The sequence below is a fragment of the Antedon mediterranea genome, chromosome 8 (genome assembly GCF_964355755.1).
Source record: "Antedon mediterranea chromosome 8, ecAntMedi1.1, whole genome shotgun sequence".
Taxonomy (NCBI): domain Eukaryota; kingdom Metazoa; phylum Echinodermata; class Crinoidea; order Comatulida; family Antedonidae; genus Antedon; species Antedon mediterranea.
The window spans coordinates 635,482-923,839 of NC_092677.1; the positions used below are offsets into that span (position 1 = coordinate 635,482).

At 31.9% G+C, this 288,358-nt stretch overlaps 6 protein-coding genes, 7 long non-coding RNA genes and 1 other non-coding gene across 17 annotated transcripts; 10 read left to right on the forward strand and 4 right to left on the reverse strand.

Moving 5' to 3' along the window:
• Window positions 1-16,554: 16,554 nt before the first annotated feature.
• Window positions 16,555-21,399, forward strand: LOC140056974 (cell adhesion molecule CEACAM6-like). The gene is made up of 8 exons (XM_072102504.1): window positions 16,555-16,793; window positions 17,376-17,452; window positions 17,832-18,176; window positions 18,470-18,724; window positions 19,101-19,367; window positions 20,383-20,504; window positions 20,704-20,748; window positions 20,941-21,399. The coding sequence occupies exons 2-8, from the start codon at window positions 17,407-17,409 to the stop codon at window positions 21,064-21,066; spliced, it is 1,206 nt and encodes a 401-aa protein (XP_071958605.1). The 5' UTR covers window positions 16,555-16,793; window positions 17,376-17,406; the 3' UTR covers window positions 21,067-21,399.
• A 262-nt stretch (window positions 21,400-21,661) lies between these two features.
• On the forward strand, window positions 21,662-44,498 carry LOC140056522 (uncharacterized). Its single transcript, XM_072101922.1, has 8 exons — window positions 21,662-21,812; window positions 22,399-22,475; window positions 22,856-23,200; window positions 40,740-41,009; window positions 41,882-42,139; window positions 42,654-42,763; window positions 43,110-43,154; window positions 43,878-44,498. The coding sequence occupies exons 2-8, from the start codon at window positions 22,430-22,432 to the stop codon at window positions 44,004-44,006; spliced, it is 1,203 nt and encodes a 400-aa protein (XP_071958023.1). The 5' UTR covers window positions 21,662-21,812; window positions 22,399-22,429; the 3' UTR covers window positions 44,007-44,498.
• On the forward strand, window positions 26,243-36,298 carry LOC140056523 (uncharacterized). 2 transcript variants are annotated; one of them, XR_011846768.1, is made up of 3 exons: window positions 26,243-26,303; window positions 35,554-35,658; window positions 35,781-36,298. It is a non-coding gene; the product is annotated as an uncharacterized lncRNA (long non-coding RNA). The 2 variants fall into 2 exon arrangements; XR_011846769.1 differs by lacking the exon at window positions 26,243-26,303 and adding an exon at window positions 35,174-35,235.
• A 2,257-nt stretch (window positions 44,499-46,755) lies between the features above and the next one.
• LOC140056660 (myelin-associated glycoprotein-like) lies at window positions 46,756-57,114 on the reverse strand. The gene is made up of 7 exons (XM_072102111.1): window positions 57,041-57,114; window positions 56,546-56,611; window positions 56,042-56,392; window positions 55,481-55,732; window positions 55,005-55,253; window positions 49,974-50,045; window positions 46,756-48,961 (listed from the first exon to the last, which is right to left on the reverse strand). The coding sequence occupies exons 2-7, from the start codon at window positions 56,586-56,588 to the stop codon at window positions 48,813-48,815; spliced, it is 1,116 nt and encodes a 371-aa protein (XP_071958212.1). The 5' UTR covers window positions 56,589-56,611; window positions 57,041-57,114; the 3' UTR covers window positions 46,756-48,812.
• A 2,028-nt stretch (window positions 57,115-59,142) lies between these two features.
• On the forward strand, window positions 59,143-69,125 carry LOC140056579 (roundabout homolog 2-like). 2 transcript variants are annotated; one of them, XM_072102003.1, is made up of 9 exons: window positions 59,143-59,319; window positions 59,889-59,961; window positions 60,616-60,960; window positions 65,047-65,301; window positions 65,508-65,771; window positions 66,581-66,634; window positions 67,124-67,230; window positions 67,550-67,594; window positions 67,996-69,125. In XM_072102003.1, exons 2-9 carry the CDS (start codon window positions 59,913-59,915, stop codon window positions 68,128-68,130), a joined length of 1,254 nt encoding a protein of 417 aa, XP_071958104.1. In that variant the 5' UTR covers window positions 59,143-59,319; window positions 59,889-59,912; the 3' UTR covers window positions 68,131-69,125. The 2 variants fall into 2 exon arrangements, with proteins under 2 accessions (XP_071958104.1, XP_071958105.1); XM_072102004.1 differs by having other exon boundaries at window positions 67,550-67,579; window positions 68,145-69,125.
• Window positions 61,271-64,235, forward strand: LOC140056580 (uncharacterized). Its single transcript, XR_011846779.1, has 4 exons — window positions 61,271-61,430; window positions 62,165-62,273; window positions 63,450-63,545; window positions 64,103-64,235. It is a non-coding gene; the product is annotated as an uncharacterized lncRNA (long non-coding RNA).
• A 3,226-nt stretch (window positions 69,126-72,351) lies between the features above and the next one.
• LOC140057261 (cell adhesion molecule CEACAM1-like) lies at window positions 72,352-77,360 on the forward strand. Its single transcript, XM_072102845.1, has 6 exons — window positions 72,352-72,526; window positions 72,947-73,228; window positions 73,581-73,799; window positions 76,387-76,521; window positions 76,821-76,901; window positions 77,085-77,360. The coding sequence occupies exons 1-5, from the start codon at window positions 72,379-72,381 to the stop codon at window positions 76,871-76,873; spliced, it is 837 nt and encodes a 278-aa protein (XP_071958946.1). The 5' UTR covers window positions 72,352-72,378; the 3' UTR covers window positions 76,874-76,901; window positions 77,085-77,360.
• Window positions 77,361-82,970: 5,610 nt separating this feature from the next.
• LOC140057407 (uncharacterized) lies at window positions 82,971-125,227 on the reverse strand. The gene is made up of 12 exons (XM_072103057.1): window positions 125,162-125,227; window positions 123,436-123,705; window positions 121,908-122,156; window positions 121,531-121,782; window positions 98,505-98,597; window positions 96,218-96,242; window positions 95,037-95,122; window positions 94,280-94,304; window positions 93,671-93,966; window positions 91,653-91,677; window positions 88,562-88,760; window positions 82,971-85,830 (listed from the first exon to the last, which is right to left on the reverse strand). Exons 3-12 carry the CDS (start codon window positions 121,996-121,998, stop codon window positions 85,687-85,689), a joined length of 1,236 nt encoding a protein of 411 aa, XP_071959158.1. The 5' UTR covers window positions 121,999-122,156; window positions 123,436-123,705; window positions 125,162-125,227; the 3' UTR covers window positions 82,971-85,686.
• Trnat-agu (transfer RNA threonine (anticodon AGU)) lies at window positions 94,675-94,749 on the reverse strand. Its single transcript has one exon. It is a non-coding gene; the product is annotated as a tRNA-Thr (tRNA).
• Window positions 125,228-125,254: 27 nt separating the features above from the next.
• Window positions 125,255-129,861, reverse strand: LOC140057412 (uncharacterized). Of its 2 annotated transcripts, none has more exons than XR_011846940.1 (3): window positions 129,741-129,861; window positions 125,786-125,860; window positions 125,255-125,512 (listed from the first exon to the last, which is right to left on the reverse strand). It is a non-coding gene; the product is annotated as an uncharacterized lncRNA (long non-coding RNA). The 2 variants fall into 2 exon arrangements; XR_011846939.1 differs by lacking the exon at window positions 129,741-129,861 and adding an exon at window positions 129,474-129,656.
• Window positions 129,862-192,227: 62,366 nt separating this feature from the next.
• LOC140056746 (uncharacterized) lies at window positions 192,228-195,137 on the forward strand. The gene is made up of 3 exons (XR_011846814.1): window positions 192,228-192,514; window positions 194,150-194,287; window positions 194,930-195,137. It is a non-coding gene; the product is annotated as an uncharacterized lncRNA (long non-coding RNA).
• A 5,886-nt stretch (window positions 195,138-201,023) lies between these two features.
• Window positions 201,024-204,286, forward strand: LOC140056744 (uncharacterized). Its single transcript, XR_011846812.1, has 11 exons — window positions 201,024-201,058; window positions 201,269-201,300; window positions 201,612-201,643; window positions 201,953-201,984; window positions 202,296-202,327; window positions 202,538-202,569; window positions 202,881-202,912; window positions 203,224-203,255; window positions 203,567-203,598; window positions 203,912-203,943; window positions 204,255-204,286. It is a non-coding gene; the product is annotated as an uncharacterized lncRNA (long non-coding RNA).
• Window positions 204,287-204,943: 657 nt separating this feature from the next.
• On the forward strand, window positions 204,944-207,309 carry LOC140056745 (uncharacterized). The gene is made up of 3 exons (XR_011846813.1): window positions 204,944-204,975; window positions 205,125-205,164; window positions 205,799-207,309. It is a non-coding gene; the product is annotated as an uncharacterized lncRNA (long non-coding RNA).
• Window positions 207,310-225,286: 17,977 nt separating this feature from the next.
• Window positions 225,287-230,077, forward strand: LOC140057336 (uncharacterized). The gene is made up of 8 exons (XR_011846916.1): window positions 225,287-225,427; window positions 226,796-226,845; window positions 227,163-227,194; window positions 227,508-227,539; window positions 227,854-227,886; window positions 228,190-228,221; window positions 228,531-228,570; window positions 229,378-230,077. It is a non-coding gene; the product is annotated as an uncharacterized lncRNA (long non-coding RNA).
• The last annotated feature ends 58,281 nt before the right edge of the window (window positions 230,078-288,358 follow it).

The following is a 288,358-nucleotide window of genomic DNA, read 5'->3' on the forward strand; positions in this document are numbered from 1 at the left end:
TTAAAAGAAAGTACGTTTTCCAATCAGAAATTTAACTTTTGGTACTCAAATTGTGATGGTTTTCTAAATAAGAAGTCAGAGTTACTTTCCCGTTTGGTTTCAGAAAAAGTTGATTTTATTGCATTGACAGAGATTTTACCAAAGCATTGTTTGTACCCGCCACTGATAAATGAATTTCGTGTCCAAGGTTACCAAGCATTTTTTTCGAATGAGGATTTTACTTCTGGTCGTGGTGTTTTAATTTATGTCAGAAATGGAATTTCAGTTTCTCAAATTTTCTTTAAGAAGAATAAGTTTGTAGAGTCAGTTTGGGTTAGAGTAAAAGAAGTAAAAACGGATCTTTTATTAGGTTGTGTTTACCGTAGCCCGACTTGTAGTATGGATAATAATATCAAGCTGAACTCATTGTTCCGTGAAGTATATAAATCATCTTTTTCTGATTTAATCGTTGTCGGCGATTTTAACTATAAAAGTATTAACTGGGAATTAAATTGTGTGTCTTCGGAAGATGGAGATTCCAGCAGAAGTTTCTTTGACACCATCAACGATCTATTTTTAATTCAACACGTTATGGAACCTACTAGATACAGAGAAGGCGAAACACCCAATGTTTTGGATCTGGTTTTTACAGACAAAGAGAATACTATAAATGGCATTATGCAGTCTCCACCACTGGGTAAAAGCGACCATATGATGTTACAATTTTCTTGTAAAGGATGACAGAATTGAACCAAATATTCGAAGTTACAGGCATGGTAACTATGATTTGCTGCGCGAGAAAATTGGTTTGGTAGATTGGGATGTGGTTTTCAATGACAAATCAGGTATTCAATCGTGGGACGAATTCGAGCATATTCTTGCGAAGAATATTGATGAGTGTATCCCGATGAGGAAGGTTTGCCACGGAAGAAAACCTCTTTGGATGAACAAAAAAATTGAAAAGCAGATTGCCAAAAAAAATAAATGTTGGAAACAGTATGTAAAGGCCAAGAGAAAACAAAAAGTATGTGTGTCAGCAAAATGGTCGAAGTTTGTCCAAGTAAGAAATCAAACAGTAGATCTGATTCGATGTAGTAAATCTGACTTCGAAAATAAAATAGCAATTGAGATCAAATCTAATGAAAAGTCTTTTTGGAGGTATCTCAGTTCTCAGATCAATATAAAGTCTGGTATACCCAACTTAACTGATAGTAATGGAGGCATGTGTCTGATGACAAGGATAAGGCTGAGTTGCTAAACACGTTTTTTAGTAGTGTATTTGTCGATGAAAATTTTTCGAATGTACCGGCTGTTGATGACATTTCAGAGGATTTTTTTATCTCAAGTTGACTTTCCTTGTGACGAAATCTTAAATATTTTATCAACGTTGAATATTACTAAAACAGCTGGACCTGATGGTATTCACCCACGCATCTTAGTCGAACTAAAGGATATCATTTGCTACCCCCTCCATATTATTTTTACGAAATTGTTTCAAGAAGGAGCCGTCCCTAATAGTTGGAAACGGGCTACAGTGGTACCGATTTTTAAAAAAGGAGTGAAGTCTGACCCAAGCAACTATAGACCTGTGAGTTTAACTTCGGTAGTTGGTAAAATTATGGAGAGAATTATCAGGAAGGAATTATTGGACTTTCTTGAACATCACTCACTTATTTGTTATGAGCAATTTGGTTTCCGGCAAGGTCGTTCCTGTGCTTTACAATTACTTGATGTTCTTGAAAACTGGTTTTCTTATTTTGATAATCAGGATTGTTTTGATTGTATCTACCTTGACTACAAGAAGGCTTTCGATAGTGTGCCTCATCATAGACTCCTTCTGAAAATGAGTGCATTGGGTATTAGAGGTAAACTTCTAAACTGGTTTCAAGAATTTCTTAACGATAGACAACAACGGGTTAGTGTCAATGGATGTGTTTCAGATTGGGCTGATGTTCGTAGTGGTATCCCGCAAGGAAGCGACGTTGGACCTGTTCTTTTCATTATGTTTATAAATGATTTACCTTCTGTTATTTCTTCCTCTGTACGCATGTTTGCAGATGATACTAAATTGTATAGAGTAGTTAACACTGTGAATGATGCTCAAGTCCTACAAGAAGATTTAGAGAAAGCATGTGACTGGTCTGACAAATGGCAATTACCTTTTAACGAGGGTAAGTGCAAAGTAATGCACTTTGGGATGAAAAACAACAAACATCTGTATGCCATGCGTGGTTTCTTATTGAATGAAGTTGATCATGAAAAAGACCTCGGTGTTACTATTGACTCTAAACTTGTTTTTAATGTACATGTGGCAGATGTAGCAATGAGAGCAAATCGGAAGTTGGGCATGGTATATCGAGCTTTCAAGTTTTTAAATATGGATGGGTTTCTTCGTTTATATAAAGCTATTATTCGTCCGACCTTGGAATACTGCAACGTTGTTTTTAACTCGCTACATTGTAAGGAGGAAGACCTATTGGAAAAAGTCCAAGAACGTGCCACCAAGCTTATTTTTTCCATTCGTCATTTACCTTATTCAGAAAGGCTGAAAATTCTCAACCTACCTACTCTCGCATACAGAAGGCAAAAAGCTCATTTGATACAGATTTTTAAAATTTTACATGGAGTGGATAGTATTTCTGCTGATTCTTTTTTTGAGCGTGATGAAGATGTTAGAACACGTGGTCATTCTTTTAAATTAAAATTTAAGTTCTCACGCACAAATTGGATGAGGGACTCATTTGGTCGAAAAGCTATTATATTATGGAATTCGTTATCGGAGGATGTAGTAGCTTCAAGATCAACCAATCAATTTAAGTCCGGTCTTGAACGGGCATGGTCCAACCACCCTCTTAAATTTGCGCCATATTCAAGAGTTGATATAATTATCAAGAGGGGCTTATAGGCATAGCCTAGCCTCGACTCCGGACCCAGCATTGCTGAGCTCCGGAAACAAGTAAACAAGCAAGTAAGTAAACAAGTAAATGAGCGTATCCAAGTTTTCGTGAGATGCAGATATGTTTGTGTCGTCAGCAAATAAAACAAAAGATAACGAGTTTGAGCAATTAAATACATCGTTAATGTACAAAATAAAAAGTAGAGGCCCCAGAATTGAACCCTGTGGTACACCGCAATTTATATCCATCAAATTCAATTCACATTTATTTACTCATCGTTTATAAATACAGTTTCATAGCATAAATGATGGCAAGGATCCTGCATAGAGAAGTTTACACTTCTGTTTTTGCAGGACACTTTTACATAAAACAATAAACACAACATAATAGATACAAAATAAAAAAAAAACATTTCCTATATACATTTTAGAGTTGTTCATCATCAAAAAGCGATACTGTTTTTCTAACATGATTATTTATACATTTTGTCTTAAAAAAGAAGATATTCAGTTTATTACTTCCAGTATACATGTGGATTCTTTCTATATATATTATAGCAAAAGTATGAATACATATAATATAAAACAGGCTATGTGTGTACACTTGCACACACCAACACAAATGCATAATATATGCATCTATATTTTATGAGTGAAGCATTTTAAGTTCTGTAATTCGATAAAATGTCTCTTTTTACATATTTTTTTAGTATTTTATAATTTTTGTTAACAATATCTAAGTGATTTCTACAGAGCTCGTTCCATAGTTTTGGTCCGTGAATACTGATAAAATGTTGACCAGACGTTAACCTAGAGTATGGTTGTTTTACGCTACAAATATTTCGAAGATTATGGGTAGTATTTTCGTTTCTTTTGAATATCATTTGGATTCGTCTGGGTAAAACATTGCTTTTAATCTGGGCCATGAAACCTAGGACGGTAACTCTGTTGATATCTTGTATGTTAAGTATATTTAATTGCTTAAACAGTGGCTCAGAATGTTGCCATGGCTTTTTAAATAAAATTATTCTAGCAGCCTTTTTCTGGAGTTTAAGAAGGGATTCTAGTGTACTATCATATGTACTGCCCCAAATAATGTTTCCATACTGAAGGTGCGGTAGAATTAATGTATTATACAAATTTGTTAAAATATAATTAGGAAAAAAATGTCTAGTTTTTATCAATATTCCAATAGACCTAGCGGTTTTTTTGCTAATAAGCCTTATATGATTTTTCCAGCAAAGGTTCTCATTTATTACAACCCCAAGAAATGTTAAATTTTTTTGTTGTTCTAAAGTAATGTTATTCATTTTCAATTCAATGTTGGTTGTAATAATACGCCTTTGGGCAGTTTTAAAGATTACGTAATTTGTTTTGCTGGTGTTTAATAAAAGTTTATTAGCTTTGAACCACATATTAATTCTATCTAGTTCCACATTCATAGTGTTTGCCAATGCGTTCAGGTTTTTTCCACACTTGAATCCTGTTGTATCATCGGCAAAGCTAATTAATTCAATTTGTGTACTTGAGTTACATATATCGTTTACATATACAAGAAACAACAAAGGTCCCAAAACGGACCCTTGTGGAACACCAATACTAGTCTCCGTAATATTAGACGAAGTACCATTTATAAAAACATATTGCTTTCGTGATTTTAAGTAGTTACTGAACCATTTTAGTGTAACACCTCTTATACCATAGTGGAATAGCTTGTTCAGTAATATACTGTGGTCAATAATATCAAATGTCTTTGACAGATCCATAAATGTGGCAATTACGAACTCTTTGTTTTCAAATGCCTTTAGTATTTTGTGGATCAGATCAATTATAGCGTGGGAGGTTGAATGATTGTTTCGGAAGCCGTATTGCCAATCATTTAGTATATTGTAAGTTTTAAAGTAATTATACAATCTGGAATGGACTATCTTTTCAAAGATTTTAGAGAAAATTGGTAGTAGTGATATCGGGCGATAATTCGAGGCTAAATGACGGTCCCCTTTTTTGTATATGGGAATTACTTTTGCAATTTTTATCTGTTCCGGTATTGAGCCGGAGTGAAGAGATACGTTAAATATATAAGTCAAGGGCTTTACAATAGCATCACCAACTGCCTTGACTAACTTTGGTGAAATATCATCAAAACCAGGTGTTTTGTTTGCATCAAGTGATTGAATCACTTTTAACACTTCCTCCTCATTTACATGGTAGAAAAACATAGAGTTACTTTGCCTGTTTAGCAGGTAATCAGAGTATTGTGCCGTTGATGGCTCAATACTGTCTCGTACCTTGAGACCAACATTAATAAAATAATCGTTAATGTGGTTTGCAATAGGCTCACAACCCTCTATGAGTTTGTCACCAGATGTAAAAGTGGATGGAACATTATTTTTGCCTCCACCTGGATTTATAATATCATTTATAATATTCCATGTTTTTTTTTTATTTCCTTTAGTATTGTTAAAAACATTTTCATAATATGATTTCTTTGCCTTTTTGCATGTACGCATAAATGACTTATTAAACTCTTTATAAATATCCTTATTTTTAGACGAGGGATGTTTTATAAATTTGTTGTACAACACATGTTTTCTTTTGCTAGACTTTAAGAGTCTTGAGCTCATCCATGGTTGTTTGAACTTTTTATACTTTTTGTGATTTTCTTGAACTTTTTTTTTTTCAAGTTTTTATTATATAATTTTTTGAAAGTGTTGATAAAAGCATTGTAAGCATCATCAGCGTTTGTCCTTACATATACATCAGCCCAATCAACAGGTAATAAGTCATTATATAGTTTATTTATATTTCTTTCGTTTATTGCATATTTATGAGGTTCTATATTACCGGTTTTTACTTTAATATGTTTGTCGGGCACGGAGTGGATAATTTGGTATACCGGTAAATGATCAGATATGTCTGAGATTAGTATACCAGATAACATTTGTTCAGAAAGTGTATTGGAGAAAATGTTATCAATTAATGAAGATGTGTTGTTTTGTATTCTAGTGGGTCTTGAAATCGATGGGTAGTAGGAATGCGACATCATTACTTCTAGAAAATTATTTACAAAATCAGTCGATGCATGCTTAAGTAAATTAATGTTAAACACGAACTTGTGTTATCAATAGACGTAAATTGTTTCCTTCCACTAATATAGTTTCTAAACCATTTAAGAGCCGTGCCTGTTATGCCATAGTGTTCCAATTTTTTAAGAAGTATATCATGGTTGATGGTGTCAAACGCTTTTGACAAATCAATAAATATTCCGATGGTATTTTTTTTCTTATCAAGCGCATCGGTTATTCGTTCAACCAGATCTATAACGGCCATAAATCAGTTTATTACTTCCAGTATACATGTGGATTCTTTCTATATATATTATAGCAAAAGTATGAATACATATAATATAAAACAGGCTATGTGTGTACACTTGCACACACCAACACAAATGCATAATATATGCATCTATATTTTATGAGTGAAGCATTTTAAGTTCTGTAATTCGATAAAATGTCTCTTTTTACATATTTTTTTAGTATTTTATAATTTTTGTTAACAATATCTAAGTGATTTCTACAGAGCTCGTTCCATAGTTTCGGTCCGTGAATACTGATAAAATGTTGACCAGACGTTAACCTAGAGTATGGTAGTTTTACGCTACAAATATTTCGAAGATTATGGGTAGTATTTTCGTTTCTTTTGAATATCATTTGGATTCGTCTGGGTAAAACATTGCTTTTAATCTGGGCCATGAAACCTAGGACGGTAACTCTGTTGATATCTTGTATGTTAAGTATATTTAATTGCTTAAACAGTGGCTCAGAATGTTGCCATGGCTTTTTAAATAAAATTATTCTAGCAGCCTTTTTCTGGAGTTTAAGAAGGGATTCTAGTGTACTATCATATGTACTGCCCCAAATAATGTTTCCATACTGAAGGTGCGGTAGAATTAATGTATTATACAAATTTGTTAAAATATAATTAGGAAAAAAATGTCTAGTTTTTATCAATATTCCAATAGACCTAGCGGTTTTTTTGCTAATAAGCCTTATATGATTTTTCCAGCAAAGGTTCTCATTTATTACAACCCCAAGAAATGTTAAATTTTTTTGTTGTTCTAAAGTAATGTTATTCATTTTCAATTCAATGTTGGTTGTAATAATACGCCTTTGGGCAGTTTTAAAGATTACGTAATTTGTTTTGCTGGTGTTTAATAAAAGTTTATTAGCTTTGAACCACATATTAATTCTATCTAGTTCCACATTCATAGTGTTTGCCAATGCGTTCAGGTTTTTTCCACACTTGAATCCTGTTGTATCATCGGCAAAGCTAATTAATTCAATTTGTGTACTTGAGTTACATATATCGTTTACATATACAAGAAACAACAAAGGTCCCAAAACGGACCCTTGTGGAACACCAATACTAGTCTCCGTAATATTAGACGAAGTACCATTTATAAAAACATATTGCTTTCGTGATTTTAAGTAGTTACTGAACCATTTTAGTGTAACACCTCTTATACCATAGTGGAATAGCTTGTTCAGTAATATACTGTGGTCAATAATATCAAATGTCTTTGACAGATCCATAAATGTGGCAATTACGAACTCTTTGTTTTCAAATGCCTTTAGTATTTTGTGGATCAGATCAATTATAGCGTGGGAGGTTGAATGATTGTTTCGGAAGCCGTATTGCCAATCATTTAGTATATTGTAAGTTTTAAAGTAATTATACAATCTGGAATGGACTATCTTTTCAAAGATTTTAGAGAAAATTGGTAGTAGTGATATCGGGCGATAATTCGAGGCTAAATGACGGTCCCCTTTTTTGTATATGGGAATTACTTTTGCAATTTTTATCTGTTCCGGTATTGAGCCGGAGTGAAGAGATACGTTAAATATATAAGTCAAGGGCTTTACAATAGCATCACCAACTGCCTTGACTAACTTTGGTGAAATATCATCAAAACCAGGTGTTTTGTTTGCATCAAGTGATTGAATCACTTTTAACACTTCCTCCTCATTTACATGGTAGAAAAACATAGAGTTACTTTGCCTGTTTAGCAGGTAATCAGAGTATTGTGCCGTTGATGGCTCAATACTGTCCCGTACCTTGAGACCAACATTAATAAAATAATCGTTAATGTGGTTTGCAATAGGCTCACAACCCTCTATGAGTTTGTCACCAGATGTAAAAGTGGATGGAACATTATTTTTGCCTCCACCTGGATTTATAATATCATTTATAATATTCCATGTTTTTTTTTTTATTTCCTTTAGTATTGTTAAAAACATTTTCATAATATGATTTCTTTGCCTTTTTGCATGTACGCATAAATGACTTATTAAACTCTTTATAAATATCCTTATTTTTAGACGAGGGATGTTTTATAAATTTGTTGTACAACACATGTTTTCTTTTGCTAGACTTTAAGAGTCTTGAGCTCATCCATGGTTGTTTGAACTTTTTATACTTTTTGTGATTTTCTTGAACTTTTTTTTTTTCAAGTTTTTATTATATAATTTTTTGAAAGTGTTGATAAAAGCATTGTAAGCATCATCAGCGTTTGTCCTTACATATACATCAGCCCAATCAACAGGTAATAAGTCATTATATAGTTTATTTATATTTCTTTCGTTTATTGCATATTTATGAGGTTCTATATTACCGGTTTTTACTTTAATATGTTTGTCGGGCACGGAGTGGATAATTTGGTATACCGGTAAATGATCAGATATGTCTGAGATTAGTATACCAGATAACATTTGTTCAGAAAGTGTATTGGAGAAAATGTTATCAATTAATGAAGATGTGTTGTTTTGTATTCTAGTGGGTCTTGAAATCGATGGGTAGTAGGAATGCGACATCATTACTTCTAGAAAATTATTTACAAAATCAGTCGATGCATGCTTAAGTAAATTAATGTTAAACACGAACTTGTGTTATCAATAGACGTAAATTGTTTCCTTCCACTAATATAGTTTCTAAACCATTTAAGAGCCGTGCCTGTTATGCCATAGTGTTCCAATTTTTTAAGAAGTATATCATGGTTGATGGTGTCAAACGCTTTTGACAAATCAATAAATATTCCGATGGTATTTTTTTTCTTATCAAGCGCATCGGTTATTCGTTCAACCAGATCTATAACGGCCATAAATCAGTTTATTACTTCCAGTATACATGTGGATTCTTTCTATATATATTATAGCAAAAGTATGAATACATATAATATAAAACAGGCTATGTGTGTACACTTGCACACACCAACACAAATGCATAATATATGCATCTATATTTTATGAGTGAAGCATTTTAAGTTCTGTAATTCGATAAAATGTCTCTTTTTACATATTTTTTTAGTATTTTATAATTTTTGTTAACAATATCTAAGTGATTTCTACAGAGCTCGTTCCATAGTTTCGGTCCGTGAATACTGATAAAATGTTGACCAGACGTTAACCTAGAGTATGGTAGTTTTACGCTACAAATATTTCGAAGATTATGGGTAGTATTTTCGTTTCTTTTGAATATCATTTGGATTCGTTTGGGTAAAACATTGCTTTTAATCTGGGCCATGAAACCTAGGACGGTAACTCTGTTGATATCTTGTATGTTAAGTATATTTAATTGCTTAAACAGTGGCTCAGAATGTTGCCATGGCTTTTTAAATAAAATTATTCTAGCAGCCTTTTTCTGGAGTTTAAGAAGGGATTCTAGTGTACTATCATATGTACTGCCCCAAATAATGTTTCCATACTGAAGGTGCGGTAGAATTAATGTATTATACAAATTTGTTAAAATATAATTAGGAAAAAAATGTCTAGTTTTTATCAATATTCCAATAGACCTAGCGGTTTTTTTGCTAATAAGCCTTATATGATTTTTCCAGCAAAGGTTCTCATTTATTACAACCCCAAGAAATGTTAAATTTTTTTGTTGTTCTAAAGTAATGTTATTCATTTTCAATTCAATGTTGGTTGTAATAATACGCCTTTGGGCAGTTTTAAAGATTACGTAATTTGTTTTGCTGGTGTTTAATAAAAGTTTATTAGCTTTGAACCACATATTAATTCTATCTAGTTCCACATTCATAGTGTTTGCCAATGCGTTCAGGTTTTTTCCACACTTGAATCCTGTTGTATCATCGGCAAAGCTAATTAATTCAATTTGTGTACTTGAGTTACATATATCGTTTACATATACAAGAAACAACAAAGGTCCCAAAACGGACCCTTGTGGAACACCAATACTAGTCTCCGTAATATTAGACGAAGTACCATTTATAAAAACATATTGCTTTCGTGATTTTAAGTAGTTACTGAACCATTTTAGTGTAACACCTCTTATACCATAGTGGAATAGCTTGTTCAGTAATATACTGTGGTCAATAATATCAAATGTCTTTGACAGATCCATAAATGTGGCAATTACGAACTCTTTGTTTTCAAATGCCTTTAGTATTTTGTGGATCAGATCAATTATAGCGTGGGAGGTTGAATGATTGTTTCGGAAGCCGTATTGCCAATCATTTAGTATATTGTAAGTTTTAAAGTAATTATACAATCTGGAATGGACTATCTTTTCAAAGATTTTAGAGAAAATTGGTAGTAGTGATATCGGGCGATAATTCGAGGCTAAATGACGGTCCCCTTTTTTGTATATGGGAATTACTTTTGCAATTTTTATCTGTTCCGGTATTGAGCCGGAGTGAAGAGATACGTTAAATATATAAGTCAAGGGCTTTACAATAGCATCACCAACTGCCTTGACTAACTTTGGTGAAATATCATCAAAACCAGGTGTTTTGTTTGCATCAAGTGATTGAATCACTTTTAACACTTCCTCCTCATTTACATGGTAGAAAAACATAGAGTTACTTTGCCTGTTTAGCAGGTAATCAGAGTATTGTGCCGTTGATGGCTCAATACTGTCCCGTACCTTGAGACCAACATTAATAAAATAATCGTTAATGTGGTTTGCAATAGGCTCACAACCCTCTATGAGTTTGTCACCAGATGTAAAAGTGGATGGAACATTATTTTTGCCTCCACCTGGATTTATAATATCATTTATAATATTCCATGTTTTTTTTTTTATTTCCTTTAGTATTGTTAAAAACATTTTCATAATATGATTTCTTTGCCTTTTTGCATGTACGCATAAATGACTTATTAAACTCTTTATAAATATCCTTATTTTTAGACGAGGGATGTTTTATAAATTTGTTGTACAACACATGTTTTCTTTTGCTAGACTTTAAGAGTCTTGAGCTCATCCATGGTTGTTTGAACTTTTTATACTTTTTGTGATTTTCTTGAACTTTTTTTTTTTCAAGTTTTTATTATATAATTTTTTGAAAGTGTTGATAAAAGCATTGTAAGCATCATCAGCGTTTGTCCTTACATATACATCAGCCCAATCAACAGGTAATAAGTCATTATATAGTTTATTTATATTTCTTTCGTTTATTGCATATTTATGAGGTTCTATATTACCGGTTTTTACTTTAATATGTTTGTCGGGCACGGAGTGGATAATTTGGTATACCGGTAAATGATCAGATATGTCTAAGATTAGTATACCAGATAACATTTGTTCAGAAAGTGTATTGGAGAAAATGTTATCAATTAATGAAGATGTGTTGTTTTGTATTCTAGTGGGTCTTGAAATCGATGGGTAGTAGGAATGCGACATCATTACTTCTAGAAAATTATTTACAAAATCAGTCGATGCATGCTTAAGTAAATTAATGTTAAACACGAACTTGTGTTATCAATAGACGTAAATTGTTTCCTTCCACTAATATAGTTTCTAAACCATTTAAGGGCCGTGCCTGTTATGCCATAGTGTTCCAATTTTTTAAGAAGTATATCATGGTTGATGGTGTCAAACGCTTTTGACAAATCAATAAATATTCCGATGGTATTTTTTTTCTTATCAAGCGCATCGGTTATTCGTTCAACCAGATCTATAACGGCCATAAAAGTAGAACTGTTTTTTCTGAAACCATATTGTGCATTATTAAGGATGTTAAACTTTGTGATATAATTATTTACTCTAATTTGAACAATTTTTTCAAGAATTTTTGAAGCGGTAGGCAGAATAGAGATCGGCCTATAATTACTGACGTCACTTTTATTGCCAGATTTAAAAATTGGAACTACTCTAGCTACTTTCATACTATCAGGGACCATGCCTGTCTCAAGAGAGAGGTTAAAGATATGTACAAGAGGAGATGCCACAGCAGCAATAATATGTTTTAGAATGCGATTACTTAAGTTATCAACACCTTCTGAATTTGAATTTTTGATTTGACTAACTATTTCAATGACCTCTTCTTCATTCGTAGGATTGAAAAATATGGATTGGGATTGACTCTCTTTCATATATTGTTTAAAGTCAGAATTGTTTACATTTGGTATTTTGTTTGCTAATTCATTTCCAATGTTGGAGAAGAAGTTATTAAAAGCGTCAGACATACCTTTTGGATCACATACCAAAGTTTTATTACTATGGTTAATTACCTCATTTGGCTTAACACTCGATTTTTTTCTATTTAGAACTTCATTTAAAACTGTCCATGTTTGCTTTGAATCGTGTCGAGCTGCATCCAGTTTTTTGGAATGATATTGTTTTTTTCCGAATTCTAATTAAATGAGTTAATTTATTTTTTTACTTTTTATATATATTTTTTAATAATTGTGTTGGGTTTTTAAGGTATTTTTTATAAAGTTTATTTTTCCTTTTTATTGAAATCAAAATTCCTGTTGTGATCCATGGTTTTTTCTTTGTATTACCATTTGGCTTATTACTTTTTGTAGGTATGTTATGATCTTTGAGATTGGATAGTTTTTTAATAAATAGGTTATATGTTGTATTGGTATCTGTGCATAAATATAGTTCACCCCAATCCTCATTAGAAATAGCAATAAGCAAGTTATTTAATGTTGTATCATTAATTATTTTTTGTTTTGTAATTGGAGCTTGTGTGTTAGTATTTAATGACAAGTGTGTTGTCATGAAAATGGGTAAATGATCGGTAATGTCAGTGACTATTACTCCACAATGCGAAATTTTATCATCATTTGTAATAATATTATCTAAAACTGTAGCAGAAGACGATGTTATTCTGGTGGGTAAGTTGATTAATGGATTAAAAGATGTTGAGTAAATAATGTTTGTGAATTCCTGTGTTGTTTTTTGAATGTCATATTTTAATAAGTCTTGATTAAAATCTTCTAAGATATAGCAGTTTTTGTTTTCGCGATTAAGTTTATGTAAGATTTCTTCCAGATCAGAGTTAAATGAGTTTACGTTTGAATTTGGTGGTCGATACAACATACCTACAATAGTATTTTTGCCGTTTGTGTTTATTATTTCTAGAAAAAGTGAATCAATAGAGTTATCATTAAATACAAAATCATCACGTGTTACGGTGTTGATTTGTTCTTTTAAATATAGACAAACTCCACCACCGACTCTACCTTCTCTATTACAAGTGTACATATTGTATCCATTGATATTTAATAAGTCAATTGGCGTGTTCTTATTTATCCAGGTTTCCGAGAAACCAAGTACATCAAACGCACGACCTATGGTATCTAACATAATGCTAATTTCGTCGAAGTGTTTTGGAAGACTACGTGCATTCATGTGTAACGTTGTAAAGATACCATCGTTATCAATTTGCGCCTGTAGCTCATTTAGTTGTGTTGGAGTGAAATATTTGCATAAACCAGCCTCGTCACTTTCAAAGCAATCTAAGGAATGTGTAGGACTCGATTTATTTTCATATTGAGTCGTGCTCATAAAGTAGTATTGGAAAAGAACAAAATACAATCAATTCACCAAAGCTGTTAAGCAAAATGGCGTTCAAATAAATGACTAAAAACCGGCAGGTTAGCAATACAATAATAAAAAAAAAACAATTTACAATAAAAAGAATCACAATAAAGCACACACACCAAACAGTTAATGCAGTCTATAATGTATACAATAGTTAAAATTCTGGTTTCAGGGCAAAAACAAGAAATCTCACAATTTCACATTTAATGTACTACCACACGGTAAATTAGGTGGAATGCAGTTTGTTGAGATCGGAAAATTTTGTTACGACAATCTTCTTATTATTCTTAGTTAGTACATGTATGCGTCCATCTTGGGTCCAGACTGCGGTCAAGGCGGAATTATGCTGGGTTTTGATGGTTCTTAACAATTTCATCCTTTTCATTGTTAGGTTCTCGTGTATAAAGGTATCGGTACCTTTCAGTTTTCTTTTTGCTTTATAAACTTCATTTCTTTTATTGTATTGAGCGAACTTCACAATAACTCCCCGGGGCTTGCCGTTACTTGGTTTCTTGGGGCCTAGTCTGTGACTCCTATCAATGTCATTATGATTCACCGTAAGGTTCATCTTAGAACTAAATAATTGTGTAACAATATTATCGGTATTCTCACCTACTTTCTCCTCCAGTCCGTGTATCACCAAACAGTTCCTCCTGGAATATTGTTCACTTTCATCCAGTGATTCCCTAATGTCCTCGATTTCCTGTTCCATTTTCTTCATGCGATCATTCGACTCGTCAAGTTCAAATCTAAGAGCATCCATAGTGGCTTTACTAACAATTTGCATAATATGCTCAGCCAGTTGGTCCTTGATCATCGATGTTATTTGTTTCGCTAAGTTATCCAATATGTCCGATTTGCCATCAAATAAGAGTTTCAATTCAGATTGGATAATGCCAGCGATTTCCTTAGAGTCTATGTCGCAATTGGACTTATCTAACTTATTTTCAAGGCAAGGGATGCCTTTTCCTTCAGCCTCTTTTTGGTTACGACGTGGCCTGGCTGCAGGCTAATCGTCCCTCTGTCCTCCCTTTGGCTTACCACCGCCCATGTTGCGGGCAAATAAAACACTGAAATCGAGTAAACAAAATTGAACAATGAACAATAGTAAACGTAGGTTGCGACTATGTGTAACAATGCATTCAGCTTGTGTGACACGTGAAATGTTTGATTTCCAGGAGCGAGTATTCGACACGTCTTACTCGCATCGCTTCTCGATTATTTCTCGAAATAACTCATCTAAATAACTTGGAAATGTGCTACACCATATTATGTTGCAATAATTTAATACTGGTTCAATGAGTGATTTGTATATTGTCCAGAGAGCATAGGTTGGTAAAAAATGTCTTACTTTATATAGTATGCCTACATATCGAGATATTTTCCTAGCTGTAACATTGATGTGGTTCTTATATGTGAGAAATTCATCAATATGTACTCCAAGGAATTTAGTCGATTTAACTCTTTCTATTCTTTTATTGTTGACATAAATATTTACATTCTCTAAATTACTTGGATTTTGCTGATTGCGGAAAATTATGTAATTAGTTTTTTTAACGTTGATTGATAGTTTATTGCACATGAACCAATCCGAAACATTTTTTAGTTCACCATTAACTAGTTCTATGAGCGTATCCAAGTTTTCGTGAGATGCAGATATGTTTGTGTCGTCAGCAAATAAAACAAAAAATAACGAGTTTGAGCAATTAAATACATCGTTAATGTACAAAATAAAAAGTAGAGGCCCCAGAATTGAACCCTGTGGTACACCGCAATTTATATCCATCAAACACGAACTTGTGTTATCAATAGACGTAAATTGTTTCCTTCCACTAATATAGTTTCTAAACCATTTAAGGGCCGTCCTCTTATGCCATAGTGTTCCAATTTTTTAAGAAGTATATCATGGTTGATGGTGTCAAACGCTTTTGACAAGTCAATGAATATTCCGATGGTATTTTTTTTTTTACAAGCGCATCGGTTATTCGTTCAACCAGATCTATAACGGCCATAAAAGTAGAACTGTTTTTTCTGAAACCATATTGTGCATTATTAAGGATGATAAACTTTGTGATATAATTATTTACTCTAATTTGAACAATTTTTTCAAGAATTTTTGAAGCGGTAGGCAGAATAGAGATCGGCCTATAATTACTGACGTCACTTTTATTGCCAGATTTAAAAATTGGAACTACTCTAGCTACTTTCATACTATCAGGGACCATGCCTGTCTCAAGAGAGAGGTTAAAGATATGTACAAGAGGAGATGCCACAGCAGCAATAATATGTTTTAGAATGCGATTACTTAAGTTATCAACACCTTCTGAATTTGAATTTTTGATTTGACTAACTATTTCAATGACCTCTTCTTCATTCGTAGGATTGAAAAATATGGATTGGGATTGACTCTCTTTCATATATTGTTTAAAGTCAGAATTGTTTACATTTGGTAATTTGTTTGCTAATTTACAAATTCAATAATGTTACAGTAATTTTAAATTGTATGATAACTTGAAATGTTATTGTAACTTTACATTTTTTTAATAATTGTCTTTTTATGAAATGTATTTTTGTAACTGTAATTGTATTATCGAGGACCCCAATGATCATCTTTTGGTGAACGGGCTACCCTCATTAAAAATGAATAAAAAACGTACGATTCATTACTTAACCTCTCAAGGTGTAGTTATTTGTTCGTGTCTATATTTATAAGGCATTTGAATTAGCATGAGATACTTGAGTTATTGTTGCTGTTGCATTTGCCTACTGATAGGTGACAGTATTTGGATTACAATATATAAAATACTTCCTTGATAGGGATGGACTTAATATTTTGTGTAAATGACGACTAAATGGGTGCAAACTTTGTGTACGGTGCAAGAGTATTTGTAATAAACGTTCGGTAAACAATTCTGTGCAGTCGTAAAGAGCGGTTCATTTGTCACTTCCGGCATCGATAGGTCTAAATTAAATTTGTTATTTTATGGCAATGAAACAATTATGAGTTGGGAGAGGAGTTAAGTTTTGTCAACGAAATATACTAGACGGCCGCCGGATCATCAAACATAAGGTATGTCATTACTATAGAACTTCGCCCGAGAGCTGGTATCCCAAACTCTCATTTTGATATTCCATTACTGATAAAACCTCTATACCATACTCTCTCGATCCCGGTGGAAATGTAGTTTATAAACTTTCCAGTACAATTCTAGCAATGTTGATACCGGCCTTCCCCAATGGATACATTTTCCCTCCTCTCTCTGCTGATATACATTAGCTGTTTCCTTTATAGGGATGGACTTATTTTGTGCAAATGACGACCAAATTAGTGCGAACTTTGTGTACGGTCTAAAGTATTTTGTTTTTAAACTTACGTTTTAAAATTCTTTATAGTACTAAAGAACGGTTTATTGCCGCTTCCGGCATCGACAAACATACATGTAAATTTATGAAAGAATTATGAATTGGACCCGGGACTTTCCCCACTAAATTCTTAATTGTGTCTAGTCACGTGTAGTGGCATGATAATACAATCCTGTACTACCTATTGAAATGGGGTTGTAATGTGGTTAAAACACTGTATTTGTTGGACAATGAAATGTATTAGGTAAATTATCTAAACATCGTTAAACATTCTTTCCATTTACGATAGGTAGCCTACACGAGTAATTGAATTGTGGATAATGTTATCAAAGAAGGATATTTATTTGCATCTTTTTCTTTTATGCTGTAAGTAATCTAATATGGTTCTATTTGTGCTTTGTTTTTTTTTTTATTTTGTAAAATTACAAAGTTATTATAATACTGGAATACTTCTTCATTTTCTACATTGTTTTCTGCCTTTGATATTTTATTCGGACCCCAATGGAAACTAATTCTTTTTCTTAGGATTAATTGGGTTGTCCTGAATTCATCATCAAATGTTTCTCCTTTGTTTTCTCTCTTATGTTTTTTCATTTGACTGTTTTTATGTATGATATTTTTGATGTTTGGATTAAAAAAAAAACAAACAATATCATTCTGTACAGTAGTATAAAACACTTAAAAGTAAAAACAATCCCATTATTGTTTGATCATGTTCTATTACTTTTTTGTTTAACAAATTCAGTCTTACGAAAATATGTTGCTGTAACAGTGACTGTTGATGACATAGATGTAGCTGAAGGATCTGAAGCAAGAATAACATGTAACATTGTACCAGCTAGCAGTGGAGCTGTTCCTGTTGTAACATGGTATAATGTTACCAATGGGGCAAATGATTTAATAGCAGCTTATCAAGGTGGATTTGGAACAATAGAACCAGGTTACATTGACAGATTTAGTGTTGAAAATGACATTACTCTTGTAATTACCAACACTCTCAGAATTGACAGTGGAACATATCAATGTAGTGTCAATTTAGTTGGAGATAGTCCATCAGTTGATGATGATATATGCACACTGACTGTAAATTGTGAGTACAGTAACTCCTTAATTAGGTGTGGTACATAACTTGAGTCTTATAATTCTCATAAATTGAAATGCTGTTTGTCAATAGGATAGGACGGTCAAAGGTTTAAAGAGGAATCCTAGTTTAAAATTTCTCTTATCGTTCCAGTCCTTAACAGTGTATTAAGTGAAGACAAAAAAGGATAGGCCTATGTTGATAGAAGATTAAACAATATTGCTTTTACTCAATAACTTACTGTTTTCTTTAAATTTTACCAAATATAGCCTAATAATATGAATTATCCTTAAATTTTATAGATTTAGATAAACCCGAAATGAACTTTTTGACACTTGTAACTGAAGGAGATGAAGTTGTCATGACCTGTGTTGTGGATTCGAGTCCAGAAGCTATGTGCAACTTTATAAAAGATGGTGACGTACTACCACATGATGGTTCATGTACGTTTACAATTCCATCAGCCAGTCGTGCTGATGATGGAAGTTATGAGTGCGAGGCGGATAATGGTGTTGGTAACAAACAAAAAAGTGACAATAGAAACCTAGAGGTACAATGTAAGTAGTTTGTGATGATTTGATGTTAAGGTAAAATGATGATCAGATCTAAGTTTATAATTCTAAAATACACTAAAATGGGCCGCCATGTGTGCTAATTAATGTAGGATTGCAAATGCCAATAAATAGATATCTACAATGTAGGCCTACACGTTTAAAAGAATGGTGACATGACATAATTGTCACGTGGTGATTAAAATACATCAACAATCCGTTAATCGCAGTAGCGAGTGGGACGCGGAAAAATGTTTATTTACCAAGACCAAATCTTATATAGGCGACATGGGTTACGTTACGGTTTAAACAAGGTTTAAACAAATTATTAATGTTATAGGTTTAAAACTGAACAATTAAACACACGACTTTTGGTTTTCAGATAAACCTGATAAGGATATTGCAAATGATCAGACTGTTCCTCCTGGTGAGACTTTTACAATAACATCTACTGTAACAGCTAATCCTTCTGACGTCACTTATTTGTGGACTACTGATCTTCCTGGGAATGAAGATTCTGTCAACTATCGACCAACATTTACACTGAAAGTATCGGAAACAGAGGTTGATGGCACTATTTATTTAGTAAATATAACAGTTACAAACATCATTGGATCAACAACGGATTCAGCTAATATCACAATATCTGGTAAGATTTTAAATGAAATGATATCCATGAGAAATATTTTAGCTTTATCTACTGGATACAACTGTGAATACCAGTGATTCTGAGATTGATCTAAATGTTATCTGCTAGCTTCATTTTTGGTATTAGGTGTTAACTTCATCAATTCATTTTTGTAAAATATTAAAGCAAACGATGGATGGACTGGAATTGCATTTAACATGAGCAAGATTTATACAATAGTAGTTTAACTATAGATTGTTCATTAAAATACAATTAAGTAGTTGATGTATCGATTTGTTAACTATAAGTAATAATTATTTTAATTGCATAGCAAGTATTACTAATAATTGAGGTAATTTATACTGTACAAACGACTTAAACATAAAAACAGTCGTTTAGGAGTATGGAAATGTATACTACTGTATTATGCTATGGATGTATTAGTTCCTTCAACTTAGTTCATTTAAATTTTTCCTAAAACTATTTCAGTAATTATGACTGTTGTTATGAGTTCTTTATTTAATTATAAATGTCATTTCATATTAATGTTTGTGTTAAGGTACAGAGTAACAATTTATATTTTCCATGATCAACTGCAATGCAATTAAAAAAAAACACCCAGTTTTTAATTAGAATATAAAAATCACCATATTAAGCACAAGTAAGATAACCATTATGAGATCATGCCACTGATGCGCTGAGCTAGCAGGCCTATTACAAACTTGTTTCATTTAGTTGATGAGCGTTTGCGTGTTTTCGGTTAAAAAGAGCATTAAGTCAACAGTTTCAGTCAAAACCACGTCTATACCAATTACAAGTAAGCGTCGTTTAAATAATGAATTTGTGTTTTAGATATTCAGTACTGGAGTTTCATACAAACGACATTGGCTCATATTCTAAAATATCAGATTTTACTACAATTTAATTTCAATATCAATATACACCCGTTATGTTTACATATTGAAATAAACAAATCATATAAAATACATTGATAGATTAGGACTGTAATATGCTAACAAAAAACATTTTCCTTCAGAGACAACAGCCGAGTCATGTAATGATACTACGGGTCTGACCATCGGGATGTTCTTTGTTGGCATCATACTTGGTGTCTTAGGATTTTACATTGCAGAAATTACTCACAACAAGATAAAGAAGGTTGGTAAAATGCAGTATGAATATTATACTTATATAACCATTATAATTTTCGAACTATTCATGCTGACAGTGGCAAAAATAATTCAATTGATGGACTACATTCTACTAAAATAAATTTCCAACATTATTGCACAAAATATAATTGAAAAACATACAGTAGTGTATACAGAGTAATAATAACTTTATATTAATCTAATAGAAGGCACTGTCAAAGGAACAAGACGCAGACAAAAGGAAACAAGATGTAAGTATCGATACAATCTATAAAGAGGACAAACCAACGACTGGTAATCCGATTGAAAATATTATGATTGTGCATACTATATTTTAGTTACTTTTAGTACGATTACCACAAGTTATTGTATTGTGACTTTATTGCTTATTTACTACATTGTATAATAGTTTCTTATGTTAGCAATCCTTTGCTTTTTAACAGACTTACATGGATTATGGAGGAGACACTGGCGAGCAAAACCAAACCTATCAAGATTTACAACATAAAGTAGAAGAGTCAGCTTATGTTAATGTTAAGGCTGGGAATAAGCAAAAGGGAAAAGTATGAACTATTAAGAAATGAACTAAAAGCATAAATCAATAGATATAAGCTTTTAAGGACTGTGTTTAATAAAGTAAATGTAAATGTATGTATAGCGCATTCCACAAACTATGCCGTCTTTTGTTTATATTGTTATCTTTATTTGCTACATTTTATATTCACAAATTCAATAATGTTACAGTAATTTTAAATTGTATGATAACTTGAAATGTTATTGTAACTTTACATTTTTTTAATAATTGTCTTTTTATGAAATGTATTTTTGTAACTGTAATTGTATTATCGAGGACCCCAATGATCATCTTTTGGTGAACGGGCTACCCTCATTAAAAATGAATAAAAAACGTACGATTCATTACTTAACCTCTCAATGTGTAGTTATTTGTTCGTGTCTATATTTATAAGGCATTTGAATTAGCATGAGATACTTGAGTTATTGTTGCTGTTGCATTTGCCTACTGATAGGTGACAGTATTTGGATTACAATAAAATACTTCCTTGATAGGGATGGGCTTAATATTTGGTGTAAATGACGACTAAATGGGTGCGAACTTTGTGTACGGTGCAAGAGTATTTGTAATAAACGTTCGGTAAACAATTCTGTGCAGTCGTAAAGAGCGGTTCATTGTCACTTCCGGCATCGATAGGTCTAAATTAAATTTGTTATTTTATGGCAATGAAACAATTGTGAGTTGGGAGAGGAGTTTTGTCAACGAAATATACTAGACGGCCGCCGGATCATCAAACATAAGGTATGTCATTACTATAGAACTTCGCCCGAGAGCTGGTATCCCAAACTCTCATTTTGATATTCCATTACTGATAAAACCTCTATACCCTAACTCTCTCGATCCCGGTGGAAATGTAGTTTATAAACTTTCCAGTACAATTCTAGCAATGTTGATACCGGCCTTCCCCAATGGATACATTCTCCCTCCTCTCTCTCTGCTGATATACATTAGCGGTTTCCTTTATAGGGATGGACTTATTTTGTGCAAATGACGACCAAATTAGTGCGAACTTTGTGTACGGTCTAAAAGTATTTTGTTTTTAAACTTACGTTTTAAAATTCTTTGTAGTACTAAAGAACGGTTTATTGCCGCTTCCGGCATCGACAAACATACATGTAAATTTATGAAAGAATTATGAGTTGGACCCGGGACTTTCCCCACTAAATTCTTAATTGTGTCTAGTCACGTGCAGTGGCACGATAATACAATCCTGTACTACCTATTGAAATGGGGTTGTAATGTGGTTAAAAAACTGTATTTGTTAGACAATGAAATGTATTAGGTAAATTATCTAAACATCGTTAAACATTCTTTCCATTTACGATAGGTAGCCTACACGAGTAATTGAATTGTGGATAATGTTATCAAAGCAGGATATTTATTTGCATCTCTTTCTTTTATGCTGTAAGTAATCGAATATGGTTCTATTTGTGCTTTGTTTTTTTGTTATTTTGTAACATTACAAAGTTATTATAATACTGGAATACTTCTTCATTTTCTACGTTGTTTTCTTCCTTTGTTATTTTATTCGGACCCCAATGGAAACTAATTCTTTTTCTTAGGATTAATTTGGTTGTCCTGAATTCATCATCAAATGTTTCTCCTTTGTTTTCTCTTTGATGTTTTTTCATTTGACTGTTTTTATGTATGATATTTTTGATGTTTGGATTCTAAATAAAAACAAACAATATCATTCTGTACAGTAGTATAAAACACTTAAAAGTAAAAACAATCCCATTATTGTTTGATCATGTTCTATTACATTTTTGTTTAACACAATTCAGTCTTACGAAAATATGTTGCTGTAACAGTGACTGTTGATGACGTAGATGTAGCTGAAGGATCTGAAGCAAGAATAACATGTAACATTGTACCAGCTAGCAGTGGAGCTGTTCCTGTTGTAACATGGTATAATGTTACCAATGCGGCAAATGATTTAATAGCCAATTATCAGGGTGGATTTGGATTAGTAGAACCTGGATACAGTGAGAGATTTAGTGTTGAAAATGACATTACTCTTGTAATTACCAACACTCACAGAAGTGACAGTGGAACATATCAATGTAGTGCAAATTTAGTTGGAGATAGTCCATCAGTTGATGATGATATATGCACTCTGACTGTAAATTGTGAGTACAGTAACTCCTTAATTAGGTGTGGTACATAACTTGAGTCTCATAATTCTCATAAATTGAAATGCTGTTTGTCAATAGGATAGGACGGTCAAAGGTTTAAAGAGGAATCCTAGTTTAAAATGTCTCTTATCGTTCCAGTCCTTAACAGTGTATTAAGTGAAGACAAAAAAGGATATGTTGATAGAAGATTAAACAATATTGTTTTTACTCATTAACTTACTGTATTCTTTAAATTTTACCAAATATTGCCTAATAATATAAAATATTCTTAAAATTTATAGATTTAGATAAACCCGAAATTAAGTTTTTGACACTTGTAACTGAAGGAGATGAAGTTGTCATAACCTGTGTTGTGGATTCTAGCCCAGAAGCTATGTGCAACTTTATAAATGATGGTGACGTACTACCACATGATGGTTCATGTACGTTTACAATTCCATCAGTGAGTCGTACTGATGGAGGCAGTTATGAGTGCGAGGCAGATAATGGTGTTGGTAACAAACAGAAAAGTGACAATAGAAACCTAGAAGTACAATGTAAGTAAACTTTTGGTTTATTTCAAGTAGATCACAGATATCTGATCTTTCAAAAAACGATTATATTACTTTAAAAACATTATACCAGGTCATTCCGTGTCTTAAATGTACGTTTTATGGTAAATGAGAGAAACAATGCATTACTGTACCTAAAGTAGTTCACTGTGAAAGTCCTCTCGTGGACGGTCTTAGGCTTAGTTTTATAGGTCTAGCTGGTAAACAGCATTAACATTGTACGCTAGCTATGCCTAGCCTGACGTCTACAGTAGTTGCTGCATTAATTGTCTTTCTGTTTTTGCCAGAATCCATTATTACAAATTAAGGAAAACCTGATATTTTCGCTAAAAAGTTACGATTTTTTCTTTTGTTTTGGCAAAAAAAAAAAAAAATTAAAAAAATATCAATCAGCGCGCAGTGCATGTTGGGATTTATAGCGGACCAACATATTTTTTACCATTTAAAGAGAAAAAAAGTTATCGCAATAGGAACATGTAGTATTTATTTTTACATTAAATGTAGTTGGTGACCTTAAATTAGATCTAAAAATGTAAGGAATGGGACTTTAACATGAATTATTCCATGGTAACTCGCTTTTTATGGGTAGTTAAATTAGTGTATGTGTTGTTACCTTGAGGATAAATAAAATGTTGAAAAGTGTATGAACTATAGTCAAGAAAAACAAGGCCAACAGCCATTAAGTCGCGTGCTACAATGCATAGTGATACCGGACAGACAGACCGACAGACAGACCGACAGACAGACAGACAGACCGACCGACCGACCGACATAGTGAACTATACTGACCAAAATTACTGAGCATGTTTAAAAATGTTGAAATGTTTAAAAACATTTATATTTTTTTAATTTACACGTGCGTAGCCTGTCACTTTCGACGTGCTCGTATAACGTAATTTCGAGTTGAAAAGTAAGTCAAGAAAACAGAAATCGGGCAAAAAGAATGCGCAATAACATTTAACGCGCAGTGCGCGCGCAAAAATATGCGCACTCATGGCAATTTTGTAAACGCTTAAAATTGCCTGAAATGTACTCTTATTTCATCGAAAATAAATTTTGAAAATTTTAAGCGCGCGTACGCATGCGTTACATGCGCTACGCACGTAATTGTATTGCCATATGATGATTTATGCCCTGAAATTTATTAGTACCAAATTTTATTTAATTGTGATTCATGGTTGTTAAGATATGATTACAAACGTGATTTCGTTAAATCGTGCGTAGACCGCGTAATTTTTTATTGCGCACCGTGAAAACATAACCACATCGATTCCTGACCATAAGGAATATTCTGTGAAAAATTGACTTAGTTAGATTAAACTGATATCAAGATAAGGTCAGAAAGCGATAAAACGCATAGTGATACCGGACCGACAGACAGACCGACAGACAGACAGACAGACAGACCGACCAACCGACCGACATAGTGAACTATAGAGTCGCTTCCACGCGACTAAAAACCAAAAATAATCATTTGTGTAGGACATGACCAAAAAAAAAAACGAAATTGAAATTCTCCTCATACCAGTAAGCTATTGTTGAAAAGTTATTAACCTACAAAATGGTATGTAACGTCAAGAATACTTTGAAATAATGTTATAAATGTCCATTATTAAATTTTAAATGGTATAAATTTTGGTAACTTACATGTCCAGGATATATGAATGTCTATAGAAACAATTTGTTCACAAGATTAATTACTGTAAACTTTCTTAAATATCAACTAAAAATGCAGTATTGTACTTTAGAAAACTAAAGTCTTTCACTTGTAGCCCAACAAATAAATTTATGAAAACTTTAGGCCTATGCTTAAGTAACTCGCCTTACATAAATTAGTGCTGTTGAAATCACGTTGCTATTTTTTTCATATTTTCAGAAAAAGAAATTACAATAATTATTTTTGTTCATAGAAGTATAACTTATATGTTATGCAGGAAAGGTATAGAATTTATAATTACTGAGAATGAGATTTTCAGGTCATGTCCATTTCTCATGGAAATGCCCATTAGAATAACTGTGTCTAAAGTTGTAGGTATTTGAGCTGTACTGAAAAAAAAACATATTTACAAGATAAGATAATGTCATGAAGAATCAACTGAAGTCTTGTAATATTTCTGAAAACAATTATGTTCGTTTCATTGGTTGAAATCCATATTTACATACCGACCACCCCATTAAGCTAGTTAATATGGTATGATAAGCTATGTCATTGTTCTGATATTTGTGGTACATTTTTTATAAATAATAAATTGTATTTCACTGTTTTTCAGTTAAACCTGTTGCTAATGATGATAATGATATAAATGATCAGATTGTTTTCCCTGGTGAAACTGTTACAATGACATTCAGTGGAATAGCGAATCCCCCAGACATCACTTATCTGTGGACTACTGATGTTCCTGGAAACGAAGATGCTGTCAACAATGGATCATCATTTACAGTAAAAGTGTCGGAATCAGAAGTTGATGGTGCTTTTTATTTTGTTAATTTGACAGTTACAAACAGCATTGGATCAACAACTTATTCAGCCAAAATCACAATATCTGGTAAGATTTTTGTTAAATTTTTATATTTCATTTATAAACAAATACATATAAATACAGTAAAACTTTATACCAGAACTGAGAAATTTATTTTTTAAAATAGTATGTGTGCTCTAATTTTTATCTTCTATTCATTGATTACTTTTTGTCATTTTGGTATTACAATAATTAGGCTACCTTATTTTATAAAACACTTCTTATATTCGTGAATAGTTGATTACTCATCGTGTGCCGATTGCATTGAACAAAACAATGAACGAATGAGCTTTTGTAAAAATGGTGATATTTTTTGCCATGCACATGTAGTGCACGCTGTCAATAACTGTTCTACTCTGTGTCCTGTATTGGAGTGCTTCCTTTTTTAATGGCCTAGCTTCCCATCCAGCCTAGCCTTGGACGATGATCCAAGATGGAACAATTGTTTACAATTTAGTTTAAAATAGTAGGTGTTCAAATAATGAATGTTCTGTTTTCGTCAACAAATGAGTAACTATATTTGGGCACACTTTTTCGTCAAACTAATTTGATGTGTAGACAGAGCTTAATACATGTTTCGTTATGTATTTTAATTCATTTTAATTATATTGTAACAGTTATTACTATTTAAATCTAGTATATTTTTTCCGAGCAGGGGAAGAGATGGGTATTCTTGCTTGTTTTATATAATATATAGGCCTAAGTTTAACAATAATTATAGTGCAGTAGGTAAAATATTGCAGAATTTGTTTGTTTATTAGGGCAGTACTTTGTCAATCAGTAAATTTTACCACAATTTATATTAATATCATGGTTATTTATTATTTTTCCGAATTTTACAACATTATAACACGATTACGATACTTTACCTGAGTTCTAATAAATTATATTACTTTTTGCACAATTCTTAAAAAACAAATGAGTAATAATATTTCATTCATTGAAAGTTGACTGCTCAGTTCTGCTATGCTATGCATTAGTTCCTTCAACAAGAAGCTACTTCGAAATTTATACTATATAGATATTATTTAGTTAATTTTACTCTGCTCTTAAATGATGAAATCACATTACATGTTTATGTCAATTTATGTATCAAAATACAACAAAATAATATATTTTTTCTATGGTCTACTGCAATGAAAACAAGATCTATTAAATATATACTTGTTAGAATATCAAAATTACAACTAGATTTAATTCGTCACTATGACGAATTATAGGTTATATGCATTGATTTAAATAAAGATAATTGATTTTTAAAAGATATATTGATTGATTGATTTTCTCAGAATCTTTAATTATTTATAATATATGATAGGACCTTGCTAACGCGAATACCATAGCCGGTATCACAATCCGATCAAAGATCCATATGGATGCGTATAATGTCATAAACCACATTTGTTGTTACATAATAATAAAGACATAAGTTAATTTTTATCTAGATTTAATTATAAATCATGTGTATAATCTATACACTAAGAAATAAATTTAAACAAACAATACGGATAATAAAAAAGAAATCTTTTTCGTTTCCCAAGGTGAGACTCGATCTCGGTACCTTGAATGCCATAGACACGAGCACAGACCACCGAGCCGTACACAACTGACTAAAAGTTGTAGAAAAATTCCTCCGTGTATTTACTATGCAGTAACCACTTTGATGCAAATAGATTATTACATACCGAAATGAATTATAATTTTTTACTATGATGACATCTTTAAAATGTATACAAATGATGCACTGTCAAACTACATACTTTTAACCTTAATATATGAATTTTTGAAGGAAGAAAGTTAATGTTAAGTTTGTTATTTTGGCCTAAGAAAATGTCATAATTTGTTTGATTGTCGAAATTATTTTTTTAAAAATTTAATATGCAATTAATGATGACTTAATCAACTTTTGTTCTCTTTATTTGATAATAAATCATACATATGATACATACACTTCAAGAAAATGAAATAAAAAATAGGTGTTCTCCTGCATTCTGACGATATATATTAATTTTAAAATTTAGCATATTTTCATCATTTTGTTAACTTATACGTGCGTAGCCAGTCACTTTTGACGTGCTCGTATAACGCAATTTCGAGTTGAAACCTGAATCAAATATGATGATATTATTAAAGAAAGATTGTAAAACAGAAATCGGGCAAAAAGAGTGCGCAGTAACATTTAACGCGCAGTGCGCGTGCAAAAATCTGCGCACTCATGGCAATTTTTTAAACGCTTAAAATTGCCTGAAACGTACTCTAATTTCATCGAAAATAAATTTTGACAATTTTGAACATTTTAAGCGCGCGTACGCAAGCGTTATATGCGCTACGCACGTAATTTTATTGCCATATGATGAAATATGACCTGAAATTTATGATTACCAAATTTTGTTTAATTGTGATTCATGCTTGTGAAGAATGATTACAAACGTGATTTCGTAAAATCGCGCGTAGACCGCGTAATTTTTGATTACGCATCGTGAAAATATAACCACATCGAATCCTGGCCATGAGGAATATACTCTGAAAACTTGACTTAGCTAGATTAAACTGATGCCAAGATAATGCACGGACAAAATAGTGCTAAGGAAAGAATAAATAAACTAGACATGAAACTCGTCACTTTGACGAGTTAGTTATCCGCACGACAAACGCCACGTGCACGTCATACGTTGGAATATTGCGCACAGAAAAAGATTATGGCATTATGACCTGAACTGAAGAATATCATATCTTGTTAGTGCTGAATTCTGTCTATTTTGTGTCATATAGTATATACAGTATAATCTGTATACATATTACATACAGTGTAGAATAGGTGAAATTACGGGACCCACCGTTTATTCCAATTTTTAACATGGTGACGGTATTAAAATTAAACACTAAGATAGCAATTTCGGAAGGACATTATCTCACCAACAACATATTAACGTGTAGAAGAAATTTGAATACGTAGAATATGGATGCGTGCTCGTTTAAATGTGATGAACTATGACGCATAATATCAAAATACGACTTTTTTTATTCAACTGGCCATATGATAACTTCACAACATCCGATTGGCAAAATGTTCACATTAATTCGTATCTACAGTCCAATAGCTTCCAGAAAATGTTTTAATCATAATTATAGCTTTTTATTCTTACAAGCTATAACAGATTAAAATTTACTGTAAAGATGAAATTAATGACCCTGTTAATTATAATTTTTAGGCATGATGACGTCATAAAAATTAAAATATTTTTAACTCATGCGTAAGATAGTTGATTGACCTAGAAAATATTAAAGTCTTGGAAAAAAAGGAATACAGATAGGCGTGATGCGCTCCATTGAATATGATGAGCAATAACGAAAGAGACAAAAATCCTATATTTTACATTCGTGTGGCCATACGATGACGTCACAATGTCCGGTTAGCCATATCGATTCATGATCCGATATCTACAACTCTTCAACTTCCAGAATATGTAATTAAAAAAAAGTTCACCTCGTTGTTTAGAATCTATGACTGTTTAAAAAAAGGCATAATTTTGACCAATTTTTAAACTTTTTCATAAAAAACGCACGTAAATTATCCAATTCAACGTGCCCGTATGACGTAGTTTTAAGTCGAAATTGTTTAAAAGTTGGTAAAATTACTAGAAAAGGCTGAAAAAACTGAAATCACACAAAAAAAATTGTTTTCAACGCTACGTTTGCACCATGCGCGTAAAACAATGCGCGCGCGTGGGAATTTTTTACATGCTTAAAATTACATGAAACGCGTAGAAAGTTGATTAGAAATTGATTTTTCGCATTTTGAAATTTTAAACGCGCGTGCACGCGTAACTTCGTGTAAAACATGCCATTTTTCCCCTATAGTCAGTTAGCGCAAGATATAACTTAAACTTTTTGTCAAGTTTCATATTAAATTGTTATATGGTTTTCGATCTATGTTAAATACGCGAAATTCGTAAAAACGCGCGTAAGTCTTGTTGCGCAACTCTGACGTCATTCAAAATAGGAGGTGCACAATTTCACATAAATGCCCACATGTTGACAAAGTTATGAAATGTTATGTTTACACGTTTTTGAGTTGCGCGTGACACAAAAATGACAGAAAGAAAGAAGAATACAGAAAAAAAAGATGATGAAACAGGACAGTTACAAGGAGTTATCCGCTGAATGCGGATAACTAACTAGAACTTAAACTCGTCACTTGAGGACGAGTTTGGTTATCCGCCCGCAACAAAACGTATCTTGCGTATTAAAGTACTTCTCAGTTATGACTTTTCCAAAAAAAGTAGCCTATTCAAAAGTAAAACCGCCCTTTCAGTGTAATAACCATTTAAATCCTGTTATTTAATTACTTTCCCGTGATGGGATTCGAACCCGGTACCTCTGATACCAAAGTCGGTGGCACTACACATCGAGCAATATGAGCACCTGCTGAAGAGAATCCGAAGAAAGTTAACTCGTCCATTCGGTATGTCGTGAACCACTCGATGCAAATAGATTATTACTTACCAAACTATATCATAATTTTCACTATGATGGAATCTTCACAAATTTTAACCAATGACATATTATGAAAGTGCATACTTTTTAGTTTTATATATTAACATGTGAAGAAAAAAGATAAACGTTATGTTTATTGTTTTGCTCTTTGAAAAAGTTTATGTTTGTTTGATGATAAAAATTTCAAAAATTATATTTAATATGCAAATAATGTAGCCATCAAACACTTTTTAACATTCAAGACTATAATAAATCAGAGCTATGATTCATACACTGCAAGAAATTAAAATAAAAAATGAGGGTAACCTTGCATTCTGATGAACTGTTTCATTTTTAAAAGTAGACATATTTTGCAACATTTTCACAATTTGTTGACGTTTTTGTGCGCAACCTGTCATGTTTAACGTGCTCGTAGAACGCCATTTCAAGTTGAAAAGTGAATAAAATAACGTAAAATTGTTAACCGAAGATTTAAAAACACAACTCGTGTAAAAGAAATGCTCATACGTGTTCCCTGCGCCGTGCGCGCGTAAAAATGTGCGCACCAGTGGCAATTTTTTAAACGCTTAAAATGACCTGAATCGTGCTCTAATTTAATCAGAAATTGATTTGAAGCATTTTAAAATTTCAAACGCCGTTTACGCGCGCACTTTCTAATGTTACAAATTGCGGTAGCGTTAAAAAAGTTAACTATTGATGTGAAGCAAACGTGGCTGAAAATGACGTTAACAAATATTCATTTGTTTCGAAGTTATAACCAATTTAAGATTTTCAGAAAATCACGCGTAACTTACGCTACGCGGCTATGACATCGTCAAAAAGCTTGGCTGGACAACTTCAGTAAAATGTCTAAATGCTGAACAAGTTACAACATATTATGTTTACACGTTGAAGAGAAACAGCATGCACAAAATAAGAAGAGTTAAATATTTCAAACGCAATTTACGCGAAAACTTTCTAATCTCCAAAAATTTGTTAAACATTCCAAAAGTTAGCCATTGATGTGAAGAAAACGTGGCTGAAAATTTTGTTAAAAAATATTTATCGGTTTCGAAGTTATGACCAATTTAAGATTTTCAGAAAATCGCGCGTGACTTACGCTACGCGAATCTGACAGCGTCCAAAAGCTTGGCTGAACATCTTCAGTTAAATGTCTAAATGTTGACCAAGTTACAACATGTTATGTTAACACGTTGAAAAGAAAACGCGTGCACAAAATTCGAGAAAGAAAGAAGAATAATAATAAAAAAAAAAAAGTAACACTACAATAACAAATGCTTATCCGCTTGAGGCGGATAACCAATAAATAAATAAATAAATAAAGATTTTGACAGAATCAAGAGGTTATATGCATATCATGCATATAACCTAATAAAATTTCAATCAATGATTAGGAATATACCAACTTAGTTCATTTAGATTTCTCCTAAAATTATTTCAGTAATTAATTTCCCACTGCTGTTATGAGTTCTTTATTTAATTATAAACTTTATTTCATATTAAATATTCGTGTTAAGATACAGAGTAACAATTTATATTTTCCATGATCAACTGCAATGCAATGCAAACAAAATAATTGTTTTTAATTAGAATATAAAAATCCCCATATTAAGCACCAGTAACATACCATTATGAAATCATGCCACTGATGCGCTGAGCTAGCAGGCCTATTACAAACTTGTTTCATTTATATGGGCAATTTCACAGTAACCTAGGCCGTCAGTAATAATTGAGAAATAAGCAAGTAGTATTTGTCTGATTTAGTTTGTAATTTTTGATAAAGCACCTGATGGGCAAACTACAAAAAAAAATTTATTGAGCTACGATGAAAACTTTTGTTACAGCGGCCAAAAATGTCATATTTTTAGACAAAATTGAGTGTCTCATTGCAAAAAATCATTTTTATGAAATGCATTGTTGTTGTTTGTATGTATATATATATATTTATATGAATTATGTACATTTAAATTGGTTGATCTACCCCCAAACGTATAAGGTATAAACAATGAGTGTGAAATGTATACATGTTTAACTTTTTTGTTGTTTTCATTATTGTAATTCTGTCCGTCCAAAATATCCACTCCGACACGTTGGCTTATATCCAGAGCAAATAAGTAAGCAAGTCTACTGTTTTTCATCTATATAAAACACTAATAAGATTAACCATACATTAAAACTTAAATAATATATTTAACTGACAATTTGGCTGAATGCCGGGGAATCGAAATATGTCCGTCCAAAAAAATTTCCACTCCGACACCTCATAAAATACCATTAATTTTTATGTTAATAATATAAAAAGTTGAATATTCATAGCAAAAATTATAAGCTGACATACTACAATTAATATAATGTACATATAATGTTTCTAAACCCAAGTAATTCACTGTAATGCACTCTAATATGGTGTTCACATAATGTCCACTCCGACACACATATTTGATCAAAGTAAAATGGCTGATTTTTTAACAACTATGAGACAATGTTATTGTTATTTTATTTATATCTGTTTGTGTCATTGATATTTAAGTGAAAATAATCTTGTTTAACTGTGTTTTTAGTATTACTAACGAGTCACCGGCACCTGCTTCGAGGCGGTATTTTAGTCTCTCAGAAAATAATTTCAAACTAGTTGAAGCCACCATGGCAAAAGTTATGAATTCCTAATAATACTGGCTGTTTAGGTGATCAATTTAAAATGGATATGAAAGGGTTCTTAGCAATATCATTTTATTGGCTCAACGTGGAGATAAATCAGTTTTAAGCTTGCCATAGTCATACTTAATGTTTTGGAGGACGACAACGCCCTCAAAACGCCCCTGAGAAACCTGTGAAAAACTTTTTGTGACGTCACTAAAAGTTATTTTTGTATTACAGAGATAGGAATTTAGCAGTAAATCATTGATTGATGCAAAAGCATGGTAGTAATTACTTATCGCTTTGATAGTTTTATTCTTGGATAAGTATGTTAGCCTAATCGAATAAAATTAATTCATATTATCAACCATTTTTTTTTTTAAACGGATTTTAATTTCGATTTTCAAGGCCACCTTTTACGAAATTCATAGCCAAATGCCTATCTTGCTGGGTACACGGAGTTATTTTGCGCATGCGTGAGAATCACAGAGTCGACCACCTTGGCCTCTCTCTCGACCCTCCTCCTCTCGCGAGCGATGTTTATTTTGCTATTTATTATACACGTATTATTGAAACATTCATTTTATTATTACTTCGTTGTAATTAACTGAAATTAATAGAAATTCGTCCACATCGTCTTGTTAACACGGATGTTAACATCGTTTTGAAGAAACGGTTGGACGAGTAAATGGTGTTTGACAATGCCATGGCCTGGAGCTAGCTAGGCCTAGCTAGGCTAGGCCTAGGCCTTTTTAGTAGTGATGACTGCTGGATACGGTGTTTAGTCGGCCCGCGATTTTTTTTTTCGTACATAAGTTGGGGACCCCCTCATGAAACGTCACAAAATAAACATAAATAATTCATCAGTTAAATTTTCTTGTTCCGTGTGCACCCAAGCGTATAGCAAAAAGAAGTGAGCACACAAGTGCGGTACGATTCTAGGCCTATCTCCGCTGTTGTTGCGGCGTGCGATTTCATAGAAGATAGCGGCGTTTTGTGTGGATTGTCAAAATAATCAGCCTTTAGTTTATGGTGTTTTTAATATAATTTATTACTAAAGAATTACGTGTTAAAATTATAGTTTCTATTAATACTATTAGGCCTAATTATTAGTCTCTAAACCCATGTGTGTCTATTCTAGTAGTAGCTGTGTGGGTGTGTGTGTGACGTGTGTGTGTTAGGTATGACCAAAGATAGTTATCTTTGGTATGACACAATCCGAGTAATAAGTCAGCAAAATTAAACAATAAACATTACACAAAAATACATTTTTTATTCTCGTGGGTCCAATCTTCCCATCTCATGTGTTCATATACGGGCATTTTTAAAGTTCCTTTGAGTACATGCATATTGTTTGATAATAAAATAGCAGAATTAAAAAAATACAGTACACAAATTATATACACATTCTTTATTCTTGTGGCTCTAAGCTTTCTTTGGGCTATGTCCAATGAATTACTACTTATAGTTTAATCATGGAGGTATAAAAATATACCTCCATGGTTTAATGTCTTGCCTAGCTGTCGATTAGCCTCGACTCGACACATTTTGTGTGAAGAAGAGTGCGCGAAGGCAATCACGTGAATTGACTTATAATCCTAGGCCTACTGCAGAAAGTATCGTATCGCAGTTGTGTAATCACTTCTTGTTGCTATACGCTTGGGTGCACACGGAACAACAAATTTAACTGAAGAATTATTCATGTTTATTTTGTGACGTTTCATGAGGGGGTCCCCAACTTATGTACGAAAAAAAAAATCGCGCCCGGCCAGAGGTGAGCTGAGAGCGTATGCTCCTTGTTGATGTATCGTTGAGGGTGTTAATGGTAGTAGGCACAATTGTGTAACTGTATTATGTATATACACATTAATTATTTATAAGTATGTTTATTAATATTGTTGTGTGCTGTAGTGTCTTGACTAACGCATTGTTAAAATATTTTTTTGTTATTACATGCCGCCCTTGGCTAGGCAACACTGAATACTAAATATTAGGATTCCCAATAAAATTAATAGAGGTGGATTTTCTCTATGTAATAATAAAGGTTATAACCGGCCGGGCCTAGTTAGGGGTATTTGAGCTTGTATCATATATTATTAATACAGTAAATAAACAATTCATTTGTATTTTTACCTACCAACAGGTCTATAATTGGAGTGCAACTATGATAATTGATGGACGGGATAAGCAAATGTATTTATTGATTGGAATGGAAGCGCAAATGTTAGAGTCAAATTATAATATTAAGGTAACAGATACTGAGCATTGCTATTTTAAACTGTTGATCAAACCTACATAATACATTATACTAAATTATTATTTTGTTTTGAGGGCAGATAAACATGTGCTTATTCATTTTCCTTTTTTCAGGTGAATAGAAAGATGCCCAGCGTACTTTATAATAGATGCTACTTGGATCATGCTTGCACGATACATTTATGCAGTATACTAAGACACCAAGTATAGAATGAGCGCAGACAATTAAAATTACAGAACTAAATATTTATGAAGAATAGTAAAATATGCATAATAGAATTCTTTAGACGTGAGTGCTAGGGTTACAGTCATACTGTAACTATGTATGTAGGTAATGTACTACCAGACAGTACACTAGTAGCAGTGCATCATATAGTGTTTTTTTTAACCATCTAAATGGGTCTGGGTATATAAACAAATAAACCACTACTGTACTTCTTTTTTTATTTATTTAGCCAAATACTATGTACAATAGACATTTATGAAAGAATCCATCTCTTGAATATGATGGAGCTGCCTGGTGTTGATAGAATTAAAATGTATCACTCAGGTCTCAAAAGTAATTTATGTCCCGTTTGAAAAATCCTGCTTGTTCCAAACTCATTATGATACATTTGTTCAATAAAATTCATTCCACACACTATATCTGTTATATAATTTGTTGATGTTTACAATGTTATTACTAGTACTATTACAGTTCTTCAAAGTCATCTCATGTACTGTTGATTCCATAAATCTGCAAAGATAAGACCAATAAATGGATGGAAGTGTACTATTATTTTTATTCAATCCTACCTAGGCCTAGGCCCTATAGTATTATATTTTATGACTTGGTAACAAACAGAAAGAGGTTATTATTTAATTACAGTTACTAACTAAACTATAATAATCCTCTCTGCCTCACCTCTGCTCTACTTTAATTATTAGTATTATTATATTACTATATTATTATTAGTCAATAACAAAAGTCAGAGCCAAAAACAAGTTCAACACAAGCTTACCTTTTTTTATTTACGTCGCCTTTTACATACGTCTACGCCCGCGCCTTGTCCACTTCCTGGAGGTTCGTCGGTGGACCGACTCTCTTGTTTGTACTGTACTACAGTCTGTAGGCCATGGAGTAACTCCATGTGTAGGCCTGGCCTAGCCTAGTAGTATAGTACTAGCGAATTTAGAAGAAACTATAGTCTACTAGACCTAGCCTAATTTGTAGTTTGCGTGAGTGGTTTAGTGTGAGATGTACAAATACACCCTTTCTTCTTTTCACGTACAATCTTTGCAGACATAACTTTTTATTGATTTGTGAAATATCGATGTTTTCTACGACTGCAGCAACAGGGAGCTTGCAACACGCGAGTCTCGTGTAGGATGGGTTTGTTTATTTTGTTTACACCACACAGTCCGCGAACGAGACAAGGTGGTGATTGGACTGTATTAAAATTCATTAACCAATCACAAAACGACTGCTGCCGTGGCTACAACCCCGGGTGTTTCAAACTCTAAATTTGACGATCTCGTACGTGCGTATAGAACGTTCATAAAAATTAAGATGGCGTGCCAGTTGGTCGGCCATTTTGCGGACGTTTTATACCAAAATTTAATTTGTTTATTTCTCAAGTTCTACTAGGTATTTGAATCTAATTTTGTGTGTGCTGTTTATTAACATTAAAAGGATTCATACAAAGTCATTTTTGTGAAATTTTAAAATCCTTTCATATCCATTTTAAGTATTTAATCCAAAAAAAAAAAACACACAAAAAATGTAACATCTTTAATATTGAAGTTTTTCATGTCCTGTTTAATATGTCCAAAAATTGTCCACTCCGACACATATTAACAATCTTTGTTTTAACGACATCTTTTTATTTAAAGTAGGTACTGGTACCAAATATGACCACAGTAAACTTTATAATTGCCAACTGATGGTTTTATGGTGTTTGGCTATGTTAATACCATTATTTTTTATATATTGGATAAAACATTTGTTAAAATTCTCTAACAATTTTGTTTTACTCAGATGATGTTTTGGACATGGTCATGAGTGTGATGTTTTGGACATGGTCATGAGTGTGATGTTTTGGACATGGTCATGAGTGTGATGTTTTGGACATGGTCATGAGTGTGATGTTTTGGACATGGTCATGAGTGTTATGGTTGTACATTTTTTGTGACATGTACTAATGCATAAAATAGCAAATTGAATTCATTGAACATGCTTAATATTAACAAGTTTTTAATTATTTATACTGTTTATTCATGTCCAAAAAATGTCCACTCCGACACAAATTAACAATCCTTGTTAAAAGACAGTTTTTATCATACTAAAGCTTAAAAAGTACAAAATGTTAACACTGTACACTTTAGAAGTGCCAACTGGTTGGTTTTAATGTGTTTATGGAATAGTAAAACCATTATTTTTTTTCATTTGGATAAAATGTTTGTTAAATTCTCTGACAAATTTAATTTTGTCTTACTCAGATGATGTTTTAGGCGTGTCATGAGTGTTATAGTTGTACATTTTTGTTTTGTGTCAATTGGTATCATGTACTTATGGATAAAATAGCAAATTTAATTCATGCTTAATATAATAACAAGTTTTTAATTTATTTATACTGTTATTCATGTCCTAAAATGTCCACTCCGACACAAATGAACAATCCTTGTTAAACGACAGTTTTTATCATGGTAAAGCTTAAAAAGTACAAATTTTAACACAGTAAGCTGTAGAAGTGGCAATTAGTTGGTTTTATTGTATTTGTAGCTATATAATAAAACACATTTTTTATTTGAGTGTAAATGTTTGCTAATTGTTCAACATTTATTGTTAAAATTCTCAGAAAAATTCAATTTTTCCAATCATATGATGTTTATATAAAGCGCAAGTATATTTTTTATATTGATACTCTGTACTAGTAATTAAATATTAGCCAAATAAGCAGTGGATTTTGTGTTATAATAAAAAATATTGAGATGTTGATTTCCAAATTTTTCAATAAAATTCTTCCAGTTACTAAATTCCTACTATTACTGTGAAAATGTCCGGATAGTTGTAGCTTTATAATATTATTTTTTATTAAATATAAACCTGTATGTTTCAAAATTAATTGAAAAATATGTAAAAAAAGGACTTTGAATTTTTGACCCTGTGAGACACTTGCGGCCTAGGTTACTGTGAAATTGCCCATATTATGAGCGTTTTCGGTGTCTTTCAGCTAAAAATAGCATTATGTCAACAGTTTCAGTCAAACCCACGTATATACCAATTACAAGTAATCGTCGTTTAATTAATCAATTTTTGTTTTAGTTATATTCAGTACTATGAGTTTTATACAAACTACATTGGCTCATATTCTACAATACCAGATGTCACTACAAATATTTAAATTAATTTCACTATCAATATACACCCGTTATGTGTACTTATTGAAATAAACAAATTATATAAAACTAGATGGTAGCTCGCGTACCATCTAGGTCGTGCCCACAGATGGTTCTCGAATACACAGTAATTTCAGCGTAACAAAACTGGCGATTTCAAATGTACGTTCCGCAGGACTATAATACTATAATTGTCGTTTACAGAAACGAATAAATAGACACGATGATTTATGTAGTCAACTAGAATTAGCACCCTGGGAATTACTTCCGAAGGAGAAACTTATCACAAAATGAGTCCAAATTTTTGATTTGGACTCATTTAAAGAAACCCAATTTGTGTTTTGTATGTAACATTAGGGTTGAGGGATGGGAAAGCGGATAGGTACAAAGAGGAACAATTTTTAAATATATTCTTTATCCACTCAGTAACGAAATATTTTTTTTCATGTTTTATACGCCTATAAATAATATACCTCTAAATACAGTAAAACATTTGCGATTTAATACTTTGTTAAAACTGTCACTGTTATAATCGATTGATCGATCGATCGAAATATTGAAGTACATGTCACGATACACCACTACGACGTTTATATTGTTGGTAATTATTAATTAATACAAACGTTGAGAAGGAACTGTCAGTATAAAGTTTATGTGTATATAATAATGTGTTTATATATCTAACAGTAGAGCCACAATCTCAGTAACGTTTATTTGTATATATTTTTATATTACATCCAACAGTACGAACATTCACAGTAAGAAATCTTTTATCCATGGATACTGTTTACTAAAAAGATTTTAGATGAGTTTCAGATTTTAAAGATACAACTAAGAATTAACTAAATAATACCATGGAGAAATAAGTTAGGATTTCTCCATGATAACACATAACTCAATATCAATGTAATGCAAATTTAGTTGGAGATAGTCCATCAATTGATGATGATATATGCACCCTGACTGTAAATTGTAAGTACAAAATAATACAGAATAATTAAGAATATTGGATGTATAGGACTCGCACATTATTACTTAACAAAACCATGTGCTTGTGTGAGAATAGAGTACATTGTTTTATTGTATACTTTCCATGTTAATAAAAAGTGTTAATCGGAAATCTGAAGCATGACACATGATTTTTCAATAATATTTTTACAAAATAAATTGCAATTAATAACATTTAAAGTTTACCATCAATTAACCATTATTTGTACAGTAAGCTTGGCATATGGTACAGTTAAAATGTCATAATCCGTGAACCAAACCAACGGAAACATTGACATTTTCATACAATATTTCTTGATAACTTTTCTTATTCATTATAATTCTTTGTCTGTTTTTTTCACAGTACAGCTAGTAAATGCTATTGAATGATTTTTGTTAAAATATTAAAGAAATTAAAACAGACAGGAAAAAAGTAAATGTACAGTTTTTGCAGCAAATAAAGATATTTTTATTTAAATGCTGCTACTGTACTGTAAAGTGTATCAAACAAAGTCATAAGAGATAAATTCCATCATTTCAGATTTTATTCTTTAAAAAGTGAATGTTCTTTTAATGTTGTAGAGTTTTAATTTAATTATTAGTTGCACATGGTTAATTTGATATTGTTTCCTGAAGTTATACATATTTTGGTAAACATTGTAAATTTGTAAAATAAGAAATAATAAATATTTTGTCTATCTCTTACAGATTTTTCAAGTGGTAATGTGATTACTATCAATGTTAATTCTAATACCACTGCTTATAATGTTATTATCACATGCTTTCCTGGTACAGTAGATGGCAATCCAGTTCCTGATATAAACCTCTATAAAGATACCACCATTATTAACACACAGAAAACATTACCTCTAACATACACAATAGCTACTGTGTCAGATGATGACAGTGGAGACTACAGATGTGAAGCAAGTAACAGTGTTGGAAGTGTAACAAGCAATACAATAACACTCGATTACTGTAAGTACTGTAACAAATTTTGAAATCAATGTTAAATTTCTTTTCTCATTATTTTTAATGAGTTCTAGTATTGACAATATTAGGCAACATTGGTATATTAGATATTTGCCTTTACAGTATGTACTGTTGTTAAATGTGCATGGTTATGCCTATAAACAGAAAACAATATTTGTATCGGTAGAATCTAGTGTTAGTAACTAATGATAATTAGACTACCATTCAAGTTTATCGCTTTTATGTGCAAGAATGGCCTATGATAATGCTTGTTTATAGAATCACTATAATTAAACTAACAATTAAATGTAATTATGCTTGTCTTCAATATGCAATATCAATTTTCCCCAGATTTAACTGATACTGTCACCATTAGTTCCACCTCAAATGATACCACTATAGTACTAACATGCTCTGGTTCAGTTGATGGTAACCCATCTCCTGACATAGTCCTTAACAAAGATTGTAATATCATTCTGCAACAATCTACATTACCTATAATATACACAATAGACAGACCAACAGAGAATGATGGAGGTTATTACACGTGTGAAGCTGATAACACTGCTTTCTCTACAAGAAGCAACGTAGAAAAACTACGCAAGTATTACAAAATGTGTATGGTTTGGTAAAATAAAAATAGTAATGTTGAATATCAGATTTCTACTGATTTGTAAGAAGTATTGATAATGCTGATCAATTTATAGTTTAAATGTTTTTCATGCAAATTTGAATAAATAACTTGTCATCATGTACAAATTGTTTAAAATGAAATGTTTGTATATAAAAAGCTGAATGGTGAAATGAAATGCTATGCTTAAAAGTCTTATCTATTACTGACTTTTAAAGTAAATGTTTAAAGTAAATTATATTTTTAGATAAACCAAGATACGAGACAACAGAACCAGATACTCTGAAACCTGGGAAAATCGGTATGATTGCAGTTGAAAATGTTGAAGTGAACCCTGAACGTGTAACTTATATTTGGAGCATTGATGGTGTTGTGGATCCAAATGCAAATTCTGCATCATTCACATTCACTGGATCAATGGTAGTTGGTACAGTTCATACCATATCAGTGAATGTTACAAATCTCATTGGGTCAACTTCAAAGACAATACGGATCGCAGTCTCAGGTTGTTATTCAGTATTCTGTTGTTATATTGGAAGATCCATAATACAAATAAACTCCTGACCATTATACATACAAAAGAAAGCAATTTCAAAATGAATAGCAGTAGGCCTATTACAGTGCAGTATTAGTAAAAGATTGCTTGTTAATGTTTTTCATTTAGCTACTATAAGATTGAATCAACAACAAATTCAGCCAAAATCAAAATACCAACAACAACAATTGTTTAGGCTTATCTATTTTATTATTTAATTGTGCATGTGTTTTTATTCATCATAGAAACAAGCTTTGGGGTTAAAATATATGCGGCTTATTTCACTTTCGCTTATATCATGTTCTATTCGATAAGTAAACCTATAATAACCTATTCGTATTTATCAATGATCTATTTCTACATACTTTAGTTGAAGTTGAATAAAGACTAATAAGCTTAATTCAGTATAGATAATAATCTCTGTTGATACAGTAATAATTATTGGTAACCTTTACATGTAAATAAAACGTACTTTACTTTTCAGAGCGATCTAATAGCAACACAGGGCTGATCATTGGAATGCTCTTCGTTGGCATCTTCATTGGTGCCGTAGGATTGTATATTGGACAAATTATTCACAATAAGATAAGGAAGGTATGTTAGGTTGATGATGACTTTAATATTATTCATTTATAATTACAAAACATGCAGACTTGATACAATCGAAGACTCTGAGCCACTATGCCATACAAAGTACTATAAATTATAATGGTACTTCATGTATTCTAGCAAAGATGCTTTGAATTCGACTACAAGCTTTACAACACGTCACAATGTCGGTTATTTGTTTCTATTTAGAAAAAATTACATTCGAGTAGAAGAGATAATTAGGTTATGAACACTTACATCATTATCCTTTAAAATGTATTGAAATAAATGGAATTGAAAGACACATTAATGACATGCAAGTAATGACATAATGTTGTTATTTTTTATTTAGAAGTCACTGTCAGAAAAACAAAACACAGACAAAAGAAAACAAGATGTAAGTATTGATCTATAAATACGATAAAAATGACCAATAAAACGATTAATATAATCAATTAAATACAAAATCTTTATTATCCCAAACTGGGAGATTCATTTGGTCGTGGGGGACAAACATCAACAGCCTGTTAAAATACACAAACAGGAAATGAAAGATTGCACAACATAATTATGATATAATAATAGCACCGTTATAATAAGAATATAATTGAGAATAATTACCATTCTAAAAATTTAATTCAGCAGAAATGATAAAAGGTAAACTAACAAACTAAAGTCAAATAATTTGATTCTAGACTTCTTCCAGTTAGTGTAGTTTGTTGTGCGACAGCACAATTTAAAATTCAAATCATTTAATTAAGTATTAATATTAATTAGATCCTTATTTTGAGTTTAGTTTCGTTTTCTTTGTTTACTCACATAGTTTCTAAAAGGCTCTTATAATTGGTCATATGTTTTTCCCTACTCTGATGTAATTTGTAATTTATACCCACGACCTCCAGATCAAAGCCTGGCGTTCATACCTCTAGACCACCGAGCTTGCGCTGATGGCTAGTGGTTAGATTCGAGCCCAAAAGTAAGCAGCGGGTACTGCACCAACAGGGTTGTAATTGTATTTAACTACTGCGGAGTAGCTTTGCCCTGGCGCAAAGCTACTCCACAGTAATTAAATACAATTACAGGCCCTTATAAGTTTGCAATTACTGTATTTACTTGACAGACATACATGGATTATGTAGGAGAAAGTAGAGGGCAAAACCAAACCTATCAAGATTTACAACATAGAGTAGAAGAGTCAGCTTATGTTAATGTTAAGGCTGGGAATAAGAACAAGAAGGGAAAAATGTGAACAATTAATCATTGAAATGAAAGAATAGATAAATATGCTTTGTTAATGCACAAAATAAGTGATCGATTCCAAAAGGATCGATCAATATTTTAAAGAAATGTGTAGCCTGTTGTATGTCATCTGCAAGGTGATCGAGTGGCATCATTGAATTTCGTTAAATTACGAAGACTAGATGGTACGCTCGCTTCGCTCGCGTACCATCTAGGTCGTGCACACAGATGGCTCTCGAAAACACAGTAATTTCAGCGTAAAAAAATGTACGTACCGCAGGACTATTGTCGTTTACAGAAACGAATAGACATAATGATTTATGTAGTCAACCAAAATTAGCACCTTTGGAATTACTTCCAAAAGATAAATTTGTCACAAAATGAATTTTTGATTTGGACTTTTAACTTTTAAACAAACCCAATTTGTGTTTTAATTATGTAACATTAGGGTTGAGGGAAGGGGGATAGGTACAAAGAGGAACAATTTTTAAAATAATTCTTTATCCACTCAGTAACGAAAAAGTGTTTTCATGTTGTATAGGCCTATAAATAATAGCCTATACAACTAAATACAGTAAAACATTTGCGATTTAATATTAGTAATAGTAATACTACTACTGTTAAAAATATCACTGTCATAGTCGATTGAATAAATAGTACATGTAACGATACACTACGACGTTTATATTTGTTTTGTAATTATTAATTAATACAAGCGTTCTTAAGCAACTGTCAGTAATAAAGTTTAGTTGTATATTATGTGTTTATAATCTAACAGTAGCGGCTACCCACACTCACAGTAATAAAATTTATTTGTATTTTTTTTTTATATCTATGACCCCATTTACACTTACGATTTAGGCCGGCCCTGGGTCGGCCCTGGGTCGGCAATTGATAAGTGTAAATACTCCAAAAAGTTAGGCCGGCCCTGGGCCGGACGCAGATCTGGGCCACCTCTCCAGGTAGGTTCAGGAGCGGCTTTTACGTTTGGGCCGGTTTACGCAGTGAACCGTGAACAACGTTTGACCTTTTTATGAGGTTGTTGTTATGACGATCCGACATTTTCAGTACATACCTTCCTCCTTTTCGGGCGACAATTTGTTTTCTTCATCATTTATATAGTTAAATTTATTTTCAGACATCTTCTTTCAATAAAGTATTCCTCCGCTTGTTTCGCATATACATAAAATACAGCCATATTATATATAAAACAGTGGGGTTCATTTTGTTTTTAATGGGACAAAAAAACAACAATAGGCTAAATATAAAACGGTCGGTTCGCGCGGAGAGTAATTGAATTGACGATCGAGAGAGAAAAAATGTAAACAAACTGTACTTCGTATCCCAGCATGCAATGGTACTTCCGATAAAATTATTTACGACCAGTAATCTGCGTCGCTAGTGTAAACGCTCTGGGGCCGGCCTAAAAGATTAATATTTGCAACCGGCCCAGGACCGGCCCTGGACCCAAACGTAAGTGTAAATGGGGTCTAACAGTACCAACACTCACAATAAGAAATTTGCGATTCAAATGGCGATCAAAAGTGGTTAAATACCTATTTACAGCATTGTATAGCATTACAATACTATTTATGTTTATTCTCCAAGGGGCCATAAATTTACCTACCTGTGTTAAACCATGGAGGTATATAGGTCCATGGTTAAACCAAATAATTTGGAATGTTCCATTCACCACAAATCAATACATTTGTATAAACGTATATTAAATCTATCAAAATAGTATTTTTTTTAAAGAAAAGGGAAGAAGAGACTAACAGTGACGTGTCTTTAGAAGATAAGAGGAAGGTTTATCATTCTATGATACGACACGAAGGTATTACTGTACATTTAATTACTGACGACAGCATCAATAATGCAAATACATTCTCTGCATTATCGACATTATAGCATAAGAGTCTGAACAATATTATAAAATCTTACCTCAAACTACCAGTGAGTACCGCACGACAACGCACTTCTCTTGAACATCATTTCTAGCCATAGCCATTCTACAATACATAACGACGAAACAAGATTAGCTTAGAAATTTTCATTTAGAAATAGTGTCCAATAAGTAATATACTTGCACTCAAGCTAACAATGTATAATGTAAAAGTGTAATTTTAATAAACACACTGTAAAAAAGCTACTTGAAACGCTTACCTGTGCTTCAGAACCCATATACCACATCCTTCGCTAAACAAACCGTAAGCAAACGACGAGACAAATAAAACACAAGGGTCTATTGTCACCTGTATGCAAATGATGTACATACCGTAATACGAACTGACACGAATAAAAGAAACAATACACCAATTATGAATAAATGAAACTAAATAGTTCATAATAATTTATCATTTATGTATATTATTTAATTATCTGGTATGCCAACATACTTTCTCATAATCAAACTGTATTAACTTTTCCCATAGATATTTTTAAAGAGGGTACTATACAACAAGATATATATGCTATACCATACACCGGATAATAGAAGAAAATGATAAAAGTTGAGAATCTTTGAGACTTTTAATGTGTTTTTGATACACAGAGAAGGAAATTAGTTGAAATAGTTCAACAGAAGGGCAACGAAAAACTATGACTATAAATTGTTTTTAAAAGAAGAAAAATAACAGTGTGTAAAGGGGAAAGAAAAAATACAAACTTTATGTCGTGAAATTAAAAACACAGTACTTCTATTTAGTAATTTGCTATTGTATTATTTGTGTTTAACAACTTGAGCTTCACACATAATAGACAAAAGAGCACCAGGGTTTCCTGATTGTAGCTACAAAATACAATCAGTTCCTTGTTGGTTTTATGATTATATATAGTTTGATATTGTTGTGTTTACAGTACAGTGAGTGTTACACAATACACTGCAAACAATGTTATACTTCCTTGTAGGGATGAACTAAACATTTCGGAGGACCAGATAAATTGATCGAACAATATTCATTTTATTTCCCCCTTGGTATAAGCATGGACCTATACATTTATTTTAGATGTACTGTACATGGTATAAGGAAGTTTTATTTGTTATCGCATGATTAATTCAGCATATAGATGCAGGCCTATGATAAATTCAGTTCGAAAATACACAATCATATACAAACAACGAATAATACTGCAAAACAACACAATGATATACAATATAATCCGTTTATTATAAAAAATAACTGTATTTTAACCCAATAACCGCGTACACAATATCGCACATTTACGTGAATTTTGAATTAGTAAAAAATTAATACTCCAATAACTATGTGTGTAGACGAGGTAATGTTTACTGCAGTATATCTCACTGTTGTATGAATAATGTGATACTGTAACTTTGAATGTGTTTTTAACTTTCAATATTTATTTAATTATGTACACAGTAACGTGATGTTCTTGACAATGGTATTCAGTCAGTCATTCTACACAGTTGACACTGAATGCAATTTGTATACCTTTTTAAAGAATCTACTGATTAGTAAAAACTATATATTATATTTACTCTGTTAGACCATCTATGAACTGATGCATATCCTTCTATTCATTAATCGATGATTGTACCATGGAAATAGCCGCGTTTCAGTATTACAGTAGACCTACTATTATTACATGATGGTAAAATTTCACTTGTTATCAATGATAGTTATGCAAAATAAGTAGTATTTATTAAAATATTCCCATATACTTGGCTGAAAGCAGTTTGCAGAAGAAATCGTTATATTATCATTACTTATTCAAATATAATAGTTTATTTCAATACTTATAAAACCATAAGTTAAACAAGGCCAACAGCCATTAAGTCGCGTGCTACAATGCATAGTGATATCGGACCGACATTCAGACCGACAGACAGACCGACAGACAGACAGACCGACAGACCGACAGACAGACCGACCGACCGACATAGTGAACTATACTGACCGAAATTACTGAACATGTTTAAAAATGTTGAAATGTTTAAAAACATTTATATTTTTTTAATTTACACGTGCGTAGCCTGTCACTTTTGACGTGCTCGTATAACGTAATTTCGAGTTGAAAAGTAAGTCAAGAAAACAGAAATCGGGCAAAAAGAGTGCGCAATAACATTTAACGCGCAGTGCGCGCGCAAAAATATGCGCACTCATGGCAATTTTGTAAACGCTTAAAATTGCCTGAAACGTACTCTTATTTCATCGAAAATAAATTTTGAAAATTTTAAGCACGCGTACGCATGCGTTACATGCGCTACGCACGTAATTGTATTGCCATATGATGATTTATGCCCTGAAATTTATGAGTACTAAATTTTATTTAATTGTGATTCATGGTTGTGAAGATATGATTACAAACGTGATTTCGTTAAATCGTGCGTAGACCGCGTAATTTTTTATTGCGCACCGTGAAAACATAACCACATTGATTCCTGGCCATAAGGAATATACTGTGAAAAATTGACCTAGCTAGATAAAACTGATATTAAGATAAGGTCAGAAAGCGATAAAACGCATAGTGATACCGGACCGACAGACCGACAGACCAACCGACCGACAAAGTGAACTATAGAGTCGCGTCCACGCGACTAAAAATATAAGGAGTACTATTTTTAATTTTTTTTTCAGTTTATAAGCTCTGATTGGTATTACTAGTTAAGATTAATTTATTTAACAGAATATAAAAATAATTGATCCAACTTATACATAGATTATTTTTATCTTTATTTTGTTTAAACAATCTGATGGTTGTCCGGTTTTTCTTCTTGATATGTTAAAGTTTCTATTTTCTCTATGTCGTTTGTATGTGTTTTTATATTGTAAGATGTTGCCCAATTGCTTTTTATTTATTTTTTATTGGTATCTTTTCTTTGTCTCATAACCAGCAACAAATTGTTTATTTTATACCAGTTGTTGAAAACATAATAAAGATTACTTGAATTTGGACTTGAACTTGTACCCGAACTTGGTAAGGTAGACCAACAGTATCGTTTCACTAAAAACAATCAAAATGAAATGATTGAAATATATGATGTAGGAGTACGTTTCCGTATATAGATTAAAATCAGTGTTCATTGGAAGCAATACATACACTGTAGTATAACAGAATTTTGAAATCCAAAATTACTGAACAAATGACAATGCTGTGGGTATCAGTGACAGGGTCTCAATGGAGTAGTAATCATTTGAGAGTTTTGTCGCTCCATTAGACATCGTGGTCTATTGCAATAACTCTAAAATTTGCAATCGAGTGACCAGCTGAATTAAAATGTTCGGCTACAGGTTGATCAAGGTTTAATGTTTGATAGCTGATCTGTGTTGTGTCATTCTTATACAGAGACTGTTTTTTGTTTCCTCGACGTACTGTTTACCACAAATATTAAAAATGCGGCCAGTTTGGTTACTCTTAAAATATCCAGTAGACTCGACAAATAAACAAGTTTGCAAGATTTGCCGCAAAGGTGACTGCCCAAATGCTGTCCTTTGTGAGAGTCAATTTGTTTAACTCTTAAATTTAGATCTACCTATAATATCAAAAACGTTGAGAGGTCTACGGAATGTAATAATGGGTGGTTCCGGAAAAACAGTCCCGAGACGTTCTGTGGACTAGTAGAATGGGGCATATGTTTCTAAAAAATAGCCCGTAATGGAGGCAACCTAGTGTTATACATAATGTATATGTTGTCCGAAATCTTTGCTAATTTTTCTGGATGTTTTACTTTATCGTTTTGATTTACCTTTTTGCTTATTTTATTTTGTTTCTCAATTGAGATCCAGCAACTGATACCCACAGCATTTTTACTATTTTTAGTTATTTGCCTTAGGAATTATATATACATATAAATAATATAAACACTGTCTAATTATTGAAACAGTGCTCATATTTGGAACATGATCTCATAACCACGTCGAGCATAGCTCCTCGGCAAAAGTTCCGTATTTTGTAAGTTGTATGAAAAAATGTCTCTGGCGGGATTAGAATCATATATACATTCTTTTTCACTTACATACACAAATGCTGATGAGAAAAACCAAAACTACAACAATCACTACACTAATTGTCCATATTGGTGTAGTCTCTGTAATAAAAAAATAATTATCACTGATTATCAACGAATCCACTTAGCCCAACCCCTGTCCGGTCTACGCTGTCCAAAATCCTAAGTATGGGTGTAAAATACATTCAAGAGGTCCAGATAGTTTGAAGCATATTGGCGATATTATCTCTATGATTATTTATTAGGAAACATGCAATTAGAAAAAAAGTTATTTCAAGAACAATTTAGTGTTTGGAGGTTGTGGGTATAGCTCCCTGATGCAAGTTACTTCGTTTATTATAATCATCATTGTAATAATTGTGATAAGTTATAATGAATTTTGGAATCAGATGCACTGATGCATGTTTGGTTGAAAATTAAAAGCTGCAATGATTGTTGTTCTTGTTTTAACTTCTGTTGGAGTGTTGGTACTACTACTGTGACTTCACCCTGGCCAGTACGGCTATCAAGTATGTAAGAATGTAGATGTTGGCAACAACTTGGCAACAAGCTTGCAAATGCAAAGTTTGAAAATGTAGTGATACAATATAAAACAAGGCCAACAGCCATTAAGTCGCGTGCTACAATGCATAGTGATACCGGACCGACAGAATAACCGACAGACCGACAGACAGACGGACCGACCGACATAGTGAACTATACTGACCGAAATTACTGAACATGTTTAAAAATGTTGAAATGTTTAAAAACATTTATTTTTTTAAAATTTACACGTGCGTAGCCTGTCACTTTCGACGTGCTCGTATAACATAATTTCGAGTTGAAAAGTAAGTCAAGAAAACAGAAATCGGGCAAAAAGAGTGCGCAATAACATTTAACGCGCAGTGCGCGCGCAAAAATATGCGCACTCATGGCAATTTTGTAAACGCTTAAAATTGCCTGAAATGTACTCTTATTTCATCGAAAATAAATTTTGAAAATGTTAAGCGCGCGTACGCATGCGCTACATGCGCTATGCACGTAATTGTATTGCCATATGATGATTTATGCCCTGAAATTTATGAGTACCAAATTTTATTTAATTGTGATTCATGGTTGTGAAGATATGATTACAAACGTGATTTCGTTAAATCGTGCGTAGACCGCGTAATTTTTTATTGCGCACCGTGAAAACATAACCACATCGATTCCTGGCCATAAGGAATATTCTGTGAAAAATTGACTTAGCTAGATTAAACTGATATCAAGATAAGGTCATAAAGCGATAAAACGCATAGTGATACCGGACCGACAGACAGACAGACAGACAGACCGACAGACAGACCGACAGACAGACAGACAGACCGACCGACCGACATAGTGAACTATAGAGTCGCTTCCACGCGATTAAAAATAAATAAATAAAAATAAATAAATGTTGAATTGAAATTATCTACCTTCTGGGCACAACGTTTTTGAGAAAGTTACAAAAACTGGATGATTTTATAACTAACTTCCAAGAAATTCCCTATTATATTTATCTACATAAGCAGTTCTTAAGTTCAAAGCTAAAGTCATGTCTAGGTACTTGCATGTTTGAACCATCAGGGCCATGGTCACCAGTAGACCTATGGTTGGTATGTTTTCAATCTGATGACCACTTTTTTGTCAGAAGCTTGAAGGAAATAAAGATACAGCTCATTCACAAGCTCCATGAGCAGCATTAACTCCCACATCTCATCTTCTATAGTCTGTACAAATTTCATTTGAGGTACCCCCTAAGATGGAACATTATACACTGGTTTGATGAGTGCACAGGGTCGTGGTATAACAACTCAGAGAAAGGCAAAATAATTCCCAGTGATGACTCTTGACCAAGATGAGTAGGAGGTGGACAGAGATGATTTATTTCGACCCGGTGAGCTGTATGTCTTTTGGACATGCATTATTGGGAATATAGTGTTGAGGCCAGTGGAATTAAGATTTGGTTGAAGCTGAACTTGTATTTCCTACAAAAGCGACACAAATATCTTAAATGGAAAAAATCTCTACAGGACGTCACAGAAGCCCATATACTAACTCTGCTTTCTATCTCTGGCATCCTTTCTAGAAAAAAAATGATTGAAATGATGAGAAAGAGATTACAAGTGACGTATCGTTTTGTTGGAAAGACACTTATCATTATGAACTTGAATAAAGAGCTGAGTCAACGAAATTAAAATGCTGTCAATAAAAGTTAAACTATATCCCTTTTATGTCTGAGCCACAGGGACAACGAAATCTGTTGTGGCACATACAAAGTACACAGGCTTTTATGACCACCTGAACTACGCCCGGTTACTTCTGATTTATCTTTCAACAATGCAGACCACAGCACATTCCAGATATTGGACAGAGTTTATAAGAGGAAATTATGTGTGACAAAGGGACTTGCTGGATCTGTCACGGAATTGAACAAGAAGATCGTAAAGGTCATTGGGTGTGGTGTCATTGGAGTAACACAATTACACAAATTAATGATTTCATCAGAGCTGACAAATCTAGTTGATGTGTTTGAAAGTCAACAATTAAAGAGAGATGACACAAGGAAAGGCATCCCGAATAATAAGGAATGGAATGTTGCATTTGTAGGTGTTACTTGACTATGAGATCCATTCAATTCAGTAATGATTGTAATGAACTTTATATTCTTGCAAAGAAATAATGAATGAAAAGGTAATAAAGGATATAATAAAGCATGATGACATTGTACAGAAAATGTTTGAGGCATTGAAGAATTGGCTAACTGTTTATATGGGATCCAATGAAAAGGAAGACATTCAAATACATGACGGTGAAAACAGGTGACAAACTTATAAAAGTGAAAGAGGACTCCTATTTTAGCGATTCTTTGTCACATACGTAGTCCGACCGGACATATGTGTAAGAGTTTAGCGTTATTCATGTGCACTTTTTACTTTTAACTTTTTACTTCTTCTGGTATATGACAAAGATATCATCAGAAGCATACTGTAATTCCTAAAGAGCAATACATTTCAATAGATGAAACAATACAACTAGGACTTAACATCAGATCAGTACACAATTAATATTATTATAAATGGTTAGATGGTAGTAAACTCAATATATAAAACATATGAAATGAGGTATTGCAGTGCTTTTGCTTTGTTTCTAAACAAGTTGTTGAGATCGCAGATCGGTTCTGTTGTAGTACGATGGATACAATTAGTTCTGGAAGTCAGTTGTCATTCAACTGAAGAAGTTTATGAAATGTTTTGATATGAAGAAATATACTGTACTGTAGGCTTCCTGATAGTCACACTATGTCACATACTTTTTAAAAATAAATTTAATCCATTAAAAAAAATGGCAGCCATTTTGAAATTCAAATTTGCTGTTGTTGTTGTCATAGGCCTCATTTTATGTGATTTCAATCAATGTTATTTAAGGTACACACGTTTTAATAAGAAATGTAACATTTCTTTTTTAAATTGGTCCATTTTGAAGTTTAAAATGGCAGATTACTACTTTTGAATGTTTATATAGCAGAAAACCCATAAGCCTTAATTTTAACTTAAAATATTATTCATAATGGGGTGTTAATTTGTCCTATATGTTACATTTATTGGACATTTTGCATATTGACGGCCAAATCTTGGATTTTACACCCTTATGCTTTTTTTAGAAAAATGGTAACATATTTTACACTCTAAAGGGTTAGGGCCTACATTAATATACTAAATATAAATTTACTTTCTAATGGTTAAATCACAGTAGGAGCAAGACGGCCTTAATTTCATATACATGTATTTTTCTGCGTTTTACCGGGAGTTTTCCATAAATGTAAGACCAAATCATAATTTTGTTTAGTTTTTTATTTCCATATAGTAGGCCTACCCTATCCCTATTTACAGATATTCCGAACTTTTTTTGCTTTTTTCTGCAAATTAACGTTTTGCTCAATATTTATAGAAGACGTTTCATTTTTTTTCTAACTTTTGTTATTAATTTGCATTCGATCGTATTGCTGTTTGCTAGCGGACTAGAGTACTATTTTCGGTGTCATTCAGCAAAATTCGCTTAACAAAACATACTATCAACGACCCTTGATTACTGGGCAACCCTATTAAAATAGTCCTGCGACTGCCCCTGATACAGACAATTCAAAATATATAGTGATTATTAAGCATACAATTTTTTTTCACTACCGGTATTAAAAGAAAGTTTTTGTCAATCGGTATACTGTTAGCTTAAAACAAATGATAAAATTATCAAAATAAAACTTATTTTATGCCTATACTATTACTATAAATATTATATTTTCAAATGACAAAACTGAGTTATATATATTTTGTCCATATGCAATTAAATCATTAAAATAAATTGCTACTATGCACAAAATGTAGGCCATAATCAGTTTTGACCTCACACTAGTCTGGTCTCTTATGGTGTGGACATTCCTTAACAATGGAGAGAATCATGCTGGTGTAGAATTTTCCATGTAAAAATATTGCCTGGAAACTAGTGTGTGGAGACACACTAATTGTTAGATCTAACATAAATGGTTAAATTCCATTAAGCATGGGGGTTTAAAACGTGCCTCAATCACGTCTTAATTGGTCACAATACAATAATTAACAATCAGGTATTCTGTAATCACGTGACTGATTCACTGCACTATTTAGAGTCCATAGTTATGGAGGTGTCCACTATTTAAAATTAACACTCAAATAGCGTACATTTCTACGGTAAACTCATGAATATCAGCGCTTTACATAATTGTCATAACATTGGATGAAATAAAAATGATATAAAAACTATATTATAGGTCCTTTTGCCATCCTGCGTAAGCAAAATACATTCCAATTTGGCAAAAGGATATTTGTGTCAACAAATTGGATCCCTAATCGTTAGCGACTCGCTGGCATGAACCTACAATGTAAATCATCATTAGTAGATACCATTTAGATCATGCTAACAATGAAATGATTCACAGTTCAACCCAGCAGATGATTAATCTAAAATATTTCCTATGGATGTTGTGGCAAATCAAAATCTTACCATGTATTTTAATTTTAGCTGAATACGTTGTTGATCCAATGATGTTAGTAACTGTCACATTAACAGTGCCAGATTCCGATACTTTCAGTGTAAATGTTGATCCATTGTTGACAGCATCTTCATTTCCAGGAAGATCAGTAGACCACAGATAATTGACGTCAGGAGGATTAGTTGATACAGTTACAGATGTTATTGTATAAGTCTCACCAGGAGAAACAATAAGATCATTTAATTTAAATTCAGGCGTATCTAAAATAGAAAATAAAAGTTGTTGATTATTTATATATAATTAATTTGTACCTAAATGTAGGTAAATTATTGTTGGAAAAGTATAAAACCTTATTATTTTGTCCGGCCATGATTACATCCCGGAACGTTACTTAAACTATTTTTGTGTAAAACCCAAATGCAAACATTAATGAATCCAATTACATGAATATTATTCCAAAAACATAAAATTATCATTGTATACTTACATTGTACCTCTAGGTTTCTAGAATCACTTTTCTGTTTGTTACCAGCACCATTATCCGCCTCGCACTCATAACTTCCATCATCAGTACGACTTACTGATGGAATTGTAAACAAACACGAACCATTGTGTGGTACGTCATCATCTTTTATAAAGTTGAACATAGCTTCTGTACTAGAATCCACAACACATGTCATGAAAACTCCATCTCCTTCAGTTACAGGTGTCGTAAAGTTAATTACAGGTTTATCTAAATCTATAACATTTAAGAATAATCTATATTATTGTTGTCGTCGTTGTCGTCGTAACAATTTTAGAAATTAGTAGCACAAGCAATGTTGTTTAATATTTTATCAACATAATAAAATAACTTCATACAATTTTGAATAAATCCAGATGATTTTGAGTGCATTCACTTTGTAAAACCAGGCACTCACACCAGTTAATTTAGTTAATTCTTAATCTTAGTTTTATCTTTAAAAATCTCTCTCTTTTTATAATATTTTTAGTGGTAATGTTACAGTATACTCATACACATGACGTAAAAACAAAATGATTTACTTACAGTGAACAGTTAGTGTGCATATATCATCATCAGCTGATGGAATGTCTCCAACTAAAGTGACATCACATTGGTATGTGCCACTGTCACTTCTGAGAGTGTTGGTAATTACAAGAGTGATGTCATTTTCAACACTAAATTTGTCACTGTATCCAGGTTCTATTACACCAAATCCATTCTGATAAATTGCTATTGTATCCGTTACACCATTGGTAACATTACTCCATCTAACAGTAGGAACAGCTCCACTGCTAGCTGGTACAATGTTACATGTTATTCTTGCTTCAGATCCTTCAGCTGCATCTACGTCATCAACTGTCACTGTTACTGCAACACATATTATGTCTAACCAAACTATATTAAAAACCATGAATAACGTCATACTTTGCATCATATTTAAGACAGAAAAATTATATTTCAATTATTATATCTACTCTCAAATTGTTAGGTACTGTATTGCCAAAACTAACTTGAATTAAAGACTAATATAGGTACAGTAAACCTTACCTGTGATACCAATGATGATATAGAAAATATCTTTTAATGTCATATTTGACTTTAATGTTGTCGACCCTGTAACAGATAAATTTAAGTCAATTGGCATCTATTACAATAAATGATTATTTATAATAAACTGAAGGGGACCAGGTTTATATTTCTGTTTTGTCGAGCACTTTTTCAGAGTGTATAAAGCACTTTTTGAAGATTGATCTTTGTTATGATTCTTTCTGAATGGTTGATTCGTCCATATCAATGCATCAATTATATTCAATTAATATTGATTAAAGGGCCCACAGTAGAAATAAGTTGTTATTCTGTGTTTTTATCCTTGAATACGTTGATCTTCAGAAAATAAATAAAATAAAAATACATTAGCCTATACAAATCAGGGATTTCTAAACTCCCTGCTGATATAATTATACCAATATAGGAAGTTTCGTATCCGCCCCTAAAATAATAAAAATTGTTTCAACAACAATACTTCATCCAACATATACTCACGGTTTGTTTACAACATCCTGCAAACATAGACCTTAAATATTGTTAAGTTTTTATTTATAACTATTTTGAATCATTAATAATTGAGCACCCTCTCAGAAATCTATCGCCAGCTTGCTTGTGCTTACGGGGCGCCGTTCAGGACATTGCTAATTTTGGATCCCTGAATATAAATAATGACCTCGGATACCATATAATATGAAATACTTGCTATTCGTAAAAATAAAAATAATATGTTTGTCAGTATTTTTTTAAAGACTAAATAAGATAAGGAATATAACATTTTAAAGTAGCATGTTTATTGTTCGTGGCGGGGTATAAAACAGAACAAACAGACTGCGCATATACTTTCTACATGGTACGTTTTGTTTTCAGTTGATTCGCAGCGTTCTATAGAGGGCCGTGGTTATTAAAGACATGGAGTTCATCTACGTTTCCATCCATTTATCAATCCATAATTGTATTATGTCAACAAAATTAGTAATGTCCCGAACGGCGCCCCGTATAGACGATAAAGTGCGGACGAACTTCTGTTGTCAAATATTGACACATAAAATAGAGGGCACTGTTACTTTTTTTAAGCATGCACAAAATAAAATGTGCATGTATTTCCTAAAGTCCGACATGAACTGAACTGAACCTGATTGTATCTCTTTTATATCAGAGGCATAGTCTCAATGAGATGTGCAACAAACATACAGTAAATAAAAATGTAAAATTAGACATAAAAACAAATAATAAAATATTTTCAAAGCATGCTTGGTCATAACAAACAACTGAAAAGTTGAGATCTTCAAATATAAGACTTTGTAAAAAACAAAATATTAAAGAAAACTGGAGAGAAAAACTAGGAAATATACAAAATTAAGTTAGAGAAGGAATTCTATTAAAATATATCATTTCATGTGTTCAATGCCATGGTTAGAAATATTTTTACAATGTTTGGCGAAAATATGACTTGCTAATTCATATTATCATGGGTTATAGAATTGGCGTAATTTTTAATTCATTATGGATTTCAAGATCATCGAGGAATAAGTGGTATTTAACATATAGAGAGCCAGTAGCAAACAATTCACAAAATATGGATAGATTATTGTTGTTCAGTTCTTCTTGATTTTCATGAGTGTTGGTGGTCTTACGTACTTAAGTCGTTTGCGTTCAAATACGAAATAATAATAACAGTTTCTTGTTCATTACAATTACACAATAAACATATACCTGCATTTTTAGGTGACCATGCTTATTTTTGAAGTTGTGCAGGTAACATTTCACGACGTTTACAATTGCGCAACGTGACTTACGCGCGATGTTATGAATTTCGCTTATTTAACATAGGTCGAAAACGAAATAACATTTTAAATCGAAACTTAGCAAAAGTGTGATTTATATCATGCTCTAACTTTCTGATGAAAAAATCTGTTCCAAAGAAAGTTTTCAGAATAAATAAATTTTATTAACAATGTGAATTATGTTTTCCAGCCCTTTCTAGTTATTTTACCAAATTTTAAACCATTTCGACTTAAAATCACGTAAAATTCGCTTTTGATGACGAATTTCAAAAATTCGGATCATGCATCAATATGACTAAGCATTTCACGTCTTCGTATGGCCACTCAAATATGAAATATAGGATATTTGTCCCTTTCGTCATAGCTCATCACATTTAAATAGAGCGCATCTCCACTATTCCATTTAAACTCCCCTCCACCCACCGATGATGATATTTTCTACGTCAATCAATTACCTTTCGCATTAATTTAGCGGAAACTAAACAATAACTAAAAATCATTTCACAACACATTCACAAATATAATTACAGCGTCCTCTCTATTCGATGTCACTTTAGACAAAAATTCTACATTCTGCAAACCTTTCAATGCAATTCCGACAAATTATATGTATGGAATTTTCTTTATCTATTTTCTTCTCTTCTTCTAGTGTTGTAAGCTATTATTATTTATAAAGTATTGAACGTATTAAACGTATTAAAACAAATACTTGAGCAATTGGTATTTGCCTCTGATATAACAGTAGCATGCATTTTAGATTAAAATAAGGTATTTCCTTGATAGGGATGGACTCATAATCGATAAGAACGTATTTTTATAATAAACGAACGAAAACAATTCTGTGTGGTCGAAAAGTATGGTTCATCGCCATATATCGATAGGGCCTAATTTAGATTTGTATTACGGCAATGAAAAAGCTATGAGTTGGGACAGGAGTTGAGCCTGGTTTACGACATATACTAATTACTAGACGGATCACAAAAAAATAAGGTATGTTAGATACATTACTAGTGAATATCTTCCAGAGCGAGTACACCAAACTCGTCCCACGTCAATATACTTGTCAATTTAATACTCCATTAATCACCTGAACATAACCCTAAACCTCGGTTCATACTTATAACCTTTCCAGTACAGTTTTGGAAATGTATAATAATATCTCAAACTCCAGTATCCCCATTTTCAAAATATTTAGTTTGAAATCTTACACTATTATGGTCATGTTGACAAGCTCCTTAGAATAATATGGATGCGTGAAATAGCAAAATTAACAAACAGTCAGTGGTGAAACGTGGGCCATTTACACCCCATTTTGGCCTCTATATTTTACAAAAGGGTAATAGTTACAAGGTAAAAGGAATTGTGTAGCTTTTCGTGTGATTAAATCTTGTAGGACCCGACGGGAATTTTTGGGCTACTGTCTCTGGGGCCACTTACAGGATAAATACAACCTGTATTATTATTGTTGAAATATGGTTAGAAATATGTATTTTAATTCAAAATGATTTGTATTAAGTTATCTAAACATCATAAACTTTACATTTTTCCATTTAACAAAGGTACATGAGTAATATAATTTTGTGATGATGCTATCAAGGCAGGATATTTATTTGCATATCTTTCTTTTAAGCTGTAAGTATAATTGAATAGGTTCCATTTTATTTCGTACTACTAGCCTACTCAATGTATTATCTGGTAGTTTAAAACATAATTCTAATCAACAATGCTATAAGAACGACACAAAGATTCCATCACCATTTCATGCTTTATGCTTTTATAACCAAACTGAGTCAATTAATTCAGCTAAATGTTTAATTATCACCTAAAACTACGTAGATCTTTATAATTCTGTACATAGTAAATTTTATTGGAATTTTATATCGTCTTTATTTATCAGTAAATTAAAAACCAAACCCACACATCATATTCCTTTTGGGAGGGTGAATATGTATATTAATTAAGTAAATTCTCTTTTATTTGATTTTATCTTGATATTTTTCATATTAATTAAATAAGTTTTCAGTTTATTATAATAGTCAAATACTACCTTACTTAATGTTTATTATAGGCCTATAAAAAATTGTATTTTGTATCCGTTCTGTATTTGCATGTTATCCCTCCTAATATTATTGTTATTATATTGGTAAATTAATGTTGCTGTTGGTTTAGGTTTTGAAATAAAACAAATACATAAATAAAAACATTTTCTTGTGGACCATATCACATTCTTAAAGTAAAAAAAACATTAATAGTTGAACCATTACATTTTTGTTTAACACAATTCAGCCTTACGAAAATGTTCCGCAGTAACAGTGACTGTTGATGACGTAGATGTAGCTGAAGGATCTGAAGCAAGAATAACATGTAACATTGTACCAGCTAGCAGTGGAGCTGATCCTACTGTTAGATGGAGTAATGTTACCAATGGTGTAACGGATACAATAGCAACTTATCAGGGTGGATTTGGTGTAATAGAACCTGGATACAGTGACAGATTTAGTGTTGAAAATGACATCACTCTTGTAATTGATAACACTCTCAGAAGTGACAGTGGCACATATGAATGTAGTGTCACTTTAGTTGGAGATATTCCTGCAGATGATAATGATATATGCACCCTGACTGTTCACTGTAAGTAAATCGTTTTATTAGTACATGTGTATGCATACTGTAACATAACTAAATTACAAACTGGGGTGGTTTGAAAAGTAAAAGGATACTCTCTTAATGTAAACGAGTGATATTTCCACTCCAAATTTAGAGTGAAATGATGTTCACTCTTGAATGAGTGTTAATCCACTCCAATTTGAGCGACTGCCATAATTATTAAGCATAAAACGTACCACTCCTTCAACGAGTGTGCATGTATTCCCGCTCGAACTGTAAACACCCACCACTTGACTCCGGGAGTGAAAACTTTTGATCGAGTCAGCCAATCAAATGCAAGCATTTCATAACTTTTCATCGTCTTCGCCCGCGCCCAGGCCGGCCGATTGACTGTTTCTCTCTCTTTCTCCCGCCGCCGCATTCCAACGAGATGGAGGAATTTTTACACCAGATATTTGGTGAACAAGATCAACATTTAATCAGGATATTTAATGGTAAATTTACATTTAAAATGTAGCTTTTGTTACCGTGTATTGTAGAAATGATTATATTGTTTTGTAATATGTTTTATTTGCGTGTGAATCCTGGTGTGCTAACGCCTAGCCTACTACTACTAGCTAGCCTAGCTAGGCCTAGTAGGAAGGGTGCTGGCAACGCGTACCCAAACCAACTCGTCCCCACCATATGCTAACTCGTATCTAGCCTATAGGCGGACCCATACCCAAATTGTTTTGGCATGGGTACGGTACGACGAGTTGACCTGTCTTTATTGTTTTCACTTTATTCAACCACTCTTTATTAATTATTATAGACCCGGCTAGGCTACACACATGATATTTACAAATTTCACTTATTATTAAAATAAAACGGTTTTTTTTGTGGCCGTAACGAACAATGCGCATAGGCCTAGGCCGGATGGCCCTCTGCTGCGGCCTTATTATTTACTAGGCCCAGGCCCTCCTAGGAGCCTGTTGTAGACCTAGCCTATTCTAGTAGGCCTAGGCCTAGGCCTATGCCTAGCTAGGCCTAGGCTAGGTAGCTAGGATACTAGGCCTATATTCTGAGAAATTTATGAGTAAAATTGTACTAATTTACTCATTCAACTTTACTTTGATTCTGTGAATCATTTCTCATAGGATATAAAATAAATATTTAACAAAATAAATTTCAGAAAATTTTAGGTTGATTAGCCTAGGCCCCTACAGTAGTAATATTTTCAATGTTTCAGATTAACTTGGAATTTGAACTGATGTATTCAGGATGCGGATTCAAAATGTTAATCAAATGGAAGCCATATTACCATCCCAAGTTTGTGCAGATGCATAAATCAAAACTCAGTAAGTTTATAAAGAGTGTTAATTCTTACCTGTTTTATTTAATAACTTATTTACACTAATAGGAAGATGTTTTTCCCAACTCTGACGTAATGTGTACCGAATATTCAATACATTTGAAAACAATTGCGAAAAAATATGCAAGTTCTTGGGTGGAAATCCACAGCCTCCAGATCATCAGGCCTCTAGACCACCGAGCTTGCGCTGATGGCTGGGGTTGAATTCGAGCCCAAGTAAGCAGCAGGAACTGTACCAACGATGATAATTGTTGTTAATTGCGTAACAACAAAGTTTTTGCGTCAGGGAATACACTCTTCCCTGTTTATACATCGATATAAAACATTACATTGTAAAGTGTATTGATTGATTAAAACAAGCACGAATGTGCAATACTCGGGGTACAGCGAAAGAAGCTGTATACAGACGTATACAGTTAGAAAGTTAAAGAAAAATAGGTTTCGCCAGGGCTCGAACCGGGACCTTCTGCGTGTTAAGCAGACTTGACAACCACTACACTACGAAACCTCTTACATTGAAATTGTGGGTTACAGAAAGTTTTTTAATCCATTTAAATTACAAATAAATGGTAATAAGCACAAAGCAAAATAAACATGTGTAAAAGTGATAATTACCGATTACACAAAATAAGTATTTTAAAAAATAATAATAAGATATACTGTGTATAATTATCATATTGCGTATACAGTACTTTTCACCATAAAGTTTAAAAAAAAAGGTTTAGCCCGGGCTCGAACCAGGTACCTTCTGCGTATTGAGCAAACGTGATAACCACTACGCCAAGAAGCCGCATATAACCATATAACTACATAACTCTGTGGTGTGTGTCACACATTGTGGATTCTTAATTAAACAAATTAATTAACAAAAAATTAAAAATCCGGCTCTATAGCTTTGAGGACATGTCCCTGTAGTATGTTCATGCCAAATCCCAGCTCAATACTACAACTAATAAGGGAGGAGTAGTACTTTAAAAATCGCACTTTTTACTCAATAGTGTCCAGATGGTGGAGGAGAAAATGAGTAAGTACTAGACTCGGGTACCCCGAGTAAAAATATACAATAACCTTAGTAAATTTTAAATAAAAAGATGGTTTACAAAATGCTAAAAACAGAAACAAGCAATTACTGTAACTTTAAGTGCATTTACTGTTTTTGCAGATGATCTGGATGTGTTCAGAACAATTACCATCAATATCAAGAGGTGGGAAAAGCAAAGTCTACGATGCTTTTCATTACATTTTACAACACAAGCCAGTGAGTACTTGTTAAACGTTTTTATAATTCCATCATTAAATTGCAATAGATCTATACAAAATTTGTGTTTCATTCTTTGTAAAATACTCTTAGTATATGCAAATATTATATCTCAAAATTGAAACACAGTATGTGATTATACATTAAATGAGCCCCAATAAAATTTCATCTTCTCCTTTACTTCTCACAAGATTACTGTTGTATAAAATACCCTTTTCACAGCAGCATAATTTTGTATCTGGAGATCAAACCTGGTTAAAAACGATTTATTTTCTGCATACGTGGAAATGTGGAAGTTAAATAAGAAAAGAAGGAAGGCAACTGGGAAATGCCTTTAGCTCACACATTTTGTAAACTTGTAATGTGCAGTATACCAAATTGAAATTTAAACCATCTGATCAAAAACAAGCGTGCATTGTTGATCAGTATATTGACAAGGTGATTAAAGATACAAAATTGTAGTGTTTATTATGTGATAAATAATAGACTAAAGTACGGAGGATTTGTGATAAATTTATATTTTTCAGCTTTTTATACTGTATTTTTATATTTTTCAGGCTGGGACAGATGTTGACAGCTTTGCATCAGGAAAAGACCAGACTTATGCACAGCCATTTATCCTTGCATTGGGTGATGTTAAAGAACCTACAGAGTTTTTTTTATTATTGTTGATGCATTCCTGGTAGTAGCGCAATTTTTAAAATTCATTATAATTATATTTAATGTCCATTTGCCAGTCCGCTTGTGACCTTTTTCAATTTCTTTGAAGGTCTCTTATACGAAATTACAACAAACATCAAACCAACTGTTAGGGAGTTATATTCCCATCTTATTCGCGATGATGAGTAACTGTGATGAAATGTTTTTGATGAATTAAATTACCTCTTAATTATGCATTATGTATAGAGAAGAGATTTGCTTTTCAAAATAAACAAATTAATATAGCTCAATGTCGGTTTCATTTATTTGGTTGTGCACAATTGTGTTTTAAATGCATGTTTTTAAGGCTACTACCAAGTTTGGGATCTCAGAAGCAGCCTTGCAGACAGAAGATACAAGTAGAACAAGAATATGCTAAAAATACCACTCCTAAAAAAGAGTGGTTTCCTTTCACTCTTTTATGAGTTGATTATTTTCACTCTTTTTGAAAGAGTGGGTCACTTTCACTCTTTTATGAGTGTATTATTTCCACTCTTGTTTAAAGAGTGATGAAAATGTTCACTCTTTTTAGAGTTGGTTTCACTCACTTTAGAGTGATTTGGTGACCACTCTTTTTTTCACTCCAAAACGAGTTGTCCCTCAGTTAACTCTTTGAAAGAGTGGAAGTTCACTCTAGTTTGAGTGGTTTCTCACTCTTTTACATTAAGAGAGACAACACGTTTATACTCCACTGAAATTCATCTGGATTCTTTCCTACCCCTGGAAAACGAAGAAGACGAAGAAGAAAAAGCAGACGACGACGACAACAACAATAATATAGATTATTTCTTAAATGTTATAGATTTAGATAAACCTGTAATTATCTTTACGACACTTGTAACTGAAGGAGATAAAGTCGTCATGACCTGTGTTGTGGATTCTAGTCCAGAAGCTATGTGCAACTTTATAAAAGATGATGACGTACTACCACACATTGGTTCGTGTACATTTACAATTCCATCAGTAAGTCGTACTGATGATGGACGTTATGAGTGCGAGGCGGATAATGGTGTTGGTAACAAACAGAAAAGTGACAATAGAAACCTAGATGTACTATGTACGTATACAATGATAATTTCATGTTTTTGGAATAATATTCATTTAGTTGGAGATTCATTAATGTTTGCATTTGGGATGTTCCGGGATGTAATCATGGCCGGACAAAATATAGGTTTTATACTTTTCCAACAATAATTTACCTACATTTAGGTATAAAAAATTAAGTATATAAAATCAACAACTTTTTTTTTTTTTCTATTTTAGATAAGCCTGAGGTTAATTTAAATGATCAGATTGTTTCTCCTGGTGAGACTTTTACAATAACATCTACTGTAACAGCTAATCCTTCTGATGTCACTTATCTATGGACTACTGATCTTCCTGGAAATGAAGATGTAGTCAAGAATGGACCAACATTTACATTGAAAGTATCGGAATTAGAAGTTGATGGCACTGTTTATTTGGTTAATGTGACAATTATGAACATCATTGGAACAACAACGGATTCAGCTAAACTTACAATATCTGGTAAGAATTTAAGTGAAATTAAAACTTTGAGGAATATGTTCGATTTATTATCTACTGGATATAACTCTGAACTGTAATTATGATTTTGTACTATAACTCTCTAAGTTGTGATACCATACTATTTTATAGAATACATATCTATAATATAATCTTAATTAATTTCCTGAAACGTAATTTTTTTACAATAGTAATAAAGCATGATATGAGTAATGAAATCTGATTGATGGACTTGTTATTGCAGGTACATAATAGTGATTAACTTGTGATTTTTCTAAAACATAATTATAAATAAATTGTTAAGCATGTGATTGTCACGATTTGTTGCCCACATTTGGGTTGAAAACATAATAGTACTATTATAGAATCATTATCCGTCGATCTAATGATTGTGCTAATTTATACCGTACTGTAATAACTATACAAAAGCAGTTATTCAGGAATCTGAAAAGTTTTAATTAATTAATTAATGATTAATGACATTGATCAAGATTATCTTTTAATTATCTAATATTTAATTATTTATTTTTCACTACTTTTATAATGAGTTCATTATTTAATATTGAATAATACATTATGTCCATATTAATTCATGTCTTAAAATACAGAATAACAATTTATTTTTCTATGATTTATTGCCATGAAAAAAAACCCCCAAAACTATTAAAAAGAATAATTAGGTTTTTAAGGAATACAAAAATCACAATACCGGTAAGCATTGTTAAATCAATTGCCACTGATTCTCTGAGTATGTCTTCTTCACTTATCCGTTTAGATAATGTACATTTGCTTGTTTTGGCTGTATTTTTCAGTTACAAGCAGCATTAGATCAACGGTTTCAACAAATACCACAATACTAATTACAGGTAAGCTTCGTTAATTATTTCAATTGAATTCATGTATGATACCAACCTTTCTTGTTAAAATCAAAACCCGAAGGAATTTATTTCCTTATTATTAAATTAGTATTCAAATCATTTAAAATGTCAAACTTTTTTAGTCTGAAGGACCCTGTTCCCGATATGTTCTAGTACTCTAGGCGTTGATTACAGTTCTGATGATGAGAAATGTATTCTCGAAACATGTCACGATTACGAGTTTTATTTTAATTAGGCCTATATAACATACTTACATGAGTTTTATCATACAAATGGCAATGTGCTTACAACGACCAATTTCACAATATTGTACCAGATTTCGATAAACTGTAGGCCTACTTTGAAATTAATTTAAATATAACAAATGTTCTATACTATTTTTTTTTGTATTTTACTACTACATTTGATATTGAATTAACAAATGACCGAATTGATATATGCTAAAATAAATTAGTGAGATGTATGTATCACTTTTAGAGTCATGCAACAGTATTGGTCTGACCATTGGAATACTCTTTTTTGGCATCTTTATTGGTATCGTAGGATTGTATATTGGACAAATTATTCACAAAAAGATAAGGAAGGTTTGTTAATTGTTATGAAAACTTTACTTTAGTATTTTTATAATGCTACAAAACATGCAAACTTGTGACAATAATCGAAGACTCTCATGTGATACAAAGTAATATAATGGTAATGATTTCTAGTCAAATCTTTTGAAATAATTTACATGATGACATGATGGTTATTGTTGGTTTTCGATGAACACAATTTCTTTTCGAGGGAAAACGTATTCTATGATTTGCATCATTTTCCTTTAAAATATATTGAAATAAATAGAAAAATGAAAGGCATAGAGGATGACTACAGTAATAACATAGTCCCCTAATTATTTCCATTTAGAAGTCGATGTCAAAGAAACAAAACGCAGACAAAAGGAAAGAAGATGTAAGTATTGATCTGTGAAATACAATCTAAAGATGACAGACAAAACGATTCAAATAACATGATATATCACACTCATTGTTTAAAGAATAAACTAAATTAAAATGAGTGATTTAGTCTAATTTGACTCCCGACTAAACGTACTGTTAAACTCTCTGGACCAAATAATTGTATTATTAAAAGATTTAATTGGTAGAACCATTGGAAAGAAAATTATTTTTTCTCATTAACGGCAAAATGGAAAATTCAAACTTAAATAGACCGGGTCTAATTTGATTCCGATTAAATGTAAGTCTACGTTTACAATTCCAATTTATTGTATTAAGAGTTTAGTACAATTCCTTTATTTGCCACAAGAAAAAATGGTTTCTGATTTAAGTTAACAATTATTTTCTTATTTACAGACTTACATGGATTATGTAGTAGACCCTAGCCAGCAAAATCAAACCTATCAAGATTTACAATGCAGGCCTAACGAACAAGAATCGGCTTATGTTAATGTTAAGGCTGGAAATAAGAAAAAGAAAGCGAAAATATGAACAATCGAATACATAAAATGTAAGCTTTATTAACGCTTAAACAAGAATATTTATTGTACATCTATATAAGCATTGTTATGTTTTCTTTGATGTGATCGAGTGGAATCATTGCATTCCGCCAAAATACATACAAGCAATTTATTATGGACACACACACACACGTTAATGCAATAGATTCTAATAATTAATAATCTTATTAATAGAAATTACATTATTTAATTAATAGTAGTTAACTACAATTGGTGTTTAATTAATTTGTTTGTAATTATTATAGCACACTAATGGTCCTAACGGTCATTGTGTTTATCATCATCTTTTATTGTAACATTACTTAAAGTGTACCGTACGAATTGTGTCATATTACGTCATGGTTATAATTACTGCTTTGCCAATTAACGGTCATTGTGTTTATCATCATCTTTTACTGTAACATTACTTAAAGTGTACCGTACGAATTGTGTCATATTACGTCATGGTTATAATTACTGCTTTGCCAATTAACGGTCATTGTGTTTATCATCATCTTTTATTGTAACATTACTTAAAGTGTACCGTACGAATTGTGTCATATTACGTCATGGTTATAATTACTGCTTTGCCAATTAACGGTCATTGTGTTTATCATCATCTTTTATTGTAACATTACTTAAAGTGTACCGTACGAATTGTGTCATATTACGTCATGGTTATAATTACTGCTTTGCCAATTAGTTTAGGTTTAGTTAGGGTATACATTTTGATTTACTTAAAGTTAAGTGAAATTTTAATTTAGTTCAATCTAATGCTGCTTGTGTAAATTCATACACATATGTATACAACATTTGGTTGTTATTATTACAGTAATGATTAATTGTAATTATTTAAATGGTACTAAAGCTGTGATGACGTTATTTGCAACTTGTTCTAAAAATGATAGGATTCTTTTATATCGAAATAGCCTTATTAGTTAATGATATACTTTAAACTCTTAATTGAGTTATATTCTGAATTAAAATATCGGTAATATTAATTGTCTTGTTTCGTACTTTTACAATTCACTTTCTTCTTTTTTTTCTTTGTGTAAATTCTACAAAGGATCATTCATGCAGTAGGTTAAATATATTTATCTTAAGTAAGATAAATATATTTTGGTAAGCTAAAAGCCTCTATTATACCAATATTGTTATTTACATAGAAAAGTGCACGAACATAGACATATAAGCGGAAACATTGTACGGTGTATTATTGCACCATAGCGGAAATAACAACATTTGACTAAGTATCGACTTAGGTATTACTAGACGGTATACTAAGGACGATAATGAGACTTTTACTTCCTTGTAATCTAAATATTCTGTTTATGTGAAATGAACCATTGCTTCATTTAAATGCTCATACTTAGTTTTTAGTTAACATAAACCAGTATACTAGAAGTATTATGTGTAGGCCTATTTGTAATGGACCCTGACGTCACGCGGGAACTCATGTATATATTGCAATATGCCATAAAAAGCAGACGAGTGGGTTATGGGTCGAGGAAACAGTTAATAATAATATAAATAATATTTATAATAAATAAATAATTATATATAAATCCAAAGGCAAGTTACTGAAAATAATGACAATGCTGTTGGTATCAGTGGTTGGATCTCAATGAGATACAAAATAAAAAAAAGCTAAAAGCTAAATAAAAACGATAAAGTAAAACAGGCAGACAAATTAGAAGAGCTTTCGGGAAACACTAGCCCTTCATCAGTGCAAATATATATATATATATATATATATAAATCAAACTTATTTAAATTTAACTTATTTGATCTTGATTTTTTTATATATATATATATATATATATATATATATATATATATATATATATATATATATATATATATATATATAAATAAATGTAATCTGGTATTACATATAAGCCTAGCATAACAAAAGATCAGGCCTACTGTATTTGTTTACGTACCTAGGACTCTGACTCGAGTTTGACTCATTAACTGGGACGAGACTAATTGTCACGCATTACCAAGATTAACGATTGGTTTGCCGTTTAAATTGACAACGATGTGACGGGTAGTAACACCTTCTGTGCTCATAAACTGTTCTAAAAAGCCACAAAATAGAAGGATAGAAAGTTAAAAAGGCCATATACATGGTTGCAGTCGCGTGCTCAAGTTAGTGTTTACCAACCGACCGACATAGTGGGGTGTAGAGACTAAAACAGAAATGGAAAATATGCGAACAGTAGAAGCGGTTTAATAACCTTATGATCAAACAATGAAGATCTACGTTCAACCATTAAAAAAAATGATATCATTAATTAAAATGACCATATCCTGTATTATACATTAATATAATAAATGATTATTTACCTCTACCATCAATGTTAGTACTGCATGTCACTTTTCTATTGAGTAAAGGACTATACGTGTGCCTTAAGTAAACGCTTGCATGTAATTCAGAACTACAGATAACAACAAGACAAATAGTACAATACCACCAATAGGCTGTGCTCACCTGTATATGCAAATGACGACATAAAGATAGAAAGTTAGCATGACTGTAACTATATATAGATTTGGTTCAAATTTCTGAAAAGTAGTCAAGTTTTAATAATGAAAGAAAAATGATGATGAACAGACGAACAAACAATGAACGTATGATAGACAAACGATTAAAAAAAGGAGATATAATACACAACGAAGAAAATATACAAGAATGGATGAATGACTACACATAGTAATGACGGTACAGTCATTGATAAACAGACGGATAAACAATATAAACGAACAAATATACGGAATGAACGACGGACAAATGATTGAAAAAACGGAGATATAATACACAACGAAGAAAATAATACTAACGGATGAATGAATACACGAAGTAATGACGGTACAGTCATTGATAAACAGACAACAATATAAACGAACAAATATACGGAATGAACGACGGATAAACGATTGAAAAAACGGAGATATAATACACAACGAAGAAAATAATACTAACGGATGAATGAATAGGCCTACACGAAGTAATGACGGTACAGTCATTGATAAACAGACAACAATATAAACGAACAAATATACGGAATGAACGACGGATAAACGATTGAAAAAAACGGAGATATAATACACAACGAAGAAAATAATACTAACGGATGAATGAATACACGAAGTAATGACGGTACAGTCATTGATAAACAGACAACAATATAAACGAACAAATATACGGAATGAACGACGGATAAACGATTGAAAAAAACGGAGATATAATACACAACGAAGAAAATAATACTAACGGATGAATGAATACACGAAGTAATGACGGTACAGTCATTGATAAACAGACAACAATATCAACGAACAAATATACGGAATGAACGACGGACAAGATTGAAAAAAACGGTGATATAATACACAACGAAGAAATAAATATACTAGTGGATCAACAAATACGAAGTAATGATGGTACAACCATTGGTGAACAAACGGAGAAACAATACACAAATGAACAAACGAACACAAAAATGAACGAGTGAGAGAACGAAAATATTAATCATTATTTAAATAATACTATTTTCGCAATTTATATCCGTGTTGATAAAAACAAATAGAATGCCTATCCAAAGGTCGAATAACAGTTATAATTATCTTGTTTGTAAATTTGCACTTACAAATGGTGTTATATGCAGCATGAACGTGTTCAAAGTGGACAAGTTAGTGACGATTTTATTGAAGGTAAAAAAGAATTGAAAAATGTACATTGTTTGCTTGTTGTCCTGTATTATCTCAGTTTTTGGTAAGTATCAGTCATAACAACAACTATCGTATTCTATTATTCTATATGGTTAATGGTTTTAAATTTATATAGCGCAAAATACAAGTAGTCTCTATGCGCTGTATTCCTATATTCTTTTAAAAAAAAGAGGGGAAACCGTGATAAATGTAATAGCAATTTTTTTATTAGGATTAAGAATTTCAGTTTGGAATTGATACTAACATTAAATTAGCTTAGTTGAAGTTGATATTGTTATGCATACCAAAATTATTTGTTTATTTACAAGTCCCCATGACGGCTGCACTAACGGTCACAATAAGTGAAGTGCAAGGATTTCCCGAGAATTCAGACGCGTTACTGGCTTGCGACTACACACCCACCGGGGCAACGGGGGTTGATATATCGTGGACACGAGTTAATGCACAAAGCGACCTTATTCATTTAGTAGTACGAAGTGAAGTGGTTGATGAATTCAAATCACGTATGGAGCTCCAGGTTTCTGATACTTTCCAGGGTAACGCTGGTTTAATAATTCATAATGTCACTAGAGAGGATGCTATGTCTTACGTGTGTGCAGTATTCTCTACTAGTGATGGTCAAGAACAAGGAATAACTACTCTACAGATACAATGTAAGTATTATCAATGCCCAATGAATACTAAACTGGTATTTTACAAACCGTGTAAACACAGTAGTACTGTAAAGAATCTCTAACCTGATATTTTATAATACTTGGATTATAACATTTATAAGTGTGTAAACGGAAGAAACGGAACTACTTATTTTATTATAACATGCATCACGACTGATTACGCCATTATAATCCTCTATTATTATAACATGCGTCACGACTGATTACGTCATTATAATCCTCTATTATTATCAGGAATGCTGATTCTATCTTTTGTGTCTACATCATTTAAACTATTTCTAAAACTGATAATGTAGTTTTAATTGTTTTGAAAATACTTAATTAACTTTTATTTGTTGCCTTAACACAATTGTGCTAGTTTAAAAGTTTCGTTCACACAGTCTCCAATTGCTTTTTCAGGGAATTACAAGCCACAAATTACAAGTGATCCAGATACAGATTCTTTGCAAGTTGGTGACAACGTAACATTTACGTGTTTATCTGATGCCAATCCTACATCAGAAATAAAATGGCTGAAAAACAACGTTACCATAGAGATGGGTGACAGATTCACAAGAAACGAGAATGCATCTACTCTACACATAGATGGTTTAACTCGAGATGATCACGCCCTCTTTAGTTGTAGTTCAACAAACCCCGTAAAAGAAATAAGGAGTGATCAGATTGAAGTTGATATAGAATGTAAGCTTATACACACAAACATGAGTATTGTAATTTTAAATTATTTTACCATGCAGACACCAAAGACATTTACGTGTACAAATTTGTATTTAAATATGGCATTAAATGTTCATCAATAAACAAAGATAAAAATAAGACAATATATATAAATATTACTACATAGTGCAGTGGTGGGCATTATTATTATCCATTCATTTATTCCTATTTCAGATATTGTATCCATTATATACATATACGTATACATGCAAATCGTAAATTAAATACGATAACAAACTATCCATTGAACAAAATTATACCACAATAACTCACAAATTTACTTTACGATGCTAATACTGTTAATTGTTTTTAATAGATGAGCCAGAGATGTATTTGAACCAGACAGGCAACACAGTTGAATGCACCAGTGACGCGAATCCACCAGTGTATCAGTACGAGTTTGAAGTAGACGGTAAAGTAGTGAGGACAGACGACGCAGTGTACGAATTGAAAGGAACTGAATGTGTTAATATCACGTGTTTTGGTACTAACAAAATAGGAACAGGCAACGCATCGGATATCGCCTGTCCTTTGAGTAAAACATCCCAATTATAAGTTTTCTTTCCAATTCCAGTCGATATATCTTCCCGATATTGAGTACCGTACCTATGTTTTTGCTCGTCTTTTTTTGTAAATAGCCAAACTAAAAATAATTAATATATTTTATATATTGTTATTTTTATTTATTTATTTTTGGTGGGTGGGGCGGTTTGGGTTGAAGTAATCGAAATAAAATTTCTGAAAATCAAACAAATATACACTTGTAATATCTTTTAAATACCTCCATTGTAATAGTAAGCTATACCAGGGAAGAGTTAAATTAAATTGTAATTTAACTCTTCCCTGGCTATACTTTTTACCGTTTGTCGTTAAAAATTATAGAGAAATCCACATGAAACTATAAACCTTTTTATAAAAATCATGTGAACTTGCAGTAAAATTAAATTGAACATTGTTAGATGTGTATACAAGTTGTATGGGATGATGCATTTAAAACACTTAACTTACCACAACTTAAAGTGAGACGAGATACCTTGTTGCTTAAGTTTGCTAAAGGCATTGATCTAGTCCTGCCCCATGCATTACCTAAAGGTAAACGAGAAACATGTGGGAGGCAAAGCCATATATATTATAAAGAGTTACGACATTGAAAATTAGAAGCCATTTTTGTGTCAAAGAATTCGCACGCTGAGGGCGCGCGCGTATTTTTTGGATAGCGTTTTCCTGTAGTTCCATGCATTATTTTTAGATTTTGTTGTCAATGAAATAACGCTTACGCCCGTATTCTTAAACCGGACTTTAGTCGTAGTTCGAAGTTCGACTTGGAAAAGTCGTAGTTCGAGCTATTACTTCAAATTCGATTCAAAAACGAAGTAGTCGAAGTTTGCAGTTCGACTTAATGAAGTCGAGCTTTTAGTCGAGTTGCACACGTCTGGGTAACAAAGGCTATACATTGGCCAATGACAAGAGAGTATTTGAGGAGCAGACGAAATTTTGCGCATTGATATCACTTTCCATTTCTTACAACACTTTTTACGCATCAGGACTATATACATGAAAAATAATTTTAATCGTTAATTATTAGAACAATATCAGTATTAATTTAACAGTGAAGTATATTTGATTAACAACAAATAAAATCTTAAAAATATATTTAGGAACCATGGCGGTACGGTAACTTTTATATTTTCTAGGCCCCCAACAAAGTATGATCGCCACGAACCACGCACTTCATAGCGTGACAAGAAAGCGCTAGGCCCCCTAAACATTCCATCGCGTGGTGAATTGCCGCATCTCCCATTGTCGCTATGGCGTGACGTAGCTCAAGTCGGACTTGCGCGAAGAAAATAATGTAATTTGTATACAGTTGTAAATAAAGATGATTTTCATTATTATAATTTATACCAATGTATATTTAATTAAGCTAATATAAATATAGATATCTCATTCTTCAATATCTGGTCAATATAACAACTCAATGACTGTTACCTTTTTTATAAACATCGTTTAAAAACCATTTAGTCGACCATTTAGTCTGCCTCCTCCAGACTAAAAAAATCGATCAAAATCCGTCTCGATTTAGTCGAGGTTGGCCTGATTTAGTCGGTGATTTAGTTGAAGTTCGGTTTATGAATTAAAATGACGTCATTTTTTTAGTTTTAGCTCGAACTATGACTAAAGTCCGGTTTAAGAATACGGGCGTTAGATTCCGTTTTTATTTTAGTAAATAATGTTATTAATGGTATTAATTTTGTAACATATATATATTGTGTCTATAATAACAAAAGAATAAATGCTAGGGCCTACATGCATGTCAGGATACATCAAAGCATGAACCAATACAAAAAACACACAAATTCACCCCTATTTTTATACAGTATATGGCTCTCTGTGTGTTTTTGACACAAACTTTCAGAGACTCGTATCATCATTTCATTTGTAATAATTTGCCTTTATTATTTTAATATTGTTCATACCTATTCAATATATTAACAAATATATCCACGACACTTATTATTTTATTTAGTCATCAAAGCATGCATTATGAATTGAAAATATTACATAATTGTTATTGGAACGTATGGGATGTTTTGTTCCAAAATCAATCAATCGAACGTTAATTAATGTACTAGCGTACGCGCGCGCAATATTCTTTGGCGCAAGTGGTTCTGTACGCTGTGCACGTCGATATTCCACCGCGTAAAAAGTGCAATTACATTTTTTTTAATATAAGAAAAAGTTTAAAGTAATTTCTTGCTCCTATACTTTACATGCATTAACGGAGACAAGTTTGACACAAATTGATCTGCATATCACGTGACTTAAATCCAATTTCGTAACTCTTTATATATATGGCTCTGGTGGGGAGGGTCCTTAGAAACCATGAACACCTCACATAATAGGTTTTTTTATATTTCAATGAGATCTTTGTGTTTTTTTTTATTTTAATGTTTTTTAGTCTGTATATGATGATAGGTTTTTTTTATATATATTGTAATCAACTCCCAAGAGTTTGAAATAAAAGCCATAATAAAGAAGTTAACTTATTTAGAAGTATTAATAATTAAATAAGAAGTAAATTGTCATAGAACACGGGCCAACAATAATGTTTTGTTTGTTAGTTTATCCAGAGCCATCGGTAGAACCAAGTTGTAAAAACACAGGTCTGGTCATCGGGATGGTCTTTGTTGGAATGCTAATTGGTGCCATTGTAATGTGTATTGGAATGCTTGTCTACAATAAGTACAAGATGAGAGGTTTGTCGCTTTATCCTTAGATTTGACACTTTTGTAATACATGTCAGAAATCTCACCCTTTCCTGGTCAGACGGTATTTAAAAAAATATTTATCATGTCAAAGGTTAGGCCTAAGTACAATTATTCTCATGTTTTACGAACATCGAAATCAAATGTTTACTTATTTTTTAATTGATTTTATTATATTATTTTGTTTGTATTTGTTTTCATTCACAATTTATTGAAAAAATGGTATCACCTATATTACCTATATCTATGAATAACGATAAATAATCAATATTTTGTATTCTATTTCGAAGGAATTGTGCCTGCTAAGCTAGAGAACACGGGAAAGAAAACAGAGGACAAATAATAATACAAAATACAAAATACAATACAAAGTAAGTAGAGAATTATTAAATAAAATATATTGGCTATTTATTTAACATTCTAACCAAGAATATAATAATGGTTGGACAATTTACAGCATCTACAAACATTTCCTAAATTAGTTATGGTTCAAAAGCATGTATGCCTATTTATATAAAATTTGAAATGTTATATTACTACTGTATCTCTTGCAGACGCAGATGAACTCCAACGACTCGGATAAGCACCATTATGATTTACAAATTAAAGAAGAAGACTCGGCTTATGAAATTGTCAATTAATATGACGTCACTAAGAAGAGACGATACAATACGGAGAATGGAGAACTTTGTTGGCTAAATATGTTTAAAAAGAGCAAAACACAAAACATGTGTTGTGCTTAGTTTATACATGGAGCTACCCTCAATGTTTTATAGTGTGTAGTATAGCTTTAAATATGTACATATTTATATACTGCTTTTGTTTTGTTTCCTTTCATTATTTTGGTCAATTGTTATATTGTTTTATTTTGGTTGCACCACTAACAACAGTGTGTGCCACTGATAAAAAAGTGATGACTAATAAATGAAATAAATAAATAACATAGATATCCTCAAGTTAATCCGCATGTTAAATATTAAGTGCAGGCCTATATGTTTTATCCTGTACTGCGTGATTGTAGTCTCAGTAGTACTCGATATTAGCACGATTGTGATTTGAACACAATAGACACACTGTGGTTTCACAGAATACGATTGCAACTTTCAAAAGCCCATTGTTGGTTTTATGATTATATTACAGAGTTTGTTACATATTGCACAATACTTTGCAAAATATTGAACTTCCTTGTAGGGATGTACTAAACATTTCGTACACACCAGCGGAATTTAATGTACAAGGAGTAAAATATTTTTATTTCAAGTTCCATATTGCATATTCAATCAACTTGTTCTTATTGTTCTGATATGTCGCAGACGCTTTCTTAAAGGCCAGGTGCGGGCAAAAAATGATTATTGATCATACATTCCAATAATTATCGATCTATAATTTCCCCTATGTTTCATATTTTTTTTGATTTTATTTGTTTTACACGAGCTTGTTGAAAATAAGCACTTTCCTAACAGTGGGGGGATAGTTCAAATTACACAGTAAAATCTCTATTATTTTGTACACAAATTTTGTAAATAGAGAGGCATTTTAAAAAAGCTATGAGATCAGATTTTTATTTTCATGCTATAGCAAAAATTATCCACCGTATATCCACCATCTTTTTCTAGGGAATCACCAGACATGTTATTACATTTAGGTTAGTTATTACATTGAGTTTAATGACTCCCTCCACCTCAAATGCACCCGTAGCCAAAGTTGTAAAACATTAATTACACCAAATTGGAAAAATGCTCAAGGTAAAAGAACCTTCAAATACAGAGCAACAAAAGAATGGAATCTTTTACCAACCGAAACTAGAACAAAAGTAACTGGGAAACATATTTATAAACTCAAAAATATAGCAACTCTTATGTCATCCAAGTGATCCTACATTTTTTTATATTTTATTTTTTATATTTTATTTGTGTTTAACTATTCTGTATATATCTTTTAAATTAGGCCTACTGTGTATTTATGTTATAATTTTTATTTACTTTTAAACCTATAACTGGACCATTTTGGAAAGCAGTACTGCGTTACTGAAAAAGCAATCCAGTCAAAAGAAATAATAAATAAATACCTAACTACTGAAAAAAGTCTTCCTGGTTTTTATGGCAGAATTTTGTATTTGACTATATAAAGGAAAATTCATGTTTTTTCATATTGATTTCAGTTACAAATATTTGATTTATGTACAATTAACCAGATTTTATCTATATATAAATTTACGTAAGGGCAAAATTCGGTAAATCGCGCCTTACTTCTAGAATTTTCACTCGATGGTATGTAAAGTTGGTTCGTACTTTCGGTACTGATTTTAACCGCCTGATGTAACCCTGTTTACTAATTAAATTGAGTTAGATAATTAGTTATTGACGATTAAAACGAATTTAGGTTCAAAGATTTGCCCCAAATAGGGGTGTTTTCCGATCGTGGTATACACTGTCTAATGGATGTCCATCTTGAAAAATACCCGCCAAAAAAATGCGAGGAGGCTTCGCATTTTTCTATCTCCTCCTACAATAATTGTTTTTAATAGCTGAAAACCGGTTGAACAGCTAGAGTACACCATCATAATGTTGAAGACAGGCCGATTTTCTTTAAAAAATACTATTTTGATAGATTTAATATACGATTATACAAATGTATTGATTTGCGATGAATGGAACATCCCAATCTCTCAGTCTGCCAGAGTTCGGTTTAACACAAGTACTGCAGGTAAATTTATGAGCCCTTGGTTTAACACATACGGTAGGTAAATATATGGGCCCTTTGAGAATAAACTTGCAATACTTTGACAATACTGTAAATACCTATTAACTATTTTTCATTTGAATCGAACATTTCTTACTGTGAATGTTCGTACTGTTAGATGTAATATAAAAATATATACAAATAAACTTTATTACTGAGACTGTGGATAGGCTCTACTGTTAGATATACAAATAAACTTTATACTGACAGTTCCTTCTCAACGTTTGTATTAATTAATAATTACCAAAAATATAAACGTCGTAGTGGTGTATCGTGACATGTACTTTAATATTTCAATCGATTATGACAGTGACAGTTTTAACAAAGTATTAAATCGCAAATGTTTTAGGCCTACTGTATTTAGAGGTATATTATTTATAGGCCTATAAAACATGAACAAAATATTTCGTTACTCAGTGGATAAAGAATATATTTAAAAATTGTTCCTCTTTGTACCTATCCGCTTTCCCATCCCTCAACCCTAATGTTACATAGCGAGGAGGCTTCGCATTTTCCTATCTCCTCCTACGATAATTGTTTTTAATAGCTGAAAACCGGTTGAACAGCTAGAGTACACCATCATAATGTTGAAGACAGGCCGATTTTCTTTAAAAAATACTATTTTGATAGATTGCTAGAGTACACCATCATAATGTTGAAGACAGGCCGATTTTCTTTAAAAAATACTATTTTGATAGATTTAATATACGATTATACAAATGTATTGATTTGCGATGAATGGAACATCCAGTTTGGTTTAACACAAGTACTGTAGGTAAATTTATGAGCCCTTGGTTTAACACATACGGTAGGTAAATATATGGGCCCTTTGAGAATAAACTTGCAATAGGTTCGGAAAATGTTAAAAACCAATTTCTATTATTTGAATCGGTAAACAGTTTCCATTTATTATACATTGATAATGAAACATGAAATATTCCTATTTATGTCCCTCGAGGTTCATTACAATTTATATTTAGTAGTCCCACGGACTTCATCTTAGCCACTCCCCCGAGTGCTAAGGCCAAATTTATGATACCTTACTTTCTATGTAAGTTTAGTTACAGTTAGTTCTTGACGATAATACAACGAATTTAGGTTACACCCTTCGGCCGCGAAAACGTTTCTGTACAAATATGATACCGATTGGCTTTATTTCATTCAACAGCGACCATAATCTCGCCAATTACAGGATAGATAAACTATTTTATTATTGATGTGCTTATAAAACTCATGTAAACAGCTTGATTACATCATTTTACAGACAAACGAAACTTTTTTAAACCTACTGTTTCAATAACTGAGTATAATACTGTATACGTTTTCATAAGTAAGTGCATATACATTTTCGTGTTTTCATTGACGAGATTGTAATAGTAACTTCAGTAACTATTACAGTACTTATTTATTATACGACACAAGACAATTGTATCTGACAGGTACGTACATTATTCTAAAAAATAAGTCTAGATAGATCCCTTGGGCGTCATAAATCACAGGCCAACAAATCAGTACTCATGACAGAAATTCGACCCAGTTTGGTTCACACAAATGTTTACAGGAAGTTCAACACCACAACCGATGATTTGCCCTAAATATTTAGGTAGACTACAGTTTAATTTTTCACTGAATAGGAGCTTGAATTTCCGATTTCCATTTCGCAGAATGTCTAGGTCTATTTATTTAGTTTGGTTCTTATAATATAAATACAATCAACTTTATTACTGCGGTTCCATCACCACCACCACGTGCCGCCGCCCAATTCCCGTACATACATTTCCATTTCTCCCTAATTTCTTTAATCCACATAAATTAATTGTCCTTTATGGAATCCAGTATTGGTTTTGTTGTCTCTATTTCTGAATACCCCAATTAGGGGACACTTCCGTTTTTGTTTAGTGTCCCAAAAAAGTCCCCGTCCGTGGATTCTACTGTATTCGAGAACCATCTGTGAGCACCCCTAGATGGTACGCGAGCGAAGCGAGCGTGCCATCTAGTATTTAAAATTCATGCATGTACCTGAGCTTTAAAGAATAACAAGCACGAATGTACGATACCCGGGGTACAGCAAAAGAAGCTGTAATGACGTCATAAGACGGGATGTAACGTCACATACACATCAATAACCTCGCTACCAAATACGGCTATATTCCGAAAAGTTACGTCACATAATCGGAAATGGCATAATTACGGCAAATTATGCAATCTCAAAGTAATTTTTTGCTATTTTCGGGTGCAGAAGTAACGTCACATGTCTTAAATAAGGTTTACTGTATATATTCTTATTATCCAAGTCAAGACCTTTGAAATGACACCAAACACGGCTATATTACGACGAAAATCGTTTGGCACCAAGGTACCATCTTCGATACGTCATATGGCTGCATCCGGTTTGAAATTAAAAAATCCGGCTCTATAGCTTTGAGGACATGTCCCTGTAGTATACCCATGCCAAATCCCAGCTCAATACTACAACGAATAAGGGAAGATTAGTACTTTTATAAATCGATTTTTCGATTGGTACCATGTTTGACGTCGTAATTCTGCATCCGGTTGAAGTACGAACATTTTTGCTCTATAGCTTTGTTCACCTATTACCCTGTATATGCATGTCATGTTTCAGAGCCGTCAGACTACGCGTAAAGAACTAGTAGGACTTGAAAGTTGGCTCAATAGTATCCAGATGGAAGAAGAAGAGGAGAATGAGCGAGTCCTAGACTCGGGTACCCCGAGTAACCGAGTAAAAAGTAAATAAACTCAATTAATAATATGCCTATAGTTTATTTTTTTACCGGTAAGCTTAAATATAAAAAACAACTGGTTACAAAATAAATATGAATAACGACTAGATGGATGGGAGCAGGAACGCTAGAATAAACCAAACCCAGTACCGTTTTGATTTAATTTAACCACATCGTGCCATTATACAGATATATATACAGTTTTGATTGATATAAACATGACAATGATATTGAATTAGCAAGAAAACATAACCTAAACATGTGGATGTAGTCATGTTTACTGCAGTAAATAGGCCTTTTTGCAGTAAGTATCGTATCATCATTTGTTGTTGCTACTTTGTATACTGCAACATGATTTATTATATTTCAATATTGATTTAATGTACACAAGAACACGGTAGACATTAACTATCAATATCTTGTCCATTCTGTATACTCATCGACATGTCATGTGCGTCAAAATGTTATCTTTTACCAATAAAACCGAATCGCCGTCTAGAAAAATCTAGAATGAATAATTGGAATTTACTTTCATTTGAAATTTTAATTAAGTTTTCATTTCATGTCAACAACGAGTTAATGGAAATGAAAATATACAAACAAAAAAATGAATTCCAAACTAGAGAAATGTTTGTACCGAGAAGCATGAGACTAATTTGGACGCTTGAATATTCTGTCTGGTTCTGTGCAAATAATTTTCATCCCGTTTAGCAGGATTATGAAGATCCAGATCAGCATATGTCAGTTGCTTAACGGTCTACATAAAAAATAGTTTGATTTACACCACGAAATGTTACGACACAATGTTACAATCAAAATCATTAAGCAAAATTATGGTTTTAGCAAACGTGTAAACATTGTAGTGTAGTGAGAATGGGTACGCGACAGTTAATACAATTAATTATTATTAAATTAATACACATTTCATCTATTTCACTTTTTATTTATTCTGTCAATTTATTTATATACATTAATTCCATATATATCACAAATTGGCAATTTATTGTTTGCTCTTTATTGGCACATATTTTTAATTTATATTTGATAAAAATAAGATAAAACCTATACATTGGAGTTACATAATAATATACTAGCCTCTAGGATAAAAAACATAAATTATTTTGTTTAAAGCATGTAGGCCTAGACCTAACTGAAAACACTTGCGATGTTGTGATCCTGAAAGCGAAAATATGTTACAAATGTTTATTTTGATTCTCTACATTAAACGTCCCTCGGTTATAAATGACTCAATAGCTGCGACCAGAATAAACCACGGCCCTGTATTCTCCATTGCTAGTTTCAACACATACTCTATACTTTTTGTCATTTTATCTTATGATAGAAAACCAACATATCATAAGGGAAAGCAGTGTTTTTAGTTAACATACATTTTCGCTTCACCAGATGGAAAAAAAAAACCCAAGATCTTTAGGATTATGTCAAACAATGTAGTTACTGCAGTGGAATATGTTTTACATAACCCCTTATGTGATCGGATCTGCCTTCTATACACAAGGTGTTTTACTGCATTAGGCAAACACCAGGTGAAAATATTGTTATATCAAATATATTATTACTGTACTATCTTTTTGATTCCCGAACCTCAAAATCTATATTGGACGGGTACCTGCTAGTATGGTTAAATGTTACATCGATGGCAAAAAGTGACGTATACAGTGTTGAACAGAGCAAATAATAATGATAATAATAAATAATATAATAAATTCTTTATTTGGTAAACAAATGTACATAAACAGAATCACAGATACAAAGTTCTTTAACTAATAGATTATTACATAACAAAACAATACAATAATAATACAAAAGCCCATGGACCACAAATGAAGGCACGACATTTCATGATAATGTGATAAAAACATAACGTGATAAAACATGATGGAACCAATGAAAGAACATCATTTTATGATGTATAACATTCTGCGTATTTAGAAATATTCACAATTTAATTACACAATTATACAGCATTATACAATTGTAAAAGAATGAATGAAAATAAAGATCTTAAAGATCTGTGATACCATATATGGTTAAATGCTACATTGATGGCCAAAAGTGATATATACAGTGTTGAACAGAGCAACATGAAGTATCAATCATATACTGTATGAAGGCACAACATTCATGATAATGTGATAAAAACATGACGTGATAAAACATGATGATGGAACCAATGAAAACAACATCATTTTATGATGTATAACATTCTGCGTATTTACATATATTCACAATTTAATTACACAATTATACAGCATTATACAATTGTAAAAGAATGAAAGAAAATAAAGATCTTAAAGATCTGTGATAAATGCTACATTGATGGCCAAAAGTGATATATACAGTGTTGAACAGAGCAACATGAAGTATCAATCATATACGGTACTGTATTTAGTATACTAGTATTTATAGGTGTGAACATCAATTCTTGGAATAATTAAGCATGTGAAATGAAAATGAAATCTATTAACAAACTTGTGGTTTCTGAATAAAAATGCACTTTTGAATGGTGTTGTCAAGAAAAAAAGTTATTTCGGAAATTCTTTCTTTCTATACAAAATGCATCTTAACACCAGACAGTTTGGGCAAGTCCAAGTGTGTCCAAAATGCATCTTAACACAAGACAGTTTGGGCAAGTCCAAGTGTGTACAAAATGCATCTTAACACCAGACAGTTTGGGCAAGTCCAAGTGTGTCCAAAATGCATCTTAACACCAGACAGTTTGGGCAAGTCCTAACACCAGACAGTTTGGACAAGTCCTAACACCTGACAGTTTGGACAAGTCCGAGTGTGTCCATATTCGGGAGAGTTAAACAGTAGTAAATTAGTTGTTTGAGTCAACGGATTGTGAATAAATTGTAAAGCTCACAGCATTCTTAACGATTCCAAAGATATTACATCTTAGACTATTCTAAAGCAGTTATGTACATTGTTTGGTGTGTTTTATATTTAAACACTGTTTGTATGCCATCCACTGCACATTCCATCCAATATTAAGTGATTTTATCTAAAATTGTCCCAATAATGATATTCTAAATGATTATTCAAATTGACATGCATTAATTATATAATTATCTTACAATTCATATGGTTAATAAATCCAGAATTAGTACTACAAGATTTTAATGTCCAATATTTGGCTAGATTCCTCTCTATTTACAAGTTAAGTTGTGTTCAGTGTTTGTTCTTCCAACCCAACATGGTCTCAGCTTGAACCAAGCAGGATAAATGCTTCAAAGTAAAAAGGTTTAGTAAGCTAGAAAAGCAAGGTGCAATATATATAAGACTATTTGTATAGGATAAGGATTTACTAATATATGTTTTTACATTATTTAGTAGTAAAGTATTATAAATGTTAACAATGTAGTCAGAGATAAATAATTATTATTATTTAAAAAGTTGGATTGCAGCGATAGATATATAATTTATATAAAAAACAATTTGTTTTGTTTTTATTTTTTAAATTTATTATTATCATTTTTCTTAATTCTTTTAATTTTTTTTTTTCAGAATTTGTATAATTTTGTTTTTAGACATCAGTAGGGTATAACTCAACCGCACTATCTTTTCTCTTTTTCTTCTTTCTTTTCTTTTTTGGTTGATCATCATCAATTGGGTGAACTTTATTAGATGGATGTGTAATGGATGGCGCTGGTTGTCAGATTCTAGTGGGTTGTTGTTGGATGCTAGCATATGTCGTTTCTGGATCAGGGTGGTTGATCTCGTTGCTTGCACCTTTTGGCAAACCTCGTGTCAGATCCAAATCTGCATATTGTAGTTCTTCAACATTTCTTAACCGCTTCTATAAAAATAAAGGCGTTTACAATTAATAAGAATGTACTGGTTACTAAAAAAAACATAAATTAACACATTAAAGAAAACATAAATTGGATAAAAATACACACAGAAAACAATAATAGAAAATAGACAATGGAAAATGGTAATTTTTGTTCGTTCAGCTGGGCACCTTACCTTTGGAATCTTTTACCTCATTTATGTTTGCTAATCTTAATGTTTTCCAATCTTCAAATTTAAACTCATTTAGAACTAATTTGAAATCATTTTCGCATTAATCAGGATAATTTGTTCACTGCGCTTTTGATGTTTGAATTTTTTCTACTTATTATTAATACTATGATAAAATAAAAAGTGTCTCTAAAAGATAAGACATTTAAAAAGAAAATAGCTAATAGAATAGCTTTAGAAAAGATAACAAAGAATCCCATATTGTTAATACAAGCATACAGTAATACTGTTTGTGCCAGTCACTAATAACACCATGTATAGGAAATAACCACAATGAAGAGTATGGGATACTAAAATGTTTTACTCAATTTACCATTATTTTAATATTCATATTACAGTGTAATGGCCATGTGTATATTATACACCAAATGAAACAATATTATTTTTGGTAAGCAATATCACCACTATGTATAGGTAATAATCACAAGGAGGAGAAAAAAATCATCATACATAATTCCTTCTGAAATTGCCTACAGTATGGTGGCCCATAAGCTCATGGTAATATTATTTTGCTCACAGCAATATCAATTTTACTCACAAAAATATCAATTTGTTAATGAACCCATGGGTCACCGTAATTGACAGGCATTCATCTGTTTTTTTTCTCCAACATTTATTCATTTTCAACCATTTTTCTGGGTATTAAGTCTTAGACTTAAATGTTAAAATCTAAGTCTGTTTGTAGTATTCCAGTTCAATTAATGAAAATAATTGAAAAATAATCCAATAATCTATTTTATAATTTTATAAACATAGGGAAAGTGTCTTTATTTACAAAATACACAATGGCTACCAACAAAGCTAGGTTACTTCAGCGGAAGACAAACAACAGCTAATGAGAAATTACGGCAAAAATTGGGAAAGAAAAATAATTGCAATGCCATCCAGCAAGAGTAGTTGTTTGTGTAGACAAGAACTTATCTTGGAAGTTAAGTTGTAAACCCCAATCTTATTCAATTAGTTTACTTAAATTCTCCGTCCCTGGACTAAAAAATTTGCGTATTTGGTCAAATTTTCTCCTTTAACTTAAATGTTTTCTTTTGTTTTACTTAATATTTAAGTACAGCTTAAACAGAACCATCAAGTCTTTATTTTTTGTATTGGGTAAATCAAATGCTATTCATTTATGAGTTGGATTACTTAAATAAAAAATGTATCTTATATTCTAATCTATACATGGCTGCTTGCTTCAAGTTTCAGTTACTGCTACTAAAAATAAAAAAAATAACAATATCTGAAAATAAAAATAAATTTTACTATTTTTCTATGTAAATCATTTTTTTCAAAATGACTGCGCTGCAATTGCATAAAAAAATATTTTTAAATTGCATTTTGTTACCTAATACCAATGCTATTCGGTAATTATCAAATCATAAAATAAGATATTTTTCAATTGTAAGAAAACAAAAAAATTGCTGTAAAGAAAAAAACAAATACAAATTAACTATGGTATCTAAAATTTGATGCTAAACAATTTTTGAATTAAAATTTGATTGAGTTAGTTATATTACAGTATTTAACAATCTTATTTGTTGATCATGTTGAAATCTCAAGAACCAATCACATGCATCAAAAACAATCTCAGGCAAATCATTGGCTGTAAGTATAAATTCAAATTTGAATCAACGAATTAGAGAAGAGAATTGTTATGACATCACTATGCAACATGCATCAAATGTGACATCATCATCAAGTCATTATATCATGCTTTAACCAACATACTATGTTAGTTAGGTTCCATTTTACTCTATTCCATGGTACACAATATAAAATCATTTCTCTAGTGGATGTCTTCTTGACGAATACTTTAATTTCTTCTTTATAAAACCAATCTTAGAAGAATTTGAATAAACAAAAACGGAAAAACATATTACATCAACAGATTAGCATAATATGGGATTGGAAAAAAGTTGTTTATTTTTAATTAATTAGTGCCACACAATGGTGCAACAACAGTTTTAATACCACTACCATATACTGTACTACAGTTTATCTGAGAAAGAAAGTTAATGATGTAAAACAACAATAATCATTTTTATATAAATGTACCACTTTTCTCTTCTAATATTTCTCATATCTTTAATACGTATCCTAACAGGATGGTTTATTGTTAATGTCTAATGTGATGGACTTAAGTCTACTCTTAACTCTCTTGCTGAATAACAACATGGTGGACATGCTTAAACTAAATTAAAGTAAATATAGATTACCAATATCATCACAATTTGTTATACCTGTTCAAAATAAAATACATGATCAGCATTAACATAGAAAAACACAATCTATAGTTAAGCTACATGTGATTATAGGGCAGAATATATCTAGAATAATGATTTTTTATTTTATAATCATGCTTTATAGCATTTTAATTGTGAACAACATATTGACATTATACTTATAATCATTCAATTTTATGATTTTGTGTGTATAACATGATGAATGTATTCTTAATACACTAAGGTTTCTGAAGTCTAACAGTCTTAAAATACCCCTTTTACTGTACTTACATCAACTTGTGCTGGGCGGTCAGATTTCTTTGTTTTGTCCATGTCAAGTTCACTAGGGTCCTTTTCAGGTTCAACTTGTTTCTTTTTCTTGTCTTTTAAGTTGACCTCTGTGTAAAGGTCACCACCTTTTGCTTTGTATCTTTGTGTATTTCCTTCTTCCATTTCAATGGCAGGTTCAACATTTGATTTGTTCTTTTTTCTGGAGAACATAAAATAAAGACATACGTTACACAGCATATGTAAATACGTGAACGTGATTGATCGAAATGGCATCACATTATTACAGATAATTTGAGGATCGAAAATTTTCATATTTCTCTTTCAGGTAATATAACATTTTATATTGACTGGTCAATTTAACACACACATCCAGTGACATTGACGGTTTTGAACTTTGGTCAAAACTACAGTGACATTATCTACGAAAATGGACATACTGTACTGTAGTATTAGACAGAATTATTGTTACTAGATGGTACGCTCGCTTCGCTCGCGTACCATCTAGGTTGTGCCCACAGATGGTTCTCGAATACACAGTAATTTCAGCGTAACAAAAATGGCGATTTCAAATGTACGTACCACAGGACTATAATACATTGTCGTTTACAGAAACGAATAAATAGAAACGATGATTTATGTAGTCAACTAAAATTAGCACCCTGGGAATTACTTCCGAAGGAGAAACTTATCACAAAATGAGTCCAAATTTTTGATTTGGACTCATTTAAAGAAACCCAATTTGTGTTTTGTATGTAACATTAGGGTTGAGGGATGGGAAAGCGGATAGGTACAAAGAGGAACAATTTTTAAATATATTCTTTATCCACTCAGTAACGAAATATTTTTTTCATGTTTTATAGGCCTATAAATAATATACCTCTAAATACAGTAAAACGTTTGCGATTTAATACTTTGTTAAAACTGTCACTGTCATAATCGATTGAAATATTTAAGTACATGTCACAATACACCATACGACGTTTATATTTTTGGTAATTATTAATTAATACAAACGTTGAGAAGGAACTGTCAGTATAAAGTTTATTTGTATATAATAATGTGTTTTATATATCTAACAGTAGAGCCTATCCACAATCTCAGTAATAAAGTTTATTTGTATATATTTTTATATTACATCTAACAGTACGAACATTCACAGTAAGAAATGTTCGATTCAAATGAGGACCAAAAATAGTTAATAGGTATTTACAGTATTGTCAAAGTATTGTAAGTTTATTCTCAAAGGGCCCATATATTTACCTACCGTATGTGTTAAACCAAGGGCTCATAAATTCACCTACTTGTGTTAAACCAAACTCTGGCAGACTGAGAGATTGGGATGTTCCATTCATCGCAAATCAATACATTTGTATTATACAGATATTGACTGCTTAGAGGTTAAATATAAGATTTGACATCCCAGAGGGAATGATATTAAGTTCGAGGGAATATATATTTCCCGAAGCGCCACCGATATAAAAGGCAATATCTGTTATATATAGCCAAGAACAGTCTGCTGGGTTGGGTGAAGCTAGGCCTCCTATTTGTATTGTATTTAAACAAGCCTGCCTAGACACCTTACCTTGCGAAGAATAATATACAGATAATTACTAATTAATGATTCCTTGGCAATAAAATATTCACTTAGGCCTAGGTCGTTTAAATTCAAAGAAGAATTTCCATCAATAAGCCTATTATAATAATATTATAATCAGGTAGGCCGAATAAACAACTCGTCTTCTTCTCGATCTTCGAGGAGGAGCCGAATCACCGGATGTTCAGCGCGTACTAGTTACTAGGTTACTACCGTGAGTATTGACCAATCACAAACGGTGTTTCATCACATTTAGGGTGGACTTATAACAAATGAGGGCGCTATGTATGCATAGCTTAAATAGTTTAGAAGATTAATTTCTTCAAGCAAATTCCGTGGCGCAGCGGTTGAAGCTTTGTCTTGTGATGGAGTGACAATTGCATCGCAAATTCAAGACCAGTAGATGACTTTTGTTTATTTATCGGCAAACGCGAGTGTTGCACAAGAAAATTAAACAGTCAATATCATCGTACTCGAGAATTTATATGATTAATGACAGGGGACACGATAATTACGCGAAAATTACACAGTCAATATCATCGTTCTCGAGGATATATACGATTTACGATCCTCGCAGCAGTAGTCATGTGATGCAGTTTCAACCAATCACGTTCGCGTATTTACATAGGCTATGTAATATAATCGTATATTAAATCTATCAAAATAGTATTTTTTAAAGAAAATCGGCCTGTCTTCAACATTATGATGATGTTCAACCGGTTTTCAGCTATTAAAAACAATTATCGTAGGAGGAAATAGGAAAATGCGAAGTCTCCTCGCATTTTTGTGGCGGGTATTTTTCAAGATGGACATCCATTAGACAGTGTATACCACGATCGGAAAACACCCCTATTTGGGGCAAATCGTTGAACCTAAATTCGTTTTAATCGTCAATAACTAATTATCTAACTTAATTTAATTAGTAAACAGGGTTACATCAGGTGGTTAAAATCAGTACCGAAAGTACGAACCAACTTTATATACCATCGAGTAAAAATTCTAGAAGTAAGGCGCGATTTACCGAATTTTGCCCTTACGTATTAAATTTATATATAGATACTGTAAACAACAACTTTAGTGGCATCTTCTAATCCCCTAATACAGTATTTTATTTTATACTTTTCTATATATTTATTTCCACACACATCAGCAATAAACATGACTTTATCAATTACAGTAAGTCTTGTATGAGGCTGTGGCAGTATGATAAGCCAGAGGCAGGATTTGAGCCACAGACCCATAAGCAAACATACTGTGGTTGTAGTAATATTCCACATTTTCACTGCTGATTATTCCATATTCTATAATCCTTACATTATTTCAAACTATTTACCATCTCGTATGCCTTTGTTGTATATTTCTTTTGTTAAACCTAAGGATATATTTTTTGCATTTAGCCAAATCTTATTGGATGGCTACTCGACTGATGCATTGTGGAAAAAGGACAGACTAAAATGTAGTTAAAGCTGATGGTTTATAAACTAAATATATACTCACGAACTTGACTTTGCATTCTTGCTGGCTGTTTAAAATAATTACAAAATGTAATCAAAACTTTTTCAAATGAATAAGATTACAAGATCCTTGTCATGTGTACATTCTTAGATAATGACATGACAAGATCTTGGTTCTCATGACTACATTCTTTAGAAGAGATATCAGAAAACATTGATTCTGCCTTTTAAAATACATTTTGTTTTTATGGTTAAAATAAATAAAAAGTATTACTGATAAAATAAATAGTTTCCCTCTGATAGACATTGGGGAGTTCTTATATTGATTATTCAATGAAACAGTTTTATGACAATAAGAAAATGGTTGTAATGGTGTTTGGTATCAAATGATATGTCAGATTATGACATAAATTAAGTTTCTAATGATGTGGCTATCAAGATAAATTATAATAACTAGATGGCACGCTCGCTTCGCTCGCGTACCATCTAGGTCGTGCCCACAGATGGTTCTCGAATACACAGTATTTCCAGCGAGAAAAAAATGGAGATTTCAAATGTACGTACCGCAGGACTATAATACATTGTCGTTTACAGAAACGAATAAATATACACAATGATTTATGTAGTCAACCAAAATTAGCACCCTGGGAATTACTTCCGAGAGAGAAACAAAATGAGTCAAATTTTTTTATTTGGACTCATTTAAACAAACCCAATTTGTGTTTTGTATGTAACATTAAGGGTTGAGGGATGGGGGAAGAAGATAGGTACAAAGAGGAAACATTTTAAAATATATTCTTATCCACTCAGTAACGAAATATTGTTTTTAATGTTTTATAGGCCTATAAATAATATACCACTAAATACAGTAAAACATTTACGATTTAATACGGTACTTTGTTAAAACTCTCACTGTCATAGTCGATTGAAATAGTAAAGTACATGTAACGATACACCACTACGACGTTTATATATTTTTAAATTATTAATTAATACAAACGTTGAGAAGCAACTGTCAGTAATAACGTTTATTTATTTGTATATTATATGTTTATAATCTAACAGTAGGGCCTACCCACACTCACAGTAATAAAGTTTATTTGTATATATTTTTATATTACATCTAACAGTACCAACACTCACAGTAAGAAATTTGCGATTCAAATTGCGATCAAAAGTGGTTAATACCTTAACAGTATTGTACAGCATTGCAATACTATTTATGTTTATTCTCCAAGGGGGCCCATAAATCTAAATCTATACCTCTATGGTTAAACCAAATAATTTGGAATGTTTATTTGTATATTATATGTTTATAATCTAACAGTAGGGCCTACCCACACTCACAGTAATAAAGTTTATTTGTATATATTTTTATATTACATCTAACAGTACCAACACTCACAGTAAGAAATTTGCGATTCAAATTGCGATCAAAAGTGGTTTTAACCATTAAAATACCTTAACAGTATTGTACAGCCAGGGAACTCCCTGGTACAGCATTGCAATACTATTTATGTTTATTCTCCAAGGGGGCCCATAAATCTAAATCTATACCTGTATGGTTAAACCAAATAATTTGGAATGTTCCATTCATCACAAATCAATACATTTGTAAAAACGTATATTAAATGTATCAAAATAGTATTTTTTAAAGAAAATCAGCCTGTCTTCAACATTATGATGCTGTACTCGAACTGTTCAACCGGTTTTCAGCTATTAAAAACAATTATCGTAGGAGGAGATAGGAAAATGCGAAGCCTCCTCGCATTTTTGTGGCGGGTATTTTTCAAGATGGACATCCATTAGACAGTGTATACCACGATCGGAAAACACCCCTATTTGGGGCAAATCGTTGAACCTAAATTCGTTTTAATCGTCAATAACTAATTATCTAACTTAATTTAATTAGTAAACAGGGTTACATCAGGTGGTTAAAATCAGTACCGAAAGTACGAACCAACTTTATATACCATCGAGTAAAAATTCTAGAAGTAAGGCGCGATTTACCGAATTTTGCCCTTACGTAAATTTATATATAGATGAAACAACGATACTTACCATTAGTAACTGTAAATTTTACATGGAAACTGAGAACTTTTAAACTGGTTTTCATTTCACAGCAATAGTGACCATCATCATCCTCTTTCACCTTTGGTATCTTCAGAGAACCATCGTCAGCAACCGTGAATCTAGAATTAGCATCTCCAGAACGAACTATGAACTTTTTGTTTCCTCCTTTCTTGTCACATTTATGCCAATCAAAGTGTTCCACTATCTCTCCTGTTGCAAGTGTGTAATCGATTTGCAAACAACTGTCAGTAGAAATTTCTGCCTTTGCTAGCTTAACCTTAAAGCTTTATTGAACAAAAAGATAAGATAAAATTATCAAAATGTTTAGTATATAGCATCAGACATAACAAAATACTATTTTTTGAGCGGAATTTTTACACCTTACCCCACAATGAATCAGTTTAGTTCCATTATTGTAATTAACCTACTAATGTCTTGTTTTGAATTTGCTTATTTGAGGCTGGTGAATAAATACTAGTAAATGTAAATCTTTACTAATATTTTCTTCTCATTATTCAATGTACTGCATACAATTCCAAACGTTTGTGGAAATAAGGAATAAACTGAAACAGAATGATCATAAATAAATATACTTACGAACTTGACTTTCCAGTTTTGTTACCTGTATAAAAGCAATAGTAAAATAGTAGAAATATGACTCAGAATGAACACAAATAAACTATGACATTGGACAATAGATTATAGATGATGATTAGAGAAATGGTGGTGGATTTAGGTGGTAATAAATGATGCCAATATCAATGAAAGTTCAAATTGGAACAAGAATAGTGTGAGAATCTTGATAGTTGCCACACTGTGGCTGCCATGTGTTCAAACACACCACACATACCTTTCCAGAAATGGAGGAAGATTAATTTTACATTTACAATGATTAAAATAATGACAATAATAACTTTAATTAGATGTTTTTGCCCTAATCTGACATAATTTGTACTTTATACTAAGTACATTTGAGAATACTTCTTCGCAAGTAGTTCTCGGGTGGGACTCGAACCCACAACCTCCAGATCACTAGCCTGGCGTTCATACCTCTAGACCACCGAGCTTGCGCTGATGGCTAGTGGTTAGAATCGAGCCCAAGTAAGCAGCGGGTACTACACCAACAGGATTGTAATTGTAGTTTTTGCGTCAGGGAGTTGAGTAATTAGATGTTTTTGCCCTACTCTGACGTAATTTGTACTTTATACCAAGTACATTTGAGAATACTTGCGAAAAAATTTGCAAGTAGTTCTCGGGTGGGACTCGAACCCACGACCTCCAGATCACTAGCCTGGCGTATAACGACAATAATAACAACAATTATAATTAATGAGAAAGTCAGACTTATATTTACCAGATCCTGTAGGAGATGCGAGACTTATATTTTCACTTCCATGCTGATTGGAACCATCATCTTGATCTTCACCTTCAACGATCTTCCTAAATCATCCACAAAGGAGCATATTGTTGAACACACAAATGTGATGTTCACAAATCATATATATAATAAACATCACCCACAAATATTACCACTTACAAAATCAAAATATAGTAGTACTATCATCACTCACAAATGTAATGCAGTCAAATAAGTGCACGACTGAATATTTAGATTACTAGATGTTGCATAATAATGCTTATTTTATTTAACTTACTAACTTCATTACATAAAAAAAACATATTTTACACTTATTTAATACGTTACATACAAAAAGAAATTTGTAATAACTATTTGAGTGAAATGAAACACCCATGATTTGTGTTAAAAGTTAAAATCCAATGCATTTTTAAAAGTTAACATAAACTGTTAAAATAGTGTTAGTAAATATTAATCATAGAATGAACTTCAGAATAATACCCCTTTCACACCAAAACTCTGGAGTAATCTCTGGAGACATCCCAGGGTTTATGACCATTCAAAACATCGAGAAACTCTGGAGATACCCCTTTCACACCAACCTAGCAACATCGGGGTTTATAAAATAAAATTGTAAATGTCGCCCTCTATTTTGTTTGTTTACATAGCGACGATCATTAGAATTATTTTAATTGATATTTTTAATTTAATAATTATTTTCAAAAGTATCAGAAGTCATGCAATGTTTCATTGATACTACTTTTTGATTTTTTTGATCGCAATACATTTTGTACAAATATTTAAAGTATTTTGAAATAAAACTAAAGCAATGAGTGATCCTGTGAGGATGACCTTTTGACCTAAAAACTCCGGAGTTTGATGTTGGTACCTTTCACACCAAAACACCGGGGCGTCAACTCCGGAGTGTCTCCGGAGTTTTGATTAGGTGTGAAAGTGGTATTAGATACACAGTGTTATTTTATAGACGTTACAGACCATACAACCCCAACATGAACAGGCTTAAATAGGTTGCATGCAAATTAAATAAAATGGCAAGTTAAAATTAAAACTGCAGAAATATTGCCATTTGCATAATTGTATAGCCATCTAGAGTGTGTCAAGATTTATGTTATTGTTTGTAAAGCATATAAAGAAATATAATTGTTTTGAGCACTCACCCAATATGCTTATTGTTCCAGCATTCTGATGATAAAACAGAAATTGTTACAAATGTTCTAAGACCTTGAGAATGTATTCAGATTGTTTAATTTAAGAGAATTATTATTTATAATAAATAAAGCATTGGCCAAAAAAAGATAATCATGTTTCTTCCGAAATACTAATTCTACAGTTTTCTGAGGTTAGATAGACCTAAGAAATAACCCAAAGAGAGCACACCGTTACGGTGATAGTGTAAAAGGGGTATTATAGTAACATGTTTTGTAAATATAGTATACGATGCTTTAAAGTAATATTAAATTGTATTATTGATGAATTACTTATATTACATATTTACTTGTTTACCTCCGCCAAGGAGGTATATGTAATCGATCGCGTGTGTTTGTTTGTTAGCAAGATTACTCAAAAACTAATTACAAGATCTTTACCAAAATGATAATACAGATATGTGGTCAAGGACCATTCCATTAAATTTAGGAGGTAATTCGGACCACGGTCCCAATTCTGGACCACTTTTTAGTATAATTTTCAGACCTGCTAGTGTTAAAAGATAGGACAGAATTTTCAAAAGCCGGCAAGCAGTCTTAAAGTAACAAGTAAACTGTATGTAATTGCATTTTCTCGAGAACTACTTGTCCAAAAAACTTCATTTTTGTACAAGAGGCAAGAGTTACAATTTGTGATTTTAACTTTAAAACATAAATTGATTTAATTTACAGGTTTTTTATACAAGTAGTTTTAAAAAACCTATTTCTTTTCAAATTAATCTGTTTGTTTTTGGCGTTGCTGTTCTATTGTTAGTCAACAGATTAGAATCTATTGTTAGTTGAAAGGCTGGTTACATAACCATTCAACCAATTCGCATACACATGCTTGTAGTGAAATTAGCCTAAATCACAAACGGCATTAGGACACACACAAATATATATATATATTTTCCCGGAGAAATCTTATGTAGGAGAAGTTTACAGTAGGTGGAGGTATGCACTCTCGGAGTGGCTTTCTAGTTGTTACAGTATTCACAAATTTAAATATATATATTTACAAATGGACGATCAAATTGATAGAGTGGCGGCAAATGTTGACTGTATGTTACGACAGCTCTATTCTACAATCATTATGTTGATGAAATTATTTTTATTTTTAATTTTGAAAATGATGCTAATTTATCAACTCCATGCATAAGGAAATTAATAATAGATGTTTTTTGATGTTTTGATTACCAAATGTGAATATTCTGTTAATACGTCTGTTGTCAGAAAACTGACATTCACTGGGCAACTTTTAAATTGTTTTTCTTCCTACAAAAAACTCTGATATGTACAATAATCCACAGGATTTTAAAAATCAATGGCAATTTGGTTAGTTTCCATATTGATTTCCTCAACTTAATTACTATTTGACGTAGGTGCAATCTAGTATACACTGTGTCTAACTAATCAGTTTATTACTGATGATGGTACGGTAGGCTTAAAAACTGTTGTGATCTTTTCCATACTGACACGGCTATAAGCCCACCCCCCTAGAACATGAAATCACGTCAAGTTTGGGGGTTGGGCTTATACCTGAGGATCCAAAAATGCAGGTCGTCAAAAACAACACATGTACTGTGTAGACATCATCATCTCTCCTCTGAAACCACCACACGAGTGCCCTCACGATGTGTTGCGACGTGTATGTTGCCTATACACGAGGTGTAGAGTATCGGAAAATTAAACTTATATACTTAGTGTGTGTCATTTATCGTAGAATATATTATTTTAAACGTCAATTGAACAAGAATTTATCAAGCAGAAAAGCAAGTATACAGTTTTCGTTAGATAGAAATGTATCAAAGAAATTTAATAAGCCTGTTTATGGCAGCCAATACCAAATAGGGGTTTCCTGTTTTGGCGACTTGTGATTCGAGCGTAGTGTGTGCAGCGATTTTCGCCCACGACTAAGTGTAAACAAAACAGGACCAATAGGCCTGATATGGACTAGCTTATATTAGCCTAGCTTTGTTATAATATGCGGTGTATGGAAGTCGCCAGACAGGTCGACCATCACAAAATTAATACGCGCCCTTACCAAATACAAAATAATGTATTACGGCACCTACTGTAGATCTTCGAATTAATGGGTGGGCTTATACCCGAGTGCCTGATTTTGCATGAAAATTAGTCAAAAGTCGGGGGTGGGCTTTTACCTGAGTTTGGGCTTATAGCCGCGTCAGTACGGTAATACAAAAATTATTTTATCTTTTTTTAAACTCCCAATGCTATAAAAACAAGATTCTTTACTTACTTATTGTTACACAGGCTACAACACTACAGACAATGATAAAACCAAGAATAGCTCCAATGATGATTAAGGCTATTTCCCAATCTTCAAATCGGCCTATATTAAGAATAAAAAAACATTCATTTTTTTCAAGTTACAAAAGGTCTATTGGATGGAATTTCTCATTTCTGTAAGGTAAGGTAATAATATAGGTGCTTAATGGTTCACATGCAAATACATCTTAGTTACGGGAACAGCCATGTCAGTATGGTTTGATCACAAAAACAATATATAATATGTGTAGTTTTTTGTGATGTTGATTGAGTGGGAGTGATTACATGCATGCTGACTCATACTGCCGTTGGAATGCATTGCAATTCCGATTACGTAATAATCAGGGAAAACGGGGCCCAATCGCTGTTATGAAAACCTGCAATTGTACAATAATTCGGAGCCACTAAAGATAGAAGTGCCGAAAAACCAGTAATTATTGGCATGTCACACTTGTTTACTCTACTACCGTAAATCTTCTAATTGTAACCCTGGGTTATTATTCTTTGATTGTTTTTAGGGTGGGTTGTTGAACCTAAAAATGTGAAAACGCCCACAAATGTGAAAACAAATCGCCCACAAATGTGAAAACGTATCGCCCACAAATGTGAAAACAACCACAAATGTAAAAACGCATCACCCACAAATGTGAAAACAGCGCCCACAAATGTGAAAAAAAGAGAGATCTTTTCGCCCACAAAAAAAAAAAATCCAAATCAAATTTAGTGCTAGGCCCAAACAATATTGATCGAGTTAATGTTAATGTATTTATATACATTGTATTGAGTTGTCTCAATAATACGATACGTCTGTTAGTGTCGTGGTTAACGCGTTGGATTATTACCATTTGCTGCTTGTGCGCGCGATAATTGCATGTTAACTCGAGACGATATTTGTTATTCGCTGCGTGCATGCACGATACTTCAAAGTTATATCACTGTTGCTTGTAGTGTGTAGTTGTTAACTCATATCGTCTAGAGGAAGGGTTTTGGTTTAGTGTAGAGTATGCTGTGTTGCCGGTGTCGGAGACTACAATGTTGGTAAAAGCATCACATTGTTGGCGAATTCGTAGAACGGTTGTGGAACTCGTTCTTTAGTTAGCTGATAGTTAACATCGGCCTTCTCTGTTGTTGAGAGTACACTCTATTCCTGTATGTAGTAATAGCTGTTGCGACAGTCAGTACATATGTAATTGTAAACTGTATTTATTTAAGACATTTTGAAAATTAGAGCTGCTCGATGGCTGGAAATGGCACTTAATTTGAAATAAAAATGTATAAGAGTCTCTAGGACCTCGTCCCACCATGGTCACTGACTGGTGGGGCTGAGGTAAGAACATTTGGAAAAATAGTGCTACTATAAGTACGATGCAAATAGAATTACTTAATTTAAAATATGGAAAAAAAATTCTCTAGGAGAATTTTTTTTAAAAATTAGAGCTGCTAAGTTACTGTTCTTTTAATAGTTGTGGTAGGGGTGCAGTCGCTTATAATTATGAACTAAAAAAACAAAACTCCTTGTTTTCGTTCAATTGTCTCTACATCTGGGATCCAATAACCTGCATAATCTCTGAATAGGTCAATCGCGGCTAGCCTTGTCGGTTTCGTTGTGCTGCCTATCGCACACACGGTAGTTTGTGAGCAGCCTTATAATAATAATAATAAATAACATTTATAAAGCGCAAGAGACAAAGGTTTCAAAGCGCTGTGTTTTCCAAGATCAGTGCAAGTAGTAGCGTGCGATTATGCTTCTCTGAAGAGATGAGTTTTGAGTTTAGTTTTTAAATGTGATAACAGATTTTGATGAGCGTATTTCGAGTGGTAGAGTGTTCCAGAGTTTTGGGGCTGCGACAGCGAAAGCACGATCACCGTAAAACCGAGTTCTGGAACGGGGTCCAGGTTTTAGAAGAAGTCTGCTGGATGAACGAAGCGAAGAGTTGGTTGACGGAGTAATGATGTCACATATGTAGGCTGGAGCACATCCGTTGATGGCCTTATATGTCAGCAACAGGATTTTAAAACGAATGCGCTGATCAACAGGCAACCAGTGTAAGTCACGTAAAACGGGAGAAATATGTTCATGTCGTTTAGTGCCAGTGATAAGTCTTGCGGCGGAATTTTGGATTCGTTGAAGAGGAGACAGATAAGAAGTTGGTAGGCCGTACAGAAGCGAGTTATTACAGTCCAGACGAGATGAAACAAAAGCATGAACAAGACGTTCAGTTGATGTTTTGTCAAGGTACTTACGAATCTGGCCGATCTGGTAAATTCCAAAGGAAGCACCACGGCAAACATTACGAATGTGTTCTTTTAAACCGAGGCTGTTGTCTAGTTGGACGCCTAGATTTCTGGCTGAGCTGGAGGTAGAGACACTAGTATCTCCGATATGGACCAAAGGAAATGATGATGCCTCACGGAACTTTGAATGAAAATGGATCATTTCAGTTTATTTTGAATGGCCCATGAGCGAACATCTGCAATGCATGATTCAAGGCTGTTAACAGATTCAGAGTGATGTGTAGGTTTCATGATTAAATATAGTTGAGTGTCATCTGCATAGATCATATGACGAACTTCCGGGTGGGAATCAATGATGTTGCTGAGTGGTCCAGTGTATAAGATGAAATCGAGTGGACCTTTTACGGATCCCTGTGGTACACCCCAGGGTAGAGCGAACTCATCAGACATCGAATCACCCACAATGATTGCTTGTCTACGATTCTCAAAATATGAAATAAACCATTTCAATGCGGTTCCGCTTATGCCGTATCTTTTATGAAGACGTTGAAATAATAAATCATGATTGATAGTGTCAAATGCTGCGGAGTAGTCGAGTAGAATAAGTACCGCTTCATTACCTTTGTCTAAAGCAAGTAGTAGATCGTTTGTAACACGTAATAAAGCGGTTTCAGTTGAGTGGAAGCGGCGGTAGGCTGATTGGACTTTTGAAAACAGGAAATGTTCATCCATATATGCTTTTATCTGAGCAGTTGCAATTCTTTCCAAGACTTTGAAAAGGAAGGGAAGATTTGCTATTGGTCTATAATTTTGTAGGACGTTGGAGTCGAGATTTTGCTTTTTCAACAGTGGCATAACGAGGGACAATTTAAATGCAGATGGTACAGTACCTGATGACAGCGACATGTTGACGATTTTAGTGATATGCGGTAGTAGAGCGTCAATGCAGTTTTTTAGTAACCGTGTTGGAATTGGGTCAAGTCTACTGGACTTAGATGCGCTTTCAGCGATGACTTTGCGTACCGTATCTTCTGATATTTGCTCAAATTCAGCGAAACTACTATTACATGACTCGTCGACGTTGACAGTTATTAGTGGAGTGTTTATGGAGTTAAGTTTCTTGCAAATTTTCAGAATCTTTTCATTAAAGAAACAGCCAAACTGGTTTGCGAGATCCATTGAAGATGTGTGTTTTGGCAGAACAGGAGAAGAATCGACCGAGTACAGTTTACTTATGATGCGGAAAAGGTTCTTGTCATCCGCATTAGCGATTTCATTGCGATGATAATTGCATTTTGCTAGATCTAGCATATCTTTATATGCTATGCATTCCAACTTGTACCTCTGTTTGTCGATATCCAAACCAGATTTCAACATTCTGCGTTCTGATCTCCGTTTGACGCACTTCGCTTCACGGAGTTCATTCGTGTACCATGGTGCCCGTGGTCTAATGGTGACCAGTTTAGTTGTTAACGGAGCATGTTGGTCAAGGATGTACTGCAATACATTATTGTATTGGTCAGCGAGATCGGAGACATTATCTTCCGGTGCGCAGACGAGCGGGGAATTCATTATATCTTCCACAAAACAATTTAGATCAATGTTACGAAGTTTGCGGTAAGAGGTTGTCCGCGTTGGTTGTTTAGGATGTGATAAATCCACAAAGCTGATGACAGCCATATGGTCGGATGGTAGTCCTTGTTTGACAGTGGTTTGTTTTATTATGTTGTCGTTTTTTCGAGAGATTAGAAGGTCCAGTGTGTGCCCGCTAACGTGAGTGGGGCCTTGGACGTGTTGATGAAGACAACTCGTGTAAAGCAGTTCATCAAATCGCTTGGTGTTGTTGTCCAAGAGGTCATCTGTGTGAATATTGAAATCACCAACTATCAGAAGGTTTTTGGTGCAAGAGACTGATTCAAGAAGTGATGAGAATTCAGTGATGAACAAGTCAAAGGTAAGTTTGTTTTTGGTCGATGGTGGTGGTCTGTAAATTGAAATCAAGTTAATTACAGATGAATTGGAAGTGATCTTGATATCCATATGTTCGAAAGACCGGAAACTTGTTGAAACATTTGGTGTTATTTGGAGTCCACGGTGCGAAATGATGCATATTCCACCTCCGCGTCCACCTGTAGGGCGTGGCTCATGTGACACCACGAAATTTGGGAGGGTGTTACTCACGTCCGCAATAAAGTGGTTGTCACTTGCATCACCTTTCAACCAACTTTCGGTAATTACAAAAATGTCTAATTCAACATCCAAAATAAAATCACAAACGTGAACAGTTTTATTTCTTATAGAACGCGCATTCCACAGTCCAAAACAGATGGAACTCGAACTACGAGATTGTTCAGTATCCACGGAAACAGGTCTGCGAGGTTGAGAGATGTGTTCAGTGGCGGCAGAGATAAGCTTGCTTCGTCGTCGACCAGCCTTCTTTCCTCTATGTGTTTTTCGAGTTGAGAATGCTCGGCATGTGGTAAAGGCATTGATATTCAAACGATTTATAGTGTCAATTTCTGATGGAGTCAACGATGACTTTAAGTTTCCTGATAATCTGAGAAGTTGATCACGATCGTAGTAAATCATAGACGCAATAGATGAACTGACAGGTTGAATTAAAGTCAATGAACACCCGTTATGATAAGACGATTCGGTTCTGTGAAGTAAGCCGACTACTACAATCCTAGGCCTACCGTAGTTGACAAATCCGGCAAAGAATGTTGAATGAACCGTGGATACGGCTGACCGCGAAGGCTGACTGCACAGGAATGTGAGTAGACAGGCAAACGAAACTGGCCTAGGAAAACGGAACATTAGTTTCGCTAGTAGACCAACGATGTTATCTTCACAAATACATACAACGGTCAGTAATAACCAGGAAAAGTTCGATGTGGCATTAAACACACAGATTTCAGTATACAGAAACTGTAATTTTACAGAAACTTGGAGAACAGATCAGACTGGCCGCTTGTAAGGCGCACACGTCTGCTTTAAGCCTTCCTATCCGAAGTGTCGATTGAGTCCGAAATGAAAGGATAGAGGAACTATCGTACGGAAAAAACTGACAGACCTGTTTTGTACCTGGTGGTGTAGGTGTACATTTGAAGAAAGCTGGAATCTTAATTAATGATCTGTTGACTGTTTATATGGCTTATATAAGACCTATTTTAGAATATGCTGCCCCTGTTTGGCATGGCGCTATCACTAAAGATGTCAGTGTGAAAACAAATCGATATGCCAAATCCTTTATTCCCTCCGGTATCATCCAGTACAACAGAAAGTCAAGAAGATAATTTTATCTTGTATTTTTTGATGTTTTTATATGAATGGTTTTATGCTATATTTGTTTTTATTGTGTTTTCTTGTTATTATGACGAGCAATGAGTTTCCTTTTTGAGGATCTACAAAAGTTATCTTATCTTATCTTATGTCCAAGTCTATTGAAAAGGTACAAAAGAGAGCATTGCGAATCATGCTAGGTAACAACTATTTGTGCTATGATCATGCATTGTCTGTTACTGGTTTACCTACTCTTGTTGAGAGAAGAAACAAACTGGTGTTGTCTTTCGGGGAAGGCTTATTAAAATCCGAGCTGTTTAGAGAAATACTTCCCCCTCTTCATAAGGCAGACTTAGGTCGTCTCCAGTTCCCACCATGGTGGATATAATTAATAGGCACCACTAGCTCTTTTTTTGATATATAATAAGTGAATGTTTTAAGGTTTTTTATTCATGTATGTTTTAATTTTATGGTTCGATATCTAATTTTAATGAGATGTTTCTATTTTTATAGCAATTTTAACTAATTTGTATTTATTTGTAATACAATTCATTTCAGTCCTTGACTGTCGTTTTTTAATATATTTTTATATACCGAATAAATAAAATAAATAAACTAGACATGAAACTCGTCACTTTGACGAGTTAGTTATCCGCTCGACAAACGCCACGTGCACGTCATACGTTACAATATTGTGCACAGAAAAATATTAAGGCATTATGACCTGAACTGAAGAATATGATATGTTGTTATTTCTGAATTCTGTTATTTTGTGTCATATAGTATACACAGTACAATCTGTATACATATCACAAACAGTGTAAAATAGGTGAAATTACGGGACCCGTATTTTATTGTAATTTTTAACATCTTGACGGTTTCAAAATGAAATGCAAAAGTAGAAATTTCAGAATGAAATTATCTCAGCAACAACATATTAACGTGTAGAAGAAATTTGAATACGTGAAATATTGATGCGCGCTCTTTTAAATGTAATGAAATATAATGCAAAAGATGAAAATACGACTTTTTTTATTTAACTGGCCATATGATGACGTCACGACATTCAATTGGCACAATTTACACATGATTTTGTATCTACAATACAATAGCTTCCTGAAAACGTTTTAATCGTGATTATCACATTTTATTCTTACGAGGTATAACAGATTAAAATTTACTGTAAAGATGAAATTAATGACCAACGTAATTTAAATTTTTAGGCATGATGACGTTAAAAAAATTAAAAAAATTTTAATTCATGCAAAAGATAGTTGATTGACCTAGAATATATTAAAATCGGGGTGAAAATAGACAACGAATAAGTGGAGATGCGCTCTATTAAATGTGATGAGCTATGACGAAAGAGACAAAAATCCTATATTTTATATTCGCGTGGCCATACGATGACGTCACAATGTCCGGTTACCCATATTAATGCATGATCCGATATCTACAACTCATCAACTTCCAGAATATGTAATTAAAAAAAAGTTCTCCATGTAGTTTAGAATCTATGACTGTTTAAAAATAGGCATAATTTTGACAAATTTTTGAACTTTTTCACCAAAAACGCGTGCAAATTATGTAATTCGACGTGCTCGTATGACGTAATTTTAAGTCGAAATTGCTTAAAAGTTGGTAACATTACTAGAAAAGGCTGAAAAAACATAAATCACGCGAAAAAAATATGTTTTTAACGCTACGTGTGCACCGCGTGCGTAAAAATTTTTGCGCGCGTGGGAATTTTTGACATGCTCAAAATGACATGAAACGCATAGAAAGTTGATTAGAAGTTGATTTTTCGCATCCTAAAATTTTAAACGCACGTACGCGCGTAACTTTTTGTGAAACATGCTATTTTTAATCCATAGAAAGTTTGCGCTTGATATGACTTAAATTTTCACAAAGTGTCAAAACAAAATTATGTTTGGTTTTTAGTCTATGATCAATCATTGAAATTCATAAAATCGCGCGTACGTCACGTTGCGCAACTCTGACGTCATTCAAAAATAGGAGGTGCACAAGTTCACGTAAATGTCGATGTGTTGACAAAGTTACGATATGTTCTGTTTACACGTTTTAGAGAAACGCGACGCACAAAAATGACAGAAAGAAAGAAGTATAATACAGAAAAAAAAAAAAAATTTGATGAAACAGGACGATTACAAGGAGTTATCCGTTACTAAGCGGATAACTAATAAAAACACAGGAAACTAAACATTTATACTATAAATCTAACCTGACCTGTGGGCATGGATAACCATGTCTTCAGCAAATATAGTAGTATAGTGTTCTCTACTGTATGTGGCATCAATGTTAAATTGACATGATGGCTAATGAGCAGGATGAGGGTTATAAGGGGTAATTCCTTTTACAGGCTGGGTGCATGGACAGGGTTCAACTTGTATTCCTGGCATGCTAAAATGTAAAGTTGTATTTTTAAAGGAGATGCTCATGAATGACTCTAGGGGTCTGCCTGTTTTTAATGAGTTTTTAATCAATTCAATGAAAAATAGTGATAGTGCTCCACAATTGTTTTAAAACATCTAGACCTGACCTTGATTAAATGGAATTAAAAGCAATGTAATGTAGCTCACACATTAATAAAGCACTGATCACATACAATATGCAGAGGATGAATGACATTTCTTTGGAATGTTTACAACAAAAACATCAAATGACAAAAAAAAACCATAATCACATTTTGCCTAGCATACTGTACATATGATTTACAATATGAAGCAACAAGTGAAGTTATAAACAGTAAAACTGTAGCTTTCTTCTATATTGTTTACCATCACTGAGCTCAAACGTTTTTCTTAAGCTCAACATTTATTTAGATACTGTACAATGTCCAATGTACAACAACAGCTAGGATCAAATGAGATCAAATGTTGAATGAAATATCATTTACTTTTTATACTACTTGCTTCCCTTGACTTTACTACATTAGTATATTAATATTACAGACCTATCTGAATTTAGAACAACGTAAATTAGAACTATAATATGTAACTATATGAAACTGAAAAAAATATCTATCTGTAGCACATTCCATAAAATTTAAAAACATTCTGATTTAAAGAAGAAAACTGATTTTAGAAACAATTAAAATATTGAATTCGAAACGAATAATTTTTACACAATTTTCCTGATCATTAATACACGACACCATGTTGGATTTTATTGTGTTATGTCAATTTGAGCAATCATATTAATGTTCCTGGCAAGCATAATTCTCAAAGTCCAGGGCGTGTCTCTAATGAATAAATGTTTAATGATCAACTGTTTTTTGCAATAGATTTTAAAGTTCAATGTGGAAATTAAACAGTTAATTTATTTAGTGCCACAACTTCACAATAAAACATCTTCATCTACAGTATGGTTCCAACAAGAGTAAACAAGCATAGAATAATGGGGAATTCCCCTAAAGAATCCAATGAGCTAGAAATCAATAACATTACAAAATGTTTTTTTCACCCTGACAGGATTTGTTAAGATGATCCCTTGTCTCACCCCAATCATAGTACATGAGCTCATCTCCTATATTATTTAATAATGGTTGCTGAAATCTCCAATTAATCTGATTGGAAGAGGAAAATGGCATGATTCATGATTTATTCATGTTAGTTTTTCCCAATATGAACAGAAACTATACACTCCCACGTCTTGTTATTATTTTGTTTTCATTTTCTATTTTTGTCAAACAAAATATCCAAATTGTCAGAATCATAGAAGGAAGTAAATAAAATAAGAACTGCTTGTCTCCAAGTAAACTAATGTAGAACAATAGAATGCACTTTTTAATTCAATATCTAACAATGATCGACCGCAATGCTATTATTATTGTTTCACAAAACATAAGGATGTTGCTATGTTATTGTTGTTATAGCAATGCTAAGCAAGTGTTTGTTTATTAATAATTTTTTCTACTAAACATTGGCTATAAGATATAAAGTTATATATTTATTCATCTAATAATACATTTTGGAAATTTGCTTTCCTTTGGCATTGACACATTGAAATACTTAAAATACAGAGATCATAAAAACAGTATTGCCAGTCATCCATTTCCTTTCTATATTTGTGAACTGCTTTATAGTTGCACTGAGACTCTATTTCAATATTTAAAATTATAGCAGCTATTAATTAATATCATTTTAATCTAATTACAGTATCATGTTTTTCATTTAAAATTATCCAGTTTAAAATTTTACTAGATAATTTAAAATTTTTTTTTTTTCAGAATTTAAATATTTTTCTTCAATTTGAAAAGCAAATATTATATATTGTACTGTAAAAATACATATATTTTTAACCATCACATGCAAAGGTTACATTGTTTTGGAACTGAGGTTAAATGAACTATTCTTACACCAGGAAATGAAAATTGTTGTTTATGATACTCAAAGTATAATAATAGACAATGAGCAATAGAAAACATTTACAATTTAAAGAGAATGTCCTATAGCTTGAGAAAAGTTCACAATATCAAAATATTTTGGTTTTTTTAAATTAAAGGTTATTTACTTGTTAAAAGTAAACATTTCAGTATTTTGCACACCTTTAACAATGACAAAGTATCCAGACGAAAATAAAATAAAAACAATGAAAAATTATTGTATTCACACATTGAATAAAAAAAACAAGCATAAATAAGATTCAGTTTGCTGAATCCGCAGTGCATAAAATACAAATACTTAATTCAATTGCCGAGACTTTTTAGTGAATAATACATCACACTATCTTTTAAATGTTAAAATTCAAAAAACATTGTAGAATGAGGAACTAATGCTGTATCATGAAGTGCAAGGTACTAAAAAGTAAACAAGGAAATCAGCATAAAAATTACAAGCAAAGCAAACAAAAAACAAGCAAAAATTCTGTCAATATTCATACCAACTGTGTATTTTTTATAAAATCTGGATAAATTCCAAATTGTATTTTTCTCTCATTGCAATCTTTCAGGATAGAAATTGTTCTATATTTATATGGAAGAGTTAATTTTATAATAAAAAACAGTAGTGTATTAACTAGAATACGATATACACCATAGTAGTGTACTGACTAAAGTTCAATTTCATCACTAACATTGGTACTAAGATTGTGTCCCACTTTAGGTTTGGTTCAATGTCCTTTAGTATTTCTTATATACCTATTACTGTATGTCTTTTATTTGTTTGTTTGAGGGCCATGAAATAATCATTCTGTTTGCATAAAATCAATATGTAAGTACACCTACATTTACATCGGTGCAAATAAACATGTCCTTTATAACCTTACTAAACAAACATAAAGCTCATAAACAAATCAATAACAAACTTTAAAGCTGTCTAAATAACATTTTTGTGCACAGTTTGGGATTTAGATTTTCACAACATGCAAACCACAGTGTTTCAGGATGCAACATCCAGAACAACTTACGATCAGTAAGATTTTTTCAGTTGCATTTTGACAAAGATCTCCTTCAAACTTATTTGGACAGATACATACCTCTGTATCATTAACAATTTCACAAATACCTTCATTTATGCAAAGTAAGGAACATGTCAAACCTATGAGACAATGATGAACCATAATGAAATATTACAAAGTAATAAGTTCACACAAATGCTTTCCATGAACAAATTGAGCAGAAGCAAGCATACAACGTACAATATTTGCAGAGTGAAAATCAGCACTAATATCCTATAATTTTCATAAACCCAACAGGATACCAATTTAATATTTTCTGTGTATATATCTATATACATATCAATGAGTGAGTGGCCGAGCGGTTAAGACAGTGGAACCGTAATTACGTAGCCATAACATCGGCAGGGGTTCGAGGCTCACTCACTCCATGGTTCTGGTGGTAGAACGAGTCTTCTCGAATAAGGACTATCAACCGTAGGTCCAGTGTACACATCTAGCTCGTGTGCACTTTAAAGAACCTAGTACATCTTTCGAGACGAGTAGGGGGTACCCCGGTGTATTAGTACATCACATAAAAGCATTGTTAGTCGAACATAAATATGAATTGCAAACAAAACGAACAAATAAAACAATTGAAATATGCAACATTGGTTTTATGATAGCATGCGCAACTGAAAGCAATAAAAGTATTCTCCCAAATTTAGATTTTCCAATATTTTAATTTTACAAAAACTGAACTAATATATATAAAATTAGAGAATACTAAAGCCAAAATAATAAGTAACCACAGTAGATACCTAAATACAATCACAAAAAATCCAAATGTATCAAAATTTAAATTTTCAATATTTTCTAAAGACTGTTTCTAATAATAATAATTTTTATATCAAATTGAAATTTGAAAGCCTAAAACTAATCACAAGTATTGCAAGTTTATTCTCAAAGGGCCCATGTATTTACCTCTGTATGTGTTAAACCAAGGGCTCATAAATTTACCTACTTGTGTTAAACCAATCTCTGGCAGACTGAGAGATTGGGATGTTCCATTCATCGCAAATCAATACATTTGTATAATCGTATATTAAATCTATCAAAATAGTATTTTTTTATGAAAATCGGCCGTCTTCAACATTATGATGCTGTACTCTAGCTGTTCAACCGGTTTTCAGCTATTAAAAACAATTATCGTAGGAGGAGATAGGAAAATGCGAAGCCTCCTCGCATTTTTGTGGCGGGTATTTTTCAAGATGGACATCCATTAGACAGTGTATACCACGATCGGAAAACACCCTTATTTGGGGCAAATCGTTGAACCTAAATTCGTTTTAATCGTCAATAACTAATTATCTAACTTAATTTAATTAGTAAACAGCGTTACATCAGGTGGTTAAAATCAGTACCGAAAGTACGAACCAATTTTATATACCATCGAGTAAAAATTCTAGAAGTAAGGCGCGATATACCGAATTTTGCCCTTACGTAAATTTATATATAGATGTACAGTTTTTAAGGCCAACATAGTTTCCCTACAGGATAATAAAGTGAGAATCAAGAAATAATGTAAAACACTGTCTACACTATCAAACTTCATGTGACAAAAAAATGTGATGTGCCCATATACTGTATAGACATGATAATGTCATATCACTACCATATTTGAGCATATCACTACCACATATTGGGCACATCACACTTTTGTTGTCAAACTAATTTGATAGTGTAGACAGAGCTTAAGGATGCTGACTTACTGAAGTTTAGGGTTTTGTTTTAATTCAACTTCAGATTTCAACTACATTTTTTATAACATATAACACATAATTAGTCACTTTCACAAGCATTTGTGATATTACTATATTGTCTACAATATCCAGTCACATTCACAAGAGCCATTTCCATATATGTACTGTACACTATGTCCTCCTCAAAACAAGCATCTTCATAAATACAGTCTATTTATGGAAATTGATTAGATAATACCTAATGTCAAGTTGCACAAAGTTAACTACAATATAATTTTAGTAACGTAAAACATTTAAGAAAGGTACACTTTGTAAATTATGCACACAACTTACTGCAAGTCTTGTTATCTAGTTTCAATATAATTTATCAAGATGTTTAAATGTGTTGAAGTCGAAGTATATGATATTTCATATGAGTAAACGTCGTGTTGATACGTTGGATATAGAAATTGACAATGTTAAGATTCAGCGGGTTCATAATTTCAACTTCCTTGGTATAATAATTAATGAACATCTAAATTGGAATAGCCATGGTGATTATATTTCAAATAAGATTTCCAAAACTATTGGCATTTTAAATAAACTCAAGCGCTTTATCCCAGCAAATGTTATGAATATTTTATATAACTCTTTAGTTGTTTCACACATACATTATGGTATACTGCTTTGGGGTTATGTTTGTAAAAGAGTAACAATATTGCAGAAAAAAGCCTTACATATTATTACTCAAAGTAAATACAATGCCCATTCAGAACCTCTTTTTAAAAAATTCAGATTTCTATGTGATATTCATAAACTATGCCAATTAAAATTTTACTATAAATATTCAAATAATATGTTACCTGATTATTTTCAAAGGTTTTCTTTAGAACTAAATTCAGCTTTACATTCGTATAACACACATATTAAAGACAACTTTCATGTTGTGAGGGTCAATCATGAGTTTGCAAAGAAGTGTATTAGGTATAGCCTACCTTTATTAATTAACAATACTGTAAATTTGATTACTGAAAAGGTAAATACACATTCTTTGAAAGGTTTTTCTACATATTTAAAAAATAATTTTATTTCAGAATATGATGATGTATGTTATATCCAAAATTGTTATATATGTAATAGAGATGGGTTGTAGCTGTTCTGATATGATTTTGTTAATGTTATGATTTGTTAATTTTTACATTATATTATATACATGAGAATTATATATTATTTAAAATGTTCGGGTGGCTTCCATGCATGCGGCTTTTGGCCTTAATGGAAGTCTCCCTGGTCCTTTTGTATATTTTTTGCTTTGCTTTGTATTTTTTTTTTCTTTTGGATCAAATAAACTGATTTGTGACTTGTGTGACTTCTTAAAAGTTATTTTTATTACGAGTAACAAAGTATTAATTAACTATAATTTCCAAAAGGAAATAATGCATTGAATATTCTATTTGAAACAGGTCTCAATTACAGTAATTACTGCAGATGTAACCAGGTATGCATAGTGTGAAGACAATTTTGTGGAAAATCTCCACACCGATGAGAGGCCTCTTTTTGTTCCAAGATGTTACTGCACTCACATGTATTGCCTGGTATTAAACTGACCAATCATAGTAATCAAATACTGTAATGAGCAACTACAGAGATTTCACAAGGTTTCGCATATGCATTTGTGAAAACATGTAATAAGTCGGGAAATGAAATTGTGTTACATGTAAGAATCTATGCAGATGTGATATAGCAATTTTATTGGTTGATGTTCAATTTTGCCCAGACACACAGCCTGGTATAAAATCTGCATGTTGGTCCATTTGAATAATAGTATACTGTAGTTAAATATCATTATCATTATGACTACCATCTATCTCAGATGATGGATAAACAGAGGTTTGGCAGCCTATACAGTTTTCTAAAAGTCAGTCAAATGGGTCATACCTATCCCGAAAATATTAGTTTTTGCTCGTCAAATTTCTAGGCCATCTTACTGAAGATTGATATCATTATTTTAGCGTCCACAGCGGAAAACGCACTGGCATAGCCTTTCCAAATGTTCAATGTTTCGGCCTAGCGCGCTAGCATTGTCGAATAATTAATAAATATGACTTAGGCAAAATCAAGGATTTAAGGCATTTAAGATTTAAGAGCCATTGTCTGTAAGAATCAAAGAAATATCAAAAAGAGTGGCAGACTAAAAAAAATGGATTTCTTTCAAATTTTGCACATGGCTATATATGTGTTGAGAGAAATCAAATATGAAGTATTTTTTATTTCACACGTATATTTCCATGGCAACGGCCAAATTTGGGTTTTTGACAAATTTTGTCCTTTTTTAAGGTTTTTTAAAATGGATATTGGTACTACTTTGATGAATGATATTTTTGTTTTGTTCATTTAATTATAAAAAATAATTAGTGTATGCATAATAACAATGCATTGTGTACCTGTTTCATATTTTTCACGCTGCTGCTCTAGCCCGCTACGTCACACGAGATGCTTCATTCATTAGATGAAATCAAGCAGCTTTATAGTACTACACTTTGACATTTTTGTTAAAATGGAAACTCGACTATAATTTATAGGTACCACCTGTTGAATCCAAAAAACGGCTGGGAAAAGAGTCTAACGACAAATCCCAAAGCATTTCTGGTATTTATGAGTCCCATGATGATATTACTATAATTCGCTGTCAGATAATCATTGAATTATTATCAAAACAGTCCATTGAAGTTTTTGTTTGTAATAGGATACTTGAAGTATCTAGGCGTGATGAAGTGACCCCCAGACTTGACCTTAGCAATAACAATAAGCGAGCAGCGTTTTTTGTAAGGAATATTCTTGTTTATTTTTTTTTATTTCATACTTTGGGAGATACCATTTATTTAAAAAGGGGTGTTTTTCACTTTTTTAAAATTGTTCATTGCAACTAAACTTTACTTCACCATAACGCCCAAAGTGGTGAATTTTTTAGCTGATTTATTACAAATAGGTAGTTCTAATGTTTAATAATTGATTTCTAAAATAAAATACTGGGGTAATTTTAAAATCTACAAGCAGTGTTGCGAGAAACATAGGCTTTTTATATAAAAAAAACATGGTATATTAGTAAAAACATTTTATTTTCTTTGATTATTTGATTTGAAACTCATTGGTCAGAAAAATTCTTAATGTTTTATATAGTTCTAGTTGTGTTGTGAGAAAAAAAAAAAAATTTGTAATTATAGATTCGGTAATTCCCAGTTTTAATGTCATTTTATAGGTTATATCCTCTGGAAATTTGAATAAATTATCAGATCGTTGTGAATTTTAATCTTTGCAACAGATTACTCCTCTCTTATTTTGAAGCTCCTCTTTCATTTGTTTACTTCTTTTATTTGCTAACCTAAGCAGATCCCACATGCCCTTCCACCCCCACTTTCGACCCCCCCCCCCCACCCCGACTATAACCACAAAAAGATAAACTGCAACACTTTGGTCGATCATCCACTATAGAGTGTCAAATGCATGCATTCAAGCACCACCCACACTGCCGCTACAATCGCCCCAATGAATAGATGGATTCAAACTCCTCCATCCCAACCCCCTCCCCTTTCTCCAAGCCCCCACCCACCCCAAGTTAAAAATTGCAATGCAAAAGATAGGACATAAAGTTAAGTTTTTAGACCCTCGCCTTCAACCCACTAACTATTTAAAAGTCCTAGATCCACCACTTTCCTCTCCCCAAAATAGAACCAATCAAAAGTCAATGATATACTCAGGTATGTTAATGCTACATAACAAATATTGAAGCCCTGATGTGAAATTTCATTTCATTTAAGGTCAGCATGTAAAATATCACACTTTATTATTAAATATTGGTTTTAAATTCTATATTTTTTTTACTGTGATGGTTGGATTCAGTATTAATTATTAATTAATAATTATCTGATAATTATTTAATTTCCCTTTGTTATGCATAGCAACAGTTACTATGGTAACTAAAATTGAGATATTCTTTAGATTTTGCATATTTATCTTATACAAATTTAAATTTGTAGATTATTAGCAGGCATGCCTTATTTGCATTTTCAAGTTACCGTTTCACAAGGTCATATTCGTAAGCACTTTCTTCTGTGATTATTTTTATTCATGAAAACCCCATATTTTATTTACAGCGGCCACCTCCCTTAACGGACGCACTTTGAAAAGCCTGTTTGTTCTTCCTATCTAATTAATGCATTTGGTGCTTACCGTAAGCAGCTGCGGGCACCTTTTTATACTAAAAATTAAATTTTTTGTAAGCGGCCAATCGAAAAATGTGATACTTAATGCATGGACCTATGAATTAGAGGTGCATGTTTATTGTATTTCTTTATATATTAGCTTTATTTTGAAGATGTTTTAAAAACATTACTGTGAAGAGATGAGAAAACTACACAGATTTTGACCGACCATTTTTCATATGATATAAAAGCTTTTAAAATTTGTCTGAAAATGCTAAGAAATACTAAACCACCTGATTATAAATAATAATAGGCCTACAATTAGCTGGAAAATTGAGAGGCTTGTTTCGTTTAACAATATCGTATATAGCCACAATACGTGATTTTGGCCCTTTATCGGCAGAACCTCCCATAAGGGGTCACCGCCCGTAAGCGGCCACTTTTCCAGGTCCCGAGGGTGGCCACTTATTACAGGAGGTTCAACTGTATTAAAAAAACAATTATCCTTAGTTACGCATAGAAACAGGTTCTAAGGTAACATAAATAATACATTTTGACATACCTTGACCCAACAAATGACCCTTTCACAAGGTCAGACATTTTCTGGGATTCAGTAGATAATTAAATTTGGGAAAAGGTAGTAAAGCTATGTAATCAATAGAGAGAAATGGCGAACCGGCGTCTAAAATCCGAGTGGGTATAAAATCATAACAAACCGTTGAGGGCGGCACATTTCCTATGTTTATACACGTGAATCATGGCGTCGTCTAACGTCTAACCAATGTTGTTGCTGTAACGCTCATAATTCTTGTTATGTATAAAAGTCATCCATCATTCACAATCATATTCCTAAAAATATCTCATCTAGACTAGGCCTATAGTATTATAGTAGAATGGTGTTAACAAGTATTCATTACTGGCGATAGCCCCCTGCAGGATCAATGAAGCATCACTTAGCCACATAACAAAATGGCAGTTGTCAAGCTGAAACTAATGCTAGGCCTACATCTACTAGAGATGCTCTATTTAGTCTTACTACCTAGCTAGGAGAGTCTTAGCAGCACCCTAGCTAAATTAGTAGTAGTAGTAGTAGTAGTAGTACAGTATGCAATAACGAATTTCCAATATTATTATTATGATTATTATTATTATAATAACCGATAATCCGTGCTAGGCTCGAGTACTCGAGGTACTACAGCATATACAGGCCAACTATCTAGGGCCTAGAGCTGGGTACAGTATATAACAAAAACGCGTCTTAATTCAATCCAAATTAAAATAAAATATGTTAAGATTTGTCCATATAACATTAAATTGTTAAGGAGTTGCAAAAAAAAAGATACTGCTATTATGTGTGTTTTAAACGTTCTTTTCTACCTACTTTTTTAACTCAACCCATCGGAATTTCCCATACAAAAACATGTGGCGAAATGGTTTGTTTACAATCTATACCCACTAAGTGAAATTTGAGTGACGTCATCGCGGTTCGCCATTTCTCTCTATTGTTTGTAGTCATGAAACCCCATATTAAAAATATTGTACTTAGTTACACATAGAAACAGTTACTATGGTAAAATTTTGACCTCAAAATGAATGAATTTACAAGGTCAAGTTTGTCATTAGTAGAATGCAGTAGAAGTAAAATTGAGAAAAATTACAAATGCAATCAATTCTTTGTATTTATAAAAACGCCATTTTTTACGTTTTTTAAAAAATTACTTTCATTAGTTACACATAGAAATGGTTGCTAAGGTAACACTATAGGTAAAAATTTGTATGAACTATCTTGTAAATTTTGATCAAACATTAATAGTTGTAGTAAAGTGGGGACCTTAGTCCAAGAGCATTAGTTCATAAGTATAGGCAGACCCGGACATTTCTGGTAACAAGCTAATTTTTTCAGGAAAGGTCCAGAACTATGATTGGAACATCATACTAAAAGTCCTGAAAAATCCTCCTTGTGCTCTCCGAGAAATTCAAGATGGCGTCCAAAATGGTTGCCATTTTAATTAGTCTATAACTTTGTAACCGCTTGTCGGAGAGTATTGATTTTGGTGTCAAATAGTTCACAGTATATACATTCCTATTTGCTCTAACAGAAAATTTTGTCAAAAAATGACCGCTACTACAGTTTCTGGTAGTTTGACCTTTGACCTGGTCTTATCATATCTCGGTAATGGCTTGTCATAGAGAATTGAGATTAGGCCCAAATTGTTCAGAACATGCATATTTATATTTGGTGTAATAAAATATTTTATCTCAAAATGACCGGAAGTGAGGTTATTGACCTCTTATTGATCTATTCCAATATCTTTTACCGTATCTCAAGAAATATTTACCGTATAACGTTACTTTTGGTGTCAAATTGTTTGGAACATATACATTTCTATTTAGTCTAATACAAAAGTTTGCCCTAAAATGCTCGGAAGTAAGTTAAATTATTGAACATTTAAAAAATCAAAGAGCTGCATAGGCAGAGTATATGAATACTGTAGATAAAATCAAAACCAAAATTTTAACTCTGCCTTAAAACATGTTTTTGGCGTAGCACATCTGCAATACGATGTCGGTTGGTAAACACTAACTCATATTCATATTTTTTCGTTATTTTTACACTGGATCTTGGAGGCAAATATAAATGTTTTTAAACATTTTTCAAAATTTTTTAACATTTTCAGCAATTTCGGTCGGTTGGTCAGTTAGTAAGTTAGTAAACACTAACTCATATTCATATTTTTCCGTTATTTTGACACTCGATATTAATACTTGGAGGCAAATATACATGTTTTTAAAATGTTATCAACATTTTCAAACATTTTCACCAATTTTGGTCGGTTGGTCGGTCGGTAGGTTGGTCGGTCAGTAAACAATAACTCAAATTTGCACACGCTCATGCAGCCATGTATATGGACTGACTTATTAAAAATAATGCATTTTGAAACATTCCTTGTTTTAAATGTTCGTTATATGGTTTATTTATGATAAAAAGAGAATGTACCCTAGGTATTTCGCATCAAACACCCTTTACCAAGCATGCATAGACTTTTTTTTTCAGATTCAGATTTTATTTGGTACTTGTGGAAATCCATGAAAAAAATAGATTGAAAGACACAGGCAATGATCCCGGTACCTCTACTAAGTGAGCGCTCTACCATTTGAGCTAGTCCCCCAGTTACATATTTAACTGTTCAAAGATGAAAAAATGATGGCCATTTGCCCTATATAGGATTTATTATATATTGAAAATAATGCAAAATAAGGGTCTTTAAATCTCTGTAACACTTGATCAGCAGCATTCTGTTACAGTCATTCATCATCTGATGTTGCATCTTCAACATCTTGGTAGTCGTTGCTTTTTTCACATCATTATCATGTTCATCTGTAGGTGTTGTTGCATGTTTGCCCAAAACAGTTATGACGTTAATTTGTTTTCATCTTTAAACAGTTAAAAGGTTAAAGTCTAGGCTTGCCAGTTAGAGAACATTCAAGAGTGCATTCTCTTTTAAAACAAGGAATGACCTGGTTTCATGTTTTAAAATACATTATTTTTACAAATAAAATGGTCTTTACATTTGTTTCTGACAATCCTGAGTATAATATATGCCATGTACATACTGTAGTGTTTGCCAATTGGGCATTTTCATGCGAAATGTATATGACCTGAACATTTCATTTTCACAGTATCGTAAAGTCTATACATTTCCTAAATTACATAAAAGTTATACTTTTATGAACAAAAATAATAAAATAACAAAAACAACGACGTGATTTTAACAAAGCACTAATTCGCGTATGTAGCGCGAGTTAAAGACGAATAAAGCATTTAAAATGTATTCATGACATCTACATATATGGGTGACATTTTGTAGCAATAACATTTCAACCATAACTAGTATGAGAATTTAGGTTTCCCTGTTTTTAGGTCATGTCCATTTTTTGTAACAACTTAGTGTTACCGATATTCTTTGTTCTATCAAATCAGTGGTATTCATGTCCCAGTGGAGTGTGTTGAGGCAATTTAGCTATTTCGTTGCTCAAGAGATTCATATGATCAAAGTATTATTTACCCTCAAGGTTATTGTTGAAAACAACAAAACACTCTTCAACTACCCAATAAAATGTAACGCTTGTTGTGGAATAACCCATTTTTTTTTTAAATTAACCAACTTAGTTATTGACTATGCAGCTCTTTGATTTGTTTAATTTTCAATAATTTAACTTACTTTCGAGTATTTTAGGGCAAAATGTTGTATTTGACTAAATAGAAATGTATATGTTCCAAACAATTTGACACCAAAAGTAACGCTATACGATAAATATTTCTTGAGATACGGTAAAGATATATGAATAGGTCAATAAGAGGTCAATAACCTCACTTCCGGTCATTTTGGGATAAAATATTTCATTACACCAAATAAAAATATGCATGTTCTGAACAAGTTGGGCCTAATCCCAATTTTCTATGATAAGCCATTACCGAGATATGATAAGACCAGGTCAAAGGTCAAACTGCTAGAAACTGCAGTAGCGACCATTTTTTGACAAAATTTTCTGTTAGAGTAAATAGGAATGTATATATCGTGAACTATTTGAGACCAAAATCAATACTCTACAACAAGCGGTTACAAAGTTATAGACTAATTAAAATGGCAGCCATTTTGGACGCCATCTTGAATTTCTCGGAGAGCACAAGGAGGATTTTTCAGGACTTTTAGTATGATGTTCCAATCACAGTTCTGGACCTTTCCTGAAAAAATTAGCTTGTTACCAGAAATTTCCGGGTCAAACCCTAATGCTCTTGGACTACCTGTCCTGTTTTGCATTCTGACCCCTTTTGACCTCAAATGACCTATTTACAAAGTCAGATTTTTTGGGAGGTCTTTCTGTATCTCTTTACACAAAATAGATTTAAACATTTATAAAAACCATTGACGCAATTATTTCAAAGTTTAACATTATTTTCCATCAACTAATTAATATTTCAATGCAAAATACTGTTTTTCTGGCAATTAATTGATATAAACCTGGCAACACATTCTCCTATTTCATCTAAACTATTCGTATGACTCTAGTAGCATTATGACAAGCCACATATACATTTTATTATTGGATTAGCCATATTTAAATTGTGTTTGATGTGTTTTGTTTGTTGATATTTTGTTTGTATTTTTTTGTATTTTTCGTATTTTCCTGGCAACACAAAACCTATGTACGAAATTTACCCCAGTGTTTTTTTCGTGATCATTGTTGAAAAACCTATTGATTATCAAATTAAAAAACCTCATTGATTTAAAAACACCACTTTGGAAGTTATAGGTACGTTTATGAGGTATACTTTTATAAAAAAAATAATTTTTAAAAACACCCCTTTTTAAAATAATGGTATCAACCAAACTCCATTTTGTAATTTTTTGTTTTCTACATTAAATGGAACTCAATACATGTTGTTTACACTGCTATAAACAAAAACTGTATACTGTAAGTATTTTTGGTTAAAATAAGTATACAAGTTTGTACTTTTTCACTATAGAAAATCTGTGAAAAATGGCAAAAACATCAAAATTTGGATAATTGACCCTTGTCATGGCAACGGAGGCTAAAAATTAAAATGAATGTTGTAGATATGCTTTTTATTGAAATGTCTATTCATGGTAAAACTTTGAGAGAAATCCATTTTTTAACATCTGCCACCAAATCTTTGATTTTTACAGACAATGACTCTTAAGTTATGACGATTTTTTTGCTAAGCAAGTTTGATAAATCCAGCCCAAAGATTTAAGGCAAAGTTAAGACGATTTTTTTGCTAAGCAAGTTTGATAAATCCGGCCCCTGATGTTGTAATGCATGCTATAGCCTAAACTACTGTGGGAACAAAATGATGTATGTCGTGTAACCAAATTTGTTAAATGTGTCTCTGAATGAATTAGGCAAAAATGTAAAATATATTTTTCACACTTAAAACAGATAATTTTTATTGAAAAACTTCATCTGGTTCTGAATTAATACAAATCTTGGAATTGTTACTTCTTTGAAACCAAAGAAAAAATACAAATATTTTATTCCAAGATTTGTATAATTTTTGTTATTAAATATCTTTAAGGAAAAAATTGGAAAATAATATAAAATAAAATTAGTGACTGACCTGAGACAGTGATCTGCATTGTGTCTGCAGTGGATCCAATGAGATTTGTAACATTCACTGTTATTTCATGAACTGTGCCTTCCTCTGATGCAATGAATGTGAATTTTGCAGAGGTTTCATATTGATCAAGACCATCAATGCTCCAATTATAAGATACCTCTTTAGGGTTAGCTTCAACATTTTCCACTTCAATCGTAACCCATTTTCCAGGTTTGGGTTTATCTGGTTTTGTTGTCTCATATCTTGATGTATCTGGAAAATATACATGAACAACATTTAAACTATACATGTATTATTATTATCAATACAAATCTGATATTCAACATTATTATTTTTATTTCACCATAACAATAACATACACATTTTTTAATACTTACGCAGTTCTTCTACATTGCTTTGTTTAGAGAAAGCAGTGTTATTAGCTTCACATGTGTAGTTCCCAGCATCATTCTCTGTTGGTCCGCTCATTGTGTATATTAAAGGTAATGTAGATTGTTGGAAAATGATACCATCATCTTTGCTAAGGATTATGTTAGGAGATGGATTACCGTCTACTGAACCAGAGCATGTGAGTACTATAGTAGTATCATTATAAGTGGAACTAATGGTGACAGTACCAGTTAAATCTGTCAACAAATAAAATTTTTCATTGATAAACACATTATATTGATTGCTTAACGAACATAGCTTAACTACTAAGGCTCGATGTCCAAATTATTCAAAATCAGCGCTACTACACATGTCTTTAAGTATGTAACATGTGGTTTAGTGCAACTTTAATGAATTAAACATAAACACACAGTAGTTTAATATAGACATAGTTTATAAGAAATAATATAATTATTAAGGGTTTTTTTTTTAAACGCTATCCATAAGGTGTAATATTATAAATATTATTTTAATGTATGTGCAATATTTGTATACAGTACTTACCTACTATGAAAAAAAATGTGTTTGTGTGCTGCCTTAAATTAACTAGATTTACAGGTATAATATTAAATCAAAATATGCATACATTAATGAATGAATGAATAAAGAGGGGAGAGACCAATAAAAGATAAAAAAAAAATAAAAAATCTTTGTTGGTACAGTACATTTTTTGTTTTAAAGCTAATGGGAATTTTTGATATACACAAAATGTCATGAATCGTGTTGACTAGAAATTAATTTTTAGTTTTGTGAAACACGTCATTTTTACTCCACAGAAAGTTGGACCTTGATATAATTTATATACTTTTACTATAAAGTGTCAATACAAAAACATACTTTTAGTTTTTAATCAATCATGGAAATTCACACAAACATGACAGAAAGAAAGAAGAATAATAAGGGAAAATAAAAGATATCATACAATTACACACTAAGTGCGATAACTAATTACAATTTCAGGAAACATATTCTTCTATCAAATTCTGACCAATAAAAATCTTTATGGTGAGGACACCTGTTTTACAGTTTAATCAGTTATTGTTTAAATTTAAAAAAAAGCTCAGTCATTAAAGAATGTAACGGAGGTATCACCAATTTGCTTCTCATACTGTATGTACTTCTCATTTTGTTTATTCTTCAATATATTTATAATACATGGCATAATTTTTTCAAACCTTGTCATTTACAAACTTTTTAATCCTCTGAGATAAAAGAGTAAGTACTGTAAATGTGTGAACTGTAATTTAGTAGAATGATATGAGCAACAAGTGCATTCAAAAACAATAGCAAAAGTAGCATATAATATAACTATAAATATTCATTAGCCACATTTTCATTTAAAATATAACATTGAATTTGAAATGAAAACATCAGAAAGAGAATTAGTAAACGATTGCTTTCCAGGATTCAAAACAGTTATTTACTTAATCTATTGATTTTAAAAATGTTTATATTTAATAGTAGTACTGTACTCACAGTAATTAAGTGTTACATTAGCATTACTCGTCACACTTCCAGCAGTATTATTTGCTTCACATCTGTAGATTCCGTTATCTGAATCTGACACAGTAGCTATGGTGTATGTTAGAGGTAATGTTGTCTGTGTTATAATAATAGTGTTATCTCTATAGAGGTTTATATTAGGAACTGGGTCTCCTTCTACAGTACCAGAGCATGTGATTGTAACATTATGAGCAGTGGTATTAGAATTAACATTGATCGTAATCACATTACTACTTTCAAAATCTGTAAGAGATAAAACGAAATATTTATTATTTCTTATTTTACAAATTTACAATGTTTACCAAAATATATATCATTTCATGAAACAATTTCAAATTGACCATGTGCAACTAATAATGACAATTAAAACTCTACAACATTACAAAGAACATTCACTTTTTTAAAAGAATAAAATCTGGAATGAATGTATCTCTTCGACTTGTTTGATAATAATCGTAATGTTAAATATTGAATAATTAATAAAATAAATAAAAATTGTATTAAAATGTATTCAGTTGATTTGGTACCCAGATTTAGCATTTTAATAGTACTATAGGCCAAACTTACTGTAAAAACAATGGTTAACTTTAAATCTCTGTAATTATCTTTTACAAAAAAAAGTTTCTTTCTGACAATCGAGAAAAAGGCTACTCCTTTTAAAACGAGAAATGTGACAATCTTGCAACCTTTGCCATCTGCTTATTTTCCCATACTATCTTGTTTGTGAGTTTATGGTCGAAGGTCGGGAAGGAGGTATAATTGAAGGTTTTGTATGCCAAATCGAGTTATATAATCATACTTCGACCATTTTTGGAGAAATTTTTCCATGAATGTTAATATAGGCATCTTCCAAATAATTTGACACCAAGATTATTTCATTTAATCAAAGCATTAAGCGAAGGTATGACAATTTTCTTTTCAATGGGTGAAAATATTCAAATTGAGGTCAGATGTCAAAGATGAATTTAGAAATATGACAGCATATGTTTTTACAATATATGCTTGCTTCAAACATTCATAACACAATGTTTACACTTTCCCATGATTTGCACACCTTTTTTTTTGACATAGGGAACTGGACTAAATTAAAAAATGTACAGCACAATTTGAAACAATGTAAAGGTATATTTTGGTATTTTGATAAAGTAAAACCAATGCAAGTAATAAATTAAAATAACTTTATAAAATAAAGAATAAGATTTATATTTTAATCAGATATGGTCATTTTCACAATCAGTGGTGTAACTGGCAATTTTAACCTTTTAAGGTGTAAAATAAATTCTTAGTTTTTTGGTTATAATACTACCCCAGGTCCCTTGGATAGCAATAACAAAGTTTCAGCGATTCATTTTGCGGATATAGCAGTGTCAGATATGTAAAAAATGTGACAAATTTGGTGTACTGTACAAACACATCATTTTTCCAAAAGCCAGTATATTATATATTTTATATAATTTCCTATATTTTTTGTGTAATAATTATAGCAAAGTGATTAAACTAACACAGCATTTTAGTTTTCAGAATATTATCCCTTTCCTACACGAGACGTACAATTTTTGTTTTGGAGGACGACAAATATCCTGTGTTTGCTAGAGCGCAAAATCATAAACAGTCGACATGTTGACTGTTTATGATTTTTGAGTCTCATCCTTCATCAAACAAATTAAATATCATTACAATTATCTTCAAAATAACTTACATATAACATTCAGAGTAACATCATCCTTGCCAGAAGATACACCAGTAATAACAACATCACATTCATAATCACCACTGTAACTACGTAAAGTGTTAGCAATCACAAGAGCTCTGTCATCATTTGGATCAAGACTAAAAATAGCACTATAGGCAGGCAGCACGTCTTTAGATACACCCACAACAGTTGTTGCTATAGATTCAGATGCCCCTCCTGTGACATTACTCCATGTTATGATAATAGTCCCACCACTTGTAGGATTGTAGTTACATATCATTCTCGTTTCAGTTCCTTCAATCACATCGTCCAAGTTGTCAATAGTTACAGTCACACCAGTGCATGTGCTGAAAAAAACTAAGAGAAAAATTAAATAATGTAATTCATTCATCATCAAAATGGCAAATTAATCAAACCTGTAGGGGCATAATCATATCGCATCCAAACCATACCATGTGATTCAGCATGCAAACTATATTTTTTTTTACAGAACGGTTTGCTCAGGTGAATAATTTGTTTTTCTCCAATTGTTGATCAAAAGGAATAACTATATTGTGACAATCATTGAAATGGCATGTATTAAAAAAATAATTCCTTATAATTGTTAGCAACCAGTATAAGTATGTATACCTGCCAATGATAAGACAACAGTGAAGTTTTCCTTTAAAGCCATTTGTAATCACAGAGAAATTCTATTTTAATTACCTGAAAGAGAACAAAACATTGTGTAATTCAAAAGAATACTATTCAGTATTCATTTATTCATGGTCAAACACAGTAAAATATGTACATGGTTTGAAATTATTTAAATTCACATAAAAATATAAAAATGAGTTAAAAAGGTTAAAATTTAGTAAAATACAGATAAAATGAATCGTTTAAAATACAAAATTGGTGTGTGTAAGGGTATAAATGATCAAAGTTTTGCTATAGACATATATGTCATATTTAAATGCTTAGTACTCTACTCTAAATTGGCAGTACTCTCGCTTAAATCTGTGATCGATTTTGTCGCAAATTTCAATATGTCAATGCAGAAATAATTCTCTTCCAAATATATAAAATTATTTTTCATCATTGTCAAATAATTAAATGAACAGGAAAGTTATATACTAACTGTCAACTAAACTATTTAGAATGATAAACGCTTGTTTAACGGTTTAACAACAATCAAATATTTATATTTCGACAATTAAAAAAAACAATTTCAAGGGCGCATTGTATCCTGAAATTTGCTAAATAAATTAAAAGTTTTTAAATGAATCTTGAATGAATTACAAGAGGACGCCACAAATTTGAATCCACTGTATTTCTTAGTGCAAAAACAGAGAACAGATGATTTGTCAGAGAAGCAGTTTTAATGAAGTTTTTCACTTCCATAGAAAAAAAAGCAAAAATGATTTCAAATATAAAAGACAAACTAAACAGTTAAATTTAACCAAAAACTCATTGTCTGACACTGACAGACAATTTGACTATTTTTTGCTTTAAATTACAGTGTTTTAAGGTAAATAATAAAGTTAATAACGTTAATCCAGTGATGCATCAGTGATTTTCACCTTAACCAATGAAAATACACGACCACGATTAGCATGCAGACAGCAACTACATACCTGTACCTGTACCCTAGTATACGATAGCGAAATAGCTATGGCAAATGTATTTTCAGGTTTGTAATTTTAACAGTAAAGTTGGCGTCAGTGATATGATATTTTCAATCAATTAATCAGATAATTTTCCGTTTTAAATTATTTTGAATTAAAATGCAATTCTACAAGTAGTAAGAACAAATCAGTATATTTAAAGGTAACATTATATAAAATATAAATAAATTACAAAAAACAGTTTTATGATGTAAACTTTCATTCATTGTCATGAATGTATACAAAGTTCTATCTGTTTTGACCTGATCAGAGTGTTTCAGGTACAGGCATGAATTTTGAATATAATATCTGGTTAATTGTACATAAATCAAATATATAATTTGTAATAGAAATCAAGACGAAAAAACATGAATTTCTCTTAAAATGATCAAATACAAAAATTTGGCAAAATTCTGCTATAAAAACCAGGAATAGTTAGGTAGTTTAACCTAATGTAATAACAGTTCTGGTGACTCCCTAGAAGGTGAAAAAAGATGGCGGACATACGGTTGATTTTTTTCCCCCACCTGCCATTAACGCAAGGCATTGGAATGTTGTGTCTGAACACCTTGGCTTTTAACGCCACGGATTACCGTATGCCTTACGTAGATAACGCTACCTTAACGCCATGAGTCTGAACATACCCTAAATGGACATTAAAACATCTGGACAATCTATTCACTGGACCTTCTGGGGCAAGTTCATGAACTCAATTGAATTGTAATACAAAGGTTGATTTCTCAATTATAAATGTATATCATTACATTACACTACACATAGGGGTGTCAGATGAAATCGGTCGCGTCTGAAATCGGTCGCGTTTGAAATCGGTCGCGATAAAATCAACTTCCGGTATTTTTTATGGCGCGCCGCTAGAGCTATACGTTTAATGATATCGGTCGCGTTTGAAATCGGTCGCGTTTGAAATCGGTCGCGTATTGCATGGGACGCACTACAATACATTTTTAATGAAAACGCTAATTATGTTTTTAGTTAATTTTGAATATAGAATTTCTAACTAATACTATTAACATTTTGTTTACCTCGATCGTTATTATTTTTTTAGTACAGTAGGCTTAAATATAAATATTTATCTCATTATTTATAAATAATTTGTGTTTTCATTTTATCTTACCCTAGGTGTCAATGAATAATTGTAATGTGTTCGTTTAGAAAATCGTTTTAAAAAGTGTTATTGAATATTGTTTAAGTTTTTGAAAAGATTAGCATGCCACTGTTTAAAGTTTTAAAAATGTTGAATTAAACAAGTAGACGCGCCTATTGCGTATTTTTTTATCACAGTTAATTACGAAACTAGTTCTATACCTGCAAGTGGATACCAGCTCAATGAGGTTTATGCAATAAAGGAAGATGATGTATGACGATGATTTTTACGTTCGATATCCGCCACTCTTACGTGAGCATGGTTTTAGGATAATACTAATAAAATAATATGCCGTTATATATCAATCTAAACTGTACAATGATAGGCCTAGTGATTATTATAAATGTATAGAAAATATATAGAAATAAAAGATATTCAAATTAAAAACTATAGTATTGCCAGGGTATATACGTAAATTATATACATCATTTCACCATGGAACTAGGTTTCACAAAACACGTGCAGGCCTATAGATGTTTTAAACGTATGGTTATTAGTAATAGGCCTATTATACGTCATCTTTACATGTCCATGGACAACGATCGCCGTACGTGTTTTGTCCATGATTTGACACACCGCGTGTTTTTTTTAAAAGGGAATCCCCGTCAGCAAAATAACGTGCAGTTAACGTCTGCATGATCATAGAAGGCGCATCCACGATATGATTAATGGCCTATTTCGGGGTTTATTTCAGTAACTCGCCTTTTAACGATCCGCATATAATAATATCATTTTTTACTAGAAAATATTTTAGGCCTAAACATTAGAAATAAAAATATACACGTGATTTGCCTCAACAATATTCATTATAGGCCTAAACTTAATATTATCCTACATAACGTACGGACATAAATAAAATAGAAATTAAAATACGGTAAGGTAATCCAATAGTAAGTTTTTAACGACATGGATATGATATATCTGCCACAGTATGCATAAGTATAAAAATGGATACGCTGGCTTTACGGGCTTTATATTGTTTGATTAATAAAAGACACAGACGTATATTCTCTATATAATATATTAATTACACAGAACATAATAAAATAGAGGTAAATTATTATATGCCTAATAAAATATTTAAACAACGTGTTTAGAAATGGCCATTTAGAAAAGACACAGTCCTTCTTCTCCGAGACATGTGAAATAAAAATAAAATGATAATAAATATTTATTAACCGAAATAAAAAATATCCACATAAATAATCTAGTTTCTAAAAAATATCAATTAAATAAACTATATAAACGAAGAAAATGTATATCCCGCTAGCATGCATCTCGCTCCATACAAAATAGCGCGACCGATTTCAAACGCGACCGATTTCAAACGTATAGCTCTAGCGGCGCGCCATACAAAATAGCGGAAGTTGATTTTATCGCGACCGATTTCAAACGCGACCGATTTCAGACGCGACCGATTTCATCGTAAACCCACATAGGCTATGTATAAAAGGGGAAGCCTCGTATTCACAAATTGCGCATAACACATTAACAGTAAAATAATACCTACGTTTAAATAGGATAGGTTTCCTGTGTAGACCTACCGGATTAGGCCAACTTCGGCCACAGACAATTTCGGCCACAGACAATATTACTACCATATCTATGGAACGCCCATAGTGCCATTGATAGGGGAACAATGAGACACGACAATGTAATACAGGATTATCGATTTCATTGCGTTTTACTTTTGTTTTTTGTTTTTACACAGGAAAACACGGACACAGACAAACTTGGCAATTAATTAATTAATTTATAATGAAAATAAAATACCTACCTACCTACCTACCTAGTAGTTAGGCCGATTTATTTTTGTTTCTAGATTTATTCTTCTCCCACACACCGGCCGCGAAATTTGTAAACACAGAGCGTACCAAGTTCTCCGAGTGTACTTACTGTATCAAAGATAATCAGGTAAATAAAACCATGCCAAATTGACTATTGAGAATTCTCAACTATTACCACAGTACGACTGTACGACGAAGTCTACTGGTATAATCGGATAGGCTGATTTCCTTGTTAACTTAAGGGGTTCATTTAATTACTGAATTCTGATTGGTAGTAAGGAAATGTACTGGAATCCTATTGGATGGTAAGGTAGTAGGACAATGTCCATCCCATTGCAGTAATAAATAAAGTTGAGCTCTCGATTATAGTCATTTTGGTATACTTGAGCACAGTGTGCTTCAGTATATATATATATATTTCAGTGATAAAGAATAGGATAAACTTAACAATATTATACAACAAATAACAAAAGTACACGATGCAGTTTAACACTGTTTTCATTCATCGACATTCGTTATTCTAGGTAATATAAGTGCATTGTAGGCCTATACCGTTAACAAGATTTTACTTGATAACATAGACTTCACTTTGTTTAAATTATTCTAGAAATACTGTTTGCTACCTCATTTACATGAAAATTAAACGATAAATTTTCATCCAGAAATAAGCCTAGAAATTTAACTTCAGTAGCTTTTACAATACATTAATTTCCCATCCTCAATTCTAGTGAGGTAGTGTCAGCTGACTTATTTCTAGCCTTAAATATAACATATTTTGATTTGTTTACATTTAGCGTTAATTTGTTAGCAATAAACCAGTCCGAAAGTATAGATAACTCCTGGTTCATTGTATCAAAAGCTTGACTAATATCATTGTGACTATAAACACATTTGTGTCATCTGCATACATAATCATGTCTACATGGTTATATGCTAGACTAATATCATTAATGAATATAAGAAATAATAATGGACCCAATATGGATCCCTTAGGAACTCCAATGTTTACTGTCATTTACTAGACGAAGTAATAACAATAAATGTGTATTGTAGTCTTTTTTAAGATAGTTTGAGAACCAGTTAAGCGGAACTCCTCTTAGGCCTATACCATAAAATCTTAACTTATCTAATAATATATCATGATCGATTGTATCAAACGCTTTTGATAAATCAAGGAAAACTCCTAGTGTGAACTCTTTATTCTCAATAGCGTTTGTGATTTTTTAAATCGATTGTATTAAAGCATGACTAGTTGAATGGTGTTGTCTAAACCCATATTGTGTTTTACGTTATATTTTGAGAGGTAACAAATCGTTTGATCATACACAATCCTCTCAAATATTTTGGAAAAAAAGGGTAAAATGGAAATAGGCCGATAATTATTTATATCTGAGATGTCACCATTCTTAAATACCGGGATAACTTTAGCAATTTTTATATCAGCCGGGACACAGCCCGATGATAATGACGTATTAATAATATGCAATAAAGGTTTTAAAATAAACGGGGAAGCAGATTTTATGAGTTGGACACTTATACCATCATGGCCAGGAAAAGTATTCTTTGTGTTTTTAATACAGTGGTTAAGTTCATGTTCAGTAACAGGTTTAAAAAACATGAAGAGGTAAAATTTCCCTTTAAGAAAGTTCTGTGGGTGATTTGATAATTTTGACATTCATGCCTAAATTTATTATTTAGTTTTTCTCCAATATTAATAAAAAAGGAGTTGAATGCACTAGCTTTCTCATCATTATCAAAGAAAGTCTCAGTACCCAATTTTATTTTTGTAGGCAAATTGGTAGTGTTTTTCCTACCCATTATATCATTTGGGATTGTTCACGTTTTTTTAATAATCTTGCTTATTTTGTTCAAACTGGACCATATAATATTCTTTTTCCCGATTTCTAATAGTAGTGGTTAACTTGTTTCTAAAATGTATGTACGTGCTTTTATTAGTAGTGGTGTTATTTTGTTTGTACTTTTTATATAATTTATGTTTTTGAGAGATAGCTCTGGCAATTTCAGCTGTGATCCAAGGAGATTTTAACTTGTTCGCCTTATTTCTAATTCGTTTTAAAGGGAAACAATTATCAATTGCTTTATTTGTAAAATTTTGATAAGCAACATTCGCATTATTTGAGAATAGCACATCATTCCACTGATTGCTTTGTAATTCTTGCAAAAAATACTCCGTTTGTTGAGGAGAGTATTGTCGTTTATATACAAATCGTGGATATTGCTTATTATGTTTTTCCAAAGTATCTACACAGAATATTGGGAAGTGATCAGAAATATCAGTAATTAGTATTCCACTTTTAAGGGACGTAGTAAAAGAATCAATGTTGCAACTAGATTTAATTCGTCACTATGACGAATTATAGGTTATATGCATTGATTTAAATAAAGATAATTGATTTTTAAAAGATATTTTGATTCATTGATTTTCTCAGATTCTTTAATTATTTATAATATAAGATAGGACCTTGCTAACGCGAATACAATAGCCGGTATCACAATCCGATCAAAGATCCCTCTGCGTATAATGTCATAAACCACATTTGCTGTTACATAATAATAAAGACATAAGTTATTTTTTATCTAGATTTCATTATAAATCATGTGTATAATATATACACTAAGAAATAAATTTGAACAAACAATACGGATAATAAAAAAAAAATCTTATTTCGTTTCCCAAAAGGTGAGGCTCGATCTCGGTACCTTGAGTGCCATAGACACGAGCACACACCACCGAGCCATACACAGCTGACTAAAAATTGTAGAAAAATTCCTCCGTGTATTTACTATGCAGTAACCACTTTGGTGCAGATAGATTATTACATACCGCAATGAATTATAATTTTTTACTATGATGACATCTCTAAAAATGTACAAAAATGATGCACTGTCAAACTATATACTTTTAACTTTAATATATGAACTTTTGAAGGAAGAAAGTTAATGTTAAGTTTGTTATTTTGGCCTAAGAAAATGTCATGATTTGTTTGATTGTCGAAATGAATTTTTTTTAATTTAATATGCAATTAATTATGGCTTAATCAACTTTTGTTCCCTTAGTTTAATAATTAATCATACATAAGATACATACACTTCAAGAAAATGAAATAAAAAATATGTGTTCCCGAGCATTCTGACGATCTATATTAATTTTAAAATTTAGCATATTTTCACCATTTTGTTAACTTACACGTGCGTAGCCTGTCACTTTTGACGTGCTCGTATAAGGCAATTACGCGTTGAAAAGTGAATAAAATATGATGATATTATTAAAGAAAGGTTGTACAACCGAAATTGGACAAAAAGAGTGCGCATTAACGTATAACGCGCAGTGCGCGTGCAAAAATCTGCGCACTCATGGCAATTTTTTAAACGCTTAAAATTGCCTGAAACGTACTCTAATTTCCTCGAAAATAAATTTTGACAATTTTGAACATTTTAAGCGCGCGTACGCAAGCGTTATATGCGCTACGCACGTAATTGTATTGCCATATGATGAAATATGACCTGAAATTTATGAGTACCAAATTTTGTTTAATTGTGATTCATGCTTGTGAAGATATGATTACAAACGTGATTTCGTAAAATCGCGCGTAGACCGCGTAATTTTTGATTACGCATCGTGAAAATATAACCACATCGATTCCTGTCCATAAGGAATATACTCTGAAAAATTGACTTAGATAGATGAAACTGATATCAAGATAATTCACGGACAAAATAGTGCTAAGGAAAGAATAAATAAACTAGATTTAATTCGTCACTATGACGAATTATAGGTTATATGCATTGATTTAAATAAAGATAATTGATTTTTAAAAGATATATTGATTGATTGATTTTCTCAGAATCTTTAATTATTTATAATATATGATAGGACCTTGCTAACGCGAACACCATAGCCGGTATCACAATCCGATCAAAGATCCATATGCGTATAATGTCATAAACCACATTTGTTGTTACATAATAATAAAGACATAAGTTAATTTTTATCTAGATTTCATTGTAAATCATGTGTATAATCTATACACTAAGAAATAAATTTGAACAAACAATACGGATAATAAAAAAAAATCTTATTTCGTTTCCCAAGGTGAGACTCGATCTCGGTACCTTGAATGCCATAGACACGAGCACAGACCACCGAGCCGTACACAACTGACTAAAAGTTGTAGAAAAATTCCTTCGTGTATTTACTATGCAGTAACCACTTTGATGCAAATAGATTATTACATACCGAAATGAATTATAATTTTTTACTATGATGACATCTTTAAAATGTATACAAATGATGCACTGTCAAACTACATACTTTTAACTTTAATATATGAATTTTTGAAGGAAGAAAGTTAATGTTAAGTTTGTTATTTTGGCCTAAGAAAATGTCATAATTTGTTTGATTGTCGAAATTATTTTTTTTAAATTTAATATGCAATTAATGATGACTTAATCAACTTTTGTTCTCTTTATTTGATAATAAATCATACATATGATACATACACTTCAAGAAAATGAAATAAAAAATAGGTGTTCCCCTGCATTCTGACGATATATATTAATTTTAAAATTTAGCATATTTTCACCATTTTGTTAACTTATACGTGCGTAGCCAGTCACTTTTGACGTGCTCGTATAACGCAATTTCGAGTTGAAACCTGAATCAAATATGATGATATTATTAAAGAAAGATTGTAAAACAGAAATCGGGCAAAAAGAGTGCGCATTAACGTTTAACGCGCAGTGCGCGTGCAAAAATCTGCGCACTCATGGCATTTTTTTAAACGCTTAAAATTGCCTGAAACGTACTCTAATTTCATCGAAAATAAATTTTGACAATTTTGAACATTTTAAGCGCGCGTACGCAAGCGTTATATGCGCTACGCACGTAATTTTATTGCCATATGATGAAATATGACCTGAAATTTATGAGTACCAAATTTTGTTTAATTGTGATTCATGCTTGTGAAGATATGATTACAAACGTGATTTCGTAAAATCGCGCGTAGACCGCGTAATTTTTGATTACGCATCGTGAAAATATAACCACATCGATTCCTGGCCATGAGGAATATACTCTGAAAACTTGACTTAGCTAGATTAAACTGATGCCAAGATAATGCACGGACAAAATAGTGCTAAGGAAAGAATAAATAAATAAATAAATAAATAAATAAATAAATAAAGATTTTGACAGAATCAAGAGGTTATATGCATATCATGCATATAACCTAACTAGATTTAATTCGTCACTATGACGAATTATAGGTTATATGCATTGATAATTAAAATAAAGATAATTTATTTTTAAAAGATATTTTGATTCATTGATTTTCTCAGATTCTTTAAATAATATATAATATATGATAGGACCTTGCTAACGCGAATACAATAGCCGGTATCACAATCCGATCAAAGATCCCTCTGCGTATAATGTCATAAACCACATTTGCTGTTACATAATAATAAAGACATAAGTTATTTGTTATCTAGATTTCATTATAAATCATGTGTATAATATATACACTAAGAAATAAATTTGAACAAACAATACGGATAATAAAAAAAAAATTTATTTCGTTTCCCAAGGTGAGACTCGATCTCGGTACCTTGAGTGCCATAGACACGAGCACACACCACCGAGCCATACACAACTGACTAAAAATTGTAGAAAAATTCCTCCGTGTATTTACTATGCAGTAACCACTTTGGTGCAGATAGATTATTACATACCGCAATGAATTATAATTTTTTACTATGATGACATCTCTAAAAATGTACAAAAATGATGCACTGTCAAACTATATACTTTTAACTTTAATATATGAACTTTTGAAGGAAGAAAGTTAATGTTAAGTTTGTTATTTTGGCCTAAGAAAATGTCATAATTTGTTTGATTGTCGAAATGAATTTTTTTTAATTTAATATGCAATTAATTATGGCTTAATCAACTTTTGTTCCCTTAGTTTAATAATAAATCATACATAAGATACATACACTTCAAGAAAATTAAATAAAAAATAATTATGTGTTCCCGAGCATTCTGACGATCTATATTAATTTTAAAATTTAGCATATTTTCACCATTTTGTTAACTTACACGTGCGTAGCCTGTCACTTTTGACGTGCTCGTATAAGGCAATTACGCGTTGAAAAGTGAATAAAATATGATGATATTATTAAAGAAAGGTTGTACAACCGAAATCGGACAAAAAGAGTGCGCATTAACGTATAACGCGCAGTGCGCGTGCAAAAATCTGCGCACTCATGGCAATTTTTTAAACGCTTAAAATTGCCTGAAACGTACTCTAATTTCATCGAAAATAAATTTTGACAATTTTGAACATTTTAAGCGCGCGTACGCAAGCGTTATATGCGCTACGCACGTAATTGTATTGCCATATGATGAAATATGACCTGAAATTTATGAGTACCAAATTTTTTTTAATTGTGATTCATGCTTGTGAAGATATGATTACAAACGTGATTTCGTAAAATCGCGCGTAGACCGCGTAATTTTTGATTACGCATCGTGAAAATATAACCACATCGATTCCTGGCCATAAGGAATATACTCTGAAAAATTGACTTAGATAGATGAAACTGATATCAAGATAATTCACGGACAAAATAGTGCTAAGGAAAGAATAAATAAACTAGATTTAATTCGTCACTATGACGAATTATAGGTTATATGCATTGATAATTAATATAAAGATAATTGATTTTTAAAAGATATTTTGATTCATTGATTTTCTCGGATTCTTTAATTATTTATAATATATGATAGGACCTTGCTAACGCGAATACAATAGCCGGTATCACAATCCGATCAAAGATCCCTCTGCGTATAATGTCATAAACCACATTTGCTGTTACATAATAATAAAGACATAAGTTATTTTTTATCTAGATTTCATTATAAATCATGTGTATAATATATACACTAAGAAATAAATTTGAACAAACAATACGGTTAATAAAAAAAAAATCTTATTTCGTTTCCCAAGGTGAGACTCGATCTCGGTACCTGGAGTGCCATAGACACGAGCACACACCACCGAGCCATACACAACTGACTAAAAATTGTAGAAAAACTTCCTCCGTGTATTTACTATGCAGTAACCACTTTGATGCAGATAGATTATTACATACCGCAATGAATTATAATTTTTTACTATGATGACATCTCTAAAAATGTACAAAAATGATGCACTGTCAAACTATATACTTTTAACTTTAATATATGAACTTTTGAAGGATGAAAGTTAATGTTAAGTTTGTTATTTTGGCCTAAGAAAATGTCATAATTTGTTTGATTGTCGAAAATATTTTTTTTAATTTAATATGCAATTAATCATGGCTTAATCAACTTTTGTTCCCTTAGTTTAATAATAAATCATACATAAGATACATACACTTCAAGAAAATGAAATAAAAAATATGTGTTCCCGAGCATTCTGACGATCTATATTAATTTTAAAATTTAGCATATTTTCACCATTTTGTTAACTTACACGTGCGTAGCCTGTCACTTTTGACGTGCTCGTATAAGGCAATTACGCGTTGAAAAGTGAATAAAATATGATGATATTATTAAAGAAAGGTTGTACAACCGAAATCGGACAAAAAGAGTGCGCATTAACGTATAACGCGCAGTGCGCGTGCAAAAATCTGCGCACTCATGGCAATTTTTTAAACGCTTAAAATTGCCTGAAACGTACTCTAATTTCATCGAAAATAAATTTTGACAATTTTGAACATTTTAAGCGCGCGTACGCAAGCGTTATATGCGCTACGCACGTAACTGTATTGCCATATGATGAAATATGACCTGAAATTTATGAGTACCAAATTTTGTTTAATTGTGATTCATGCTTGTGAAGATATGATTACAAACGTGATTTCGTAAAATCGCGCGTAGACCGCGTAATTTTTGATTACGCATCGTGAAAATATAACCACATCGATTCCTGGCCATAAGGAATATACTCTGAAAAATTGACTTAGATAGATGAAACTGATATCAAGATAATTCACGGACAAAATAGTGCTAAGGAAAGAATAAATAAACTAGAACTTAAACTCGTCACTTGAGGACGAGTTTGGTTATCCGCCAGCAACAAAGCGTATCTTGCGTATTCAAGTACTTCCAAGTTATGACTTTTCCAAAAAAAGTAGGCTATTCAAAATTAAAACTGCCCTCTCAGTGTAATAACCAACTAAACCCTTTTAAATAATTGTTTTCCCCTAACGGGACTCGAACCCGGTACCTCTGATACCAAAGTCGGTTGCATTACACATCGAGCCATATGACCACCTGCTGACGAAAATCCGAAGAAAGAGTCCTGGTTCATTCGGTATGTCGTGAACCCCCTCGATGCAAGTTGATTATTACATATCAAACTTAAATCATAAATTTTACTATGATGAAATCTTCAAAAATTTTAAACGCTGATATTTTATGAAAGTACATACTTTCAAGTTTTATATATTAACATGTAAAGAAAAAAGATAAATGTTATGTTTATTGTTTTGCTCTTTGAATATGTTTATGTTTGTTTGATGATAATTATTTCAAACATTACATTTAATATGCAAATAATGTAGGCATCAAACACTTTTTAACATTCAAGACTATAATAAATTAGACCTATGATTAATACACTGCAAGAAAATAAAATAAAAAATGGGGGTAACCTTGCATTCTGATGAACTGTTTCATTTTTAAAAGTAGACATATTTAGGAACATTTTCATAATTTTTTGACGTTTTCGTGCGCAACCTGTCGTGTTTAACGTGCTCGTAGAACGCCATTTCAAGTTGAAAAGTGAATAAAATAACGTAAAATTGTTAACCGAAGATTTAAAAACACAAATCGTGTAAAAGAAATGTTTATACGTGTTCCCTGCGCCATGCGCGCGTAAAAATGTGCGCACCAGTGGCAATTTTTTAAACGCCTAAAATGACCTGAATCGTGCTCTAATTTAATCAAAAATTGATTTGAAGCATTTTAAAATTTCAAACGCCATTTACGCGCGCACTTTCTAATGTTACAAATTGCGGTAGCGTTAAAAAAGTTAACTATTGATGTGAAGCAAACGTGGCTGAAAATGACGTTAATAAATATTCATTTGTGTCGAAGTTATAACCAATTTAAGATTTTCAGAAAATCACGCGTAACTTACGCTACGCGGCTCTGACATTGTCAAAAAGCTTGGCTGGACAACTTCAGTAAAATGTCTAAATGCTGAACAAGTTACAACATATTATGTTTACACGTTGAAGAGAAACAGCGTGCACAAAATAAGAAGAGTAAAATATTTCAAACGCAATTTACGCGAAAACTTTCTAATCTCCAAAAATTTGTTAAACATTCCAAAAGTTAGCCATTGATGTGAAGAAAACGTGGCTGAAAATTTTGTTAAAAAATATTTATCGGTTTCGAAGTTATGACCGATTTAAGATTTTCAGAAAATCGCGCGTAACTTACGCTACGCGGATCTGACATTGTCAAAAAGCTTGGCAGTACATCTACAGTTAAATGTCTATATGTTGATGAAGTTACAACATGTTATGTTAACACGTTAAAGAGAAAACGCGTGCACAAAATCCGAGAAAGAAAGAAGAATAATAAAAAAAAAAAAAAAAAAAAAAAGTAACACTACAATAACAAAGGTTATCCGCTTGAGGCGGATAACCAACTAGATTTAATTCGTCACTATGACGAATTATAGGTTATATGCATTGATTTAAATAAAGATAATTGATTTTTAAAAGATATATTGATTGATTGATTTTCTCAGAATCTTTAATTATTTATAATATATGATAGGACCTTGCTAACGCGAATAGCATAACCGGTATCACAATCCGATCAAAGATCCCTCTGCGTATAATGTCATAAACCGCATTTGTTGTTACATAATAATAAAGACATAAAGTAACTTTTTATCTAGATTTCATTATAAATCATGTGTATAATCTATACACTAAGAAATAAATTTGAACAATACGGATAATAAAAAAAAAATCTTATTTCGTTTCCCAAGGTGAGACTCGAACTCGGTACCTTGAATGCCATTGACACGAGCACAGACCATCGAGCCATACACAACTGACTAAAAGTTGGAGAAAAATTCCTCCGTGTATTTACTATGCAGTAACCACTTTGGTGCAGATAGATTATTACATACCGCAATGAATTATAATGTTTTACTATGATGACATCTTTAAAAATTTAAAAAAATGATGCACTGTCAAACTATATACTTTTAACTTTAATATATGAACTTCTTAAGGAAGAAAGTTAACGTTAAGTTTGTTATTTTGGCCTAAGAAAATGTTATAATTTGTTTGATTGTCGAAATTAATTTTGTTAAATTTAATATGCCATTAATGATGACTTAATCAACTTTTGTTCTTCTAATTTCATAATAAATCATACATATGATACATACACTTCAAGAAAATTAAATAAAAAATAGGTGTTCCCGAGCATTCTAACGATATATATTAATTTTAAAATTTAGCATATTTTCACCATTTTGTTAACTTACACGTGCGTAGCCCGTCACTTTTGACGTGCTCGTATAACGCTGTTTCGCGTTGAAAAGTGAATAAAATATGATGATATTATTAAAGAAAGGTTATACAACAGTAATCGGACACAAACAGTGCGCATTAACGTTTGACGCGCAGTACGCGTGCAAAAATCTGCGCACTCATGGCAATTTTTTAAACGCTTAAAATTGCCTGAAACGTACTCTAATTTCATCGAAAATAAATTCTGACAATTTTCAACATTTTAAGCGCGCGTACGCATGCGTTATATGCGCTACGCACGTAATTGTATTTCCATATGATGAAATATGACCTGAAATTTATGAGTACCAAATTTTGTTTAAAAGTGATTCATGTTTGTGAAGATATGATTACAAACGTGATTTCGTTAAATCGCGCGTAGACCGCGTAATTTTTGATTGCGCATCGTGAAAACATAACCACATCGATTCCTGGCCATAAGGAATATACTCTGAAAAATTGACTTAGATAGATGAAACTGATGCCAAGATAATTCACGGACAAATAGTGCTAAGGAAAGAATAAATAAACTAGATTTAATTCGTCACTATGACGAATTATAGGTTATATGCATTGATTTAAATAAAGATAATTGATTTTTAAAAGATATATTGATTGATTGATTTTCTCAGAATCTTTAATTATTTATAATATATGATAGGACCTTGCTAACGCGAACACCATAGCCGGTATCACAATCCGATCAAAGATCCCTCTGCGTATAATGTCATAAACCGCATTTGTTGTTACATAATAAAAAAGACATAAAGTAACTTTTTATCTAGATTTCATTATAAATCATGTGTATAATCTATACACTAAGAAATAAATTTGAACAATACGGATAATAAAAAAAAAATCTTATTTCGTTTCCCAAGGTGAGACTCGAACTCGGTACCTTGAATGCCATTGACACGAGCACAGACCATCGAGCCATACACAACTGACTAAAACTTGGAGAAAAATTCCTCGGTGTATTTACTATGCAGTAACCACTTTGGTGCAGATAGATTATTACATACCGCAATGAATTATAATGTTTTACTATGATGACATCTTTAAAAATTTAAAAAAATGATGCACTGTCAAACTATATACTTTTAACTTTAATATATGAACTTCTTAAGGAAGAAAGTTAACGTTAAGTTTGTTATTTTGGCCTAAGAAAATGTTATAATTTGTTTGATTGTCGAAATTAATTTTGTTGAATTTAATATGCCATTAATGATGACTTAATCAACTTTTGTTCTTCTAATTTCATTATAAATCATACATATGATACATACACTTCAAGAAAATTAAATAAAAAATAGGTGTTCCCGAGCATTCTAACGATATATATTAATTTTAAAATTTAGCATATTTTCACCATTTTGTTAACTTACACGTGCGTAGCCCGTCACTTTTGACGTGCTCGTATAACGCTGTTTCGCGTTGAAAAGTGAATAAAATATGATGATATTATTAAAGAAAGGTTATACAACAGTAATCAGACACAAACAGTGCGCATTAACGTTTGACGCGCAGTGCGCGTGCAAAAATCTGCGCACTCATGGCAATTTTTTAAACGCTTAAAATTGCCTGAAACGTACTCTAATTTCATCGAAAATAAATTCTGACAATTTTCAACATTTTAAGCGCGCGTACGCAAGCGTTATATGCGCTACGCACGTAATTTTATTGCCATATGATGAAATATGACCTGAAATTTATGAGTACCAAATTTTGTTTAATTGTGATTCATGCTTGTGAAGATATGATTACAAACGTGATTTCGTAAAATCGCGCGTAGACCGCGTAATTTTTGATTACGCATCGTGAAAATATAACCACATCGATTCCTGGCCATAAGGAATATACTCTGAAAACTTGACTTAGCTAGATGAAACTGATGCCAAGATAATGCACGGACAAAATAGTGCTAAGGAAAGAATAAATAAACTAGATTTAATTCGTCACTATGACGAATTATAGGTTATATGCATTGATAATTAAAATAAAGATAATTGATTTTTAAAAGATATTTTGATTCATTGATTTTCTCAGATTCTTTAATTATTTATAATATATGATAGGACCTTGCTAACGCGAATACAATAGCCGGTATCACAATCCGATCAAAGATCCCTCTGCGTATAATGTCATAAACCACATTTGCTGTTACATAATAATAAAGACATAAGTTATTTTTTATCTAGATTTCATTATAAATCATGTGTATAATATATACACTAAGAAATAAATTTGAACAAACAATACGGTTAATAAAAAAAAAATCTTATTTCGTTTCCCAAGGTGAGACTCGATCTCGGTACCTTGAGTGCCATAGACACGAGCACACACAACCGAGCCATACACAACTGACTAAAAATTGTAGAAAAATTCCTCCGTGTATTTACTATGCAGTAACCACTTTGATGCAGATAGATTATTACATACCGCAATGAATTATAATTTTTTACTATGATGACATCTCTAAAAATGTACAAAAATGATGCACTGTCAAACTATATACTTTTAACTTTAATATATGAACTTTTGAAGGATGAAAGTTAATGTTAAGTTTGTTATTTTGGCCTAAGAAAATGTCATAATTTGTTTGATTGTCGAAAATATTTTTTTTAATTTAATATGCAATTAATCATGGCTTAATCAACTTTTGTTCCCTTAGTTTAATAATAAATCATACATAAGATACATACACTTCAAGAAAATGAAATAAAAAATATGTGTTCCCGAGCATTCTGACGATCTATATTAATTTTAAAATTTAGCATATTTTCACCATTTTGTTAACTTACACGTGCGTAGCCTGTCACTTTTGACGTGCTCGTATAAGGCAATTACGCGTTGAAAAGTGAATAAAATATGATGATATTATTAAAGAAAGGTTGTACAACCGAAATCGGACAAAAAGAGTGCGCATTAACGTATAACGCGCAGTGCGCGTGCAAAAATCTGCGCACTCATGGCAATTTTTTAAACGCTTAAAATTGCCTGAAACGTACTCTAATTTCATCGAAAATAAATTTTGACAATTTTGAACATTTTAAGCGCGCGTACGCAAGCGTTATATGCGCTACGCACGTAACTGTATTGCCATATGATGAAATATGACCTGAAATTTATGAGTACCAAATTTTGTTTAATTGTGATTCATGCTTGTGAAGATATGATTACAAACGTGATTTCGTAAAATTGCGCGTAGACCGCGTAATTTTTGATTACGCATCGTGAAAATATAACCACATCGATTCCTGGCCATAAGGAATATACTCTGAAAAATTGACTTAGATAGATGAAACTGATATCAAGATAATTCACGGACAAAATAGTGCTAAGGAAAGAATAAATAAACTAGATTTAATTCGTCACTATGACAAATTATAGGTTATATGCATTGATTTAAATAAAGATAATTGATTTTTAAAAGATATATTGATTGATTGATTTTCTCAGAATCTTTAATTATTTATAATATATGATAGGACCTTGCTAACGCGAACACCTTAGCCGGTATCACAATCCGATCAAAGATCCATATGCGTATAATGTCATAAACCACATTTGTTGTTACATAATAATAAAGACATAAGTTACTTTTTATCTATATTTCATTATAAATCATGTGTATAATCTATACACTAAGAAATAAATTTGAACAAACAATACGGATAATAAAAAAAAAATCTTATTTCGTTTCCCAAGGTGAGACTCGATCTCGGTACCTTGAATGCCATAGACACGAGCACAGACCATCGAGCCATACACAACTGACTAAAAGTTGTAGAAAAATTCCTTCGTGTATTTACTATGCAGTAACCACTTTGGTGCAAATAGATTATTACATACCGCAATGAATTATAATTTTTTACTATGATGACATCTTTAAAAATGTAAACAAATGATGCACTGTCAAACTATATACTTTTAACTTTAATATATGAACTTCTTAAGAAAGAAAGTTAATGTTAAGTTTGTTATTTCGGCCTAAGAAAATGTCATAATTTGTTTGATTGTCGAAATTAATTTTTGTAAATTTAATATGCCATTAATGATGACTTAATCAAATTTTGTTCTCTTAATTTTATAATAAATCATACATATGATACATACACTTCAAGAAAATGAAATAAAAAATAGCTGTTCCCGAGCATTCTAACGATATATATTAATTTTAAAATTTAGCATATTTTCACCATTTTGTTAACTTACACGTGCGTAGCCTGTCACTTTTGACGTGCTCGTATAACGCTGTTTCGCGTTGAAAAGTGAATAAAATATGATGATATTATTAAAGAAAGGTTATACAACAGTAATCGGACAAAAACAGTGCGCATTAACGTTTGACGCGCAGTGCACGTGCAAAAATCTGCGCACTCATGGCAATTTTTTAAACGCTTAAAATTGCCTGAAACGTACTCTAATTTCATCGAAAATAAATTCTGACAATTTTCAACATTTTAAGCGCGCGTACGCATGCGTTATATGCGCTACGCACGTAATTGTATTGCCATATGATGAAATATGACCTGAAATTTATGAGTACCAAATTTTGTTTAAAAGTGATTCATGCTTGTGAAGATATGATTACAAACGTGATTTCGTTAAATCGCGCGTAGACCGCGTAATGTTTGATTGCGCACCCTGAAAACATAACCACATCGATTCCTGGCCATAAGGAATATACTCTGAAAAATTGACTTAGATAGATGAAACTGATATCAAGATAATTCACGGACAAAATAGTGCTAAGGAAAGAATAAATAAATAAATAAATAAAGATTTTGACAGAATCAAGAGGTTATATGCATGATAATGCATATAACCTAATAAATAAATAAAGATTTTGACAGAATCAAGAGGTTATATGCATGATAATGCATATAACCTAATAAATAAATAAATAAAGATTTTGACAGAATCAAGAGGTTATATGCATATCATGCATATAACCTAATAAACTAGATTTAATTCGTCACTATGACGAATTATAGGTTATATGCATTGATTTAAATAAAGATAATTGATTTTTAAAAGATATTTTGATTCATTGATTTTCTCAGATTCTTTAATTATTTATAATATATGATAGGACCTTGCTAACGCGAATACAATAGCCGGTATCACAATCCGATCAAAGATCCCTCTGCGTATAATGTCATAAACCACATTTGCTGTTACATAATAATAAAGACATAAGTTATTTTTTATCTAGATTTCATTATAAATCATGTGTATAATATATACACTAAGAAATAAATTTGAACAAACAATACGGATAAAAAAAAAAAAATCTTATTTCGTTTCCCAAGGTGAGACTCGATCTCGGTACCTTGAGTGCCATAGACACGAGCACACACCACCGAGCCATACACAACTGACTAAAAATTGTAGAAAAATTCCTCCGTGTATTTACTATGCAGTAACCACTTTGGTGCAGATAGATTATTACATACCGCAATGAATTATAATTTTTTACTATGATGACATCTCTAAAAATGTACAACAATGATGCACTGTCAAACTATATACTTTTAACTTTAATATAAGAACTTTTGAAGGAAGAAAGTTAATGTTAAGTTTGTTATTTTGGCCTAAGAAAATGTCATAATTTGTTTGATTGTCGAAATGAATTTTTTTTAATTTAATATGCAATTAATTATGGCTTAATCAACTTTTGTTCCCTTAGTTTAATAATAAATCATACATAAGATACATACACTTCAAGAAAATGAAATAAAAAATATGTGTTCCCGAGCATTCTGACGATCTATATTAATTTTAAAATTTAGCATATTTTCACCATTTTGTTAACTTACACGTGCGTAGCCTGTCACTTTTGACGTGCTCGTATAAGGCAATTTCGCGTTGAAAAGTGAATAAAATATGATGATATTATTAAAGAAAGGTTGTACAACCGAAATCGGACAAAAAGAGTGCGCATTAACGTATAACGCGCAGTGCGCGTGCAGAAATCTGCGCACTCATGGCAATTTTTTAAACGCTTAAAATTGCCTGAAACGTACTCTAATTTCATCGAAAATAAATTTTGACAATTTTGAACATTTTAAGCGCGGGTACGCAAGCGTTATATGCGCTACGCACGTAAGTGTATTGCCATGTGATGAAATATGACCTGAAATTTATGAGTACCAAATTTTGTTTAATTGTGATTCATGCTTGTGAAGATATGATTACAAACGTGATTTCGTAAAATCGCGCGTAGACCGCGTAATTTTTGATTACGCATCGTGAAAATATAACCACATCGATTCCTGGCCATAAGGAATACACTCTGAAAAATTGACTTAGATAGATGAAACTGATGCCAAGATAATTCACGGACAAAATAGTGCTAAGGAAAGAATAAACTAGACATGAAACTCGTCACTTTGACGAGTTAGTTATCCGCACAACGACAAACGCCACGTGCACGTCATACGTTAGAATATTGCACACAGATAAAGATTATGGCATTATGACAAGAACTGAAGAATATGATATGCTGTTAGTGCTGAATTCTGTCAATTTTGTGTCATATAGTATATACATGCAAACAGTATAATCTGTATACATATTACATACAGTGTAGAATAGGTGAAATTACGAGACCCGCCATTTATTCAAATTTTTAACATGGCGACGGTATCAAAATGAAACACTTAAATATCAATTTCAGAAGGAAATTATCTCAGAAACAACATATTAACGTGTAGAAGAAATTTGAATACGTAAAATATAGATGCGCACCCTTTTAAATGTGATGAACTATTACGCAAAATATGAAAATACGACTTTTTTTATTCAACTGGCCATATGATGACGTCACAACATCCGATTGGCAAAATGTTTACATGAATTCGTATCTACAATCCAATAGCTTCCAGAAAACGTTTTAATCGTGATTATCACATTTTATTCTTACGAGCTATTACAGATTAAAATTTACTGTAAAGATGAAATTAATGACCAATGTAATTTAAATTTTTAGGCATGATGACGTTAAAAAAATTAAAAAATTTTTAATTCATGCAAAAGATAGTTGATTGACCTAGAATATATTAAAATCGGGGTGAAAATGGACAACGAATAAGTGGAGATGCGCTCTATTAAATGTGATGAGCTATGACGAAAGAGACAAAAATCCTATATTTTATATTCGCGTGGCCTTACGATGACGTCACAATGTCCGGTTAGCCATATTAATGCATGATTCGATATCTACAACTTATCAACTTCCAGAATATGTAATTTAAAAAAAGTTCTCCATGTAGTTTAGAATCTATGACTGTTTAAAAATAGGCATAATTTTGACGAATTTTTGAACTTTTTCACCAGAAACGCGTGCAAATTATTTAATTCGACGTGCTCGTATGACGTAATTTAAGTCGAAATTGTTTAAAAGTTGGTAACATTACTATAAAAGGCTGAAAAAACATAAATCACGCGAAAAAAATATGTTTTTAACGCTACGCGTGTACCGCGTGCGTAAAAAGTTTCGCGCGCGTGGGAATTTTTGACATGCTCAAAATGACATGAAACGCATAGAAAGTTGATTAGAAGTTGATTTTTCGCATTCTAAAATTTTAAACGCGCGTGCGCGCGTAACTTTTTGTGAAACATGCTATTTTTAATCCATAGAAAGTTAGCGCTTGATGTGACTTAAATTTTCACAAAGTGTCAAAACAAAATTATGTTTCGTTTTTAGTCTATGATCAATCATTGAAATTCATAAAATCGCGCATAAGTCACGTTGCCCAACTCTGACGTCATTCAAAAATAGGAGGTGCACAAGTTCACGTAAATGTCGATATGTTGACAAAGTTACGATATGTTCTGTTTACACGTTTTAGAGAAACGCGACGCACAAAAATGACAGAAGGAAAGAAGTATAATACAGAAAAAAAAAAAAAATATGATGAAACAGGACGATTACAAGGAGTTATCCGCTACTAAGCGGATAACTAATAAAGAAATAAATAAAGATTTTGACAGAATCAAGAGGTTATATGCATGAATGCATATAACCTAATAAATAAACTAGACATGAAACTCGTCACTTTGACGAGTTAGTTATCCGCACGACAAACGCCACGAGCACGTCATGCGTTGGAATATTGCACACAGAAAAAGATTATGGCATTATGACCTGAAGAAGAATATGATTATGTTATTATTGCTGAATTCTGTTATTTTGTGTCATAGTATACACAGTATAATCTGTATACATCACATACAGTGTAGAATAGGTGAAATTACGGGACCCGCTATTTATTCCAATTTTTAACATGTTGACGGTTTCAAAATGAAACCCGAAGGTAGCAATTTCGGAAGGAAATTATCTCAGCAACAACATATTAGCATGTAGAAGAAATTTGAATACGTGAAATATTGATGCGCGCTCTTTTAAATGTAATGAATTATAATGCAAAAGATGAAAATACGACTTTTTTTATTTAACTGGCCATATGATGACTTCACAACATCCGATTGGCAAAATGTTCACATGATTTCGTATCTACAATTCAATAGCTTCCAGAAAACGTTTTAATCGTGATTATCACATTTCATTCTTATGAGCTATAACAGATTAAAATTTACTGTAAAGATGAAATTTATGCAACATGTAATTTAAATTTTTAGGCATGATGACGTCATAAAAATTAAAATATTTTTAACTCATGCGAAAGACAGTTGATTGACCTAGACAATATCAAAATCGGGGTGAAAATGGAAAACGGATAAGTGTAGATGCGCTCTATTAAATGTGATGAGCTATGACGAAAGATACAAAAATCCTAAATTTTGTATTCGCGTGGCCATACAGTGACGTCACAATGTCCGGTTAGCCATATTAATGCATGATCCGATATTTACAACTCATCAACTTCCAGAATATGCAATAAAAATAACTTTCACCGTTTGGTTTAGAAACTACGACTGTTTAAAAAAAGGTATAATTTTGACAAATTTTGACAAATTTTTGAACTTTTTCATAAAAAACGCACATAAATTATCCAATTCAACGTGCCCGTATGACGTGATTTTAAGTCGAAAATGTTTAGAAATTGGTAAAATTACTAAAAAAGGGTGGAAAAACATAAATCACGGGAAAAAAAATGTTTTCAACGCTACGTGTGCACCGCACGCGTAAAAAAATGCGCACGCATGGGAATTTTTGACATGCTCAAAATGACATGAAACGTGTAGAAAGTTGATTAGAAATTGATTTTTCTCAATTTGAAATTTTAAACGCGCATGCGCGCGTAACTTCGTGTGAAACATGCCATTTTTTTACCACAGTCAGTTAGCGCAAGATATAAATTAAACTTTTGTTAAGTTTAAATTTAAATTGTTATATGGTTTTCGATCTATATTAAATACGAGAAATTCGTAAAAACGCGCGTAAGTCATGTTGCGCAACTCTGTCGTCATTCACAATAGGAGGTGCACTATTTCACGTGAATGCCCACATGTTGACAAAGTTATAAAATGTTATGTTTACACGTTTTTGAGTTACGCGAGACACAAAATTGACAGAAAGAAAGAATAATACAGAAAAAAAAAAAGATGATTTCATACAGTTACAAGGAGTTATCCGCTGAATGCGGATAACTAATAAATAAATAAATAAATAAAGATTTTGACAGAATCAAGAGGTTATATGCATATCATGCATATAACCTAATAAAGATTTTGACAGAATCAAGAGGTTATATGCATGATAATGCATATAACCTAATAAAGATTTTGACAGAATCAAGAGGTTATATGCATGATAATGCATATAACCTAACTAGATCTTAAACTCGTCACTTGAGGACGAGTTTGGTTATCCGCCCGCAACAAAACGTATCTTGCGCATTCAAGTACTTTTCAGTTGTGACTTTTCCAAAAAAAGTAGCCTATTCAAAATTAAAACTGCCCTTTAAGTGTAATAACCAAACAAATCCTTTTATTTAATTGTTTTCCCGTAATGAGATTTGAACCCGGTACCTCTGATACCAAAGTCGGTTGCACTACACATCGAGTCATATGAGCACCTGCTGAAGAAAATCCGAAGAAAGAGTCCTCGTTCATTCGGTATGTCGTGAATCCCCTCGATGCAAGTTGATTATTACATATCAAACTTATATCATAAATTTTACTATGATGAAATGTTCACAAATTTTAAACAGTGACATATTAGCAAAGTGCATACTTTCAAGTTTTATATATCAACATGTAAAGAAAAAAGATAAACGTTATGTTTATTGTTTTGCTCTTTGAATATGTTATTGTTTGTTTGATGATAAAAATTTCGAAAATTATATTTAATATGCAAATAATGTAGCCATCAAACACGTTTTAACATTCAACACTATAATAAATCAGATCTACGATTCATAGACTGTAAAAAAATAAAATAAAAAATGGGGGTAACCGTGCATTCTGATGAACTGTATCACTTTTAAAAGTAGACATATTTTGCAACATTTTCACAATTTGTTGACGTTTTCGTGCGCAACCAGTCATGTTTAACGTGCTCGTAGAACGCCATTTCAAGTTGAAAAGTGAATAAAATAACGTAAAATTGTTAACCTAAGTTTGAAAAAGACAATTTATGTAAAAGAAAAGCTCATACGCGTTCCCTGCGCCGTGCGCGCGTAAAAATGTTCGCACCAGTGGAAATTTTTAAACCCTTAAAATGACCTGAAACGTGCTCTAATTTAATCAGAAATTGATTTGAAGCATTTTAAAATTTTAAACGCCGTTTACGCACGCACTTTCTAATGTTACAAAATTCGGTAGGGATAAAAAAGTTAACAATTAATGTAAAGCAAACGTGGCTGAAAATTACGTTAAAAAATATTTATCTGTTTCAAAGTTATGATCAATTTAAGATTTTCAGAAAATCGCGCGTAACTTACGATACGCGCATCATACAGCGTCCAAAAGCTTGACTGCACATCTTCAGTTAAAAGTCTATATGTTGACCAAGTTACAACATGTTATGTTCACGCGTTGCAGAGAAACGGCGTGTACAAATTTGGAGCATTTTAAAATTTCAAACGCAATTTACGCGCAAACTTTCTAGTCTCCAAAAATGTGCTAAAGATTGAAAAAGTTAGCCATTGATGTGAGGAAAACGTGGCTGCAAGTTACGTTAAAAAATATTTATCGGTTTCGAAGTTATGTTCAATTTAATATTTTCAGAAAATTGCGCGTAACTTACGCTACGCGGATCTGACAGAGTCCAAAAGCTTGGCTGCACATCTTCAGTTAAATTTCTAAATGTTTACCAAGTTACAACATGTTATGTTAACACGTTGCAGAGAAACGTCGCGTACAAAAAGTGGCGGAAAGAAAGAAGAATAACTAGATCTGAACTCGTCACTTGAGGACGAGTTTGGTTATCCGCCCGCAACAAAACGTATCTTGCGCATTCAAGTACTTTTCAGTTGTGACTTTTCCAAAAAGTAGCCTATTCAAAATTAAAATTGCCCTTTCAGTGTAATAACCAAACAAATCCTTTTATTTCTCCGTGATGAGATTTGAACCCGGTACCTCTGATACCAAAGTCGGTTGCACTAAACATCGAACCATATGAGCACCTGCTGAAGAAAATCCGAAGAAAGAGTCCTCGTTCATTCGGTATGTCGTGAATCCCCTCGATGCAAGTTGATTATTACATATCAAACTTAAATCATAAATTTTACGATGATGAAATCTTCACAAATTTTAAACAGTGACATTTAGCAAAGTGCATACTTTCAAGTTTTATATATCAACATGTAAAGAAAAAAGATAAACGTTATGTTTATTGTTTTGCTCTTTGAAAATGTTATTGTTTGTTTGATGATAAAAATTTCGAAAATTATATTTAATATGCAAATAATGTAGCCATCAAACACGTTTTAACATTCAACACTATAATAAATCAGATCTACAATTCATAGGCTGTAATAAAATAAAATAAAAAATGGGGGTAACCTTGCATTCTGATGAACTGTATCACTTTTAAAAGTAGACATATTTTGCAACATTTTCACAATTTGTTGACGTTTTCGTGCGCAACCAGTCATGTTTAACGTGCTCGTAGAACGCCATTTCAAGTTGAAAAGTGAATAAAATAACGTAAAATTGTTAACCTAAGTTTGAAAAACACAATTTATGTAAAAGAAAAGCTCATACGCGTTCCCTGCGCCATGCGCGCGTAAAAATGTGCGCTCCAGTGGCAATTTTTAAACCCTTAAAATGACCTGAAACGTGCTCTAATTTAATCAGAAATTGATTTGAAGCATTTTAAAATTTCAAACGCCGTTTACGCACGCACTTTCTAATGTTACAAAATTCGGTAGGGATAAAAAAGTTAACAATTAATGTAAAGCAAACGTGGCTGAAAATTACGTTAAAAAATATTTATCTGTTTCAAAGTTATGATCAATTTAAGATTTTCAGAAAATCGCGCGTAACTTACAATACGCGCATCATACAGCGTCCAAAAGCTTGGCTGCACATCTTCAGTTAAATGTCTATATGTTGACCAAGTTACAACATGTTATGTTCACGCGTTGCAGAGAAACAGCGTGTACAAATTTGGACCATTTTAAAATTTCAAACGCAATTTACGCGCAAACTTTCTAGTCTCCAAAAATGTGCTAAAGATTGAAAAAGTTAGCCATTGATGTGAAGAAAACGTGGCTGCAAGTTACGTTAAAAAATATTTATCGGTTTCGAAGTTATGATCAATTTAAGATTTTCAGAAAATTGCGCGTAACTTACGCTACGCGGATCTGACAGCGTCCAAAAGCTTGGCTGCACATCTTCAGTTAAATTTCTAAATGTTTACCAAGTTACAACATGTTATGTTAACACGTTGCAGAGAAACGTCGCGTACAAAAAGTGGCGGAAAGAAAGAAGAACTAGATCTGAACTCGTCACTTGAGGACGAGTTTGGTTATCCGCCCGCAACAAAACATATCTTGAGCATTCAAGTACTTTTCAGTTTTTGGCTTTTCCAAAAAAGTAGCCTATTCGAAATTAAAACTGCCTTTTCAGTGTAACAACCAAATAAATCCTTATATTTAATTGTTTTCCCGTGACGGGACTCGATCCCGGTACCTCTGATACCAAAGTCGGTTGCACTACACATCGAGTCATATGAGCACCTGCCGAAGATAATCCGAAGAAAGATTACTCGTTCGTTCGGTATGTCGTGAACTCCCTCGATGCAAGTTGATTATTACATATCGAACTAAATCATAATTTTTACTATGATGAAATCTTCATAAATTTTAAACAGTGACATATTATGAAAGAGCATACTTTCAAGTTTTATATATTAACATGTGAAGAAAAAATATAACAGTTATGTCTATTGTTTTGCTCTTTGAAAATGTTATCGTTTGTTTGATGATAACAATTTCCAAAATTATATTTAATATGCAAATAGTGTAGCCAGCAAACACGTTTTAACATTAAAAATTATTATAAATCAGATCTATGATTCATAAACTGCAAGAAATAAAAATAAAAAATAGGGGTAACCTTGCATTCTGATGAACTGTATCGTTTTTAAAAGTAGACATATTTTGCAACATTTTCACAATTTTTTGACGTTTTTCTGCGCAACCAGTCATGTTTAACGTGCTCGTAGAACGCCATTTCAAGTTGAATAGTGAATAAAATAACGTAAAATTGTTAACCAAAGATGTAAAAACATAAATCGTGTAAAAGAAATGCTCATACGCGTTCCCTGCGCCGTGCGCGCGTAAAAATGTGCGCACCAGTGGCAATTTTTTAAACGCTTAAAATGACCTGAATCGTGCTCTAATTTAATCAGAAATTAATTTCAAGCATTTTAAAACTTCAAACGTCGTTTACGCGCTTTTTCGAATGTTACAAAATTCGTTAGGGTTAAAAAAGTTAACAATTGATGTGAAGCAAACGTGGCTGAAAATTACGTTAAAAAATATTTATCTGTTTCAAAGTTATGATCAATTTAAGATTTTCAGAAAATCGCGCGTAACTTACGATAAGCGCCTCTGACAGCGTCCAAAAGCTTGGCTGCACAATTTCAGTTAGATGTCAAAATGTTGACCAAGTTACAACATGTTATGTTAACGCGTTGCAGAGAAACAGCGTGTACAAATTTGGAGAATTTTTAAATTTCAAACGCAATTTACGCGAAAATTTTCTAGTCTCCAAAAATTTGGTAGAGATCGAAAAAGTTAGCCATTGATGTGAAGAAAACGTGGCTGAAAACTTCGTTAAAAAATATTTATCGGTTTTGAAGTTATGACCGATTTAAGATTTTCAGAAAATCGCGCGTAACTTACGCTACGCGTATCTGACAGCGTCCAAAAGCTTGGCTGCACAACTTCAGTTAAATGTCTAAATGTTGACCAAGTTACAACGTGTTATGTTAACACGTTGAAGAGAAACGTCGCGAACAAAAGTGGCGGAAAGAAAGAAGAATAATAAAAAAAAACTAGATTTAATTCGTCACTATGACGAATTATAGGTTATATGCATTGATAATTAAAATAAAGATAATTTATTTTTAAAAGATATTTTGATTCATTGATTTTCTCAGATTCTTTAAATAATATATAATATATGATAGGACCTTGCTAACGCGAATACAATAGCCGGTATCACAATCCGATCAAAGATCCCTCTGCGTATAATGTCATAAACCACATTTGCTGTTACATAATAATAAAGACATAAGTTATTTTTTATCTAGATTTCATTATAAATCATGTGTATAATATATACACTAAGAAATAAATTTGAACAAACAATACGGATAATAAAAAAAAAAATTTATTTCGTTTTCCAAGGTGAGACTCGATCTCGGTACCTTGAGTGCCATAGACACGAGCACACACCACCGAGCCATACACAACTGACTAAAAATTGTAGAAAAATTCCTCCGTGTATTTACTATGCAGTAACCACTTTGGTGCAGATAGATTATTACATACCGCAATGAATTATAATTTTTTACTATGATGACATCTCTAAAAATGTACAAAAATGATGCACTGTCAAACTATATACTTTTAACTTTAATATATGAACTTTTGAAGGAAGAAAGTTAATGTTAAGTTTGTTATTTTGGCCTAAGAAAATGTCATAATTTGTTTGATTGTCGAAATGAATTTTTTTTAATTTAATATGCAATTAATTATGGCTTAATCAACTTTTGTTCCCTTAGTTTAATAATAAATCATACATAAGATACATACACTTCAAGAAAATTAAATAAAAAATATGTGTTCCCGAGCATTCTGACGATCTATATTAATTTTAAAATTTAGCATATTTTCACCATTTTGTTAACTTACACGTGCGTAGCCTGTCACTTTTGACGTGCTCGTATAAGGCAATTACGCGTTGAAAAGTGAATAAAATATGATGATATTATTAAAGAAAGGTTGTACAACCGAAATCGGACAAAAAGAGTGCGCATTAACGTATAACGCGCAGTGCGCGTGCAAAAATCTGCGCACTCATGGCAATTTTTTAAACGCTTAAAATTGCCTGAAACGTACTCTAATTTCATCGAAAATAAATTTTGACAATTTTGAACATTTTAAGCGCGCGTACGCAAGCGTTATATGCGCTACGCACGTAATTGTATTGCCATATGATGAAATATGACCTGAAATTTATGAGTACCAAATTTTGTTTAATTGTGATTCATGCTTGTGAAGATATGATTACAAACGTGATTTCGTAAAATCGCGCGTAGACCGCGTAATTTTTGATTACGCATCGTGAAAATATAACCACATCGATTCCTGGCCATAAGGAATAATACTCTGAAAAATTGACTTAGATAGATGAAACTGATATCAAGATAATTCACGGACAAAATAGTGCTAAGGAAAGAATAAATAAACTAGATTTAATTCGTCACTATGACGAATTATAGGTTATATGCATTGATAATTAAAATAAAGATAATTTATTTTTAAAAGATATTTTGATTCATTGATTTTCTCAGATTCTTTAAATAATATATAATATATGATAGGACCTTGCTAACGCGAATACAATAGCCGGTATCACAATCCGATCAAAGATCCCTCTGCGTATAATGTCATAAACCACATTTGCTGTTACATAATAATAAAGACATAAGTTATTTTTTATCTAGATTTCATTATAAATCATGTGTATAATATATACACTAAGAAATAAATTTGAACAAACAATACGGATAATAAAAAAAAAAATTTATTTCGTTTCCCAAGGTGAGACTCGATCTCGGTACCTTGAGTGCCATAGACACGAGCACACACCACCGAGCCATACACAACTGACTAAAAATTGTAGAAAAATTCCTCCGTGTATTTACTATGCAGTAACCACTTTGGTGCAGATAGATTATTACATACCGCAATGAATTATAATTTTTTACTATGATGACATCTCTAAAAATGTACAAAAATGATGCACTGTCAAACTATATACTTTTAACTTTAATATATGAACTTTTGAAGGAAGAAAGTTAATGTTAAGTTTGTTATTTTGGCCTAAGAAAATGTCATAATTTGTTTGATTGTCGAAATGAATTTTTTTAAATTTAATATGCAATTAATTATGGCTTAATCAACTTTTGTTCCCTTAGTTTAATAATAAATCATACATAAGATACATACACTTCAAGAAAATGAAATAAAAAATATGTGTTCCCGAGCATTCTGACGATCTATATTAATTTTAAAATTTAGCATATTTTCACCATTTTGTTAACTTACACGTGCGTAGCCTGTCACTTTTGACGTGCTCGTATAAGGCAATTACGCGTTGAAAAGTGAATAAAATATGATGATATTATTAAAGAAAGGTTGTACAACCGAAATCGGACAAAAAGAGTGCGCATTAACGTATAACGCGCAGTGCGCGTGCAAAAATCTGCACACTCATGGCAATTTTTTAAACGCTTAAAATTGCCTGAAACGTACTCTAATTTCATCGAAAATAAATTTTGACAATTTTGAACATTTTAAGCGCGCGTACGCAAGCGTTATATGCGCTACGCACGTAATTGTATTGCCATATGATGAAATATGACCTGAAATTTATGAGTACCAAATTTTGTTTAATTGTGATTCATGCTTGTGAAGATATGATTACAAACGTGATTTCGTAAAATCGCGCGTAGACCGCGTAATTTTTGATTACGCATCGTGAAAATATAACCACATCGATTCCTGGCCATAAGGAATATACTCTGAAAAATTGACTTAGATAGATGAAACTGATATCAAGATAATTCACGGACAAAATAGTGCTAAGGAAAGAATAAATAAATAAAGATTTTGACAGAATCAAGAGGTTATATGCATGATAATGCATATAACCTAATAAAGATTTTGACAGAATCAAGAGGTTATATGCATGATAATGCATATAACCTAAAAAGAAACACTACAATAACAAAGGTTATCCGCTTGAGGCGGATAACCAATAATATAAAAAAAGAAACACTACAATTCCAAGGGCTTATCCGCTACATACAGTGCAGAATAGGTGAAAATAAGGGACCCAAGTTATTGACGCTTTTGGACATGATGACGTCATCACAATTTAAAAAATGGTAGATCATGCGAAAGATAATTGATTGACCTAGACAATATAACAAAATGGGAGGAAATAGAATACGGATAAGTGGAGATGCGCTCTATTAAATTTGATGAGCTATGCGAAAGTGACAAAAATCCTATATTTTATATTCGAGTGGCCATACGATGATGTCACAATGTCCGGTTAGCCATATCGATGCATGATTTGATATCTAAAACTCATCTACTTCGAGAATCTGAAATTTTAAAAATGTTCACCACGGAGTTTAGAATCTATGATTTTTTAAAGAAAGGCATAATTTTCACGAATTTTTGAACTTTTTCATCAAAAACACGCGCAAATTGTTCAATTCGACGTGCTCGTGTGACGTGATTTTATGTCGAAATTGATTAAAAATTGATAAATCTACTAGAAAAGGCTGAAAAAACAAAAATCAAGCAAAAAAAGGATGTTTTTGCGCTACGTGCGCACGCGCGCGTACAAAATTTGCGCACGCGTGGGAAATTTTGAAATGCTCAAAATGACATGAAACGCGTAGAAAGTTGATTAGAAATGAATTTTGCGCATTTTAAAATTTTGACCGCGCGTGCGCGCGTAACTTTATGTAAAACATGCCATTTTTAATCCATAGAAAGTTTGCGCATGATATGACTTAAATTTTCACCAAGTTTCAATACAAAATGACTTTTGGTTTTTAATCTATGATCAATCATTGAAATTCATAAAATCGCGCGTAACTTACGCTGCGCAACTCCGAAATCGCCGAAAAGCTTGGCTGCACATCTACAGTTATAGGTCAATCTTATGACAAAGTTATGCAATCTTATGTTAGCAAGAATTAGAGATACGCTGCGAACAAAATTCGGGGAAAGAAAGAAGAATAAAGAAGATGAAAACTAGATTTGAACTCGTCACTACGGACGAGTTAGGTTATCCGCAGAGCAAAAGCCACGTGCACGTCACACGTTAGAATATTGCGCGCAGAAAAACATTATGCCATTGAAAAAATGTTAGTGCGCTGTCTATTTTACGTCACGTCTAAGTACGTATACACGGTATACACTATATATTGTATACGTACTACATACAGTCAAGAATATGTGAAAATAAGTGGCCCAAGTTATTGACGCTTTTGGACATGATGAAGTCATCACAATTTTAGAAACGGTATATCATGCGAAAGATAATTGATTGATCTAGACAATACAAAAAAATGGGGGGAAATGGAATTCGGATAAGTGGAGATGCGCTCTATTAAATGTGATGAGCTATGACGAAAGAGACAAAAATCCTATATTTTATATTTGGGTGGCCATACGATGACGTCACAATGACCGATTAGCCATATCAATGAATGATTCGAGAAATACAACTCATCTACTTCCAGAATATGTAATTTGAAAAAAGTTCACAACGTAGTTTAGAATTTATGACTGTTTAAAAAAAGGTCTAATTTTGACGATTTTTTGAAGTTTTTCATCAAAAACACGCGCAAATTATCCAATTCTACGTGCTCGTGTGACGTGATTTTAAGTCGAAATTGATTGAAAATTTATAAATTTACTAGAAAAGGCTGAAAAAACAAAAATCAAGTAAAAAAAAGATGTTTTTGCGCTACGTGCGCACGCGCACGTAAAAAATTTGCGCACGCGTGGGAATTTTTGAAATGCTCAAAATGACATGAAACGCATAGAAAGTTGATTAGAAATTGATTTTTCACATTTTGAAATTTTAAACGCGCGTGCGCGCGTAACTTTCTATGAAATATGCCATTTTTCATCCATAGAAAGTTTGCGCTTGATATGACTTAAATGTTCACCAAGTGTCATTACAAAATGACTTTTGGTTTTCAGTCTATGTTAAATACGCGAAATTCATAAAATCGCGCGTAGCTTACGCTGCGCGACTCTAAAGAAAAAAAACGAGCTGTCCTGCACTTCTACAGATAGAGGTAAATCTTCTGACAAAGTTATACGATGTAATGTTGATCAGAATTTGAGATACACGTGACACAAAATTTTGGGAAAGAAAGAAGAATAACATAGAAAAAAAAAAAAAAAAAAAAAAAAAAAAGATCCTGACAATAACAAGAGGTTATCCGCCAAGTGCGGATAACCAAAAAAGATATTTACAATAACAAGGGTTATCCGCAACTACTAAGTTGCGGATAACCAGACAACAATCAGGTGGTGGTTCGAAACGTTTACGAAATAACAAAGGTCGTTTTGTCTAAACTAAGAAGATTGATAACAAAAAAGCACAAGGTAATGTGAATTTAAAGAATGATTGCGATACTATGAAAGATATAAAGAACATGGGTAATAATGACAATTCTGAAACGAAAACTGACGAGGATTTTAAAATGGAATGTACTGTAGAAAACGACAACACAGCGACTGACGATGCGAAAGCACAAAATAATAGCAAAATGAATGACAGAAGTAGAATAATTGATAGTAATGGTACAGATCATAAAAATCAAACATGTGCAAGTTGTGAATTTGAGGAAAATGAAGTATTGATAATTGATGACGGATGCAAAAAAGCAGTGACTGAAAAAATTAGGTCCCATACTAAACCTAAATGTGACCAACATAATATCGATGTGGATATTGAAGTTTTAACAACAATTAATTTTTCGGAAGAATTGATAATCGATGATGTACCAAAACAAAAAAATACACGAAAAAGGCAGAAAATACAATCAATAAATGAATTACAAGTATATAATAGTAATGAGAATATAACTGTAGCACAGGGTAATTTTAATCAAGGGAATTATAGATTTGGCTTTGCAAGTGGTAAACAGTGTGTTGCAAATAGTCTTGTAGCTATTCTTTATTCTACAAAGAGGAATGGAAATGAATTTTACACCAAAGACCTTGATACAATATTGACTCTTGGAAACGAGTTGTACCGTTACATTCAGAAAGATTCCACTATGCACGAGGACCTTTTAATGATTTCTGAACTGCCGAAAGAATTGGATATCTTGGATAACACATTTGTAATATCTCCCAAAGAATCAGTTTTTGGCATAATAGATGGGAATCTCGAATTTATGGCTGAATATGGAGCCTTGTCATTAAACCAAGCTCTTGAACAAGAATTACATCAACATGATGCATTTTTTATGAATTTCAACAGAAGCACATTTTCTATTATCAAACGTGTAAATGGATTTCTTATATTTGATCCACATGCAAGAGATCGATTTGGTTGTGTTAGTGAACATGGAAAGAGTATTTTAATTTACAATCCATCTTGGCAAGGTGTGTACGATTATTGTATAAGATTAGCAAGGTCAATGAACTGTAATTTACATGAAACCGAGTTTGAACTGACTGGTGTAAATATTGAAAATAAGTCTATGATGTTATGTTCCGCTTCTGTGCTCGATGATAATTGTGAACAAAGAAACTTGGGAAACGTCGACGTTGATGAACCTAGTACGTCTTATCAGTATAAATGTAGTACAAGATTACCAGACAAGAATATTGATTCTAACGTTAAAGGCAAAAAACATAATAAAGAAGGTCATGTCTCATCAAGTAATGGATGGCAAAGTGATAGTGATATTGAAATTGTTAATGTTCAGTATGCAGAAAGACCTGACGAGAATTTTAAATTTATTCCTACCTCAGAAGCACAAAAGAAAAACATGTGTAATAAATTAGGCATTCATTGTGAACATACCGATATGAATTGTGGTATTAACAGAGCTAGTCAGATTGGACATCCTCTTCAAATTACAAATATTACAGGTGATGGTAATTGTTTTTATCGTGCAATTTCATACATTATTTCTGGTACTGAAGATAATCATTTACTTTTAAGAAGAGCAATTACTAATCATTTATTGGAAACTGATGACTTATTTATTAATACATTTAGTCACGAATATAGATCAGTTAAGGAATATGTGTTTAAAAAAAGAGAAATGGATAATGGAACGTGGGCATCCAATACTGAAATAAGTGCAATGGCAAACTTGCTTAATACAGATATTTATTCATTTAATGATCAACTTTTGACGTGGCAATTGTTTTCTGCTAAAAAGCCGGGAAGAATAGATGATGTTACAACTGACAATGGTATATATATTTTGTACACCATGAATGTGCATTTTAATGTAGTGGAATCTGTCAATGTTAGTCAAAATAATGTTCAGGAAACCACAGGAAAAGTTGATATGAACGTGACATCCCACAATAAACTGTCAAATACAGAGGCGAATTTTTCTGTAAAGAATTCTACAACAAAGAAACGAAAGCAAACGCGAAATGAAACTTGTGACACATTTGAAGATATAGAACCAAAACACAAACAGAGTAAAACTGTTGAAAGACCTTGTTCAGAAAGCAGAGTAAAAATATTGAGCAGAAAACGAAAACAATCTTATAGAATTAGAAAAGAAAGTGCTAAGAATCGACAGAGAATTAAACGGGAAAGAGAAGAAAAAAATAATTCAGAAGAAACAAATGAAATCGGAAACAAATATCAAAGTGATCCTGTATACAGAGAAAAAAAGAAACTTAAAGTAAAAGAGGCACAAAAAATGAAATATTGTGATGATGATGATTATAAATTCCAAAAAAGTAAAGATAACAGAAAAAGACAATACAAAATGTATAGATGTGATCCTGAATATAATGTTAAGGTACGAAATAAAGCTAGACATAACTACAACATTAATTTGCATTACCGAACAACCAAAAAAGCCACCAATTTGTTAAATTATAAATTTAATGAAAAGTATAGGCAAAATTTGAAAGAAACAAAGAAAAATAGATACAACAATGATACAATATTTAGACATAAAACTAGACAAAACAATAATCAAAGAAATAAAGAAAAGTATCACAATGATCTAACATTTCAACAAAACTTGAAGCAAAAATTAGCAGAGAAGTATTGTAATAATTCCAAATTCAGAGAAAATGTTACCCAAAAATTGGCAGAGAAGTATCGAAGTAATTTGAAATTTCGTCAAAACTGTAAGCAGAAATTGGCAGATAAGTATCGGAATAATTTAAAATTTCGACAAAACTGCAAGCAGAAATTGGCAGAGAAGTATCGGAATAATTTGAAATTTCGACAAAACTGTAAGCAGAAATTGGCAGAGAAGTATCGGAGTAATTTTAAATTTAGACAAAACTGTAAGCAGAAATTGGTAGAAAAGTATCGGAGTAATTTGAAATTTAGACAAAACTGTAAAGACAAATTGGCAGAGAAGTATCGGAGTAATTTGAAATTTAGACAAAACTGTAAACAAAAATTGGCTGAGAAATATCGAGGTAATTTAAAATTTCGTCAAAGGTGTAAGCAAAGATTTACAGAAAAGTATCATGGTGATGAAGGGTTCCGAAACAAAATCATGAATAAAAATATGAAGAATCGGAAAAAAATCAAAACAGAAAACACTAATTTTGAGATTGTTTTAGAAAACTTTAGGAGAACAGTTTCTCGTGGTCCTGAATATGTTTGTTGTGTATGCTTTAAATTGTTATTCAAAGATCAAGTTATGAAGTGCATCAAAGCTAAATACAAAAATAAGGCTTGTATAAATGAAAAGTATTTGCATCTTTGCAATAATGAATGTAATAAACCTTGTCAATTTGTCGAATCACCAAGATGTCGTTTATGGATTTGTTTCACATGCCACAGGAAAATGTTAAACGGGAAAGTTCCTGCAGAAGCCAATTCAAACAATTTACAACTACATGATATTCCTCCTGAGCTCAGGTGTTTAAATAATTTAGAGCAGCATTTGATTGGATTAAACATTCCTTTTATGAAATTAATGAATTTACCTAAAGGTGGACAGCATGGAATACATGGACCTGTTGTATGTGTACCTTCAAATACTATTGAAACTGTTAAAATGCTGCCTAGACCACAGGTTGATGATCAATTAATATCCGTAAAATTGAAGCGAAAGTTGTCTTACAAAGGTTATTACAAATATAAATTTGTTAACACTGCCAATGTTATTCAAGCTCTTAAATATTTACAAGATCATAACAAGTGCTATTTTGATATAGCTATTAATGAAGAATGGCACAATTATTTATCTGAAGATTACATCGAAAGTGAAACTACTAATAAAGATGAAAACAATGAAGAAGAAGAAAAAGAAGAAGAAGTAGAAGATCGATTATGTGGTGTTACCTTTGATACAAGTCTTCAACCTGTTGACAGGCGACAGAATTTGGTTGATGAATATTTTAATGACATAATTTGTTGTGCACCATGTGAAAATAATAGTCCTATTGCATTGTTAAGTAATAAAAGCAATGAAGCAAAATCATTTCCAGTGTTATTTCCAACAGGACAACCAACATTCCATGATACGAGAGATGTTAAAATAACACTTGGACGATATTTTCACAATAGATTAATGCATATAGATAACAGGTTTGCACAAAATACAGAATTCATATTTTATGCTCAATCTTTATATGAACTTCAACAAATTTTATCAAGTATTTCCATTGCATTGCGAAAAGTGTCAAGTAAAAAAGATGATTTTAGCAAAGTTACTGTATCCGATTTAAAAAATGTTACCAAAATTCAGGAGATTTTAAAATCTGATAGGGGTTATAAATTTCTAAAACAAATTCTTGGAACTCCACCGTACTGGCAAGCTACACAAAAAGATATAATAGCAATGGTTAGACAGATTGGAAAACCAACATTCTTTCTTTCATTCTCAAGTGCTGATTTCCGTTGGAAAGAAATAATGACGACATTGCTTAGTCAGTCTGGAGACCAAAGAAACATTGAAGAATTAGAATGGGCAGATAAATGTAATTTGTTGAAATCAAATCCAGTGACTGTTGCCAGAATGTTTGATAAACGCTTTCATACTTTTTTGAAAAATGTAATTTTGTCTGAAGCACAGCCTATTGGTAAAGTCGTAGATTATTTTTACCGAATTGAATTTCAAATGAGAGGAAGTCCACATGTTCATATGTTAGTATGGGTTGAAAATGCTCCTGTTTTTGGTACAGATAAAGATAACGAAGTTATTAATTTTGTCGATAAATATATTTCTTGTGCTGTGCCATGTGAAACTGTAGATCCTGAACTGAATGAAATTGTTAAAAGTGTGCAAATTCACAGTAAAAGACATTCTAAATCATGTAAAAAAAGGGAACAAATTGCAGATTTAACTTTCCCAGACAACCTTCTGGAAATACATTTGTTATGAGACCTACAATTGTGGATAAAGACAATGATGATAATGATGACAATAAACAAGCAACGGAGCTGTTAACCTCAGTAAAAGATGCTGTGACTAATGAAGAAACATATAAAAATGCAATAGAACTTTTCCAAAGTTTAGGTATTACACAGAGTGCATTTGAGAAAGCAAATAATTGTGTAGCTACTGAGGAAAAAATTGTTATAAAGAGAAACCCTCAAGATGTGTGGGTAAATCAATATAATCCTTCCTTATTGAGAGCATGGAATGCTAATATGGATATTCAATATATTACAAATGTATATGCCTGTATAATTTACATTATAGGATATATGTCAAAATCTGAACGTGAAATGGGTTTACTGTTAAATCATGCAGCATCAGAAGTAAAAGAAGGCAATGAAGATGCTAGGCAATCTTTGAGAAAACTTGGTAATGTTTATATGAATAATCGAGAAGTGTCTGCACAAGAAAGTATTTATCGTGTTTGCAGTTTAAGATTAAAAGAATGTTCAAGGAAAGTTGAATTTATCCCAGTAGGACCTAATCCTGTCAGAATGAGTTTACCACTAAGTGTAATTAAAAACAAAGAAGATGATGATGTAAGTGCATGGTTGCCAAATAAGATCGACAAATATAAAGCTCGACTTAATAGTTTTGAATTTAATAAAATGTGCCTTGCAAAATTTTGTTCGGAATATAGAATATTGAGTTCATCAGAAATGAAAGGAAACAAACAAAAAAAGAATGTATTTAAGTTAAAAAAACAGTTGGGATTCATCCAAAAAAGAACACGAACTAGTAATGCTATAGTAAGATACCCTCGATTTCCAATGGATACAGCACCTGAGAAATATTTTTTGAGTATACTTCAGTTATTTCTACCATTTCGAAAAGATGAACAGTTAAAACCTCCAAATTTTGAAACGTACGAACAATTTCATGAGGAAGGATGTGTGAAATTATGTGACTGTCAATTACAAACGGTAAAGTCAATAGTTCATGGAAACATGGAACAATATGAAAAAAGTGCTGATGATGTTGAAGAAGCACAGGAATGTTTATCAAAATTTGGACCACAAGAAGATGCATGGAGCCTATTATGTCCAGAAAGTGAAAAAGAAAGGTTAGACAACCCAAAGCCTAATGTAGAGGTTGATGATGAAGAAGATGAATTTTTCATTCCAGATTTTGGAATTCAAAAAAATCATACATCTAAAGTAGAGTCTAATTCATCTAATATTCCAAGACCAGAATTGAACAAAATGATTCGATCTTTAAATGAAAAACAACAACATATATTTTATAAGACAAGACAATGGTGTTTAGACAAAGCTAATGGTAAAAAACCTGAAACATTTTACACTTTCATAACTGGTGGCGCTGGTACAGGAAAAAGTCATTTGGTAAACTGTATTTATAATGAAGCGACACGTATTCTTGGAAAAATTATGGAAAATCCCGATGATTTGTCAATATTGAAATTAGCTCCTACAGGAATCGCAGCATATAATATTAAAGGCCAAACAATTCATAGCGCTTTGTCTATCCCGATTAATATTTCACTTCCGTATCAACCACTTGGAGAAGAAAAAATAAGTGCACTTCGTAATCAGTTGCGTCAGTTGCAAATTGTTATTATAGATGAAATATCAATGGTAAATCAAAGGTTATTTTGGTATATCCACGGACGATTAAGGCAAATAAAACAAGTACGCAACGATAGTCCATTTGGTAACATTTCAGTAATTGCTGTTGGTGATTTTTATCAGTTACCCCCAGTGATGGGCAGTTCGTTATATAAAGACACATTGGAAAGCTCACTGTGGTTAGATAACTTTAAGCAAGTACAGTTAGACCAAATCATGAGACAAAAAGAAGATAAAGAATTTGCTTTATTGTTAAACAAATTGCGTACAAAAAAAAAACATGATTGTTTGTCTGATAACGATCTTTTTGTTTTAAAATCATGTGAAACAGGTGAAGAATGTGAAGATGCTGTTCATATTTACCCACGCAATAAACAAGTTGATGAATGGAATAAAAAAATGTTGCACAAAATCTGTACAGATATTGTATGCATTGAAGCAGAAGATAGTGTAGTAAACGCCAAGAAACAGAGCAAAATCTGTGACAAACCTCGGAATTCACGTCAAACTAGTTTACTAAATTATTTGTGGATTGCACTTAATGCCAGAGTGATGTTGATTAAAAATGTAGATGTTAAAAAAGGCTTAACGAATGGATGTATGGGACATGTTTATGAAATAGTTAAACCCAATAATAACACCAAACCAGTATCTATTAAAGTAAAGTTTGATAATAATAGCATCGGTGTTCAGGCAATTGAAATGTTTAAAGAATCTATGGGGAATAAATATAGTCGAAAACAATTTCCTCTCAAATTAGCATATGCATGCACAGTTCATAAAGTCCAAGGATTGACAATGAATAAAGCAGTAGTTTGCCTTAACAGTACCTTTGCACCTGGACAAGCATACGTAGCCCTCAGTCGTGTTACTTCAATATCTGGACTTACTATTGAACATCTTAATCCTAATCTGATTTATTGTGATCCAATCATAAAGAAATGCTTAAATAATATGGATTCATATGTACAATGTGAAAAAGAAGGTCATGATTCGGATTCTAAATTTTCAATAATGTTACATAACATTCAAGGACTTAAACAGCATTTTGCTGATCTTCAGTGCAATGATTTGTTTATGAATTCTAGTATCATATGTCTGACTGAAACGTGGTTGAATAAAGATGACGATGTTTTTGAAGTAAATATTGAGCCGTATAAATTGTATCACCAAACAAGGTATGATTCGTATTCTAATAGAAATGATCTGAGTTCTAAAATGAAAAATCAGGCTCATGGCGGCGTTGCAGTGTATACCAAAAACAAGTTTTCAAGCAGATTAAACATACCTAATTATGATATAGAAGTAGTTTCATTTTTAATAACAAGTCCAATTTCAGTTTCCGTGTCAGTAATTTATCGACCCCCAAGCTATGATATTAATCAATTCTGTCAAAATTTTAGAAACTATTTGGAAGAGTTACAAAAAGTGAGTACAAAATGTATTGTAATGGGTGATTTTAACGAAAATCTTTTCAAACAATCTTCCAGAGTGAATAAATTAATGTCAGAGAATGAATACCGACAACATGTTACATGTTCCACCACTGAAAACAATACATTGATTGATCATGTTTATAGCAAAGGTCTTGATTCAGTACAGGCTGAAGTAATTCCAATTTATTATAGCTATCATGAAGCCATTCAAATTAAATTTTAATTGCAGCAATACCTTTTAAGTATTTGAATTATATTTCTGTAAAAACTTTTTAGGAATTGAAAAAAGAACTGGATACAAATAAAAAAAAACAAAAAACAATTTGATAAAAACAAGCTGAAAATCATTATGACTCTCTATGCCCAAGAGGCAGCGAGTAATCAGTAACTTCAACCCATGTCATTCTCCTGTATAGGAAAAACAATATCTGGTGTCTAAACACATTTCAATCTTGTTTTTATGTGAGTTATATTATTATAGATATTGTTCTGAATTTGAATATGCAATGTTGCAATCTCTGTGCACATAATAATCGTTCAATATCTACCAGTATTCAAGTAATGTTAAAAATAAAAAGTAACATTTCACAGAAGAAGAAAATACGTTTTGTTTTATACCATTACCTATACTTCATTAGGTCTATACATAATTTCAGTTGTAAATTTTTTTTTTTATATTATTTTTTTTATCTATCCAGGTCCACATGAAATTACTAATACAGTAATTTACTCATTTGGAAGAATAATCAATTTATTATCTATGCAAGAGGGGCAGCGAATAATCTGTAACTTCAACCCATGTCATTCTCCTGTATAGGAAAAACAATATCTGGTGTCTAAACACATTTTAATTTTGTTTTTATTTCAGTTATATTATTATAAATATTGTTCTGAATTTGAATATTCTGTGCACATAATAATCTTTCAATATCTACCGGTATTCAAGTAATGTTAAAAATAAAAAGTTGCATTTTACAAAAGAAAAAAATACGTTTTGTTTTATACGATTACCAATACTTCATTAGGTCTATACATAATTTCAGTTTTATAATTGTTTTTTATATTATTTTTTCTATCTATCCAGGTCCACATGAAATTATTAATACAGTAATTTACTCATTTGGAAGAATAATCAGTTCATTATCTATGCAACAGGAGCAGCGAATAATCTGTAACTTCAACCCATGTCATTCTCCTGTATAGGAGAAACAATATCTGGTGAGTAAACACATTTTAATCTTGTTTTTATGTTAGTTATATTATTATAGATATTGTTTTGAATTTGAATATGCAATGTTGCAATCTCTGCACATAATAATCTTTCAATATTTACCGGTATTCAAATAATGTTAAAAATAAAAAGTTATATTTCACAGAAGAAGAAAATACGTTTTGTTTTATACGATTACCAATACTTCAGTAGGTATATACATAATTTCAGTTGCATAGTGGTTTTTTATTTTATTTTTTCTATCTATTCAGATTCACAGTAATTTACTCATTTGCAAGAATAATCAAGTTATTTTGTTTTGGTTTTTAGGTGTTTAATAGAATGGTTTCATCTCTTCAACTATAATAGGATCCGAATATTTAGGCAGTCATCAATGGAGTCATTCGCTCTTTCATAGCAATTGTCTAAACGCGGCAAATGATTAAATTATTAATTATATTAATGATTGTTAAAAAATAAGAATCTTCTATAAATAGATTAATAAATATGCGTTTAATTAATCCACAACTAACAAATTAACATGTATATCATGTAGGTAATGTAATGTAAAATTACTGATCACCAAATAAACTACTGTAGTATAAACAGCCTACTATAATTTTGAAAATTGTGTACAATTTGCATTAACCAATGAAAACTTTTATAAATGCATACATTTTATACTTATTATTTGTTTAAAATAAAATATTATTTTTAACAGTTATGGTGTGATGATATTAGTTTTATTAGAACTATTATATCTATTGGAGCAAGTTTCACTGTAACTTAAACTCCATTAGATCAAAACACTGAATAATAATAACAATTTATTGTCTCCTCTGCTCTGTAATTCTGTAACTGGTTGTACTGTAGAGTACATTATGGTGTATAGCAGAGCTGAAATCACAGGAACAATATTGTTTGATGTTATAAAGAAAACATAAAGGCATGTCCATTTTTGAAAAGTAATTCATCTCAACGAGAACATAACAAATTTAATTTAAAAAGAAAATTTGCCACTACGACCTGAGATACGTAATATGTTGAAGTGATGAATTATGACAAAAATACATGAAAATCCTACCTTTCTAAATACCTTTCCAATTACTGGCCATAGCATCATCTCATAGCATGACCCATAGAATGACTTCACAGCATCCAATAGGACAATTTTGTCTGAGCTGCAACATGTTTACATTTTCAGGAAATTCAGGCACATAAAAGTGAGAGGCGCGGTCATTTAAAACCGATGAACTTTTACTGAATTGTGTCTATTTTGAGTCATACGTCTAGATATACAGTGAAGCACAGAAACAATTACGAGACCCATATTTTATTCACATTTTTTAAATGATGACATCATAAAAATGAAACATGAAAAAAATTTAAAAGCATAGTTACCTAAAAAATTATCTAAATAATTACATTCTAAAAAGGTAAAGAATTTTGGCCACGTAAAATTAACATGCGCGTTTTTTTAAACACGACAAACTTTTACGAGAAATGAAAATCCGACTTTTTTTAATTCAACTGGCCATATGAAGACAAAAAGACATCAGATAGAAAAATATGAATATGAATCTATATCTAAAATTCATTAGCTCGTCAATCTTATGACAAATTGATACAATCTTATGTTGACCAGAATTAGAGATACGCTGCGAACAAAATTCGTGGAAAGAAAGAAGAAAATATAAAAAAAAAGATTTGAACTCCTCACTATGAACGAGTTAGGTTATCCACCGCGTAAATGCTACGTGCACATCATACGTTAGAATATTGCGCACAGAAAAACGATTATGCCATTGAAAAAAATGTTAGTGCGCTCTCTATTTTGTGTCACGTCAAAATATATACAGTATACACTATATACTGTATACGTACTACATACAGTTCAGGATAGGTGAAAATAAGTGACCAAAGTTATTGACGCTTTTAAACATGATGACGTCATCACAATTTTAAAATTTGTAAATTATGCGAAAGGTAATTGATTGAGTTAGGCAATATAAAAAAATGGGGGGAAATGGAATATGGATAAGTGGAAATACGCTCTATTAAATGTGACGAGCTATGACGAAAGAGACAAAAATCCTATATTTCATATTCGAGTGGCCAAACAATGACGTCAGAACGTCCGGTTAGCCATATTAATGCATGATTCGATATCTACAACTCATCAACTTCCAGAATATGTAATTTTAAAAAAGTTCACCACGTAGTTTACAATCTATGACTGTTTGAAAAAAGGCATAATTTTGACGAATTTTTGAACTTTTTTATCAAAAACGCGCGCAAATTGTTCAATTCTACGTGCTCGTATGACGTGATTTTAAGTCGAAATTGATTGAAAATTGTTAAATTTACTAGAAAAAACTGAAAAACCAAAAATCAAGCAAAAAAGAGATGTTTTTGCGCTACGTGCGCACGCGCGCGTAAAAAATTGCGCACGCCTGGGAATTTTTTAAATGCTCAAAATGACCTGAAACGCGTAGAAAGTTGATTAGAAATTGAATTTTCGCATTTTAAAATTTTAAACGCGCGTGCGCGCGTACCTTTCTGTGAAACATGACATTTTTAATCCATAGCAAGTTTGCCCTTGGTATAACTTAAATTTTCAAGAAGTTTCAATAAAAAATTACTTTTGGCTTTCAATATATGATCAATCATTGAAATTCATAAAATCGCGCGTAACTTACGCTGCGCAACTCCAAAATTGTCGAAAAGCTTGGCTGCACATCTACAGCTATAGGTGAATCTTATGACAAATTTATACAATCTTATGTTGGCCAGAAGATAGAGATACCCTGCGAACAAAATTCGGGGAAAGAAAGAAGAATAACATAGACTAGATTTGAACTCGTCACTACGGACGAGTTAGGTTATCCGCAGCGCAAAGGCCACGCGCACGTCATACGTTAAAATATTGCGCGCAGAAAAATGATTAAGTCATTGAAACAATTTCAGTGCGCTCTCTATTTTTCGTCACGTCTGAGTATATACGGTATACACTATATACTGTATACGTACTACATACAGTGCAGAATAGGTGAAAATAAGTGACCAAAGTTATTGACGCTTTTGACCATGATGACGTCATCACAATTTTGAAAATGGTGAATCGTCCGAAAGATAATTGATAGAGCTAGACAACATATAAAAATGGGGGGAAATGGAATACAAATAAGTGGAGATGCGCTATATTAAATGTGACGAGCTACGAGGAAAGAGACAAAAATCATTTATTTTATATTCGAGTGGTCATACGATGACGTCACAATGTCCGGTTAGCCATATTGATGCATGATTTGATATCTGCAACTAATCTACTACCAGAATATGTAATTATAAAAAAGTTCACCACGTAGTTTAGAATCTATGACTGTTTAAAATAAGGCATAATTTTGACAAATTTTTGAACTTTTTCATCAAAAATGCGCGTAAATTGTTTAATTCTACGTGCTCGTATGACGTGATTTTAAGTCGAAATTGTTTGAAAGTTGGTAAATTTTCTAAAAAAGACAGGAAAAACAAAAATCAAGCAAAAAAATGATGTTTTTGCGCTACGTGCGCACGTGCGCGTAAAAAAATTGCGCACGGGTGGGAATTTTTGAAATGCTCAAAATGACATGAAACGCGTAGAAAGTTGATTAGAAATTGATTTTTCGCATTTTTAAATTTTAAACGCGCGTGCGCGCGTAACTTTCTGTGAAACATGGCATTTTCTCTCCATAGAAAGTTAGCGCATGATATAAATTAAACTTTTGCCAAGTTTCAATTTAAATGGTTTAATAGTTTTCGATCTAAATTAAATACGCGAAATTCATAAAATCGCGCGTAACTTACGCTGCGCAACTCGAACGGTACCGAAAACCTTATTACGACATATTCAGATAGAGATCAATCTTCTGATAAAGTTACAAAATGTTATGTTGAGAAGATTTAGAGATATACGCGCAACAAAATTCTGGGAAAGAAAGAAGAATAAGAAAGAAAAAAAAAAAAAAAAAAAAAAAAACTAGATTTGAACTCGTCACTTCGGACGAGTTAGGTTATCCGCAGCGCAAAGGCCACGCGCACGTCATACGTTAGAATATTGCGCGCAGAAAAACGATTATGCCATTGAAAAAATGTTAGTGCGCTCTCTATTTTGCGTCACGTCAAAGTATATACGGTATACACTATATTCTGTATACGTACTACATACAGTGCAGAATAGGTGAAAATAAGGGACCCAAGTTATTGACGCTTTTGGACATGATGACGTCATCACAATTTCAAAAATGGTAGATTATGCGAAAGATAATTGATTGGCCTAGACAATATATGAAAATGGGGGGAAATGGAATACGGATAAGTGGAGATGCGCTCTATTAAATGTGATGAGCTATGCGAAAGAGACAAAAATCCTATATTTTATATTCGAGTGGCCATACGATGACGTCATAATATTCGGTTAGCCATATCAATGCAAGATTCGATAAATACAACCCATCTACTTCCAGAATATGTAATTTTAAAAAAGTTCACCACGTAGTTTAGAATTTACGACTGTTTTAAGAAAGGCATAATTTTCACAAATTTTTGAACTTTTTCATGAAAAACGCACGCAAATTGTCCAATTCTACGTGCTCGTATGACGTGATTTTAAGGCAAAATTGATTGAAAATTTGTAAATTTACTATAAAAGGCTGAAAAAACAAAAATCAAGCAAAAAAATGATGTTTTTGTGCTACGTGCGCACGTGCGCGTAAAAAAATTGCGCACGCATGGGAATTTTTTTAATGCTAAAAATGACATGAAACGCGTAGAAAGTTGATTAGAAATTGATTTTTCGCATTTTGAAATTTTAAACGCGCGTGCGCGCGTAATTTTTTTGAAACATGCCATTTTTAATCCATAGAAAGTTTGCCCTTGATATAACTTAAATTTTCACTAAGGGTCAATACAAAATGACTTTTAGTTTTTAATCTATGATCAATCATTGAAATTCATAAAATCGCGCGTAACTTACGCTGCGCAACTCGGACGTGACCGAAAACCTTATTACGACATCTTCAGATAGAGGTCAATCTTCTGCTAAAGTTATATAATGTTATGTTTAGAAGATTTAGAGATACACTAGCAACAAAATTCTGGGAAAGAAAGAAGAACATAGAAAAAAAAACTAGATTTGAACTCGTCACTACGGACGAGTTAGGTTATCCGCAGCGCAAAAGCCACGTGCACGTCATACGTTAGAATATTGCGTGCAGAAAAACGATTATGCCACTGAAAAAAATGTTAGTGCGCCCTCTATTTTGTGTCACGTCTAAGTATATACGGTATACACTATATACTGTATACGTACTACATACAGTGCAGAATAGGTGAAAATAAGTGACCAAAGTTATTGACGCTTTTGGACATGATGACGTCATAACAATTTTAAAAATGGTGAATAAATCGAAAGATAATTGATTGACCTAGACAATATATAAAAATGGGGGGAAATGGAATACGGATAAGTGGAGATGCGCTCAATTAAATGTGATGAGCTATGACGAAAGAGACAAAAATCCTATATTTGATATTCGTGTGGCCATACGATGACGTCACAATGTCCGATTAGCCAAATCGATGATTGATTTGATATCTACAACTCATCTACATTCAGAATGTGTAATTTAAAAAAAGTTCACCACGTAGTTTAGAATCTATGACTGTTTAAAAAAAGGCATAATTTTGACAAATTTTTGAACTTTTTCATCAAAAATGCGCGTAAATTGTTTAATTCTACGTGCTCGTATGACGTGATTTTAAGTTGAAATTGTTTGAAAGTTGGTAAATTTACTAAAAAAGACAGGAAAAACAAAAATCAAGCAAAAAAAATGATGTTTTTGCGCTACGTGCGCACGCGCGCGTAAAAAAATTGCGCACGCGTGGGAATTTTTGAAATGCTCAAAATGACATGAAACGCGTAGAAAGTTGATTAGAAATTGATTTTTCGCATTTTTAAATTTTAAACACGCGTGCGCGCGTAACTTTTTGTCAAACATGCAATTTTTAATCCATAGAAACTTTGCGCATTATATGACTTAAATTTTCACCAAGTTTCAATACAAAAAAACTTTTAGTTTTTATTCTATGATCAATCATTGAAATACATAAAATCGGGCGTAACTTACGCTGCGCAACTCGGACGCGACTGAAAACCTTATTACGACATCTTCAGATAGAGGTCAATCTTCTGATAAAGTTATACAATGTTATGTTAAGAAGATTTAGAGATACACTAGCAACAAAATTTGTGGAAAGAAAGAAGAAAATAGAAAAAAAAAGAGAAAAAGAAAACTAGACATGTAACTCGTCACTTTGACGAGTTTGGTTATCCGCCGCGCAAGTGGTGCAACATTAACATTAAGGGGATAGGTTGAGGACAAAAGGAAGTGTTCACGTTGGCATTATGATCTGAACTGAAGAATATGATATGTTGTTATTGCTGAATTTTATTATTTAAATTCATATATAGTATACACAGTATATTCTGTATCCATATCACATACAGTGACATACAGTGTAGAATAGGTGAAATTACGGGACCTGCTATTTATTGCAATTTTTAACATGTTGACGGTTTTAAAATAAAACGCGAAGGTAGCAATTCCGAAAGGAAATTATATCAGCAACAACGTATTAGCGTGTAGAAGAAATTTGAATACGTGAAATATTGATGCGCGCTCTTTTAAATGTAATGAATTATGACGCAAAAGATGAAAATACGACCTTTTTTATTTAACTGGCCATATGATGACGTCACAACATCCGATTGGCAACATTTTTACATAATTTCGTATCTACAATCCAATAGCTTCCAGAAAAAGTTTTAATCGTGATTATCACATTTTATTCTTACGAGCTATAACAGATTAAAATTTACTGTAAAGATGAAATTGATGCCACACGTGATTTAAATTTTTAGGCATGATGACGTCAAAAAAATTAAAATATTTTTAACTCATGCGAAAGATAGTTGATTGACCTAGACAATATCAAAATCAGGGTGAAAATGGAAAACGAATAAGTGGAGATGCGCTCTATTCAATGTGATGAGTTATGACGAAAGATACAAAAATCCTAAATTTTATATTCGCGTGGCCATACGATGACGTCACAATGTCCGGTTAGCCATATTAATACCTGATCCGATATCTACAACTCATCTACTTCCAGAATATGTCATTCACAAAAAGTTGACCGTCTAGTTTAGAAATTACGACTGTTTAAAAAAAGGCATATTTTAAACGAATTTTTTAACCTTTTCATAAAAAACGCGCGCAAATTGTCCAATTTGACGTGCTCGTATGACGTATCTTTAAGTCGAAATTGTTTAAAATTTGGTAAAATTGCTAGAAAACATAAATCACGCGAAAAAAATACGTTTTCAATGCTACGTGCGCACCGCACACGTAAAAATGTGCGCACGCGTGGGAATTTTTGACATGCTTAAAACGACATGAAACGCGTAGAAAGTTGATTATAAATTAATTTTGCGCATTTTGAAATTTTAAATACGCGTGCGCGCGTAACTTTGTGTAAAACACGCAATTTTTTTTCAACAGAAAGTTAGCGCATGATATAAATTAAACTTTTGCAAAGTTTCACTTTAAAATGTTATTTGGTTTTCGACATATGTTAGATACGAGAAAATCGTTAAATCGCGCGTACGTCACGTTGCGCAATTGTAAACATCATGAAAAGCTTCGCTTGACGACGTTACATAAATGTCAAAATGTTAACATAGTTACCGAAATGTTATGTTTGCGAGTTTTAGAGAAAAGCGTTACACAAAAATCATACAGAAAGAAAGAAGAAGAACTAGACATGTAACTCGTCACTTTGACGAGTTTGGTTATCCGCCGCGCAAGTGGTGCAACATTAACATTAAGGGGATAGGTTGAGGACAAAAGGAAGTGTTCACGTTGGCATTATGACCTGAACTGAAGAATATGATATGTTGTTATTGCTGAATTTTATTGTTTAAATTCATATATAGTATACACAGTATAATCTGTATCCATATCACATACAGTGTAGAATAGGTGAAATTACGGGACCCGCTATTTATTGCAATTTTTAACATGTTGACGGTTTTAAAATGAAACGCGAAGTTAGCAATTCCGAAAGGAAATTATCTCAGCAACAACGTATTAGCGTGTAGAAGAAATTTGAATACGTGAAATATTTATGCGCGCTCTTTTAAATGTAATGAATTATGACGCAAAAGATGAAAATACGACCTTTTTTATTTAACTGGCCATATGATGACGTCACAACATCCGATTGGCAACATTTTTACATAATTTCGTATCTACAATCCAATAGCTTCCAGAAAAAGTTTTAATCGTGATTATCACATTTTATTCTTACGAGCTATAACAGATTAAAATTTACTGTAAAGTTGAAATTGATGCCACACGTGATTTAAATTTTTAGGCATGATGACGTCAAAAAAATTAAAATATTTTTAACTCATGCGAAAGATAGTTGATTGACCTAGACAATATCAAAATCGGGGTGAAAATGGAGAACGGATAAGTGGAGATGCGCTCTATTCAATGTGATGAGCTATGACGAAAGATACAAAAATCCTAAATTTCATATTCGCGTGGCCATACAATGACGTCACAATGTCCGGTTAGCCATATTAATACCTGATCCGATATCTACAACTCATCTACTTCCAGAATATGTCATCCACAAAAATTTGACCGTCTAGTTTAGAAATTACGACTGTTTAAAAAAAGGCATATTTTAAACGAATTTTTTAACCTTTTCATAAAAAACGCGCGCAAATTGTCCAATTCGACGTGCTCGTATGACGTATCTTTAAGTCGAAGTTGTTTAAAATTTGGTAAAATTACTAGAAAAGGCTGGAAAAACATAAATCACGCGAAAAAAATACGTTTTCAATGCTACGTGCGCACCGCACACGTAGAAATGTGCGCACGCGTGGGAATTTTTGACATGCTTAAAACGACATGAAACGCGTAGAAAGTTGATTATAAATTAATTTTGCGCATTTTGAAATTTTAAATGCGCGTGCGCGCGTAACTTTGTGTAAAACACGCAATTTTTTTTCAACAGAAAGTTAGCGCATGATATAAATTAAACTTTTGCAAATTTTCAAGTTGAAATGTTATATGGTTGTCGAGCTATGTTAAATACGACAAAATCGTTAAATCGCGCGTAAGTCACGTTGCGCAATTGTAAACGTCATGAAAAGCTTCGCTTGACGACGTTACGTAAATGTCAATATGTTAAGATAGTTACCGAAATGTTATGTTTGCAAGTTTTGGAGAAAAGCGTTACACAAAAATCATACAGAAAGAAAGAAGAAGAACTAGACATGTAACTCGTCACTTTGACGAGTTTGGTTATCCGCCGCGCAAGTGGTGCAACATTAACATTAAGGGGATAGGTTGAGGACAAAAGGAAGTGTTCACGTTGGCATTATGACCTGAACTGAAGAATATGATATGTTGTTATTGCTGAATTTTATTGTTTAAATTCATATATAGTATACACAGTATAATCTGTATCCATATCACATACAGTGTAGAATAGGTGAAATTACGGGACCCGCTATTTATTGCAATTTTTAACATGTTGACGGTTTTAAAATGAAACGGGAAGGTAGCAATTCCGAAAGGAAATTATCTCAGCAACAACGTATTAGCGTGTAGAAGAAATTTGAATACGTGAAATATTGATGCGCGCTCTTTTAAATGTAATGAATTATGACGCAAAAGATGGAAATACGACCTTTTTTATTTAACTGGCCATATGATGACGTCACAACATCCGATTGGCAACATTTTTACATAATTTCGTATCTACAATCCAATAGCTTCCAGAAAAAGTTTTAATCGTGATTATCACATTTTATTCTTACGAGCTATAACAGATTAAAATTTACTGTAAAGATGAAATTGATGCCACACGTGATTTAAATTTTTAGGCATGATGACGTCAAAAAAATTAAAATATTTTAACTCATGCGAAAGATAGTTGATTGACCTAGACAATATCAAAATCCGGGTGAAAATGGAAAACGGATAAGTGGAGATGCGCTCTATTCAATGTGATGAGCTATGACGAAAGATACAAAAATCCTAAATTTTATATTCGCGTGGCCATACGATGACGTCACAATGTCCGGTTAGCCATATTAATACCTGATCCGATATCTACAACTCATCTACTTCCAGAATATGCCATCCACAAAAATTTGACCGTCTAGTTTAGAAATTACGACTGTTTAAAAAAAGGCATATTTTAAACGAATTTGTTAACCTTTTCATAAAAAACGCGCGCAAATTGTCCAATTCGACGTGCTCGTATGACGTATCTTTAAGTCGAAATTGTTTAAAATTTGGTAAAATTACATGAAAAGGCTGGAAAAACATAAATCACTCGAAAAAAATACCTTTTCAATGCTACGTGCGCACCGCACACGTAAAAATGTGCGCACGCGTGGGAATTTTTGACATGCTTAAAACGACATGAAACGCGTAGAAAGTTGATTATAAATTAGTTTCGCGCATTTTGAAATTTCAAATGCGCGTGCGCGCGTAACTTTGTGTAAAACACGCAATTTTTTTTCAACAGAAAGTTAGCGCATGATATAAATTAAACTTTTGCAAAGTTTCACTTTAAAATGTTATTTGGTTTTCGACATATGTTAAATACGAGAAAATCGTTAAATCGCGCGTACGTCACGTTGCGCAATTGTAAACATCATGAAAAGCTTCGCTTGACGACGTTACATAAATGTCAAAATGTTAACATAGTTAACAAAATGTTATGTTTGCAAGTTTCAGAGAAAAGCGTTACACAAAAATCATACAGAAAGAAAGAAGAAGAATAAAAAGTTGATGATGATGATGATGATGATGATTTCGTACAATCACAAGAGGTTATCCTGCAACTTCGTTGCGGATAACCAAATAAAAAAAAAAAGATCCTGACAATAACAAGGGGTTATCCGCCAAGTGCGGATAACCAACTAGATTTGAACTCGTCACTACGGACGAGTTAGGTTATCCGCAGCGCAAAGGCCACGCGCACGTCATACGTTAAAATATTGCGCGCAGAAAAACGATTAAGTCATTGAAACAATTTCAGTGCGCTCTCTATTTTTCGTCACGTCTGAGTATATACGGTATACACTATATACTGTATACGTACTACATACAGTGCAGAATAGGTGAAAATAAGTGACCAAAGTTATTGACGCTTTTGAACATGATGACGTCATCACAATTTTGAAAATGGTGAATCGTCCGAAAGATAATTGATAGAGCTAGACAACATAAAAAAATGGGGGGAAATGGAATACAAATAAGTGGAGATGCGCTATATTAAATGTGACGAGCTACGAGGAAAGAGACAAAAATCATTTATTTTATATTCGAGTGGTCATACGATGACGTCACAATGTCCGGTTAGCCATATTGATGCATGATTTGATATCTGCAACTAATCTACTAACAGAATATGTAATTATAAAAAAGTTCACCACGTAGTTTAGAATCTATGATTGTTTAAAAAAAGGCATAATTTTGACAAATTTTTGAACTTTTTCATCAAAAATGCGCGTAAATTGTTTAATTCTACGTGCTCGTATGACGTGATTTTAAGTCGAAATTGTTTGAAAGTTGGTAAATTTTCTAAAAAAGACAGGAAAAACAAAAATTAAGCAAAAAAATGATGTTTTTGCGCTACGTGCGCACGTGCGCGTAAAAAAATTGCGCACGCGTGGGAATTTTTGAAATGCTCAAAATGACATGAAACGCGTAGAAAGTTGATTAGAAATTGATTTTTCCCATTTTGAAATTTTAAACACGCGTGCGCGCGTAACTTTATGTGAAACATGCCATTTTCTCTCCATAGAAAGTTAGCGCATGATATAAATTAAACTTTTGCCAAGTTTCAATTTAAATGGTTTAATAGTTTTCGATCTAAATTAAATACGCGAAATTCATAAAATCGCGCGTAACTTACGCTGCGCAACTCAAACGGTACCGAAAACCTTATTACGACATATTCAGATAGAGATCAATCTTCTGATAAAGTTACAAAATGTTATGTTGAGAAGATTTAGAGATATACGCGCAACAAAATTCTGGGAAAGAAAGAAGAATAAGAAAGAACTAGATTTGAACTCGTCACTACGGACGAGTTAGGTTATCCGCAGCGCAAAAGCCACGTGCACGTCATACGTTAGAATATTGCGTGCAGAAAAACGATTATGCCACTGAAAAAAATGTTAGTGCGCCCTCTATTTTGTGTCACGTTTAAGTATATACGGTATACACTATTATACTGTATACGTACTACATACAGTGTAGAATAGGTGAAAATAAGTGACCAAAGTTATTGACGCTTTTGGACATGATGACGTCATAACAATTTTAAAAATGGTAAATCAATCGAAAGATAATTGATTGACCTAGACAATATATAAAAATGGGGGAAAATGGAATACGGATAAGTGGAGATGCGCTCTATTAAATGTGATGAGCAATGACGAAAGAGACAAAAATCCTATCTTTGATATTCGTGTGGCCATACGATGACGTCACAATGTCCGGTTAGCCAAATCGATGCATGATTCGATATCTACAACTCATCTACATTCAGAATATGTAATTTTAAAAAAGTTCACCACGTAGTTTAGAATCTATGACTGTTTAAAAAAAGGCATAATTTTGACAAATTTTTGAACTTTTTCATAAAAAATGCGCGTAAATTGTTTAATTCTACGTGCTCGTATGACGTGATTTTAAGTTGAAATTGTTTGAAAGTTGGTAAATTTACTAAAAAAGACAGGAAAAACAAAAATCAAGCAAAAAAATGATGTTTTTGCGCTACGTGCGCACGCGCGCGTAAAAAATTGCGCACGCGTTGGAATTTTTGAAATGCTCAAAATGACATGAAACGCGTAGAAAGTTGATTAGAAATTGATTTTTCGCATTTTGAAATTTCAAACGCGCGTGCGCGCGTAACTTTTTGTGAAGCATGCAATTTTTAATCCATAGAAAGTTTGCGCATTATATGACTTAAATTTTCACCAAGTTTCAATACAAACAAACTTTTAGGTTTTATTCTATGATCAATCATTGAAATTCATAAAATCGCGCGTAACTTACGCTGCGCAACTCGGACACGACTGAAAACCTTATTACGACATCTTCAGATAGAGGTCAATCTTCTGATAAAGTTATACAATGTTATGTTAAGAAGATTTAGAGATACACTAGCAACAAAATTTGTGGAAAGAAAGAAGAAAATAGAAAAAAAAAGAGAAAAAGAAAAATAAAAAAAAGATCCTGACAATAACAAGGGGTTATCCGCCAAGTGCGGATAACCAACTAGATTTGAACTCGTCACTACGGACGAGTTAGGTTATCCGCAGCGCAAAAGCCACGTGCACGTCATACGTTAGAATATTGCGCGCAGAAAAACGATTATGCCATTGAAAAAAATCTTAGTGCGCTCTCTATTTTGCGTCACGTCAAAGTGTATACGGTATACGCTATATACTGTATACGTACTACATACAGTTCAGAATAGGTGAAAAGAAGTGACCAAAGTTATTGACGCTTTTGAACATGATGACGTCATAACAATTTTAAAAATGGTAAATCATGCGAAAGATAATTGATTGACCTAGACAAAATAAAAAAATTGAGGGAAATGGAATACGGATAAGTAGAGATGCGCTGTATTTGTTGCGGACTTCTTTAATTGTGCGAGGAGCTTTCGAATTTGTTGCGGACTTTAATTGTGCTTAGCTCTTCTTTAATTGCGCGTTTTTTCTTTATTTGTGCATTTCGTTTTATATTTTCACGCTTTCTTTTGTTTATATGCGATTCCTTCTTTAATTGTGTGATTTCTTCTTTAATTGTGTGATTCCTTCCTTAATTGTGTGAATATGATTTATATAGTGTGCGTGACAGTTGTGGGCCACCGTATAAAACAGAATATAACTGTATTTATGAAATATTCTAAATATGTTATACAGTGTAGGAAAGATTAAATTACGAGACTTATTTTTTAATTCAATTTTTAACTTGAAGGAATCATGAAAATGTAATATAAAATAGTAATTTAAATCTAGTATTTTGTGCTGCCACCAAGCATAGTTTTTTTTTTCACTTCTGGTCAACATGTATCATGTATGCATCCTCTGTCTGCTGAAAATAGACAATACGGGCATGCGCGAGAGTAGTTCGGGTTAAGCCACGCCCATTTATGTAAATTACCCACGTTCGTCATGGAAAAAAAAATTGGACGGGGGTAAATGTGATATATTTTATGTTGTGATTGGGTATTTAGTTATTTGGTAATGACTGAACATGCGCACTTTTTTTTTTATATTGAGTATTTGATTGGTTAAAATTTTCCATATATGACGTTGTTGCATAAAAGTTAAGATAGAGTAAAGTAGTTAGTTGGAAAGTCAATGTAAAGTCAAAGTGTTGGGAAAGGATGTCGAAAGTACGGAAGATTTACATAGTCGAAAAATTCGAAAGGAGGGCATCTTCCAAGGGGCGGAGATCCTTCGCTGTTGGATCAGTATTGGAATGTGGCGATACAGAAGTAAGGAATTGCTTTATCAATGAGACAGAAAGTGTAGTAGCAGAACGGTTATATAACTTAGAAGTGGGGACAAAGGTTATGATAACCGAAGTGAAACCGAGCCTTGATAATAATTCGTTGAAATTAACAGACAAATCTAAGGTATGCAATTAATGTATTTTTTATTAAATTATTATTATTATTGTTTATTTAATAGGTCTATGTCTATGTTGATATAAAATAGAATCCGTGCGTCACTATTGTTCTTAAAAAACTAAAACGGTACTTATATATAATTATGATCCATGATAACAATTATAATACAATGTCATTTAATTAGATTTAGAAACCAGTTGATAACAATTGAATAATAAATAATAAACAGACGTTATTAACAGAATAGGGAGAAGAAATTGTTTATTATAAATTAATTTACTCATTGATTGTTTATTTAAATTTTGTCATGAAATTTGCAATTTGTAGCCTAGGCTATTGTTTATAACATTAAAAAAACATTTAAATTGACAAAATTATGATTGAGTATAATTCTTCTGAGTGTTAGGTCTATGTCATATTGCCAGTATAGGTTAATTGTAAATTCTGCTTTGTAAATACAATTTTCTGTTCAAGTACAAATTGAAGTAAGAAATTACGAAACTGTGGTAGGTGTACCCTATATATATTTTATTTTAATCAAACTTTTTCTTTTGTGATTTTAAGGTTTTGACAAACATTGCTGATTTTGATGTTAATATAGAAGTTGTTCGTAATTTTATCAGACCACCGACAGTGTCAATGTCAACAGCTAGGGGAAGCCCGAAGAAAACGAGGCTATCTTTGAATGGGACAGTAATGAAGGTAACATTTTCTTTTGATTTAATCTGGGGTTAGGCTTATAGCACAGTTGTGAAATTATGAGCTAGTTTCGTTTCGTACCTTACTTTTATTTCGACTCTAAATTTGTTAAGGAAAAGTAACAAATAAATCCTTTAAATTGAGTGATTTTCAGAGGTGTTTTTTGCACATGATTTGTAAATTTCCCTAATTGACATTTCTATGGAGCGCCAAAAAAGCAACTATAATATAGGGCTAAAAAAAATCAGTGGAATTCGTATGTTTAATACATCTATTGATGAAAATTACGTTCAATTTCAAAACAATTTAGTCAATTTCAATACAACTAAAATGTTACTCTTTATTAACTTTGAAGAATAAAAATCGACAAATTCATAATAATAAGGTGTACTGAGGTTTATTTACCTCAGTGATTTAAATAATATACTTTTTAGTCTTAGTCCCGGGCATAGACTAATTAGTTATGCTGATTTAGGGTCGGTTAATGTTTTTTGAAAACAGTACATTCTCAGAAGTAACATGTTACAACATTTTTATTGGGAAAAAAAATGGAAATCAAAACGTGTATTTCATAAATAGATGCATAAAAAGTAGACGCATTCCACTGAGTTTTAAACCTCTATTATAGTTTCTCTTTTGGTGCTCCATATAAACGAAAATATTGAAGTTTGTGTATACAAAATTCGAAATTTACACGTTAGTAAAATCATTAAAACATTTTATTTGTTACTTTTTATGTGATTCTTCATACAAGTACTTTGAGCCTCAATTGTAAGGTGTGGTATTTATAATAAGTTACTTAACAAGTTTGAAGTCGAAATAAAAACAGGTGCTTAAAGGAACTAGCGACGTTATGAACAGTTATAACTTTCGTACTTTGTTTAGACTTGAGGATGAATGAATTTATATTATCATATTAGGATGCTTTATTTAGATACTCATTAATCAGTTTTACTATGCAATATGATGGAATATGATAAATAAACATTTGTTGTTTATCATATTAAAGTAATGTATAGATATTCACCAGTAGTATAAATTAATTAAATTATAATTATAAACTATTAGACTATTAGTGTAGGTCTATTATAATTTGAAAATTGTTAATTTGGTAATATAATTTTAATAATCAATTACTAGATTAAAAGAAACCCAAAAATATATAATATAGCACCAGTTTTAACATCACATGCCTTTGTTGTTTTTTTGGTTGGTTTAGGTTGGTGAACTTTACGAAACACCAAAGTATAAAAGAAGATTGTTGACATTAGGCAGTAGCCCAGATAATTGTATCGACGTAGTTTTGTGGGGGGAGACCGCCTCAAATGTGTCAAGTGATATGAAAAATCAAGAACTAACCCTATCAGCACTAGTAATGGAAGACAAAGAGTTGAGAAGTACTCCATCAACAGTGTTGGAGGTATGCATTTTGTTTTATTACTTTTTGGTAAATGAATATGTAACAGTGGTTTTGTTTTTAGAATGAAAACAACATTGATATATTGAATAAATGTATAGAAAGTATTTTAGTGCCAATATCTATCAATAGCTTGGGAAGTCATATTGAAACATTGGAATATTTTGTTAGAAATTATTTATAGGTTGTTTGAAAGTAATGTGTGATAGTGTTGTCTTAACTCAAAAAAGGAATAAAAAAACATAATATTTGTATATTGTTTTATATTTAGGTTATTTTTGTGAGAGATAAATATCAATTAGTTGTGTATATGTTGTAGATAAGGTTATTTTATATGTGTATTAAATCATAACCAATGTTCAATATATTTCATTTGATTTTTTTGTGCTGTAGGCTGGCGGAGTTAATTCAGTTGATGGTGTAATTGTGGCTGTAGGAGATGAAAGTGATGGGTATGTACTTTTTTGTAATGTTTAAATTGTTTATATTATATTTGGTGATTGTGATATAATTGACTTTGAAAAAATAATTTTTCCAAAAAAAATTGTGTTCAATATGTCATTTTAATATGAAATAATAGTTTAATGAAATTGGTGAAAAAAGTTATTTACCTAAAAATACCATAATTTAAGGCAAAAATAGTCAAAATGGTTGCTTTTGGTTAAGATGTGAAGATTTTGTTTCTTCTTTTTTTTATGAAAGTGATTACTTTCATTAAAGTCTAATGTTAATAATTTTTTTTTCTAATAATTTTTCATGTATTTGGGGGACAATGCATCTTTAAAATATTACATTTTATATCTATTTTGATTATTATAATGATTGTTTTGATTGCAGGTATCCTGTTGACATGTACATGGAAAATGACGCTCTACTACACATACCAGAAGATCTACATTTTGATTTCAATTTTAATTTGCCATGTCGTGTGAATTATTCTGCTAATAGTTTTGGGTGTATTACCGATATTCAATTTTTGTAAGGTAACAGTTGTTTGCAAGTTTGTTTTAATGTGTTTTTATTTTATATATTTGTTGAAAAGTAAATTTAATGAGTTTGTACTTAAAATCATTAAATTTACTTTTATTATTTATTAATATACTGAATTAACATTGATTATTTAATAGACATATATGATAATCTTATCTACAAAATATACAATGCTAATTAATATTTTTTTAAAGTAATAAAGGAAATACATACCTCCAACACTGTTGAAGGGTAGTTCTTAACTCCTTTTCTTCCATTATAAGTGCTGATATTGTTAATTTGATTTGTCATAGCACCCGACACACCCAAGGTTGCTTCCCCCCCCCCTTCCACCATATAACTACGTCGATACAATTAAGTAGGCTAATGCCTAATGTCAACACTTTTTTTTTATTTTGGTGTTTCATAAGGTACACATTAATTGCGTACCTTAGATTTGTTTGTCAACCTCAATGAATTATTATCAAGAGTTGGTTTTAAGTTCGGTTATCATAACCTTACTTCCCACTTCTAACATGAATAATTGTTTTGCTACTACAACTTCTGTCTCATTTATATAGCAATTTTTTACTTTGGTATTATTACTTTAAGTTATTGAACCAACACTGAATATCTCCACTTTTTGAAGATTCCCTCTGTTCAAATTTCTCAATTATAATTTTATCAATTTAAATGTTTAAAAAACAATATATTATAAACCAACTAACCTACAAAGTTTAATAAACACTGGATATTAAAAACTTGAAATCTGAAATGTCTTTCAGCGCAAATTTTTAAGTAATCAATTTCAGTAAATTTTTTTTTTTAAATGCTGTATTTTGTTTCTAAATGAGGTAAATGATTAATGTAAATTTAATAATTTTGTATTTATAATCAGTGTAATTTGCTGCTAATTTAGATAACTGTAAATTTTTTATTATAATCTTTGTATTTTGTTGTTAATTAAAATAATTTAAAATTAGTGTAAATGAGTTAAATGAATAATATAAATATATTATTTTTGTATTATATAAATTTATTAAATTATAAATGAAAAAATTTAAATTTATATTAATTATTTATATTCATTAACAATAAATTACACTAACTATAAATACAACATGTAGGCTTCATGAAATATTTATTAGCAGCAAATTAGACTGATTATAAACATAAAAACATTAAATTAACATTAATGATTTAACTCATTTAGCAACAAGTCACTGATTTTGAGTAGAAAATCATTAAATTTACATTAATTATTTATTTAAACTAGTACCAAACTCAACTGATTATAAATACAAAATAATATCAATATGTTAAAGGGTGGTCTTACCATAGAGATATTATGTATAGTGAACTATAATATCTCTATGGTCTTATCTGTTATCTCTTTAATTTTGTTTACATTTTATTTAGCCTTGAACATTACCAAAACAACCACACAATTTGGTAAAAAACAGAAATTATGCATTATAACATCCCCTGAAATTACCTGTTTTTGTTTGACATCATGTTGCCTTTACATGGAAATCAAGATAAATTTAATAATTTTGTATTTATAATCAGTGTAATTTGCTGCTAATTTAGATAAACAATTTAAATTTTGTATTATAATCTTTGTACTTTGTTATTAATTAAGATAATTTAAAATAAGTGTAAATTGTTGGTAAATGAGTTAAATAATGATGTAAATATAATAATTTTGTATTTATACAAATTTATTAAATTATAAATACACTAATTATAATACAAAAAAACAAAACTGATTATAAATACAAAATAACATCAATTGAAGGGTGGTCTTTTCTGTTTAATTTAGTTTATATTTTATTTAGCCTTAAACATTACCAAAACAACCACACAATTTGGTGAAAAAAACCCAGAAATTATGCATTAAAAAATCCCTTAAATTAGCTGTTTTTGTTTGACATCATGCTGCCATTATGTGGAAATCAATGTAAATTTAATAATTCTGTATTTATAATCAGTGTAATTTGCTGATAATTAAGATTAACAATGTAAATTTTGTATTATAATATTTGTAGTTTGTTGTTAAGATAATTAAAAATCATTGTAAATTTGGGTTAAATGAAAAATATAAATACAACAAATATTCAAAATAAACTGATTATAAATATAAAATAATATCAATATGTTGAAGGGTGGTCTTATCTGTTTAATTTAGTTTACAATTTATTTAGCCTTAAATGTTATGCGAAAACCAACCGGATTTTTGGGTACATAAACAAATTGTTATGTATCCATCTCCATGATATAAGCAGAAATAATTAATTTTGTTTGTTTGTTTTTTTACTGAATTCAATAAAAACTCCATACAAATTCTACAAGCTCAACTGTTGTAATTTGCTGCTAATTAAGAAAAATGATTAATGTAATTTTGATAATTTTGTATTTATAATCAGTGTAATTTGTTGCTAATAAATATTTATTGTAAATTTTGTATTTATAATTAGTGTAATTTATTGCTAATTAGTATAAATAAATAATGTAAATTTGAATATTTTTAATTATTAATCTAAATATATAATGATTTTGTATTTATAATCAATGTTTTTTTTTTTTGCTAATTACAGTAGATTGATTAAATGTAAATTGAAATCATGTTGTTTAATCAGTGTAACTTGCTGCTAATTAAGATAAATAATGTAAATGTTGTATTTAATCAGTGTAATTTTTTTTGGTAAATAGTTAAATGATTAAAGTATGATGTGAATTTGTTTATTTTTTGTACTTTGTTGTTAATTAAGATAATTGAAATCAGTGGTAAATGAGTTAAATGAATAATATAAATGTAAATATAATAATGTTGTATTTATAATCAGTGTAATTTGTTGCTAATTAAGATAAATAATTAATTTAATCATGTTTGCACAAGATAACTATTAAATGTCATTATGATATGATTTAATTGTTTTAGTCATTTTTTTGATTTTATTTCATTTTATGTAAGCCGCTAGTCTTTACACAGTTATGGGGAAAATGGTAAAATCAGCATTGTGGTCATATGATGTTACAAGAGTTTTGCAAAATCAGCACATCGTGGGGCGCGTCAAACTGTTCGTTAATAGGCTTGTTTTATGGTAAAACCTTTTAACTACCCGATAAGCTAACAATTTCAAGTTTTGCTAAATAGTGTAAAACCAGGTGGGTATAATAAACTAATAGCTAAAGGGTCAGTATCAATCTTACCAACGTCGAGAAAAGCCGACAATGGAAAATGTCGTCTAGTCACAAATGTCGAGAAAGACCTTTCATTTGGTAGAAACATTATTCAGTTACTGTAAATGGAAAAAAGTTTTAACATGCACTTTGGTGAATGAGATATAAAAGTGTTTTTATTTTGAATAGTTGTGTTCTCTATACTGCTTATAACATAAATATGTAATATTTAGATTGAAAACAAAAAAAATATATATTGAAAAAAAAAAAGAAAATTGAAAAAAAAGAAAAATTGTTTTGGGGCATTTTTTTTTTATATAACCATGAATCTAAAAAAAAAAAATTAAAATGTAGCTTATTCAATAAGAACCATTTTTTCATATACTAACAGAAAGTGGTTTAAATTGTCAACAAAGGGAACTGTTTTTAAAAACGTGAAAAAATAATTAAAATAAAAAAGAATGCGTTTTAATGTGAATTGTGCTTAAAAAGAATCCGGTATGATAAGGCCGTGCTATTTATGTTATATTTTATGCCTAATAATTATCTAAATAGATTCGCGTATACACTCATCATGTTTGTTTATTTTTATGTAACGATTGTTTTTTTTTATTCAAGTCATAGTGTGTCAAATTTTACTTTTACAAAAGTGCCCAAACTGTTGGAAAGTTGTGCATCCGTATGCATCATATTTTTAAAATGAGAATGACAGTCTTCAACTTTCGATAAACAATAAATTATATTGTTATAGCGACACTTATATTAGCAACGTACAGACTTTTCTCTGAGCGGCGTGGCAAAAAAATGTTTGACATTCCATTCTCTATGAAATCAACACGTGTACTTCTCTTCCCAATAAACTGAACAGCGATAAAGTTCATTAACTGGCGGTGAATAAAAGGTAACTGATATGCCGATCAAATAACATGTGGGGTTGTTTTGGTATTGTTTAAGCATGGACGTATAATTTAGATATAGGTCCAAGGTTTAAGGCTAAATAAAATGTAAATTAAATTAAACAGAAAACAGATAAGACCATCCTTTAACATATTTATATTATTTTGTATTCATAATCAGTTTAGTTTGGTGCTAGTTATAATAAATAATTAATGTAAATTTAATGATTTTGTTCTTAACATCAGTGTAATTTGTTGCTAAATGGGTTAAATGATTAATGTAAAGTTAATGTTTGTATATTTACATGTATAATCAGTGTAATTTGCTACTAATAAATAATTAAATTTTGTATTATAATTAGTGTAATTTATTGGTAATGAAGATAAACAATGTAAATTTGAATAATGTTCGTATTTATAATTAGTGTAATTTATTGATAATTTAAATTAATTATTAATGTCAATTTAATGATTTTTTATTTATAATCTGTAATTTTTTGCAAATTACGAGACCCCTTTTTTAATCTAATTTTTAATTTGAAGGCATGATCAAAATGTAATATAAAAATAGCAATTTAAATCTAGTATTTTGTGCTGCCACTTAGCATAGTTTTTTTTTTCACTGCTCGTTACCATATCGGGTAAATGTGATATACTTTACGTTGTGATTGGACATTTAGTTACTATTTTTGGTAATGACTGAACATGCGCACTTTATTGTTATATTGATCATTTGATTGGTTAAAAAATGTCCATCAATGACGCTCATGCGCAAAAGTTGCGGTATAGTAGTACGTAAACTAGTTAGTTAGTTGGATCAGAAAGTCAATGTGAAGCCAAGGTGTATGGATTGTCGAGAGAGGGATGTCGAAAATACGTAAATAATTGTATAGGCCTAGGCTAGGCCTAGTCGAAAAATTTGAACGGAGGGAATCTTCCAAGAAGGTGCGGAGATCCTCGGTGTTGGTTCAGTGTTCGAATGTGGTGATACCAAAGTAAAGTATTGCTATATAAATGAGATAGCATGCAGAACGATTATTCATGTTAGAAGTGGGAAGAAGAGTTATTTTATGATAACCGAAGTTAAACGAAGTCTTGATAAACATTCGTTGAGGTTGACAAATCTAAGGTATGGAATTATTATTAATATTAATGTATATTTTTTGTTATTATAGGCCTATTTGTTTATTTAATTTACAAAAGTGCCATTTATTTGTTATTAGGCCTAGCTAGGTCTGTCACACCAAAATCAGTCCGGGCCAAAATCGGTCCGGCGGACCAGTTTTGGCTGCCAAAATCAGTCCGGGGGACCATTTATGGCTGCCAAAACCTGTCCGGCCGGACTAATTTTGGCCGCCAAAACTGGTCCGGCCTGGATAAAATCGGTCCGGGCAGTAGGACTGCTTTTGGCCGCCAAATATGGTCCGATCTTGCAAATATATGGTGCGCAAAATGAGTCATAATGTATATATTATTTTAAAAGGCCATGATTAGTCATTATAATTTATATTGAAAACTACGGGGTTTTATTTGTTATTTTAATATTATAAATTAAGCCTGTTTTTTTATCATCATTATTACTATTAGTAGTAACTCATCAATAATTAGTACTAATTTTTAGGTTTTTTGTGTACAATTAATTCTCTGTCTGTTTTTAATCCATTTTGTTCTTTTGTTTTTTTAACATCTTCGTTTCCCCATGATGTTAAAAACAATTTAATAATTTATTACTAATTTATGGTTAATCAATCAATATCAATTCAGTACAATCATTATAAAACAATTATCCAATATTGATTAGGCTGAGGAAGGAAAAAGGCCTCAATCATAAAATAATAAAATCTGGCTGGCAATATCAGCGTCTCATACCCGTTCATGTGACTGTGTGGCAGGCTGAAATATGAGTGAACACCTAAGTCATGTTTTTAGATAAAATACATTTATTTATAGTATTTATCCGACAAGATAACTTACTTATATATCTCATGGGATATTTTTCTAGCCATAAACAACTTAAAACAGCATCATAGGCCTAGTAATTCAATTAAAATCGACAGAAGAAAAACCCGGACCGATTTTGGCAGTGGCGGACTGCTTTTGCCCACAACTTTAGAGCCAAAACTGGTCCGGCCGGACCGATTTTGGCCCCGGACCATATTTGTTTGTCGTGACACCTTCTAGCTAGGCTACGTCTAGGCCTATGTATGTTAATATAAAATAAAATCAGTTAAAAAACTAAGACGGTAGGCCTACCTAAATACTTAACCATGTTAACAATTATAATAGTGTAATACAATGTCATTTAATAAGATGTAGAAACCAGTTGATATATATAAATAATTGAATAATAAACAGACGTTGTTAAAGGAATAGGGAGGAGTAATTGTTTTTTGAGGGGAAGGACATTTCAGTCTTGAAATTTCTAATATCCGGTGTTTATTTAAACTTTGTCATCATGGAATTTGCAATTTGTAGGCTAGTTGGAGGCCATATGGTAGGCCTAGGCCTATCTATATATAACATTGAAATAACATTTAAATTGATAATATTATAATTGAAGTATAATTGTTATGCCATATTGCCAGTATAATTGTAAATTCTGAGTTGTATGATTTTTTTTTTTAATAAATAAAATTTTCTGATGTTTGTTCATCAAATACAAATTGAAGTAAGAAATGACCAACCTGTGGAGTGTGGTGGTGTAAGCCTAGACCGCCTATATACATATTTTGTTTTAATGATTATTTTTCTTTTGTGTTAATAGGTTTTTACAAATATTGCTGATTTTAATGTCAATATGGAAGTTGTTCGTAATTTTGTCAGACTATCGACGGTGTCAATGTCAACAGCTAGGGGAAGCCCGAAGAAAACAGGGCTATCTTTGAATGGGACATTATAGAAGGTAATATTTTCTTTTGATTTAATCTAGGCCTAGGCTTATGTAGCACAGTTAGTTTAATGAACGGTGCTAGTTTCGTTTTGTACCTGAATTTTATTTCGACTCCAAATTTGTTAAGAAACTTTTTCCTGAATACCACACCTTCGAATTAGACCTCATATATACTTTTACGATGTAGAGTTACAGAAAAAGTAACAAATAAATCCTTTAAATTGATGAATTTACGACGTGTTTCTTGCACATGATTTGTCAATTTTGCATATTGACGTTTTTATGGAGCGCCAAAAGAGCCACTATAATAGAAGGCTAAAAGTCAGTGAAATGTACGTGTATAGGCTATTCCTATTTAATGCATCTATAGTTTAATAAAATTGGAGAAAAAAGTTATTTACCTAAAAATAATGTAATTTAAGGCAAAAATAATCAAAATGGTTGCTTTTGGTTAAGATGTGAAAATCTTGTTTTTTTAAATTTTTTTATGGAAGTGATTACTTCATTAAAACTACAAAATGGGCTATTTAAAGTCTGATGTTAATAACCTTTTTTTTTTTTTTAAATAATTTTTCATGTATTTGGGGGACAATGCATCTTTAAAATAGTATTTTATATCTATTTTGATTATTATAATGATTGTTTTGATTGCAGGTATCCTGTTGACATGTTAATGGAAAATGATGCTCTCTCTACTACACATAGGCCTACCAGAAGATCTACACTTTGATTTCAATGTTATATACATACCTCCAACACTGTTGAAAGGTAGTTCTTAACCCCTTTTCTTCCATTATAAGTGCTGATATTGTTAATTTGATTTGTCATAGCACCCGACACACCCAAGGCTGGTTCCCCCACCCCCACCATATAACTACATCGATACAATTAAGTAGGCTAATGCCTAATGTCAACACTTTTTTTATATTTTGGTGTTTCATAAGGTACACATTAATTGCATACCTTAGATTTGTTTGTCAACCTCAATGAATTATTATCAAGAGTTGGTTTTAAGTTCGGTTATCATAACCTTACTTCCCACTTCTAACATGAATAATTGTTTTGCTACTACACCTTCTGTCTCATTTATATAGCAATTTTTTACTTTGGTATTATTACTTTAAATTACTGAACCAACACTGAATATCTCTGCTGCTTGAAGATTCCCTCTGTTAAAATTTTTCAATTATAATTTTATCAATTTAAATGTTTAAAAAACAATATATTATAAACCAACTAACCTACAAAGTTTAATAAACACTGGATTTTAAAAACGTGAAGTCTGAAATGTTGTTCCCTGCAAATTTTTAAGTAATAAATTTCAGTAAATTTTTTTTTTAAATGATGTAATTTGTTTCTAAATGAGGTAAATGATTAATGTAAATTTAATAATTTTGTATTTATAATCAGTGTAATTTGCTGCTAATTAAGATAAATAATGTATATTTTGTGTTATAATCTTTGTACTTTGTTGTTAATTAAGATAATTTAAAATCAGTGTAAATTATTAGTCATAGCACCCGACACTTTGGAGGCTGCTTCTCCCCACATAACTATGTCGATACATCACTATGTCATACAAGGCAATAAATACACTGTTTTGTTTTTTGAAATCATAACATGTGATGGTAAAACTGAATCTATATTATATATATTTGGATTTTCTTTTATATAATTATATTAATAAATAATAGTTTATAATTGAATATATACATCTGGTGAATATTTTATATCGACATAGATGTGGGCCTAATAACAAATAAATGGCACCTTTGTAAATTAAATAAATAATTATATTAACAAAAAATATACATTAATTGCATACCTTAGATTTGTCTGTGAAACTCGATGAATTATTATCAAGGCTTGGTTTAACGTTCGGTTATCATAACTTTTCTCTAACATGAATAATCGTTTTGCTAGTACACCTTCTGTCTCATTTATATAGCAATTTTTTATTTTGGTATCATTACATTTCATTACTGAACCAACACCGAAGGATCTCCGCCCCTTAGAAGATTCCCTCCTTTCAAATTTTTCGACTATGTACATCTTCAGTACTTTCGACATCCTTTCGACAACACCTTGACTTTACATTGACTTTCATTGAATTTTTGATTATAAGTTTATCAATTTCAATGTTTAAAAAACAATATGTTATAAACCATACAACTAGCCCACAAATTGCAAATTTCATGATCGGACAAAGTTTAAATAAACACTGGTTTTAAAAATGTCAAGTCTGAAATGTGTTTCCTCTCCAATTTTTAATTAACAATCAGTTCGAGTAAATTAGTTATAAAAAAATTGATGTAATTTGGTGTTAAATGATTAATGTAAATTTAATATGTTTATATTTATAATCAGTGTAATTTATTGCTAATTAAGATAAATAATTAATGTAAATTTGAATATTTTTTTAAATTTATAATTAGTGTAATTTATTGGTAATTCAGATAAATTATTATTGGTGTAATTTGCTGCTAATTAAGATAAACAATGTAAATTTTGTATTATAATTTTTGTACTTTGTTGTTAATTAAGATAATTTAAAATCAGTGTAATTTGTTGGTAAATTAGTTAAATGAAAAATATAAATATAATAATTTTGCTAATTGAGATAAATTATTAATCTAAATTTAATAATTTTGTATTATAATTGATGATTTTTTTTAAAAATTACAATAGATAATGTAAAGTGTAATCATTTTGTATAATCACTGTAATTTACTGCTAAAGATGTAAAGTTTGTATTATAATCTTTGTACTTTGTTGCTAATTAAAGATGATTTAAATTAGTGTAATTTGTTGGTAAATGAATAATATAAATATACTAATGTTATATTTACAATCAGTGTAATTTGCTGCTAATTAAGATTTTAAAATCAGTTTTATTGTTGTTGTTTGTTGACTTAAATATATAATAATAATATAAATATAGGCCTAATAATGTTGTATTTTTAATCGGTGTAATTTGCTGCTAATTAAGATAAATAACTATTGTACTGTTTGCTACAAGATACCTATTAAATGTCAGTATGATATGATTTATTTGTTTTAGTCGTTTTTTTAAATGTTATTTTATTTTATGTAAGCCGTTAGTTGTGGTCATTATAATAATGATGTTACAAGAGTTTTGCAAAATCAGCACATCGAGGGGCGCGTCAATAGGCTTGTGTAACTTTAGTACGTTGCAGTTTTGTTGTAAAACCTTTTAACGACCACGATAAGTTAACATTTGCAAGTTTCGCTGAGAAAACCGGTTGGGTATAATAATAAACAAGGAGCTAATGGTTCAATATATCAAGTTTTTTAATAGTGTTTGATAAAAGGGGCAGGTGCTTTTTTTTTTTTAGGAGTGTTCAAAAAGTGCGTGGTATGTGAGGAATTATTTTATCATTTCCAAAAGTGCGAGGCATAGTTTACAATTTCAAAAAGGTGCGAGGCATATCCTATTATGCTATATTATAGGCCTAAATAACCAACTGTTTATATTTTTATAATAGGCCTAGCGTATCTAAACAGATTGGTGTATATACCCATCATGTTGTTTATTTTTATGTAACGATTGTTACATATTGATTGTGTCAAATTTTACTTTTACAAAAGTGCCGAACTGTTGAAAAATTTTGCATCTGTATGCGCCATATTTTAAAAATCTGAACGACAGTCTTCAAATTTCGATAAACAATAAACGACACTCATCAATTGACTGTTATGTCATGCTTGTTGGTATTTCGAGCGTGTGTACTTTACAAATTGATTACAATCGATTTAATTACATGTCTCTCAAACATAGCAGAGTGAAAATAATATTGTCTCACCCCGGTAGATCTGAGAGATAGAAAATCCCTCCCTGAGAGGATTCGGCCTTGTGGCACGAGGTTTCAGCACCAACGCACAGCCTTCTCTCTCTGAGCGGCGTGCCAAAGACATTTTTGACATTCCATTCTCTAGGAAATCAACACGTGTACCTCTCTCGGAAATAAAGTGAACAGCGATGGCCAGGACAAGTTCAATAACTGGCGGTGAATAAAAGGTAACTGATATGCCGATCTAATAACATGCCGCAAAGAAAAAAAAACTGCGAGAGAATTCTGGAACGTGTGTGAAAAAGACTTACGCCCGAAAACTAGGCCTAAACAAAAATTAAACTTTAGCTAATAATATGCCTAGCACTAATCTAGACCACCCTTCAACACATTGATATTATTTAATTTTGTATTTAGTTTAATTTGGTGCTAGTTAAAATAAAATTTATTTAATAATTAATGTAAATTTAATGATTTTGTACTTAAAGTCAGTGTCAGTTGCTAAATGAGTTAAATGTTTTTATATTTATAATCAGTGTAATTTGCTGCTAATAAATATTTAATGTAGCTTTAATTTTGTATTTATAATTAGTGTAATTTATTGCTAATAAAGATAAATAATTAATATAAATTTAAAAAATATTTTTTTATTGGTAATTGAGATAAATTATTAATGTCAATTTAATGATTTTGTATGTATAATTGGTGAAATTTTTGCTGATTGTAATACATCATTATGTAAAGTGTAATAATTGTGTATTATCAGTGTAGTTTGTTGGTAAATGAGTTAAGTAATTAATGTAAATTTAATAGTTTTGTATTTATAATCAGTGGAATTTGCTGCTAATTAAGATAATATATAATGTACGTAAATTTGGTATTATAATCAGTGTAATTTGTTGTAAATAATAATAAATAATATAAATATAGGCCTAATAATGTTGTATTTATAATCGGTGTAATTTGCTGCTAATTAAGATGAATAATTAATGTTCTGTTTGCTACAAGACAACTATTAAATGTCATTATGATATGATTTAATTGTTTTACTCGTTTTTTTTTTTTTTATTGCATTTTATGTAAGCCGTTAGTCCTTATGGGATGGCAAAATCAGCATTGTAGTTGTCAAGAGTTGTCAAAACAACAATGCAATATATATTTTTTATTAAATGATTTGCATAAAATCAATAATTAAATATCAAAATAGAATTTAATATGATTGGTTTTTTTTTCATGAAAACACAACCTTTGGTCCAGGCTCAGATTGCGAGTGTGACCTTCACAAAAAGTTGTATACTTCCTAATCTATGGTGGCGCCGCATCGGATGGACAATCAGAGCCATATGCTTTGTGGACAATATTACTGGTACAGGAAAAACCGCTTGTGATTATTATATATTTTGGTACATACCACCTCCATATATCACTTGATGACGTCATGATACCAGATAGACAACATGAATTCATATCTACAATTCAACAACTTCCATATTAAATTTTAATCATTTGGGTCACTTTTCATTCCGATGAGATCTAAACAGATTAAAATATACTCTAATAGATAAAATTAAGCAACTGATGTTATTCTAATTTTTTTTATGATGACGTAATGAAAATTAAAAAATGTTTAACATGTGAAGGAAAATTGATTTCTGTGGAACATTACATTTGTTTTTTCAATAGGAAGTTAGCGCACGATATAAATTAAACTTTTATGGTGAAAATGTGGTGAATTGTGTCTGGGCCTAGGCCAACAGCATTTATGTTACTTTTGGCGACGATTGCGTGCCATATTAGTGAAGAACAACGTGGTTACACCTCCATGTTGGATTTGTAATAATTTATTATAGTATTGCTCCCGATATTGCTTCGCAATTTTATTTGTTAAAACGAACATATAGCCTATATTACAAAAAGTTTAAACACAATTGTGTTAAATATAATAGTAAGAAATAGGTAAGATATATTTTGCTTAATTTGGATTTTTGATTTGTAATATTTAATTGCTTTTGTGTTTGTCATCAACATGAAATGGCCTAACTAAGATAGGCCTAGGCTAGTCGTATCCCGGATTACCTCTTCAGGAAGGCCTAGACCTAGCCTTGATTTAGCTGTACAGTACTGTAGTACTGTAGAGGCATAATGACGCTAGCTTAGTTCCACTTTGCATCTGGCTTATAATTATATATTAACTCCTAATTTGTTAACAAACTTTATCTTGAATACCATGCCTTAAAATTAACACCGGTATAATTATAGCCTACTACTGTACTACTAGTCTTAGTTTAGAGGTCTTAATAGCATTGTGTTAGCAAGGTGAGCCTGCTTTGTAAAGTTCTCTTCTATGCCTACTAGCCTAGGTAGGGGCTAGGCCTAGTTTTTAGTTGTATAAGTTCCTAAAGAGAAGAAACAACGACTCGTTGAACAAGCTTACAGTAGCAAGTAGCCTGGGTTTAGGCTAGTCTATAGTCTAGTAAGTAGTAGTGTAGGTCAATTCAGTTCACTTTTTCACTTGTCTTATGTCATTAGCCTATATATTTTTGTCTTGTAGTTGTTGGAAGAGATACAAGTACAGTAATAACATTATTGTTTCTACAGTACTTCATAATCTCTAGAATATTGTAAGTAGTGAACATAAAATAAATAATTTGTAGAGATGATTTATGGTCTCGTGATTGGGAGAGAAGTGTTGCCTGTTATTTTGTAGGCATTTACTATTATGAAACATTTACATAATTCAGATTTTATTGTTTGTGATCAAACTATTAAATGAAATTACCATTGAGACAACACGTAGGCCCCAATCAGCCGACCCATACCCAAAGTCATTTTGAGGAAATTTCTTAATTTTTCAGACATTGATTAAGAAGCTTGTTGATTTGGAAAAAGTGTTAATGTTGTTTATTACCATTATCAACGTTTTTCCTTGTTTTTTTTAGATTGTAGAAAATATACAGTTTTAGCTACAGCTGTGAGTATCAGTAGATTATTTGTTAAACGGAGAAAACATATTTTCCTTACTTTGTGAACTGTTGCCTGCCCTAATCAGTCGTCTCATACCCAAAGTCATTTTGAGGAAATTTCTTAATTTTTCAGACATTGATTAAGAAGCTTGTTGATTTGGAAAAAGTGTTAATGTTGTTTATTGCCATTATCAATGTTTTTCCTTGTTTTTTTTTAGATTGTAGAAAATATACAGTTTCAGCTACAGCTGTGAGTATCAGTAGATTATCTGTTAAACGGAGAAAACATATTTTCCTTACTTTGTGAACTGTTGCCTGTTATTTTGTAGGCATTTTATATTATGAAACATTTACATAATTCAGATTTTATGGTTTGTGAATAAGATATTAAATGAAAGTAGTATTGAGACAACATGTAGACCCCAATCAGCCGGCCCATACCCAAAGTTATTTTGAAGAAATTTTTAAATTTTTCAGACATTGATTAAGAAGCATGTTGATTTAGCAAAAGGGTTAATGTTGATTATTGTCATTATCAATGTTTTTCCTTGTTGTTTTTAGATTGTAGAAAATATACAGTGTTAGCTACAGCTGTGAGTAGATTATTTGTTAAACGGAGAAAACATATTTTCCTTACTTTGTGAACAGTTGCCTGTTATTTTGTAGACATTTTCTATTATGAAACATTTACATCATTCAGATTTTATGGTTTGTGAATAAAATATTAAATGAAATTAGCATTGAGACAACATGTAGGCCCCAATTAGCCGACCCATACCCAAAGTCATTTTGAGGAAATTTCTTAATTTTTCAGACATTGATTAAGAAGCTTGTTGATTTGGAAAAAGTGTTAATGTTGTTTATTGCCAATTATTAATGTTTTTCCTTGTTTTTTTTTTTAGATTGTAGAAAATATACAGCGTCAGCTACAGCTGTGAGTATTAGTAGATTATCTGTTAAACAGAGAAAACATATTTTCCTTACTTTGTGAACTGTTGCCTGTTATTTTGTAGGCATTTTCTATTATGAAACATTTACATCATTCAGATTTTATGATTTGTGAATAAAATATTAAATGAAATTAGCATTGAGACAACATTTAGGCCCCAATTAGCCGACCCATGCCCAAAGTCATTTTGAGGAAATTTCTTAATTTTTCAGACATTGATTAAGAAGCTTGTTGATTTGGAAAAAGTGTTAATGTTGTTTATTACCATTATCAATGTTTTTCCTTGTTTTTTTTAGATTGTAGAAAATATACAGTTTTAGCTACAGCTGTGAGTATCAGTAGATTATTTGTTAAACGGAGAAAACATATTTTCCTTACTTTGTGAACTGTTGCCTGCCCTAATCAGTCGTCTCATACCCAAAGTCATTTTGAGGAAATTTCTTAATTTTTCAGACATTGATTAAGAAGCTTGTTGATTTGGAAAAAGTGTTAATGTTGTTTATTGCCATTATCAATGTTTTTCCTTGTTTTTTTTTAGATTGTAGAAAATATACAGTTTCAGCTACAGCTGTGAGTATCAGTAGATTATCTGTTAAACGGAGAAAACATATTTTCCTTACTTTGTGAACTGTTGCCTGTTATTTTGTAGACATTTTCTATTATGAAACATTTACGTAATTCAGATTTTATTGTTTGTGATCAAACAATTAAATGAAATTACCATTGAGACAACATGTAGGCCGCAATCAGCCGGCCCATACCCAAAGTCATTTTGAGGAAATTTCCTAATTTTTTAGACATTGATTAAGAAGCATGTTGATTTGGAAAAAGTGTTAATGTTGTTTAGTGCCATTATCAATGTTTTTCCTTGTTTTTTTTAGATTGTAGAAAATTAACAGTTTCAGCTACAGCTGTGAGTATTAGTAGATTATCTGTTAAACGGAGAAAACATATTTTCCTTACTTTGTGAACTGTTGCCTGTTATTTTGTAGGCGTTTTATATTATGAAACATTTACATAATTCAGATTTTATGGTTTGTGAATAAAATATTAAATGAAATTAGTATTGAGACAACATGTAGACCCCAATCAGCCGGCCCATACCCAAAGTTATTTTGAGGAAATTTCTTAATTTTTCAGACATTGATTAAGAAGCATGTTGATTTAGGAAAAGGGTTAATGTTGTTTATTGCCATTATCAATGTTTTTCCTTGTTGTTTTTAGATTGTAGAAAATATACAGTGTTAGCTACAGCTGTGAGTATTAGTAGATTATCTGTTAAACGGAGAAAACATATTTTCCTTACTTTGTGAACAGTTGCCTGTTATTTTGTAGACATTTTCTATTATGAAACATTTACATCATTCAGATTTTATGGTTTGTGAATAAAATATTAAATGAAATTAGCATTGAGACAACATTTAGGCCCCAATTAGCCGACCCATGCCCAAAGTCATTTTGAGGAAATTTCTTAATTTTTCAGACATTGATTAAGAAGCTTGTTGATTTGGAAAAAGTGTTAATGTTGTTTATTACCATTATCAACGTTTTTCCTTGTTTTTTTTAGATTGTAGAAAATATACAGTTTTAGCTACAGCTGTGAGTATCAGTAGATTATTTGTTAAACGGAGAAAACATATTTTCCTTACTTTGTGAACTGTTGCCTGTTATTTTGTAGGCATTTTATATTATGAAACATTTACATAATTCAGATTTTATGGTTTGTGAATAAAATATTAAATGAAATTAGCATTGAGACAACATGTAGGCCCTAACCAGCCGTCCCATACCTAAAGTCATTTTGAGGAAATTTCTTAATTTTTCAGACCTCGATTAAGAAGCATGTTGATTTGGAAAAGTGTTAATGTTGTTTATTGCCAATTATTAATGTTTTTTCTTGTTTTTTTTTTAGATTGTAGAAAATATACAGTGTCAGCTACAGCTGTGAGTATTAGTAGATTATCTGTTAAACGGAGAAAACATATTTTCTTTACTTTGTGAACCGTTGCCTGTTATTTTGTAGGCATTTTCTATTATGTAATATTCACATCATTCAGATTTTATGGTTTGTGAATAAAATATTAAATGAAATTAGCATTGAGACAACATGTAGGCCGCAATCAGCCGGCCCATACCCAAAGTCATTTTGAGGAAATTTCCTAATTTTTCAGACATTGATTAAGAAGCATGTTGATTTGGAAAAAGTGTTAATGTTGTTTAGTGCCATTATCAATGTTTTTCCTTGTTTTTTTTAGATTGTAGAAAATTAACAGTTTCAGCTACAGCTGTGAGTATTAGTAGATTATTTGTTAAATGGAGAAAACATATTTTCCTTACTTTGTGAACTGTTGCCTGTTATTTTGTAGGCGTTTTATATTATGAAACATTTACATAATTCAGATTTTATGGTTTGTGAATAAGATATTAAATGAAAGTAGTATTGAGACAACATGTAGACCCCAATCAGCCGGCCCATACCCAAGGTTTTTTTGAGGAAATTTTTTAATTTTCAGACATTGATTAAGAAGCATGTTGATTTAGCAAAAGGGTTAATGTTGTTTATTGCCATTATCAATGTTTTTCCTTGTTGTTTTTAGATTGTAGAAAATATACAGTGTTAGCTACAGCTGTGAGTATTAGTAGATTATCTGTTAAACGGAGAAAACATATTTTCCTTACTTTGTGAACAGTTGCCTGTTATTTTGTAGGCATTTTCTATTATGAAACATTTATGGCATTCAGATTTTATGGTTTGTGAATAAAATATTAAATGAAATTAGCATAGAGACAACATGTAGGCCCTAACCAGCTGTCTCATACTCAAAGTCATTTTGAGGAATTTCTTAATTTTTCAGACATTGATTAAGAAGCATGTTGATTTGGAAAAAGTGTTAATGTTGTTTATTGCCAATTATTAATGTTTTTCCTTGTTTTTTTGTTTTAGATTGTAGAACATATACAGTGTCAGCTACAGCTGTGAGTATTAGTAGATTATCTGTTAAACGGATAAAACATATTTTCTTTAGTTTGTGAACCGTTGGCATTGATTAAGAAGCATGTTGATTTTGAAAAAGTGTTAATGTTGTTTATTTGCCATTATTAATGATTTTCCTTTTATTTTTTAGATTGTAGTTGTACAGAAAATATACAGTGTCAGTTACAGCTGTGAGTATTAGAAAATTATCTGTAAAACGGAAAAAACATATTTTCCTTACTTTATGCCCTCCCTTAATTGATAAACATGGGTTGTTTGTAAATTTACTATACTGAGTGACCAAATATTTTTGTGTATAAAATTCTATTTTATTAGAACATTGAATAATTAAACCTATTTTCAGATTAATTTTGAAGGTGAAATTTTTATGAAAGAATTTGTTTCCGACACATTCCATGTAATGAAGTTTTGACATATTTTTAGGTCAAAATATCTTCTATAGTGATTTATTTATATTGTATAAACCAAAGTCACAAATATATTATCACCGTTTACTTCAAAATTTGGGACAATCATCCTTTTTAACATAAATGTGGTGGTCAGTTTCTCCAGACATAAATTTGCAATTTTATAAAATGGGTCTCTATCCTAAATTTAGTAGTGAGTTGGTCCTAATTTGTTTTGCTAGGCCCAATAGATCATGTTACATTCCACAAGGGGGATATGTATATTATTATTTAGGTATTTGTAAAAACACTGATTTATCTACTGATTCAATTTATAATTGTTTGACTGGAATTCTTAGTACTGTACCGTGTATCTTAAAATTAATAACTAACTCTTTTTTTTTTTCTTTTATTGTAGGTGACTGTCTTATATAAACCCACTGGATCTCAGAAGAGATCCGGGTCTTTAGAAAAAGATCCACTCTCCAAAGAGAGTTTCTACGAGGGGTTACCGAATTTTAATATTTATGCACAATTTCTTTTTAAACATTTTTTAAAAGTATCTTTAAAACATTCAGTAAAACCTTGAAGTAAACAAAAGTTTATTACAAACCATTTTTGCAAAAGCAAAATTGTAAAACCTTGAAGATAACAGAAGTTAATCACAAGGAAACAACTAATAAACAAAAGTTTATTACAAAACCATTTTTGCAAAAGCAAAAGTGTAAAACCTTGAAGATAACAGAAGTTAATCACAAGGAAACAACTAATAAACAAAAGTTTATTACAAAACCATTTTTGCAAAAGCAAAAGTGTAAAGTTAAAGTTTGATTATACAAACAAAAGTTTGAAGAATAAAACAGAAGCTTATTATAAAGAAATAAATATTAAACAGAGTTTATTACAAAAGAATTAATTAAAGAAGATTTAAAGATCACTTATATTTGAATCTGTTATTAAGTAGAATTGTAAAAAGAATAAAAATTAGAATCTGAAACTATTTAGCATAACCAAGTATTAAAGAGAAGTTTAAAATAATATTTATAATAATATTAAATAGTATTTCATCAAGCCAATATTAAGCAGAAGCTAATTTTTATATTCAGTGAAATTGTATAATTGAACTCATCATAGAAATCATAGAAACAAAAGACAATATAAAATTGAATTGTTTTTGGAATTTTAATAATTTATTTTGTTTTAGCAAGGATTTCTTGAAAGAACCTAATTGTAATATTCATTGGAATTGCAGAATACAAAGTTTATTAATTTGAAGAAATTTGTAGATTTGTTTCTTATACAAATTTTGAATAATTGTTATGGAATTCATAGCAGTAGTTGGTATCTTTTTGTTGATTATCTTTACAATGATAATTTATTTGTGTAAGAATGTGAATAAAGAAGTTACAAGTAAAAAGCAGATTTTTGTCAATACAACTGGTAATGTTAATAATGGAGTTATGGATAAGACAGCAGAATTTAAAATAGTTGTTAATGACATCTTGGACCTACTTGATGAATGCTGTTCAACTGAGAATGTCAAAGACGACAGAAATGATGATACAGGTAATGTCAATTGTGAATTTATGAAAGATACAACTGAATTTAAAGGAATAATTGATGATATCATAAACATATTATCTTATAGTACAGAGGTCACTTCAGAGTTTGATGATACATGCATTTTCTGTAATATTGAAGTGAAAGTAGACGACAATTGCATAACATGTGACCGTTGTAGTCAAAATTTTCATGTGAAATGTGTAAGAGATGTGTTTGAAGACAAACTATGTAATTCCCGGGTAATTTGGATTTGTTCAATGTGTGGGAATAGTAATTTTGTTGATAACATGTTGGGTGAAATAGGTATTCCCTGTCATTTCAATAGATATACGATTCTAGAACCTGATGAATCTGTCACTTCAGACTTTCCAGAATTAACGAAAAATAAAGAAAAACGTTGTAATAATGCAAAATTAAAATGTCAACAAACAGCAAGTGAAGATTTACTTGGTAGTGATTGGATGAGAGTAAGATCAAAGAAAAGAACCGACAACAGAAAAAAAAGATGTAAAAATAGAGGAAATAAGAAAAGGAGAAAGCACGTTATAAATGGTATAAGCATAGAACCAGGTGTAAAATATATTGGCAAAGGTGTAAAAGATTTCTATGTAAGACGAAATAATAACAAAATGGAATGGAATACAAATACTTACAGAGAATACAACAAAGAAAATGGTAAAACGAATGTATTGGGAAATTCACAAACAATAATTGACGACAGTGGTAGGCCTATGTGTGATGTTTTGAAAAATACAAAAGTAACAAACGGAATACAACAACAATCAGGTGGTGGTTCGAAACGTTTACGAAATAACAAAGGTCGTTTTGTCAAAACTAAGAAGATTGATAACAAAAAAGCACAAGGTAATGTGAATTTAAAGAATGATTGCGATATTATGAAAGATATAAAGAACATGGGTAATAATGACAATTCTGAAACGAAAACTGACGAGGATTTTAAACTGGAATGTACTGTAGAAAACGACAACACAGCGACTGACGATGCGAAAGCACAAAATAATAGCAAAATGAATGACAGAAGTAGAATAATTGATAGTAATGGTACAGATCATAAAAATCAAACATGTGCAAGTTGTGAATTTGAGGAAAATGAAGTATTGATAATTGATGACGGATGCAAAAAAGCAATGACTAAAAAAATTAGGTCCCATACTAAACCTAAATGTGACCAACATACTATCGATGTGGATATTGAAGTTTTAACAAAAAATAATTTTTTGGAAGAATTGATAATCGATGATGTACCAAAACAAAAAAATACACCAAAAAGGCAGAAAACACAATCAATAAATGAATTACAAGTATATAATAGTAATGAAAATATAACTGTAGCACAGGGTAATTTTAATCAAGGGAATTATAGATTTGGCTTTGCAAGTGGTAAACAGTGTGTTGCAAATAGTCTTGTAGCTATTCTTTATTCTACAAAGAGGAATGGAAATGAATTTTACACCAAAGACCTTGATACAATATTGACTCTTGGAAACGAGTTGTACCGTTACATTCAGAAAGATTCCACTATGCACGAGGACCTTTTAATGATTTCTGAACTGCCGAAAGAATTGGATATCTTGGATAACACATTTGTAATATCTCCCAAAGAATCAGTTTTTGGCATAATAGATGGGAATCTCGAATTTATGGCTGAATATGGAGCCTTGTCATTAAACCAAGCTCTTGAACAAGAATTACATCAACATGATGCATTTTTTATGAATTTCAACAGAAGCACATTTTCTATTATCAAACGTGTAAATGGATTTCTTATATTTGACCCACATGCAAGAGATCGATTTGGTTGTGTTAGTGAACATGGAAAGAGTATTTTACTTTACAGTCCATCTTGGCAAGGTGTGTACGATTATTGTATAAGATTAGCAAGTTCAATGAACTGTAATATACATGAAACAGAGTTTGAACTGACTGGTGTAAATATTGAAAATAAGTCTATGATGTTATGTTCCGCTTCTGTGCTCGATGATAATTGTGAACAAATCAACTTGGGAAATGTCGATGTTGATGAACCTAGTACCTCTTATCAGTATAAATGTAGTACAAGATTACCAGACAAGAATATTGATTCTAACGTTAAAGGCAAAAAACATAATAAAGAAGGTCATGTCTCATCAAGTAATGGATGGCAAAGTGATAGTGATATTGAAATTGTAAATGTTCAGTATGAAGAAAGACCTGACAAGAATTTTAAATTTATTCCTATCTCAGAAGCACAAAAGAAAAACATGTGTAATGAAGTAGGCATTCATTGTGAACATACCGATATGAATTGTGGTATTAACAGAGCTAGTCAGATTGGACATCCTCTTCAAATTACGAATATTACAGGTGATGGTAATTGTTTTTATCGTGCAATTTCATACATTATTTCTGGTACTGAAGATAATCATTTACTTTTAAGAAGAGCAATTACTAATCATTTATTGGAAACTGGTGACTTGTTTATTAATACATTTAGTCACGAATATAGATCAGTTAAGGAATATGTGTTTAACAAAAGAGTAATGGATAATGGAACGTGGGCATCCAATACTGAAATAAGTGCAATGGCAAACTTGCTTAATACAGATATTTATTCATTTAATGATCAACTTTTGACGTGGCAATTGTTTTCTGCTAAAAAGCCGGGAAGAATAGATGATGTTACAACTGACAATGGCATATATATTTTGTACACCATGAATGTGCATTTTAATGTAGTGGAATCTGTCAATGTCAGTCAAAATCATTTTCAAGAAACAACAGGACAAGTTGATATGGATGTGACATCCCAAAAGAATTATACAACACAGAAACGAAAGCAAATGAGAAAAGAATGTCACACATTTGAAGACATAGAACCAAAACACAAAAAGAGTAAAACTGTTGAGGGACCTTGTTCTGGAAATGAATTAAAAACATTGAGAAGGAAAAGAAAAATATCTTATGAAAATAGAAAGCAAAAAGAAAAGAATCGTCAGAGAATAAACAGAAGAAGAGAAAAAAAAGATAATTCAATAGAAAAAAATGAAAATAGAAACAAATATCAAAGTGATCCTGCATACAGAGAAGAAAAGAAACGTAAAGTAAAAAAGGCACAACAAATAAGATATGCTGATGATGATTATAAATTCAAAAAAAGGAAGGAAAATAGAGAAAGACAACACAAAATGTATAGATGTGAACCTGAATATAATGTTAAGGTACGAAATAAAGCTAAACATAACTACAATATTGATTTGGATTACCGAACAACCAAAAAAGAAACAATGAAGAACATATACAACAATGATACAATGTTTAGACATAAAACTATACAAAATAATACACAAAGAAATAAGGAAAGGTATCACAATGATCCACAATTTCGACAAAATTTGAAGCAAAATTTAGCACAGAAGTATTGTACTAATTCGCAATTCAGAGAAAACATTACCCAAAAATTGACAGAGAAGTATCAAAGTAATTTTAAATTTAGACAAAACTGTAAAGAAAAATTTGTTAAAAAGTATCGGACTAATTTGAAATTTAGACAAAAATGGAAAGACAAATTGGCAGAAAAGTATCGGAGTAATTTGAAATTTAGACAAAACTGTAAAGAAAAATTGGCTAAAAAGTATCGGAGTAATTTGAAATTTAGACAAAACTGTAAAGAAAAATTTGCTGAAAAGTATCAGAGTAATTTGGAATTTAGACAAAACTTTAAAGACAAACTGGTAGAAAAGTATCGGAGTAATTTAAAATTTAGAAGAAAATGCAAAGACAAATTGGCAGAAAAGTATCGGAGTAATTTGAAATTTAGACAAAAATGCAAAGACAAATTGGCAGAAAAGTATCGGAGTAATTTGAAATTTAGACAAAAATGCAAAGACAAATTGGCAGAAAAGTATCGGAGTAATTTGGAATTTAGACGAAACTGTAAGCAGAAATTGGCAGAGAAATATCGAGGGAATTCAAAATTTCGTCAAAGATGTAAGCAAAGATTTACAAAAAAGTATCATGGTGATGAAGGGTTCCGGAAAAAAATCATGAAGAAAAATATGAAAAATCGGGAAAAAATCAAAACAGAAAACACTAATTTTAATATTGTTTTAGAAAACTTCAAGAAAACAGTTTCTCGTGGTCCTGAATATGTTTGTTGTGTATGCTTTAAATTGTTATTCAAAGATCAAGTTATGAAGTGCATCAAAGCTAAATACAAAAATCAGACTTGTATAAATGAAAAGTATTTGCATATTTGCAATAATGAATGCAATAAACCTTGTCAATTTGTCGAGTCACCAAGGTGTCATTTATGGATTTGTTTCACATGCCACAGGAAAATGCTAAAAGGGAAAGTTCCTGCAGAAGCTAATTCAAACAATTTACAACTATATGATATTCCTCCTGAGCTCAGGTGTTTAAATAATTTAGAGCAGCATTTGATTGGATTAAACATTCCTTTTATGAAATTAATTAATTTACCAAAAGGTGGACAGCATGGAATACATGGACCAGTCGTATGTGTACCATCAAATACTATTGAAACTGTAAAAATGTTGCCTAGACCACAGGTTGATGATCAATTAATTTCCGTAAAATTGAAGCGAAAGTTGTCTTACAAAGGTTATTACAAATATAAATTTGTTAACACTGCCAATGTTGTTCAAGCTCTTAGATATTTACAAGATCATAACAAGTGCTATTTTGATATAGCTATTAATGAAGAATGGCATAATTATTTATCGGAAGAAAACATCGAAAATGCAAATACTAAGGTACATGAAAATCAAACATGTGTAGAAAACAATGAAGAAGATGAGGAAGAAGTAGAAGACCGATTGTGTGGTGCTATCTTTGATACAAGTCTCCAACCTGTTGACAGGCGACAAAACTTGGTTGATGAATATTTTAATGACATAATTTGTTGTGCACCATGTGAAAATAATAGCCCTATTGCATTATTAAGTAATAAAAGCAATGAAGCAAAATCATTTCCAGTGTTATTTCCAACAGGCCAACCAACATTCCATGATACGAGAGATGTTAAAATTACACTCGGACGTTATTTTCATAATAGATTAATGCATATAGATAACAGGTTTGCACAAAATACAGAATTCATATTTTATGCTCAATCTTTATATGAACTTCAACAAATTTTATCAAGTATTTCCATTGCATTGCGAAAAGGGTCAAGTAAAAAGGATGATTATAGCAAAGTTACTGTATCCGATTTAAAAAATGTTACCAAAATTGAGGAAATTTTAAAATCTGATAGGGGTTATAAATTTTTAAAACAAATTCGTGGAACTCCACCGTACTGGCAAGCTACACAGAAAGATATAATAGCAATGGTTAGACAGATTGGAAAGCCAACATTCTTTCTTTCATTTTCAAGTGCTGACTTCCGTTGGAATGAAATAATGACGACATTGTTAAGTCAATCAGGAGACCAAAGAAACATTGAAGAATTGGAATGGGCAGATAAATGTAATTTGTTGAAATCAAATCCAGTGACTGTTGCCAGAATGTTTGACAAACGCTTTCATACTTTTTTGAAAAATGTAATTTTGTCTGAAGCACAGCCTATTGGTAAAGTCATAGATTATTTTTACCGAATTGAATTTCAAATGAGAGGAAGTCCGCACGTTCATATGTTAGTATGGGTTGAAAATGCTCCTATTTTTGGTACAGATAAAGATAAAGAAGTTATTAATTTTGTTGATAAATATATTTCTTGTGCTGTGCCATGTGAAACTGTAGATTCTGAACTAAATGAAATTGTTAAAAGTGTGCAAATTCACAGTAAAAGACATTCTAAATCATGTAAAAAAAGGGAACAAACTGCAGATTTAACTTCCCCAGACAACCTTCTGGAAATACATTTGTTATGAGACCTACAATTGTGGATAAAGACAATGATGATAATGATGACAATAAACAAGCAATGGAGCTATTAACCTCAGTAAAAGATGCTGTGACTAATGAAGAAACATATAAAAATGCAATAGAACTTTTTCAAAGTTTAGGTATTACACAGAGTGCATTTGAGAAAGCAAATAATTGTGTAGCTACTGAGGAAAAGATTGTTATAAAGAGAAATCCTCAAGATGTGTGGGTAAATCAATATAATCCTTCCTTATTGAGAGCATGGAATGCTAATATGGATATTCAATATATTACAAATGTATATGCATGTATTATTTACGTTATAGGATATATGTCTAAATCTGAACGGGAAATGGGCTTACTTTTATCTCATGCGGCATCAGAAGTGAAAGAAGGCAATGAAGATGCTAGACAAAGTTTGCGAAAACTTGGTAATGTTTATATGAATAACCGAGAAGTGTCTGCACAAGAAAGTATTTATCGTGTTTGTAGTTTAAGATTAAAAGAATGTTCAAGAAAAGTTGAATTTATCCCAGTAGGACCTAATCCTGTCAGAATGAGTTTACCACTAAGTGTAATTAAAAACAAAGCAGATGATGATGTAAGTGCATGGTTGCCAAATAAGATCGACAAATATAAAGCTCGACCTAATAGTTCTGAATTTAATAAAATGTGCCTTGCAAAATTTTGTTCAGAATATAGAATATTGAGTTCATCAGAAATGAAAGGAAACAAACAAAAAAAGAATGTATTTCAGTTAAAAAAACAGTTGGGATTCATCCAAAAAAGAACACGAACTAGTAATGCTATAGTAAGATACCCTCGATTTCCAATGGATACAGCACCTGAGAAATATTTTTTGAGTATACTTCAGTTATTTCTACCATTTCGAAAAGATGAACAGTTAAAACCTCCAAATTTTGAAACGTACGAACAATTTCATGAGGAAGGATGTGTGAAATTATGTGGCTGTCAATTACAAACGGTAAAGTCAATAGTTCATGGAAACAGGGAACAATATGAAAAAAGTGCTGATGATGTTGAAGAAGCTCAGGAATGTTTATCAAAATTTGGACCACAAGAAGATGCATGGAGCCTATTATGTCCAGAAAGTGAAAAAGAAAGGTTAGACAACCCAAAGCCAAATGTAGAGGTTGATGATGAAGAAGATGAATTTTTCATTCCAGATTTTGGAATTCAAAAAAATCATACATCTAAAGTAGAGTCTAATTCATCTAATATTCCAAGACCAGAATTGAACAAAATGATTCGATCTTTAAATGAAAAACAACAACATATATTTTATAAGACAAGACAATGGTGTTTAGACAAAGTTAATGGTAAAAAACCTGAAGCATTTTACACTTTCATAACTGGAGGCGCTGGTACAGGAAAAAGTCATTTGGTAAATTGTATTTATAATGAAGCGACACGTATTCTGGGAAAAATTATGGAAAATCCCGATGATTTGTCAATATTGAAATTAGCTCCTACGGGAATCGCAGCATATAATATTAAAGGCCAAACAATTCATAGCGCTTTGTCTATTCCGATTAATATTTCACTTCCGTATCAACCACTTGGAGAAGAAAAAATAAGTGCACTTCGTAATCAGTTGCGTCAGTTGCAAATTGTTATTATAGATGAAATATCAATGGTAAATCAAAGGTTACTTTGGTATATTCACGGACGATTAAGGCAAATAAAACAAGTACGCAACGATAGTCCATTTGGTAACATTTCAGTAATTGCTGTTGGTGATTTTTATCAGTTACCCCCAGTGATGGGCAGTTCGTTATATAAAGACACATTGGAAAGCTCACTGTGGTTAGATAACTTTAAGCAAGTACAGTTAGACCAAATCATGAGACAAAAAGAAGATAAAGAATTTGCTTTATTGTTAAACAAATTGCGTACAAAAGAAAAACATGATTGTTTGTGTGATAACGATTTATTTGTTTTAAAATCACGTGAAACAGGTGAAGAATGTGAAGATGCTGTTCATATTTACCCACGCAATAAACAAGTTGATGAATGGAATAAAAAAATGTTGCACAAAATCTGTACAGACATTGTATGCATTGAAGCAGAAGATAGTGTAGTAAACGCCAAGAAACAGAGCAAAATTTGTGACAAACCTCGGAATTCACGTCAAACTAGTTTACTAAATTATTTGTGGATTGCACTTAATGCCAGAGTGATGTTGATTAAAAATGTAGATGTTAAAAAAGGCTTAACGAATGGATGTATGGGACATGTTTATGAAATAGTCAAACCCAATAATAACGCCAAACCAGTATCTATTAAAGTAAAGTTTGATAATAATGAAATCGATGTTCAGGCAATTGAAATGTTTAAAGAATCTATGGGGAATAAATATAGTCGAAAACAATTTCCTCTCAAATTAGCATATGCATGCACAGTTCATAAAGTCCAAGGATTGACAATGAATGAAGCAGTAGTTTGCCTTAAAAATACCTTTGCACCTGGACAAGCATACGTAGCCCTCAGTCGTGTTACTTCAATATCTGGACTTACTATTGAACATCTTAATCCTAATCTGATTTATTGTGATCCAAACATAAAGAAATGCCTAAATAATATGGATTCATATGTACAATGTGAAAAACAAGGTCATGATTCGGATTCTAAATTTTCAATAATGTTACATAATATTCAAGGACTTAAGCAACATTTTGCTGATCTTCAGTGCAATGATTTGTTTATGAATTCTAGTATCATATGTCTGACTGAAACGTGGTTGAATAAAGATGACGATGTTTTTGAAGTAAATATTCAGCCGTATAAATTGTATCACCAAGCAAGGTATGATTCGTATTCTAATAGAAATGATTTGAGTTCCAAATTGAAAAATCAGGCTCATGGCGGCGTTGCAGTGTATACCAAAAACACGTTTTCAAGCAGATTAAACATACCTAATTATGATATAGAAGCAGTTTCATTTTTAATAACAAGTCCAATTTCAGTTTCCGTGTCAGTAATTTATCGACCCCCAAGCTATGATATTAATCAATTCTGTCAAAATTTGAGAAAATATTTGGAAGAGTTAAAAAAATTGAGTACAAAATGTATTGTAATGGGTGATTTTAACGAAAATCTTTTCAAACAATCTTCCAGAGTGAATAATTTAATGTCAGAGAATGAATACCGACAACATGTTACATGTTCCACCACTGAAAACAATACATTGATTGATCATGTTTATAGCAAAGGTCTTGATTCAGTACAGGCTGAAGTAATTCCAATTTATTATAGCTATCATGAAGCCATTCAAATTAAATTTTAATTGCAGCAATGGTTTTTAAGTATTTGAATTATATTTCTGTAAAAACTTTTTAAGAATTAAAAATAGAACTGGATACAAATAAAAAAAACCAATTTCATAAAAACAAGCTGAAAATCATTATTTATTCATTTTTTTTTTATATTATTTTTTTTTATTTATCCAGGTCTACATGAAATTACTAATACAGTAATTTACTCATTTGGAAGAATAATCAATTTATTATCTATGCAAGAGGGGCAGCGAATAATCTGTAACTTCAACCCATGTCATTCTCCTGTATAGGAGAAACAATATCTGGTGAGTAAACACATTTTAATCTTGTTTTTATGTGAGTTATATTATTATAAATATTGTTCTGAATTTGAATATGTAATGTTGCATTCTGTGTACATAATAATCTTTCATTATCTACCGGTATTCAAGTAATGTTAAAAATAAAAAGTTACATTTTACAGAAGAAGAAAATAGTTTTGTTTTATACGATTACCAATACTTCATTAGGTCTATACATACTTTCAGTTTTTTTTCTATCTATGCTGGTCCACTTGAAATTACTAATACAGTAATTTACTCATTTGCAAGAATAATCAATTCATTTTGTTTTGGTTTTTAGGTGTTCAATGGAATGGTTTCATCTCTTCAATTATAATGGGATCCGAATTTTTAGGCAGTCACTAATGCAGTCATTCGTTCTTTAATAACATTTGTCTAAACGCGGCAAATCATTAAATTAATAATTATATTAATGATTGTTAAAAAATAACAATCTTCTATAAATAGATCAATAAATATGCGTTTAATGAATCCTCAACTAATAAATTACCATGTAAATAATGTACTAAGTAAATTTATTGACTACCAAAATGTTGATGAACTACTGTATAGTATAAACAGCCTACTATATGTTGACAATTTTGTACCATTTGCAATAACCAATGAAAGCTTATATAAATACCGGTACACATTTTATACTGATTGTGTGTTTTCTTCAATTTTTTGGAAATAAAATATTATTTTTAACAGTTATGGTTTGATAATATTAGCTTTATCAGAAATATTATATCTATTGGAGCAAGCTTCACTGGTCACTGAGATAAATGTCAGTAATACATAAGATCAAATCACAGAGCAGGGGAGACAAGAAATTGTTATTATTATAATTCACACATGTAACTGGTTTTACTGTAGTATATTAAGGTGTTCAGAACTGAAATTACGGGCGAAAACATTGTTTGATGTCATCAAAATGAAACATAAAAGTATGTCCATTTTCGGAAAATAATTCATTTCAATGAGCATAATTAAATGATATAATATAAATAATAATAATGAAAATTTGGCACGTACAACTGAGATGCGTAATTATGTTGAAGTGATGAACTATGCCAAAAAACAAATAAAAATCCTACCTTTCCAATTACTGGCCATAGCATGACCTCGCAGCATCCAATAGGAAAATTGTTATGACAGCATATTACAGAATACATTGTATATGTTATATAATTTAATTATCTAAATAATTACATTAATAAAAATTTAAAGAATTTCGGGAACGTTAACCTGAGATGCGCTCTATTTTAAACACGATTAATTTTTACGAAAGAGATGAATATCTGACTTTTTAAATTCAACTGGCCATATTATAATGACGTCATGAAATCAGATAGACAAAATTTGTATATGACTTCATATCTACAATTCAACAATTTTCATAAGTTTTAATTACGTGGGTCACTTTGTTAACCCATGTGTGAAGGGAAATTGATTTATCAAGAACATTAAAACGTATTAGCGTAATGCGCTCTATTAAATGGGATTAACTAATACAAAATAGAAAAAAAAATTATTTTTAAAATTCGAGTGGCCATATGATGACGTCAGAACATCTTTTAGGTAAACATTGTACATTAATTGATATCTACACCTCATTAGCTTCTACAATACATTTTAAAAAACGGGGTAACCTGCCATCCTGAGCAGCTAGAACTGAATCAAAATAGGTATATTTTTGCACAAATTCGTATTATATTACCCTTTCTTTAGCACACGATTTCTAAAGTTTAACATGCACGTGCATCGTTAATTTGCAATAAAAATTCATGAAAATGAAAGAAATCGTGAACGTAGGCCTATGACCAACAACAATCAATTGCAAAAAACACTTTTTTCAACGCTTTGTACAAGCTGTGTCCACAAGTGCGTGCGCAAAACACAAACAATTTAGATAATTTTGAAATGCTCAAAGTGACCTGAAATGTACGCAAATTAAATAGAAATTAATTTGGCGCATTTTAAAATTTGATTAAGGTTTTCCGCAGCGCAAACGCCACGTGCACGTCATACGTTAGAATATTCACTCAGAAAAAACGATTATGCCATTGAAAAAATGTTAGTGCGCTCTCTATTTTGCGTCACGTCTAAGTATATACAGTATACGCTATACTGTATACTTACTACATACAGTGAAGAATAGGTGAAAATAAGTGACCAAAGTTTTTAACGCTTTTGAACATGATGACGTCATCAAAATTTTAAAAATGGTAAATCATGCAAAAGATAATTGATTGACCTAGACAATATAAAAAAATGGGAGAAAATGAAATACGTATAAGTGGAGATGCGCTCTATTTAATGTGGTGAGCTATGACGAAAGAGACAAAAATTCTATATTTTATATTCCAGTGGCCATACGATGACGTCACTATGTCCGGTTAGCCATATTCATGCATGATTCAAAATCTACAACTCATCAACTTCCAGAATATGTAATTTTAAAAAAGTTCCCCACGTAGTTTACAATCTATAACTGTTTTAAAAAAGGCATAGTTTTGACAAATTTTTGAACTTTTTCATCAAAAACGCGCGCAAATTGTCAAATTCTACGTGCTCGTATGACATGATTTTAAGTCGAAATTGATTGAAAATTGATAAATTTACTAGAAAAGGCTGAAAAAACAAAAATCAAGCAAAAAAAGGATGTTTTTGCGCTACGTGCGCATGCGCGCGTACAAAATTTGCGCACGCATGGAAAATTTTGAAATGCTCAAAATGACCTGAAACGCGTAGAAAGTTGATTAGAAATTGATTTTTCGCGTTTTGAAATTTTAAACGCGCGTGCGCGCGTAACTTTCTCTTAAACATGCCATTTTTAATCCATAGAAAGTTTGCGCATAATATGACTTAAAGTTTCACCAAGTTTCAATACAAAATTACTTTTGGTTTTTAATCTATGATCAATCATTGAAATTCATAAAATCGCGCGTACCTTACGCTGCGCAACTCGGACGGGACCGAAAACCTTATTACGACATTTTCAGATAGAGGTCAATCTTCTGATAAAGTTATACAATGTTATATTAAGAAGATTTAGAGATACACGCGCAACAAAATTCTGGGAAAGAAAGAAGAAAAAAGAAAAAAAAGAAAAAAAATAAAAAAAAAAAAAAAAAGATCCTGACAATAACAAGGGGTTATCCGCCAAGTGCGGATAACCAACTAGATTTGAACTCGTCACTACGGACGAGTTAGGTTATCCGCAGCGCAAAAGCCACGTGCACGTCATACGTTAGAATATTGAGCGCAAAAAAATAAACGATTATGGCATTGAAAAATGTTAGTGCGCTCTCTATTTTGCGTCGCGTCTAAGTATATACGGTATAACACTATATACTGTATACGTACTACATACAGTGCAGAATAGGTGAAAATAAGTGACCAAAGTTATTGACGCATTTGAACATGATGACGTCATCACAATTTTTAAAATGGTGGATCATGCGAAAGATAATTGATTGATCTAGACAATATAAAAAAATTGAGTGAAATGGAATAAGGATAAGTAGAGATGCGCTCTATTAAATTGACGAGCTATGACGAAAGAGAAAAAAATCCTATATTTTATATTCGGGTGGCCATACGATGATGTCACAATGTCCGGTTAGCCATATCAATGCATGATTCGAGAAAAACAACTCATCTACTTCCAGAATATGTAATTTTAAAAAAGTTCACCACGTAGTTTAGAATTTATGACTGTTTAAAAAAAGGTCTAATTTTGACGATTTTTTGAAGTTTTTCATTAAAAATGCGCGCAAATTGTTCAATTCTACGTGCTCGTATGACGTGATATTAAGTCGAAATTGTATAAAAATTGGTAAAATTACTAGAAAAGGCTGAAAAAACAAAAATCAAGCAAAAAAAGGATGTTTTTGAGCTAAGTGCGCACGTGCGCGTAAAAAAATTGCGCACGCGTGGGAATTTTTGAAATGCTCAAAATGACCTTAAACGCGTAGAAAGTTGATTAGAAATTGATTTTACGCATTTTGAAATTTTAAACGCGCGTGCGCGCGTAACTTTCTGTGAAACATGCCATTTTCTCTCCATAGAAAGTTAGAGCATGAAATAAATTAAACTTTTGCCAAGTTTCAATTAAAATGGTTTATTAGTTTTCAATCTAAATTAAATACGCGAAATTCATAAAATCGCGCGTAACTTACGCTGCGCAACTCGGACGGTACCGAAAACCTTATTACGACATATTCAGATAGAGATCAATCTTCTGATAAAGTTACAAAATGTTATGTTGAGAAGATTTAGAGATACACGCGCAACAAAATTCTGGGAAAGAAAGAAGAATAAGAAAGAAAAACTAGATTTGAACTCGTCACTACGGACGAGTTAGGTTATCCGCAGCGCAAAAGCCACGTGCACGTCATACGTTAGAATATTGCGTGCAGAAAAACGATTATGCCACTGAAAAAAATGTTAGTGCGCCCTCTATTTTGTGTCACGTTTAAGTATATACGGTATACACTATTATACTGTATACGTACTACATACAGTGTAGAATAGGTGAAAATAAGTGACCAAAGTTATTGACGCTTTTGGACATGATGACGTCATAACAATTTTAAAAATGGTAAATCAATCGAAAGATAATTGATTGACCTAGACAATATATAAAAATGGGGGAAAATGGAATACGGATAAGTGGAGATGCGCTCTATTAAATGTGATGAGCAATGACGAAAGAGACAAAAATCCTATCTTTGATATTCGTGTGGCCATACGATGACGTCACAATGTCCGGTTAGCCAAATCGATGCATGATTCGATATCTACAACTCATCTACATTCAGAATATGTAATTTTAAAAAAGTTCACCACGTAGTTTAGAATCTATGACTGTTTAAAAAAAGGCATAATTTTGACAAATTTTTGAACTTTTTCATAAAAAATGCGCGTAAATTGTTTAATTCTACGTGCTCGTATGACGTGATTTTAAGTTGAAATTGTTTGAAAGTTGGTAAATTTACTAAAAAAGACAGGAAAAACAAAAATCAAGCAAAAAAATGATGTTTTTGCGCTACGTGCGCACGCGCGCGTAAAAAATTGCGCACGCGTTGGAATTTTTGAAATGCTCAAAATGACATGAAACGCGTAGAAAGTTGATTAGAAATTGATTTTTCGCATTTTGAAATTTCAAACGCGCGTGCGCGCGTAACTTTTTGTGAAGCATGCAATTTTTAATCCATAGAAAGTTTGCGCATTATATGACTTAAATTTTCACCAAGTTTCAATACAAACAAACTTTTAGGTTTTATTCTATGATCAATCATTGAAATTCATAAAATCGCGCGTAACTTACGCTGCGCAACTCGGACACGACTGAAAACCTTATTACGACATCTTCAGATAGAGGTCAATCTTCTGATAAAGTTATACAATGTTATGTTAAGAAGATTTAGAGATACACTAGCAACAAAATTTGTGGAAAGAAAGAAGAAAATAGAAAAAAAAAGAGAAAAAGAAAAATAAAAAAAAGATCCTGACAATAACAAGGGGTTATCCGCCAAGTGCGGATAACCAACTAGATTTGAACTCGTCACTACGGACGAGTTAGGTTATCCGCAGCGCAAAAGCCACGTGCACGTCATACGTTAGAATATTGCGTGCAGAAAAACGATTATGCCACTGAAAAAAATGTTAGTGCGCCCTCTATTTTGTGTCACGTTTAAGTATATACGGTATACACTATTATACTGTATACGTACTACATACAGTGTAGAATAGGTGAAAATAAGTGACCAAAGTTATTGACGCTTTTGGACATGATGACGTCATAACAATTTTAAAAATGGTAAATCAATCGAAAGATAATTGATTGACCTAGACAATATATAAAAATGGGGGAAAATGGAATACGGATAAGTGGAGATGCGCTCTATTAAATGTGATGAGCAATGACGAAAGAGACAAAAATCCTATCTTTGATATTCGTGTGGCCATACGATGACGTCACAATGTCCGGTTAGCCAAATCGATGCATGATTCGATATCTACAACTCATCTACATTCAGAATATGTAATTTTAAAAAAGTTCACCACGTAGTTTAGAATCTATGACTGTTTAAAAAAAGGCATAATTTTGACAAATTTTTGAACTTTTTCATAAAAAATGCGCGTAAATTGTTTAATTCTACGTGCTCGTATGACGTGATTTTAAGTTGAAATTGTTTGAAAGTTGGTAAATTTACTAAAAAAGACAGGAAAAACAAAAATCAAGCAAAAAAATGATGTTTTTGCGCTACGTGCGCACGCGCGCGTAAAAAATTGCGCACGCGTTGGAATTTTTGAAATGCTCAAAATGACATGAAACGCGTAGAAAGTTGATTAGAAATTGATTTTTCGCATTTTGAAATTTCAAACGCGCGTGCGCGCGTAACTTTTTGTGAAGCATGCAATTTTTAATCCATAGAAAGTTTGCGCATTATATGACTTAAATTTTCACCAAGTTTCAATACAAACAAACTTTTAGGTTTTATTCTATGATCAATCATTGAAATTCATAAAATCGCGCGTAACTTACGCTGCGCAACTCGGACACGACTGAAAACCTTATTACGACATCTTCAGATAGAGGTCAATCTTCTGATAAAGTTATACAATGTTATGTTAAGAAGATTTAGAGATACACTAGCAACAAAATTTGTGGAAAGAAAGAAGAAAATAGAACTAGATTTGAACTCGTCACTTTGACGAGTTAGTTATCCGCACGACAAACGCCACGCGCACGTCATACGTTGGAATTTTGCACACGGAAAAAGATTATGGCTGTCATATTATTGATGTTGTGATTCTCTGTGTTTAGAGAAGGATGCTTTAGACCAGGTCCGCCTTATTATTAGCCAATCAAAATCGTATAATTTTTAGAGGGAAAATGTTATCCTCCTTTGAAGCCTAAAATTTGCATATCCAGTATAAAAGTAGAATGTAATAGATATTAGAGGAGAAGAGAGAATAAGATCAGAGTAGATAAACGGAAAGATGATAAAGAAAATAAGGCTTGACTGGTACAGTGGTAGAAAGATGTATTAATCGAGTTACAAGGAATAAAAGTTCTAGTTGAGTTAAATATACTTTTTGTATGAGTTATCATTCAGTGACAGTGTACGTCGCGTGGAGTTATATATATACGCCTGAGAAAGCTCGGAACCAACTAAAATAAATTCACTACAATGGCATTATGACCTGAATTTAAGAATATTATATGCTGTTAGTGCTGAATTCTGTCAATTTTGTGTCATATAGTATATACAGTGCAAACGGTATAATCTGTATACATGTTACATACAGTGTAGAATAGGTGAAATTACGGGACCCCCGTTTATTCCTATTTTTAACATGGCGACGGTATCAAAATGAAACACTAAGATAGCAATTTGAGAAGGAAATTATTTCAGTAACAACATATTAACGTGCAGAAGAAATTTGAATACGTGAAATATTGATGCTTGCTCTTTTAAATGTAATGAATTATGACGCAAAAGATGAAAATACAAGTTTTTTTATTTAACTGGCCATATGATGACGTCACAACATCCGATTTGCAACATTTTCTCATGATTTCGTATCTACAATCCAATAGCTTCCAGAAAACGTTTTAATCGTGATTATCACATTTTATTTGTACGAGCTATAACAGATTAACATTTACTGTAAAGATGAAATTAATGGCACACGTAATTTAAATGTTTAGGCATGATGACGTCATACAAATTAAAATATTTTTAACTCATGCGAAGGATAGTTGATTGACCTAGACAATATCGAAATCGGGGTGAAAATGGAAAACGGATAAGTGGAGATGCGCTCTATTAAATGTGATGCGCTATGACAAAAGAGACAAAATCCCTATATTTTATATTCGAGTGGCCATACGATGACGTCACATAGTCCAGTTAGCCATATTAATGCATGATCCGATATCTGCAACTCATCAACTTCCAGAATATGTAATAACAATAATTTTCACCGTTTAGTTGAGAAGCTACGACGGTTTAAAAAAATGCATCATTTTGACGAATTTTTGAACTTTTTCATAAAAAACGCGCGCAAATTATCCAATTCGACGTGCTCGTATGACGTAATTTTAAGCCGAAATTGTTTAAAAGTTGGTAAAAGTACTGAAAAAGGCTGGAAAAACATAAATCATGCGGAAAAAGTATGTTATCAACGCTACGTGCGCACCGCGCGCGTAAAAAATTGCGCGCGCGTGGTAATTTTTGACATGCTCAAAATTACATGAAACGCGTAGAAAGTTGATTAGAAATTATTTTTTCGCATTTTAAAATTTTAAACGCACGTGCGCGCGTAACTTTGTGTAAAACATGTCATTTTTAGTGCACAAAAAGTTAGCGCAAGATATAAATTAAACTTTTGCTGAGTTTCAATTTAAATTGTTATATGGTTTTCGATCTATGTTAAATAGGCGAAATTCATAAAATCGCGCGTAAGTCACGTTGCGCATTTCTGACGTCATTCACAAAAGTGGCTGCACGACTTCACGTAAATGCGCACATGTTGACAAAGTTATAAAATGTTAGCTTTACACGTTTTAGAGATAAGCTCTGCACAAAAATGACAGAAAGAAAGAAGAACTAGATTTGAACTCGTCACTGCGGACGAGTTAGGTTATCCGCGAAAACGCAACGTCTAATATACACGTATAATACATAGGTCTGACGTGAAAACTAATTTTCGTTATTCGTTACATATTGGTAATTTTGGCGAGGATTGCATGCCATACTGTAGGTGAACTGAATTTCGAGAAAATTCAACAACTAAACGTGTTGTGTTGTGGTATGTCGTTGGTAAACTCCATGTTGGATTTTAAGAGTCGTTCTCTGATAATACTGTTACAAATACCATTTTATGTCGTCGAACTTCAACGATTAAATAAATAAATAACAAACTCAAGTTTGTTTAGAATTGATATACTATAAGAAATAGGTAAGAAATTATGTGGATTGTTTGATTTGTAGTTGTTTTGTAATTGCTACTTACTAACGTAACCCTAGCCTACTATAGATATAGAGTAGAGGCCTGCTGTGTTTGTATACACCGTACGGAAGAAGGATGTCTGTAGTTTCAGAGATGGCAAACGTCGTGACGTTTTTCAGCCCGATGGCTTTCGTAGCAGCACGACATTCGTGTATGGCCATGTATGTGTATGTTAAATACGGTCCCGGTAAATATACGAACAAATATGTCTGGTACACAGTGTACCTAGGCCTAGCCTGTACAAGAGCACTTGTTGTTTTTAGTAGGACTAAACGGCGCTAGTTCCCTTTTTGCACATGGGATGGCTTATATATTACGCCGTGGCTAAAGATACGGTACCGTATTCTAACTTCTGTTTACTAAAGGTACGGTAAAATTGCATTACGTCATAACCAGCCAATGGGGTGCTGGTACGTGTGTGACGTCATCGTATAAGGACTTTGGATTTTTTTTTCATATCGCGAAAACAGTATCAACCGCATTTTTTGTTTATGGTTCATTTATCGCTATTATCGCCGTCGTGTGTGACAAAAACTAAATGTAGCCTACGTCTGTTATTATTATTAAAAAGCCAAAACATGTTGATTCTAATTCTAGAATACAGAAAACCGTTTCAAAAGAGGCCTAGGCCTACTTACTACGTACTATAACCTCATTATATGAGTTTGTTTGTGTGTAGGGAAAGCGATGCCAGGCTGGGGCCAGCTGCATGTGTGCGCTGATGATTGACTCAGCCCTGGGGCTACTGTCTTAAAATCATAGTATTTGAGGGCCCCTTTATTGTCCGCATTTGCTTGTTGTTTATGGTCACCATATTGTAAACAAAGTTTAATAAAAAACATAGACCTAAAGGCCATTTGGAATAAAAATAAAACCCTCATCAGCGCACACACATCCATGCAGCCTGGCGCCGCCGGCGACAGGAATTCTCTACATACAAAAACAGACGCGATATGAAAAAAAATCCTTATATGATGACGTCACACACGTACCAGAACCCCATTGGCTGATTATGACGTAATGCAATTTTACCGTACCTTTAGTAAACAGAAGTTAGAATACGGTACCGTATCTTTAGCCACAGCGTATATATTAACTCTAGCTTAATTTTTAGTTGTATAAATTCTTAAAGAGAAGAAACAATGATTCGTGCTTCTTACAATAGCATGTTGTCTATAGGCTTACGCTAGTCCAGTAGTCCTAGTAGTAGTGTAGGTCAGCGCAGTTCCCTTTCGCACCTGTCATTGTTACAAATATTGTGGCTGTGATCACAATTTGTATTGATATTTATAATAATAATATATTTTTGTCTTGTAGCTGTTGGAAGAGATACACAATTGTCTCTACTTTAGTATCTCTAGAATATCGTAAGTAGTGTATATAAAATAAATAGTTTGTAGAGATGATTAATGGTTTCATGATAGGGAGTGAACTGTTGACAGTTATTTTGTAGGCATTTTCTATTATGAAACATTTACATAATTCAGATTTTATTGTTGGTGAATAAAATAAAATGAAATTAGCATTGAGACAACATGTAGGCCCCAATCAGCCGTTTCATACCCAAAGTCATTTTGAGGAAATTTCTTCATTTTTCAGTCATTGATTAAGAAGCATGTTGATTTGGAAAAAGTGTTAATGTTGTTTATTACCATTATTAATGTTTTTCCTTGTTTTTTTTAAGATTGTAGAAAATATAGTGTCAGCTACAGCTGTGTGAGTATTAGTAAATTATCTGTTAACAAAGGGAAAACATATTTTCCTTACTTTGTGAACTGTTGCCTGTTATTTTGTAGGCATTTTCTATTATGAAACATTTACATAATTCAGATTTTATTTTTTGTGAATAAAATATTAAATGAAATTAGCATTGAGACAACATGTAGGCCCTAACCAGCCGTCTTATACCCAACGTCATTTTGAGGAAATTTCTTAATTTTTCAGACCTCGATTAAGAAGCATGTTGATTTGGAAAAAGTGTTAATGTTGTTTATTACCATTATTAATGTTTTTCCTTGTTTTTTTTAAGATTGTAGAAAATATAGTATCAGCTACAGCTGTGTGAGTATTAGTAGATTATCTGTTAACAAAGGAAAAACATATTTTCCTTACTTTGTGAACTGTTGCCTGTTATTTTGTAGGCATTTTCTATTATGAAACATTTACATAATTCAGATTTTATTTTTTGTGAATAAAATATTAAATAAAATTAGCATTGAGACAACATGTAGGCCCTAACCAGCCGTCTCATACCCAAAGTCTATTTGAGAAATTTCTTAATTTTTCAGACATTGATTAAGAAGCATGTTGATTTGGAAAAAGTGTTAATGTTGTTTATTGTCAATTATTAATGTTTTTCCTTGTTTTTTTTTTAGATTGATAGAACATATACAGTGTCAGCTACAGCTGTGAGTATTAGTAGATTATCTGTTAAACGGATAAAACTTATTTTCTTTACTTTGTGCCTGTTATTTTGTAGGCATTTTCTATTATGAAACATTTACATAATTCAGATTTTATGGTTTGTGAATAAAATATTAAATGAAATTAGCATTGAGACAACATGTAGGCCCTAATCAGCTGTCTCATACCCAAAGTCATTTTGAGGAAATTTCTTAATTTTTCAGACATTGATTAAGAAACTTGTTGATTTTAAAAAAGTGTTAATGTTGTTTATTGTCGTTAATAATGTTTTTCCTTGTTTTTTTTAGATTGTAGAAAATATACAGTGTCAGCTACAGCTGTGAGTATTAGTAGATTATCTGTTAAACGGAGAAAACATATTTTCCTTACTTTGTGAACTGTTGCCTGTTATTTTGTAGGCATTTTCTATTATGAAACATTTACATAATTCTATTCTAATTTTATTGTTTGTGAATAAGATATTAAATGAAATTAGTATTGAGAAAACATGTAGACCCCAATCAACCGGCCCATACCTAAAGTCATTTTGAGGAAATTTCTTAATTTTTAGATTAAGAAGCATGTTGATTTTGAAAAAGTGTTAATGTTGTTTATTGCCATTATTAATGATTTTCCTTTTATTTTTTAGATTGTAGTTGTACAGAAAATATACAGTGTCAGTTACAGCTGTGAGTATTAGAAAATTATCTGTAAAACGGAAAAAACAGATTTTCCTTACTTGATGCCCTCCCTTAATTGATAAACATGTGTTGTCTGTAAATTTACAATACTGAGTGACCAAATATTTTTGTGTATAAAATTCTATTATATTAAAACATTGAATAATTAAACCTATTTTCAGATTATATGTTTATACTAGGCCTTTATTTAATATAAAGGCCTAGTATGTATGTGTTGAAATGAAATAAAAAAAAAAAAAGAAAAAAAAAAGGCCTTTATTTAATATTACAATATAAAAATGTATGTGAATTGTCATTTTATACAAGTATTTGATTAAAAGCAAAAAAAATACAAGTTGATTTTGCAGGAAGTTGAAAAATTGTGAAGGTGAAAGAATTTGTTTCCGACATATTCCATATAATGAATTTTTGACATATTTTTAGGTCACAATATCTTCTACAGTGATTTAGTTATATTGTATAAACCAAAGTCATAAATATATTATCACAATTTACTTAACAATTTAGGACAATCATCCTTTTTAACATAAATGTGGTGGTCAGTTTCTCCAGGCATATACTTACAATTTATAAAATGGGTCTATCCTGAATTTAGTAGTGAGTTGGTCCTAATTTGGTTTGCTAGGCTCAATAGATCATGTTACATTCCACAAAGGGGATGTGTATAATATTATTTAGCTATTTGTAAATACACTGATCTATTTACTGATTCAATATATAATTCTTCGACTGGAATTCTTAGTACAGTGTATCTTAAAATCAATAACTAACTCTTTTTTTTTTCTTTTATTGTAGGTGACTGTCTTGTATAAACCCACTGGATCTCAGAAGAGATCTGGGTCTTTAGAAAAAGATCCTTCTCTCCGAAGAGAGAATCTACGAGGGGTTACCGAATTTGAAAATCTATGTTCAATTATCTGTAACCATTATGCACAATTATCTGTAACCATTTTGTAAAACATCTTGTAAAACCTTGAAGATAAACCGAAGTTTATTTCAAGATCATTTTTGCAAACATTCACTGAAACATTGAAGATAAACCGAAGTTTATTTCAAAACCTTTTTTGCAGAAAGTTCGAAGAATAAAACAGAAGCTTATTACAAAGAAACAAATATTAAACATAGTTTATTACAAAAGGATAAATTAAAGAAGATTTAAAGATCACTTTTATTTGAATCTGTTATTAAGTAGAATTGTAAAAAGAATAAAAATTACAATCTGAAACTATTTAGCATAACCAAGTATTACAGAGAAGTTTAAATTAATATAAAGTATTTCATCAAGCCAATATTAAATAGAAGCTAATTTTTTTATTCAGTGAAATTGTATAATCGAATTATTGAAAAAAAGCAGACAAAAAAAAATATTGACAAAGAGAAAAGAAATTAGGACAAAAGTTAAAAATCATAGAAACAAAAGACAACATAAAATTGAATTGTTTTTGGAATTTTAATAATTTATTTTGTTTTAGCAAGGATTTCTTGAATTGATAAAAAGAACCTAATTGTAATATTCATTGGATTTGCAGAATACATTTTAATTTAATTTGTAAACAAAGTTTATTAATTTGAAGAAACTTGTTTCTTATACAAATTTTGAATAATGGATATGGAATTCATAGCAGTAGTTGGTATCTTTTTGTTGATTATCTTTACAATGATAATTTATTTGTGTAAGAATGTGAATAAAGAAGTTACAAGTAAAAAGCAGATTTTTGTCAATACAACTGGTAATGTTAATAATGGAGTTATGGATAAGACAGCAGAATTTAAAATAGTTGTTAATGACATCTTGGACCTACTTGATGAATGCTGTTCAACTGAGAATGTCAAAGACGACAGAAATGATGATACAGGTAATGTCAATTGTGAATTTATGAAAGATACAACTGAATTTAAAGGAATAATTGATGATATCATAAACATATTATCTTATGGTACAGAGGTCACTTCAGAGTTTAATGATACATGCGATTTCTGTAATATTGAAGTGAAAGTAGACGACAATTGCATAACATGTGACCGTTGTAGTCAATATTTTCATGTGAAATGTGTAAGAGATGTTTTTGAAGACAAACTATGTAATTCCAGGGTAATTTGGATTTGTTCAATGTGTGGGAATAGTAATTTTGTTGATAACATGTTGGGTGAAATAGGTATTCCCTGTCATTTCAATAGATATACGATTTTAGAACCTGATGAATCTGTCACTGCAGACTTTACAGAATTAACGAAAAATAAAGAAAAACGTTGTAATAATGCCAAATTAAAATGTCAACAAAGAGGAAGTGAAGATTTACTTGGTAGTGATTGGATGAGGGTAAGATCAAAGAAAAGAAACGACAACAGAAAAAAAAGATGTAAAAATAGAGGAAATAAGAAAAGGAGAAAGCGGGTTATAAATGGTATAAGTATAGAACCAGGTGTAAAATATATTGGTAAAGGTGTAAAAGATTTCTATGAAAGACGAAATAATAACAAAATGGAATGGAATACGAATACTTGCAGAGAATACAACAAAGAAAATGGTAAAACGAATGTATTGGGAAATTCACAAACAATAATTGACGACAGTGGTAGGCCTATGTGTGATGTTTTGAAAAATACAAAAGTAACACACGGTATACAACAACAATCAGGTGGTGGTTCGAAACGTTTACGAAATAACAAGGGTCGTTTTGTCAAAACTAAGAAGATTGATAACAAAAAAGCACAAGGTAATGTGGACCTGAATTTAAAGAATGATTGCGATACTATGGAACGGTTTGGCAAAGATATAAAGAACATGGGTAATAATGACAATTCTGAAACGAAAACTGACGAGGATTTTAAAATGAAATGTACTGTAGAAAACGACAACACAGCGACTGACGATGCGAAAGCACAAAATAATAGCAAAATGAATGACAGAAGTAGAATAATTGATAGTAATGTTACAGATCATAAAAATCAATGTGCAAGTTGTGAATTTGAGGAAAATGAAGTATTGATAATTGATGACGGATGCAAAAAAGAAGTGGCTGAAAAAATTAGGTCCCATACTAAACCTAAATGTGACCAACATACTATCGATGTGGATATTGAAGTTTTAACAACAATTAATTTTTCGGAAGAATTGATAATCGATGATGTACCAAAACAACAAAATACACGAAAAAGGCAGAAAATACAATCAATAAATGAATTACAAGTATATAATAGTAATGAGAATATAACTGTAGCACAGGGTAATTTTAATCAAGGGAATTATAGATTTGGCTTTGCAAGTGGTAAACAGTGTGTTGCAAATAGTCTTGTAGCTATTCTTTATTCTACAAAGAGGAATGGAAATGAATTTTACACCAAAGACCTTGATACAATATTGACTCTTGGAAACGAGTTGTACCGTTACATTCAGAAAGATTCCACTATGCACGAGGACCTTTTAATGATTTCTGAACTGCCGAAAGAATTGGATATCTTGGATAACACATTTGTAATATCTCCCAAAGAATCAGTTTTTGGCATAATAGATGGGAATCTCGAATTTATGGCTGAATATGGAGCCTTGTCATTAAACCAAGCACTTGAACAAGAATTACACCAACATGATGCATTTTTTATGAATTTTAACAGAAGCACATTTTCTATTATTAAACGTGTAAATGGTTTCCTTATATTTGATCCACATGCAAGAGATCGATTTGGTTGTGTTAGTGAGCATGGAAAGAGTATTTTACTTTACAGTACATCTTGGCAAGGTGTTTACGACTATTGTATAAGATTAGCAAGGTCAATGAACTGTAATTTACATGACACCGAGTTTGAACTGACTGGTGTAAATATTGAAAATAAGTCTATGATTTTATGTTCCGCTTCTGTGCTTGATGATAATTGTGAACAAAGCAACTTGGGAAATGCCGATGTTGATGAACCTAGTACGTCTTATCAGTATAAATGTAGTACAAGATTACCAGAAAAGAATATTGATTCTAATGTTAAAGGCCAAAAACATAATAAAGAAGGTCATGTCTCATCAAGTAATGGATGGCAAAGTGATAGTGATATTGAAATCGTTAATGTTCAGTATGGAGAAAGACCTGACAAGAATTTTAAATTTATTCCGATCTCAGAAGCACAAAAGAAAAACATGTGTAATGAAGTAGGCATTCATTGTGAATATACCGATATGAATTGTGGTATTAACAGAGCTAGTCAGATTGGACATCCTCTTCAAATTACGAATATTACAGGTGATGGTAATTGTTTTTATCGTGCAATTTCATACATTATTTCTGGTACTGAAGATAATCATTTTCTTTTAAGAAGAGCAATTACTAATCATTTATTGGAGACTGGTGACTTGTTTATTAATACATTTAGTCACGAATATAGATCAGTTAAGGAATATGTGTTTGAAAAAAGAGTAATGGATAATGGAACGTGGGCATCCAATACTGAAATAAGTGCAATGGCAAACTTGCTTAATACAGATATTTATTCATTTAATGATCAACTTTTGACGTGGCAATTGTTTTCTGCTAAAAAGCCGGGAAGAATAGATGATGTTACATCTGACAATGGTATATATATTTTGTACACCATGAATGTGCATTTTAATGTAGTGGAATCTGTCAATGTCAGTCAAAATAATTTTCAGGAAACAACAGGACAAGTTGATATGGATGTGACATCCCAAAAGAATTATACAACACAGAAACGAAAGCAAATGAGAAAAGAAACATGTCACACATTTGAAGACATAGAACCAAAACACAAAAAGAGTAAAACTGTTGAGGGACCTTGTTCTGGAGATGAAGTAAAAATGTTGAGAAGGAAAAGAAAAACATCTTATGAAAATAGAAAACAAAGAGAAAAGAATCGTCAGAGAATGAAAAGAATAAGAGAGAAAAAAGATAATTCAATAGACAAAAATGAAAATAGAAACAAATATCAAGGTGATCCTGCATACAGAGAAGAAAAGAAACGTAAAGTAAAGGAGGCACAACAAATAAGATATGCTGATGATGATTATAAATTCCAAAAAAGGAAGGAAAACAGAGAAAGACAACACAAAAGGTATAGATGTGAACCTGAATATAATGTTAAGGTACGAAATAAAGCTAAACATAACTACAATATTGATTTGGATTACCGAACAACCAAAAAAGAAACAGTGAAGAATAGATACAACAATGATACAATGTTTAGACATAAAACTATACAAAATAATAAACAAAGAAATCAGGAAAGGTATCACAATGATCCACAGTTTCGAAAAAATTTGAAGCAAAATTTAGCACAGAAGTATTGTACTAATTCACAATTCAGAGAAAACATTACCCAAAAATTGACAGAGAAGTATCAAAGTAATTTTAAATTTAGACAAAACTGTAAAGAAAAATTTGTTAAAAAGTATCGGACTAATTTGAAATTTAGACAAAAATGGAAAGACAAACTGGCAGAAAAGTATCGGAGTAATTTGAAATTTAGACAAAACTTTAAAGACAAATTGGTAGAAAAGTATCGGAGTAATTTAAAATTTAGAAGAAAATGCAAAGACAAATTGGCAGAAAAGTATCGGAGTAATTTGAAATTTAGACAAAACTGTAAGCAGAAATTGGCAGAGAAATATCGAGGGAATTCAAAATTTCGTCAAAGATGTAAGCAAAGATTTACAGAAAAGTATCATGGTGATGAAGGGTTCCGGAAAAAAATCATGAAGAAAAATATGAAAAATCGGGAAAAAATCAAAACAGAAAACACTAATTTTAATATTGTTTTAGAAAACTTCAAGAAAACAGTTTCTCGTGGTCCTGAATATGTTTGTTGCGTATGCTTTAAATTGTTATTCAAAGATCAAGTTATGAAGTGCATCAGAGCTAAATACAAAAATCAGGCTTGTATAAATGAAAAGTATTTGCATAATTGCAATAATGAATGTAATAAACCTTGTCAATTTGTTGAATCACCAAGATGTCGTTTATGGATTTGTTTCACATGCCACAGGAAAATGCTAAAAGGAAAAGTTCCTGCAGAAGCTAATTCAAACAATTTACAACTATACGATATTCCTCCTGAGCTCAGGTGTTTAAATAATTTAGAGCAGCATTTGATTGGATTAAACATTCCTTTTATGAAATTAATTAATTTACCAAAAGGTGGACAGCATGGAATACATGGACCAGTCGTATGTGTACCATCAAATACTATTGAAACTGTAAAAATGTTGCCTAGACCAGAGGTTGATGATCAATTAATATCTGTAAAATTGAAGCGAAAGTTGTCTTACAAAGGTTATTACAAATATAAATTTGTTAAAACTGCCAATGTTATTCAAGCTCTTAGATATTTACAAGATCATAACAAGTGCTACTTTGATATAGCTATTAATGAAGAATGGCACAATTATTTATCTGAAGATAACATCGAAAGTGAAACTACTAATGAAAATGAAAACAATGAAGAAGAAGAAAATGAAGAAGAAGTAGGTGTTACCTTCGATACAAGTCTTCAACCTGTTGACAGACGACAAAATGTGGTAGATGAATATTTTAATGACATAATTTGTTGTGCACCGTGTGAAAATAATAGCCCTATTGCATTATTAAGTAATAAAAGCAATGAAGCAAAATCATTTCCAGTGTTATTTCCAACAGGCCAACCAACATTCCATGATACGAGAGATGTTAAAATAACACTCGGACGTTATTTTCATAATAGATTAATGCATATAGATAACAGGTTTGCACAAAATACAGAATTCATTTTTTATGCTCAATCTTTATATGAACTTCAACAAATTTTATCAAGTATTTCCATTGCATTGCGAAAAGGGTCAAGTAAAAAGGATGACTTTAGTAAAGTTACTGTATCCGATTTAAAAAATGTTACCAAAATTGAGGAAATTTTAAAATCTGATAGGGGTTATAAATTTTTAAAACAAATTCGTGGGACTCCACCGTACTGGCAAGCTACACAGAAAGATGTAATAGCAATGGTTAGACAGATTGGAAAGCCAACATTCTTTCTTTCATTCTCAAGTGCAGACTTCCGTTGGAAAGAAATAATGACGACATTGTTAAGTCAGTCAGGAGACCAAAGAAACATTGAAGAATTGGAATGGGCAGATAAATGTAATTTGTTAAAATCAAATCCAGTGACTGTTGCCAGAATGTTTGACAAGCGCTTTCATACTTTTTTGAAAAATGTAATTTTGTCTGAAGCACAGCCGATTGGTAAAGTCATAGATTATTTTTACCGAATTGAATTTCAAATGAGAGGAAGTCCACATGTTCATATGTTAGTATGGGTTGAAAATGCTCCTATTTTTGGTACAGATAAAGATAACGAAGTTATTAATTTTGTCGATAAATATATTTCTTGTGCTGTACCATGTGAAACTGTAGATCCTGAGCTGAATGAAATTGTTAAAAGTGTGCAAATTCACAGTAAAAGACATTCTAAATCATGTAAAAAAAAGGGAACAAACTGCAGATTTAACTTCCCCAGACAACCTTCTGGAAATACATTTGTTATGAGACCTACAATTGTAGATAAAGACAGTGATGATAATGATGACAATAAACAAGCAAGGGAGCTATTAACCTCAGTAAAAGATGCTGTGAGTAATGAAGAAACATATAAAAATTCAATAGAACTTTTCCAAAGTTTAGGTATTACACAGAGTGCATTTGAGAAAGCAAATAATTGTGTAGCTACTGAGGAAAAAATTGTTATAAAAAGAAACCCTCAAGATGTGTGGGTAAATCAATATAATCCTTCCTTATTGAGAGCATGGAATGCTAATATGGATATTCAGTATATTACAAATGTATATGCATGTATTATTTACGTTATAGGATATATGTCTAAATCTGAACGAGAAATGGGCTTACTGTTATCTCATGCAGCATCAGAAGTAAAAGAAGGCAATGAAGATGCTAGGCAAAGTTTGCGAAAACTTCGTAATGTTTATATGAATAATCGAGAAGTGTCTGCACAAGAAAGTATTTATCGTGTTTGTAGTTTAAGATTAAAAGAATGTTCAAGGAAAGTTGAATTTATCCCAGTAGGACCTAATCCTGTTAGAATGAGTTTACCACTAAGTGTAATTAAAAACAAAGCAGATGATGATGTAAGTGCATGGTTACCAAATAAGATCGACAAATATAAAGCTCGACCTAATAGTTCTGATTTTAATAAAATGTGCCTTGCAAAATTTTGTTCAGAATATAGAATATTGAGTTCATCAGAAATGAAAGGAAACAAACAAAAAAAGAATGTATTTCAGTTAAAAAAACAGTTGGGATTCATCCAAAAAAGAACACGAACTAGTAATGCTATAGTAAGATACCCTCGATTTCCAATGGATACAGCACCTGAGAAATATTTTTTGAGTATACTTCAGTTATTTCTACCATTTCGAAAAGATGAACAGTTAAAACCTCCAACTTTTGAAACGTACGAACAATTTCATGAGAAAGGATGTGTGAAATTATGTGGCTGTCAATTAGAAACGGTAAAGTCAATAGTTAATGGAAACATGAAACAATATGAAAAAAGTGCTGATGATGTTGAAGAAGCACAGGAATTTTTATTAAAATTTGGACCACAAGAAGATGCATGGAGCCTATTATGTCCAGAAAGCGAAAAAGAAAGGTTAGACAACCCAAAGCCAAATGTAGAGGTTGATGATGAAGAAGATGAATTTTTCATTCCAGATTTTGGAATTCAAAAAAATCATACATCTAAAGTAGAATCTAATTCATCTAATATTCCAAGACCAGAATTGAACAAAATGATTCGATCTTTAAATGAAAAACAACAACATATATTTTATAAGACAAGACAATGGTGTTTAGACAAAGTTAATGGTAAAAAACCTGAAGCATTTTACAATTTCATAACTGGAGGCGCTGGTACAGGAAAAAGTCATTTGGTAAATTGTATTTATAATGAAGCGACACGTATTCTTGGAAAGATTATGGAAAATCCCGATGATTTGTCAATATTGAAATTAGCTCCTACAGGAATCGCAGCATATAATATTAAAGGCCAAACAATTCATAGCGCTTTGTCTATCCCGATTAATATTTCACTTCCGTATCAACCACTTGGAGAAGAAAAAATAAGTGCACTTCGTAATAAATTGGGCCAGTTGCAAATTGTTATTATAGATGAAATATCAATGGTAAATCAAAGGTTACTTTGGTATATCCACGGACGATTAAGGCAAATAAAACAAGTACGCAACGATAGTCCATTTGGTAACATTTCAGTAATTGCTGTTGGTGATTTTTATCAGTTACCCCCGGTGATGGGCAGTTCGTTATATAAAGACACATTGGAAAGCTCACTGTGGATAGATAACTTTAAGCAAGTACAGTTAGATCAAATCATGAGGCAAAAAGAAGATAAACAATTTGCTTTATTGTTAAACAAATTGCGTACAAAAGAAAAACATGATTGTTTGTCTGATAACGATTTATTAGTTCTAAAATCACGTGAAACAGGTGAAGAATGTGAAGATGCTGTTCATATTTACCCACGCAACAAACAAGTTGATGAATGGAATAAAAAAATGTTGCACAAAACCTGTACAGACATTGTATGCATTAAAGCAGAAGATAGTGTAGTAAATAGCAAGAAACAGAGCAAAAATTGTGACAAACCTCGGAATTCACGTCAAACTAGTTTACTAAATTATTTGTGGATTGCAATTAATGCCAGAGTGATGTTGATTAAAAATGTAGATGTTAAAAAAGGCTTAACGAATGGATGTATGGGACATGTTGATGAAATAGTCAAACCTGATCATAACACCGAACCAGTATCTATTAAAGTAAAATTTGACAATAATGACATTGGTATTCAGGCAATTGAAATGTTTAAAGAATCTATGGGGAAAAAATACAGTCGAAAACAATTTCCTCTCAAATTAGCATATGCATGCACAGTTCATAAAGTGCAAGGAATGACAATGGATAAAGCAGTGGTTTGCCTTAAAGATACTTTTATGCATGGTCAAGCATATGTAGGCCTCAGTCGTGTTACTTCAATAACTGGACTTACTATTGAAAATTTTAAACCTAGTCTGATTTATTGTGATCCAAACATAAAGAAGTGCTTAAATAATATGGATTCATACGTACAATGTGATAAACAAGGTCATGATTCGGCTTGTAGATTTTCAATAATGTTACATAACATTCAAGGGCTTAAACAACATTTTTTTGATCTTCAGTGTAATGATTTGTTTATGAATTCTAATATCATATGTCTAACTGAAACATGGTTAAACAAGGATGATGATGTTTTTGACGTACGCATTGAGCCGTATAAATTGTATCACCAAGCAAGGTATGATTCGTATTCTAATACAAATGATCTCAGTTCCAAAATAAAACATCAGGCTCATGGTGGCGTTGCAGTGTATGCCAAGAACACGTCTTCAAGCAGATTAAACATATGTAATAATGATATAGAAGCAGTTTCATTTTTAATAACAAGTCCGATTTCTGTTGCCGTGTCAGTAATTTATCGACCCCCAAGTTATGATATTAATCAATTCTGTCAAAATTTGAGAAAACATTTGGAAGAGTTACATAAAATGAGCACAAAGTGTATTGTAATGGGTGATTTTAATGAAAATCTTTTCAAACAATCTTCCAGAGTGAATAATTTAATGGCAGAGAATGAGTACAAACAACATGTTACATGTTCTACAACTGAAAACAATACATTGATTGATCATGTTTATAGCAAAGGTCTTGATTCAGTACAGGCTGAAGTAATTCCAATTTATTATAGCTATCATGAAACCATTCAAATTAAATTTTAATTGCATCAATGGTTTTTAAGTATTTGAATTATATTTTTGTAAAAACTTTTTAGGAATTGAAAATAGAACTGGATACAAATTAAAAAAAACAATTTGATAAAAACAAGCTGAAAATCATTATGACCCTCTATGCACAAGAGGCAGCGAGTAATCTGTAACTTCAACCCATGTCATTCTCCTGTATAGGAAAAACAATATCTGGTGTCTAAACACATTTCAATCTTGTTTTTATGTGAGTTAAATTATTATAGATATTGTTCTGAATTTGAATATGCAATGTTGCAATCTCTGTACATAATAATCGTTCAATATCTACCAGTATTCAAGTAATGTTGAAAATAAAAAGTTACATTTCACAGAAGAAGAAAATACGTTTTGTTTTATACGATTACCAATACTTCATTAGGTCTATACATAATTTCAGTTGTATAATTGTTTTTTCTATTCTTTTTTTTTCTATCCAGGTCCACATGAAATTACTAATACAGTAATTTACTCATGTGGAAGAATAATCAATTTATTATCTATGCAAGAGAGGCAGCGAATAATCTGTAACTTCAACCCATGTCATTCTTCTGTATAGGAGAAACAATATCTGGTGAGTAAACACATTTTAATCTTGTTTTTATGTGAGTTATATTATTATAGATATTGTTCTGAATTTGAATATGCAATGTTGCAATCTCTGCACATAATAATCTTTCAATATTTACCGGTATTCAAGTAATGTTAAAAATAAAAAGTTACATTTTACAGAAGAAGAAAATACGTTTTTTTTATACGATTACCAATACTTCATTAGGTATATACATAATTTCAGTTGCATAGTTGTTTTTTATTTTATTTTTTCTATCTATCCAGGTTCACATTAATTTTCTCATTTGCAAGAATAATCAATTTATTTTCTTTTGGCTTTTAGGTGTTCAATAGAATGGTTTCATCTCTTCAATTATAGGATCCGGATATTTAGGCAGTCATTAATGCAGCTCTTTCATAGCAATTGTCTAAACGCGGCAAATGATTAAATTATTAATTGTATTAATGATTGTTAAAAAATAAGAATCTTCTATAAATAGATTAATAATATGCGTTTAATGAATCCACAACTAACAAATTAACATGTATATAATGTAGGAAGTAAAATTACTGATCACCAAATAAACTACTGTATAGTATAAACAGCCTATTATAATTTTTAAAATTGTGTACAATTTGCAATAACCAATGAAAGCTTATATAAATACATACATTTCATACTTATTATTTGTTTGAAATAAAAGATTATTTTTAACAGTTATGGTGTGATAATATTAGCTTTATCAGAAATATTTTATCTATTGGAGCAAGCTTTAACACTGGCAACTGAGATAAATGTCAGTAATCCATAAGATCAAATCACAGAGCAGAGGAGACAAGAAATTGTTATTATTATTATTCACACATGTAACTGGTTGTACTTTAGTACATTATGGTGTTTAGAACTGAAATTACGGGAGAAAACATTGTTTGATGTCATCAAAATGAAACATAAAAGTATGTACATTTTCGGAAAATAATTCATTTCAATGAGCATAATTAAATAATATAATATAAATAATAATAATGAAAATTTGGCACGTACAACTGAGATGCGTAATATGTTGAAGTGATGAACTATATGCCAAAAAACAAATAAAAATCCTACCTTTCCAATTACTGGCCATAGCATGACATCATAGCATGACCTCGCAGCATCCAATAGGAACATTTTTATGACAGCATATTACAGAATACATTGTATATGTTATATAATTTAATTATCTAAATAATTACATTAATACAAATTTAAAGAATTTTGGGAACGTTAACCTGAGATGCGCTCTATTTTAAACACGATTAATTTTTACGAAAGAGATGAAAATATGACTTTTTAAATTCAACTGGCCATATAATGACGTCATGAAATTAGATAGACAAAATTTGTATATGACTTCATATCTACAATTCAACAATTTCCATAAGTTTTAATCACATGGGTCACTTTGTTAACTCATGTGTGAAGGAAAATTGATTTATCAAGAACATTAAAACGCATTAGCGTGATGCCCTCTATTAAATGGGATTAACTAAATACAAAATAGAAAAAAAAATCTATTTTTAAAATTCGAGTGGCCATATGATGACGTCAGAACATCCTTTAGGTAAAATTTGTACATTAATTGATATCTACAACTCATTCGACGGGGTAACCTGCCATCTTGAGGAGCTAGAAATGAATCAAAATAGCTATATTTTTTGCATAAATTCGTATTATATTACCCTTTCTTTAGCACACGATTTCTAAAGTTTAACATGCACGTGCATCGTTAATTTGCAATAAAAATTCATGAAAGTGAAAGAAATCGTGAACGTAGGCCTATGACCAACAAAAATCAATTGCAAAACACATTTTTCTACGCTTTGTACAAGCTGTGTGCACAAGTGCGTGCGCAAAACACAAACAAATTAGACAATTTTGAAATGCTCAAAGTGACCTGAAATGTACGCAAATTAAATAGAAATTAATTTGGCGCATTTTTAAAATTCACTCGTACTCAAAAAAAAATAAATAAATAAATATAATAAACAAATTTGATTTAGGTTTTCCGCAGCGCAAACGCCACGTGCACGTCATACGTTAGAATATTGCACTCAGAAAAAACGATTATGCCATTGAAAAAATGTTAGTGCGCTCTCTATTTTGCGTCACGTCTAAGTATATACAGTATACACTATACTGTATACGTACTACATACAGTGAAGGATAGGTGAAAATAAGTGACCACAGTTTTTAACGCTTTTGAACATGATGACGTCATCACAACTTTAAAAATGGTGAATCATGCGAAAGATAATTGATTGACCTAGACAAAATAAAAAAATTGAGGGAAATGGAATACGGATAAGTGGAGATGCGCTCTATTAAATGTGATGAGCTATGCGAAAGAAACAAAAATCCTATATTTTATATTCGAGTGGCCATACAATGACGTCACAATGTCCGGTTAGCGATATTCATGGATGATTTCATATCTACAACTCATCTACTTCCAGAATCGGTAATTTAAAAAAAGTTCACCACGTAGTTTATAATCTATGACTTTTTTAAAAAAGGCATAATTTTCACGAATTTTTGAACTTTTTCATCAATAACGCGCGCAAATTTTTCAATTCTACGTGCTCGTATGACGTGATTTTAAGTCGAAATTGTTTGAAAGTTAGTAAATCTACTAAAAAATGACAGGAAAAACAAAAATCAAGCCAAAAAATAGTGTTTTTGCGCTACGTACGCACGCGCGCGTAAAAAAATTGCGCACGTGTGGGAATTTTTGAAATGCTCAAAATGACATGAAACGCGTAGAAAGTTGATTAGAAATTGATTTTTCGCATTTTGAAATTCTAAACGCGCGTGCGCGCGTAACTTTCTGCGCAACCTGCCATTTTTAATCCATAGAAAGTTTGCGATTAATATGACTTAAATTTTCACCAAGTTTCAATACAAAATTACTTTTGGTTTTTAATCTATGATCAATCATTGAAATTCATAAAATCGCGCGTAACTTACGCTGCGCAACTCGGACTGGACCCAAAACCTTATTACGACATCTTCTGATAGAGGTCAATCTTCTGATAAAGTTATACAATGTTATGTTAAGAAGATTTTGAGATACACGCGCAACAAAATTCTGGGAAAGAAAGAAGAAAAAAGAAAAAAAAGAAAAAAAAAAAAAAGATCCTGACAATAACAAGGGGTTATCCGCCAAAGTGCGGATAACCAAAAAAAAAGAGAAAAAGAAAAATAAAAAAAAGATCCTGACAATAACAAGGGGTTATCCGCCAAGTGCGGATAACCAAAAAAAAAAAAAAAAAAAAAGATCGTGACAATAACAAGGGGTTATCCGCCAAGTGCGGATAACCAAAAAAAAAAAAAAAAAAAAAAAAAAAAAAAAAGATCCTGACAATAACAAGAGGTTATCCGCCAAGTGCGGATAACCAATTATCCGCCAAGTGCGGATAACCAAAAAGATCCTGACAGTAACAAGGGGTTATCCGCCAAGTGCGGATAACCAAAAAAAGATCCTGACAATAACAAGAGGTTATCCGCCAAGTGCGGATAACCAAAAAACTAGATTTGAACTCGTCACTACGTACGAGTTAGGTTATCCGCAGCGCAAAGGCCACGTGCACGTCATACGTTAGAATATTGCGCGCAGAAAAACGATTATGCCATTTAAAAAATGTTAGTGCGCTCTCAATTTTGCGTCACGTCTGAGTATATACGGTATACACTATAACTGTATACGTACTACATACAGTGCAGAATAGGTGAAAATAAGTGACCAAAGTTATTAACGCTTTTGAACATGATGACGTCATAACAATTTTAAAAATGGTGAATCAATCGAAAGATAATTGATTGACCTAGGCAATATATAAAAATGGGGGAAAATGGAATACGGATAAGTGGAGATGCGCTCTATTAAATGTGACGAGCTATGACGAAAGAGACAAAAATCCTATGTTTTATATTCGAGTGGCCAAATGATGACGTCACAATGTCCGGTTAGCCATATTGATGCATGATTCGATATCTGCAACTCATCTACTACCAGAATATGTAATTATAAAAAAGTTCACCACGTAGTTTAGAATCTATGACAGTTTAAAAAAAGGCATAATTTTGTCAAATTTTTGAACTTTTTCATCAAAAATGCGCGCAAATTGTTTCATTCTACGTGCTCGTATGACGTGATTTTAAGTCTAAATTGATTTAAAATTGATAAATTTACTAGAAAAGGCTGAAAAAACAAAAATCAAGCAAAAAAATGATGTTTTTGCTCTACGTGTGCACGCGCGCGTAAAAAATTTGCGCACGGGTGGGAATTTTTGAAATGCTCAAAATGACATGAAACGCGTAGAAAGTTGATTAGAAATTGATTTTTCGCATTTTAAAATTTCAAACGCGCGTGCGCGCGTAACTTTTTGTGAAACATGCCATTTTTAATCCATAGAAAATTTGCGCATGATATCACTTAAATTTTCACAAAGTTTCAATACAAAACAACTTTTAGTTTTTATTCTGTGATCAATCATTGAAATTCATAAAATCGCGCGTAACTTACGCTGCGCAACTCCAAAATCGTCCAAAAGCTTGGCTGCACATCTACAGCGATAGGTCAACCTTATGACAAAGTTATACAATCTTATGTTGGCCACAAGATAGAGATATGCTGCGAACAAAAATCGTGGAAAGAAAGAAGAACATAGAAAAAAAAAGATCCTGACAATAACAAGAGGTTATCCGCCAAGTGCGGATAACCAAAAAAAAAAAAAAAAAAAAAAAGATCCTGACAATAACAAGGGGTTATCCGCCAAGTGCGGATAACCAAAAAAAAAACTAGACTTGAACTCGTCACTACGGACGAGTTAGGTTATCCGCAGCGCAAAGGCCACGTGCACGTCATACGTTGGAATATTGCGCGCAGACAAACGATTAAGGCATTGAAACAATTTCAGTGTGCTCTCTATTTTTCGTCACGTCTAAGTATATACGGTATAACACTATATATTGTATACCTAATACATACAGTGCAGAATAGGTAAAAATAAGTGACCAAAGTTATTGACGCTTTTGAACATGATGACGTCATCACAATTTTTCAAATGGTGAATCGTGCGAAAGATAATTGATTGACCTAGACAACATAACAAAATGGGGGGAAATGGAATACGGATAAGTGGAGATGCGCTCTAGTAAATGTGATGAGCTATGCGAAAGAGACAAAAATCCTAAATTTTATATTCCAGTGGCCATGCGATGACGTCACAATGTCCGGTTAGCCATATGGATGCATGATTTGATATCTGCAACTCATCTACATTCAGAATATGTAATTTTAAAAAAGTTCACCACGTAGTTTAGAATCTATGACTGTTTAAAAAAAGGCATAATTTTGACAAATTTTTGAACTTTTTCATCAAAAATGCGCGTAAATTGTTTAATTCTACGTGCTCGTATGACGTGATTTTAAGTTGAAATTGTTTGAAAGTTGGTAAATTTGCTAAAAAAGACAGGAAAAACAAAAATCAAGCAAAAAAATGATGTTTTTGCGCTACGTGCGCACGCGCGCGTAAAAAAATTGCGCACGCGTGGGAATTTTTCAAATGCTCTAAATGACCTGAAACGCGTAGAAAGTTGATTAGAAATTGAATTTTCGCATTTTGAAATTTTAAGCGCGCGTGCACGCGTAACTTTTTGTAAAACATGCCTTTTTTAATCCAAAGAAAGTTTGCGCATGATATGACTTAAATTTTCACCAAGTTTCAATAGAAAATGACTTTTCATTTTTAATCTATGATCAATCATTGAAATTCATAAAATCGCGCGTAACTTACGCTGCGCGACTCAAAATTTTAAAAAAAAAGTTTCTTGCACATCTACAGCTACAGAGCAATCTTTTGACAAAGTTATACAATCATATGTTGGCCAGAATTAGAGATACGCTGCGAACAAAAATCGTGGAAAGAAAGAAGAACATAGAACTAGATTTGAACTCGTCACTGCGGACGAGTTAGGTTATCCGCAGTCCTAAAGCCACGTGCACGTCATACGTTGGAATATTGCGCGCAGAAAAACGATTATGCCATTGAAAAAATGTGAGTGCGCTCTCTATTTTGTGTCACGTCAAAGTGTATACGGTATACACTATATACCGTATACGTACTACATACAGTTCAGAATAGGTGAAAATAAGTGACCAAAGTTATTGACGCTTTTGCACATGATGACGTCATAACAATTTTTAAAATGGTGAATCATGCGAAAGATAATTGATTGACATAGACAATATAAAGAAATGGAGGGCAATGGAATACGGATAAGTGAAGATGCGCTCTATTAAATGTGATGAGCTATACGAAAGAGAAAAAAATCCTATATTTTATATTCGAGTGGCCATACGATGACGTCACAATGTCCTGATAGCCATATTGATACATGATTCGATATCTACAACTCATCTACTACCAGAATATGTAATTATAAAAAAGTTTACCACGTAATTTAGAATCTATGACTGTTTAAAAAAAGGCATAATTTTGACAAATTTTTGGACTTTTTCATCAAAATTGCGCGCAAATTGTTTAATTCTACGTGCTCGTATGACGAGATTTATAAGGCAAAATTGATTGAAAATTGGTAAATTTATTATAAAAGACAGGAAAAACAAAAATCAAGCAAAAAAATGAGGTTTTTGCGCTACGTGCGCACGCGCGCGTAAAAAAATTGCGCACGCGTGGGAATTTTTGAAATGCTCAAAATGACATGAAACGCGTAGAAAGTTGATTAGAAATTGATTTTTCGCATTTTGAAATTTTAAAAGCGCGTGCGCGCGTAATTTTTTTAAAACATGCCATTTTTAATCCATAGAAAGTTTGCGCATGATATGACTTAAATTTTCACCAAGTTTCAATAGAAAATGACTTTTGGTTTTTAATCTATGATCAATCATTGAAATTCATAAAATCGCGCGTAACTTACGCTGCGCGACTCAAAATTCATAAAAAAAGTTTCTTGCACATCTACAGCTACAGGGCAATCTTATGACAAAGTTACACAATCTTATGTTAACCAGAAGATAGAGATATGCTGCGAACAAAATTCGTGGAAAGAAAGAAGAATATCGAAAAAAAAACTAGATTTGAACTCGTCACTGCGGACGAGTTAGGTTATCCGCGAAAACGCAACGTCTAATAATATACACGTAGAATACATATAATAGGTCTGACGTGAAAACTAATTTTCGTTATTCGTTAAATATTGGTAATTTTGGCGAGGATTGCATGCCATACTGTAGGTGAACCGAATTTCGAGAAAATTCGACAACGTGTTGTGTTGTGGTATGTCGTTGGTAAACTCCATGTTGGTTTTTAAGAGTCGCTCTCTGATAATATTGTTACAAATACCATTTTATATCGTCGAACTTCAACGATTAAATAAATAAATAACAAACTCAAGTTTGTTGAGAATTGATATACTATAAGAAATAGGTAAGAAATTATGTGGATTGTTTGATTTGTAGTTGTTTTGTAATTGCTACTTACTAACGATACCCTAGCCTACTATAGATATACGGAAGGATGTCAGACTTTCAGAGACGGCCGGCAAACGTCGTGACGTTTTTCAGCCCGATGGCTTTCGTAGCAGCACGACAATCGTGTATGGCCATGTGTATGTTAAATACGGTCCCGGTAAATACGAACAAATATGTCTGCTACATTCATAGTGTACCTAGGCCTAGCCTGTACAAGAATACTTGCTGTTTTTAGTAGGACTAAACGGCGCTAGTTCCCTTTTGCACCTGGCTTATATTATATTAACTCTAGCTTAATTTTTAGTTGTATAAATTCTTAAAGAGAAGAAACAATGACTCGTTCTTCTTACAATAGCATGTTGTCTAGGCTTACTCCAGTAGTCCTAGTAGTAGTGACGTAGGTCAGCGCAGTTCCCTTTCGCACCTGTCATTGTTACAAATATTGTGGATGTTTTGATCACAATTTGTATTGATATTTATAATAATAATATATTTTTGTCTTGTAGCTGTTGGAAGAGATACACAATTGTTTCTACTTTAGTATCTCTAGAATATTGTAAGTAGTGTATATTAAATAAATAGTTTGTAGAGATGATTAATGGTTTCATGATTGGGAGTGAACTGTTGCCTGTTATTTTGTAGGCATTTTCTATTATGAAACATTTACATAATTCAGATTTTATTGTTTGTGAATAAAATAAGTTATTTTGAGGAAATTTCTTAATTTTTCAGACATTGATTAAGAAGCTTGTTGATTTGGAAAAAGTGTTAATGTTGTTTATTACCATTATCAATGTTTTTCCTTGTTTTTTTTAGATTGTAGAAAATATACAGTTTCAGCTACAGCTGTGAGTATCAGTAGATTATTTGTTAAACGGAGAAAACATATTTTCCTTGCTTTGTGAACTGTTGCCTGTTATTTTGTAGGCATTTTATATTATGAAACATTTAAATAATTCAGATTTTATGGTTTGTGAATAAGATATTAAATGAACGTAGTATTGAGACAACATGTAGACCCCAATCAGCCGGCCCATACCCAAAGTTATTTTGAGGAAATTTCTTAATTTTTCAGACATTGATTAAGAAGCTTGTTGATTTGGAAAAAGTGTTAATGTTGTTTATCGCCATTATCAATGTTTTTCCTTGTTTTTTTTAGATTGTAGAAAATTAACAGTTTCAGCTACAGCTGTGAGTATTAGTAGATTATCTGTTAAATGGAGAAAACATATTTTCCTTACTTTGTGAACTGTTGCTTGCCCTAATCAGCCGGCCCATACCCAAAGTCATTTTGAGGAAATTTCCTAATTTTTCAGACATTGATTAAGAAGCATGTTGATTTAGCAAAAGGGTTAATGTTGTTTATTGCCATTATCAATGTTTTCCTTGTTGTTTTTAGATTGTAGAAAATATACAGTGTTAGCTACAGCTGTGAGTATTAGTAGGTTATCTGTTAAATTGAGAAAACATATTTTTCTTACTTTGTGAACAGTTGCCTGTTATTTTGTAGGCATTTTCTATTATGAAACATTTACAGCATTCAGATTTTATGGTTTGTGAATAAAATAATAAATGAAATTAGCATTGAGACAACATGTAGGCCGTAACCAGCTGTCTCATACCCAAAGTCATTTTGAGGAATTTCTTAATTTTTCAGACCTCGATTAAGAAGCATGTTGATTTGGAAAAAGTGTTAATGTTGTTTATTGCCATTATCAATGTTTTTCCTTGTTTTTTTTTTAGATTGTAGAAAATTAACAGTTTCAGCTACAGCTGTGAGTATTAGTAGATTATCTGTTAAACGGAGAAAACATATTTTCCTTACTTTGTGAACTGTTGCCTGTTATTTTGTAGGCATTTTATATTATGAAACATTTACATAATTCAGATTTTATGGTTTGTGAATAAGATATTAAATGAAATTAGTATTGAGACAACATGTAGACCCCAATCAGCCGGCCCATACCCAAAGTTGTTTTGAGAAAATTTCTTAATTTTTCAGACATTGATTAGAAGCATGTTGATTTAGCAAAAGGGTTAATGTTGTTTATTGCCATTATCAATGTTTTTTCTTGTTGTTTTTAGATTATAGAAAATATACAGTGTTAGCTATAGCTGTGAGTATTAGTAGATTATCTGTTAAACGGAGAAAACATATTTTCCTTACTTTGTGAACAGTTGCCTGTTATTTTGTAGGCATTTTCTATTATGAAACATTTACATAATTCAGATTTTATGGTTTGTGAATAAGATATTAAATGAAATTAGTTTTGAGACAACATGTAGACCCCAATCATCTGGCCCATATCCAAAGTTATTTTGAGGAAATTTCTTAATTTTTCAGACATTGATTAAGAAGCATGTTGATTTAACAAAAGGGTTAATGTTGTTTTTTTGCCATTATCAATGTTTTTCCTTGTTGTTTTTAGATTGTAGAAAATATACAGTGTTAGCTACAGCTGTGAGTATCAGTAGGTTATCTGTTAAACGGAGAAAACATATTTTCCTTACTTTGTGAACAGTTGCCTGTTATTTTGTAGGCATTTTCTATTATGTAACATTTACATAATTCAGATTTTATGGTTTGTGAATAAAATATTAAATGAAATTAGCATTAAGACAACATGTAGGCCTAACCAGCTGTCTCATACCCAAAGTCATTTTAAGGAATTTCTTAATTTTTCAGACATTGATTAAAAAGCATGTTGATTTGGAAAAAGTGTTAATGTTGTTTATTGCCAATTATTAATGTTTTTCCTTGTTTTTTTTTTTAGATTGTAGAACATATACAGTGTCAGCTACAGCTGTGAGTATTAGTAGATTATCTGTTAAACGGATAAAACATATTTTCTTTACTTTGTGAACCGTTGCCTGTTATTTTGTAGGCATGTTCTATTATGAAACATTTACATAATTCAGATTTTATGGTTTGTGAATAAAATATTAAATGAAATTAGCATTGAGACAACATGTAGGCCCTAACCAGCTGTCTAATACCCAAATTCATTTTGAGAAAATTTCTTAATTTTTCAGACATTGATTAAGAAGCATGTTGATTTTGAAAAAGTGTTAATGTTGTTTATTGCCATTATTAATGATTTTCCTTTTATTTTTTAGATTGTAGTTGTACAGAAAATATACAGTGCCAGTTACAGCTGTGAGTATTAGAAAATTATCTGTAAAACGGAAAAAACATATTTTCCTTACTTTATGCCCTCCAATAATTGATAAACATGTGTTGTTTGTAAATTTACTATACTGAGTGACCAAATATGTTTGTGTATAAAATTCTATTTTATTAGAACATTGAATAATTAAACCTATTTTCAGATTAATTTTGAAGGTGAAATTGTTATGAAAGAATTTGTTTCCGACACATTCCATGTAATGAAGTTTTGACATATTTTTAGGTCAAAATATCTTCTATAGTGATTTATTTATATTGTATAAACCAAAGTCACAAATATATTATCACAATTTACTTCAAAATTTGGGACAATCATCCTTTTTAACATAAATGTGGTGGTCAGTTTCTCCAGACATAAATTTGCAATTTTATAAAATGGGTCTATCCTGAATTTAGTAATGAGTTGGTCCTAATTTGTTTTGCTAGGCCCAATAGATCATGTTACATTCCACAGGGGGGATGTGTATATTATTATTTAGGTATTTGTAAAAACACTGATTTATCTACTGATTCAATTTATAATTGTTTGACTGTAATTCTTAGTACTGTACAGTGTATCTTAAAATTAATAACTAACTCTTTTTTTTTCTTTTATTGTAGGTGACTGTCTTATATAAACCCACTGGATCTCAGAAGAGATCCGGGTCTTTAGAAAAAGATCCACTCTCCAAAGAGAGTTTCTACGAGGGGTTACCGAATTTTAATATTTATGCACAATTTCTTTTTAAACATTTTTTAAAAGTATCTTTGAAACATTCAGTAAAACCTTGAAGTAAACAGAAGTTTATCACAAGGAAAAAACTAATAAACAAAAGTTTATTACAAACCATTTTTGCAAAAGCAAAAGTGTAAAACCTTGAAGATAACAAAAGTTAATCACAAGGAAACAACTAATAAACAAAAGTTTATTACAAAACCATTTTTGCAAAAGCAAAAGTGTCAAACCTTGAAGATAACAGAAGTTAATCACAAGGAAACAACTAATAAACAAAAGTTTATTACAAAACCATTTTTGCAAAAGCAAAAGTGTAAAACCTTGAAGATAACAGAAGTTAATCACAAGGAAACAACTAATAAACAAAAGTTTATTACAAAACCATTTTTGCAAAAGCAAAAGTTTAAAGTTAAAGTTTGATTATACAAACAAAAGTTTGAAGAATAAAACAGAAGCTTATTATAAAGAAATAAATATTAAACAGAGTATATTACAAAAGAATTAATTAAAGACGATTTAAAGATCACTTTTATTTGAATCTGTTATTAAGTAGAATTGTAAAAAGAATAAAAATTAGAATCTGAAACTATTTAGCATAACCAAGTATTAAAGAGAAGTTTAAAATAATATTTATAATAATATTAAATAGTATTTCATTAAGCCAATATTAAGCAGAAGCTAATTTTTTTATTCAGTGAAATTGTATAATTGAACTATTAAAAAAAAAGCAGACAAAAAAAAAATATATTAAAAGAAAAAAAATTAGGACAAAAATTAAAAATCATAGAAACAAAAGACAATATAAAATTGAATTGTTTTTGGAATTTTAATAATTTATTTTGTTTTAGCAAGGATTTCTTGAATTGATAAAAAGAACTTAATTGTAATATTCATTGGAATTGCAGAATACAAAGTTTATTAATTTGAAGAAATTTGTAGGTTTGTTTCTTATACAAATTTTAAATAATGGATATGGAATTCATAACATTAGTTGGTATCTTTTTGTTGATTATCTTTACAATGATAATTTATTTGTGTAAGAATGTGAATAAAGAAGTTACAAGTAAAAAGCAGATTTTTGTCAATACAACTGGTAATGTTAATAATGGAGTTATGGATAAGACAGCAGAATTTAAAATAGTTGTTAATGACATCTTGGACCTACTTGATGAATGCTGTTCAACTGAGAATGTCAAAGACGACAGAAATGATGATACAGGTAATGTCAATTGTGAATTTATGAAAGATACAACTGAATTTAAAGGAATAATTGATGATATCATAAACATATTATCTTATGGTACAGAGGTCACTTCAGAGTTTGATGATACATGCGATTTCTGTAATATTGAAGTGAAAGTAGACGACAATTGCATAACATGTGACTGTTGTAGTCAATATTTTCATGTGAAATGTGTAAGAGATGTTTTTGAAGACAAACTATGTAATTCCAGGGTAATTTGGATTTGTTCAATGTGTGGGAATAATAATTTTGTTGATAACATGTTTGGCGAAATAGGTATTCCCTGTCATTTCAATAGATATACGATTCTAGAACCTGATGAATCTGTTACTTCAGACTTTCCAGAATTAATGAAAAATAAAGAAAAACGTTGTAATAATGCCAAATTAAAATGTCAACAAACAGGAAGTGAAGATTTACTTGGTAGTGATTGGATCAGAGTAAGATCAAAGAAAAGAACCGACAACAGAAAAAAAAGATGTAAAAATAGAGGAAATAAGAAAAGGAGAAAGCGCGTTATAAATGGTATAAGTATAGAACCAGGTGTAAAATATATTGGCAAAGGTGTAAAAGATTTCTATGAAAGACAAAATAATAACAAAATGGAATGGAATATGAATACAAATACTTACAGAGAATACAACAAAGAAAATGGTAAAACGAATATATTGGGAAATTCACAAACAATAATTGACGACAGTGGTAGGCCTATGTGTGATGATTTGAAAAATACAAAAGTAACGCACGGAATACAACAACAATCAGGTGGTGGTTCGAAACGTTTACGAAATAACAAGGGTCGTTTTGTCAAAACTAAGAAGATTGATAACAAAAAAGCACAAGGTAATGTGAATTTAAAGAATGATTGTGATACTATGGAACGGTTTGGCAAAGATATAAAGAACATGGGTAATAATGACAATTCTGAAACGAAAACTGACGAGGATTTTAAAATGAAATGTACTGTAGAAAACGACAACACAGCGACTGACGATGCGAAAGCACAAAATAATAGCAAAATGAATGACAGAAGTAGAATAATTGATAGTAATGGTACAGATCATAAAAATCAAACATGTGCAAGTTGTGAATTTGAGGAAAATGAAGTATTGATAATTGATGACGGATGCAAAAAAGCAGTGACTGAAAAACTTAGGTCCCATACTAAACCTAAATGTGACCAACATACTATCGATCCGGATATTGAAGTTTTAAGAAAAAATAATTTTTCGGAAGAATTGATAATCGATGATGTACCAAAACAAAAAAATACACGAAAAAGGCAGAAAACACAATCAATAAATGAATTACAAGTATATAATAGTAATGAAAATATAACTGTAGCACAGGGTAATTTTAATCAAGGGAATTATAGATTTGGCTTTGCTAGTGGTAAACAGTGTGTTGCAAATAGTCTTGTAGCTATTCTTTATTCTACAAAGAGGAATGGAAATGAATTTTACACCAAAGACCTTGATACAATATTGACTCTTGGAAATGAGTTGTACCGTTACATTCAGAAAGATTCCACTATGCACGAGGACCTTTTAATGATTTCTGAACTGCCGAAAGAATTGGATATCTTGGATAACACATTTGTAATATCTCCCAAAGAATCAGTTTTTGGCATAATAGATGGGAATCTCGAATTTATGGCTGAATATGGAGCCTTGTCATTAAACCAAGCTCTTGAACAAGAATTACACCAACATGATGCATTTTTTATAAATTTCAACAGAAGCACATTTTCTATTATCAAACGTGTAAATGGATTTCTTATATTTGATCCACATGCAAGAGATCGATTTGGTTGTGTTAGTGAACATGGAAAGAGTATTTTAATTTACAGTCCATCTTGGCAAGGTGTGTACGATTATTGTATAAGATTAGCAAGGTCAATGAACTGTAATTTACATGAAACCGAGTTTGAACTGACTGGTGTAAATATTGAAAATAAGTCTATGATGTTATGTTCCGCTTCTGTGTTCGATGAAAGCAACTTGGAAAATGTCGATGTTGATGAACCTAGTACGTCTTATCAGTATAAATGTAGTACACGATTATCTGACAAGAATATTGATTCTAAAGTTAAAGGTCAAAAACATAATAAAGAAACTCATGTCTCATCAAGTAATGGATGGCAAAGTGATAGTGATATTGAAATTGTTAATGTTCAGTATGAAGAAAGACCTGACAAGAATTTTAAATTTATTCCTATCTCAGAAGCACAAAAGAAAAACATGTGTAATGAAGTACGCATTCATTGTGAACATACCGATATGAATTGTGGTATTAACAGAGCTAGTCAGATTGGACATCCTCTTCAAATTACGAATATTACAGGTGATGGTAATTGTTTTTATCGTGCAATTTCATACATTATTTCTGGGACTGAAGATAATCATTTACTTTTAAGAAGAGCAATTACTAATCATTTATTGGAAACTGATGACTTATTTATTAATACATTTAGTCACAAATATAGATCAGTTAAGGAATATGTGTTTAAAAAAAGAGTAATGGATAATGGAACGTGGGCATCCAATACTGAAATAAGTGCAATGGCAAATTTGCTTAATACAGATATTTATTCATTTAATGATCAACTTTTGACGTGGCAATTGTTTTCTGCTAAAAAGCCGGGAAGAATAGATGATGTTACAACTGAAAATGGTATATATATTTTGTACACCATGAATGTGCATTTTAATGTAGTGGAATCTGTCAATGTGAGTCAAAATAATGTTCAGGAAACAACAGGACAAGTTGATATGAATGTCACATCGAAGAAACGAAAGAAAACGGGAGAAGAAACTTGGGACACATTTGAAGATATAGAACCAACACACAAACAGAGTAAAACTGTTGAAAGCCCTTGTTCGGAAAGCAGAGTAAAAATATTGAGCGGAAAACGAAAACAATCTTATAGAATTAGAAAAGAAAAAGCAAAGAATCGACAGAGAAATAAACGGGAAAGAGAAGAAAAAAATAATTCAGAAGAAACAAATGAACTCGGACACAAATATCAAAGTGATTCTGTATACACAGAGGAAAAGAAACGCAAAGTAAAAGAGACACAAAAAATAAGATATTGTGATGATGATTATAAATTACAAAAAAGGAAGGAAAACAGAGAAAGACAACGCAAAATGTATAGATGTGAACCTGAATATAAAGTTAAGGTACGAAATAAAGCTAAACATCACTACAACCTTGATTTGGATTACCGAACAACCAAAAAAGAAACAATGAAGAGTAGATACGACAATGATACAATGTTTAGAAATAAAACTAAACAAAATAATAAACAAAGAAATAAGGAAAGGTATCACAATGATCCACAATTTCGACAAAATTTGAAGCAAAATTTAGCAAAGAAGTATTGTAATAATTCACATTTCAGAGAAAACATTAACCAAAAATTGACAGAGAAGTATCGGGGGAATTTGAAATTTCGACAAAACTTTAAGCAGAAATTGGCAGAGAAGTATCAAAGTAATTTGAAATTTAGACAAAACTGTAAAGAAAAATTTACTGAAAAGTATCGGAGTAATTTGAAATTTAGACAAAACCTTAAAGACAAACTGGCAGAAAAGTATCGGAGTAATTTGAAATTTAGACAAAAATGCAAAGACAAATTGGCAGAAAAGTATCTGAGTAATTTGAAATTTAGACAAAACTGTAAAGAAAAATTTACTGAAAAGTATCGGAGTAATTTGAAATTTAGACAAAACTTTAAAGACAAACTGGCAGAAAAGTATCGGAGTAATTTGAAATTTAGACAAAAATGCAAAGACAAATTGGCAGAAAAGTATCGGAGTAATTTAAAATTTAGACAAAAATGTAAAGACAAATTGGTAGAAAAGTATCGGAGTAATTTGAAATTTAGACAAAACTGTAAGCAGAAATTGGCAGAGAAATATCGAGATAATTTAAAATTTCGTCAAAGATGTAAGCAAAAGTGTAAGCAAAGATTTACAGAAAAGTATCATGGTGATGAAGGGTTCCGGAAAAAAATCATGAAGAAAAACTTGAAAAATCGGGAAAAAAAAACCACAGAAAACACTAATTTTGATATTGTTTTAGAAAACTTCAGGAAAACAGTTTCTCGTGGTCCTGAATATGTTTGTTGTATATGCTTTAAATTGTTATTCAAAGATCAAGTTATGAAGTGCATCAAAGCTAAATACAAAAATAAGGCTTGTATAAATGAAAAGTATTTGCATATTTGCAATAATGAATGTAATAAACCTTGTCAATTTTTCGAATCTCCAAGGTGTCGTTTATGGATTTGTTTCACGTGCCACAGGAAAATGTTAAACGGAAAAGTTCCTGCAGAAGCCAATTCAAACAATTTACAACTACACGATATTCCTCCTGAGCTCAGGTGTTTAAATAATTTAGAGCAGCATTTGATTGGATTAAACATTCCTTTTATGAAATTAATGAATTTACCAAAAGGTGGACAGCATGGAATACATGGACCAGTCGTATGTGTACCTTCAAATACTATTGAAACTGTAAAAATGTTGCCTAGACCAGAGGTTGATGATCAATTAATATCTGTAAAATTGAAGCGAAAGTTGTCTTACAAAGGTTATTACAAATATAAATTTGTTAACACTGCCAATGTTATTCAAGCTCTTAGATATTTACAAGATCATAACAAGTGCTACTTTGATATAGCTATTAATGAAGAATGGCACAATTATTTATCTGAAGATAACATGGAAAATGAAACTACTAATGAAGATGAAAACAATGAAGAAGAAGAAAAAGAAGAAGAAGTAGAAGACCGATTATGTGGTGTTACCTTTGATACAAGTCTTCAACCTGTTGACAGGCGACAAAATTTGGTTGATGAATATTTTAATGACATAATTTGTTGTGCACCATGTGAAAATAATAGTCCTATTGCATTGTTAAGTAATAAAAGCAATGAAGCAAAATCATTTCCAGTGCTATTTCCAACAGGTCAACCGACATTCCATGATACGAGAGATGTTAAAATAACACTTGGACGTTATTTTCATAATAGATTAATGCATATAGATAACAGGTTTGCACAAAATACGGAATTCATATTTTATGCTCAATCTTTATATGAACTTCAGCAAATTTTATCAAGTATTTCCATTGCATTACGAAAAGGGTCAAGTAAAAAGGATGATTTTAGCAAAGTTACTGTATCCGATTTAAAAAATGTTACCAAAATTGAGGAGATTTTAAAATCTGATAGGGGTTATAAATTTTTAAAACAAATTCGTGGAACTCCACCGTACTGGCAAGCTACACAGAAAGATATAATAGCAATGGTTAGACAGATTGGAAAGCCAACATTCTTTCTTTCATTCTCAAGTGCTGACTTCCGTTGGAAAGAAATAATGACGACATTGTTAAATCAGTCAGGAGACCAAAGAAACATTGAAGAATTAGAATGGGCAGATAAATGTAATTTGTTGAAATCAAATCCAGTGACTGTTGCCAGAATGTTTGATAAACGCTTTCATACTTTTTTGAAAAATGTAATTTTGTCTGAAGCACAGCCTATTGGTAAAGTCGTAGATTATTTTTACCGAATTGAATTTCAAATGAGAGGAAGTCCGCATGTTCATATGTTAGTGTGGGTTGAAAATGCTCCTATTTTTGGTACGGATAAAGATAAAGATGTTATTAATTTTGTCGATAAATATATTTCTTGTGCTGTGCCATGTGAAACTGTAGATCGTGAACTGAATGAAATTGTTAAAAGTGTGCAAATTCACAGTAAAAGACATTCTAAATCATGTAAAAAAAAGGGAACAAATTGCAGATTTAACTTTCCCAGACAACCTTCTGGAAATACATTTGTTATGAGACCTACAATTGTGGATAAAGACAATGATGATAATGATGACAATAAACAAGCAATGGAGCTATTAACCTCAGTAAAAGATGCTGTGACTAATGAAGAAACATATAAAAATGCAATAGAACTTTTCCAAAGTTTAGGTATTACACAGAGTGCATTTGAGAAAGCAAATAATTGTGTAGCTACTGAGGAAAAAATTGTTATAAAGAGAAACCCCCAAGATGTGTGGGTAAATCAATATAATCCTTCCTTATTGAGAGCATGGAATGCTAATATGGATATTCAATATATTACAAATGTATATGCATGTATAATTTACGTTATAGGATATATGTCAAAATCTGAACGGGAAATGGGTTTACTGTTAAATCATGCAGCATCAGAAGTAAAAGAAGGCAATGAAGATGCTAGGCAAAGTTTGCGAAAACTTGGTAATGTTTATATGAATAATCGAGAAGTGTCTGCACAAGAAAGTATTTATCGTGTTTGTAGTTTAAGATTAAAAGAATGTTCAAGGAAAGTTGAATTTATCCCAGTAGGACCTAATCCTGTCAGAATGAGTTTACCACTAAGTGTAATTAAAAACAAAGCAGATGATGATGTAAGTGCATGGTTGCCAAATAAGATCGACAAATATAAAGCTCGACCTAACATTTCTGAATTTAATAAAATGTGCCTTGCAAAATTTTGTTCAGAATATAGAATATTGAGTTCATCAGAAATGAAAGGAAACAAACAAAAAAAGAATGTATTTCAGTTAAAAAAACAGTTGGGATTCATCCAAAAAAGAACACGAACTAGTAATGCTATAGTAAGATACCCTCGATTTCCAATGGATACAGCACCTGAGAAATATTTTTTGAGTATACTTCAGTTATTTCTACCATTTCGAAAAGATGAACAGTTAAAACCTCCAAATTTTGAAACGTATGAACAATTTCATGAGAAAGGATGTGTGAAATTATGTGGCTGTCAATTACAAACGGTAAAGTCAATAGTTCATGGAAACATGGAACAATATGAAAAAAGTGCTGATGATGTTGAAGAAGCACAGGAATGTTTATCAAAATTTGGACCACAAGAAGATGCATGGAGTTTATTATGTCCAGAAAGCGAAAAAGAAAGGTTAGACAACCCAAAGCCAAATGTAGAGGTTGATGATGAAGAAGATGAATTTTTCATTCCAGATTTTGGAATTCAAAAAAATCATACATCTAAAGTAGAGTCTAATTCATCTAATATTCCAAGACCAGAATTGAACAAAATGATTCGATCTTTAAATGAAAAACAACAACATATATTTTATAAGACAAGACAATGGTGTTTAGACAAAGCTAATGGTAAAAAACCTGAAGCATTTTACACTTTCATAACTGGTGGCGCTGGTACAGGAAAAAGTCATTTGGTAAACTGTATTTATAATGAAGCGACACGTATTCTTGGAAAAATTATGGAAAATCCCGATGATTTGTCAATATTGAAATTAGCTCCTACAGGAATTGCAGCATATAATATTAAAGGCCAAACAATTCATAGCGCTTTGTCTATCCCGATTAATATTTCACTTCCGTATCAACCACTTGGAGAAGAAAAAATAAGTGCACTTCGTAATAAATTAGGCCAGTTGCAAATTGTTAATATAGATGAAATATCAATGGTAAATCAAAGGTTACTTTGGTATATCCACGGACGATTAAGGCAAATAAAACAAGTACGCAACGATAGTCCATTTGGTAACATTTCAATAATTGCTGTTGGTGATTTTTATCAGTTACCCCCGGTTATGGGCAGTTCGTTATACAAAGACACATTGGAAAGCTCACTGTGGATAGATAACTTTAAGCAAGTACAGTTAGATCAAATCATGAGGCAAAAAGAAGATAAAGAATTTGCTTTATTGTTAAACAAATTGCGTACAAAAGAAAAACATGATTGTTTGTCTGATAACGATTTATTAGTTCTAAAATCACGTGAAACAGGTGAAGAATGTGAAGATGCTGTTCACATTTACCCACGCAACAAACAAGTTGATGAATGGAATAAAAAAATGTTGCACAAAACCTGTACAGACATTGTATGCATTGAAGCAGAAGATAGTGTAGTAAACGCCAAGAAACAGACCAAAAATTGTGACAAACCTCGGAATTCACGTAAAACTAGTTTACTAAATTATTTGTGGATTGCACTTAATGCCAGAGTGATGTTGATTAAAAATGTAGATGTTAAAAAAGGCTTAACGAATGGATGTATGGGACATGTTTATGAAATAGTCAAACCCAATAATAACGCCAAACCAGTATCTATTAAAGTAAAGTTTGATAATAATGACATTGGTATTCAGGCAATTGAAATGTTTAAAGAATCTATGGGGGAAAAATACAGTCGAAAACAATTTCCTCTCAAATTAGCATATGCATGCACAGTTCATAAAGTGCAAGGAATGACAATGGATAAAGCAGTGGTTTGCCTTAAAGATACTTTTACGCATGGACAAGCATATGTAGGCCTCAGTCGTGTTACTTCAATATCTGGACTTACTATTGAAAATTTTAAACCTAGTCTGATTTATTGTGATCCAAACATAAAGAAGTGCTTAAATAATATGGATTCATACGTACAATGTGATAAACAAGGTCATGATTCGGATTCTAGATTTTCAATAATGTTACATAACATTCAAGGGCTTAAACAACATTTTGTTGATCTTCAGTATAATGATTTGTTTATGAATTCTAATATACTATGTCTAACTGAAACATGGTTGAACAAGGATGATGATGTTTTTGACGTACGCATTGAGCCGTATAAATGTTATCACCAAGCAAGGTATGATTCGTATTCTAATACAAATGATCTCAGTTCCAAAATAAAACATCAGGCTCATGGTGGCGTTGCAGTGTATGTCAAGAACACGTCTTCAAGCAGATTAAACATATGTAATAATGATATAGAAGCAGTTTCATTTTTAATAACAAGTCCGATTTCTATTGCCGTGTCAGTAATTTATCGACCCCCAAGTTATGATATTAATCAATTCTGTCAAAATTTGAGAAAATATTTGGAAGAGTTACAAAAAATGAGTACAAAATGTATTGTAATGGGGGATTTTAATGAAAATCTTTTCAAACAATCTTCCAGAGTGAATAATTTAATGTCAGAGAATGAATACCGACAACATGTTACATGTTCCACCACTGAAAACAATACATTGATTGATCATGTCTATAGCAAAGGTCTTGATTCAGTACAGGCTGAAGTAATTCCAATTTATTATAGCTATCATGAAGCCATTCAAATTAAATTTTAATTGTAGCAATGGTTTTTAAGTATTTCTGTGAATAGAATTCAGAATAGAATACTATAAAAACTTTTTAAGAATTGAAAATAGAACTGGATACAAATCAAGAAAAAAAACAATTTATAAAAACAAGCTGAAAATCATTATGACTCTCTATGAACGAGGGGCAGCGAGTAATCTGTAACTTCAACCCATGTCATTCTCCTGTATAGGAGAAACAGTATCTGGTGACTAAACACATTTTAATCTTGTTTTTATGTGAGTTATATTATTAAAGATATTGTTCTGAATTTGAATATGCAATGTTGCAATCTGTGCACATAATAATTGTTCAATATTTACCGGTATTCAAATAATGTTAAAAATAAAAAGTTATATTTCACAGAAGAAGAAAATACGTTTTGTTTTATACGATTACCAATACTTCATTAGGTCTATACATACTTTCATTTGTATAATTGTTTTTGTATATTTTTTTTGTTATCTATCCAGGTCCACATGAAATTACTAATACAGTAATTTACTCATTTGGAAGAATAATCAATTATTATCTATGCAAGAGGGGCAGTGAATAATCTGTAACTTCAACACATGTCATTCTCCTGTATAGTGGAAACAATATCTGGTGAGTAAACACATTTTAATCTTGTTTTTATGTGAGTTATATAATATTGTTCTGAATTTGAATATGCAATATTTCAATATCTACCGGTATTCAAGTAATGTTAAAAATAAACAGTTACATTTTACAGAAGAAGAAAATATGTTTTGTTTTATACGATTACCAATACTTTATTAGGTCTACACATACTTTCAGTTGTATAATTGCTTTTAATATTTTTTTTTCTATCTATCCAGGTCCACATGAAATTACTAATACAGTAATTTATTCATTTGCAAGAATAATCAATTTATTATCTATGCACGAGGGGCAGCGAATAATGTGTAACTTCAACCATGTCATTCTCCTGTGTAGGAGAAACAATATCTGGTGAGTAAACACATTTTAATCTTGTTTTTATATGAGTTATATTATTATAAATATTGTTCTGAATTTGAATATGCAATGTTGCAATCTGTGTATATAATAATCTTTCAATATCTACCGGTTTTCAAGTAATGTTAAAAATAAAAATTACATTTTACAGAAGAAGAAAATACGTTTTGTTTTATACGATTACCAATACTTTATTAGGTCTACACATACTTTCAGTTTTGTTTTCTATCTATGCAGGTCCACATGAAATTCCTAATACAGCAATTTACAAGAATTTTGCAAGAATAATCAATTTATTTTGTTTTGATTTTTAGGTGTACAATGGAATGGTTTCATCTCTTTAATTAATAATGGGATCCGAATGTTTAGGCAGTCACTAATGCAGTCGTTCGCTCTTTAATAACATTTGTCTAAACGCGGCAAATTATTAAATTAATAATCATATTAATAGTTATTGTTAAAAAATAACAATCTTCTATAAATAGATCAATAAATATGCGTTTAATGAATCCTCAACTAACAAATTACCATGTAAATAATGTACTAATATGTAAATTTACTGATTACCAAAATGTTGATGAACTACTGTATAGTATAAACAGCCTACTATATTTTGACAATTTTGTACCATTTGCAATAACCAATGAAAGCTTATATAAATACCGGTACACATTTTATACAGATTTGTGTGTTTTCTTCAATTTGTTTGAAATAAAAGATTATTTTTAACAGTTATGGTGTGATAATATTAGCTTTATCAGAAATATTATATCTATTGGAGCAAGTTTCACTGGTAACTGAGATAATTGATCAGATCAAATCACAGAGCAGAGAAGACAAAAAATTGTTATTGTTATTATTATTCACACATGTAACTGGTCAGTAATCCATAAGATCAAATCACAGAGCAGAGGAGACAACAAATTGTTATTATTATTATTCACACATGTAACCGGTTTTAGTGTAGTATATTATGGTGTTTAGAACTGAAATTACGGGAGAAAACATGTTTTGATGTCATCAAAATGAAACATAAAAGTATGTCCATTTTCGGGAAATAATTCATCTCAACGATAACATAATTAAATAATATAATATAAAAAATATAATGAAATTTGGCACGTACAACTGAGATGCGTAATATGCCAAAAAACAAATAAAAATCCTACCTTTCCTATTACTGGCCATAACATGACCTCATAGCATAACCCGATAGCATGACCTCGCAGCATCCGATAGGAAAACTTTTAAAAACGATTTTAATGAATTGTGCCTATTTTGTGTCATACGTCTAGTATATACTAATACATTGAAGCATAGAAAAAATTACGAGACCCATATTTTTAACATGATGACGTCATCAAAATAAAACATGAAGGTAACAATTTTAGAGAATAATTATCTAAATAATTATATTCTTAGAAGTTGAAGAAATTTGGGCACGCTGGCAATTTTTAAGCCATCTTTTGAGTGACATAAATATGTGTACAGTGCTGACAGCAAATTACACAGAATACACTGTTACATGTTATTATAATTTAATTATCTAAATAATTACATTAATACAAATTTGAAGAAATTTGGGAACGTTAACCTGAGATGCGCTCTATAAACACAATTAATTTTTACGAAAGAGATGAAAATCTGACTTTTTAAATTCAACTGACCATATGATGACGTCATGAAATCAGATAGACAAAATTTGTATATGACTTCATATCTACAATTCAACAATTACCATAAGTTTTGATCACGTGGGTCACTTTGTTAACTCATGTGTGAAAAAAATTGATTTGTCAAGAACATTAAAACGCATTAGCGCGATGCGCTCTATTAACTGGGATTAACTAATACAAAATATAAAAAAATCTATTTTTAAAATTTGAGTGGCCAATATGGTGACGTCAGAACATCTTTTAGGTACAAATTGTACATTAATTGATAACTACAACTCATTAGCTTCTATAATACATTTAAAAAAATGGTGTAACCTGCCATCCTGAGGAGCTAGAACTGAATCAAAATAGGTATATTTTTGAAAAAAATTGTATTATATTACCCATTCTTTAGCAAACGATTTCTAAAGTTTAACATGCACGTGCATCGTTAATTTGCAATAAAAATTCATGAAAATGAATGAAATCGTGAACGTAGGCCTATGACCAACAAAAATCAATTGCAAAACACATTTTTCTACGCTTTGTACGAGCTGTGCGCACAAGTGCGTGCGCAAAACGCAAACAATTTAGACAGTTTTGAAATGCTCAAATGACCTGACATGTACGCAAATTAAATAGAAATTAATTTGGCGTATTTTTAAATTTCACTCGTAAAAAATAAACAAATTTGATTCAGGTTTTCCGCAGCGCAAACACCACATGCACGTCATACGTTAGAATATTGCACAGAGAAAAAACGATTATGCCATTGAAAAAAATGTTAGTGTGCCCTCTATTTTGTGTCACGTCTAAGTATATACGGTATACACTATATACTGTATACGTACTACATACAGTGCAGAAAAGGTGAAAAGAAGTGACCAAAGTTATTTACGCTTTTGAACATGATGACGTCATAACAATTTTAAAAATGGTAAATCATGCGAAAGATAATTGATTGACCTAGACAAAATAAAAAAAATGAGGGAAATGGAATACGGATAAGTGGAGATGCGCTCTATTAAATGTGATGAGCTATGACGAAAGAGACAAAAATCCTATATTTGATATTCGAGTGGCCATACAATGACGTCACAATGTCCGGTTAGCCATATCGATGCATGATTTGATATTTACAACTCATCTACTTCCAGAATCTGAAATTTTAAAAATTTTCACCTCGGAGTTTAGAATCTATGACTTTTTAAAAAAAGGCATAATTTTCACGAATTTTTGAACTTTTTCAACAAAAACGCGCGAAAATTGTTCAATTCTACGTGCTCGTATGACGTGATTTTAAGTTGAAATTGTTTGAAAGTTTGTAAAATTACTAGAAAAGGCTGAAAAAACAAAAATCAAGCAAAAAAAACATGTTTTTGCCTTACGTGCGCACGCGCGCGTAAAAAAATTGCGCACGCGTGGGAATTTTTGAAATGCTCAAAATGACATGAAACGCGTAGAAAGTTGATTAGAAATGGATATTTCGCAATTTGAAATTTTAAACGCGCGTGCGCGCGTAACTTTATGTCAAACATGCCATTTTTAATCCATAGAAAGTTTGCGCATGATATAACTTAAATTTTCACGAAGTTTCAATAGAAAATGACTTTTGGTTTTCAATCTATGATCAATCATTGAAATTCATAAAATCGCGCGTAACTTACGCTGCGCGACTCCAAATTCATAAAAAAAAGTTTCGTGCACATCTACAGCTACAGGGCAATCTTATGACAAAGTTATAGAATCTTATGTTGACTAGAATTAGAGATACGCTGCGAACAAAAATCGTGGAAAGAAAGAAGAAAATAGAAAAAAAAAGAGAAAAAAAATAAAAAAAATAAAAAAGATCCTGACAATAACAAGGGGTTATCCGCCAAGTGCGGATAACCAAAAAAAAAAAGATCCTGACAATAACAAGAGGTTATCCGCCAAGTGCGGATAACCAAAAAGATCCTGACAATAACAAGGGGTTATCCGCCAAGTGCGGATAACCAACTAGATTTGAACTCGTCACTACGGACGAGTTAGGTTATCCGCAGCGCAAACGCCACGTGCACGTCATACGTTAGAATAATGCGCGCAGAAAAACGATTATGCCATTGAAAAAATGTTAGTGCGCTCTCTCTTTTGCGTCACGTCAAAGTATATACGGTATACACTGTATTCCGTATACGTACTAGATACAGTGCAGAATAGGTGAAAATAAGGGACCCAAGTTATTGACGCTTTTGGACATGATGACGTCATCACAATTTAAAAAATGGTAGATTATGCGAAAGATAATTGATTGGCCTAGACAATATAACAAAATTGGGAGAAATGGAATACGGATAAGTGGAGATGCGCTCTATTAAATTTGATGAGCTATGCGAAAGTGACAAAAATCCTATATTTTATATTCGAGTGGCCATACAATGACGTCGCAATGTCCGGTTAGCCATATCGATGCATGATTTGATATCTACAACTCATCTCCTTTCAGAATCTGAAATTTTAAAAATGTTCACCACGGAGTTTAGAATCTATGACTTTTTAAAGAAAGGCATAATTTTCACAAATTTTTGAACTTTTTCATCAAAAACGAGCGCAAATTGTTCAATTCTACGTGCTCGTATGACGTGATTTTAAGTCGAAATTAATTGAAAATTGGTAAATTTACTAAAAAAGGCTGAAAAAACAAAAATCAAGCAAAAAAAAGATGTTTTTGCGCTACGTGCGCACGCGCGCGTAAAAAAATGCGCAAGCGTGGGAATTTTTGAAATGCTCAAAATGACATGAAACGCGTAGAAAGTTGATTAGAAATGGATTTTTTGCAATTTGAAATTTTAAACGCGCGTGCGCGCGTAACTTTCTACGTAACCTGCAATTTTTAATCCATAGAAAGTTTGCGCTTGATATGACTTAAATTTTCACAAAGTTTCAATTCAAAATGACTTTTGGTTTTTATTCTATGATCAATCATTGAAATTCATAAAATCGCGCGTAACTTACGCTGCGCAACTCCAAATTCGTCCAAAAGCTTGGCTGCACATCTACAGCTATAGGTCAATCTTATGACAAAGTTATACAATTTTATGTTGGCCAGAATTAGAGATACGCTGCGAACAAAATTCGTGGAAAGAAAGAAGAACATAGACTAGATTTGAACTCGTCACTACGGACGAGTTAGGTTATCCGCAGTGCAAAGGCCACGTGCACGTCATACGTTAGAATATTGCGCGCAGAAAAACGATTAAGGCATTGCAACAATTTCAGTGCGCTCTCTATTTTTCGTCACGTCTGAGTATATACGGTATACACTATATACTGTATACGTACTACATACAGTGCAGAATAGGTGAAAATAAGTGACCAAAGTTATTGACGCTTTTGGACATGATGATGTCAACACAATTTAAAAAATGGTAGATTATGCGAAAGATAATTGATTGGCCTAGACAATATAACAAAATGGGGGGAAATGGAATACGGATAAGTGGAGATGCGCTCTATTAAATGTGATGAGCTATGCGAAAGAGACAAAAATCCTATATTTTATATTCGAGTGGCCATACGATGACGTCACAATGTGCGGTTAGCCATATCGAAGCATGCTTTGATATCTATAACTCATCTACTTCCAGAATCTGAAATTTTAAAAATTTTCACCTCGGAGTTTAGAATCTATGACTTTTTAAAAAAAGGCATAATTTTCACGAATTTTTGAACTTTTTCATCAAAAACGCGCGCAAATTGTTCAATTCTACGTGCTTGTATGACGTGATTTGAAGTCGAAATTGATTGAAAATTGGTAAATTTACTAGAAAAATCTGAAAAAACAAAAATCCAGCAAAAAAAAGAGGCTTCTGCGCTAAGTGCGCACGCGCGCGTAAAAAATTGCGCACGTGTGGGAATTTTTGAAATGCTCAAAATGACCTGAGACGCGTAGAAAGTTGATTAGAAATTGATTTTACGCATTTTGAAATTTTAAACGCGCGTGCGCTCGTAACTTTATGTGAAACATGCCATTTTTAATCCATAGAAAGTTTGCGCATGATATGACTTAAATGTTCACCAAGTTTCAATACAAAATGACTTTTGGTTTTTAATCTATGATCAATCATTGAAATTCATAAAATCGCGCGTAACTTACGCTGCGCCACTCCAAAATTGTCCAAAATCTTGGCTGCACATCTACAGCTATAGCTCAATGTTATGAAAAATTTACACTATCTTATGGTAGCCAGAAGATAGAGATATGCTGCGGACAAAATTCGTGGAAAGAAAGAAGAATAAAGAAAAAAAAAACTAGATTTGAACTCGTCACTACGGACGAGTTAGGTTATCCGCAGCGCAAAAGCCACGTGCACGTCATACGCTAGAATATTGCGCGCAGAAAAACGATTATGCCATTGAAAAAAATGTTAGTGCGCTCTCTATTTTGTGTCACGTCTGAGTATATACGGTATACACTATATACAGTATACGTACTACATACAGAGCTGAATAGGTGAAAATAAGGGACACAAGTAATTGACTCTTTTGGACATGATGACGTCATCACAATTTAAAAAATGGTAGATTATGCAAAAGATAATTGATTTGCCTAGATAATATAACAAAATGGGGGGAAATGGAATATGGATAAGTGGAGATGCGCTCTATTAAATGTGATGAGCTATGCAAAAGAGACAAAAATCCTATATTTTATATTTGAGTGGCCATAAGATGACGTCACAATGTCCGGTTAGCCATATTGATGCATGATTTGATATCTACAACTCATCTACTTCGAGAATCTGAAATTTTAAAAATGTTCACCACGGAGTTTAGAATCTATGACTTTTTAAATAAAGGCATGATTTTCACGATTTTTTGAACTTTTTCATAAAAAACGCGCGCAAATTGTTCAATTCGACGTGCTTGTATGACGTAATTTTAAGTCGAAATTGATTGAAAATTGGTAAATTTACTAGAAAAGGCCGAAAAAACAAAAATCAGGCAAAAAAAAGATGTTTTTGCGCTACGTGCGCACGTGCGCGTAAAAATATTGCGCACACGTGGGAATTTTTGAAATGCTCAAAATGACATGAAACGCGTAGAAAGTTGATTAGAAATTGATTTTTCGCATTTTGAAATTTTAAACGCGCATGCGCGCGTAACTTTTTGTAAAACATGCAAATTTTAATCCATAGAAAGTTTGCGCATGATATGACTTAGATTTTCACTAAGTTTGAATACAAAATGACTTTTAGTTTTTAATCTATGATCAATAATTGAAATTCATAAAATCACGCGTAACTTACGCTGCGCAACTTCAAAATTGTCCAAAAGCTTGGCTGCACATCTACAGCTACAGGTTAATCTTATGACAAAGTTATACAATCTTATGTTGCCCAGAATTAGAGATACGCTGCGAACAAAATTCGTGGAAAGAAAGAAGATTAAAGAAAAACTAGATTTGAACTCGTCACTACGGACGAGTTAGGTTATCCGCAGCGCAAAGGCCACGCGCACGTCATACGTTAAAATATTGCGCGCAGAAAAACGATTAAGTCATTGAAACAATTTCAGTGTGCTCTCTATTTTTCGTCACGTCTGAGTATATACGGTATACACTATATACTGTATACGTACTACATACAGTGCAGAATAGGTGAAAGTAAGTGACCAAAGTTATTGACGCTTTTGAACATGATGACGTCATCACAATTTTGAAAATGGTGAATCGTGCGAAAGATAATTGATAGACCTAGACAACATAAAAAAATGGAGGGAAATGGAATACAAATAAGTGAAGATGCGCTATATTAAATGTGACGAGCTACGAGGAAAGAGACAAAAATCCTATATTTTATATTCGAGTGGCCATACGATGACGTCACAATGTCCAGTTAGCCATATTGATGCATGATTTTATATCTGCAACTCATCTACTACCAGAATATGTAATTATAAAAAAGTTCACCACGTAGTTTAGAATCTATGACTGTTTAAAAAAAGGCATAATTTTGACAAATTTTTGAACTTTTTCATCAAAAATGCGCGTAAATTGTTTAATTCTACGTGCTCGTATGACGTGATTTTAAGTCGAAATTGTTTGAAAGTTGGTAAATTTACTAAAAAATACAGGAAAAACAAAAATCAAGCCAAAAAATGATGTTTTTGCGCTACGTGCGCACGCGCGCGTAAAAAAAATGCGCACCCGTGGGAATTTTTGAAATGCTGAAAATGACATGAAACGCGTAGAAAGTTGATTAGAAATTTATTTTTCGCATTTTGAAATTTCAAACGCGCGTGCGCGCGTAACATTTTGTGAAACATGCCATTTTTAATCCATAGAAAGTTTGCGCATAATATGACTTAAATTTTCACCAAGTTTCAATACAAAATGGCTTTTAGTTTTTATTCTATGATCAATCAGTGAAATTCATAAAATCGCGCGTAACTTACGCTGCGCGACACGAAATTCGAAAAAAAAAGTTTCTTGCACATCTACAGCTACAGGGCAATCTTTTGACAAAGTTATACAATCATATGTTGGCCAGAATTAGAGATACGCTGCGCACAAAAAATGGGGGAGAAGGGTGTAAGGAAAGAAATAAATACTAGATTTGAACTCGTCACTACGGACGAGTTAGGTTATCCGCGGCGCAAAAGCCACGCGCATGACACCTAAGTTAGAATATTGCGCGCAGAAAAACGATTATACCATTGAAAAAATGTTAGTGAGCCCTCTATTTTGCGTCGCGTCTAAGTGTGCACGGTATACACTATATACTGTATACGTACTACATAAAGTGCAGAATAGGTGAAAATAAGTGACCAAAGTTGTTGACGATTTTGCAAATGATGACGTTATAACAGTCTTAAAAATTGTTAACCATGCGAAAGATAATTGATTGACCTAGACAATATAAAAAAATTGAGGGAAATGGAATACGGATAAGTAGAGATGCGCTCTATTAAATGTGACCAGCTATGACGAAAGAGAAAAAACTCCTATATTTTATATTCGAGTGGCCATACGATGACGTCATAATGCTTGGTTAGCCATATTAATGCATGATTCGATAAAAACAACTCATCTACTTCCAGAATATGTAATTTAAAAAAAGTTCACCGCGTAGTTTAGAATTTATGACTGTTTAAAAAAAGGCATAATTTTGACGAATTTCTGAACTTTTTTTTAAAAATGCGCGCAAATTGTCAAATTTTAAGTGCTCGTATGAGGTGATATTAAGTCGAAATTGTATAAAAATTGGTAAAATTACTAGAAAATACTGGAAAAACAAAAATCAAGCAAAAAAAAATTGTTTTTGCGCTACGTGCGCACGCGCGCGTAAAAAAAGTGCGCATGCCTGGCAATTTTTGAAATGCTCAAAATGACATGAAACGCGTAGAAAGTTGATTAGAAGTTGATTTTTTGCATTTTGAAATTTTAAACGTGCGTGCGCACGTAACTTTTAGCGCAATCTGCCATTTTTAATCCATAGAAAGTTTGCGCTTGATATGACTTAAATTTTCACCAAGTTTCAATACAAAATGACTTTTGGTTTTTAATCTATGATCAATCATTGAAATTCATAAAATTGCGCGTAACTTACGCTGCGCGACTCAAAATTCATAAAAAAAAGTTTCTTGCACATCTACAGCAACAGGGCAATATTTTTCCAAAGTTATACAATCATATGTTGGCCAGAATTAGAGATAGGCTGCGAACAAAATTCGTGGAAAGAAAGAAGAATAAAGAAAAAAAAAAAAAAAAAAAAAAAAGATCCTTACAATAACAAGGGGTTATCCGCCAAGTGCGGATAACCAACTAGATTTGAACTCGTCACTACGGACGAGTTAGGTTATCCGCAGTGCAAAAGCCACGTGCACGTCATACGTTAGAATAGTGCGCGCAAAAAAATAAAACGATTATGGCATTGAAAAATGTTAGTGCGCTCTCTATGTTGTGTCGCGTCTAAGTATATACGGTATAACACTATATACTGTATACGTACTACATACAGTGCAGAATAGGTGAAAATAAGTGACCAAAGTTATTGACGCATTTGAATATGATGACGTCATCACAATTTTTAAAATGGTGGATCATGCGAAAGGTAATTGATTGATCTAGACAATATAAAAAAATTGAGTGAAATGGAATAAGGATAAGTAGAGATGCGCTCTATTAAATTGACGAGCTATGACGAAAGAGAAAAAAATCCTATATTTTATATTCGGGTGGCCATACGATGACGTCACAATGTCTGGTTAGCCATATCAATGCATGATTCGAGAAAAACAACTCATCTACTTCCAGAATCTGAAATTTTAAATATTTTCACCTCGGAGTTTAGAATCTATGACTGTTTTAAAAAAGGCATAATTTTGACGAATTATTGAACTTTTTCTTCAAAAACGCGCGCAAATTGTTCAATTCTACGTGCTCGTATGACGTGATTTTAAGTCGAAATTGATTGAAAATTGGTAAATGTACTAGAAAAGGCTGAAAAAACAAAAATCAAGCAAAAAAAAGATGTTTTTGCGCTACGTGCGCACGCGCGCGTAAAAAAATTGCGCACGTGTGGGAATTTTTGAAATGCTCAAAATGACATGAAACGCATAGAAAGTTGATTAGAAATTGATTTTTCGCATTTTGAAATTTCAAACGCGCGTGCGCGCGTAACTTTTTGTGAAACATGCCATTTTTAATCCATAGAAAGTTTGCGCATGATCTCACTTAAATTTTCACAAAGTTTCAATACAAAACAACTTTTAGTTTTTATTCTATGATCAATCATTGAAATTCATAAAATCGCGCGTAACTTACGCTGCGCAACTCCAAAATCGTCCAAAAGCTTGGCTGCACATCTACAGCTATAGGTCAACCTTATGAAAAAGTTATACAATCTTATGTTGGCCACAAGATAGAGATGTGCTGCGAACAAAATTCGGGGAAAGAAAGAAGAATAACATAGAAAAAAAAAAAAAAAAAAAAAAAAAAAAAGATCCTGACAATAACAAGGGGTTATCCGCCAAGTGCGGATAACCAACTAGATTTGAACTCGTCACTACGGACGAGTTAGGTTATCCGCATCGCAAAACCCACGCGCATGACACCTAAGTTAGAATATTGCGCGCAGAAAAACGATTATGCCATTGAAAAAATGTTAGTGAGCCCTCTATTTTGTGTCGCGTCTAAGTGTTTACGGTATACACTATATACTGTATACGTACTACGTACAGTGCAGAATAGGTGAAAATAAGTGACCAAAGTTATTGACGCATTTGAACATGATGACGTCATCACAATTTTAAATATGGTGAATCATGCGAAAGATAATTGATTGATCTAGACAATATAAAAAAATTGAGTGAAATGGAATACGGATAAGTGGAGATGCGCTCTATTAAATTTGACGAGCTATGACGAAAGTGAAAAAAATCCTATATTTCATATTTGAGGGGCCAAAGGATGACGTCACAATGTCCGGTTAGCCATATCAATGCATGATTCGAGAAAAACAACTACTCTACTTCCAGAATATGTAATTTTAAAAAAGTTCACCACGTAGTTTAGAATTTATGACTGTTTAAAAAAAGGTCTAATTTTGACAATTTTTTGAAGTTTTTCATCAAAAACACGCGCAAATTATCCAATTCTACGTGCTCGTGTGACGTGATTTTAAGTCGAAATTGATTGAAAATTCATAAATTTACTAGAAAAGGCTGAAAAAACAAAAATCAAGCCAAAAAAAGATGTTTTTGCGCTACGTGCGCACGCGCGCGTAAAAAAATTGCGCACGAGTGGGAATTTTTGAAATGCTCAAAATGACCTGAAACGCATAGAAAGTTGATTAGAAACGGATTTTTCGCAATTTGTAATTTTAAACGCGCATGCGCGCGTAACTTTTTGTGCAACCTGCCATTTTTAATCCATAGAAAGTTTGCACCTAATATAACTTAAATTTTCACCAAGTTTCAATACAAAATGACTTTTGGTTTTTAATCTATGATCAATCATTGAAATTCATAAAATCGCGCGTAACTTACGCTGCGCGACTCAAAATTCATAAAAAAAAGTTTCATGCACATCTACAGCTACAGGGCAATCTTATGACAAAGTTACACAATCTTATGTTAGCCAGAAGATAGAGATATGCTGCGAACAAAAATCGTGGAAAGAAAGAAGAAAATAGAAAAAAAAAGAGAAAAATAAAAAAAAAAAAAAAGATCCTGACAATAACAAGGGGTTATCCGCCAAGTGCGGATAACCAACTAGATTTGAACTCGTCACTACGGACGAGTTAGGTTATCCGCAGCGCAAAATCCACGTGCACGTCGTACGTTAGAATATTGCGCGCAGATAAACGATGATGCCATTGAAACAATTTTAGTTTTCTCTCTATTTTGCGTCACGTCTAAGTATATACGGTATACACTATATTATACTCTATACGTACTACATACAGTGCAGAATAGGTGAAAGTTAGTGACCAAAGTTATTGACGCTTTTGGACATGATGACGTCATCACAATTTTTAAACTAATGAATCATGCGAAAGATAATTGATTGACTTAGACAATATAAAGAAATGGAGGGCAATGGAATACGGATAAGTGGAGATGCGCTCTATTAAATGTGATGAGCTATACGAAAGAGAAAAAAATCCTATATTTTATATTTGAGTGGCCATACGATGACGTCACAATGTACAGTTAGCTATATTGATGCATGATTCGATATCTACAACTCATCTACTTCCACAATATGTAATTTAAAAAAAGTTCACCACGTAGTTTAGAATCTATGACTTTTTAAAAAAAGGCATAATTTTCACAAATTTTTGAACTTTTCATCAAAAACGCGCGCAAATTGTTCAATTCTACGTGCTCGTATGACGTGATTTTAAGTCAAAATCCATTGAAAATTGGTAAATTTACTAGAAAAGGCTGAAAAAACAAAAATTAAGCAAAAAAAATATGTTTTTGCGCTAAATGCGCACGCGCGCGTAAAAAAATTGCGCACGCGTGGGAATTTTTGAAATGCTCAAAATGACCTGAAACGCGTAGAAAGTTGATTAGAAATTGATTTTACGCATTTTGAAATTTTAAACGCGCGGGCGCGCATAACTTTCTGTCAAACATGCAATTTTTAATCCATAGAAAGTTGGAGAATATTATGACTTAAATTTTCACCAAGTTTCAATACAAAATGACTTTTAGTTTTTATTCAAAGATCAATCATTGAAATTCATAAAATCGCGCGTAACTTACGCTGCGCGACTCGAAATTCGAAAAAAAAAATGTCATGCACATCTACATCTACAGGCCAATCTTATAACAAAGAATATAGAATCATATGTTGGCTAGAATTAGAGATACGCTGCGAACAAAATTCGTGGAAAGAAAGAAGAATAAAGAAAAAAAAAAAAAAAAAAAAAAAAAAAAAAAAAAAAAAAGATCCTGACAATAACAAGGGGTTATCCGCCAAGTGCGGATAACCAACTAGATTTGAACTCGTCACTACGGACGAGTTAGGTTATCCGCAGCGCAAAAGCCACGTGCACGTCGTACGTTAGAATATTGCGCGCAGATAAACGATGATGCCATTGAAACAATTTCAGTTTTCTCTCTATTTTGCGTCACGTCTAAGTATATACGGTATACACTATATTATACTCTATACGTACTACATACAGTGCAGAATAGGTGAAAATAAGTGACCAAAGTTATTGACGCTTTTGGACATGATGACGTCATCACAATTTTTAAACTAATGAATCATGCGAAAGATAATTGATTGACTTAGACAATATAAAGAAATGGAGGGCAATGGAATACGGATAAGTGGAGATGCGCTCTATTAAATGTGATGAGCTATACGAAAGAGAAAAAAATCCTATATTTTATATTTGAGTGGCCATACGATGACGTCACAATGTCCAGTTAGCTATATTGATGCATGATTCGATATCTACAACTCATCTACTTCCACAATATGTAATTTAAAAAAAGTTCACCACGTAGTTTAGAATCTATGACTTTTTAAAAAAAGGCATAATTTTCACGAATTTTTGAACTTTTTCATCAAAAACGCGCGCAAATTGTTCAATTCTACGTGCTCGTATGACGTGATTTTAAGTCAAAATCCATTGAAAATTGGTAAATTTACTAGAAAAGGCTGAAAAAACAAAAGCCAAGCAAAAAAAATATGTTTTTGCGCTACGTGCGCACGCGCGCGTAAAAAAATGCGCGCTGGTGGGAATTTTTGAAATGCTCAAAATGACCTGAAACGCGTAGAAAGTTGATTAGAAATTGATTTTTCGCGACTTGAAATTTTAAACGCGCGTGCGCGCGTAATTTTTGCGCAACCTGCCATTTTTAATCTACAGAAAGTTTGCGCTTTATATGACTTATATTTTCACCAAGTTTCAATACAAAATGACTTTTGGTTTTTAATCTATGATCAATAATTGAAATTCATAAAATCGCGCGTAACTAACGCTGCGCGACTCGAAATTTGAAAAAAAAAGTTTCTTGCACATCTACAGATATAGGGCAATCTTTTGACAAAGTTATACAATCTTCTGTTGGCTAGAATTAGAGATACGCTGCCCACAAAAAATGGGAGAGAAGTGTGGAAAGAAAGAAATAAATACTAGATTTGAACTCGTCACTACGGACGAGTTAGGTTATCCGCAGCGCAAAAGCCACGTGCACGTCATACGTTAGAATATTGAGCGCAAAAAAAAAAACGATTATGGCATTGAAAAATGTTAGTGCGCTCTCTATTTTGCGTCGCGTCTAAGTATATACGGTATAACACTATATACTGTATACGTACTACATACAGTGCAGAATAGGTGAAAATAAGTGACCAAAGTTATTGACGCATTTGAACATGATGACGTCATCACAATTTTTAAAATCGTGGATCATGCGAAAGATAATTGATTGATCTAGACAATATAAAAAAATTGAGTGAAATGGAATAAGGATAAGTAGAGATGCGCTCTATTAAATTGACGAGCTATGACGAAAGAGAAAAAAATCCTATATTTTATATTCGGGTGGCCATACGATGACGTCACAATGTCCGGTTAGCCATATCAATGCATGATTCGAGAAAAACAACTCATCTACTTCCAGAATATGTAATTTTAAAAAAGTTCACCACGTAGTTTAGAATTTATGACTGTTTAAAAAAAGGTCTAATTTTGACGATTTTTTGAAGTTTTTCATCAAAAACACGCGCAAATTATCCAATTCTACGTGCTCGTGTGACGTGATTTTAAGTCTAAATTGATTGAAAATTTATAAATTTACTAGAAAAGGCTGAAAAAACAAAAATCAAGCAAAAAAAAGATGTTTTTGCGCTATGTGCGCACGCGCGCGTAAAAAATTTGCGCACGCGTGGGAATTTTTGAAATGCTCAAAATGACATGAAATGCATAGAAAGTTGATTAGAAATTGATTTTTCGCATTTTGAAATTTTAAACGCGCGTGCGCGCGTAACTTTTTGCAAAACATGCCATTTTTAATCCATAGAAAGTTTGCGCATGATATGACTTAAATTTTCACCAAGTTTCAATACAAAATGACTTTTGGTTTTTAATCTATGATCAATCATTGAAATTCATAAAATCGCGCGTAACTTACGCTGCGCAACTCCGAAATCGTCCAAAAGCTTGGCTGCACATCTACAGCTATAGGTCAATCTTATGACAAAGTTATACAATCTTATGTTGGCCAGAATTAGAGATATGCGACCAACAAAATTCGTGGAAAGAAAGAAGAACATAGAAAAAAAAAAAAAAAAAAAAAAAAGATCCTGACAATAACAAGGGGTTATCCGCCAAGTGCGGATAACCAACTAGATTTGAACTCGTCACTACGGACGAGTTAGGTTATCCGCAGAGCAAACGCCACGTGCACGTCATACGTTAGAATATTGTGCAGAGAAAACCATTATGCCATTGAAAAAATGTTAGTGCGCTCTCTATTTTACGTCACGCCTAAGTATACACAGTATACACTATACATTGTATACGTACTACATACAGTGAAGAATATGTGAAAATAAGTGGCCCAAGTTATTGGCGCTTTTGGACATGATGACGTCATCACAATTTTAAAAACGGTATATCATGCAAAAGATAATTGATTGGCATAGACAATATAAAAAAATGGGGGAAAATGGAATTCGGATAAGTGGAGATGCGCTCTATTAAATGTGATGAGCTATGACGAAAGAGACAAAAATCCTATATTTTATATTCGAGTGGCCATACGATGACGTCACTATGTCCTGTTAGCCATATCGATGCATGATTCGATATCTACAACTCATCAACTTCCAGAATGTGTAATTTAAAAAAAGTTCACCTCGTAGTTTACAATCTATGACTGTTTTAAAAAAGGCATAATTTTGACAAATTTTTGAACTTTTTCTTCAAAAACGCGCGCAAATTGTTCAATTCTACGTGCTTGTATGACGTGATTTTAAGTCGAAATTGATTGAAAGTTGGTAAATTTACTAGAAAAGGCTGAAAAAACAAAAATCAAGCAAAAAAAAGATGTTTTTGCGCTACGTGCGCACGCGCGCGTAAAAAAAATGCGCACGCCTGGGAATTTTTGAAATGCTCAAAATGCCCTGAAACGCGTAGAAAGTTGATTAGAAATGAATATTTCGCAATTTGAAATTTTAAACGCGCGTGCTCGCGTAACTTTATGTCAAACATGCCATTTTTAATCCATAGAAAGTTTGCGCATGATATAACTTAAATTTTCACGAAGTTTCAATAGAAAATGACTTTTGGTTTTCAATCTATGATCAATCATTGAAATTCATAAAATCGCGCGTAACTTGCGCTGCGCGACTCCAAATTCATAAAAAAAAGTTTCTTGCACATCTACAGCTACAGGGCAATCTTATGACAAAGTTATAGAATCTTATGTTGACTAGAATTAGAGATACGCTGCGAACAAAAATCGTGGAAAGAAAGAAGAAAATAGAAAAAAAAAGAGAAAAAAAATAAAAAAAATAAAAAAGATCCTGACAATAACAAGGGGTTATCCGCCAAGTGCGGATAACCAACTAGATTTGAACTCGTCACTACGGACGAGTTAGGTTATCCGCAGAGCAAAAGCCACGTGCACGTCATACGTTAGAATATTGCGCAGAGAAAAACATTATGCCATTGAAAAAATGTTAGTGCGCTCTCTATTTTACGTCACGTCTAAGTATACACAGTATACACTATATATTGTATACGTACTACATACAGTGAAGAATATGTGAAAATAAGTGGCCCAAGTTATTGACGCTTTTGGACATGATGACGTCATCACAATTTTAAAAACGGTATATCATGCGAAAGATAATTGATTGGCATAGACAATATAAAAAAATGGGGGGAAATGGAATTGGGATAAGTGGAGATGCGCTCTATTAAATGTGATGAGCTATGACAAAAGAGACAAAAATCCTATATTTTATATTTGAGTGGCCATACGATGACGTCACTATGTCCTGTTAGCCATATCGATGCATGATTCGATATCTAAAACTAATCAACTTCCAGAATATGTAATTTTAAAAAAGTTCACCACGTAGTTTACAATCTATGACTGTTTTAAAAAAGGCATAATTTTGACAAATTTTTGACCTTTTTCATCAAAAACGCGCGCAAATTGTTCAATTCTACGTGCTCGTATGACGTGATTTTAATTCAAAATTGATTGAAAATTGGTAAATTTACTAGAAAAAGCTGAAAAAACAAAAATCAAGCAAAAAAAAAATGTTTTTGCGCTAAGTGCGCACGCGCGCGTAAAAAAACTGCGCATGCGTGGGAATTTTTGAAATGTTCAAAATGACCTGAAACGCGTAGAAAGTTGATTAGAAATTGATTTTACGCATTTTGAAATTTTAAACGCGCGTGCGCGCGTAATTTTTTGTGAAACATGCCATTTTTAATCCATAAAAAGTTTGCGCTTAATATGACTTAAATTTTCACTAAGTTTCAAAACAAAATGACTTATAGTTTTTAATCTATGATCAATCATTGAAATTCATAAAATCGCACTTAACTTACGCTGCGCGACTCTAAAGTCAAAAAACGAAACGTCCTGCACATCTACCGCTACAGGTCAATATTATGACAAAGTTACACAATCTTATGTTGGCCAGAATTAGAGATATGCGACCAACAAAATTCGTGGAAAGAAAGAAGAAAATAGAAAAAAAAAGAGAAAAAAAATAAAAAAAAAAAGATCCTGACAATAACAAGGGGTTATCCGCCAAGAGCGGATAACCAACTAGATTTGAACTCGTCACTACGGACGAGTTAGGTTATCCGCAGCGCAAAAGCCACGTGCACGTCGTACGTTAGAATATTGCGCGCAGAAAAACGATTATGCCATTGAAAAAAATGTTAGTGCGCTCTCTATTTTGTGTCACGTCAAAGTATATACGGTATACACTATATTCTGTATACGTACTACATACAGTGCAGAATAGGTGAAAATAAGGGACCAAAGTTATTGACGCTTTTGGACATGATGACGTCATCATAATTTAAAAAATGGTAGATTATGCGAAAGATAATTGATTGGCCTAGACAATAATAACAAAATTGAAGGAAATGGAATACGGATAAGTGGAGATGCGCTCTATTAAATGTGACGAGCTATGACGAAAGAGACAAAAATCCTATATTTCATATTCGAGTGGCCAAACGATGACGTCACAATGTCCGGTTAGCCATATCGATGCATGATTCTATATCTACAACTCATCAACTTCCAGAATGTGTAATTTAAAAAAAGTTCACCTCGTAGTTTACAATCTATGACTGTTTTAAAAAAGGCATAATTTTGAGGAATTTTTGAACTTTTTCTTCAAAAACGCGCGCAAATTGTTCAATTCTACGTGCTCGTATGACGTGATTTTATGTCGAAATTGATTAAAAATTGGTAGAATTACTAGAAAAGGCTGAAAAAACAAAAATCAAGCAAAAAAAAGATGTTTTTGCGCTAATTGCGCACGCGCGCGTAAAAAAATTGCGCACGCGTGGGAATTTTTTAAATGTTCAAAATGACCTGAAACGCGTAGAAAGTTGATTAGAAATTGATTTTACGCATTTTGAAATTTTGAACGCGCGTGCGCGCGTAACTTTCTGTCAAACATGCCATTTTTAATCCATAGAAAGTTTTAGCATGTTATGACTTAAATTTTCACCAAGTTTCAATACAAAATGACTTTTAGTTTTTAATCTATGATCAATCATTGAAATTCATAAAATCGCGCGTAACTTACGCTGCGCAACTCCGAAATCGTCGAAAAGCTTCGCTGCACATCTACAGCTATAGGTCAATCTTATGACAAAGTTATACAATGTTATGTTGAGAAGATTTAGAGATACATGCGCAACAAAATTCTGGGAAAGAAAGAAGAAAAAAGAAAAAAAAGAAAAAAAATAAGAAAAAAAAAAAAAAGATCCTGACAATAACAAGGGGTTATCCGCCAAGTGCGGATAACCAACTAGATTTGAACTCGTCACTTTGACGAGTTCGGGTTATCCGCGCATACGCAACATGCACGTACTTTAAACTATATGAACCTCGACAATTATTATGCCATCCTTTGACATGAAATAAAAATGTTTACAGTGCTGAATTGTACCTATTATGTAGCATACACCATATTACAGTATTTTACAGAATAAACTGTATATATGTTATATACAGTGTAGCATAGACGGAATTACGAGACCCATCTTTTAAATCCAATTATTAACACGATGACATCATCAAATTGACATATAAAGATAACCACTTTGGAAGATAATTATCTAAATAATTACATTAAAACAAATTTGAAGAATTTTGGGAACGTAAAAGTGAGATGCGCTCTCGTTTAAACGCAATGAACTTTGACGCAAGAGATGAAAATATGACTTTTTTAATTCAACTGGCCATATGATGACGTCACAACATCTGATTGGCAAAATATTCACATCAATTCATATCTACAATCCAATAGCTTCCAGAAAACGTTTTAATCATGATTATTACTTTTTAATCTGACGAGCTATAACAGATTGATATTTACTGTAAAGATGAAAATAAGTGACCCAAGTTATTTACGTTTTTAGACATGATGACGTCATAAAAATTAAAATATTTTTAATTCATGCGAAAGATAGTTGATTGACGTAGACAATATTACAATTTCGGGGGAAATGGAATACGTATAAGCGAGATGCGGTTTGTTGAATGTGATGAGCAATAACGAAAGAGTAAAAAATCCTATATTTTACATTCGTGTGGCCATACGATGACGTCATAACATTCGAGTGGTAAAGGTTCGGCATGAATTCATATCTACAACATATCTGCTTACATATTAAATTAAAAAAATTGGGGGTCGTGGATGATCCTGAGGAGCTATAATAGATTAAAAATAGGCTTAATTTTGACAATATGTTGTCACTTTTGCAACTAAAACGCACGCAAATGGTGTAAATCAACGTGTTCGTATGACGTCATTTTAATTTGAAATGATGTCAATCTTTTTTAAAATAACTAGGAAAGACTGTAAAATTATAATTCAAGAGAAAAACACATGATTTTCATGCTCCGTGCGCACCTTACGCGTAATTTTTTTCGCGCGCGTGGGAATTTTTGACATGCTCAAAATGTCATGATCAGCGTAGAAAGTTGATTAGAAATTAATTTTGCGCATTTTAAATTTTTAAATGCGCGTGCGCGCGTAACTTCTTGTGAAACATGTCATTTTTAATCCATAGAAAGTTTGCCCTTAATTTAACTTAAATTTTCACCAAGTTTCAATATAAAATTACTTTTGGTTTATAATCTATGACCAATCATTGAAATTCATAAAATCGCGCGTAACTTACGCTGCGCGACTCTAAAGTCATATAACGAAGTTTCTTGCACATCTACAGCTACAGGTCAATCTTATGACAAAGTTATACAATCTTATGTTGACAAGGATGAGAGATATGCGACGCACAAAAATCCGGGAAAGAAAGAAGAATAAAGATGAAGAAAAAAGATATTTACAATAACAAGGGTTATCCGCAACTTACTAGTTGCGGATAACCAACTAGATTTGAACTCGTCACTACGGACGAGTTAGGTTATCCGCAGAGCAAAAGCCACGTGCACGTCATACGTTAGAATATTGCGCAGAGAAAAACATTATGCCATTGAAAAAATGTTAGTGCGCTCTCTATTTTACGTCACGTCTAAGTATACACTGTATACACTATATATTGTATACGTACTACATACAGTGAAGAATATGTGAAAATAAGTGGCCCAAGTTATTGACGCTTTTGGACATGATGACGTCATCACAATTTTAAAAACGGTATATCATGCGAAACATAATTGATTGGCATAGACAATATAAAAAAATGGGGGGAAATGGAATTGGGATAAGTGAAGATGCGCTCTATTAAATGTGATGAGCTATGACGAAAGAGACAAAAATCCTATATTTTATATTTGAGTGGCCATACGATGACGTCACTATGTCCTGTTAGCCATATCGATGCATGATTCGATATCTACAACTCATCAACTTCCGGAATGTGTAATTTAAAAGAAGTTCACCTCGTAGTTTACAATCTATGACTGTTTTAAAAAAGGCATAATTTTGACGAATTTTTCTACTTTTTCTTCAAAAACGCGCGCAAATTGTTCAATTCTACGTGCTCGTATGACGTGATTTTAAGTCGAAATTGATTGAAAATTGGTAAATTTACTAGAAAAGGCTGAAAAAACAAAAATCAAGCAAAAAAAACATGTTTTTGCGCTACGTGCGCACGCGCGCGTAAAAAAAATGCGCACGCGTGGAAATTTTTGAAATGCTCAAAATGCCCTGAAACGCGTAGAAAGTTGATTAGAAATGGATATTTCGCAATTTGAAATTTTAAACGCGCGTGCGCGCGTAACTTTATGTCAAACATGCCATTTTTAATCCATAGAAAGTTTGCCCTTGATATGACTTAAATGTTCACCAAGTGTCATTACAAAATGACTTTTGGTTTTTAGTCTATGTTAAATACGCGAAATTCATAAAATCGCGCGTAGCTTACGCTGCGCGACTCTAAAGAAAAAAAACGAGCTGTCCTGCACTTCTACAGATAGAGGTAAATCTTCTGACAAAGTTATACGATGTAATGTTGATCAGAATTTGAGATACACGTGACACAAAATTTTGGGAAAGAAAGAAGAATAACATAGAAAAAAAACTAGATTTGAACTCGTCACTACGGACGAGTTAGGTTATCCGCAGCGCAAAAGCCACGTGCACGTCATACGTTAGAATAGTGCGCGCAGAAAAACGATTATGCCATTGAAAAAAATGTTAGTGCGCTCTCTATTTTGCGTCACGTCTAAGTATATACGGTATACACTATATTATACTCTATACGTACTACATACAGTGCAGAATAGGTGAAAATAAGTGACCAAAGTTATTGACGCTTTTGGACATGATGACGTCATCACAATTTTTAAACTAATAAATCATGCGAAAGATAATTGATTGACTTAGACAATATAAAGAAATGGAGGGCAATGGAATACGGATAAGTGGAGATGCGCTCTATTAAATGTGATGAGCTATACGAAAGAGACAAAAATCCTATATTTTATATTTGAGTGGCCATACGATGACGTCACAATGTCCAGTTAGCTATATTGATGCATGATTCGATATCTACAACTCATCTACTTCCACAATATGGAATTTAAAAAAAGTTCACCACGTAGTTTAGAATCTATGACTTTTTAAAAAAAGGCATAACTTTCACGAATTTTTTAACTTTTTCATCAAAAACGCGCGCAAATTGTTCAATTCTACGTGCTCGTATGACATGATTTTAAGTCAAAATCCATTGAAAATTGGTAAATTTACTAGAAAAGGCTGAAAAAACAAAAATCAAGCAAAAAAAATATGTTTTTGCGCTACGTGCGCACGCGCGCGTAAAAAAATGCGCGCTGGTGGGAATTTTTGAAATGCTCAAAATGACCTGAAACGCGTAGAAAGTTGATTAGAAATTGATTTTTCGCAATTTAAAATTTTAAACGCGCGTGCGCGCGTAACTTTTTGCGCAACCTGCCATTTTTAATCTACAAAAAATTTGCGCTTTATATGACTTAAATTTTCACCAAGTTTCAATACAAAATGACTTTTGGTTTTTAATCTATGATCAATAATTGAAATTCATAAAATCGCGCGTAACTTACGCTGCGCAAATCAAAATTTGAAAAAAAAAGTTTCTTGCACATCTACAGATATAGGGCAATCTTTTGACAATGTTATACAATCTTCTGTTGGCTAGAATTAGAGATACGCTGCCCACAAAAAATGGGAGAGAAGTGTGGAAAGAAAGAAATAAATACTAGATTTGAACTCGTCACTACGGACGAGTTAGGTTATCCGCAGCGCAAAAGCCACGTGCGTCATACGTTAGAATATTGCGCGCAGAAAAACGATTATGCCATTGAAAAAAATGTTAGTGAGCCCTCTATTTTGCGTCACGTCTAAGTATATACGGTATACGCTATACTGTATACGTACTACATACAGTGCAGAATAGGTGAAAATAAGTGACCAAAGTTATTGACGCTTTTACAAATGATGACGTCATAACAATCTTAAAAATTGTTAACCATGCGAAAGATAATTGATTGACCTCGAAAATATAACAAAATGGGGGGAAATGGAATACGGATAAGTAGAGATGCGCTCTATTAAATGTGATGAGCTATGCGAAAGAGACAAAAATCCTATATTTTATATTCGAGTGGCCATACGATGACGTCACAATGTCCGGTTAGCCATATGGATGCATGATTTGATATCTACAACTCATCTACATTCAGAATATGTAATTTTAAAAAAGTTCACCACGTAGTTTAGAATCTATGACTGTTTAAAAAAAGGCATAATTTTGACAAATTTTTGAACTTTTTCATCAAAAACGTGCGTAAATTGTTTAATTCTACGTGCTCGTATGACGTGATTTTAAGTCGAAATTGTTTGAAAGTTGGTAAATTTACTAAAAAAGACAGGAAAAACAAAAATCTAGCAAAGAAATGATGTTTTTGCACTACGTGCGCACGCGCGCGTAAAAAAATTGCGCACGCGTGGGAATTTTTGAAATGCTCAAAATGACATGAAACGCGTAGAAAGTTGATTAGAAATTGATTTTTTGCATTTTGAAATTTTAAACGCGCGTGCACGCGTAACTTTTTGTAAAACATGCCATTTTTAATCCATAGAAAGTTTGCGCTTGATATGACTTAAATTTTCACCAAGTTTCAATACAAAATGACTTTTGATTTTTAATCTATGATCAATCATTGAAATTCATAAAATCGCGCGTAACTTACGTTGCGCGACTCTAAAGTTAAAAAACGAAACGTCCTGCACATCTACAGCTAGAGGTCAATCTTATGACAAAGTTACACAATCTTATATTGGCCAGAATTAGAGATACGCTGCGAACAAAATTCCGGGAAAGAAAGAAGAATAAGATAGAAAAAAAAAAAAAAGAAAAAAAAAGATCCTGACAATAACAAGGGGTTATCCGCCAAGTGCGGATAACCAACTAGATTTGAACTCGTCACTACGGACGAGTTAGGTTATCCGCAGTGCAAAAGCCACGTGCACGTCATACGTTAGTGCGCGCAAAAAAATAAAACGATTATGGCATTGAAAAATGTTAGTGCGCTCTCTATGTTGCGTCGCGTCTAAGTATATACGGTATAACACTATATACTGTATACGTACTACATACAGTGCAGAATAGGTGAAAATAAGTGACCAAAGTTATTGACGCATTTGAACATGATGCCGTCATCACAATTTTTAAAATGGTGGATCATGCAAAAGGTAATTGATTGATCTAGACAATATAAAAAAATTGAGTGAAATGGAATAGGGATAAGTAGAGATGCGCTCTATTAAATTAACGAGCTATGACGAAAGAGAAAAAAATCCTATATTTTATATTCGGGTGGCCATACGATGACGTCACAATGTCTGGTTAGCCATATCAATGCATGATTCGAGAAAAACAACTCATTTACTTCCAGAATCTGAAATTTTAAATATTTTCACCTCGGAGTTTAGAATCTATGACTTTTTAAAAAAAGGCATAATTTTCACAAATTTTTGAACTTTTTCATCAAAAACACGCGCAAATTGTTCAATTCTACGTGCTCGTATGACGTGATTTTAAGTCGAAATTGATTGAAAATTGGTAAATGTACTAGAAAAAACTGAAAAAACAAAAATCAAGCAAAAAAAAGATGTTTTTGCGCTACGTGCGCACGCGCGCGTAAAAAATATGCGCACGCGTGGGAATTTTTGAAATGCTCAAAATGACCTGAAACGCGTAGAAAGTTGATTAGAAATGAATTTTTCGCAATTTGAAATTTTAAACGCGCGTGCGCGCGTAACTTTATGTCAAACATGCCATTTTTAATCCATAGAAAGTTTGCCCTTGATATGACTTAAATGTTCACCAAGTGTCATTACAAAATGACTTTTGCTTTTTAGTCTATGTTAAATACGCGAAATTCATAAAATCGCGCGTAGCTTACGCTGCGCGACTCTAAAGTAAAAAAACGAGCTGTCCTGCACTTCTACACATAGAGGTAAATCTTCTGACAAAGTTATACGATGTAATGTTGATCAGAATTTGAGATACACGTGACACAAAATTTTGGGAAAGAAAGAAGAATAACATAGAAAAAAAAAAAAAAAAAAAAAAAGATCCTGACAATAACAAGAGGTTATCCGCCAAGTGCGGATAACCAAAAAAAAAAAAAAAAAAAAAAAGATCCTGACAATAACAAGAGGTTATCCGCCAAGT

Bases quoted from the DNA above. Each gene is read 5' to 3' on its own strand.
- LOC140056974 (XM_072102504.1), top strand. From the start codon at position 17,407: ATGTTATCAAAGAAGGATATTTATTTGCATCTTTTTCTTTTATGCT. The intron at 18,177-18,469 runs GTGAGTACAGTA...TAAATTTTATAG, and splicing joins ATGCACACTGACTGTAAATT to ATTTAGATAAACCCGAAATG. The intron at 19,368-20,382 runs GTAAGATTTTAA...ATTTTCCTTCAG, and splicing joins AGCTAATATCACAATATCTG to AGACAACAGCCGAGTCATGT.
- LOC140056522 (XM_072101922.1), top strand. From the start codon at position 22,430: ATGTTATCAAAGCAGGATATTTATTTGCATCTCTTTCTTTTATGCT. The intron at 23,201-40,739 runs GTGAGTACAGTA...TATCTCTTACAG, and splicing joins ATGCACTCTGACTGTAAATT to ATTTTTCAAGTGGTAATGTG. The intron at 43,155-43,877 runs GTAAGTATTGAT...TTTACTTGACAG, and splicing joins CAGACAAAAGAAAACAAGAT to ACATACATGGATTATGTAGG.
- LOC140056660 (XM_072102111.1), bottom strand. From the start codon at position 56,588: ATGACATTAAAAGATATTTTCTATATCATCATTGGTATCACAG. The intron at 56,393-56,545 runs GTAAGGTTTACT...TTTTTAATATAG, and splicing joins TATCATCATTGGTATCACAG to TTTGGTTAGACATAATATGT. The intron at 55,733-56,041 runs GTAAGTAAATCA...TAAATGTTATAG, and splicing joins ATGCACACTAACTGTTCACT to ATTTAGATAAACCTGTAATT.
- LOC140056579 (XM_072102003.1), top strand. From the start codon at position 59,913: ATGATGCTATCAAGGCAGGATATTTATTTGCATATCTTTCTTTTAAGC. The intron at 59,962-60,615 runs GTAAGTATAATT...AACACAATTCAG, and splicing joins GCATATCTTTCTTTTAAGCT to CCTTACGAAAATGTTCCGCA. The intron at 65,772-66,580 runs GTAAGAATTTAA...TGTATTTTTCAG, and splicing joins AGCTAAACTTACAATATCTG to TTACAAGCAGCATTAGATCA.
- LOC140057261 (XM_072102845.1), top strand. From the start codon at position 72,379: ATGGAGCTCCAGGTTTCTGATACTTTCCAGGGTAACGCTGGTTTAATA. The intron at 72,527-72,946 runs GTAAGTATTATC...TTGCTTTTTCAG, and splicing joins AACTACTCTACAGATACAAT to GGAATTACAAGCCACAAATT. The intron at 73,229-73,580 runs GTAAGCTTATAC...TGTTTTTAATAG, and splicing joins GATTGAAGTTGATATAGAAT to ATGAGCCAGAGATGTATTTG.
- LOC140057407 (XM_072103057.1), bottom strand. From the start codon at position 121,998: ATGAGCGGACCAACAGAGAATGATGCTGGGAACTACACATGTGAAGCT. The intron at 95,123-96,217 runs GTGAGTGCTCAA...TGGATGATTTAG, and splicing joins TGGAACAATAAGCATATTGG to GAAGATCGTTGAAGGTGAAG. The intron at 85,831-88,561 runs GTAAGTACAGTA...TTATTTTTATAG, and splicing joins ACCGCCCAGCACAAGTTGAT to AAGCGGTTAAGAAATGTTGA.